Source organism: Platalea leucorodia (assembly GCF_965183815.1).
Source record: "Platalea leucorodia genome assembly, chromosome: 2".
Lineage (NCBI taxonomy): Eukaryota > Metazoa > Chordata > Aves > Pelecaniformes > Threskiornithidae > Platalea > Platalea leucorodia.
The window spans coordinates 17,887,413-18,175,770 of NC_138824.1; the positions used below are offsets into that span (position 1 = coordinate 17,887,413).

The 288,358-nt window shown below is 40.9% G+C and overlaps 7 protein-coding genes across 30 annotated transcripts; 4 read left to right on the forward strand and 3 right to left on the reverse strand.

The window, feature by feature from the left end:
* Positions 1-16,304: 16,304 nt before the first annotated feature.
* Positions 16,305-27,717, forward strand: RAB39A (RAB39A, member RAS oncogene family). Of its 2 annotated transcripts, XR_014227493.1 has the most exons (3): positions 16,305-16,639; positions 25,908-26,447; positions 27,615-27,717. XR_014227493.1 is itself a non-coding variant. In XM_082304905.1 (2 exons), exons 1-2 carry the CDS (start codon positions 16,317-16,319, stop codon positions 26,332-26,334), a joined length of 750 nt encoding a protein of 249 aa, XP_082161031.1. In that variant the 5' UTR covers positions 16,305-16,316; the 3' UTR covers positions 26,335-27,717. The 2 variants fall into 2 exon arrangements, 1 of the variants encoding a protein (XP_082161031.1); XM_082304905.1 differs by having other exon boundaries at positions 25,908-27,717.
* An 8,417-nt stretch (positions 27,718-36,134) lies between these two features.
* Positions 36,135-70,587, forward strand: CUL5 (cullin 5). 8 transcript variants are annotated; one of them, XR_014227390.1, is made up of 20 exons: positions 36,138-36,447; positions 43,236-43,345; positions 45,701-45,800; positions 47,192-47,368; positions 50,468-50,609; positions 51,712-51,857; positions 51,934-52,014; positions 53,242-53,335; positions 56,744-56,874; positions 57,643-57,750; positions 58,363-58,427; positions 60,625-60,757; positions 61,297-61,428; positions 62,079-62,202; positions 62,966-63,141; positions 63,260-63,421; positions 64,123-64,241; positions 65,563-65,686; positions 66,902-68,435; positions 69,971-70,056. XR_014227390.1 is itself a non-coding variant. In XM_082303754.1 (20 exons), exons 3-20 carry the CDS (start codon positions 43,275-43,277, stop codon positions 67,094-67,096), a joined length of 2,280 nt encoding a protein of 759 aa, XP_082159880.1. In that variant the 5' UTR covers positions 36,317-36,447; positions 38,812-39,035; positions 43,236-43,274; the 3' UTR covers positions 67,097-70,587. The 8 variants fall into 8 exon arrangements, 6 of the variants coding, with proteins under 6 accessions (XP_082159883.1, XP_082159882.1, XP_082159884.1 ...); XM_082303754.1 differs by adding an exon at positions 38,812-39,035 and having other exon boundaries at positions 36,317-36,447; positions 66,902-70,587; XM_082303753.1 differs by having other exon boundaries at positions 66,902-70,587.
* Positions 70,588-76,265: 5,678 nt separating this feature from the next.
* On the forward strand, positions 76,266-95,837 carry ACAT1 (acetyl-CoA acetyltransferase 1). Of its 7 annotated transcripts, none has more exons than XM_082303764.1 (13): positions 76,285-76,348; positions 80,828-80,875; positions 81,327-81,537; positions 84,024-84,141; positions 85,109-85,204; positions 86,525-86,625; positions 89,121-89,264; positions 91,139-91,289; positions 91,859-91,954; positions 92,754-92,867; positions 93,265-93,329; positions 93,968-94,125; positions 95,463-95,837. In XM_082303764.1, the coding sequence occupies exons 5-13, from the start codon at positions 85,141-85,143 to the stop codon at positions 95,581-95,583; spliced, it is 1,014 nt and encodes a 337-aa protein (XP_082159890.1). In that variant the 5' UTR covers positions 76,285-76,348; positions 80,828-80,875; positions 81,327-81,537; positions 84,024-84,141; positions 85,109-85,140; the 3' UTR covers positions 95,584-95,837. The 7 variants fall into 7 exon arrangements, with proteins under 7 accessions (XP_082159887.1, XP_082159889.1, XP_082159892.1 ...); XM_082303760.1 differs by lacking the exon at positions 81,327-81,537 and adding an exon at positions 80,065-80,272 and having other exon boundaries at positions 76,290-76,348; XM_082303765.1 differs by lacking the exon at positions 76,285-76,348 and adding an exon at positions 80,463-80,501.
* Positions 95,838-97,226: 1,389 nt separating this feature from the next.
* On the reverse strand, positions 97,227-122,365 carry NPAT (nuclear protein, coactivator of histone transcription). Of its 3 annotated transcripts, none has more exons than XM_082304857.1 (18): positions 122,223-122,365; positions 118,812-118,930; positions 117,117-117,177; positions 115,562-115,634; positions 115,040-115,080; positions 113,756-113,986; positions 113,165-113,246; positions 111,850-111,982; positions 111,250-111,341; positions 111,079-111,166; positions 109,040-109,136; positions 108,377-108,508; positions 105,876-107,570; positions 104,054-104,169; positions 103,856-103,964; positions 102,727-102,784; positions 99,417-100,572; positions 97,227-98,531 (listed from the first exon to the last, which is right to left on the reverse strand). In XM_082304857.1, exons 1-18 carry the CDS (start codon positions 122,257-122,259, stop codon positions 98,454-98,456), a joined length of 4,398 nt encoding a protein of 1,465 aa, XP_082160983.1. In that variant the 5' UTR covers positions 122,260-122,365; the 3' UTR covers positions 97,227-98,453. The 3 variants fall into 3 exon arrangements, with proteins under 3 accessions (XP_082160983.1, XP_082160982.1, XP_082160984.1); XM_082304856.1 differs by having other exon boundaries at positions 113,165-113,249; XM_082304858.1 differs by lacking the exons at positions 117,117-117,177; positions 118,812-118,930 and having other exon boundaries at positions 113,165-113,249.
* A 78-nt stretch (positions 122,366-122,443) lies between these two features.
* On the forward strand, positions 122,444-201,935 carry ATM (ATM serine/threonine kinase). Of its 8 annotated transcripts, none has more exons than XM_082304142.1 (63): positions 122,444-122,576; positions 124,321-124,422; positions 124,508-124,620; positions 125,863-126,008; positions 126,419-126,583; positions 135,396-135,561; positions 135,851-136,089; positions 136,922-137,085; positions 137,459-137,628; positions 139,129-139,500; positions 140,066-140,260; positions 140,596-140,691; positions 141,714-141,939; positions 143,924-144,055; positions 144,812-144,937; positions 145,051-145,140; positions 146,174-146,345; positions 147,542-147,741; positions 148,276-148,358; positions 148,468-148,623; positions 149,083-149,158; positions 149,310-149,440; positions 151,744-151,864; positions 153,174-153,350; positions 154,141-154,310; positions 154,605-154,851; positions 155,474-155,592; positions 156,925-157,051; positions 158,269-158,468; positions 160,405-160,579; positions 162,331-162,495; positions 162,774-162,906; positions 165,014-165,109; positions 166,489-166,660; positions 167,117-167,258; positions 167,884-168,060; positions 168,464-168,638; positions 171,766-171,853; positions 172,210-172,365; positions 173,303-173,411; positions 174,195-174,283; positions 174,379-174,481; positions 175,499-175,647; positions 177,118-177,222; positions 177,741-177,860; positions 178,935-179,169; positions 181,589-181,756; positions 184,581-184,700; positions 185,721-185,938; positions 186,707-186,914; positions 188,412-188,525; positions 188,914-189,072; positions 190,227-190,365; positions 190,734-190,816; positions 192,126-192,266; positions 193,250-193,366; positions 194,803-194,952; positions 196,201-196,366; positions 197,703-197,789; positions 197,868-197,982; positions 199,575-199,638; positions 200,310-200,446; positions 200,577-201,935. In XM_082304142.1, exons 2-63 carry the CDS (start codon positions 124,351-124,353, stop codon positions 200,758-200,760), a joined length of 9,210 nt encoding a protein of 3,069 aa, XP_082160268.1. In that variant the 5' UTR covers positions 122,444-122,576; positions 124,321-124,350; the 3' UTR covers positions 200,761-201,935. The 8 variants fall into 8 exon arrangements, 7 of the variants coding, with proteins under 7 accessions (XP_082160268.1, XP_082160270.1, XP_082160271.1 ...); XM_082304144.1 differs by having other exon boundaries at positions 200,580-201,935; XM_082304145.1 differs by having other exon boundaries at positions 177,813-177,860.
* A 21,563-nt stretch (positions 201,936-223,498) lies between these two features.
* POGLUT3 (protein O-glucosyltransferase 3) lies at positions 223,499-241,266 on the reverse strand (the record flags this gene model as incomplete). The annotated part of the gene is made up of 8 exons (XM_082337611.1): positions 223,499-223,990; positions 224,856-224,960; positions 225,980-226,174; positions 227,165-227,361; positions 228,749-228,965; positions 229,391-229,677; positions 231,081-231,278; positions 241,059-241,266. The coding sequence occupies 8 exons, from the start codon at positions 241,264-241,266 to the stop codon at positions 223,865-223,867; spliced, it is 1,533 nt and encodes a 510-aa protein (XP_082193737.1). The 3' UTR covers positions 223,499-223,864.
* Positions 241,267-247,415: 6,149 nt separating this feature from the next.
* On the reverse strand, positions 247,416-282,532 carry EXPH5 (exophilin 5; the record flags this gene model as incomplete). The annotated part of the gene is made up of 7 exons (XM_082305163.1): positions 247,416-252,757; positions 254,673-254,799; positions 256,376-256,424; positions 261,021-261,165; positions 261,270-261,344; positions 263,546-263,703; positions 282,414-282,532. The coding sequence occupies 7 exons, from the start codon at positions 282,530-282,532 to the stop codon at positions 247,416-247,418; spliced, it is 6,015 nt and encodes a 2,004-aa protein (XP_082161289.1).
* Between the last annotated feature and the right edge of the window lie 5,826 nt (positions 282,533-288,358).

A 288,358-nucleotide genomic window follows, 5' to 3' on the forward strand; every position in this document is an offset into this window, starting at 1 on the left:
AAGGCTTCCACAGAAAAATGACCTACGTCAAAGGACCAGGTAGCTGGGCTTGCCAGCTGCTTTTGGCTAGCTCTAACCACTGGATGTAGGCAAAAAAAGATGTAACAAAAAATGTTTGACGTAAATGCGTCTGCTTGAATGAAATATGAAAACCGGAATGTTTGATAAGACTAATGAGGCGTAATAGGTGTTGAGCAAGGTAAGCTAGTTGTTAGCTTCAGGTCTGGCTCGAAGAGAACTGGTGATTGACCTGTAAAGCCAAGAGGAGCGCTGGGCATGCTTAGCGCTTCCCAGGGAGCCTGCCTGTGCTCATAAAATCACCTTCTTAAAAGCAGCTGGGCAGCTGTCTTCCGAACTGTTTGATAGCCTCATGCGGACAACTGCTTGTACTAAAAAACATTCATTATGGTGTGTCTGTTCGGGCAGCGAACGTGATGCTGTCATTTGAGGGGACTTCAGAGGGGACAGTGCGGGTAACGCATCTTAACCACAGCAATTGGAATTTATTTCTGGAAAAAGTGGTTTTTTTTATAAAAACGATCCATCTATAAACCTGTCTGTGGGTCTGATCCCGAAAACCACTGAGAATCTCCTCGGCACCAAGGGTTTTCCCCTTGGCTTCGGCAAAAAATACTTTTGTCAGAGTGTTTTTTCCACCTTAAAATGCCATTGGCCACAGGCACGCGGACACACCTCTGGCACAGCACACCACTAGCACAACGCATCATCACACACCTCTGGCACAGCACACCACTAGCACAACGCACCATCACACACCTCTGGCACAGCACACCACTAGCACAACGCACCATCACAACCTCCCACGAAGTTTAATTATTGCCAAGGCATCCACCTACACCCAGGGTGTTCCACAAGAGACACAACGGGCTAAACACAACATGTTTTTAAGGCGAGGTATCGATTTTGGCAGGTAAAACATGGACTTTTTCTACTGTTCCGTGTTAAAATGTTTGTTTTAAAAAGCTCTACTTGAACTTATTTACGTGTTCGGGAACTCCGGCTCCCGGCCCACGCCGGCCCTCCCCGCTCCCGCCGGCGGAGGCGCCGGCCTCCCCTCAGCGCGGGGCGGGCGCCCCCTCGCGCTAACATGGCGCCTCCGCCGCCCCCCCGCCCTCGCCCTCGGCTGCCCGCCGCCGGGGGGCGCCTGCGCGCTCCTCGCGCTGCTCGAGTCGTGACACTCGGGTCGTGACGGTTGAGTCGTGACGCCGACGGGCTGCGCGTCTCGGCGCGGGCGCGGCGGTAGAGTGGGTCGCTGCCGGCCCTGCCCGAGCGGGGCTCCCCGCGGCCGTGGGCGCCGCGCGGGGCGCGGTTCAGCGGGGAGCCCGGGCGGCGCGGCGCGGGGTCCCCCGGCGCGGCTGGCTCGAGCCCAGCCCCCGCGTTTGTGCGGCGGGTGCGGGGCCCGCGCCCTGGCCTGCCGCCGGGCAGCGGGAGCGCTGCAGGCCTGTGCTGCGCGGGGAGGCGGTAAAAGTACGGTCAGAAGCACAGCCAGGCTCCTGCGCAGGGCGTGCGTGCAGGGCTGCGTGGCCCGAAGCGGCCTGCTCTGCCGCGCGCCTCTAGGTGCGACGCGGAACGCTTTGCTCACCGGCGCGCCGTTCCAGGGGCACACGTGTGTGCAAGGGTTGGTGGGCTGCTTATGGGAAGGGCTCCCTATGGTGGCTGAAACACTAATACTGCACGTATGGAAACATTGCCACTTGCTTTGCAGCTGAATGTGTGTATACGTATTAATATAGAGTCATAGAATAGAATCATAGGATTGTTTAGGTTGGAAAAGACCCTTAAGATCATCAAGTCCAACCGTTAACCTAGCACTGCCAAGTCCACCACTAAACCCTGTCCCTAAGCACCACATCTACACATCTTTTAAATACTTCCAGGGATGGGGACTCAACCACTTCCCCGGGCAGCCTGTGCCAGTGCCTGACTGCCCTTTCGGTGAAGAAGTTTTTCCTAATATGCGATATCTCCTAATATGCAAATACACATATTTGTGTGTGCTAGGGTTCACTAAAAGTATTTAGAAAATTGCTAGGTAAGTTATAAACTTTATCCAATTAATATTTGTTAATACATTCCACGCTAATGGTTAGTTCTTGTTGATTATTATCACTAAATGGTCAAAACTATCTTCAGCAGTATATCCAAAATTAGGTATCACTATACAATATTGTGAAACTGATACTGTATTGTAAGCACTAATGACCACAGTCATCAATGGCCTTCGTCACCACGGTGGAAGTGATGAGGTTGAAGAGCTCTCTAATGAGAAATGCTGAAAACCAAAGTGGACTTCATCTTCCCACCTCCCAGCAAATTTGGGATCTTGTAGTTTTATAAGATGTTTGCATTTCTAGACAGTGCCGTGTTTCTCTGCTTTGGCTACAGTAGCAGCCCTATTGGACTATGATCCAAGAGAAGGGCTGCTCAGATTCAAAGGGAGAAAGGAAAAGCATTGTTAGTTGGGTATTTTAACTGCTTGTGTTTTGAATTCTTTTTCTCTGGCAGTAAGACAACTTTGAGGCAGCAGTGAAATAAGCACCAACCAAACTATGAAATTGCAAAGGTTCTTAACAGTTTCAAAGAAACCACCTTTCCTTCCAAGCAAGAGAGATGATGTGCATGGCAACTTAAGTGATAATTAAGATGATAAAAGCCCAAAAGTTCCTATAACAATCACTGGGGGGGGGGGGGGGGGGGAGGCAAATGCTGTTCTGTTAAAAAGTTCTCTGTGATATTCTGAGTAAATAATAACTATTTCATTGGTAATGTTTGATTTTTAAAGAGTAAAGAGCTATTTCCTCAGCAGGTATCACACTTGTTCAGCATATGTCTTGAAGCAAAAGTAGTTTCATTGTTTGCTTATCCAGGAAAATCTTTTAACATTCATCGTCATACTCTAAATGTTAAAATGTGAATTCTGCCAAATCAGTAATATACACACACGGAAACATTACAGATATACGGATGTTACACCTTTGTTTTATGGAGTAGGTATATTTTAAGAACTGTGAGGATATTGGACATACTCCAGAAATGTTTCTTTAATTTCTCAAGTTAGCTAAAATTGCAAATTCTGTTCCTGCACTTCCACACTATAAATAAATTTTGCGAGTTGAAGTTTCAGCACTATTCTGCATTGCATTCATAGTGACCTTTTGTTGGTGGATTAAATGGCCATTGCACATGCAACACAGACAAATACTCATCTGAATAGAGGCTCGGGTGCATCCACTTCTAGCGTTAGTACTCTAGAAAGTTATGTATGGCTTCCTTCCAATTCTGCCTATTTATCCCTTCCTCTGCCCGCCTGCATACATCTCTTCAGACTCGCACTGTACTTTTTGTATGGCTGAGAAGGGAGCTCTGAGGTCTTTCTAGTCAATCCTAGCTTACGTGTGGTCTGTGCTGTTTCCCCACAGGGGGCAAGCAGCTCCTCGCCCCCTTCTAGACTTGGCAGGGCAACAGGTTTTGCGGAGAACACAATAGTGCTGCTGTTGTCCACTGCACCTCTCTGGGGTTTGGAAATTAAACTGTGCTTTCCTTCCACTCTAGTTCTTCCTCAGGCTTTGCTAGAGCAAGCCCCCACCAACAGCCAGGCAGGCCAGAAACCAGAGCCGGGTCACCCAGCAATCACCTGAGACTGCTATTGTGAACTTAAGGAAAACTGGCAATAGCAAACAGAAGCACTGTAGAGAAATACACCCTGGAATCATCTGCCCACCTTGTAGTGTTAAATCATTAAGATAAACAGTCCCCTGTGTCCCTCCTGTCCCCAGAGAGACAGAGCTCAAATGCGTTACAGGAACAGCCTGTTCTCTACCAGCGCAGCATCCCTGCCTCAGCCAAGGGCTCATCCAGCCTTCTCCCGCACTGGCAATGCATCATAATCCAACTTGTTTACTGCACTGGCCCAGTGGTAATGCAGTTGGCCCACTGCCCAGCACTGGTTGCCATTTTCTTTCCCATTTGACTGTTTGATTCCCCATGTTTCAGGCAGAAGTGCTCTTTGATGACCTCTGATTATTGTAAGCAGTTGATAGGTTTGGCCAGTTGTCACAGAGGGCCTGAGATGCTGCTGCCTGCCAGGCAGTGAGGTGCTCATCTGCCTTCTGTAACTGGTGCGTCAAATCCCAGGAAGGAATGGTCACGTCTTCCCTTGTCTCACTGGGCAGTACATCACCTGAGAAAGCTTGAAGACCTCTGTTGGGCTTGGGTCTTGGAGGGTTTGGGAAGGGTGCGGTGAGAATGGTGTACTGTGTGCAGAGTCACTCATCTGCAAATGCTGGAGCTTCTTACTATATTGTGAGAGAAACTCATTGGCTTGAGGTTTGCTGAATCTGATAGCCCAACAGAAGCAAGGCTGCCGCAGCTCCATGTTGCCATCTGCAGTCAGTAGTGAGGTGGCCTACTACACATATTCCCAGTAGGCCCACAGATATATATACACATATATACAGCTGACCACACAAACACAGGTGGCACAAATGGCCTAATCCTGTCCCCCTCTTTGGCAGTTAAAGGTTTGTTAGTGTGAAATGCATACATATATATGTATATATGTATATGGATCCCTCCAGTAGTTGGCCTTATATACTCAGTCTGTCCAGTAACTGACCCTGGACCCTTGGCCTTCCAGTTTACTTTGCATGCCCCCACACAGACCAACATCTACACATATGCACTATGGATCTCCCCAGTAACTGTCCCTGGATCCCCTTGACTCATGCACAGAGATGTATACATGCAGATGGGTCTCGGTTGACACCTGACCTCACGGTCTCTCCAGTAATTGGCTTGGACCTCCTGGTGCCTCCAGGAGCCGACTGTCACCACTCTGGTATGACCAGTATCCAGCCCAGACCTATGGCAGCTCCAACACAGGGCTCCCAAGCCTCTTACCCTACTCACTGGCTAATCCAACTTGATATTTGCAGGTGTGCACACACCGACATACACCCCTGCACAGTACGCAGTCTTCTCCAAAAAAGAAGCATCCTCCCTCAATCCAAAATTATTTCACCTGCACTTGCTCAAATCATACCTGTCAGGTGAACTTTGCAAAGACCACTGGAACAGGAGTTACCTTTCGTGTACAGCATCAAATAAGGACTCAGTGTGATGTCTTTGAAGGTAGATGCAGTGTCCTCCACCACATCTTCCAGTGCTAACATACTTTCACCTGCTGTCTCGGGAAAGATAATGGCCTAGATGGACCTCACAACAGAACAGGTCTCTTACACCTCCTTATCTGGAAGAACAAAATGCAAGAGCTTCTCACTCTTACTGCCTTTAACATTTGTTCTCTATCATTTCTTCTAAGGGCTGAATTTGCTAGGAACCATTCCAGGGCAGATCTTAGCTCAAGGATCCACATTCTGCACCAAATTACACCTTTGCATCCAGGATGGCTCCTAAATAGAGCATAATCTTAAGAAAGACCAGCACTTGTCTTTTCTAATCTGTCTAGTTGTTGTGGACAAAGTAGTCTCATGCTGGGAAATTTCACTGATTTTTAATTTATTGCCAACTACATTTTTTCTAATTACTGATTCAGGGGTACTGAGAAACAAGATAAAAATTAAATGCCTAGGGAAAACACCTCAACTTCAATCCAGACACCTCTCCTCCCTCTGTCTAGTCTCCACTCCCCTTGCTTTCGCCAAATGTTAGGCTCAGTCCCTTCAGCGAGGCACCAGGCAGCACAGGAGGTTGGCATCAGTGTGTAGTGGTTTCCTTTCTTGCCGCTCCATGTTTCTTACACTTTTCACCTGCCCCGGTGTGGACTCCTCCCCAGACTGCAGTCCCCTTCAGGGTAGTACCTGCTTCTGCAGGGATTCCTTCATGGGCTGCAGTTCCCTCGGTATGTATCTACTGGCTATGTGTCTTCTTCTGTGTGTCGTCATGTGTATCCTCACACATCTCCTCCCAGCAGCTGCTCTTCATTATTAAAAACATTTTCACAGAGGTGCTATATGCTTCTCTGGTTCAAGTGTTGGCACGTGGTGGGTTGGCGTTGTCTGCTGCCAAGGCAGCTGGAACCAGCTGTGACTGAAGGGCAGTCCATGACCTTCTCCTACACCGGTCACCCCTCTAGCCCCCCACTACCAAAACTCTGCCAGTTATTCCCAATGTACCAGTTTCTTTTTGACTTGGGCAACCTAGGATCTTTCTAGTTAGGGGTTGTATTTAGGCAGAAGCATTTTCAGTCTGACCTCAGCTGCTCCACTGGCCAAATTTCCCTGGCCTCTCTCTGCCCTCCGGTGGATAGTGTTGCTTGTCAGATTTGACTGCTGTGGCTCATCAGGCAGGTTTAAGGAGCTTCCTTTCCTGCAACACCGTATCCTTCAGCAGATAAAAAGAGAGCAACATACCTGTTAGCGTCAATATATTGGCTCGAACCAGTCATAGCATGTGAGTAGCGGCATTCCAGGATTTGAACATTGAGAATCCCTAAACATCTTTGACTGATTGCTACAAAACCAGAGAGCTTTCCTTTTGAACCCAGACACATTCTGGGGCGTAAGAACTGAAGAGCTGAGAGCAAAGATGCTCAAATGGTCTTTGAGATATCTCAGACAGGTGTTGGGGTGAGGATTTGACCTGTTGATAATAGTTTTCATTTTCAGTCCTGGGGTCGGAAGATCTGCCGAGTTCTGTTTCAATTCAATGTATGTTTTAGCTGGGATCAGCAGCAGGACTTCACTGGTGGAAGGCTTGTCTGTATTTCTTTCTGAATGAGAACAGTCTAGTTTGGAAGGACAGTAGTATCCCTGACAGTAACACAGAATGACTCAGAAGGGGTAGTGGAAGTGAAACTCTCCCTTCTTGGGAGGGAGTTCAGAGAGCTGCTTCTGTAATGGAGTGCAAACAAATCCTCAGAAAAACCACCCCTTCTTCCCTCTGCGCACCTCTCCCCCTCTTTTTGTTCTCCATCCCCTCACTGCACATTGCACTCGGTCCCTTTGGTGAAGCAGTGGGCAGCGCAGGAGGTCAGTGGTGGTTCCTCCATCAGTAGCAGTCCCTTTAGAGTCATGCCTTGCGGGCCCTGCTGAGGCGGCTGCATCGCTCTGGCCCGTGCTCAGGCATGGTCTTCTCTTTCCTCCTCCTCCAGCCTGGTTGTTTTTTCTTTTGTGCTGGCACTTTCTACCCTTTCTTAAATACCTCTCTTCCAGAGGTGCTGTAAACTCATCTGATGGGCTCAGAGGCACCACCAGCTTGGCTGATGTGCTCAGCTGTGTCCTGCGGCGGGTCTGCTGGAGCCAGCTGAAAGTGGCTGTGTCCAGTGCAGCTGTGACCTTCCCAGGTCACCCCTGCAGCCCCCCCTCAAAAAAAAACCCTGCCCCTGCCAGTTATGCTCAATACAAAGATGTATGCAATTTTACAAATCACATTACTTCCCTGTGGCATGGGAGAGATGGTGCAGCAAGGGAGAGAAGCTGCGCAGGCTGGCATTGTGATTTCTTTCACAAGCTCCTTGTTCTGCATGAGGGATGGCGCAATCCTGGAGGGAGGCTGGGTGGGTCAGTGTGGTGGTTCCTGCCAGGCTGTGTCATCCTAGCAGAGGGTCATGGGTGGGTCATGCGTTTCCCTGAGCTCTTTTCTGCTCCCTGAATTCTCCAGAGGTTGCAGAGATGGTCCTGCATCCTGGAGCAGGGTCATAGGTCCTCCCTCTCCAGCCACCTCCAGTTACCCCAGTACTTTTCCATGTCCTTAGTTACAGGATTGGTTAGAGAATACCTCACTGGTGATTACACCATTTGTTTTCTGATTTGTTGTTGCTGTTTTCCGATTCTTGCTTCAGTTACTTCTGGACACTTTTGCACTTCTTGATGATCAACAGCTCATTTGCACAGCTTGGCCATCTGTGTCCTTGAGCACAGCAACATCATCACCCCCAGGGATGGAGCCCTGGCTGGCAGAGGCCCCGGCCCTTGCTGCACTTCAGCACAAGCATACTGACCGGTAACCTGTTTACATGTGTCCAGCTCCTTTTATCCCCTTTCTTCTGTATTCTTCCATGCTTGTTCCTCCCCAGTCAATCTTTCCCTTCCCCTGTCTTTGGTCCTTCCCCTAAACATCCCATAGTAAGTCTTGCACAACCCCAAAATGTTCTTTCCAACTTCCCATAGTGAGTCCCATGCTCCTGTAGGCAGTCATTCTCTCTGAGTCTGTAATGGGATTGATTGGGAGTTGATGGGGAGCATCTTCCATTGACTCAGCCAGGGGTGTCCCCCCAACCCATGGGGCTGGTGGCTCCCCTGTGACAGCCCTTGGAGCAACCCCACTGGGGGCTCAGCTGGCTCTGGTGCAGTTACTGGGGTTCCCCTGCCTGTCATTGTGCCTCTGCTCCTTTGTGTTCATGGGGATGAGCCTTCAGTCACATAACCCAGTCTGTAAACTCTGTCCTCATTTAGGTTCACTTCTTGAAGTTCTTTGGGGTAAAAGGTCCCTGTGACAGTAGTCTTTTAAGCAGTGCGAGGGAAGGGTATCTAACCCCTTCTGATGATTTCATCTACTATGAAAATTTCATTTCTGCTAACACTCTTTTACAAACATCTTCTTTGTTCTAAATATCCTCAGGTGATGCATGCTTTTTGAGCAGAGGCGTAGTCCCTTAAATTTTTAAGGAACTTTATTCACTTTTAAGTGCTATCCAGAGGGACCTTGACAGGCTGGAGAGGTGGACCCATGCAAACCTCATGAAGTTCAACAAGACCAAGTGCAAGGTCCTGCACATGGGTCGGGGCAATCCCAAGCACACATACAGGCTGGGCGGAGAATGGATTGAGAGCGGCTCTGAGGAGAAGGACTTGGGGGTGTTGGTTGATGAGAAGCTCAACATGAGCTGGCAATGTGCGCTTGCAGCCCAGAAAGCCAACTGTATCCTGGGCTGCATGAAAAGAAGTGTGACCAGCAGGTCGAGGGAGGTGATTCTCCCCCTCTACTCTGCTCTGGTGAGGCCCCACCTGGAGTACGGTGTTCAGCTGTGGGGCCCCCAACATAAGAAGGACATGGACCTGTTGGAGCGAGTCCAGAAGAGGGCCACGAAGATGATCAGAGGGCTGGAGCACCTCTCCTATGAAGACAGGCTGAGAGAGTTGGGGTTGTTCAGCCTGGAGAAGAGAAGGCTCTGGGGAGACCTCATAGCAGCCTTCCAGGACCTGAAGGGGGCCTACAAGAAAGCTGGAGAGGGACTTTTTACAAGGGAGCATAGTGATAGGACAAAGGGTAATGGCTATAAACTGAAAGTGGATAGATTTAGATTAGATATAAGGAAGAAGTTCTTAACAATGCGAATGGTGAGGCACTGGAACAGGTTGCCCAGAGAAGGTGTGGATGCTCCATCCCTGGAAGTATTCAAGGCCAGGTTGGATGGGGCTTTGAGCAACCTGGTCTAGTGAAAGGTGTCTCTGCCCATGGCAGGGGGGTTGGAACCCGATGATCTTTAAGGTTCCTTCCAATCCAAACCATTCTATCATTCTCTGATTCTAAGTGGCTTTAAATTCCCATGGGTAGAGGGAAGACTTCCTGCCCTAGAGGCACTCAGTCTACCTCCAGTGTAAACAAGGTGAGGCTCCAACTGGAAGCGTAGGGGATGGTGTTCAGGGTGAAAGACCATGGGACCTACTACTGGTGTAGTGCTGTACTCAGTGATACACAGTCTAACATTTATTTGCCTAGGATGATGGGTATAGCAAGCGGAATGATTCCTGTTCTGCAAACATGCATATCACACAACAGATCACAGCTTCAGTCCCACCAGTCTAGTTCAGACCAGTCCTATACCAGTAACCTCAGAGGAACAGGTCACTCATTCGGACTGGTTGACATGCTGGGTCTATGATGACAGCTTAGCTTCTGTGTGTTGCAGTTCTTGGGCTTCAGCTTCTACATGGTATCAGATGCCCATGTATGGTGGTCACCCCCAAAGGGCTGTCATCTTAGCTATTTATTACCTGTTATGTTAGGTCATTGATATAAGATGGCAATGACTCTGCTAATCACATGGCCTGAGGCCCAATCTCTTTTATGTCCTCCATCCCTGAGGCCAATTAATAGTTGCCACCACAGTTTCTGTAACGCTCCAGCCTCCCACCCAAGTAATTTACAAGGAAAGAAACATTACCTGTGTTACCAGCTCATACTGGATTAATCTAGACAGTTCAAGCTTGGCAGATGTAATCACAGCTCATTTGTCTGGGCAGTTCTTCCAGGTAGGCTAAACTCAGTGGCACGTACCATACACGGAAGTTCTTTGTTTAATTTTTGCAAACAGTGCAGGGACACTTGTCTGCCCGTCCTGAATTAGCTCAGCAATTACATCTACATATCAGTGTCTTCTGTGTCCTTTGTGAGGCCTGCAACAACATAAAGCATGAGAAAAGTTGCAGGCACTGGACAGGACAGATACATTGGGAAGGCAGTTAGAAATAATACTCCTCTTAAGAAATTATCAGAGAATACATCTGGAGCAAAAGTGAGAATCTGGGAAAAACAGATGACCATGACAGCGGGCAATGAATTGTGGGGTTCCTTCAGAGATGCAATGCTTACAGAAAAAAGTACCTCTTCGATCAGCGTACCCAAAGGGTCCATGGCGCAAAGCTCAGACAAAGACCATTCTTTGTTAGCGAAAATCTATACTGTTTCACACATCCACATTTCCCAAACAGAAAAGAGATGTGGGAGATGGACTTCATCAGAGCAAAGAATGCACAGAATCCTAGAAGGAGTCATTCCAAATGAAAAATGGAAGGGTGAGGTGTAGGATTGACAAATGACAAAAAGGAAGGCATGAGAACAAATACTTCACTTGTTCTACATAGTAGAATAAATTGCCATTTGGGTTTGGTTCTTAATCTCACCTAAAGGCAATCTTAATCCCACCTAAAGACAGATTCTTATGCAGTTTAGGCATTAGCTCTGAAATGTCAATGTGCGTGAATTCAGTTCAGTATTTTAGTGGAGCAGGTTGCATGTTCCTGTATTTTCCTGACACTTTACTGAGTTAGATGTGCTTCTGTAACTGTGGCTATCTAAGATGCCATCTTAGACGTCTAAGATGGCAAGATTAGCAGAGACAGATACCACCTATTACACTTGGAGTAAACAGACATTTGGGAGGGAAATACAATTCTCCTTGTACGTCTGATCTAGACACAGCAAACATCAAGCTGGGAGTGATTGCTCTGAGTATAACATAATATTACCAACATTTTGAGGGAGGAGATAGTTGGCAAAGAGGGGTGAGATAATGCTGGGCCTATAGATCAGATACAGGTTGTTTACTTGTGTGGGATCAGGGGTGGCTTAACAGTTGGTGAGATGTGAGGAAAAGTATAAAAATATTTAATGGTTATAAAATGTTTATTGAGTAAATACTCAAAAAAATACTTGGTTTTTAATATTCTGAAAAGTTATGACTTTCAGTTTTTAATATTCTGAAAAGTTACGACTTTCAGTTCCCAGGCTTGTCTTTGAAGCTATGTTGTAGGTCCTTCTGGAAGATCAGGTCTGAGGAGTTAGGAGAGGTTTTCCTTGTCCCAGCTGGGTGTTTCTCTTCCTCATTGACTGCCTCTGTGAGTTCATTGTGCTGTGGAGTAGTTTCACTTGCATCATCTCCACAGAGCCATTTTAATGCCTCATGAACAAAGTGGATCTGTAGGTAGATATTTATTTATTTATTTATTTAGATATTTATTTAGCTATAAATCCATCCATGGATTCTGATGACTCAGTTGTGCAGCTTTTTTTTCTCCCCCAGTGTTTATACTGATGTTCTACCATGCATATATCTATCTCAAAAACATAAGGAGTGTCAGAGTGTACTTTTGAATGAACGACCACATTACCACACAGAGACTTAGGACACTATAAAAATATCCTCACCAACCATTTATTTGTTAAAATCTATACAGGAAATGATTAATAATACTATAAACTGAAAGAAGCTTATAACTCCTGCCATGTCTTTCTAGAATATTCCTTTTTCCTTCAGCTGTGAAGAGCTCCAGGTGTTCCAGACACGGTATCAGAAATAAACTTCCAGCAACAAATAACAAATGCAATAAGATGATGCTAAGCAATAAACACAAAACTTTCCAACACATTTCCCTTTACTGCGGGTTTTTTTCACCATCTTGCCAGGAGAATATTCTCTCTGCACTTCTTTGCTAACCCATCACTTCTTACCACTGTAAAACTGGAATAGTGAGATGAGCCCCAGCATAACATGGAGCTGTTAACCACAGCCAGCTCAGAGGTGAACCCTGGCATGTGGGTGCGAGATCAAGAACTTGAACCTGGGCAGCTGGAACATCCCATTGCTCCTGTCGGTACTGGGGAGGATTTCTGTGGACCATGGGGTTAGCAGGCCTGGTGTCCTGCAGGTTTCCTGCCTACCCAATTGCCTTCGGTGTCTGAGGAGATACGAGCACTCTTGGAAACTTTCGGAAGGGAAGGCTCGCTTACACCAAGAGTGGCGTTAAAATCTCAGCCTCAACCTGACGCTCCTGGCCACCTTGGCCCTCCCAGCCAGCAGCAGGAGCATTAGCTTCAGCAAGAGTCGGAGTGACTCACTAATGAACACCACAGGAGGAAGTGTGAAACCTATCAAATACTATGAACTGCAAAAAGCAAGAAGGGCCGTAGATTTGTTCTCATACCACTTATGACATTTTGGGGCAGACTGATCATTTCACCATAGTGCTGTTCTGCTACTTGGATACTAAATTTATATGTGTGCGTCAAAGAAGTCTGTGGAAGAAACATTACCAGAATGTTGTGGTTTAAGAAATGTCCTTCCTGCCATCGGGTGAAACCTACCTGGCTTGATGACATCTTAGAGGACGGAGAGTCATTGCTCATTAGTAGGGAGCATCCCACCTCTAGTACTACTCTATCAAAAAAAAAAAAAAAGACAGCTGGCAGCATCTTCCAGCAGCTTACATCTGTTGAAACGATCTCTGTGATAAAATGAGCAGCTGTATGAGCCTCTGGGCCAATAGCCTAGGCAATTAAAACAGGCAGGGATGGCATCATGCCTCCAGACTGATCCCCCAGTTCTCTTAGGTTCTTGGGTGGCAGCAGAAAGCATAGATTCTCAGTCTCAGGTTGACTGGGGTTGAGAATCAATTACTTTTGTCTGTGCTTCTCTAAGCTTCCATGTAATCGTGTGTGCATGTTCCTCAGGAGCATCGTGATCTGTGTAGCCCCTGGTGACCTACCCACTTACCAAAGGTTGAGAAAAATCCATGCCAAGTCAAAAATGTGAAAAGAAATGAGGAATTTTTAGATTGCAAGGTCTAGGATTTATGGCTTAGTGCAGTCATCTAGCTAATAATGCAGTAGATTTGAAAGTTTGGGGTTGTTTGGGTTTTTTATTATTTCCCAGAATTTAGGTTTGGTTCACCCTTCCTGGGAAGAGCAGATTCAAGCTGCCAATGCCCAAGTGGTGGAAACTGTCTGAGGGAAAGTCAGGTTCATATTGCTGCTTTAACCTCTCTGCTTTAGCCATTCCAGCTCCTCAAAGCATACCCATTTTTGATCGCTTCTTCTGACTGCTGGTCAGAGATCCTTGTGATGGACTGCGTGCTGTCAGGGCCTCTGTACTGACCGGTGAACTAACAAAAACTGAATGACTTGGAGATAAAATTCACCCACCTTGTCCACTCCACAGCAGACATGAGAAACGCAGGGTCCCTAGGTAGCATTTAACATATGACACTCAAAAGGTCCCAAATTAAGGTATAAGGTTGTGCTTTGGATATATGTGAATTTATATACCACTGTCTTTCTACAATGACAAGCTTCACTAGACAGACCAGACTCTGGAAGCCCGAAAATATTTGCAAACATATTTAGCTCAACTGTAAATGCTGTAGGCAAATTGACTTTGCTCACCTGTTAGGAATTAAATGAGCTGTGTAACTCATTAGGGCGAGGTTCTTCCAGCCCAGATGGGCAGAGGACAGCAATCTGCTGTGCATCTAAGCTAGTGAGCACGTACTTTAGGCTCTGAGGACCTGTGGGTCTCTGTTTCACATGCAAATGCTTCTTGCATCTAAGCGCCACTTTTGTCAGAACACTTGGAAAAGATCCCTAGGAATCATCCATAATCACGTCCCATGTAGAACTGCAAGGACTGGATTGATTTTACCCTTCTGAATGTTCATTTATCTGAGTTAACGTTGTTTTATTTTAATTGTTACTCAACGGAGCAACTAGTCAAGTACAAGCCACATTCAATTTATTTTTTACAAGAATAGCTGGTGCAAGTAGAGGGGAGAAATGTGCAGGGCTCAGGAGGAAACACACTCAGAGACACACACAGACACAATCGCTAAGTCCTGGGGACTGACGGGCCAGCCCAAAAGGTCCCTGGAGAGTCCAGATTCTTGGAGCTGGCGGCATCCTGCAGCTTCAGCTCAGCATGTGCAGCAAGATAAATCCCTCTGGCAGCTCCTGGCTGTGCCTTTTATAGAGTCTGGGCTGCCAGGCCAGGTCTCTGCTGGAAGCTTCTGGGGTTGCCCGGACGAGTCTCCCAGGGCCAGCCACGCTTGCACATCCCAGCCAGACTCATTTGGGGGCTGGAGGCTGCGATCTCCCGAGCGGTGCCTGCAAACCCCTCTTCTGACTTCACCCTGCCCTTGGTCTCACTCCACGCTCTGGAGCTGCAAAGTCTACCCAAGCCTACAGGGGGAAACATGCTGGTCTCACACTGGTGACCACGGAACACACACTGGAATAACAAAACCAGGCTCGGGCAATGGGAACACTCATCATAGCAAATTGCCCCACAGAGTGACAAAAGAAATGTGGTTTCAGATACGCCCCTAACCAGCCACAGGCAGTTTTGGTTTTAGCTGCATCTGTGCCTGACATTAACAGAGGAAAACAGCAGGCTGCGTGAAATAAAACATCGCCCGTCTCCTCTCCCTGTCCTTTTCACTGTCGAAGTGCCCATTCATGAGCACCCACTTGCTGCTGACCTTCTGCCAGCAGCACCCTGCTCCCAGCTCACCCGGCCTACGCTGCTGGGTTCGCCGGCTCCCTGCCCGGCTCCCTCACCCGGCCCACTCTGCAGAAGCTGCTGCAATTCTGTTGACCAGAAGTCCTAGGATTTCTGCTTATTTGGCTCTAATGCCCTTACCAGCCATCGGAGGCCTGTTAGTGTGTGTGATCCCATGTGGTTCTGAGACTTTAAAAGAAATCTGAGGAATCTATTGCTCAGCAGATTTATCATAACATGATACTTAGCTGAAGATCCCAGCGGGGCAAAGAAATTTCTCCGGCGGGCATCTCTAGTGACAGAATTGTTCTGTTACCGTAGGTAACGGTACTTTCACAACAGCCCAGCCACGCAGTTTGTTCCACCGGGAAATGAAGAGCGTACGTCCCCGTCATTTCCAGTATTATACCTTTTCTCAGGACAGTTTGCATGGTTCTCCCTGGGAATATCTAGGTCGCTAGCTCTCCTTTTCCCTTTGGCCACTTGCCCAGCCCAGCTTTACCACTGGGCACAGCTACCTGTTGGTCTGTCTCTTTTCCAGCTCACCCGCGCCGGCCGGCCCCTGCCCAGCTCCCACCCCACCGCCTGCCTCCTTCCCCCCTTTCCACCCGCTGATCTGGTTCCTCCCCGGCATCTCCTCTCCGCTCCCCCTTTTCTTTGCAATTCTCGGGCTTTAGCAGCCCGCTTCTCTCTCAGCCGGTTTTCCCGGCCGGCCTGCTTCCCCCTGCCCCCAGCGCCCCCCTTCTGCCGGCCCACCCCTGCACTCGTTGCCCACCGGAGGAGCGGCTCTGGCGGCCGAGGGGGGCCCCGGGAGGGGCTGTAGCCGCAGGGCGGCCTCCTCCCGCCCGCCCTGCCCGCCCTGCCCGCCGCGGGGAGGGCCGGCCTGGCCGCGCACATGACGGCAGGCTGGGAGGCCCCGGCGGGCGGCTGGGCCGCGCCACCGCAGCGCGGGCGGGAGGGGCGGGCCGCGGCGCTCACCCCGCGGCGGGAGGGCCGGGGCGGGCGGGGCGGCGGCGCGGAGCCGGGGCCCGAGGGCCGGGGCCGGCGGCGGGAGCGGGGCAGCGCGGTGCTGAAGGGACAGCGCCCGCGGGCGCCGCCCGCCCCGCCCCGCCCCGCCCCGCCCGGGGCAGCCTCCGGGAGCCCGGCGCGGCGCCCCGGGAGCGGGGCGGGGGGACCCGGCCTCCGCCCGCCGCCGCCGCCGCCGCCCTGCCCGGCGCGGCCGGCACCCGCGGGAGCGGCTCCCCGGGCCCCGCGCACCCGCCGCCGCCGCCCGCCCGCTGCGCCGATGCCGGGCGTTGGGGCGATCGGAGCGCGGTGCAGGCACCGGCCGCGCAGGAGCCCCAGGAAGAGCCCCAAGGCGGAGCCGGGCCAGGCCGGGGCCGCCATGGACGCGGCGATTTGGATCTACCAGTTCCGGCTGATCGTGCTGGGCGACTCCACCGTGGGCAAGTCCTGCCTCCTGCACCGCTTCACCGAGGGCCGCTTCCCGGGGCCGCTGCACTCCGACCCCACGGTGGGGGTGGACTTCTTCTCCCGGCTGGTGGAGATCGAGCCCGGCAAGAGGGTCAAGCTGCAGCTCTGGGACACGGCGGGGCAGGAGCGGTTCAGGTACAGGACCCGGGATCTCCCCAACCCCTCCCGTCCGCCCCCCAACCCTGCCGGCCCCCGGGCACACCCTGCCCCGCAGCCCCGGCCCCCGCCGCCCTCCCCGCACCCTGCCCCCATCCTCCGGCCCGTCTCCTGCCCCAAGGAGTTTGCCTTGCCCCCAGCACGTCTCACTCTGCACCCACCTGGCCGCTGTGCCCCAAACAGCCCTCCGCCCCATTGCCATCCAGCCTCACCTCCCCATTGCCTGCCGGTGCCCCCCAGCCCCGTGGCCCACCGTCCCTCTCGCCCCGCTGCCCACCAGTTCCCCCCCAGGAGCTTCCTCCTTCCCCAGCCTTCCCCTGCACACCCACCAGGGAACAGCTGCCCTTCCCCTTCCAGCTCACGCTGGGGGGTAACAAGTGGCCTTGTCGCCTTTCTCCTTCCCTCCCTCATCTTTGCCCTGAAGCCCTGGACCTAGGGCAGCAATCCCTCCTCCGCATTTTTTCCCTTCTTTGCAGCAGGAGGCCCCTGCTTCACTCTGCATTTCTTACTTTGTCATCACCTCCGAACTCATCCTCCCCTGCAGTATTTTCCTCTGCCATAACTCTCCCTCCCATGCAATCTGGAGAGACCAGGCCACCTCCCTGCTCTCCCTCGCTCCAGCACAGCAGCACCGCCAGCACCAGTGCAGCCTTGGCAGTGCGGAGGCCACCGGGCGGCCAGCTGCAGTCCCTTATTAGTGTTTTATCTGCCTTCTGCACCTGCTCTGCACTGACGGTTGCCAGGAGCCTTCACTAATACCTCTATCATTTATAGTGTAGCTAAACTAGCTCAAATGCTGCACTATTAAATCCTCTCCTTTCTCCTCGCTGTCACAAACAAGTAGCAAAACTACGCTCTTTTCCTGCCTCAATGAGAGTCACGGTCATTCCCCAACATACAAACTGCTACTATCACTCACTCACTCTTGCGGCTCTGTCGTATCCGTAGTGCTTGCCACTTCAGGCAAGTTGTGTATGGATTTTGGTTTGGACGTGGAGTTCAGTGGGTATGAACTCAGGTGGGAGGCTAATGCGTAGCCCATCTGCCTGGTCCCTGACCCACACACTTCTTGTTACTGGAATGGGTCTCTTCACAGGCCAGAATCGATTCTTCCACGTTCCCTGTCCTCTGCTGCAACAGTTGTGCAGATTCTTGCACTTGGCTGAAGAGGTGGGATTTCACTGTCTTACCAGGGGACACCAGCCCTTTTTTTTCAATAACAAGCATTACAATGAAATGACAAAAAACTTTCCTGGGCTGGCATGAGTCACAACTTTATACGTATTTTTGCAGGCAGGCCTCTGAAGGGTTAGCAAAGAAATTAACAGTGATAATGGCAAGCTCTTAGCATTTTTCATCCTCCTTGTGCTTTCCAGCAAAGAACATCAAATACTTGTAAACAAGTGACTAAGAATGTATAATCCCTTTATTTTGAATTTGCTGACAAATAGCTGGGATGGCCAATGACAAGGCACTTGACTGAAAGGAATGCAAATGCAGAGAGTTTTGCATACATTTTAACTCAAATGATAGCCATCCTTTAACCCGGCAATGCTCAGGGGATGTACAGTGATGAGTCATGCATTCAGCTGCTTTTAAATTTACCATTAGTATACATCTGTCTTTTTTCTAATACCCAGAAGATACAAACTGAAGGAAGTAGTTTTAAACATTTGTGTTTGGTTTGCTGCTAAGAGTTTCTTGTCAGCTGCTGTACCAAATATCATAGCATTTATTGTGTAGTCTGTTTTACACTTACTCAAGTAAATTATAAATATTTTACTAAGTTATACACCACAGGTTAAAATCTTGCCCGTTCTGTTCTCTGCTAATGGACAAGACTACAGATCACAAGCAAAGATGGTCTTGGGGAAGAACTAATTATTCCAGGAAGTAATCTAATTTGGTGGAACGCCAGGCAGTTTGCAGTTCTGATTCCCAGTTCTGCTCTGGTTCACTTGCATTGGTACTTTAGAGGAGGTGAAACCTGGCTTTAAAGCTCCCTGGGGAGTTCCCTGTGTGCAGGGCAAGCTACTGGCTGCAGAATAACCCCCTTTTGGTCCCAGGCATTAGGGACATTCCCAGGGGAAACATAAGGTGTGACACACCTTGAAAGACGGCACTTATTTTCTTGGAGAAATTGTTTTGGAAAAATTCTTACATGTGTCTAGTTCATTGATGCTGCTGTGTTTGAAGTGGATTTCATGCGTGGTCTTAGAAATCATCTTTAAAACTCACTGTTTGCATTGCTTCTCAAATGAAGTCATTCTTACCACTTCCACAAGAAGGGTGAGCAAGCTGCAAACACTGCTGCCGGACAGTGTACTTATTTTGAGCTCAGACAGGGCAGTTACTGACTGTGTTTACTTTGACATCAGTAAGGCATCACTAAGCAGAATCTCCCATTGTGCTAGGTGCCATATGGACAACGACAACATAATCAATGACTTTAACACTCCAGTAGAACAAGAATCTACAGCCTTGCTTAGTATAGGCTCAGGTCCGTAATGCAGACTAAGGTAAATGAGGGGTACACCCTAGGTTTCTTTCTATCTTGAGATTAGTTGTCATTTAGAGCAATCTGCTGCCTTGGCTGAGTTTCACATCGCCTACTTTGCTGTGATTTTTTTTGTTTATTTAGTTTTCCCATATTTAAATCCAACAATATATTTAAATCCAACAATATATTTAAATCATGAAACTTCCAAGGCTATAAAGTGCTTGGTAGTGGTGCTGACAGTTCATTTCAAGAACACAGGAGCAAAATATTGTGGGGATGCCCAAATTACATTAACCCACGTTTTAGTAGACTATGATATTAGATACATTCTGTTTCCAATACATGGCTTGAAAATAAAACATTATCCTTATTCTTCTTTTTGAGTAAGCAATATGTATTTTCAGAATTAATACCATTACAACGTCGTCTTTACTCATACCATAAAAACAAGCCTTCAAAATGCGATACAGCTTTTAGTGAAAGTTTGGTTCATCTGGTAAAGATCAGCAGGATCATAATGAGAAAGAAACACTGTGTCTGTTTTAAAGTCACCCTAAAGCCATAGTCTGATGTGATTAATACACCTTCTAATTCATTTTCAGAAACAATCGTTCAGTGGCCATCATCTTACCAAGGCTTTTCTTGAGACTATTAATTAGGCTCTTACATCTTTAACCTAATATTTAGACTAAGCTAAGGATGACTTCTGTTCTAGACAGTATTTTCCCCTTCCATAATGCTAGTTTAGGCAGAATTAATTAGCAGAACCAACGCATATTCTACACGGGAAGTCATAATTTCAAAAAGAATTTAGGATCTGCATTTAACAAATATTCCCAATTAAAACTAAAGACTTCAAAGTTATCCTTTGGAAAAACATTCTAACGTATCATTGTTGTACATCACAACCTATAGCTTCTTGAGGAGCAGTCTCACCTCCAGCAATTTCAAATACAGAACCATCTGGAGGAACCTTACAGCATTCAATATCAAAGTGTTGTGGTTCCCTTTTAATACTTAGTGCAGTCTTACCTCTTTAGCATGCCCTAATAGGGAAAAACTGATTTTCTCCAACCCTTTATCTGTATTTACCTTTCATTTATTACAAATGCCAAGCATTATACGAAATGGGCAAAAATATTATTCATGCAAGTATTCTTGCTGAAAATAAAAACTTAGGATGGTCTTGGGGATGCTAGGACGGTCCATATTTAACAACAGCGTAGATAAGGAGCTTTGTAATCTCTAATTTATTGATATGGAGTGGGGGAGAAAATAAGAATTACCTTTTCAATAATGCTTACGTCAATTTTTGTAACTCTCAGGCAAAGATGGTATAATAATTCACATATTTAGTGTGGACCGACTGGAGGCTGTAGCACACCCATCATCAGCGGCTGGTGTGGCATGCATGCTCCAGCCTGAAAGAGGAGGAGCTGCACAGCCACATAGGCCTCCGGTCACCAAGGGGTTACAGTCACCTCTATGAAGTAGGAGGGTTGTTTCATTTAGTGTAGCCATAAGAAGCAGGCAAACTCCCTCCTGGAATATCAGCTTGCACCTTGAACAAAGACTCAGGCAGACACATAGGTCTGGGCACTTCCATTAGCTACCGCTTTGAGAAGGGTTCAGAGTCTTCTGTGAGAGAGGAGCTGAGAGAGGAGGCAGCAATGAAGTACTGGGCACAAAGGGACAGAAGAAAAACAAAGTGTTCTAGGCAGAGAGATAAGACACGTGAATAAAGACAGATGCGGGGATGGATTTAAGAGTTCAGTCCCCCTTTCATTCAAAGTCACGGACAGATTTGCCAGATTCTAAATCTGAATGAAGTTCTGCTTCCCACTTCCAACCAGCACCTCCTCTGAATGGTTTCCTGGAAGGAGATGGCAGGCTTCATTGCTGTCTCCCCAGTTTTAGAAGAAAGGCTGCTCTTTGGCCATTACTTTTTCACCCTAATCCCACCCTGTCCCTAACTTAAGGCTTTCCTTACTAAAGGAAGTACTCCCCTCTCCCTCCTTCCCCACCAAAAATTAATCATGGTGCTGCAAGTAACACATTCCCTTCTGTAGTGCTAGTTTAATGGCATAAATTAGCTGAACCAAAGTTTACCCTATACGAGAAGCCATCATTTCTACAAGAATTTAGGATCTGCATGGGGATAATTTGAGAAATGGAAATTTGAACATCCTCTATGAATAAGTTGGACTACATCAAGCCTGACCTGTCACCAGTTCCTCATCCTGACTTGAAAAACTTGCAGGACCCTATTTTTTTTTTCCTTCTGTTCAAAAAGTAACAACAATAAGGGAGTTAAAAACTTCATTTTGCTTTTATAGTCTCATCTTGCAGCACTTACCAAAGTGTGTATAATCATGTAAGTGGATTCCCTGCTTGTGAAAGAACACAAGAAAGGCCAGTCTGGTTTTGTCTGTGGTCCATACTTGGGTATCTTGTCTCTGACAGAGTCTTTGAATTCTCCTGAGTACTCTGCTATCCTGTACTTTCAACCTGAGGGACTTCTGGAAACTGATGCAGTTTGTCTGTTTACTAAAAGGACCTGACAGTGTTGGTGACCAGCTGGCTGAACATGAGCCAGCAGTGTGCCCAGGTGGCCAAGAAGGCCAACAGCATCCTGGGTTGCATCAGGAATAGTGTGGCCAGCAGGACCAGGGAGGTGATCGTCCCCCTGCACTCAGCACTGGTGAGGCCGCACCTCGAGTCCTGTGTTCAGTTTTGGGCCCCTCACTCTAAGAAGGACATCGAGGTGCTGGAGCGTGTCCAGAGAAGGGCAACGAAGCTGGTGAAGGGTCTAGAGAACAGGTCATATGAGGAGCGGCTGAGGGAACTGGGGTTGTTTAGCCTGGAGAAGAGGAGGCTGAGGGACCTTCTTGCTCTCTACAGCTACCTGAAAGGAGGTTGTAGCGAGGCGGGGGTCGGTCTCTTCTCCCAAGTAACAAGTGATAGGACAAGAGGAAATGGCCTCAAGTTGCACCAGGCCAGGTTTGGGTTGGATATTAGGAAAAACTTCTTCACTGAAAGGGTAGTCAGGCATTGGAACAGGCTGCCCAGGGAAGTGGTTGAGTCCGCATCCCTGGAGGTATTTGAAAGATGTGTAGATGTGGTGCTTAGGGACATGGTTTAGTGGTGGACTTGGCAGCGCTAGGTTAACAGTTGGACTTGGTGATCTTAAGGGTCTTTTCCAACCTTAACGATTCTATGATTCTCATTCTATTCTAAACCTCACTCAGTCTCTTGTTCAGTACTTGTTCAGTCTTCCATGGAATACAGATAAACTCTTTGTATCCGTAACATCTTTCCCAAGGAGATCTACAAGTCTACCAGCTGTTGCACGAAGAGCCTTTTACTGTCAGCCCTCCTTGTCTTTTGTTGGCTACCATGCACTCTCATCATCCAGCTTTTCAGTGAAGACATATGCAGTACATTGACATGGCCTGTGAAGTCTCTAAAGCTGTACGTCTTCTGAGCAGAACCCCTCGAGCAACCTCTACCATGGGCTCTATGAACACTGACCTGCGCCTTGTGAAGTAGTGCACAAGGAATCTGTGTGAAAGTCCCTCCACTGTGTTAAAAGAAAGTTCCTCTGCATTTTGTGAGGAGCTTGAACCCATCTGAGGGTGTTGGCACGCTCTTGGGAAGCCCTCCCAAGCAGAACCCTTCCGGGAGCTCACCTGGAGCAATGGTTTATTTCCAGCTCAGATCTGAGCTAAGAGGGAAGGCAGGGCTGTCCCCGCGGAGCCGCTCGCAGCCGGCGCAGAGGCAGAGCGCTCAGGTCCCCGGGGGAACTTGTTCAGGCACCGTGGTTAGATACACAGCTGAGTGGAGCACAACTTTAGATGTTGGTGTTATAGTTCTGCCTAAGGCTTGCTGAAGGCACTTGAAAGTCCTATAATCTTTAGTGATAATATTAATAAGAGGCAAAAATTGCCCTTGCACTTAGTTTTATAGAGAAAAGAACAAACCAAAACAAATGCAGAGAGACCTAACAGACCATCTAAGTCAAGGCTCTTTCATTCTTTCTAGGTGCGATACAGGGCGTAAGTGAGCAGAAGTACATCCACTTCACACAGTTCATTTTCCAAATAACTCTAAGCTGTCTACTAAAAATATATGTCTAATCCTTAATCTACTCTGACTGTCATATTTAAGTCAAATATTTTGCATCTGTAAGACGTTTCAGGTGCTGGTGAACAACCTACCACATTCACATGCCCAGACGTTTTTCCCAGTTGATGGCCTAAACTTTCTGCTTCAAAATTTTGTCTTATTTGTCAGGAATACTTTATTTTAAAATATGCCTGCAAATAATAACTCATCTTAATAGTAAAACTATTCAAATATTTGTAGACCATATTTTAACAAATATCATCCTTTTCTCAGATGTTAGACAATCGCATAACATGATATCATATGTATCATATGTATCTTTAGAACTTTTTGTGTTACTTTTTTCTTTTGTTGCTGTTTTCTAAAGCCTCTCTAGTATATCAACCTTTTTTTGGTAATGAGAAAACAAATTTCAAATTATAGATACCAAACATACAGAAGAAATGACTGCTGTCTCTCCCATATATTCACCCAGTTTTTGTGAGGTACAGCCCAAAGTTACAGATGCTTTTTAATCATCTCCATTACAGGGAATACATACAGATAATCAAATATAATGGCTTCGATCATCAGCTAGTGTAAATTAGCATATCTCTGCAGAAGTGAGTTACAACAGATGAGGGTACTGACTGCTGTGTATAAGCACCCAGTAACACATGGAGGGCTGTTTTTCAGTACTCCAGTTCATAGATACACGCTATAACATCGTTCTATATAGAAATGCTTGGCAAAGGACGCACTGCATTTTCAATACTAACCTGCTTCCTTCCCTGGCTAATGCATTTCTTTGGCATAACTGTTTTCAAGATTTTTTTTTGAAGAAAATAGGTTGGACTAGCTTCTACTTCTCCAAATCGAATCCCATTTTTGTCACCCACTTCCGCTCTTTCTAGAACCACGTGAATTATTTTAATGTACTCATTTGTGTTTGCAGCTGCTTTACAGAAAAAAAACGCTTAAGAAAACCCGAAACAGATCTTTATGGCACCTTTATTTAATACTTCACAAAATGTGACACCCCTCCTTTATGGTCTTAGATAATTTTGCGAAACCACGTGTCATTTTTCATATCCAGGCTATTTGAATTAATCTGAGGGTAAGATCCTATTGTTTTCACATTCGAACTGTTCAGAGAGACACTCCATGGACTCTATTGCTGGGAACGTAGAAAAGATCTTTCTAAACATTAGGACAAACAATGCCTCCCTGTTATCTAAATAAAACCATTTCAAATGCCATTTGCTGTGGCTAAATGAATTTAGATATGCCAAGAAACCTTAGCCTTATCTAGCTGTGCACTTACCTATCTGTAATATGACTACTGCTGCTAATTATACCTCTATGTTCAAATTGTTATAAAACACTATATGAAATGTGATGAACTGAAAATCAGAGGGAGCTACTGTTATGGAAAGATATGTCACTCTGTACAGTTCATCCCAATTCCAAAAGTTTTGAGGCTGCATCCTTTTTATAATCATAAGATAAAATGGAATTAACACTTGGCTAAATTATAATTTCAAATAATGACTGCTAATAGAGATTGTGCATCTCGTTTCAGTTGGAGAATACTTACATATAGCTATATATTTATGCTAGTAACGAGTGCCTGCATCCACTCCTTGGTAGGCTGTCGCTTCCTTTAAAATGTCTCTTTCTCACCTTCTCCATCCTCCCCTATTGCTCATGATTAGAGACTTAAAATCATTTTTTAGTCCCCGTATCTTTCTCTCTCTCTCTCTCCATTCTAACAAACATTTTTTCTTCTTCTAGAGCAATTAAAAACCTTTTCAACCAGAGGAGGGAGTTCCAAAATTCCTTCCAGTGAATGCTCTGGAACGTAGGGGGCTCAAAAGTAGAAAATATCTGTTGCCAGTCCTGGAAGTCTCATGCCAAAAAAGAATAAATGCAGTTATAAAGAGCTTTTCAACCTCTGTGTGAGAGAGATGCTGGAGGTAGAAGTGTTCCTTGCCAAGGCTGTAAGAAGTGTGTGTTTGCCCAGCTCAGTTACTTTTGGACAGTTCTCGTCAGGGAGTTTCCTTTCTTAGTCTGTTACCTGTTGACTTTCGCAAGCACAAAGAACTATGATTATCTGTACAAAAGTTTCTATCAGAGAATTTTTCTGCAAGGAATGCAAAAGGATACGCTTGTACATTGGCAAGCTTAGGCGCCAGGTTTCTTGACATCTGCCTACATATTTCAGTTTGAAATAATTGATTAGAACAAAGTGAAGTGCATGTTTGTAAAAAAAATTGAAGGACTCAGACTTTAACACCAACAAGTATTTGACAAATAAATATAGTTTATTCTGTGAACATGTGCCACAGTTTGCTAATAACGAGTACTTTGCAGAATAATTCAGCATTCAAAATTCGCACTAGAGATGTTGGCTTCAAGAATGCTTAGAAAGTGACTTCTGAATGTAAGAAAAAAATGAAGAAGGAACATTTTTGTGTGTAGAAGGTAAATTAATCAATCCAATTAGTTTTAAAAAAACAAAGATATTTCATAAAACTTATAGTAAATAAATACACATTGCCACATGGAAAAGTAATCAATTTACGAATAAAGTGAAAATGTATTTTAATTTTCCTTTTTCCGTTTTATTTTTTTCCTTCACAGATCAATAACACGCTCTTATTATCGCAATTCTGTGGGTGGCTTACTAGTGTTCGACATCACAAATCGACGATCTTTTGAACATGTGAAGGACTGGCTAGAAGAGGCAAAAATGCACGTGCAGCCCTTTCAGATTGTGTTCCTGTTAGTAGGACATAAATGTGACTTAGTGTCACAGCGTGAGGTTACGAGAGAAGAAGCTGAAAAACTGTCATCTGACTGTGGTATGAAATATATAGAAACTTCAGCAAAAGATGCCACGAATGTTGAGGAGTCCTTTACAATTCTTACACGAGACATCTATGAACTTGTAAAAAAAGGAGAAATCTCAATACAAGATGGATGGGAAGGTGTCAAGAGCGGCTTTGTTCCAAATGTTGTACATTCGTCAGAAGAAGCTGTAAAGCCCAGAAGACAGTGCATCTGCTGAATCTGTAGCATGCCAAAGAGCACATCGGGTGTTCAAAAGATTATGCCAACCTAAATAACAGAATAATAATTTTGAAACAATATTAGATCATGACGTAGCTGAATCATAGAACGGTAATTTGTTTTTGTATCCTTCTGTCTAGGTCATAACTTCATAAAACTTTAAGTGCTTTTTTCCTTGTCAGAGTACAATAACTTTGTGTGGTCTTCGGGAAAAGAAATTATGTATTGCTAAAGGAAAAACTAATCCTATAGCAAGACACTGAGAAAGCGCAATAATCATCGTGACAACATCCTCTCTTGGGCTTTGTATTTTGAATACTGTTTAAAATCAAGGCTTGCTAGGTGAGGATCAGATGAGCTCATTACTTTTGTTCATCCTGCCTTAGTTTTGGACAAGAAAGTATTATACTTTTTTAATGTGATTCTTTACTCAAGTGCAGGGTTGCTAATGACCATTAAAGTTTAGAATGCTGTAGAATTTCATAATAAAAGATAACTCTAAAGAAAGCAAGCTGAAAGATTGCTCCAATAGCAAACACTTTTGATATGACTATGAATACAAGCCTTACTAAAGAAAAAGAATGTTTTAGAAAAGATGATTTATTTGTATACGAAAATGGGGAATAGAAGCAATGAAATTTATTATTAAATATTTTCTGAATTGCCAATGAAACTAAATGTAACATCACCTATGATCCAGCTGTTATTTGACTTGTACACAAAACAGGTTTCCCAACCACTGGAGTTATATTTCGGAGGCCGGATCCTCAGCTGGGTAATTATCATAGCCACACTGATGCCTAGGGAATTATGTTAATTTACACAAACAAATTCCATATTAGCTTTAAAAAATAAATCTACTTCTAACTAGAAGTAAAAATAAGTTAAAAAGTGCTGCAACCCATGGGGACCCAGGCCTTAAATTTGAATAGAGCAAGGATGGTTTTATTCTCAGCCAGAAAATGTTAAACTGTTGTCTAAAAAATGAAGGTTTTAAAACCAAAACTGTTATGAATAGAGTGTTGGGAGAGAAGAGAATTTCTAAAATAATGCTTGGCTACGGAGAGCAAAGTTGGAGAACCCCTATTTCAAGAAAGCAACACATAATAGCTTTTAATAACAATAATAATAGGAGAAATCTGTGATCATGTAGCATTTTACTGAGCTTGAGGTCATCTTCCTGCTCCTCTGAATATAACACACACTAGCTTTATGCAAACTATGCCCTATATGTCTAGCACTTAAATACCAAATAAGTCTACTTCTATTTTATTGTAGTAGTGTAACAAGATGACTTGATCTCCAGAGTTGATAAGCATCTACAACTTATCTGGGCATACTCATAACCACCGAACATCAAGCCAGTTATCTTCATATAAAGGTGTGTTGTCGTGTTACAATTCTCCATTTTCAACAAGTCTATCTAATCTAACCTTTTTCTTCAACAAATACGTAATTGGTTTTCTCTCAGGTTACTTTCAGGTCCTTTTACAATCCTTTTGTAAATATTCCATAGTAAAAAGACAGGTTGTTTGGTTCCAGTTATTTTATTCATTTAGGGCCACTAAAATTATTGACTTCAACAGGAATGGAAAGGTTAATTTTTTTCAATAGCCTGAGTCTCACTTGCACTGAGGCACAGTTACACTGTCATAGAAGGATACAGAGGCCTTAACATAAACAGGAATCAGCCTTAATTCATTAGCAATTAAAACAGTTAGTTAACTCTAGTCTCAGCATGCCACAATGTAATTGCTGTGAGCCTGATTCTCTATTATATTAGTTGTTTACACCAAATCAATTTTGATTTGAGGGCATTTTGGGCCCTCTTTATGTAAATGTAAGTGACTACAGATGCCAAAAGGTAGTGCAGAATCAGGCTGTGTGCATTTCACACGGATTCCCCTATGATATTACGCCCATTTTGTGTATCTCAGAAGATCTTCTCTTAGTTGTTTAAGAGGACAGAATGGGCCAATGAATAAACTGGTAGCTGGGGAGTAAACAGACCCAAAGTCTACCACTGGTTCACTGTGCGTTTCTGAGCAAGGCATTTACGTTTTCTGTGCCTCACCTTCTGTATCTCAAAAATAGAGATGATCGTTCTTCCTCAAATTCACAAGGACTGCTGAGACCCAATCTGACTCTACGATCTTCAGTCTGGACTCTTTTCTCTGTGTGCTACCTGTTGTAGAGTGTTTAGCACCATGGGATGTGGATACTGGTTTCTTCTGCCATACCAAAAAAAAAAAAAAATTAAAAATATTAAAACAGCTTTATAAGTACCAGGTAATGCTATTACTATGAATCTACATTTCATGACACGTTTCATTACTTTCAGGTTAAAATCTTTTTATCTTAAACTTTTCTTCCTGAATACTCTGGAGCCAATGAGCTTTTCATTCTGTATGAAAAAAATCGGGTGCATTGGAGGGGAAGGGGACTGGGAGAAGAGCGGCGTGGAGGGGAGGTACGCACAGAGAAATAAACAGTCATCAGAACAGAGCCTTAATGATCTCTGCCGTCAATGTTGTACCTGTAGTGTCACATTTATTACACTGGGAATAGAGCTTTTAACCAGATTCAACTGTGTAAGGAACCGGTACTGTCAATGCAACTAGAAGTTCACTGCATTTTAAAGTACTGTGCACATAGTTGTCTTATTTGTCATTCCTAAAAATGTAGATTAACATGTACATTCAAACATTGTCTCTCTTGATGATATATTAAACCACTGCTGTACCTTCTCACTACACACTTGCAGTTAATAGAAATGTCTGATAAATAGATGATTTGCTGAAATACATCGTTTTGTTTTCAGATGCTTTGCAGTACAGTATATAAGTAACAGCTTGAATAGGCTGTAGAACAGATTCTAGTTCGGTGCATGTATATTCTTTTTTTCTCCCAAGGAAGGGCAAATACGACGCTTACTGTTGATACCAGAATGACATTTCCAGAAATTACAGAAATTAGAGAAATCTCATTTGGCAGCCAAATTAATAAGTAGAAATTATTTATTAAGAAAACTCCACAACTTTTGCAAACTAAAGTTTGGTAAATCCCAGTTAGGAAAAGGAAAAACTGTTGAAATAGTAAACAGTTTGTATTTGGATTCATAGGCCTGGCAAACGAATGGATACCAAGTATTGGTTTGGACTCCTAAAATGTTTAAATTTTCATTGCTTTTATTTTAAGTTTGATAAAGAAGAATAAAAACCTTCCTCTACTCATTTAAATATTTGACACATGAATTCTTCAGATATTTTGGCTTGCTTATAATTGCATCTGTCCTGTATAAGAAGCAGAACCTAGCCGCACACCCTAGGAACCGACCAAGGAAAAAATGTTGAGGTAGCGTATGTTCATACTATTCATTTATGCCTTTGACTTACCAATCTAACTTCAATCTATGTGACTCAATTCCTGTGCTCACAGAAAATAATGCAGGCTTGACTGAGCACCCAAGTACACTGCAGTTGCCCTGTGCCACAGCCAAACCGTTACCGGTACCCAAGCCGCCGAACTTAAAGCAAAGATATGTGGATGCACCGTGCTCACAGATGTGTCAGTCTCAGTGTTTCAGCTCCCTTAGAGAAGACGTGCTTCGTTGTCCTCTTTTTACATAATTATCAACCAGGGAGAGCGCTTTTCCCCCAGCTGTAGACCCCAGCACATCAGCCCCTCCAAGTCTCCACCCCTGCCTTTCGCGCAGAGCTGGCACAGCAATCTCAGCAGCCTTTATTCAGCCTCGGAGCGAAAGAAGGAGGGCTGAAGGTTTACTTTCTACGTGGGCATGGAACCATACCACAAACATGGCAGACTGTTTAAGAAATCATTAAACATCAAAACACAATTGTCACTAGCAAACACTTGCATTGCTCATTTCTCATTTCTCAGAGTCCAAAGACAATCTTGTAAATAAGTGAATGAAAAGAGGAATCTGTAAAATATAAATCTCTCTAAAAAGCCTAAGGGAAAGGGCTGCACAACAAAATACACAGATTCTAAACCAGGAAAAGTCCAAGCATTTGTGTAATGATCCTTTGCTCTAGTACTTACCTGTATGTGGTAGCACTTAACGATGCCTAGGTTTCTTAAGAATAATGATGGTATCATTGAATGTATTTAAAACTAGAAAAATTCAACCAAAAATTCATCTGCCTGATCCTCAGAGAAAAAAAAATGACTGTATCTCGTGAATGCATGTATACTTACTTCCCAGCTCATTTCTAGCAGTATTTCATCTGGGTTACGTGCTATGTTGCGTGAGGCTCCCCTCTGAAAACCGACTACCTACATATGCTGTCATTTTACTCAGCAATATTTCCTCCTCTGCGAAGTGAATACAGCTGTGGAAAAGCTGAATTTTACTTTTGAGTATGGCAGAATTGTTTATCGCGTTTCAATGAATGTGCAAATCTGATTAAAGTAATGCAATTGAAGACGTGCCAGTTGAGCATAATATAAAGACTATGAAGTTGTACAGGTTCCCAAAGACAATTTGCCTTGCATAATACTTAATTAGTGGGAACGTAGCATATGTGTGAAGAAAACAAAGTTGGTTCTGCAAACCCAAAAATACTTTCCTAAGCAGCGCTTTTGACGTGGAAGAGCTGGCTCTATAGGCACAGGACTCCACAGAGCAATCATTTTTCTTCATGGAGTTGCTGCTCCCACAAGCAACCAGGGGAACAGCAAACACGCGGCTAAAATGCTTCCAGGAAAAGAACTTGATAGCACAAATCCCCCAAAATATAAGAGACACACTGTGGACTTTTTACCCCTGGGGAGACAGGGAACAGTTGTCAGCAGCCAAGGCCACCACAGCACTTGCATGGGATCTCCTCCCACGACTGCCCATCGCCCACAGAGGCCAGACAGGAATGGGGAGTAGCAGGCTCTTCATGGAGAGGGAGGTAAATCTTCATTTAAACTGAAACTGGGGAATCCAAAATCCCAGTCCCAAGCTGCTAGAATGGATCACCATCTTTGAAAATATTTCATTCACTCATTTCTCAGAGAAAGCCACATTGTAAGCTAGGCCTGAGCTACTCGGAGATGGACACTCAGCGTGTAATCTGCTGAGAGATCACTGCTCCGTGGGAGCAGTGCTGTGAACCAGCTGACGCCAACCTTCGGCAGCCTCACAGGCTACAGGGGCAGCTCAGATGAAGAATAACCCTGATTACCTTCACAGGCTGCTAAAGGCCCACCTTGCAGCTAAAGAGCTTCTCCAGAAACTGAAAGAGTAGAAGTAACAAAAAGAAATTCCATGCATTGTAAAGAAAATCAATGCTTAGGTACACAAGCTGAAGCTTCAGCTACAGTTCAGTTACTGTGATTCCTCATTGCTGTGGCTTCAAATCTGCTTCTGTGCAAACTGATTTTTCCTGCTCCATGAAAATGGTGGAGGGACAGACTGAGTCTCCTGTAGCAATAAACTCAGTCACCAGGGAAATGAATGCACAAGATAAGGATGGCAAGGAAGACACAGATCATTTCTTCCCTCCCTGCACAGCCCCAGGGGAGCAGAGAGACGAACCACTGCCAGAGCCCTTAAGATCCTACAGAAATTTCCATCACTGTTATGGGACTTGCTGGATGAAGGGAAGTGCCAAAGACCCGGAGTCAGCACAGAGACAGAGGCTATTGACTTCCCAACTCCAGCGGCTCCCTAAGGATCGGTTAATTCTGTGGGACAGCCGCCCGAGAGGAACGGTTGGGTATAACGATGCCGGCACTGCATCTACATTGCAGCCTTCTTCCCCTTTCACCTTCTCCCCTGCGTGGTTTCTTTGCAGGAAGGGACTGCCAGAAGCCGTATTTGGCACCGAGGTCTGACAGTGAGCAGGGTGATAGTTTAAAATGTTAGCGGTAGTTGCTAAGTATTAAGGTACTAACACTGAGGGGAGGAACTGTGGAAAATATTTCGGTCATAATCTTAGTAATAAAAACCTTGCAGGGCTGGCACTGCTCTGCAGCACTTCTGAGAATTGTCCGTTTTGGTTAAGTTCTCCGTGCCAAGCAAATAGTTTAGCTACATAGTCATAATTTATATTAATTTGCTATTTTAAAATAATTACTGCTTATTATTCAGGGGAAAAAGCCTCCTCTGTGCAGATCATTTTTCTCATTTCTCTGACATATAGCCGGTGTTATATGCATTAAAAGAGCAAGCTATGCCAGGACATAAGTTTAGAAGAAGTAAGTCTCAATTCCGGTCAGTCAGACCATTGAAATTCACAGTAACACTGTTCATTTTATTGGGATTTTTCTCTGCCCAGTTCTCTGTGGAAAACAGAGTCTGATTCTCAGAGAAACTTTTAAAACACAACAGAGACAAAGCTTACTGAGCACTGAAAAAGAGCTGCATATGTGAACAAGTGTCAGAAAAGCAGAACATGAAATTGTAATTTTTCATGTTGTATCCTCTTTCACTCTACCATGCTTCGCAGACCAACTATAACTCCCTGAGTACACAGAGTGAATGGAACAGTGAATTTCTAGCTGTTTGAAAAAGGCTAGGAGAGGAAAAAATAGATCAGATGTAATTCCCCGCAGCGGTTCTCTGCAGCTCTGGGCCTGGGCACGGAACAATGGCCACATTTTGCCCACCGCACGCCACGTGCTTCTCCGTGTCCCGGGAGGAATTCGGCCTCAGCAAAAACCCTCCTGCAGGTTCTGCCTGCAAAGTCGCCCTGCACCACCCCACGTCATCCTCAGAGTTAACTCAGGGCAAAAAGCGCAAAGTTTTCCAGCAAGGAAACTGCGAGGGAATAGCACTATAGTCTAAAAATACATCAGAGAAGAATAAACATCAGGGAGAGAGAAGTTATTTAAGCTGAAGGACAATGTTGGCCGAAGAACAAACAGGTCATCCTGAGATGCACAGGATAAGTGGTTCTGGTGATGGTGAGATACCAAAATCTTAAACAACTTTAAGTGAAAGCAACAGTAATCTTTACTCCCATACACGGGCAATTTCTCCAGAATGCTACTGTTATTAACTGAAAGGGTGACGTGAAGCCCAGATAGTAAACACCAGAAATAAAAGTGTTTGGTTTCTTGTTGAAGTAGAAACAAACATAGAATAAGTTGTTTCATGTGAAATGTTTGGCCACTGACAGTGCTTCCTTTTTCAGCTACAGGTAGGTGTCCGTGTGCCCTTGCTCTTTTCAAAGGGTTGTCTTCAGAGACTCTGATGGCACGGTTTGTGCATAGGCTCATCCTGACTGTCCACAGCAGTGATAAACAAGGCTTTCCCACGGAAGGAAAACACATAAGTTTTAGTACCCCTACTGAATATATCTAGTTTGAATGGAGAGGAGTCTAAAACTGACTAATCAACCATCAAAGGCTCTTTTCCATCGTGGACTAAGCGAAGATTAGAAGAAACTAGCTATGTCTTATTTGCACCATGTGCTTCAGGGCATTGGAAGAGAACATAGCAGCGCATATTTCTCGCTGATGCATCTCATTCAAAGTCCACAGATCTGTGCCTGGAATCAATTCACTCTGAGACATCTGGGATGTTACGCACGGTATTAATTTCACCGATCATCCAAATCTTAATGAGCTGTTGCTTGCAAATCACTTTGAACCCATGGACAGCTCTGGAATTAGGTGTCATTCACTCTGTCTTTTACAATCCATGCAAAGGATGTAAAACTGTAGGCCAATGTAGTACCATATACTAATCAATAATTAATATCTTCATTACCATCAGAATTTAGTAATAATCCATTTGCAATAGAATTAAAGCAAATAAAACAAGATTATGTAACACACTGTACTTTCAAAGCACCCTGAAGTGGTATTAAAATACCGCAAAACCTTGAGGCTCATGGATGTCTACTTCCCAGGAAATTAATGCACAGATCTTTAGAAAAAAATTAAAGTCATTAAGTAAGCCATGCAAAATGAGATGCACATTATTTTTAATATCAGTAAAAAGTACCACTGTTTCCTTGTCTCACTGCTTCTCAGTTGTTCCAGTTCTCTTTATTCCTTGGCTAGCACTACTCGTAACTACTGCACAAGAGCATATTGGGGCAAGATGCAAGAACTCTTAGACTCAGTACTTTCATTGCTGACCCTTCCATTTGCTGAATGATGTCTACATTATTTCTCAAAAGCAATTTAAAAACATCACTGAATTGTGGCATTAATAGCAAGCATATATTAAAAAAATAATAGATGCAATAGAAATTGAAAAGAACAAAAATTCCCAAATAATTGGAAATAATCACATTTTAGAAGGATTTGGGGAAACAAGATAAATCGGTTCATGGAGTAGTGGCTCCCAGAAATGACTGCCTCTGTATCACAGCCTATAGAATATTTGCCTGTATCTCAGCTTCTCTGGTACTTATATACCTGTAACGTAATGTGCAGACTGTGGAGCGGAGCGGCTGATGCACAAATATACAATGCACACATTTTACTGGCCCTGCTGGAGGCCTCGTAACTTCAGCACTGTTGTAGAATATATATGCAATGGACAGTATGTAATACAATTTGATCTATATGGCATAATTATATACTATACATACAACTGTATAACTGCATGCACTATGTACGATGAATACTGTGTACTTATTTATAGTATAGAATACACAATATCTAGTAACAGCAAAGAAAACAATTATAGACTAATTGAAGCATTCAGAAGCTGGCAACTTTGTCAAAATAGGAAATTATTCAGTACCTCCTTTTTACTTCCCAATTAAGAGAAGGCCTTAATATGGCTATTTTTTATTAAGCTAATAGCGCTGCAGGCCATATTTAGTCAGCATTATCAAAACTTCCACATCGTACAGATTTACTGAGTATTTTATGACACCTTTCCTAACACTTCAGGGTCCCAATGCTCCGCAATACGAATTTTTGCGGCGGGTGGCGCGGCCGGCCGCGCAGGGCCGCGCAGCAGCCAGGCCCAACCGGTGGCATCGACTCCCAGGTTTCCTGACCTGTGAGAAGAGCTCGTTGACATTTTCTTCGAGACGCATTTGAGAGGAAGGCAAAGCGTCTTGATAGAAAAGTAGAACTCTGCTGTCTGTAAATAAACCCCGAAAGCCTCCAGCTCCCTCCGAAGAGCTGCCCCAACCCACGCGCCGCTCGCTGGGGAGGGCCGGGGCGGCGAGGCCCGCGCGGCAGGCAGCGCCCCGCGCCGCCCGCGCTCCGGGCGCAGGGACGGGACGCGGCCTCGCGAAGCGCGGGCTTCTGCCGGCGACGGCGCGGGGCCCTCGGCCGCCAGCGCCCCCGCCGTCACCCGTGGGCGGCGAGCCGGCGCGGAGGCCCACGCTCGCCAACCTCCGCCGAGGAAGATTTATTTCTCTGCTTATAAACCACGTTGAATTTGCTCCTCTGTTTATGTGCCTCAGCTTCGCGGGTGCTTGCGGGGAGAAGGTCCGGGGGCTTAGGAAGGCGAGGGCGTCTCTGAGGCGGGGATGGCCGCGGGGCCGCCAGGGAGAGCAGCCGTGCACAGCCGCCGCCCGCTGGCTTCCCGGCAGCCGCCCCCCGCCGAAGGGGCTTCCCGCCAGGGCCCGTCCCCGCGGGGCCGTGAAGGCGAAGGCCTCCCCGCGGCGCGGCGAGCTGTGCGGCGAGGGGCCGCGCGGAGCGGGGCGGGGCGGGACGGGGCGGCGCGGCGGGGGTTCCCCGGCGCGGCGCGGCGGCGGGCCGCCAGGGGGCGCTGCCGGCGGAGCCCGCAGCCCGAGCGGCCGCGCTTGGCGGCGGGGCCGGCTCTTCCGAGCCGCATCATGTGGGCCGGCCCCCTCCATGGAGCCGGGGCTGCTGCCGAGCGCCTCCTGGGCGGACGCCGCCATGAGGCTCTGAGGGGCGGCTGCGTGCGGAGGACCCAGCCGGTCGCGCTGCGGAGCGCCCCGAGCCTGGCGCCGGCCTCGCCCCCGGGCAGGGGAGCCCAGCGCTGCGGCCGCTGCTACTGCCGCCGCCGCGGGTCCGGCCGGGCGGGCGGGCGGCCCGGGGCCATGTAAAGCGGCAGCGGCCGGGGGGAGCCGCGCCGCGCTCGGGGAGAGGAGCCGCCGCCGCCGCCGGCGCCGGCCGGGGAGGCCCCGCGGGGGGGATCATGGCGACGTCTAATCTCTTAAAGGTGAGAGCGGGGCCTGGCCGGGCCCGGCGTCAGGAGAGAGGCGGCGGGGTCCGGGCGGCCGGGGCTGCCCCGCCGGCGGCTGGGCCCTGCGGGCGGCTGGGGCGGCCGGCGGGGGCAGGCCGCGGGCGCCGCTCCCCGGCGTTGGCGTTCCCCGGGCGCGGGGGGGCCGGCGGCCCGCCTCAGGTGAAGGGCCTTGGCGCCGCGCCGCCCGGGTGCGGGACCGCTGGCCGCGGCCCGGCCCGGCCCGGCCGGTGGGCTGCGGGCTGCCAGCACCCCCGCCCCGGCTCTCCCTTCCCCGGCGCGCGTCGTGGGGAAGGAGCGTTGCGTCGTGCTCTTAGGCAGGGCACGGTGTCCTCCCTTTGTTTATTTAAGAAGACCTAAGTGTACGGAAAATGAGTTTTAAGTTAAACAAAGAGTTGAAAAACGTCTTCGCGGTGGGCAGGTGTCGTTGTCTGGGTTGCCACCGTTCTTCTAACTACAGGTTTTCTGCAAAGAAAAACTCCTGGAGGCCTTTTGCTTACGTTAAGCAGCTTTGCTTCTGTAGTCAGATGTTTTCGAGCACTTTCCGGGTGTTTGATGACAGATGTCAGTCACCCCGAGCGGCTGCAGGTTTGAAGAGAAGTTTTCAGTGTGACAGTCCAATATTTGAGCGCAGGACTGTCTGTCCTGATATTTGCGGCATGTGTGTGGAGAAGACCGTATGGGACCTTTGAGGCCCTGCCAGCACATGGAAGAGGGGCCTACTTTAAACAACTGTTACTAATGCCTCCAGTAAGTGTTTCTAGAACATCAGTGTAGTTAGGGTGAAAGGCCTTGGGAAGGCTGGCTGCTTAACTTTTATCAGTTAGTGGTTTAAAATATATATAGATCTAGAAGTATACATGTGTTCAGCACTACGTATTATAGTTAAACGTGGTTCTGAAGAAGTGCTGCTTACATTTTAGCAATCTGACCTATTTTGCATGTATAGATTTGGCTTGAAACTGCTGGTTGTATTACTCTGAGACACTCAGTGTGAAGAAATGAGAAATAATTGATAGACTTGTTTCTTCCTGGTATCCAAAAAAAAAGATTTAGTATTGAAAAGATAATTTTTTTTAATTAATCTTTCTTGAAATTGAAATGCAATTGAAATGTAATTGAAATTAATTTTAATTCATTTCTCTGTATTTTTATGCCTAAGTGGGTAGTTAGATTTTTAAGCAGATAAGACTTAAATAAAAGTGTAAAATTGAAGAATCCAAGAACACTGGTGAAAAATGTCCCATAAGAACAAATGTGCTTTCTGTGGAAGAGCGTTGTTTTAGAGCAGGGCTCAGACAGTCTTATCTGCTTGTTAATGTTTTAGTCCATCTCTTTTCTGTATGTTTAAGGATCTCTGGAAAGACCGATACGTGCTTTGACGAGACATGTGGTCGTACAGCCCGTAGTAGACAGAAGAAACATAGGCCTATGGGATTTGTCAGCATTCCACTTCAGCTGTTTTGAAAGAATAATAGGTGTACCGTAAGTCTAAATAGAGTCAAAGGCCTTGATTCTGTGAGCTGACTCTTGCTGAACTGAAGCCTTTGTGTTGGCTGTTGATGTTTTTGCAAGTGGCCTTTGTATCGTTAATATTTTATATTGACAACAAGATACATATGCACAGTGTGTTTTAGGAAAAATGATACCTAGATACCTGTTAGATCCTATTAGATACCTATCCTAAAATAGTCCTTTCCGGTGACTTGGAGTGTTTTGAAGAATTGTAACTTACTAATTAGTGAGTTTTCTAAAGACAATAAAGTATGAGTCCTGATTACAAAAGGAAAGATTGTTCAGTGATTTGACTTTGTTTATAACGTCACAATAAACCAATGCAAGAGTTGGAACTAGATAAGGTCTTTTGTTCCCCGGTTCTGCTCATCAGAGTGCTCTCAGAGAAGCAAACTGTTGATTCCAGGTTAGTGTTGACTGGCAGCGCCTCATGCCGTTTGAGGCTGTGAAACGTACTTCTGCTTTAATGTTTAGGGGAAAAAAAGCAATGTCTCAGCACAGTAAAAATCCATGGGTAAGAAAGGAGAGGTGTTAAAATCCATAAGGTTTTTCCATACCTTTTCCAAGTAAGCCTGCGTAATCAAATCTAAGTTGGGTTTAGGCAGGTCTTGTTATTGCTAGGATAAACAGGAACTAAGAGTTTTCTCTGGTTTTGCCCCATCCTCGTTCAGCTTTCTACATAGTTGAGAAAATGAAGTGAAATATTCTTTTCTTATTCTAGTAACAGATACTAGCTGAATCCAAATCTGACTGGCTGTCATAATTTTAAAGGGCATCGTTTAAACTCCACTAGTGCGTAGTTTTCCTAATTGTAAATTATTTTTTTAGTGAGAAGCATATTCTCAGAGAGCCTTCTTTAAATGCAAAATTAGAATGACCAATCATGTGTTGAATCCTGATGAGATACAACAAACGGTAACGTGATGAAAATATTGAAGTACTCAGTAAGAGATAGCCGTTACGTGGTAAGCTGGTGCGTACCCTACCTGTAGCAGAACTGCTCTCCCACGTTGAAGCCGTGGCTTTCCTGTAGGTGACTGAGCCATTACCAGGTGAGTCCCCTAGAGTTTTTTTCTCTCAACATAAGTGTGACTCTGGCACTTTTTAAAGTGGGGTGCTTTGTTTCAGAGGGGGTGTTGGACTTGTCACCTGTTCTCTTTGCAGTGACAAGATAGTCTAAACCAATTCACTCACATGACATGAAGATGCCTGAGTTTTTCTGCAGTTTCTGGAACAGAAAGCACCTCAGCTTATTGCAGCACAAAGGAAACCTGTAGCTGTGTCCATGCTAGCAGATCTTGACACTTCTGTGGAGCTTTACTGGAGCTGCCAGCAAATGCGAGAGTCTGTCCTTACAAAATGAACTGCAGCTTGAGCCTGGTGTTAGGAGGGAAGAAGCAAAGAAAGCAGTAGATTTTCCGTAGACTTAAGTGAAATGAGAACCATTATTTAGGTTTGCGTTGGTTTCAACTATTTTTTTTTTTTGATCTTGCGCCTCTGTCACTGACAACTGGAAACATACCTGAAGTTTTTGAATTCTTCAACTTAGAGTATGTATTTCCAGATCTGTATTTTAAGTTTGTCTGTTTCTTCCAGGCTATTTCCAATTAGGATGTCCTTAAGAAGTTAGGGAATGTTGCACACTAGTTAGTTACATAGCAAGTCTTTCCCTCTGGCTACTTTTCTGCTTTGTGTAGTAACTGCTACAATGATTACACTGTTTTTTTTTTTAGAGCTGCTGGTAGCAGAGATTAATCAGACAGTGAATTTTCATGCTTGTTTCAGTCTAGGACCTCATATTTTGCACTTCATCCCTCTGTGAAATAGCCTTAATATATATAGTGTCTGAAAAGAGTGAAGCAGTAAAGATGAAGGTGTTACTCATATGTAGATAAGAGGTACAATAAGATGTAGAGGATGTTGCTTTTTTACAGTACTGTTTAGAGTATCTGTCAGAGATCAAGGCTAATTTGTATGTGGCCTGAAATACATAGATTACACAGCAAAGAGAGCTCAATGTCCAAATAGACATTTCAAGGTTCAGAGGCACAGTAGCATGGAGGTCTTGTTATATTGCCTTGCCTTGTTATATTCCATGTTTATTTAGGCTCTTGTACCATATTCTGTGCCTGCTTCTTCTGCGCTTTTCTTAAACTTGTTTACAGGTAAGGAGAGGAATTTTGTGTTATGTGATAATATCCAAATCAGGAAAACTGGTTAGTAGAACACTTCCACTTGCATCATTGTACTAATTCTACATAATATCCACCAACATAGTCTGGGAGGTTTTTCACCTGCTGTCCTAAAATACTGTGTTTCGGTGCTTATGCACAGAAGTGAAGAACAGGAAAAAGTAAGTTGGAAGAGTAAAGTTGCAGTATATATTTCAATATAGTGTGTGAAGTAGTACATGTTTCAATAAAGTTTAGTGTTAAAATGGAACTTTAAATCTCTGTGGACAAATTTAGTGAAGTGACTTTTGAAACATAAAATATTTCATAAGTGGAGTTATTTTTCAAAGCATTAAATTTTAAACTCCTAGAATGGTTACTTAGACAGGGTGTGGCTATCAATTGTAATCCATGTTTTCAGAGAAGATTTGATAAGTGGAATAATTTTATTTTGTCAAAGGTGTGACTTACCTTTCTACTTACCTTCCCTTGGGAACTGTGGTTTGAGGCAACAAGCTTGGAAAAAAAAGTTACCCAGGAAATATTGCTCAGAAATTCCATAGGTTTGTGGGTGGCTCAGCAAAGTGGGAAATGGGTTCCTCATGTTGTCTGGGTCACTGGTGTATGTGTGACTTTGGGAACAACTAAGAATTACCGCTGTTTGACCTCCTACTATAAAATTTGGTTTTCTCATGCGCTAATAGGGGTAGAATTAATGAATGTGAATGACACACAGTAGATGGTATTATGCACCCTTTCTTCTTGTGATTTCAGTACAAGAGCGTGAGATTAATGGTCATGGAAGCCTGAATCTATCTAGATGATGTTGAATTGTTTATTGAAATTAAAGAATAGTTTAGTTGAGTGGGATTTCTAATCCATTAATTTTATTTCCTCTTCTGCTTAATTTAGGAGTAAAAGAGGAAGTGTAAAAAAAAAAAAAAAAAAAAAAAAGAAGTTTTTACTCCTATGTATAGGAAACAAAGTTCTAAACTTCCCTCATGGCATTTTCTGCCAAGCTTTATTTGGGGAATTCTTTTCAAGTAGGCACATGTTCATTACAAGTGGACATGCAGTTTTTACAACTGAAATGGAGTTTTATGTATGCTTCTTAGCATGAACTAGGTAATCACAATCTAAATCATATAAACACTAGTGTTTGCAATTCCCTCCCCCCATGTTTTACAGTGAAACTAGTCTTATTCACAAAGATAGAGCGTTAGTTTTTTTTATCTTCAGCTGTTTTCAGCGAAGGGCTGAATCACACTCTTCCAGGATTGCAGAACAGGCTTTTTACTTCTTCCAGAAAACTTATGGGATCTACTCTGAAATTTCACTCCAAAGGAAAACTTTTGAGGAAGTTGGTTTTACTTATTTTATAATGCTTTTTCTGGAACTTTTAACTGTTCAGCAGCTGGTCATTCAAGTTCATTATCCTGCAAAGAGGGGCTGGAACCAGAAATATCTGCAAGTAGAAATTAATCATTTTTACAGGAATAGGAAAGATGAGAGCAACTCATCAAAGTTCAGGGAATAATGGTAAAACTAGCTCTATGTGGGGGAAGCATGTAGATGATGATTTTCAAAGATGATGCATTCAAATTATTTTTTTTTTTTTTCTTCACAGTGGAAGAGAACAGGCAAATCTCTCTCTCTGAATTGTAAAACACTTTCTTTTTCTATTTTTTTTTAATGTTGAAAGAATTCTGAACTTTATTGAACAGGGGCTGCTTCCATGAAACCCGTATTCAGTACCTACCGCAGTGGTTTGATAATGCTGTGAGGCCTCCAGGTGCTGTTGCTGTAAAAATAGTTACTGTGATGCCTGTTGCATCTTTATAACTTGAAGATGAGACATCTTTGCATTTAAGAGCAGCAGAGGATACAGTTTCCAAACTATGCTTATTCTGAATATTAAATAACAGATTTAATTGTAAATTTCCATGTAGAAATTAATCAGAAGGAGATGGTTGAGAGAACGTGGTGTGCTGGTTGTGCTTGTTTGTTTGAAGAGATGTTAGTGGCAGAACAGTGCACTTGTCAGAATTTCAAGTAGTTAGACTGTATTATTTGCTGTATTTGAAGTGAATTGTGTCAAACATAGTATTACTAGCCAAGACAATGATCTGTTCAAAAATAAACAGTGCATTGGGGCACAACACTGCAGATAACCAGTAGGCTTTCTGCCACAGAACTCTCAATCAACAGGTTTTTTTAATTGCGGGTTTTTCTTTTTAAAATGTGGAGCTGTAAGCGAATAGGATTACAACATATGCAATAGAACTATTATTTTTCTCTTAAAGTTATTATTTTTTAATAATGGAAGTCAGCCTGTATACTACAGTGAGATTTTTCAGAATAATCAGAATGATATGGGAGCACTTAATTTCTTTAGCTTTCCTCGTAATTTGTGTCGTAAGTTTGAAAAAATTCACCTTGGATTAGATTTTTCAGCATGGTGTAAATAATTATCTGCACTAACTGTAGTCTTGGCTGTCAAACTGCGTATGGCCAGTTAACCCACAGGAAGGGAGTCTGTGATACAACAGCTCCTGCGTTACTCTGCTTCCTTCCTCCCTCTCTGCTGCTGATGCCAAATGCACAGCGGAGAAAAAAAGGTACGTGGCAGCATCCACAGGTACTGTTCCTGATTCCTGGCTGCCATTTTGGTCATGGTAATTTATTCAAGATGGGTTTGCAACTCTGCCTCGTGACTTTCACCGCATGTATCTTGGCTGGGGCGGTGAAGCTGACCAAGTATCATTCATGTTGCCCGTGTGTAGCTCCATTAACAGGTGAAAAACAGTTGGTAGAATTTGTTGCATTTGTAGCTAATGTAGTGAATAAAGGAAGAAGTTGTCAATTTGCTTCTCTAAGAAACAAATAATAGCTCTGTCACTTTTAAAAATAATACTTACTGTGAAAAGTGTTGTTCAGCTATGGTGTTGTAGCTCAAATGCTAGCTTACGAGACAACTCTGAGAAGAAGATATTTTTCTGTTAACCATAGAAACTGCAATCCTTAAAGATAACTTTAAATAAGAAACTGTTTTATTAACAGTAATTTTTTTGTTCCTTTTAGAATAAAGGTTCACTTCAGTTTGAAGACAAATGGGATTTCATGCGCCCTATCGTTCTGAAACTTCTTCGTCAGGAGTCTGTCACAAAGCAGCAATGGTTTGATCTGTTTTCGTAAGTAATGTTTTAGTATCTTACATCCTTCTGCATGATGGGAACACAGTTATTGTACTACTTCTGATGCAGAAGTCACGTATGACATGGTCTATGTGAGATCACACAGAACAAAAGTACTAGTTGAAGTTTTATTAAGTGGTAAGTGTGCCTACATCACTGTAAATGTGCAAAAGTAGAGTTTTACTGAGATTCAGATCTTTGCAAATAAGATGGAGAAAGAACAGCAGAGCTTTTGGCTTCAGCTGATCATAGAAAACAAGTTTTGTACCTGCCCACAAAGCTTTTGTTAGAATTAGAGAGAAAATGTTGTTTACTGCTTTGGCAGTAAATTCATTTAAAGGCAGTTTGCTAAATGTTACATTAGAAGAAAGTAATTCAAATCAGAATAAAATAACTTAAGAATGCTACTGAAGTAACAGGGTAATGCAGTTTACCTGGTATGATTTGAATAGTTTTATACACTAAGAATAATATCTATAATATTTTTCAGACAATGTTTGTATTATTGTACTTTCTAAAAATCCAGTCATTTTCCTCCTTCCAAAACCCAGAAGTTGCTTCTTGTTAGGTGATGATTTTTTTCTTAAAATGTATCATGTGACCTTTGCCAGCATAATATGGAAGTGAGTTACAACATACACATTGAAAGAATATCTAAAATAATCTTTGTCTCAACATAGTTATTTTCCCTCAAATACAGTTGTAGCTTAAATCTGCAGTCTCTCCTTCTGCTTTTTAAGATCTGTCAGAAAAGTATTTTTTATTTAAACACAGTCTTGTTGCAGTCTGTATCTTTATTGCTCTTTTCGTCGAGTACGGCGCAGTGATTCTTTTTACACCCATCTTACTGCACCTGTCACACGTTTCTGCCAACCAAAAGGAAAGGTAGTTTATCATGTAATGAGTTTTAATATCTTATGATGTCACGGCTATAGTAGTTGCCAGAAACATGGTGTAGTTAAGGTACAAATTCAGTTCTGAGTTGTTGCTTTAATTTTTAATAACTAGTTCAATAATTCGGCATTGCTATTGAAATTTTCCATTTATTATTTTTCTTGTAGCTGAGTTATTGAATAGAACTTAGGTAACTTTATGGCTAAATTAAGGATATTGAGGGAAAGGATCCCGCTCTCCTAGGTTCCTATTTTTGGACCGTGCTCTTTGTTAAGCTTTTTAACAAAATTTTAAAATCTGTAGGTGTCTTCTACCTGCCCTTTGAGTATAATTATACAGTATTGCTTTTTTCACTGCTGTCAGGAAACAGTGGCATTCTAAATACAGCAACACCTTTTCTGCATGTGAAAGTTGCATAAGTCTCACAAGTTAGGTAGACCTCTGTAAATCCTGGGCTAGCACCTTTGACCTGTGTCAAAGGAACTTTTTACCTTGTACGTTTTGTCTTTTCACTTAAACTAAAAAGATGCTTTTGTATTGAAATAATGGCATTGATTTAATAGGAGCAAAGTCATAGCTTTAGATAATATAGTTGCTTTCCTGCAAAGATATGGCCTTATTATTGAGAGGAAGAAGAACCAGAGGACCGTAATAAATCAAAAAAAGGCTTGCTAGGCCACATTATATATGATGTATGGTTAGGAGTGTAACTTGCTTTATTTAGTCTTTCGTATGGAAAGAAAATAGGAATTAAGTTACACTTGCTGGTCTGTCAGCTAGGAAAAACAGGAATTCATTTGAATGTTGATTAAAACTCATTAATACAATTTTGCTTTGCAATACTGTTTGGTAGCTTTTCTGCAGTAGAGTTTCACTGTAAAATGCTACCACTGTCATGAAACGTTTAATTGATCTTATTAAACTAATTAAAATGTCTTTTTAAATTACCTGGTGCCCCTAAGCTCCATTTCTCACAAGAAAGGTCTGTTTCCTTTATAGTACAAGGATGTTGTAGTGCTTGAATTGTGAAACTGTGAGTGAAGGCTGCATGTTAATGAGAGTATTTCAGAATAATATGGTCTGAGTAGTAACGCTTCTATTGGCAAGTGATTTCTGTCTTTGTCAAAGAAAAGCTTTAAAAATTGTCCTTAATGCAATAAGGATTATTGAATAGATACAGAAAACAGAATTGGCTTCTACATCTCCTTCTTGGCCATAACCTTTTCCTAGATAGGTTGCTGTTACTTGCTTCCAAGACTTTCTTAAAGCTTCAGTCTCTTCTCCAAACATGTTTTCTTGCATGTGTCACTGGGATCTAGCTGTGTATTGTTTGACAATGATAGATAAGAAGTGTATTAATTTCTTAGCTGTACTTAAATGATGACTGTTTAAGCCTCATACATTACGACATTAAACTTTGAATAGCTGTTACTAAAAGACGGATAAATTATTTTCTAGAGATGTACATGCAGTTTGCTTGTGGGATGATAAAGGTCCAGCAAAAATCCATCAGGCTCTGAAGGAAGACATCCTTGATTTTATTAAACAGGCACAAGCAGTAAGTTTTTAACGTTTCATAACTTCTATTCATATCGTTAGGAAAATAACCAAATAGTTCTGACTTTCATTGGATCTAAATGGGTTGCTTTTTTGTTTGAAATTCTGTGATGTTCTGGAGATCATAATTGCCCTGTGAACTTCTATTGACAAAAAAGAAGACTTAGCCTTGAGCATTTGCCTCATTGTTTTCTCACAGTCCTGAAACTGGGGTGGGCAATGATTTTTGTGTTATACTAAAAAAACCCCCAAAACACAGCATTATTTTTGTTTATCCAACAGTACTTATGGAATCTTCCTCCACTTGAAAACTTCTTGAGGCAAAATTTTCTATAAGAAATTACTGTCTGAAAAAAAATTTTGTTTGTCTAGCTTCAGTGCCATGCTGACATGTTCATGGATGGCTTTAAAATAAGCCATATGTATGGCATACTAGAAATGTCCGTGCTATTGACTTAGCAAGCTTAGCTGTCCAGTTTTATGGGCTTCCTGCAAATGACTGAAATCATCAATAGGTTCAAAGGAAATTTTTGTGTTTGTAAAATGTGTAGCAAAAGATGTTTTCTGTAATAAGGGATTTAAGAGGGGGTTGTTGTGAGACTAAAAAAAATTAAAAATTCCATGACAAAGGTTTGGAAAAAAGAAAATGAAAGTCTATGAAAATCTTTCTTTAGTGAAGAGATTTACACCACTAAGGCTTTGTTTACAGGAAAATAGTTTCTTATATAGGCCTTTGTATAGCCAGGTATATAAATGTTGATTTTTAAGTTCCGTCAGCTTGCTTGCTGATGCATTACATGCGTAAATGGTATGCTGAACTGGAGCCTTCGATATGGTCTGCGTTGGCTGTTGTTTGAGGGGCATCTTCTTAGGCACTATAATAGCCATTGTACAATGTAGTTGTAGTTTCCAGGCATTAATAAAATACACATGTTAACTGGCTGTCTGGGTCTAATGAAAGGTTAGTAGATGCCACTGAATTAAAGTTCTCACTGTGTATAATATAACATAGTCCTTACACGTTTTTGGGTTGTTTTTGTTTTTGTTTTTTTACATATGGTTTTACCAGTACATGCCTTTGGACCAAAAGTTTTAATCTTTTTGACTTGCAGATGGCTTAAAAGAAAAAAAAATGGTTCATCTGGAAAATTTGAACGTACTGACTATTTGTTTGCTGTTACCTTTCTTTACCCTTTAGAAATGGTCCATATGCCATGGGTTGATAACTACTGCCCTAAACTAAACGGCACTTAAATATGTAGACTTTCTTATTCTGATATCTGTATATTTGAATTTTATACGGGAAGTTATTTTCAGTATAAGCACAGTCAATCCGTATTTTGTGCAGAAAATTGTTTATAAATTACCTCCTCTTCTCCCTCCCTCCTCCAGAGAGTGCTGAGTCATCAAGATGATACAGCTTTACTAAAAGCATATATAGTGGAGTGGCGCAAGTTCTTCACACAGTGTGATATTTTACCCAAGCCATTTTGTCAGTTAGAGATTACTTTAATGGGCAAGCAGGGCAGCAACAAGAAGTCTAATGTAGAAGACAGTATTGTTCGAAAGGTAAGTGATGGGTATTAAGAGTTTTGTTGCGCACTGTTCTGCCTACCATAATAGTACGGAAGAGATTCTGTAGCTGAAGATGAAAACATGCACCGATAATGTAATAAGACACATCACTTTGCTTCAGTGTGGGGGTCAGAACAACCCTGCAACTTTTCTTTTTTTTCTCTCCACAATAATTTCGCTCTGTTTCTCCAGTTTTGCTTTGGCTATTAACAGTTTTGTTCAGGTGATAAAAGCACTTCTTTGTTGGGCTTTGGGTTTGTTTAGTTGTTGTTTTTTTTTAATTATGACTTGAATCCTGGGATAGGAGGCAGTTGTAAATTCACATACTGTTTCTATACTTGTGAGTAGCAAGTGTACTTGTATATGTGAGTAGTTTTTCTACTCCTACTTTATTTCCGTAGGCCAGGATCTTAACTGGGGCACATCTCTGCATTTTATAAATGACCAATTAAATACTGTCATCTCAAGTGAAATACAGCTGTTGATCTCCTAATTTCCTCCTTTTTCTCCAAACTGTCAGTCATATCAATGAAAAGATTGGATGTGTAGAATCTTACGAATACAATCTTTTTACTATCAAACACCTAAAGAAAGTCTAGGGTTTTGAGTATGGGTTACTCAGTGTTCCAAGTCCCATGAATAAAGGTCCTTGAAATTGCTTTAGTCTCTTATTGTAAGAAAAACAGAGCATATCAGTTGTAAAGTGTTAAGTCCTTTAGTTTAGTGTCATTCATTATCCCTTTTCATTGCAGAAAGTGTCTGTAGGGAAATCAGATTTCTGTAGCAGTCTTTCATTTGGTACTGAAGATCATTTTAACTGTCCCCCTACCTCCAGGATGGGAAGAACGAAATAGTTCGCATGCATTACTTTGGGCAAGGTTTTTTCCTTCACCCTCCTATTTTGGCACCTGATCCTCTATACCTCTTGAAGAAAAGGAAGAGAGAAGAGCAGCAAAGAGAGGAATTACCACCTCAAGTTACCTTTTTTGTTTTCATTGTTTGTTGGAGAAAGCATGTGATCTTACTAGACTCTCCAAGATCTGGCAAACTTGAACTCTTAATGCTGCTGTATGCAGAAGGCAGGAGAACTAAGAAATGAAAGAAAAAACAAGGTGGAGTGGAGAAAGTAGTGAGGAGAAGCTGGGAGAAAGAACTGGTGTCTAACAATTCAGATTTTGTTCAGGACTGAAGCTGAGGGAGATGTGTCTTATCTCTCATATGCAGTCCAGTTTGGGCTTTGATGTCCCAATCATGAGATGGTCCTGAGTCCCTAACCTATCTTATTATTTCATATTCAATGCTGAATACTTCCCGTTTCTGGCATTATTCTCTGTAGTTTTCTGAAAAGCGCCTTGTGAAAACTTCTCCCGTGCTTGAGAAGTTCTTCATACAGTCATTCAAAGTGATAGGTGTGTTTTCCTTCAGCTATCTCCATAAAACTTCCTTATGCATAGTGTCTAAAAGCAGTTTGACCATGACAAAGCTGTTAATGTGCCTGCCAGGTTGCTTGACAATTCTCACTGTTTTCTTCTCCATTTTTCACTCGTTTCAGTTCTTGTAAACCAATTCTATAATTGTACAGTGCAACCATAATGTGCATATCAGTAATGTTAAAATAACAAAAAAAGTAATTAAGGAAGTGTAATCAAATAAAGCTTTGCTTCTAAGAATGTTCCAGGGTTTTGAACAATAGTTCCCTTCTGACACTGAAGTCATATGTGTTGGAAACGGAAATTTAGCTGAAATTGAGAGACAGTTTATGGAGAAGCTAAGAATAAAGGATGGCAAACTTAACTCTCTTGAAAGGATATCTGAGTTTTATTAGGTGCTTGCTGTATTAAAATCTAAAACTTACAAAGCAAGAATGGAGTAAGACCATCTTTGCTGTTAACTTTGCCATACAACTTTGTCAAGTCATCCTAAGCTCGTTTTTAGTAAGCTTATTCACAGTCATGAGGTAAAGTTTGAATTGGTAAATTTTATGATTCTAACCTGCTTTCCACTGCCATTGTAGACTGACAATTGGCATGTTTAAATTACATTCATAGCAGTTACTGCCAAGTTTGAAGATACTGTAAGTTTGAGCTTTCTACTAAAGCAATGAAATGGCATGAGTTGGATAGAAAAAATAAAAATTATCTTTTAAGCTTTGGCATAATTTCATTAGGTATTCAGTGGCATATAGAAAGAGCCAGATCCAGTGTCTAAGGGTGAAAGAAATGACCACAGTACCTTGAATTCTAAAGCAAATAAAGATTTTTAACAAACATGTAGCAGGCTTTGAGTATTTACTACTGAACAGCTCGTGGAGCTTAGGTGGACATAAGGATGGCCTGGCCTGCCAGTGAGCTTTTTGTGTTGCTCAGCTGCTCAGCTGCAGCTCAGCTGCAGCTCAGGTGTAATGCAAGACATTTGCAGCAGTGTCAGTAGCAATCACCCCACCCCCCAAAAAAAGAAAAAAAAAAAATCACACAATGGAATATGAAGGGACCCTCTGAGTGATCAGTGTTTTGTTAGGAGCCTCCATAACTAATCTTAAAACTTTGCAGTGCTTAGATGAGGTTTGGAGTTTTTTACAAATTATATATGCATTACTTGCACATTGAACTTCTGTGTTAGATAAATCCAAAGCCATCAGGGTTTTTTTTCTTTACATAACTGTGATATTAATTGAGGTTTTTGTTTTGTTTAAGACTCAGCCTGCCAAATAGTGAACTATATTTGGATGTTTGGCTCAAAAGCACCCCCTGATATTGCAACTCCTGACACGTTGCTTTGCTGGAGAAGTTATTTGGGTGATTACTGAGAACTGTAGAAGTAACACAGAATTATGAAATTAATACCTGAATCAAATACTGCTTCCCCTAGCTGTCCAGTTACATAAAGTAAGCTTAGAATGTAAGCCGAATATTGCTTCTATAACAAGTTCGGAGCAAGATCAAGTTCTAAGGTAGCTGAACTGCTGTATATAACCTGAAAATTACATTATAAGTTGCTTGATTTCTGTTTCTGATCTCTTGTATTTCTTTTGCACAAACTTAGGTCTGCGTGTACCTTTCTGACAGGATTTTTTTTTTTCTTCTTGATACACAGCTCATGCTAGATACATGGAATGAATCCATATTTTCAAATATAAAAAATAGACTTCAGGATAGTGCAATGAAGCTAGTTCATGCTGAAAGACTAGGAGAAGCTTTCGACTCTCAGCTTGTTATTGGAGTTCGAGAATCATATGGTATGTCTTGCACAGACCAATCTCTGTTGCCTCCTCACTTTTAGTAAATGAATTTTCATCATACAAAGTTGGCTGTTGTGGTGGTAGGGTTGGAATGATTATCTCGACTTTTTTTTTTATTGATTTTGTTGTTGTTGATATGTGATACCAATTAAATTCTGTTTCAAATCTTTAACTTGTGATTTACCTACGTATCCGTTACTGCAAAATCAGTGTTTTCAAACTACTTTTTGACATTTTAGGGTTGCAGCTATAACCTTATGTCTGTGCTCCTTTCTGTACTGTTTCTGATTCTTCAGACAGTTTGAAGAAGAAATGCTGAACAGGCTGCATCTAAGACTCCTGGTCATTGTCGTCTTTGCAAAACAGATCGGTGTATCTGAAACTTCTATGACATTTCACCATTGCCTGCCTCTTCTTCAAAGCTCTGCAGCCCGTTGAATTAAACTTATGGCTAATACTCATTTAGCTGGCTTTATAGATGTCCAATTCTAATTGTTGTTGTAAAGTGTATTCTGTTGAAGGACTTCATTTATTCATTTATTTATTTCTCTGTAACAGTTGAGAGGAGGGTGGAAACTTTTTTCCAAATAGTGCAAAGCACTGCTGGGTAGCAGTGAGCTCACTGTCTCCGTTCTTGTAAAACAGAAAAAAAAAAACTGTGAAAAAAAATGTCTAAAATGAAGACATTGGAATTCTAAGAACAGTGTCTAAGAAAAGCTGTTTCCTCAGTCAGGTGGAGAAGTTTTCACTTTATTAGGCATTATGCTGAGCTGCTTTTTTTTCTTTTTTCTTTTTTTTTTTTTTTTTCCTTTCCGATTTTGCAGTTGTATGTATATTTCTGGTTACCATGTTTGAATGTCTAAAATTCCGGAGATAAGTATGCAGTTCTTTCCAGTTCCCTATAGTTAATCTAAATGTTTTTGGAGCAAAGACTGGACAATTTTAGTTACCTTTAGGGATCAGAGTGCATTTATAGGATACTTCAAATTGTTCAATGCAACCTTTTAATACAAGACTCGCTTTAATGAGAGAGATATGCTTACTATTAGCCACATAAGTTTCCAAGACTTGAGATCAAGTTTGGACTTTCTCTTTGCAGTTAACCTTTGTTCTAATCCTGAAGATAAGCTTCAGATATATCGGGATAACTTTGAAAAGGCATATTTGGATTCAACAGAGAGATTTTATAGAACACAGGCTCCTTCTTATTTACAACAAAACGGTGTACAGAATTATATGAAATATGTAAGTAAAAATTCTGTTGTAACTTTGTTCTTAAAGTGTTAGTACTTAAAATGATTGCTGTTCTACTTTTGCACAGGCAGATGCTAAACTAAAAGAAGAAGAGAAAAGAGCACTACGATATTTAGAAACAAGGCGCGAATGTAACTCTGTAGAAGCAGTAAGTATAATGTGTAGAAAAATTGACGTGTTTTATATTTATATAGTATTATTACATTGCAGTTTTTATTTTTGTGTGTGTTACAGTATTATTTGGTAGCAGTAGATTAATGTGAAACTGTTGATTTTATGTTTTTTAATCATCTGTTATATTTTTTCTTGCAAAAATCTGTGTTACTTTCCAGTCTGCCAATTTACAATTTCTACAGATGTTTTAATAGTAAATGGAGATAGAAAGTTCAGATGGAAGGGCAGGCTTTTAATCAAGGTGATTTTTATTCTTTCATTTTGAGTCAGGTATGATTTTTTTTTTTTTTCTATGCTTAACAGTGGATGAGAATGATGTTAGAAAATAAGCTGGCCAGTCTAGCAGGTAAAGGGTTTCTCAGTGCTCATTTAGAATACCTGAAAGAGTTATTGCTCATTGCAATCAAAAGGAGCAATAGAAATTTCATTGAAACTGTTACAGATTTCCTCTTAGGCTGAAATACGGCTATTTAATATAAAGGATTTTTTTTTTTTTTTCTTTTTTTCTTTCCTTTTCCCCACCCTGAGCAATATTTTACACAGCTTGGATTCTGGAGGCAGATTTAACTGCAATGAATAGTTCATAATTGTCTGTGGTGAAATTAGTTCAGGAAACAGGTTATTTTAAATAAATACCCTTTAAATCTGAATTTTCTGCAGTGGATCAAAATGTATTTTATGTCTTTTGTTAAGCTGTAACTCATTCATTTTGCAGAGCTATAAATTGTAACCTGTATAAAGAGGCTGACAAAAGAGAGGTGGTCCTGACATGTACAAGCAGTTTCTGTTCTAGATCTAGCCATAGTGTCTTGTTCAAGCCAACCAGCCTGGTCCAAATAGGGTATGCTGGAATGAGAACTATTCTTAGCTCTTGGATGTATACTTGGAAACTAAGTAGGGTAGTTGGTGTTCCAAAAGTGATGGCTCCCTTGAGAGAAAAGAGGCGACAGAAATATTAAGCTCATTACTGGTTTGGAAGAGAGTTTACCACATTTACTAGCATACACATTTTGAAGAAATATGGTTTCCTGTATAGCTTTTAATCAAACTACACATACTTCTATGAATCAGTGAATTAATTATTTTATAGAGCACAGTTGTTGAGAACAGGCTAGATTTTGTGTCATGGCAAACTTGAGACAGATGAGACTTTGGTGTTCAGATGGCTAAATGAGCTAATTCTGTGTTTAATATATTTCAGCTAATGGAGTGCTGCGTCAATGCCCTGGTGACGTCTTTTAAAGAGACTATTTTAGCTGAATGCCAAGGCATGATCAAACGAAATGAAACAGAAAGTAAGTGAAGCTTCAAGAATAGTGCAGTATGAACTCAGCATCAACTGCATATAAATAGATTTGTTTGTAGATATATCAAATTACTGTTTTTAATAGATGGTGGCAGTGTTTTGTAGATAAAATATTACTGCATGTGGGCAATTTTATCCTACAAAAAAAGACCATAATTGGTTAGTATTTTTTAATACCGCTTCTGAAATCTGTATGTACAATACCCTAATTTGAATGACTGGATAGCTCTCATCTTAATTGAAAGAAAAGAATATTTTGTGCTCTGTTTTCTTTATTTTTCCTACAACTTACTTATCTTGTGTTGACCAACTCTGGTAAATGTTGCATGTGTCTTATTTTCTATTTGAATAGTTCAGATAAAACACTCCCCCTTCATTCCACCCCCCTACCCCCTTCCACCTGGAAAAAAAGTGAAGCAGCCCTTTACAAAGCTGTTTTTCTGAAAACCAGGGAGAAATTTTTCTTATTCTGATTATTAGTGCAGGACCAATAGGTCAATGAACAAAAGCTCTGCAAATTTTTTGCCTGGTTTTATAGGCAGTATGTCACTGTGGGTATTGAACGTTAGCTCTGCAAGCCTCTTTCAAGTTTTCAAAAGTTTTTTGAACTCTGCTGCCATAATTTGAGAGGTTTAGTGTGACTGAAAAGTCTTGTGTTGGTCCTGTATGATAAATCAAACTAAGTCAGTCATTAAAATGTCATCATTCAGGTAGGGAATTTGAAAAAATAAAAGCTGAAATCGCAGGTTACTTTTTTTTTTTTTTTTAAGTCTTGGTATCCTGAAGCCAGGGAATATTTACTACGTCTACATGAAGTTTTCATTTCTATGCAAATGTGAAAACTGTTTTATGACTTAGAACAGTGTAGAAAATACTCACTTCTAAAGCTAGCATTTCAGAAAATATTTGACCTCAAAACTATGTCATACTGATCTGTTCATCTAGCAGCATGATTTCTGGCAGTAGTCCAGAGCTAAATCTAGAACGCCACCAGACTTCTTAGGAGTATATGTTACAGCCTTTGGGAGAATACAGGAGGCTTATTTAAATGCAGAGCTTCAGAAGGGTTCATCTATAGCATCCAAAGCATCTTTCTTTAGAAACTTGTTGAAGTATTCACACAGTCCTCTTTCCTTGCAGCTATGTCTGCCCTGTGATACTGCTTGGTTGCAAAATACTTCCATTTAGTGTATAAGAACTCCAAGCATCTCCTTCAGATCTTTTTTTCTAGACCTACCTATGCTGTTTAAAGTATTTTAATGAAGGATGCAGGTGCAGATGATTAAAAATTTATTTAATGATTGGAGCTACACATAGTAATATATACATCTGATAGTATCCTCTGCTGTACTTCGCTTATGCATGTCTCTTTCTGATAGTATTCACCCCAAAGAATTTCATTATGTTTTCTTTATTAAACAGCATATGACAAAAAAGGGCTGTATTTTTTGGCTGGGAGCTGGCATTAGTGTAAAATACTCTGTTACTAGTAAGTACTTAATATTTACATGCCATGCAAAGGAAGGAAGGCATAATGTTTTCCAACTAAAAACTATCAAAGATGTCATAACTTGCAAACACTCTTCAGAATTGGATTAGTGTGTTTTTGTTTGCTCATAGTGTTGGGATGGGAGGCCTAAATTTTATTCTTGAAGTATTTCATAACAGAAATAAAAAGCAAACTTGGCTTTTGTGAATACAAAATGAAAACAGAACTTGTTTAAGTGCCCCAACAACTACTATAAGGAATTCTTTACCTTTCAGTGTCATAATGTGTTCTGAGAGAAATTTCAGTGAAATGTTCCTTTTGGTTTTGTTATTTTGAAATCTCCCTTTGAAGAATCTTTTTTTCGGGTTCCTACAGTTTTAGGGATGCACCTGAAGTCTTCCTTTGCCACCATTTATTAGGAGCAACCACTGAATTTTTTTTCTTGAATTATTCATGCCATCACCAGTTTACAGAATCAGCTGCCGAACCCTTTAATAGATCTTTTTGTTTCCTTTTTTCCACCATCTCTTCCTCCCTCTCACCCTTTTTTAAAGGACAAATGAAAAGATCCAGTAAAAGTTGAGTGAGCTTTTTGGACTTCCCCTATGTAAAATAGTGCTGCCATCACTTGCAGTACATGTAAATTGCACCGAGGATACCTCTGACTCCATTTTTTTCTGGTTCCTGAAATCCCATCATTTAGCCCATTGTGAGTTGTCTCTAGTAGCATTGCAGGTTCTTGTTGAAGGCTGTTGGCAGTTTCCATTCTTTAATTTGCATTGTTATGTCCTAAAAAGATTTTTTTTCTTCTCTGTGCATTGCTTTTCTATTTGGTTCTGCAACAGTTGTTGGTATACAGAAGTTGGTAACATGTATTTCATCCTCACTGGTGACGGGATCTTGATGTTGCTGACAAAAGTATTACAGAGGAGAAAACAAAGACAGGGCCTCTGGCTTTTGTCCCCTTTCACAGTAGATATAGCATTGAGGAACTAAGATATAGACTAAGATATATAACATAGATATAGCATTGAGGAACTAAGCAAATTATCATTTTTTTTTCTGTCATAAAAAGAAACAAGAGTCCATGATCAGTTTGTTCTACTTCATTAAGCAGAGTCCTTTGCTGTGTTCAAATCTCTGTGGTCTCTCTCAAACAATCTGGTGGCCTTAATCCAGGTGTTTCTTTGTGGACAAGTTTGTCAAGATGATTATTGATGTTCCAGTACTCTACCCGCCCCCCCCCCCCCCCCCCCCCCCAGCAGCATTGAAATAGCTTCACAAAAAGTAGAAAAATAAATCATATCAGTTTTTAAAGTTTTTGAACTGGTAACTTTCAGAAAAACTAAATAAGCTCTTTAGGAAAACAGAAAGGAAAAAACGCTGTTTACCTTAGTCAGTTTTGGTTACTTTAGAATTTGGCATGCTTTTAATTAAAACAAAACATTGTAGATGGCATTGGAAGATACACAAAGACAGCTCTGTTTAGCTTTAATTTAAAAAAAAAAAAAATCTTGAATCTGTACAATTTCCTGCGTAAAGTCCTGTAGGCTTCCACCTGAAATTGGAATCCCATTTTTGCCAGGGATTTTAAGGCAGTTATACTGAGAACCTGGACTTAATCCAAGTTGCCATTGATTTTAGGGGTTTTTATTCAAGCTTGTGATATTATATGCATAAGCAAGTATTATGTTGCAATAAATAATCTCTTTTTGCCTTCAGAAGAATCTCCTTGTGGGACCAGAATTAGAAAAATATTCAAAACACCTTTCCTTTTAAAGGATGAATTGGATTATCTGTTCTTTATATATTCAGTGTTCCATTGAGATATCCCTAGCAGAAATGCAGTATATTTGGGTTTTATACAGGTCTTTGACTGGTGGCTTTATCAGTATTTGTATCTTTCAGAGTTGCATTTAATGTTCTCACTGATGGATAAAGTTCCAAATGGCATAGAGCCTATGCTAAAAGACTTGGAAGAACATATTGTTAGTGCTGGACTTGCAGATATGGTAGCAGCTGCTGAAACTATTACTACTGTAAGTGTATTGCTTTTTAATAAAATAACAATGAAAAAACAACTTTGCAGAAGTTAAATACTCTCTAATTGTGAGACATACATGTGAATGGAAATAATTTTTGAAGAATTTATGTTTAAACATCAGATTTTGATCCACTGAAAGTTTTAAATGTCTTTAATTTTTTATTCCTTACATTTTCGGTTGTAGCTTTAAAACGTGAATCCAGTTTGCAGTAAAGTAACTTATAAATTAAGTGCATGGGATACTTAGTAGGATTGTGTTAGCATCTTAAAACGGCATAATCAATTTTTTCAGAATTCTAACTTCCTGATGAGATTTGAAATTTGCTTTCAGTCTAAGAGTGGTTGTTCAGTGTGGAAATGAAAAGCTTTTTTCTTACTGTTCTTTTTCAGCTTTTTAGCATCTTTTTCTCTGGGTCTAGGAGGCCTGAGTATCTGCAGCAATTAGGATGTGCCTCTTACCAGTCCTTGAAAACTTTTTTTTATTGAGAATGTATTATACAATATTTGAAATTTTTTTTTTTTTCTGTGTGTGTGTGTGTATATATATATATATATATGTTTGCATATTGGAAATACTATCCTGGAAGTCTGTGTTGAGGCTCACATGCTGTAGAGCTCTCCAGTACAGAGAATAAAGGTAAAATGCTCATTCATAGTATGCAGGCTTGAGGATACTACATTATTATAGATTAGAGAATTACATGTAAGCTCACACTGAATTCTATGGAGCCTCTTTTTTTCATTTGATTTTTTGCCTCTTTAGGATTCTGAGAAATACGTAGAGCAATTGCTCACACTATTTAATCGATTTAGTAAGTTGGTTAAAGAAGCTTTTCAAGATGATCCAAGATTTCTTACTGCAAGAGATAAGGTATGTGTTTCTGCTGATCATTTGTTTTCAGTTTAAGAATTGTTGTAATTCATATTACGATGTCTCTGAAATCTTTTTGCCCATTCACTGTTAAATCTAGAAGCTGCTTGACCTCTAGTAAATATGCAGACTAAAATACCGATGAAACTCACTGCCAACTGATTAGCTTTTAATTTGTGTTGTAGTCATGCAGAAAGTTGTATTTGTGTTCAGCTTTATAATGTTGTAGAGCACAGCAGATGATCTTTGTGTTGAGCACCTTAATGTCTCGTTCAGCAATATATTTATGTTGAGAATTTACTACGTATTTGGGCGTAGTCTCATGACTTCAGATATGCAACCTGCTCTGTGCAATCCCTTCCTAAGCCGTTGCTTAAAGGAAAGTAGTATGTTAATGGAAAAGAGGAAAACGCAAAACATCAGTTAATGGGAAATTGAGTCATAGGATTTGAACTCCCATATTGAAAATCAAATCTGCAAACTTTGGGTTAATTTAAAAAACCTGATTAAGTTCTTGTTACAATAATCTAAAAAGAGAGATAAAACCTTTGTGATTCATATGTTAAAGAGAGAAATTGAGTGAAGCACTAATAATCTGTAATTATTTTTCAGGCGTACAAAGCAGTTGTGAATGATGCTACAATATTTAAACTTGAATTGCCATTGAAGCAAAAGGGGTGAGCCATATAAATTTTATGTGAATCAAGGTTTTTAAATTGTTAAAGATTGAGCTTCTCTTTTAAAAGATCTCTTAAAGTAACACTGTGTTTAAAAGTGCTTTGTGTGCTTTGCATTATGGAATTTCAGATTGCTTGTCAGCCTCTGGTAAGACACTCTTCACGTGGCAGTGGATCAGTGAATAGCAGCCTGTGTAAACTCAAATTTATTTGTAGTGATTGGGGATCTATTCTTTTATAGTAGAGTAATGAGTCAATTTGTTATCTGAATTTAATAATACCTTCCTGGGTTATTAATTCCAAAAACGTGAGTTGTGCAACTCTGCCGCAACTTCAATAGAAGTCCTGGGGAAAACTGAGGCAGTAATCTTCATGGGAGGAACTGTGGCTGATTAAGGTGTAACCATCCACAAGCTGTTTACTACCTCCTCTTGTGCCAGCTGTCAGTGTGACCTGTCTGGGTGTTACATTTTTGTTTCAGTGCAGGATTAACGAGGTTAGTTTAAACAACTTCCAGTAGATTAAGCAGACCTGTGTGACTCAAGAAGAAAAACCATGCTTACAGTAGCCACTCTGCTCACTCAGCCAAGAGAAGGTAGCAGTCACTTAATTGGTTGTTAACATTTAACATGTGATGTGCCACTTGAGTAGGAATCTGTATGTATTTAAAGGGTTCGGATTGCTTATATACAGTTTGTAGTCTGATTTACTATGGAAACAAAGCTTGTGTAGCTGGGCTGCCAGCTGTCCTTTCCAATTACTTCTAGTTGGGGCGGATGGGTATCAATATCTGTTCAGCATTCTGGTTCTTATTCTGTGTTTGGTTTTTGGACTAATGGTAGGGCTGGACAGGGATTAGCCTTGCTGGTTTTATGTTATTGGAGGAACACCTTTCCAACAGACTGGATCCCTGCTTTGTATCCTCTGTATAGATGTAGGCAAGGTAGAGGAGTTTTTAGGTCTCTGCTAATGTTTTTATTTCCCCTGGGAGCATCCAAATCAATACCTCATTCAAACTGTGTTTCGCTCCTAAAGCTAAACCTGCCTAGTGATTTCTTAGAAACCACCATGATGGCAATGGTCTTCTGTTCAGCATTCTTCTTCCCAAGCTCTTTCAAGTTGTCTACAGATGAAGCCTGGTTTAAGTAAAATGGAACTTCATCCTGCTTAACTTGTGCCATTACGTTCAGCCTAAGAACATGGAATTTGGTAATTTTTCATTGCTGTCAGAATCTTGAAGACTCCTGTTCAGAAATACCTGGGAACACATGGATTAAATAAGGGTTCTGTCTTGTAATAACCAAAAGACTAGTGATCTGCTTTTACTCCAGGTGGTCTTTAGGAGGGCAGCAGACACTAGCCTGCAAGCTCTTTCATGAATTAAAAAGGACAAGTTGTCTGAACAGAGTTTTAGCAGTGTCTACACTAGTTGATGAGAGAGTGGGAGAATAAGCAAGAACACTGTATTCCTGAGCATCCCCACAGCTTCTTACCTGCTGTCTTACTCACTGCCTTTGTTTTGGGCCCTTGAGACTAGCAATCAAGTTGGTGCCATCTGACTTTAGAAATAGGGTTTGGTCCTTGGCACTATTTTATTTACCCGTCTAGACACAGGTTCAGAAAGCGACCTTGTGGTTGCACGCCTTTTGAAGAACCACAGTCTGTCTTCTTGTTCAGCTTCAATCTGCTTTTAATTCCAAGCTGTTAGTCCACTGTTTATACCTGTTATAAAATGATTTTATCCTGTTACTATGCGATAGATGCGTCAGGTTTTGCAGTCTGTGAAATGCAGCACAGGACGCTCTTCTTGAGACTGTCATTAGAGCATACTGACAAGATGAGTGAAACATTTCACTGCAGCAGTTAATTCTTTACTGGAATACTTATTACCATGTAAGATGTAGTTGTTTCAAACTGAAGTTTGAATGTAATTCTTCATTGTTAGAGTTCTAAAATTAAAAGCAGTTGGAATGATCAAACTGTAGAAGCTGTCTGAAAATGTTTGGTAGTATTTATTCTTTCAAGCAGCAAGGGAGTTATCCCTAATTTTTCATTAGTTTAACAAGGATATGAATTCACCACCAGGATCCTTGCTAAGGGGATCAGGAAAGAGTGGTTTGTCTTGCGAACAGTGTGACTACTCCAGAATAGCAGGATTCTATACGGTTTGAAGATATGTTTTTCTTCTTTTATTTAGTGTTGGATTGAAAACACAGCCTGAATCCAAATGCCCTGAGCTTCTTGCTAATTACTGTGACATGTTGCTAAGAAAAACACCACTAAGCAAAAAACTAACCTCTGAAGAAATTGAAGCAAAGCTTAAAGAAGTGGTATGTTTTTGCTTTCTACTTCTCAATTATTCTGAAGAATGAATTTATTTGGTTTATTGCCTTATGTGGGTCGAGGCCTTGATCTTCAAAAACAGTTATGCAAGGTGTAATAACAGGGAAAAGAGTTTATTATGTCATCAAGCGTGTGTGTGTGTGTTTAAATCTTGTAAACCATGCAATGTTTCATGTCTCTGTCAGTTCACAAAGTTGGTGTGCAAATTAATGCCCATACCGGACTGTAATGTATTACAGTAACTAATGTTAGTCTAGAAAATAATACAGGAGACTTGTCCATACCGGTGTCAATGTCTTTGCTGATTTAAGAGAAGGTTCTTGATGGTTGACAAATGAAGAAATTGGAAGTGTGATATTATGAAAGATTCATAACTGATGACTGTGATAGTACTTCACAGTTGCTCTTAAGGCAATGTCAAGTAGCCTTTTTCTACTTCGTAGTCTACAGTGGCATTAAATCAGCATTCAGAGACTTGTCTGATTGACAATGCAAATAAATATATTAAAATCTACTTTTTTGACAGCTTTTGGTACTTAAATATGTACAGAATAAAGATGTTTTCATGCGATATCACAAAGCTCACTTAACAAGACGCCTGATATTAGATATATCGGCTGATAGTGAAATTGAGGAGAATATGGTGGAATGGCTCAGAGTAAGTAGCCTGACATCTTTCTTTCTTTGGTTGTGCCTCTTGCTTGTGGTATTAATTCCCACTCTTGAACTTAGATATCCTTCTTGCTTAGGTGAGTTCTATGTTAAATTGCAGGCCACTCAGGACATCTTTTACTTCTGTTTTATTGGAATACTTTGTGCAAGTAGAACAGTTTAGCGCTTTTCGAAGAGAAATGTTGATCCTAATAGTGGTAGTGATAGATTTAAAAATATTTCACATATGATTATCTGAAGCCTTCATATATTCCATATGCAAATGAGCAAAATGCAGTGTACTTGTTGTTTAGGTATGTAAATAATTTGAGATGTGTTCTAATTGTGAAATTTTATGTAGATTAGAATATTATTTGCATGCCTTAAACATTCCTTCAAATCTCAGAATTCATGGATTAATGCATGCATGTGTTCTTGAGCACTTGGATTTCTTTAAAAGAATCATCATATGCCCTTAAGGGGTAACTACTTATGATCCATGCAAAAAAACTTTATATTGCATTGCAGATTAACTGTTATTGTAAAGTGATGATACCTCCGTACTTTAATGCTCTTCATTTTTTTATTATTTTAAAAATAAAGCTTTTTGTTCACATTTGTCTATGTCACAGTTTAGCATTCTGTTTATTTATACAGGAAGTAGGAATGCCAGCAGACTATGTAAACAAGCTGGCTAGAATGTTCCAGGATATCAAAGTGTCTGAAGACTTGAACCAGGCCTTCAAAGAAATGCACAAAAATAATAAACTTGCTTTACCAGGTATTGTTTTAAAACGATTTGCTGTTTTTCATTTCTCTTAGTGAAAAATGATTCTGTTGAATCTTGAGTTAAAAATTATTTCAACTGCAGGTTGAACATAGTCTTCAGGGCATTGTTACCCCTAGATTGGAAGTGTCTGTAGACTGCTTTCTCTTAGAGTTGGCACTGGAGCTATATCATTCTGTAGGTTATTGTGGGTTTTCATTATGAGCAATCTTGTAGATACAGACTCCCTACTCTTGTAGTTAAATTCCAAGCAGGGGCTTGAATCAGTATCAACCAGGTGAATGCCTGCACTACCCCCTTCTTTTATGCCCTCATCATTCTTCATGAGTGCTTCATGCTGTGCTCCTCCTTTACCTGCCAGCAGGAGAGCCGGATGCATGCTATGAAGAGCTCAAATCACATTTCTGAGATTAAATTTCACTGATGAGAGAGGCTGAGAAACATCCAGGTTTGGACCTGCTGTTGCTGAAAACCCTTGAGTGTGGTGCTTACAAGCATCAGCTATAAAGCTGCATCAGGGCTTAAGGAGCTCTGCAGAGGCAAGCCAAAAAAACAGACGTTTCAATCAGTGTTGCTGGCAGAAAGCCAGTGGTGCATCAATACAGTACCTTAATGTTTAAATAGGTAGACACCCTGCTACTTTCTGAAAATTCAGTCCTCCATAATTGTATTTCGAGAAGAAAAAAAAAAAAAATGCGTTTTGTTTATCTATCTGTTATACCTGGAGATATTCATATAATCCAATATTGTCTTACAGCTGACTCTGTGAATATTAAAATTTTAAATGCTGGTGCCTGGTCCCGAAGTTCTGAAAAAGTGTTTGTCTCGCTGCCCACGGAATTAGAAGATCTAATCCCAGAAGTTGAAGAATTTTATAAAAAGAATCACAGTGGCAGAAAGCTGCACTGGCACCACCTCATGTCCAATGGAATTGTAAGCATGTAGTTTTGGGTGTATCAATCTCAATGACGGTACCTTCTGTATATTTATAATAGTAAGAAAGCTTGTGATCCAGAAAGGCTTATAAGTAAAATTGTCACTCTATTCACAGATAACATTTAAGAATGAGGTTGGCCAGTATGACTTGGAGGTAACAACATTTCAGCTAGCTGTGCTGTTTGCGTGGAACCAAAGACCCAGAGAGAAGATCAGCTTTGAGAATCTTAAACTGGCAACTGAACTCCCTGATGCAGAACTTAGGAGGACTTTATGGGTATTTCCCTTTCTCTCGAAACAGATTTCTTCTTGATTTTCTTTGTACTCAGAAATACTGGATTAGTATTTTTAAAGCGCTGTCAGATAACACTTTGAAACTGAAATGTGAACACCTTTCTTGCTAATTAATCAGTTGTAATGCTGGCTCCTTGCACTACTGTTGAGCACACACAGCCTTTACATTAACACATTCTCTCTACCCAATGTTATCTAACTTAAGCTTTTGTAAACAGCAATATCTTTTTGACCATATACTGCCTAAAGCACATAGTTATGATTGTGGTTTTTGGAGTGGGACAGGTCTAATTCTAGGAAATCAGTGGCACCTGATAATTTTATGTTGCTTAAAAATAACTTCAGTGTTTGGTCTATCAGACTTAATTATTTAGCTCAAGAATAAAGAGAGAAATCACACAAATCAGACTTAACACCACTTCTGTAGCTCTGAGTTCATGCATTTTACTACTTTGTATGATTTTACTTACGCTAACCCATTTCAGAAGGAGATTTGGTAAACTGTGTCCCCTCTCTGGCTTTATTAGTATCTTCGTGTTGCCCTCTAGCAGCTTGAAACAAGGCTCTGTGGTTCCCTTACTACAGTCTGCACAGCAGTGAACTATGTTCTTAAAAAGTAATTGTTTTCATTTAGAAAGTCTGGTGTTTTATTTTCATTCTTCCCCCCACCCCTTTTCTCTATAGTCTCTTGTAGCATTTCCAAAGCTGAAACGTCAGGTTTTATTGTATGAACCTCAAGTCAATTCACCCAAAGACTTTACAGAAGGAACCCTCTTCTCGGTGAACCAGGAGTTCAGTTTAATGTAAGATGATGTTTGAAAAGTAAAATAACAACGTACTGTTTTATAATTAAAGGAATTAACTTTAAGTTAACCTTTGTCCTTGAAAGTTTTCAAGATTTAAGCTAGACACATGGTTTGCTGCCCTATCCTCGCTTAGTTTTGGCGATAGTCATGCTTCAAGTAGGTGGTGGGACTAGATGACCTCCAGCAGCCCCTTCAGACAAATGTTTCTATGAGTCTGATTTCTGTGAAATTAAATTTCTTAAACACCTAGGGATGAGGTGCAGAATTGGAGGCTTTGCTGTCTTCCTGTTGCTAATGAGCCCATGAAATTTCATATAGGAAGAACAGCATGTAAGCGGAGCACTAGTGCTGTATTGATCATTACACACACACAGAGCTTCAAAAGCAGAACGATAAGTTAAAAAAAGGAAGTGAAACTGCTTAATAATATGGTATGCTGTTAAAAGCTGGGATTTTTGGTGTGGCTTTCACCAGAGAGGAGTGTCTTTATTTCAGTGAGAATTGCAGTGCTCTTTTACTGGTGCTTTGAAATCCTTCAGAGCGTAAGATAGTATAAAGAGAGACTATCTACGTGGTATATACTGCATTCAGCATGTTTTACTTTGGTTTTTGCCTCTCTCTATTATCAGCGACTATGATTAGAACTGGCTCCTTGCTAGTAACCTCAGATTCTGGGCCTCATTCTCAGTAGCAGCTGGACATCTGGATCTGTGGGGAGAGAGGGAGGTGACGAATCTGCTTTCCTGGGGCTTAGTTTCTTGCCCGGGGCCATGATGTTTGTTCCTGTCATCAGGATCATGAGCTTTGGGAAATTATGAGCAGGCATGACAAGAGACAGGCTGTACAGAAAGTTCGTGGGTGACCACTGAAGAATGCCATCAGCTTTCTTTGTTACAATAGCTGTTATTCATCCTTTTCTTTTCCTGCTAGACAGACATTTCTTTTGATGGAAAATGAACTAGTCCAATTTCCTGGACTTTGTTGTAAAAACTTCCTCTAAAGAACCCTAGTTTTATATAATTAAACTGAAATATATTTCTCTGAAATTTTATTCTTTAAAATAGTACTGATAACTTGTCAACTGTCAGTTTCGGCTGATGGATTTTTTTTTTGTAATGCAGTATATACAGTTTTATTGTGCAGAGACGATGGCATTGAGTTTTGATTTGTCAGCCAGCTGTCTCACTGCTGCAATGCTAATAGCCTATAAATATCTGACATGTGATGGTACTCCTTGCTGCTGTAATTGAAGTTTAACAGGCATTCCTTAATTGAAAACGTATTTTTTGCTTATTTTCGTACAATACAACTTTTTCAGAAAAAACGCTAAAGTTCAGAAAAGGGGCAAGATAAATTTGATTGGTCGATTGCAACTTACTACAGAGAGAATGCGGGAGGAGGAAAATGAAGGAATAGTCCAGCTAAGAATATTACGAACCCAGGCAAGTAAACGGCCAGCAGAATATCGAACTACCCTATTTCTTTTGTTGTATTATCACTACTGCATGCTGTCCACATTCAGATGTCAACGTAGGAAATGAATACTTTTGAATCCCATTGGAACTTACTTTTGCTATTTGGCTTAGATCCTTTGTGAATACAGGATTTTGCACGGGTGTTTGGGCACTTGTAGTTATCAGCCTCCTGTTCTGGTGTCCCAGATCATCATTTTTAAAGAGGACAAAGCAGGTATTAAGCAAGTGGTGAGGGCATAACTGTGTAGTGGGGGGTGGCAGCAGATGGTAAAGTTGGCTGACTTGAGCCACCAACATGACCAAACAGTGCTGTTGATCTTGAGATCTCTTTGACTGCTCTGTATGAAAAGAGTAATCTCAGAGATGGGATCACACTTTAGTAATAGCAGTACGACTTTCTGAGAGGCTTTCTCTTTAGAGGGAAAGTTTATAAGTACATCTTAGATGTACAAACTGCATCTTCCCGCTCTGTGGTTGGTTGTCCTTCAGTCATGTTACATCTTCTGAGCTGACAGTTCTGAAAAAAAACTGATTTTTTTCGGGCATCAGAGATCATTACCTATGATGGAGTCTCGAAAATCCCATTTTACCTTCAAATTGCAGGTCTATCAGTTAGATTAGATTCCAGGCCATGCACATTGCGAACTGTACCACCTGACTTAATGTCTTGGCCATACTTCCAGCAGAAGGATTAATGCCTGGTCATATTTATGAAATGAGAACTCCTTTTGAGTTCCAATTTGATATCAAGTGTGCATTTCATGAGGTACTCACAAGGTATACCACAAGTCACCCTGGAAATGGCGACTTCTGCTCAGAGAGTGAATGAACATTAGGTTTTAATGAGTAATTCACACTCTAGATACAAGATTTAACTGCAGATTCTCCTTTGACTGGACTTGTCTTATATCTCTTGCATTTTGCCAGTGCTTCATTCTTTTCCTTTAGCAACTTCTTTGTAAAAGCAGTTCAGTATCTACTTAGCCTAAAGAAATGCAGCATATATATATATATATATGAGAGAGAGAGAGAGAGAGAGAGAGAGAAATTATTTTTAACGAAAAAATACAGACTTCCTTGCGGTCTTGCCTTACCAGCAGCCCCCTATTAATGCTGTGTTTACTCTGTCACTTCACACAGGCATTTTAAAAAAATTTTTTTTTTTCTTTTGTCCCCCACCAGGAGGCTATCATCCAAATAATGAAAATGCGGAAGAAAATTACTAATGCCCAGCTTCAGACTGAACTGGTAGAAATATTGAAAAACATGTTCTTGCCACAAAAGAAAATGATAAAAGAGCAAATTGAATGGCTTATAGAGCACAAATATATCAGAAGAGATGAGTCGGATATCAACACCTTCATATATATGGCATAATTTGAGGACTCTGCAGGATGCTGAGAACATAAATGGAAGGGTGCTTGGACAGACAGCTGCAACAGTTTGTGCTGCAGAAGGACTTGTTTTGACTTTCGTTACATATTAAAATCCCTGCCTTACCTTACAGAGGACTATATTTTGCCAATCTCATTCAGCTAGCATGATGGCATTCCCTTCATGTTGCACACTTTTAACAGCATGCTGTTTTGTGGGAAACTTGCATTCATGAAGAGCCCATTGTGAACTTTTTAAAGTAGATTTGATTTACACCCACCAGGAAGAATACAGGTTTGGGTTTTTAGATGACCAGTACTTGCACAAGGAAAAAATATTCAAATATTCATGCACTGAGGAACTGCTATTAGTTTTGTTTTGGGTTTGGGTTTTGGGGGTTTTTTGTTTTTGTTTTTTTAAATGCAATTAGGACTAGAAGTAGCACTTTCACTTTTGTGTTTTGGATCAACAGAGTAATGTACTGTCCACCTTTGATCCTTTTTATGTAATGACATTTGAGAGACACAAACACATGCATCACAACTGATACGTATTTGTTACAGTTAAAACCTGTTGGCTAGAGCAGTGCTTCAATCTAGTAACTGGATTTTAATAATTGACACATAAGTGACATAAAACAATTCCAAGTCATGGGTGATATTTTTCCTTAAGCAAGAGATCATTGTTTTTTAAATTGATTGCTGTAAACAAGTGGATATAGGTTATTTGTTACCTTATTTGGACAGATGATTTGCTACAATCCTTTTTGAGAAGGTGAAGCTTTCTTGATTGATACTTTACTCTAAAAGCAGTTTTCATGGGTGGGTCTGTTACACTGAACAGAAATATTAAGTGTATTTCCTTGTACATTTAATATTTGTATTCCAAATATTTAAGTATGACTACATATATCTGAATGCATTAAAGAGTAATTGATACACAACTCCCCCAGAAAGAAAATAACACTTGAAGATCCCTGTACTAATTCCTCATTGGTAACTTTATATATACATGCAAGGGTAATTCAATTGGACTAGTTTGTTGCTTAGAAGTCAACATCTTTTTGTGAAAAACCAACCCTCTGCTTTTTATTTTTAAACTGGCAGGGTAGGAAATACAATTCTAACCAAGATGGTAAAAAGCTAAGGAAAAATACCTTGTTTAGTGTATGCAGAGAGAGTGCCAAATACACATCAGGAATTTCAACTTCTTAATGTTACCTCTTCTGTTTTCAATCATCTTAAGTAGTCGTTTGGCACTGCCTGCCTCTCTGAAATGTCCCAGCATGTACTGGACTGATAACATGAATCACTGGAGCAGAGTGCCTGTCTTGGGACAAAAGGTAAGTTGCGCTTTACTCAGTTCTGTATGAATATTCTTCTATAAATCGCAAGTGTGCGGATTGTTTTTTTTTTTTAAATTAACCAGTTCAAGTACAACACGTAAAGGTCTCATCTTCTTTGATGATTGAAAGGGGGGAAGAGGATACAATTCACTTTAGTCAAAAAGGAAAACCTTTCAGTAAGTAAGAGGAGGAGTTTTGCTTTCACATGGTTGCAGTAAAGCATAGAGTGGTTTAAAAGCAAACTACAAGAATGGCTGTTTGCACCCTTAAGCAGGCTGCATGCTCTATTACTAATATAAATGCCAGTGTGACTGCCTGAGAACAGCGTGTACTTGGACATCTATTTGAGTAAGAAATTTTCAGCAGTGAGGGTTTCACGAACAAGGGATGGGGAGAAATTGAGACCCGGATGATTACAATTGATTGAAATCCCGCAGCTTATCTTATATGCTTTTACTGATGCTCAAAAGTAGATGCTGTTTAAAAATATTGCATCTTTTATGTTGGCCCTGTGGTGTTGCGATTCAGAATCAAAAGCAAGTGGTGCTCTGTGTAGTTAATCAGTAAAACTATTTGAACATTAGAAAACAAAATTCTAATAAAAAACTTCGTCCTGCAAGACTTTCGGTCTTTGTAACTGAAAAGTAATAAATGCTCGCTTGGGATAATTGGGGAAAAATATGACAGTCTGAGCACGCTCTTTTCCAACATAAAAAATTCCAACCCTTAAGTAGAGAAGAAGAGGTGTGAAATTGGCACGCAGAAAGAGCTGCAAAGGGGGTAATGCTGATTTTGAAGCCATTGACTTAGATTTGAGAGAGAGGTTTAAGAGACGGCATTTCAGATACAACTGTTTAGGAAGCCGGAGCGTATGCAGAAAACAACAGGTTGCTAAAAGCTAAGGAGCTGCACCTTCCCTCAACTAATAAATATAAAATGATACAACCTAAATGTTATCTATATATTTCTCAATACCTGGTATGCAGAAATATAATCGGTAATGTGCCTGTGACATGGTCATTTTTCTTTAAATATATACCGGAAGTGGATGTCGGGTTTTTTATTAAATCTGAGACTCACACCAGCAAATTTGTTCAAGATGCAGAATCACGTTTAGCATCCTTCATCAGGTCACTTTCACCAATATGCACTTAAAACTAGTATCACCTGGGGCACAGGGAGATACCTGGGGTAAACTGTTCTTTTGGGGAGGGTAGAGTTCAGTTCTAAATGAAAATGAACTAATCTTCACTTGCAATATGGCAACAACGCACTTTTAAAGCTGCAATTTTTAGCTATGAATATATATGTCCAAAGACCTAGCTTAAAGAGGTGCTGCATCTGAAAAACATGTTGCCACACACACTGCCACGGTGAATAGCTATGGAATGAAATCTGGTGTAGAAGAGGGGGGAAAAAAATCACTCTTAATGGGTTTAATTAAGAAATACTGTTAAATCTTTCTCTGTCCCAACAACGTGATGAGGATCTCGGTTTCAATTCTGAAGTCTTCCATTTTCCTCTTTCCACAGTTGGTGTCCCTAGCTTCTATTTTCACTCATCTATCTTTCGTTTGTTACGACTGTAATGCAATTACATTTCCAAAAGACAATGTGACTTTCTCGTTTTCACCTTTTTAAACTTAAGATAAATGTTCTGAATGTTCACATGTTGCATTTATTTGCATTGGGATGCCATTGTCCTGTAAAGTGCAAATTTTAAAAATACAATTGGCAAAAAGATTTGATAGTTTTACAGAAAGATTTGCTATCTTAAACTCAAACTGTTTTCTATTTTCATCTAAATGACTGGGATGCTATCTTTGTAATTCTTTGAGGTCATATTTGTGAAATAAACAATACATGAAAGCTTTCCTGTCATATACACTATATGTAGTCTGGAGTGTTGAGCAAACTTGAGTTCCTGAGTTGTAATATCTATCTACGTATGGTATTTCCAATTTTGAATGTGTGCCACTACCAAGATTAATAATGCTGTACAATTTTGAATGGTGGTAGTTTCTGTATGGCAGTCCAGCTGAACTATTTTGATGTACTGCTTAATTTTTGAATTTTATTTTTTAAGTTGTATAATTTATTTTCTTGCAAAATAAAAATGTAATATAAAAGACTACTCATTTAGCAAGGTATTTTGGTGTCTTCCCCTGCAAAATTTTTAAGGTGCTGCTCCTGAAAAATACCACTGTATGAAATTTGCCTGATTCCAAGTCCCAAAGTCTGTTATGATCAGAGTACTAAAAAAAGAAGAAAGGTAAAGACTTCCAGTTCTTTTTTTGTTATGATTTTTCAAGTACTTAAAGTTATATGTAGAGCTATTTAGTCTTCCAAATTCTATTTAAAGATGAGCTGTAGTCTTTCAATTTGAATTTATCAAAGCCTGCCATGCCAGAAGTGTCTGAGGGTGTCTGACCTTGTGTTCATGGCATTTTTACAAAGGGTTATGTCTCTGTGTAGCTTACTGGGATGTACTGGGGTCGCTGAATCTTCTGGTTGATTTGTCTCTGAAATTACTTACAGTGTCACTGAACATTACTGGTGGCATCGCCAGATTGTTGGGACCTTCGGGTACCTGATCCTGCAGTAAACAGCGATGCGGGAACAGCGGATCGCCCGAAGGAGTGCTTTTACTGTAATGGCTTTTCTTCTCCGATTGTCCTTGCCCTTTAATGTGAATCTCTTTTTACATTTCAGCTCCTTTTTTCTTTAAGTGCACCAGCTGACATCAGTGTTTTGTGCTTTCTGGTACACGCAAAGGTTAAAACTATTTGTATGGAATAAATAACTGGTTTTGAGTGAGTATTCAGCGCGCGTGGCCATTCTCAAACTGGCAGTTCTTATAGGCAGAACTTTGATAGCATGCTGCCATTACTTCCAAACTTTTTTTCCCTCTGTTAGGGCAAAGCGCAGCCTTTCACAACAATGGTTTTCCTGGTGGAGGTGCTCTCTAGAAATAAGCCAGTTATCACGGGAGTTGCTTAGCTGCATCGGCTCCTACCAGTTTAAATTGATCATCGTTCAGGTAGAATCACTGACCTAAATAGAAAGGCGCTAAACCTGCTTCGTTCTTCTGATAAACTAAGAACTTGGTTTTATTTCATTCTTTCCTTGCTTTATGTGTAAAGGTCTCTCTCTAGCTGTAGGCATGGTGCCTGCATTTCATCTCTGTTTACATAGTGGATCTCCATCACTAGAATAACTTCAGCTGGATACGTGCTCCGGGTCCTGCGTGCGATCTGAAACCCGTAAGAGAGAACGGTTGGGGCACGTAGGCTGCTGCTTCGGTCTGCTGATCTGGGGCACGGTCAAAGCAAATCTCATCTCCCGAGCTAAGGAAGAGCAGCACAGTGTGGTTGCTTTTAGTAGTCTGAAAGACTGAACACCGAAAATTAGCGACTTTGAAATTAGTGCGTTATAGTTGTTCTTGGTGAGAAGAGATGCTGAAAGAATTAAAGGGAATGTGCTATGGGTTTTTTTTTTATATTATGGTTTATTTATATTATGGTTTTCTAATATTATGTATATACAGCTCGGGATTTGCCATCTCTTGCAGTCAGCGATTTCTACTACTGGAGGTATTCAGAAAATTGCCACACCTGCATTTTTTGTAGCAGGCAGTTGGAACTTGGCTCAAGCTGAGGTAAATATGTGGGATTTATTGCACCAAACAGGTACTCTAGATGTCAGTAAGCCCCCTGGCCCAGATGGCATTCAGCCACTGCTTCTGAAGGAAGGGAGGTGCGAAGCCAAACTGCTGGCCAAGGTGTGTCACCTACCACGACACCCAGCTTCCGTGCCGGCGGCTGGCGGGGCGCCAGCACCGTTTGGCTAGGTTCCACACCAACTGGTGTGAAGGAAACCAAATTGCCGGCTTCAGCTGGGAGAGGAGCATTCAAGGGTGGATGTGGCTGAGCTTTACAAAAGCAGAAAGGCAAAGAGTAAGGCAGAACTATTTCCATGGAATCCTGTAACACCAGCACTAGGGCTACTCGATAAAACCGGCAGAAGATTGGTTTAAAACACTGAAAGAGGACTTGTTCCAGGCAAAGCTGGGGCTGCAGATCACAGGTATCGGCACGTTCCGAGAAGCTTAGACAAATTCATGGGCAACAAGACCAAAAATAGATAATAAAGGCAAGGACAGACCCTCTAACATCACCAAACAGTGCAGGTGGATGCTGGGGAAGTCTAGAGAAAGCCCCCTGGCTCCTCTGCTCAGCCTCAAGCAGTGCTTGTCGGGGATGCAATGCTGCTACAGTCCCTACTGAACTCTCCTTGAATCCTCTTAAATATGAATTATCCTGAAAAACATGAATTATCCTGAGGAAAAGGGCTAAAGAGGGAAAGGGGAAATAAAAAAAAAAAATTAAAAAGCAACCGATTGACAGGAGGAAGCAACAGCTGTGGGAGGGGAGGAAGAAGATGAATGATGATCACAAGACCAAAAATGTAAAACGTGGGGGAGCACCCAGCAGAGCACCCTTGCCAGTGCCCACCATCTCCTGAGGGCGTCCAGGCACCCCCTGGCCGCTGCCTCCTGGGGAGGGACGCAGATCCCACGGAAAAAAGGGTTTCTTCCCTCCTCCTTCTCCAGCTTCCCCCTGCCGGTGGCCATTTGGCCAGGGCTAGGAGGTGGCTGACGAGGGCATCCTGCCACTGGCGTGGGGTTGGGACTGGGAGGGTGAAATAAGCAGATGTGGGGGAAAGCGCAGCCCAAACCACCGCGCAAGGGACTGCGCCAGAGCGTGTCCCAGGGCACTCCTGCGCACGAGGGAACGCTGGCTGCGATGGATTTTTGGTTTACCTGTTAAAGGAGTTATTTCTGTATTTTTTGATACTGCATTAGAAGGTTTGTATCCTGAAATATATTTATTAACTCTTGGGAAGGGACATTTCTTTTTTCTTCACTTAGCTTCTCTATGCACTGGAGTTCTTACACAGCTCCAGACTAACTTTTAAACTAGTGTTATTTCAAGAATATCTGTCATCTGCTTGGAGACTTGAAGTTGCAGAATCATTAAATAATTTTATTACAGTGCTATGTTGTATCTTCCAAATTCCCATAGAGTTAATACTTACGTTGTTGAAATCTGGTACATTACCCCATAACCCTGCTTGCCCTTTAGGCCAGGGACGTGGTGCTCTGTATGTTACAACAGTCATATTTCAGCCATGTCCTAACCAGACCATCGTACATCACGGAGTTAACAACACACATACCAGTTAACCTGAGAAGACCCGGGTTGCTTACAGCGCAGGCTATGCTGCGCTGTGGCGCAGGTGCAGCTTGGCCTTCTGTCCTGTCCTGTGCTGCAGGGATCCCCCAGCCACAGGAGATACTTGGGCAGCTAATCGTAACGAAGGAATCTGTAGGAGCTCCCTCCTGGCGTTGGCAATTACACCACCTGCATGTTGTCTTCATCTCAAAGCGAGGCAGCATGTTCTCGTGTGAACATCCTCTTGTTTGACAGTAGAAATGATGACCGGAATTGTTTTCTTCTCAGAAGATCCTACAAGAGCTCTAAAGACCAAAACGTTGGGCAACCTCTCCACGGACGGGATCTGCACCACAGGCCATGCCCCGACTGCAGGCATGCCTGATGCTGCGCAGCTTGGGGTTCCCAGCGTCTGAAGGGAGGTAAGATTATCTTTACTGCCCTCTTTTTCCTTCTCATGTGAGCTCCAATAAAGGGCCTATTAATCAATATGTCTGGGAGTCCAAGTGCCTTTCTGGCTGGCATGATATGACCAGTAGTCCTGGTGCATTAGCAGGCTGCATCCCAGAAAAAGGGCCTTATACTGCAGGAGCGAAGCGTAACTTGAGTAAGAGCTTTCCCTTTTTTTGCTCTATATGTTTTTGGCATTACTCATTTCTGAAAAACATCCTTATCCAACCAAGTTGGATGTCTTTCCTATATGGTACATATGTATTTTCAGGGTAACTTCTTCCTGAGTCAATATTTGTCAATTCCTGTGCTATCTCTGGTTTGTACTTGAAAACTTTGGCTCTAAATCAAAGGTCTAGATTAGATTGGTCAAACTCTCAAAACATCAGCTACTGACAGGCAAGGAGGCAAAAGAGTACAAATGCTTCCCTCATCTGTGCCAGTCCCAATCAGCCCCCCCTTACTGCGTGTCTGGAGAATCTTTAGGCATGTATGGAAAGCAAGAAGCATTTTACTTTTGAGAGCAGACAGACAGAAAGTTATCTCAAAGGGAAGTGAATGAGATGTAGAACAGAAAATGAACTGAAGCAACGTTGATGAATGTTAGTTTTACAACATGAAGAAAAAATAATAATTTAAAAAAATCAATCAGGATAGCAAGTGGGCGGTAACAAGTTGTTGAGATATTCCTGCTTTCCAGATGGTATATTGAAAGGATGCCTCTCAGCATTTGTTCCAGTTTGTGGTCCTAAGGGAAGGGAAGGAAGGCTGCAAGTAAATGCCTTACCTGGCTTGTAGGCATCAACTCCAGGGAATGCAGCAGTCAGCCATGGGATACTGTAACAGATGGTATGCTAACTCCTTCAGGAATTAAAAAAAGTGGCTGAGGAGAAGGCAAGCAGGACTGATCAGAAACAAATATGGAACTGCTTGTCCTAGACAGTGGGCAGCAGCACAATTCACAGAGAATGTCACCTTGTCTTTTAAGCCTCTTCTTTTGAGATATAAAGCTCAAGACCAGAGGGACCAGGCTTTTCCTAGCCTAGCTCCATGCATGTTGGATAGACAGAGTGGAAAGAGGCACTGCCAGACAGACAGACAGCTGTAGAGAATTAATACTGGCCTTCATTTAGAAATCTAGATTTGGAGGCAGAGAACTTGAGAGGAGAAACAAAATGCAGGGAAAACTGTGGAACCAGTATGGGCGTCCTGAAATCAAGCTGGGGTGGAGCTGGTACCAATCTTTCTGTAGAGGCAGCTGCTGAGACGGTTCTCAGCCAGGACTGAATTCTGAGGTAACACCTTTAGATGTCTATGCCCAGGGCTAGACGGGAAAGAGTTTAAGGGGAATTAAGTTGCTGACTTTTGTGAAAACAGCATGCAGCTACAGCCCAAGGGCAGGCCAGATGCAAAGCGCTCCAGACTGAGCAGTACTGCAGCACCTGCATCCCCACAGCCCGGGTAACTGCGCAGGTATGTTTCTGATACGGCTTCCACACGGGGATGAACTTCTGTGCAGCTTTATTTTGCTTATTTCAGCTTGACACTGACGAGAGGCTTGGGCGAGGGGCTGGGCCCAGGCCCGGCGGAGGAGAAGAGGCAGCCCTGGGAGCGGGTTCTCCCCCCGCAAGCATCTTCCACGCCCTCTTCCTACCGTTCGTTCCTAGTTATTTTTCTGCTCCGCAGGGAAGCCGAGGTTGTCCGTCCGGCGCCCGGGGCTGTCCCTCCGCAGCCCCCTTCCCTCTCCTCAAGGCGGGCTGCGCTGCCGCCCCGCCCCTCCCGTCCCCAAGCGGCGGCCCCGGCGACGAAAGAAACGCGCCTGTCACTGCAGAAAGGGTTCCCAGAGAGGGCGGAGGTCCCGCGGCGGCGGCAGGAGCTGCCGGGCACCGGCCGGACGCCCACCCTTCGGCGCCGGGCTACCGAGCCGCTGGGCTACCGAGCCGCCCGCCCCGGCCGCCTCAGGGGCCGCGCAAGCGCAGGGCGGGCACCGCCCTCTCCCGGCGCAACCCCGTGACGCTGCGGCCCGCCCTCCAGCCCAGCCAATGGCAGGGACGGATTTGGCACCGCCCTCTGCTCCAGGGCCAATGGGAGCTGGGAGGGGGCGGGGAGTCGCCGTCTATAGGCCGAGGTGGGGGCGGTGGCGGTGAAGGTGACGGGGGCGGCCGGCGGGAACATGGCGGCGGTGGCGATGCTGGGCCGGCGGCGCCCGGCCGCGGAGCTGCTGCGGGTGAGGCGGGCGGCGCCGGGGCGGGCCCCAGCCCTTCCCTTCCCCTCTCCCTCCCTGCGCAGCCCCGGCCCCGCCGCGGGGCCCGGAAACGCCTGGCCAAGGTCCCTGCGGCGGGGAAGGCGGCGTACCCCTCCCCTCCCCTCACCCCTGCGGCGCGGCGGGAGGGAGCCCCCGGCCCGGGAAGGCGCTGAGGGGAGGGAGCAGGTCCCGGGCCGCCTCCTGCGGCGGGGCCCTCGGCTGGGGGAGCGGGGGCCGGTGTCCGCTGCAAGGCCGGGCGGGCCGCGCCGCCCCGGAGCCGCCCGGTCGGTGAAGGGCGGCTCCCCCCGCCTCGGCAGCCCCGGGCCGGGTACCGCGCTAAGCCCGGCGGGACCTTTACCCGCGATCTTGAGAGCGGCTTTTTCCATTGCCTCATAACCGCCTGTCGGCGCTGGGAGCGCGGCGGGCTGGCCAGGGCCCTCGCCCGGCTCTGCAGCTCCTTCCTGCGTAATTCGCTGCCCTGCAAAGCCCCTGTATCCATCTGGTACCCGCTTCGGCCATGAGGATGCGTAGCGGCTGTCAAGGCTCTCTCTAGCCAGGGCTGGGAGGGGAAGCAGGTAGCAAATGTCCTGCCTCGGTGTGCGTGGGGGTCATCAGAAACACGGATGGCTGGGAGGTGCGGTACTGAGTGCTCCTGCCCGAAGAGCCACAGTACCCGGTTGCTCTGAGGCACCACGGACTTCATTGGTGGGGTGCCCGGTCTGCCCGGAGCGCCGGGGGTCCCGGCACTGCTGTGGAGAGCTGTACGAGGAAGAAAAGGGCAGGTGAAGCATCCACGTTGCGCTGGACTGCATGTGGATTGGCCTTATTGCTATATGCAGAGCTGAAGGTTGTGTCTTACCAGCTGTAGAAAGTGGGTTTTTTTGTTGTTTGTTTTGTTTTTTAAAAAAACCCAAGCCTGTAATTGACACAGAGCATGAATGCTACTGGTAGATGCCAGTTACACTTAGAAGTGCATTGTCTGGTTTGTCCAGTTTACTACAAAACTAACTTTCAGGTGTAGCACAGTAAGGGCATGTTACTTTGCTGTTTTTTTTTTTTGGTTTTTTTTTTTGACGCTAACCCTTGAAAGCCCTCTTATTAGAGCCCTGCAGGAACAGAATTCATTTTCAGAGAGAAGTTTAACTTAAACTTTCCACTGGCTATTACAACCTGAGCTAGGGGAAAAAAAATAACCAATTGAAAAGTAGTAGGAAAAAAACTGTCTTTTGATAGTTGAAGGTTGTCAAATGAAGAGAGAAACAGACTAGATTTTCATATTGTGGACACAATACCAGAAGGCATTCATTGATTTATAAAATTGATGCTGTTTTCTCAGTGTCCTTAAGTAGTTATTATTTTTAATTAGTATTTATTTAGCTCTCGGTCAGTAATGACCAGAAGTCTCCAGTGTACTGAAATGTTGTCTAAGGAAATGGCTTAAACTCTTGATATTTTAAACCACTAATTGAAAGATAATTCTCTTAATATATGAAATAATATCTACAGATGTATCTTTGTATCTTTACACTGATTAATTAGATGAAGCTAGTAGTTGGTGAATTAGCCTACTCAGGTCATACCTTTTTCTTTTTCTTGGTTTTGTTTTTGGTTTGTTTTTTTTTTTTTTAATATTTTGTTTTAGCATTCTGAATTCATTATCCTCATTTTGGTTCATGAAACACCAATGAAATGAAGCTGTAGACACAGACTGCCGCTGTTTAAAAAGCAGTAAAGTTAATCACAGAATCAAAGAATCATAGAATTGTTTAGGTTGGAAAAGACCATTAAGATCACCAAGTTCAACCATTGACCTAACACTGCCAGGTCCACCACTAAACCATGTCCCTAAGTACCACATCTATGTGTCTTTCAAATATCTCTAGGGGTGGGGACTCAACCTGGGCATCCTGTTTCAATGCTTGACAGCCCTTTTGGTGAAGAAATTTTTCCTAATATCCAATCTAAACCTCCCCTGGCGCAGCTTGAGGCCATTTCCTCTCGTCCTATTGCTTGTTACTAGGGAGAAGAGACTGACCCCCACCTCACTACAACCTCCTTTCAGGTAGTTGTAGAGAGCAATAAGGTCTCCCCTCAGCCTTCTCTTCTCCAGACTAAACAACCCCAGCTCCCTCAGCCGCTCCTCATAAGACTTGTGCTCCAGACCCTTCACCAGCTTCGTTGCCCTTCTCTGGACACGCTCCAGCACCTCGATGTCCTTCTTGTAGTGAGGGGCCCAAAACTGAACACAGGACTCGAGGTGCGGCCTCACCAGTGCCGAGTACAGGGGCACTGTCACCTCCCTGGTCCTGCTGGCCACACTATTCTTGATACAGACCAGGATGCCACTGGCCCTCTTGGCCACCTGAGCACACGCTCATGTTCAGGCAGCTGTCAGCCAACACCCCCAGGTCCTTTTCTGCCAGGCAGCTCTCCAGCCCCTCCTCCCCAAGCCTGTAGCGTTGCATGGGGTTGTTGGGACCCAAGTGCAGGACTTGGCACTGAGCCTTGTTGAACCTCATGCAGTTGGCCCCGGCCCATTGATCCAGCCTGTCCAGGTCCCTCTGTAGGGCCTTCCTGCCCTCCAGCAGATCGACATTTCCACCCGACATGGTGTCATCTGCAAACTTACTGAGGGGGCACTCAATCCCCTCATCCAGATCATTGATAAAGATATTAAACAGAACTGGCCCCAATACTGAGCCCTGGGGAACACCACTTGTGAGCAGCCACCAACTGGATTTAACTCCATTCACCACAACTCTTTGAGCCTGGCCATCCAGCCAGTTTTTTACCCAGCAAAGAGTACGCCTGTCCAAGCCATGAGCAGCCAGTTTCTCAGGAGAGTGCTGTGGGAAATGGTGTCAAAGGCCTTACTAAAGTCCATTTAGACAACATCCGCAGCCTTTCCCTCATCCACTGAGTGAGTCACCTTGTCATAGAAGGAGACCAGGTTAGTCAAGCAGGACCTGCCTTTCATAAAGCCATGCTGACTGGGCCTGATCCCCCGGTTGTCCTGTACATACAGCATGATGGCACTCAAGATGATCTGCTCCATAACCTTTCCTGGCACCAAGGTCAGGCTGACAGGCCTGTAGTTCCCCGGATCCTCCTTCCGTCCCTTCTTGTAGATGGGTGTCACACTTGCTGACCTCCAGTCAACTGGGACCTCCCCGGTTAGCCAGGACTGCTGAGAAATGGTGGGAAGTGGCTTGGTGAGCACTTCCACCAGCTCCCTCAGTGCCCTTGGGTGGATCCCATCCAGCCCCAGAGACTTGTGTGTGTCTAAGTGGTGTAGCAGGTCGCTAACCATTTCCCCTTGCATTATGGGGGCTTCATTCTGCTCCCTGTCCCTGTCTTCCAGCTCAGGGGCTGGGTACCCAGAGAACAACTGGTCTGACTATTGAAGGCTGAGGCAAAGAAGGCATTGAGTACCTCAGCCTTTTCCTCATCCTTTGTCACTATGTTTGCCCCTGCATCCAATAAAGGGTGTAGCGTGTCCTAGCTCTCCTTTTGTTGCTAATGTATTTATAGAAACATTTTTTATTGTCCTTTATGGCAGTAGCCAGATTAAGTTCTAGCTGGGCTTTGGCCCTTCTAATTTTCTCCCTGCACAACCTCACGACATCCTTGTAGTCCTCCCGAGTTGCCTATCCCTTCTTCCAAAAGTCATAAACTCTCCTTTTTTTCCCGAGTTCCAGCCAAAGCTCTCTGTTCTGCCAGGCCGGTCTTGTCCCTTGCCGGCTCGTCTTTCAGCACATGGGGAGGGCCTGCTCCTGCGCCTTTAAGATTTCCTTCTTGAAGAATGTCCAGCCTTCCTGGACTCCTCTGCCCTTCACGACTGCCTCCCAAGGGACTCTGTCAACCAGGCTCCTGAACAGGCCAAAGTCTGCCCTCCAGAAGTCCAAGGTAGCAGCAGTTCTGGTGACCCCCCTCCTTACTTCTCCAAGAATCGAAAACTCTATAATTTCATGATCGCTGTGCCCAAGACGGCCTCCAACCATGACATCACTCCCAAGTCCTTCCCTGTTCACAAACAAGAGGTCCAGCGGGGCACTTTCCCTAGTTGGCTCCCTCACCAGCTGTGTCAGGAGGTTATGTGTCAATGAGTGAACCAAAGTCCAGAGAAGCAGACAGAGTGAGTAGTAAACTTTTTCAAGATAGCACCACTCACTCCCTGGTTTAGACATGTGTTGTATGTGTACATAACGGACTTGGCCAAATGAGTTGGGTTTTGTTTTTAAAGGAGTATTTGTTTATTTTTCAGAAAATATTTTATCACAGATGTTATGGTGAGACTTCGCTTTTTTAAAAGGCATTTTATGGTTTTGAATTGAATATTTTTTCCAGTGTTTCTTAGATATTATTTTTTAAAATAATGACTTCTACATAAATGGTACATTTCTCAAATGTCATGGTATTGGCTTTCTCAATATGAAATTCTGAGGACTTTCTTATTTTCAGGCTTTGAAGTATACAAGCCGTGGCTATGCATCACAGCGCACTTTAAATGTAAGTATAAAGCACCATCCGACTGCAATAAATCACTGTTTTAAATCTCTTTCTTAATCACATAACTTTTTAAAAAAGTTACCACAAAAAAATCTGCGTTGTAGACAATGTGACTTGTCCCCAAGTCACACCTGACTGCAAAATCTGGAATAAAAGTCAGATTTTCTTTTTTATTTTGTTTTGCTAATTGTTAGGTACTGTGGGACAAAATTGGTTAGAAGTGTGTCAGCTAACTTAATGCAACTATTTACCCCTTATTGGAAAATACAGCTGATGCCAGCTTATCCCTTTGACGTTATTTGTATGTTATTCTGCAACTTGCTATTGCAACATAAAACATGAGGACAAGCGTGTTACTGTCACTGAAGTCAATCATGATGAAGAAGGGGTTACAGAAACAGACAGACCTGAGTTTTAAAGAAGTATAATTTGTCTTTTTTTTTTCATTCAGGTATTTTCTAGTGTTTTGTTTCTTTGCTTGTCTCTCTAAATAAAGAACTTGTGGTGAGACCCTGTAAAGCTTTGTGTCTGACTTCCGCTGAAACCAGCACAGCTGGAGGCATTCATTGCTTCTTCTCAGTAGCTGTCCAGGGGCAGCCAGAGGTCTGAAATGTGCATCTTTTTGGTGCCAGGTCCTCATGCTGCTCTCATGGTTTTAGCAGGTAGGTATGTTGATGTAGCACTGAAGCTAAGAGGCAAAATAAGAGTAAATCTGTTTTGAGGGGCTGCTAGGTATAGAGCTGAATGTCATACCATGTCTTAAACTACTGCTTATGCGTTATGCTGTGACCTGGGTGCTTTTGATTATCTCCAAGGATGGAGACTCTCTGAGCAACCTGTTCCAGTGCTTGGTCACCCTCACAGCGAAAAAGTATTTCCTGATGTTCAGAGGGAACCTCCTGTGTGTTGGTTTGTGCCCGTTGCCTCTGGTCCTGTGCCTGGGCACCACTGAAAAGAGCCTGGATCTGTTCCTTTTGCACCCTCCCTTCAGGTATTAATATACATGGATGAGGTCCCCCTGAATCATCTCTTCTCCAGGCTGAGCAGTTCCAGCTCTCTCAGCCTTTTCTTGTGTGTCAGGTGCTCCAGTCCTTTAATCATCTTCATGGCCCTTTGCTGGACTCTCCCCGGTATGTCCATGTCTCTCTTGTACTGGGAAGCCCAGCACTGGACACAGCACTCCAGGTGTGGCCTCACCAGTGCTAGGCAGAGGGGAAGGATCGCCTCCCTTGACCTGCTGCCAGTACTTTGTCTAATGCAGCCCACGATACCATTTGCCTTCTTTGCTGCAAGGACCCATTGCTGGCTCATGTTCAACTTGGTGTCCACCAGGACCCGCAGGTCCTTTCCTGCAAAGCTGCTTTCCAGCTGGATATCCATCAGCATGTCCTGGTGCCCGGGGTTGTTCTTTCTCAGATGTGGGACTTTGCCCTTCTCCTTGTTGAATGTCATGACGTTCCTGTTGGCCCATTTCTTCAGCCTGTCTAGGTCCCTCTGGATGGCAGCACAATCATCTGGTGTATCAGCCATTCCTCCCAGTTTGGTGTCACCAGCAAACTTTCTGAGGGTACACTCTGCCCCATCATCCAGATCATTAACGAAGGTGTTAAGCAGGATTGGACCCAGTATTGACCCCTGGGGTACATCACTAGTTAATGGCCTCCAACCAGACTTCATGCCACTGATCACCACCCTCTGGGCCTGGCCATTCAGCCAGTTTTTTAGTCCACCTCGCTGCTCATCCAGCCCATACATCTACAGCTTCTCTGTGAGGATCTCATGGGAGACAGTGTTGAAAGCCTTACTAAAGTCTAGGCAGACAATGTCCACTCCTCTGCCTGCATCTACCAAGCCAGTCATTTCCCTGTAGAAGGTTACTGGGTTGGTTGAGCATGACTTCCCTTTGATGAGTCCATGCTGATGACTCCTGATCGTTTTCTTGTTGTTCATGTGCCTGGAAATGGTTTCCAGGATTAGCTTGTTTCATCACCTTCTCAGGAATTGAGGTGAGGCTGACCAGCCTGTAGTTCCCCAAGTCCTCCTTGCCCTTCTTGAAGACAGGAGTGACATTTGCTTTCCTCCAGTCCTCAGGCACCTCTCACAATTGCCGTGATCATGGCAAGGTTATCGAGAGTGACCTTACAAAGACATCTGCCAGCTCCCTCAGCACTCGTGGGTGCATCACAGCAGGGCCCGTGGATTTACGTATGTCCAGTTTGCTTAAGTATTCCCTGACCTCATCCTCTTCCACCAAGGGTACGTCTTCCTTGCTCCAAATTTCCCTCCTGGTCTCTGGGGCCTGGGATTCCTGAAGGCCAGTCTTACTAGTGAAGACTGAGGCAAAGAGAGCATTTAGTACCTCAGCCTTTTCCATGTCCTGTGTCACCAGGTCCCCTGCATCATTCAGCAGCAGGCTCACATTTTCGCTAGACTTCCTTTTGCCTCCTAGCTGCTTTTGGAAGCCCTTCTTCTTGCCTTTGACATCCCTTGCCAGATTAAATTGCAGTTGGGCTTTGGCTTTCGTAACCTTGTCACTGCAGGCTCGGACGGTGTCTCCCAGGTTCCCTGTCCCTACTTCCACCTTCTGTATGCTTCCTTTTTGTGTATGAGTTTTGGTCACCCATGCAGACCTCCTGGCATTTTAACCTGACATCCCGCTTGTTGGAATGGACTGCTCTTGAGCTTGGAAGGGGTAATCATCAAATATTAACCAGCTTGCTTTGACCCCTCCTCCCTCCAGGGCCTTGGGACTCTTTCAAGCAGCATCCATCCCAAGGCTGAGCTCAGTGCACTCCAGCTGTTGTCTCACCTAAAGGGCAACCCCCCTTCCTTGTCACCTTGGCCTGTCCTTCTAAAGAGCCCATGTCCCTCCTTGGCAGCACTCCAGCCATGGGAGCCATCCCACCATGCCTTCATGATCCCAACAAGATTGTAGTCTTGCAACTGCACACCAATCTCTAATTCCTTATGTTTATTCTCCATGCTGCATGCATTAATAAAGATTATTTTAGTGCTCTGAAACACTTGCAGGATGAAAGGGAAGCTGTGACGTGAATGAAAGAGTAAAGTGGATAAATTTAAAAAATACTGGTATACGTGTGCATTTGTGAGAGAGACCGTGACTTTTACTCCATGCTTCTCCTCTTAGGAGGTGGTGATAGCAAGTGCTGTAAGGACACCGATTGGATCTTTCCAAGGATCTCTTTCGTCATTGCCAGCCACTAAACTTGGTTCCATTGCAATTAAGGGAGCAATTGACAGAGCAGGTATATGTAAATATTTTTTCTGCAACAAAGAAAACCTCAAGTGGCTCAGAACGGTATCAGTCTCTGTCTTTTAAGTTGCTTGGTAAACAAAAGATGCTGTATTTTTTTGCTGTTGTGGCACTCCTAAGTCTTTATCCACAAATGGTATTTAAGTAAAGTTGACTGTTGGGCTTTGTTTCAATCTGAATTAAGTTAAGTGCTGCTTCTAGGAGCAGAATATTACTTAGGGGTATCCGTGCTAATCCAAATCTGATTGAAGATGCTGATTGTTTTTCTGGGGTGGGGTTTTATGACACACCTAAGCTGATGCAAAGGCTACTTGTTGCTGAAACCAGTGGCCCTTCCTTTCCCTGCCCATTTTTCACATGGGCATTTATGCTTGTAGGACACCCTTGTGAGTCTATTGATGGATTTGAATTAGCAAAAAAGTCTTTTGGGGGGAGGAGGGTTAGTTTTCTACAAATTTGGCTTCTTGAAACAGCATATTGCAAGAACTTGAACACCAGGGCTGTTGCAAGAGATGCAGTGGGTGAGCAGGCCTCTTCTGTCTGGTGGTAGCTAGCTGTGGCCTTGGCTCACCCCTGTTAAACAAACAAACAGAACTCTTTCATTAGTCATAATTGTGGCAGGTAGAAGGTTTTATGCATTGAACCATCCGTGGAAATTGAGCTTCTCAGGTGACTAGCGAGACTTGGAAATGTTTGCTTTGGTTAGCTAACTGTAGCTTGTTCTGCAGGGTAACAAGGGAATTCTCTTCTGTGGGGGTCACCAGTTCATCGGGTGCCGTGCATATGAGAGGAGAGGTCTGGGATGCGCCCAACAGGGGCCTGTGTGCTGCTTTTGGCACAGGGGTTGGACATGGCACCTTTCATCAGTCTTTGATAGGAAACTTCAGTGGGAAGGTTCGTAAAAGGGAGTTACATCTTTCGTGCAAAATCTCCTGAATGGAAACAATTTTGTTTTGTAGGTATCCCTGCAGAAGAAGTGAAAGAAGCGTATATGGGTAATGTTTTGCAGGCTGGGCAAGGACAAGCTCCAGCAAGACAAGCAGTCCTGGGTGCAGGTATTAATTCTCTTGATTCTGGGGTATAAGGTTTTCTGTCTTTATGTAGACAGTGTAGATTATTGAGCTATGAGTTAAAGCAGAGTGGTGCCCAGCCTTTTGTCAAGACAGTCTGCGTATGCTTTTTTCTGCGTGGTGGGTGAATGGTGTGTGTTGTACTCATGTAAGTGGGCCTAATTGTGCGTCCTCGGGAATCAATTTTCCTATGCACAATGGGTGTTACTGCCTACAGTGTTTGCGGAACCTGGAGAAGATGATATTGGAGACCAGGCAGCTACTGCCAGAGCACTTGATGCTAATGATGGATGCTGCTCTTTGAATCTTTCATGAAACAGACTTTTTTTCTTCAGTGTATCATTACTCTTAAGCCTTATTGGATAAGGGGTCAGTGAGTTTCCATGAACTGCAGATATGAGTATGTTATTACGCTCATCTTCCCATGGAGTATGGAGCTGTGTCTGGAAGGATTCACTCTGTAATGTTAACTGCAGCACAAATGTTATTGGGGTGCAGGAGTTATGTTCTTCTCCCTTTTGCTGTGGGGATGGGATTCTATGCCTTAGCATGACGCTAGGAAGGTCTCTGGGTCAGGGAAGAACTGGATACTTTCTTGGCTCTGTCCCTGTACTTTTTTGAAGAAGAAGGAACTGCTTCCATGTGAGGCAAGGGGATGAATATGGCTCTCTTCCTTCCCTTGGCGAGTTTCTCCATCTCGCTGCTGGGATGGAGCTGTGATGGTAGCCAAGCCATAATTCTAGAGAGCAAGCCTAGGGTAGAGGCAGTGACGCAATGGTCTTGAGTGGAGCTGCACACAGCAGAGCCCAAAGCTGTTGCCATGAACACTCAATGACAGTCAGAACGCAGTAACAACTGTGTGAATGACACTGACGCCCAGCGCTTTTGGTCTTGTTCAGTATTGCTTGTGTTTAGAGTCCCTGTACTTCTGGGGTCTGTCTTGTTGCCGGTTGCTAAATTCTACAGCTTGTTTATGCCTTTTCAATCTTGAATGCTTCTTAGAGGCAGGGATTGGGGTGTCAGGAGGAGGAATAGTTCTAGAGTCATTTCCCTGATCTTCTGTCTCTGATTCCTCATTTGCATGCTCCCTTATCACAAGTCTGTTGTCTGAAGGGGAGAGACAACAAGAGTCTCCAAGAAGGATAGCAACTAGGGGTGAGGGTAGATAAATTGCTTTGGCAGGCTAAATAGTGCAAGCTGGACACCCTGGGCTTAGGTAAAAACTGGTCCCATACGAAATATTGCTGAAACACCGAGACTGTCTGCCCTTTAAGTAATACAGTTTGTACAACTTCTTTGACTCAGGTCTGCCAATCTCCACTCCTACTACAACTGTCAATAAAGTCTGTGCTTCAGGGATGAAATCGATCATGATGGCAGCACAAAGCCTGATGTGTGGGAGTCAGGTATGTGAATTTTAGTGGTTTTATGGAAGGAACACACAACTAATGTTGTAGATCCTGTCCTACTAATGACTGTGCTCTTTGATTTGGGACTGTGTTTTGACTTGGGACAATAAAGCTAATTAGCGAGGTTTTGTTTTGCTTATGCAACCTTAGTTTTATAGTCACTTAAGTGTGTTTTGGTTTAAAACAGAAAATTTTAAGTATTATAGTTAGGAAATTGTCAGATGTATTTTTAGAGCTAGGCAAATAAAGTGGATTGGGGGTGGGGGTGGGTGTTTACATCCTCTCCCTACTGCTCTTCCCCCACCCCACCTCCTCCCTCACCCCCAAAAAATAATTAAGGGAATTTTCAAGCTTTCTGGTTTGAAAAATTGAAGTTATAGACTTAGTTTTTGCTGAAACACATTCAATCTTGACTTTCAGACACTTTTAACACTTAAATGGGTTAAATGTACATATTAAAGCAATGTTGTTTCCAAGTACATTAAAGATGTTTCAGGGTTTTTTTTTTATTGTTTTAGAAGAATTGTTGCTGAATAAGTGTTTTCATTGAAGAAAGCTTGATAGAGGGGAATTGCTCATCTCTGTCAACGGTGTTCTAATATTCTCTGTATGATGGGGAAAATAGTATCACTTAATGGGAGGATGCAAGAATACACCATCTTCAGCAAGCTGTTAAATGCTACACAGCAAAGAATATGGGAGAAGTGTGAACGTGAAGAAAGACATTTCAATTTTGTTTTTAATTCCATACTTAAAGCATTTTAGCAACATCTCCCCTTCTCTGAAGTGAAAATATTGTCAGTTCAATATATATTTTTGGTTTACAAAATAAGTGGCTCATTAGTGAGAAATGTACTTTTTTTTTTTTTTTTTTTAAGGACAAAAGTAAGAGTGTGTTTGGGTTTTTTTTATATTTAAGTTTCATTATCCCTTCTGTGGAAATAACAGTATAGCTGAGTTAAGCAACTACTTATTGCTTTGGCCTTGCTCTGCAGAGAGCAGCACTTTGTCCAGTGCCTGCTGAAGTTGGTGGAAGTCTTGTCACTGGACTTTGAACCAGGCCCAGCATGTCTGTGTAAAAGCTGCATTTGGATTTAGGACTTTACATCCAGTGACTTCGTGAGAGTGGTTTTGCATTTGGCTGGTTTGACAGATGCAGGCCATGAGCTCTGAAGAGAACTGGAGTTTTCAGCTGAGCTAATCATACATGCTGTGCTGCCAGTCTCAGCAAAAGCAGACTCAGCCAGCTATTAGTCTCTTAGAGCTATAAATTATGGATTTTTTGTATTTGTATTTGTTTGTTTTTCCTGGCTGCGGGCTGTGAGGTATCTGCGGTATGAAAGTCAGCAATGGTTCCCAGTGGCTTGAGTCAGTGTACATCATCGTATAAACGACTGTATTAACTCTGTCTCCAAGTCTTTCACTTTAGGGAATTGAAATGTCAGGGACTCTTGTTCCTCTGATCTGTTGCTGCTTCCATATCTCAGCTGCCTTTCCGATTTATCTGCCTTTCCACTTTGTCTCCAGCCTTCTTTCTTTTCTTCATTACTTCATGTCACTGTTCCCGGATCTAGTTTATAATCTGTTCTGAACCAAACCATTATTTCCCTGAGTCTTAATTTAAAGAAACCAAAAAAGCTTTCATCTGTTTCTTATTGCTGTTACGATGTAAAATCTTTTTGAATTTATATTAACAGCATGATTGAATTCTCAAAGACTCACACTGCTGTGTGTGTATTTTTCTTACATTTATCCATATTTCAAATATGCTGTTAAACACAACTGTGTCTATTCTGCACATCCTGAGGTCCTAGGGATTTTGAGGGTATAGCCTGATGAACAGTAGGTATACTTATGGTCCTTATAGCTTTTCTGTTTGTTTGCTTTGTCTCAGCTTGAAAAGTATACTAATTTAGAAATGCCCATAATGATTCAGCTTAATTCAGTAACGAATAATTATTAACATCTCTTTTTTTGCTGGCCTTTTCAGATAATAAAACCATATTGTAAGTCATCTCTCTTTACATAGTAAGATGAAACAATATTATGTAAAACTGCAGGTACTTGTAAATCTCTGTCTCTTCTTATTGGTCTCTTAGATTCTGACTGTTGCTTGTTGCGTAGGGATATGGAGCTGCGAATGAAGAACAAAAATGAGAAATTTAAAGAAAAAGAAACTGTTTAAAGTAAAATTTATAATTTGATCTCTGAAGCTTTAGAAGTAAAAGTGCAAGAGGCTGACATGGCTCTTGCAGCTTTCTAGAACTGCATACAAGACGAGTCCAGTTGTTCTGTCGGGGTGGATTAACTCTCTTCAGCTGTTGTTCCTGCTGCTTGCTTTTTGAATGCATAAAGATTTTTTTTTTCCTCTTTCTCTAGGACTCCTCAGAAATATAAAGCGTCCATGCTTAAGCTTTTGCTAATTGTTCCTACAAGAAGTCATAGAGAACACGCTGCATTATTAATAATTTTAACTTGTTTCCTTTGAGCAGGATGTAATGGTTGCTGGTGGAATGGAGAGCATGTCTAATGTTCCCTATACAATGAGCAGAGGATCAACGCCTTATGGAGGAGTAAAGCTGGAAGACCTGATAGTAAAAGATGGGCTGACAGATGCTTATAACCATATCCATATGGTAAATATTCCTGCACAGGACTGAAGTATCAACCATAGCTTTGAAGAGCTTGCTTATAATTATTATGAAACTGCTTCATGTAGCAAACCTAGAAATGAGGAATAACATTAACGGAGGAGGAAAAAGTCTTCCATTTCCAGGCGTCCTGTAGTAACTGTAATGGAGGGGCTAGACAGAAGACCAAAACCAAATTGCAAATTGCGTGTTAATATTTATCTGTCTCTGATTGAAGTCTGAATAGCCTAGAGCAGGGATTTAAAAAAAAAAATCTGCTACTGATTGATAGATTGCTATTGCTCCATGTGTGGGAGAGAGCAATCGAGTTACTTGATGTCTCTGAGGGTACCTACTCTGTACGGTTCAGCAGGCTCTCGGGTTTGTTTTCCCTCCCCCAATGTACATAGCGCCTATCTTCTGTTGGAAGGTTTGAGTCAGCTGATATGCTTACTCATCAGCATGGTAACTTAAATTGGACAAACAACTGCAAACTTAGGGTGGGTTTGGAAAACAAGTGATAGGAAGATAGTGAAGAACAAGCATCAGGGAAGAAGAGTTTGAAAAGAGAACGACTACTTTCAGTTTACGCATATTTCTGACCTTTGCCTAGGGTAATTCACAACTGTAGGGCATTATTGGTTGATCAGTTAGTGTTCTTGCTGGTGGACAGGAAAACACGTCGTGAAGAATATTCTACTGTGATCCATATATTTGATACAGACCTCGCTGCTGCTGTGTGTGATTTATTCTTTTTGCAGTCTAGCGCACTCTGCTTAGGCTGTTGGTTGAAATCCACTCCCACATTCCAGCCAAAATGGATTTTGTGAGGATTTTTATAGGAATGTAAATAGTGGCTTTGCTAGTTCCTCTGTGTGGGGAAAAACTCTGGGAGTTGGTTATAATGCACAAAGTTTTAACAGACTGGGACAATATTGTAGAGCCTTTTGTCTTTATTATAGCAGCTGTAGGTTGCTTGGAAAACCGTACCGGTCTGTGTGAGAATATACAGGAGGGCCCATCCGATGGCTTTAGGAACTTACTCTTGTCTGCGTTTTGGCAATAGACTAAGTTGCTGGTGCTATGAAGACTTTAAATTCTTTAACTGCATAGAAGTGAACTTGCTTGTTTGAAGCACTGCAGGGACACAGTACTAAAGGGGTTTGTGTTGATTCATTGAGTTTTCTACAGAAATGAGAGGTGGAACAAAACCTGTTTAAAAACAAACCTTTCAGGTTGACTAAATGAGTATCCTTTTTTTTTTTATTTTGTCACCAGGTATTTAGTGTTGGTAATGAATTATGATTGTATAATTATATAATTATGATTATGATTGACCTATATAAAAAATGAATTGATTGTTTCATTCTACTTATTTCATTCCAGTTATTAGACAAAAGGTATACATACTTTTATTTGTACAGTTTTTAGCGTATCAGATCCTGAAGGCTAAATAAGCCCTGTGTGTTGACCTGTCCTTGTAACCTGCGGAACAGACAAGCTGATAATGGCATGACAACACTGCTAAGATGATGTGAACATGCTGTTCTGTGACTGAACAATGATCTTCAGTCTCAGAAGACGTCAGCCCTAAGCACTTTAAAACTTACTTTGGCATGCAGTTTTTTAACTTAAAAGAAAAGCCTTGTAATGAATGTTCCCTTCATGGCTTTAATAATCTGGATCCAGAAAACGTTTGCTAAATCTGAAGTTCATATTCCAAAACCAGAAGTTACTATTTGATCACGACTGTGGAAATTAGAAATGGACACACATTAGTCACATTCAATTCTGGAAATCTGCTGGTTGAGTTTTTTCAGCTACATTTGTAGTTCACATCTCCAGAAATGTCAAACCTAATGTGCCTGGTTTTCTCCAAGGGCAACTGTGCTGAGAATACTGCGAAGAAGTTTACTATTTCACGAGAGGAACAAGACACTTACGCCATAGGCTCTTACACAAAGAGCAAAACAGCCTGGGATTCAGGAATATTGAAAAATGAAATAGTTCCTGTCACTATTTCAAAAAAAGGTATTATGGAAAGGTGTGATAAAATGAATTGTGTTTCTCATTGAAAGCTGTAACATTGTCCGTGTTCAGTGCAACTTGTGTTGTTTAAACATGCAGATATCAGGAATGCTAATTTTAAATGAGCTAAGAATTTTCTGTTCTGGAGACTTTCTGGTGAAGAGCAGTCAGGGACCTGTGATCTGGTTTTGGTTTTTAATTTTCCTTTAATGTTATACGCTGTATCTTCTTCCTTTTTTATGTAAGTGGAAGACTAGCTACTGAACTTAGCTAGTATGGCTTGAGGACATCTGTGTTTTAATTTCCCTATTAATTACCTTAAAGATATGTTCTTTGTCCCTTTCATTCAGCCACCAGGAAGTATAAATGGATTTGCTGTGAATAAATTGGATTAAGGAATAATTTTTTTTCCAGTTTTCATAAGCACATTTCTTGACATGCATTTGACATGTGTTTACATTTTTTTAATGAAATAAGTTGTTTAAATAAGGCAGCATTTAATCAAAGTACTGTGTTAGAATGTCTTAAGAATGGACTGTACTATAAAATACTAAACCAAATCTGAATTTCAGGAAAGCCAGATACAGAAGTGAAAGAAGATGAAGAATACAAACGTGTTGATTTTAGTAAAGTTCCAAAGTTGAAAGCTGTTTTCCAAAAAGAAAATGGTAAATATTGTTGAATTAACTGCTTAATTTTCTACCAAGTGCAAGGATGATGCGGTGCTTAGGGACAGGGTGTAGTGGTGGACTTGGCAGTGCTAGGTTCTAACGGTTGGACCTGATGATCTTGAAGGTCTTTTCCAACCTAAACGATTCTGTGATTCTGTGATACTTTGTTGTAGTGAGGAGTCCTGTTCACAAGAGCTTGAATGCCCAACAGTAGTCCCTTAGCTTTTAAATGTCTGCTAAGATAAAGAAACATGCTTCACAACAGCATGAACTGGCTTGGATTAAAAGATGGTCCAAGAACCTTAAACCAGCGAAAACCTCTGTTTTGGACATTTACTTTAAGACGACTGAAACAGCTTGGTTTCAGTTTAGCTATTGCCTTGGTCTCTGCCAAGTGTAAGCTCTGGCGTCGGTGGGAGCTGGAGTGCCCTTACATAGTTACCTGTGACTTCCCCGAATCCGCCCTTGGTACGTCTCTCTGGCGAAAGCAAAGCTGCCTCTCATTCACATCCCTTTTTGAGCTGGAATTCTGTGTGAATGCCAGCCGTGCAGCCGACAGGGAAGGCATGCTCGAAACCGCCACCTGGATAGATAGGAGTACATGTGATGATTGTACGTGTTTACTCAAACTGATGTAAAAGAATAACTCATTTTTAGTTAACTCAGTACCACAGATACCACCATATTGTTGAGACCTTATGTTCAAGGGCCTAAGGTAAAAAATCTCATTGACAGGATATCCCTGAGCTCTATCCCGCTTTTCCCCTCTGTTTAAAGAATGCTTTACCTTGTCTAGGAACAGTTACAGCTGCCAATGCCAGTACTCTGAACGATGGAGCAGCGGCCTTGGTTCTGATGACTACAGAGGCAGCCAAGAGACTGAAAGTCAAACCATTGGCACGGATAGTAGGTACGGCTTTTCATAGCTTCGAGTACAGTCCTGGAAAATACGCCCGTAGTATGCTCTCAGACTGGGAGTCCTGTTTGGCCGGTCATCCGGCATTCGCGGGACAGAAAAGGGGAGCCCCTAGGCATTATGGCTGCACCTTCTCGATACAGTCCTTGAAATTTCAAGTGTCGTACCAGCAGGCTTTGGATCATAAATGGAGTTTTCTATATGGAATAATACTAAAAATACAAAAATGTTGTTATGTGGCTCCCTTAAGGCACTAAATTTTGGATGTATCTATTTCATGGACAGTTACATTCAGAATTTTTCTGTCTGGGCTGGGTTTGCTGCTTGCATGAATGAAAATCATGTACGGTAAAAACAAAAGGCCTTTAAACAGCTTTTGCGATTTTTACAGCTTTTGCAGATGCTGCTGTTGATCCCATTGACTTCCCAATTGCACCTGCACACGCTGTTCCCAAGGTAGGAAAAGAATTGAGTGATTTTTGAAAAACAACAAACTTCCCTAGCACTGGATCGTTGGTTCATCCCTCAGTGGATCTTCCTGTAATTAGGATCGAAATTATAATTACATCATGAATACAAAGAGCACGTTTTTCAGAGGATCAAGGCTAGAATGCAGATTTTCAGGGTAACAAATTTCTCACACCTATTTTGAAAGAGAATATTGTTTTATACTGCTTTCACCAACTTTGTGCTTGTTTACACTTCTGAAGCTTTGCAGCTAGTATGGCTGCAGGCAAAATAAATGCGGGTATACAAGTATAGACTCGTTCAAAAAGGAACTGAAGACAAGCGTACGGCATGAGGCAATACCGTATCAGTTTAAATGTACTTACTGTGGCAGTGGTCTTAGTGTAACTAAGTGTGATGAAAACGTATTCTTGGCATAGGGTACTCTCGTTTCTTTTGTGAAAACTCAAGTTTGTGCTTCAGTAGCTCAGTTTTGCCGTTTCCCGTCTGACAAAGAGGTTCCGAAATGTGAACTTCAGTCACTCTATGGGAAGCCTGAGTCACCGACTTCAAAACAGACCTAATTATTTCTATCATTAGCTTCCTAATTTTTTCACAGTAGTAATTGTTTTTATTATTATTTCTAGATTCTAAGTGAGACAGGCATGAAAAAAGAAGATATTGCAATGTGGGAAATCAACGAAGCGTTCAGCGTTGTGGTGCTGGCCAATATTAAAATGCTGGGTATTGATCCACAAAAAGTCAACATCAACGGAGGTGCCGTCTCTCTCGGGCATCCCATAGGGTAAGGAAAAGCAGCGCTGGTTTGTGTTCCGCGCGGAGGCATTGGTTTCTAGACATACTGCTAACGCGTTTACCTTTATTCTCAAATTTAACGCAAGGAGGAAGGGTAACAGAAATTTGTTACCAATCAGGCACATAGGGACTTAATTCAGGCGTTAAATTTCTGGGTACCTTGAAAAGAGCACGATCCCATTTTTCTCTTCACAGTTAGGAATCACCTACTTTTATAAAGAGCTTGCTTGTTACCGCAGCTATATGGATTTATGAAGTATTAAAACCAAATCACTATTAACATGACAGAATAAACCATAATAATTAATTGAGTAGTTAAGCTAAAGATATTTACAGGTAAACGTATGAAAATAGCGAAGGATACGGTACAGGGGCTTTTATATTTCTTACACGAGCAAAATTAAATTCCAGGTCTTGTCAAAGCGTTTTTGGCCGTGAATCCCAAAGTCCCCAAGCCCCTGATGCAGCAGGCGGGGATCGTCTGGGGGTGTTGGGGGGTCTTTTGTTTGAAGTTCTGTCATCTGGTTCGAGGAGTCGGATCACCGGCCGTGCTCCCCAGCCGCTGTAACTTACTTACTCACGACTTCGGTCTATCCCATTAATCCTCCCTAAGGGTGATGATGTCGCGCAGTCCAGGTCTATGAGGAAAACCCATTTCAAAACCCCTGCGTAAATGTGGATGTGAAGTAACGACGTTGTACATCAGGAACAAGTAGGGGTACTTCATGGTTCCTAAAAAGCTCTAATCAAGGCATAATCCCGCAAGACATGCCGACATCTCCTTTGCAACATCAGCTTCTTAAGGGAATATGATTTTTTTGTCTTTAAAAGTTAATTTCGACGGTCTAATGACAGAATTTAAATGTCTGATTTTGCACAGCAGCTGGATCAAAGCAGCATACTGCGGTGTATCAAGTTGTAAGCAAATAAGGAACTGTTTGAAATTAATCATTACTATCGATTTGGTTTTCGTGGTAGATGTATTACCTTCTTTGAAAGAGCTTTGCTACACGTAGAGATACTTCGTAATATACAGACTGACTTAGAGGCGTTTTCCTTTTCCAGAAGAAACTTTACATAAACACGACGCAGTTTTGGTTTGTGTATGGCTAAGAACCTCTCTGTTTGTTAAGTACTGCAGCTAGAGAAAAATAACCTGCGTTGCATCTAAGCGTAGATGAAAGGGTTGGGTTGGTCTTTTTGTTGGTGTGGTTTTTTTCCCCTCCAGGGGGTCAGTACTATATTCTGCCAACTATCCTGTGTGGGTCAAATTAAGAATTTCCTTTAAACTAAGTTTATACTTTTTTTTTTTTTTCTTTTATTTAGAATGTCTGGAGCAAGAATTGTTGTTCACATGGCCCACACGTTGAAACAAGGACAATATGGTCTTGCAGGAATTTGCAATGGAGGAGGAGGTGCTTCTGCAATATTAATAGAGAAGTTGTAGGCCCAAATAGCGTTGGAATCAAAGCCTTAAACGCTCTCTGATCAAAATGATGCGTGGTACCTGTTACATCTTATTTATCAATAAGTGGATGAATTCCTTAACTGCTATTCCAAAACTTCTTAAAACATCATTGATTATTGATACAGACAACTGGGCTTTTATTACTTTGACTTAGTGCAAGTTTTTATACAGTACAAATAAAAAATGGCAAATTATGAGAATGTCTTGACAATAAAGAATGTTTGTTAACTGTGGCTCCTCTGTCCCTGACGTATGGTTTCTCAAACGCCGCTGAAAAGGAATTCTCTTGGTACCTCGCGTAGTGCTGCTCCTACAGGCAGCTAGTTTCTTACTGTTCTGTTGCTTAATTTTCCTAGCTGCTGAGGGATTTTCATGGAAAAAACTTTACTCAAAGGTTGGGTTCCTGCGGTTGTGTACCTCGAAGCCAGGTCAAATGCAAGAAAAGAGCCTTGCTGTAGCACTCGCTCACCCTGGCTTGGGCTGCAGTATCAAAGCAAACTGGAGGAGATGGTGGCGTAACTTACACGTCCAAGTGCTAACGCGGCCTCAAAATGCCACTGCTCCTTTTTTGTTCATTTGAGCCCCTGTGACATACAGGTTTGTCAATATGCTTTTAAGTAGAGGCAGCTTCAGGACCGAAACAATGCAACTGCTGTGACTGCTGCTTCGCGAGGAGCTGCCAGCCCCTGCCTGGGCTCCCGAATTCACAGTGAAGAAGTCCTCAGAGCGCCGGGTTAGGCATTCCTATTGCAACGACAGGAAAGGACCTTCCTGGCGTGAATCTTGTTCAGGGCTTCAGTGAGACGTTCACGCGGTGTCTGCAGCAGGCTTTTTACCAGAGGGCAAAAGCTGGCTGTTGCACCAGTATAAAGCCTATTCCCACCTCCCGCTTTTCACAAGGGATAAACATCAAACGCTTCAGTTTCTCAGCTGGGATTTAGGACAACTTCTTTCTTATTTTGACATTAACTTCCCGAGGAAGTCATCTTTACCCCTTGATTGTCCTTACATTTTCCTCCATAAAGTAGGGGGAATAAATACTTTGACTGGGGTGTAGTGGGATCTGTTTTTTCTGGGAAGGAAGGTACTTGTAGAGGTAGCACGTGAACAGTGGGGTTCAGATGCTACATACTCAAAAAATGAACCTCCGTGCACGCTCTCACGCCTGTTCTTCCAAAAATTATTTGCCATATGACAGCAGCTTGGAACTGAAGATGCTTCTTCCGTTGAAAGCGTAAATGAACTGATAATTCACACCTTTAGTATTACCAGATCACCTGAACTGAAAAAGAAATGTGGTGGATATCGGCTGTTCCATGAAAGAGCTACGCTATATCTCAAATAAATAGCAAATCTATTTAAAAATATCACATGTCAATGGTCAGAATACTATGAAGCCTCAAATGCCACCATGTAGCAAAGAGACAATTGTTTTTGCTAACGGCTGCTACTAGAACTTAGTGTTTAATACTGAACTCTTTGTCTTAAAAAATGACCAATGAACATGACTTTTCTCTATAATATCCACCAAGCTGCTTAGTGGACTTACAAAATATGAGGCAAGACACAGAACTTTTTATTAAAACAAAAATATTTATTCAAGCTGTAAATGCTATGCAGTATTTAGTTATTGGATGGGTTTAATATAAACATCTACTGCATAATATTGGTTCCTTAGGAATCCTTGTATACTATCTGAAACATTGCCCTGTTGCTGTACAGATCTCTTAGAAGAAAACTTGTGTTTTTTAAGACCTCAACAATTTGAGAACAAAGGAGGAAATACCAGTAGAGAAAATTCTGCAGTACTGGAGCAAGGCTTAGTGTGGTAATTTTTACCCATGCTAATTATTCCTAAAATGTAGGCTGAGCTTCTCCTGTGCCTGTTTTGAAGAGAGTTTGTGTAATAGCTATGCCAAATTCTACGTTAAACAGAAAGATCAGATGCAAATTTTCCCCATGTCTGACTAAAAGCATAGGTGATACTAACGAACGCTTTCTCAACAGTACAAATGACAGTTAAAAGAATTGCCTTTTGCACTGGAACAGGCTGAAACTCTTCTCCGGCTGTTGCTACGGTTTACGTATTCCTACCGAGGTATGAACATGGGGGTTAACCCACAACAAAGTACACGCTTTGAAAACAGCTTTTGCATTCAAACGACATCCTATGCAGCAGATACTGTAAACAGATGAGGCCTATCCAAATTAGAGTTCTTACCTGAATGACTGGTTGGGAAAAGATTCATTAGATGAGAAATACTTTTGGAGGTTTTGTTGGCCTTACGTTTAGTTACTGGTATTTTTGTTAACTCGTTCAAAGCCTTACACGTGGGTTTGACAGTTGTGAGAGAAGAGAGTGTCAGTCCGAGCCAGGCACATCTGAGGATTACGTCCCTTTCGGATTCAACAAGACAACGGGAAGGGGCCGGGTCAGCTGCCCCTGTCTTAGAACGGTGAACTACAAACACCGCCTTCCAATCCACCGCCTTTTCACGAACTGGCTGAGCGGCTCAGATGGGTAAGTAGAGAATGCAGCAGAACACAGACAACGTGGTGTAACAGGAAACATACAACTTTTGTTACATTACATTTATACAAATTTACAATTTTGCAAATTAAATGGCTCTATAATTATGCAAGTGCTTTTTCAAAAATAAACATACACCAACTCAATGATATTTACACTTAGCAACCTGCTTCAGAAACAGCATGATTTTGCCATAAAGTGAAACTTCAGTGCACTGAAAGTGCAACTCACCCTTTAGAATTAACTTCTCTTCCCATGCAAAACCTCAGCATAACGACACCTAGCTTTAGACAGTCACAGTTCAACTTTTTTTTTTTTTTCATTCATCATAATGCAAAGACAACAAGAACTTGTCCACGTCCATTCCTGCTGGAAAAGAATTTGGTAGCTTCTTTTTCTGTGGGAGAGGAAAAGAACAGTTCTGTTAAATACTCAGAACCCAGGGATACCGAAGAGTCTGTACGCACGCCTTTCTTCCTCATCCTTCCATCTACCTTGCAGACGTAACTGCGCAAAGCTCACCCAGAAATCGGCCACGGAAATGCACCTACACTCCCGTGCGCCCCCGGGGTACAAACGGCACAGTTACGGGCCAGGAGTAGCTGAGCTCGCATCTTCAGCAGCAGCCCGCCGGGCCTTCAGCCAGGCACAGCCGCTCGGCTCTCGCCACATACGCAGTACGAGTAAGTGAGCGTTTTTCAGTTCTAATATTTCAGGAGCATGCTGTAACCTAAGTATGGTGAATTACAAAGTTATACTGTGTCTTCTTTTTGATTATTTATGTACGTCACCTTTTCATGTCTCGCACCTTTGCTATTTGCCATTAAATCCCCACGTCAGAGGCGTGGTGCTGTAACTACAGAGACCGGGAATACACAAAACGTGCATTCCTAGTCCACGTGGTAAACAAGGATGCAAGAACAGCTTGAATTCTAGTAAGGCCTAGTGTGAGTTTGGCCTAATTCCTACATTCCACCTAGAAACTTAGTCTGCAGTTAGAATTTAGAAACTCCTTCATGTTTTACAAGAAATAATTTGATTTTCATAGGTATGTGCAGAGTCAGCAGGAGTGACTTGTGTGTATCTGAAGACTGTACTGATCTTAAGAAAAGTGTTGGTTCAGAGTAGGCTCAAGAGGCAAAGTTAGTAGAACTGACAAATATAAATAGGATGTTGGGGATTTGGACTAACACCTCTGAACCATCCCATTATAAATAATATATAGAGAGATGTCTAATATATATTTAGAATTTTAAATTAAAAAGTAAATGCCTGTACTTGCCTTTATTTTCTTCTTTTTTGATGGTGTTGGAGAGCTTTGAAGGTCTTTTTTATTTGCAGAACGAGAATTTCTCTCACCCTCATTCAAGTCCTCTAGTTTCCTTTTCTTTACTGTGCTCCTTAAAGACCTGAACTGTTGAGTATTGTCCTTCAGGGGGGTTGCAGTGCTAGTCCTTGCAATAGCCGCCCGTGACAGGATCATCAGCGTGTGAGCAGCCATACTGACGCTGTTTTCGCTACCTGTTTCACTAGCCGGGCTGCAGGCAGGCAAGTCTGGTGTAGCGGGGGGCACCATTATTCTAGGGGTTGTGCTGTCCTCGTTGAAGCGCCGACAGGTCGGTGTCCGTACACTATCTGTAGTATCATCTGTGTGCCTGTCCCCGACTCCAGACGGCGTACGGGGTACTGGTAATTCTCCGTTTTCAACTGTTTTACTAGTCGGGCTATGCCACTGAATGTCTTGCAACATTTCCACACATTGCTTAGTGAACGGACTTGACAGGCAAAGGCCTTGGTTGGAAACTTTAGCTGGTTCTCGCTTTGGCTCCTTCGAAGACAAAGAAACGGACACTGAAGATTTGCCGTTCCCATTCGACAGCGACCCTTGCTTTTTGTTCAGCTCTTGCACTGAAGCGACTGCCTTCTCATTCCATAAGCCAACACTTTGTTGGCCATTTGAGAGTTTGGCAGTGTCCTGGTTCTTCTGTTTTTCATCAGTATCCCTTCGTAATTCGTTTTCTTTATTTGCTGTAGTCTTGTGGAAGGGATCTAATGGAAGCCCTGCAGTTGCCACCTTCCGCTCAGGCTGTGGCTCCTTTGCAGATGCGCTTCTGTTGCTACCAATTTCTGGCTTACACAGAATTCTAGGCAACGTTTTATCTTTCTCTCTCTTTGCTACCTGTGCCTTAGCAGAGGATGATGCAGAGTCAACAGCAAATAAAGCATTTTCGTTTCTTTCTTTTTGGGATAAACTCTTAGTAGCCTGAATTGGGGTGTTCCCTCCTGGCGCGGGTAGGACGTTATCAAAGCAAAGCACCCTCCTGTGACTTTCACTTTGTCTTGAATTTGAGCTTGTGCTCTCTACTGGTGCAACAGGTAAGTTCTCCTCAGCTTTCCTTCCTAGTTCTGCAGTGATAAGCTTGTCCAAATTTCCAGTCCTGAAAATGAGATGAAAACACTTCAGCAACACACTTGTTCTTACTGGGCAAGTTCATTTCAGCCGGCTGGAAGTCCCCACCTGCCCCTCAAAACAGCTGTTTGTTTCAAGCTCTCTCCATTCTCTAAGTGTTAAGTGTTTTATTGACACACAAAGACCAAGAGTAAGGGACGACAACTGCAGAAAGCTCAGAGAAGGCCAAAAAGGATGACAAAAAGGCATGAAACAGTCTGTATAAAGAACAATTAGGTAGACTGGGGCTCTTCAGCCTGGAAAGAGATGACTGAAGGGAAATGCAACAGAGCTCTGGGAAAAAAAGCCAACAAAAAGAAAAGTATTTGCTGTATCTTCCAGCGGAAGAACTAGGGGCATCAAGTAAAACTAGTATCAAGTTCAAAACAAAACAAGGAGGTTTGGACGCTGCATGTAATTAAGCCTGGGAACTTTTTTACCCTGGGATATTTGTGGATGCTGGTAGTTTACGTAAGTTCAAAAAGAAACTGAGCACATTCACGACAGGATAGTCCGTCCCAGAATACTGGTTCTGGCTCTGGAAGTCATTGGAGCTGAAACTGCTAAGAGGCTGCCAGAATATTCTGGGCAATATCATCACGCACGTGCCTTGTGCTCTCCCCTATGCATTTGCTGTAGGTGACGGATACAGAGCAAGACAAAAAGTATTCAACGGGCATCTGGGAGAGAACATAGAAACTCCCTAGGGCTTGGTCCCCACCTGACAAGCAGCCACGAGTGTGTGAAAAAGCCACCACGGCACTGTAGCGATGTCAAAAGAAAAAAGCTTCTGCTCTGTCAGCTCATACCGCTGTTACGTCTGTGCCCTTCTCCTGACTTACGCTGCATTTACAAGAGAAGCTTCTGCATATTCATCTATGCTAGTAAGACTCTCCTCATGCAGATAAGCCTGTATGGTTTGTAAGGGGAAAAGTCAAGCTAACTTTGGGATGGTAACTTTGGTACCTTTGGGATGGTAAAGAAGGTATAGGTGCTAGCAGTTTGTTTTATTTCCATGAATTTGAGATGAGACAGAGGGTAGAGAGCAGAAATGAGAGGTTACATCTCTTTACAGGGAACATTTTGCTCTCTTTCCAATGTAAAACATATGCCTGGAGATCGACTAAAATTAACAGAAAGCTGAATTCTCAAAGTGATACTATCCAAAGTCTTGCTTCTGTGGCTTTTTAAAAATCACTATTTTTTGCATGCATGTATGCTGTATACCTTGGTATACGTTTTGGGGGGTTTTAATGAGTTAACTTTATTGTTCCTGTTTTCCTCCACTTTTCCAACATATCAACTGAGTTCTGAATAGGTAGATTATTTTTTTTCTAAGTATGTTTTATTTTTACAATAAAAGAACGTTTCACCTCTAATATTTAAACTGAACGTCTTATCTCCTCCTACACTCTTTTGCTCATTCCAACATCCTTTTGTTTCTTAGGTCCATTAACAATAAGGAGAGCTACTACTGAAGTCTTGCTTTCTTCTTTCTCACTTGCCCAACAGAAAACTAGCACCTATCCCAATCAGCAATTAAGTTATATTCATCAATATAAAGTTAGCAAGCTGTTCTCCTCGCCATCTTTCCTTTGACTCTTCACTTTATAAATGACCAAGCAATGTTCTAATCTGCAGAGCTGAAACACAGATGCAAAACCCAATCTAACAAGCTCTACTGGATTTGGGCCAGAGAGCGGTAAAGGCAATGAGGCTATGCTACAAAACCATGGGTACCACTCATCTGAAAAGAAAAAAAAAAAAAAAAGAAAAAAAAAAAAGAAAAAAAAAAGAAAAAAAAAAAGGTTTTAGTCATTAAAATCTCCCAGCAAACGTAACAGGCAATTTCTCCTAGCTTGGACTCTGCTCAAACAATTTTTATTTGACAATTGAGACAGGAGAAAATAAACACAAAGCCATACAAAATTAAGGTTGGAACAGTAACAGCAAAATTCTAGCACAGGCTGCACCAGTACTAGCGCACATCTGTATCAGTACTCCTAGCAGACAGACAGGAGGAAATAAAGGGGGTACTGCTTATGCTATTGTTAAAAAAAGCTGCTCTCCTCTCCACCGATACTGTATGAAGAAATTCATGGCAGGGAAAACAAAGCACGTTTGAATACCTAGCACTACTGACCTTTGTGTTCGAGAATTTGTATGGTTCAAAGGCTCAGCTACACTTGGTACCAGTTTTCCTGGAACAACAGATAAAGTATTAATAAACTACAATATTCCAAATAAATCATCTCGCAGTTAGTACAATGACAGTTCACCTGACAGAGAATCAATAAAGAAAAATCCAGCAATAAAACTCTGCAATTTTTTCATAATTTTAAAGTTTACAGATTAATAGATATAGCAAAGGTCGCCACCTACGCATAAACAAGAAGCTTGCTGTCTACACTTAGATAATACGTAGGCCTGGCAAGACAAAACCAACTATGCTGGACTTATAAATGCACAGCAGGGATTTCCAAGTAGAAGGGAAATAACCACAGGGAACTCTCAGTTATCCATCAGCAAAACAGAATGCAGACTAACTATACAATCCTAGCTTTTTTCTTAATTTGCAGCTTCATTCTATTTTCATTTTTATGTGTCAGGCTACTCTTTTTTAAAAAGGCAGATAGGCTAGAGCACAAGTTGTTCTTATAACTCAACTTATTTTGTATTTTCAATTATTTTTCTTTACCCCCTCCCAACACTGAGAAATGAATGTAACTCCAGTCTTGTTTCAATTTACTACTTAAAGAAGCAAGGTCTCAATGAAATGAATATACAGAAGAGTATACCTGAAATGCCAAAGGGAAAACAGAGAGCAGAGTGCATTTTTTGTATAAATATGCAACATTTCTATTAAATATTTTCCTTAATACACGTTTAGAATTGCTGACTCTTCTAATAACTTCTTTGTTCCCATGTGGCTTGGTTTCAACGGCAGCAGTAAACTGTACTTAAAACCAACGAGATGAAAAATAACCAAAAATATAAAGAAAAGTAAACTTTTAAAACTGCATTAGAGCCTTGAAACATTACATTTTGAAAATAAGCTTGATCCCAAATCTGGAATTATTTTATACGCTGGGAGTTCTTTGTAAACTGAGCAAATACAGTTATTCGGTGCAGGTACAGGCCTCTCTCAAAGCCACCCCAGCAGTTACCTGGCAGAGGAGCACCAGTATTTACAAAACTTTATTACTCAGAACTGACATGTCTTTAGAACCCCCACTTTTCTTCTGCCCTTCTCAAGAATGCAAGGCGGGTACCTGTATTCGTCTTGTTTCTTGCTCCAGGAATCTTTTGTGATTTGGGAGGGATGGGAAGTTTTGGGACACTTCTGTTGCACACTGGATTAGCCACAGGCATATGTAGAACCTTGAAAGAATCAAAATAGCCCATTACAGTTTACCAAAAGACTCCTTATCACTTCAGCTTTAAGAAAAGCTTTATTTGTGATGTTCTACCTGGCGGGCAGGTGCTGAGAATGTATTTCCATTTTGTCCTACTACTGAGAGAGGTATCATTCCCACCATTCCTTGCAAAACAGGTTGCACCGGAGATGCAATTATAATGGCAGAACCTAAAAAATATCAAAGTGTTAAAACTGTACAGAAACTAAAAATACTCCAGTGCAAAGAAAAGCTTCAAGACAGGATTTCTTAAAATTATGCATGGTCAAACCTGAGACAAGAAAAACTCTGGCTTTTCACAAAAACTTCACTGTTCTTACTATATATCACTACTAGAAAACAGGGTAAGTACCAGTGTTATTTTTAGCTTATATCTAATTCTTTAGTTAAAGTCAGTTTTCCTTTTTAAGAAATAGTTCAAAATTAAGCTTGAAGTATGACAAACCTAATTCAAAGTTCAAGCCTTAAGACAAAGTGATTTATAAAAACCATAACAGTAACATCAAATAGCTCCTTTTGCTGCTTAGTAAAAACAACCTACTATTTGCATCCTGTTCTCTACAATTAGCATGCTCAAAAGTCACCAGCAGAATTTTTTTTCTTTCAGTGCACCCATAACACCTTCCCTTTACAAGCACACAACAAGCTGGGAAAGGCTAGCTTTGTCTGTATGTAGAGATCTAATGTATATTCCTGGCTGGCAGGAGGTGTTAAACATAGTACACAAAGATTCCAGTTAATTAGTGGGTTTGAGATTACTTATTTTAAGAAAATAAAATAAAGCACAATAAGACTAATGTGGAATATTTAAGCCAAAGTTTCCTATGTAACTATTTAAATCATTGTTAAAACAGTTGTTTTAAAACGGTTATTCTAACAGGTTGTAAGAGTGTCCGGCTGCCAGACACACAGGAACTATAAAGTAGGGAAACTATTATAGCACATTAACTGAAAAGTGGAAAAAAAAATTCAAACGTGAAAGAAAAATTTATTCCATATAGTTCTTCACTTAGATGAGCACTACCAGGAAAAACATCAAGTGCAGAACAATGGGCTTCCCCCTCTATGAAAAAAACCCGAAGACAGCAGTTGCATAAAGAAATCCAAACCATAGAAAAGGCCAGCACTCCAAGATCTTGCACATGCTGTTGCACTGGCCTCTGACCACAACAAAATGACTACACACAGAAGTTCAAGGATAACTGAAACAAGTTTTTAGTTTTGGAAAGAAATCTAAATGTGTTGATTACAGCTGGTTTATAGTTAGGTTTAACATTTTAAAAAACACTTAATTTTTTTATTGCTGTAGTAATAAAAATGCTTGAACAAGGAGAGATTTTATATTATGGAAAGAAATAAAGTTATACTTTTATATTTGTCTGAATGCACTTCTACTGTAGAACAGGTTTTTGGAAAATGAAACAAAACAAACCAAGCAAGTAACTTGGAAGGACTCTCTACATCTAGCCAGTTATCTGAACTAAATATGGATACCTATGACACATAGCATTCTATTTATAACAGGAATCTTATTAAAACAAAAGAACTGCTTTATTTAGCCGAAACAGTGGAATCTTTTCTAGTGTAAACCAAAATATGCTTCCTAAATTTATCACTGCTAAAATTAAATAATTTAAGCTTCTGAAATAGGAGGCTATTTTTTTCAAAGCAGCCTCGTCAATAACTCTTCATAATTTTTATTTCATTTTTAGTAGCAACTAATATACTCAAAAAATACATAACTCCTGGCTAGTTTCAAGGGGCAGATAGAGCAGTTTTTAAAAATTCAGTTTACTTTTAATACACTTACAAAAAAAAAGAATAAAAATGCTATATAAACAACACATTTTCCGTCTATTTGTAAGAATGAGATTACCTTGTGAGAAATTTGGGGAGACAGTCTGGTTTGCTGCAAATGTATTGCTGGATCTAGGAGGAGTCCGTAACTGTTGTACAGCTGGAGCTTGGGCAGCAAGTGGCATAGAGCTGCCGGGCAATACAACTACATTTGATGGTGTTACAGCTGTGCCCAAGGTAGCTGGATCAGTCATACAGGTGGCTATATAAAGGTTGTTTGAATTCCCAAAAGCTGTGCTTGTTGTTGGCATCAACTGTATAAATCCCCCTTCCTTGGAAAGATTAGTTGTACCTGCAACTGAAAAAACGGTGCAGTCTTCATTCTGAGTGTTAACTGAGGTGACCACAGGATCCTTAGGTCTAAGCACAAGAAGATTCTGCTCTGCCAAAGCTGAATCCACATTTTTTTCTGTGTCTTCTGAAGACAGACATTTGGACAGGCCTGCAGTTTTGGTTGGGGATTTGGCTGGAGAAGACAGTATTATAGTTGGCAAATTTTCTCCTGTGATGCTGGAAACAGCATTATTTAACTCTGTGTCTGATGAAATAAATGGATCATCGCTGATGATGATCTTAAGGGACATTATATTAGAAGGATCGACATCCATTGGTTGACTACTAGAAGATACACGGCTTATACTTTTGGCCTCGGTACCTGACTCATCTGCTGAGGATGCAGTTTCTGGGAGAGGAGAGTGGCATATTTCAGATGTAGTAAGATTATTTTCAGTGGAAACTACAGAAATTTCTGTACACGCATCATCACCAGAAGAGAAATACACATTATCAGCATCTACTTTTGCAGAAGACGAAGGTTCTTGCGTTTCCCCTTGTGTTCCCTCTGAGTTTGACAGTCCTGAAGGGAGGTTAAAGTCTTTCTTACAAGGCCTATCAACTGTATGCTGTTCATTTGAATAAGGTTTGTTAGAAGTATCAACAGCTTCAAGCTGCAACTCTGTTTTGTCAAGATCCGAAATCTTCACTGCAGATCTTGCAGCACAGTCTGCCTGCGTACTCTGTTCCTGATGGTTAGAGTGGTGGACAGAGTTTTCCTGTAACATACCAGGTAAGGCAACTGCATCGTTTGTTACGGCCTGTTCTTTTCCTGCATCTGCTGATGGGCTAGAAATTGATGAATTGTTTTTTCTCAGCAGTACACTGTGGCCAGGGCTCCCATCAGAAGGGCTTTTAGTAAGTGTTTTTTCAGATAGTGATGTATCTGGTGATAAGTGACATTTACTTCCAGAATGTGTTTTGTTTTCACTGGTTGTAGTACCTTCCGCCAATGAAATCAAAGAAATCTGCGGACTATCAGAATGAACGTATTCTAAATTAGGACTACTTTGAGCACTATGACTTAGTGGGCCTTTTTCAATTTCCATAGCTCTTTCACTTTCAGATACTAATGCAGACAACTCTTTTTTATCATAAGAATCTCCACAGTGTTCATTACATTCGCTATCAGAAGTCTGTCTCTTGTTAGGTTCAGTCAAACCCGGCACAGAGTCAAAAGCGATTTCAAGCTCTCCAATATGTTCAGGGGTAACGGTTTTAAGTACTTCAGTCGGCTTCCTTGGTCTACAATTTCCATGCAACTGTTCGTTGGTTGTATTTTTCTTAGCCACATCCTCATCATTAATGCTGGTCTTCAAGGCACATGATGCTTCTCCTAACTGAAAGCTTTTACAGGATAGTGATTCTCTAGAATTATCACCTGTAAAACAGAGAATAAGTAAGTTCCGTAGTAATTAGAACAGATGGTCCTTTCACAGCGTTTTAGAAGCAACTTATCAGTTCAATGGAAAACTCTTTCACATGAAACTAAGCACGAATAATGCTACTCATCCTTACTTTCAAGCTGAGTGGAAAGTATAGGAAACGTATGGTTAGATTACATAGATTAGGCAATCTGGCAAATCATTTTGTACGTAAATAATAAGTATACACATAATAAGCAAATGGCTCAAGTCACTAAATCAGATTTCCAGAAGCCCAAAAACCACCTCAGGATAAAGACCTCTCAGCTCTGTTTCTCATATACTTTCTCTAAATATCTGCTACTGACTGACCACTGTTAAGAATGGGGTAGACAGACTAAACATACCTTTTGTCCAGAGTAAGACTCTTTTTGTGTATTAATTAACCAATACATTACAGACTAAAGAGAAAAGATTAGTATGGTTAGATGTAAAATATTATACTTATATTTACGTGTTCCACAGTGAAAATTGCCAAGTATCTCTGTCTCGAATGAGAAAACAGTTTTGCAGATATTCTGATTTCATTTAGGAGCTTATCAAGTACAACTTGTAAGTACACTGATGGAATACTGTTGAATTTAATAGACTGAAACCTTCTAACAGATTAGGTGTATCTGTATGTTCATGCAATGTAAACGTCAAATTGGATATTATAACTGAAAACAGAAAGATTTTGAAACATACAAATTGTCTGAAAATACTTTCATAGTGAAACGTGAATATACTAGAAGAAACCTTAGAGAAAAAAAGAACAACCTACATCTACTAGTTTCTTCTGTTCCCAAAGAACTTTCAAGTGTTTCCAGGTTATCCTCATCCACGAGGATTGTATTTTCTACTCCACTCTGACCAGAAATACCAGCAGGTAAGTTCTTGTTTACTTTGCTCTTTCCTATTTTCAAAATAAAGCATAAAGAATGATTAAAAATGTCATTTTACACACAAATGTGATTATTGTATTTTAAATGAAGCATGGAGATTTCAAATTCAAGAAATGCCATCCTAAACTCAAAGAACTATTTTTCTATATTCATTACAAATCCAGAAATAGCATAAAAACATCCTTGTATTTTATGTCAGGATATCCCTGATCAGACAAATAGAAAAATTTTACAACAGAATAGAAAAACAAGTATGAACAACCATCCTTTAGACCAGAAGAGTCTAAAATAACAGCAATAAAATGATCACTGAGCCAGCACAAAACCAGAATTTCAGCCACAATAAAATGCTGTACTTGATAATCATGTATAAACGTATATAAAAATCTAATTCTGAATGGAGGGACACAGATGCCATACAGTCCATTTCTCTTGCACAGGAGGCCAGCTGAATTACCTTTGCTTCTTCAAGCAATACTTAGGAAAACTCATCATTCATGATGCTTTATAGTAACGGTACAATTGAGAATAATATACCCTACCATAATCAAACAAGTCAAAGAGCGCCTGAAAAGCTGGATCTGATTCTGTCTGTTCTAGAATGTCCTGTATAGCCTCTTCTGACATATGAATTTCACCCTGAGAAAAGACAAGACATACAGAACTGTTAGACAGCTACTTTAATAACTTAAAGAAAAACAGACAAGAATTGTTTTCTTTTCAAATTGTTTTTAGTTGTATTACTTCTGCTCAGCAGAAGAACATAAAGACTAATGCTGGAAACATTTCTGCCACAACTTTAATGTCTGTTAAAAAATATCGGTGATTGAAGTTTAAGAAATGTATTCTGTGATTCTATGAAATAAAGTCTCCCGAAACCCAAACATCTTTGTCAGACATTGCACCCTGCACATGCACATTGGAGTATTCTCCACATGACCAGCATTCACAGAATCACAGAATCATAGAATACCAGGTTGGAAGGGACCTCAAGGATCATCTGGTCCACCCTTTCTAGCACAATCTAGACAAGGTGGCCCAGCACCATGTCCAGCTGAGTCTGAAATGTGTTCAGCGTAGCGGAGTAATTGTTTAAGGAGCATTGTTTAAGAAGGACTAAATCTTGGGCTACACTGGAAGCTTATGGAGATGGTATGAATGCTGTGAGCCTGCACTAGCCAACCACTGGTAAAAAAAAAAATCCCCAAATTAACCCTCATTTCTTGGGTTTGTATATATCTAGAAGACAAGGCTAAGCAAAGGAAAGTTTTATTTCATTTACCTATTACATGTTCTATAACATAACTTCCAACTACTTTTCTGTGGAAGGCAGTTGGAAGGCACAGCTACATAGGACACTGCTCCAAGGTTCCTGTTTCAAGCTGACTTGTTTGGTAGCAGCCCAGGAAGAAAATGAGCAGGGCATTCAATACATATTCAAATACAAAGTTTGACTTCCCGGAGACCCTCTTAAGTACTCTACAGCTTTTGATGTGGTGGTTGTAAGGGTGGATATCCCATGTGATATGCTTGATTATTTTGTCTCAGCTACTCTAACTAAACCAAGAAGCTGCTTTGATTTTCTTCTGCTCAGAAAAATGGAATACAGCTTTTCAGCTCTGTATTTTGACAAAAATTGACCTAAAATTCACCAAGTGACAGAAGAATAGCTTTTAAAAAACAGACACCTCTACTTTGTAAACAGGCAACTGCCTCTACTCTCTTGCCCTTTTCATGAGGGCCATGAACATTATAATTCCCTCATTAAAAGCCTTTTATAACCCTGTGATTGCCAGCTCGAGAGTTCTAGGAGAATGAAGGGAGAACGCTAAAAATGTAGTCTGTAGAAGTAGAATGTATATCACCTCCAAAAGCAAGAAAATATTAAATTTGAAGAAAAAGCATCCTTATTTAGGCTCCAAAGACAATTTCTCTTGCTATACTAGACAATCCATGTTTGTCTTACAGCAAATCAGAAAACTAGATCAGACTAAACATGTTTGGCAACCACAAGATATTTTAAATTCCTTTTTCTTTTACAAAGCTGTTGAGCAGATCCCCAGTCAGAAGCTGGTACCCAATTACTGGTACCAAAGATCCAGTGACCAGCAGACAGCTGGTGACTGTGGGACAGTGTATTTAGATCTCAGTCTGTGGGTAACGTTAACAGCTAACCACTGCCAGAAGCGGTCCTACTCCCTTGGCTTCTGACCCTGCTGCATGCTTATGCTGCCTTGTACAGGCACGGGGAATGAATGCAGAGTGCTAAACTGGCTCAAAATCAACCCCAGCAAAATACCAGTACCTTGTCAGTTCAGCTCCTCGAACCTGCCCACCACCGTACAAGATAAGAGTTAATGCCTATGCCAGGGAACTGGCATAGTGGAACTGCCCCTGGGCAGAAGCTAGCCATTAGACAGGCTTAGCTGTATTGTAAACCAAACAAACAAAAGGAAAGAAGGGAAAGAGGAGAGCAATCTCAGGTATCAGACAGTAAACAGAGGTTCAGCACAGTTCCCATAACTGATCGTTCTCATGTGCCTGGTCTTCAAAAAATGTAAACAGGGCCATCCACACCTACCTGAAGTCCAAGAATTTCATCAATTGAAGTCTCCTGTTCTGTGGGACCACTGTCCGTCTGTTTAGGGGCCTGAGCGACATTGCCATCACTGGAACACATTAGTCATTAGTTCAGAACTCAAAAATAAATCAAATAAGAATACATATGAAGTTTAGAGGCTCCTTTTATTACCTGCCCAGGATTTTGTTAATGTTCTCAGCAAGCTTCTCCTGAAGAGATTTGTTGCTCAAGATTTTTTCTCTGGCATTTTCAATAACCAGTTGCTGGAAAACACAGTTTTAAAGTGGTCAGGTTTCTATTTTTATCATCACTAGAAAAGGAGCATGAATTTCCAACTTACTGGTTAAAAAAAAAAAAAAAAGATCAATTCAACACAAAGAACACACTTTATAACAGAGAGACAGCCAGTCTGTGACTGCATGACGTTGCTATGAAAATCATCCCAAAACATTCCCATACTTCTACTCTCCTAAAGTACAGCAAGGCTTATTGTGCTTTCTGGTTTCCATTCTCTAAAAAATTACTGTATTCTGACAGCTTACAGGTATCTTAGCAAAGCCAACAAATCGAGGAAAAAAAAAAACCCTCTACATAGCCATGCTATCCTCACTAATTTAGTACATAGAAGAGCTAGTTCAAATACAAAACAGTAAATTTATCTTCTAAAGTTAATTTCTATAATACCCAAGACAAACAACATGTAAAAGACTAGTTTTCCTTAGTCTGAATTTGTTTCTTAAATGTAAATACCTTCCAGAAGTATATACTCACTGGGAAGTTACCATCTATGAATTCTTCAAGCGGCTCACTTTCTTTTTCTATTATTACTTCATCGGGGTCTTGAGAACTTCTAGTTGCTGAAAGAGGTCCAGATGTTGCAATGCTTTTCCTCTTCTGAGATTCACTGAAACATTCCAGGAAATTTATGATGTTTGCTATGGTCTTATACAATACAACAGACCTAATGGTCAGTAAATCAAGTGTTTCTCTTCCTTCTTAGCAAATGAAAGATTTTAATCAACAGAAAATTAACTACATACTGGAAATACAATAAAAGCCAATACCTCTTCCATTATGTCATATGCATATACTGTGTCTGACTTCATAGAAGTTGCAAACAAATATACAGACTGTGGGTAAACAGCACAAGGGCAAATTGAATTCCATGCTCACTATTCAGTATTTTTCCCCCTCCAGTACACATTACTTTAACCAGTGGTACAGGTTCTAACTAACTGCCACTCAAGAAAAAGATTTGGGCATCACCACTGAAAATAAAGATCTCTCAAGAAGCAGCCGTTGTCAAAGAAGCAAACAAATGTTAGGTTGCATAAGAATTTAGATGATGAATAGGAAATGTAATGCTTTTATATGAAATCATGGTGTAGGGTCTTCTGAAACCATCAATCAGCACTAAAATCACTTATATACAAAAAAATCATGCAGGAATAGAGAGGACCTGGAAAAGGTATAAATGAATAAGGATCCAGAAAAATGGTAAGCAAAACCACCGACTGGGATTTACTCAGGGATAAAGACAACAAATGGAACACAAAGAGACCAGTCAACTCATTAAAAACAAAACGACATTGGAATCAAAGAATAAAAAATGCAAAACTAGTGTAAGAACAGTTTTTCACACCACTTTTAATGCAAATATGAAAATTTTTGTGGACAAAATTTACTGAAGCCAATAGTTTTTCTAAGTTAAAAACAGACAAAATTCTTATTTATATCAATATTGAGAATATTCATAATTGATAAGGATATTTTGGAAGGAATACTAAATCTCAGGCTCCAAGATCATTTGCCTATGCCTAATACTGGAATAACGTAAAGACCAGCTATATGCAATAAAGAAGCACAAGTAGCCTCCTATCAGTCTGATGCTAAGTTCTTTGATTTTCCTTTCATTTGTGAAACATCACACACCAGCCACTCTCAGTGGATCTTAAATGTGAAACACTCCGCCATCTAAGAAAATTTACACCAGAGGTTAGAACACCACATAATCTCTAAATGATCTTAAAAAACAAAACAAAACAAAAAAAAAACCACCAAAAAACCAAACCCAACCCATGTTTACCTTTTTCGTCTTCCTGGAGAAAGCAAGTTTGAATGAAGCTTTCGTTCTTGTGATGCTGGAACTTGAATGTGTATGAAATCTCCTGCTTTATAAAGGGAAAAAAAAAAAAAAAAATATCATTATGCCAGTACTTTTTCCAGTAACATTGTTAAAGTACTACAGAAATCTACACATTACTTATTATGTTCCATCAATTCCTGGGAATTCATACAAAATAATTTGGTACTATCATGAAAATGAGAACCGTTCCTTTTAAATATATCCTGAGAAAAACATCCACTTGATGTGGATCACCCCTACCTGCTGAAGCAAGTGTTTTAGGTGAGGGTGAGAACACAGGATAGAATAATGATAAATTAATGCACTTTTGATCTCTGAACTCACATTAGCAAGCAAGTATGCAAGAGCCATTTCTCTTTTGGGCACTCCTTTTATTTTAATCACCTGAACCAGTTTGAAGAGCTAGGGGAACAAAGCATGAATTTTCTGAAACTTTTTTGGTGGAAGATGATTAGCCCTGATTTTAGAAAACTTCCATCTATATCCATAGATTTTTCACAGAAAAAAGGTTTAAAAAAGTGTGCAACTTACTGGTGATCTTGTTTTCTTGGGTTTGTGACTGGTGCACAAACAACGTATTCAGTCTTGTCTGTGACATGCTTTGATTTATTGTTGGCCTGTGAATAACTTGAGGAGATACAATGGAAGAGGAATTCTGCGGCCCTGACTGATGGGCTACTGACAACAATCCTGAGTTTGCAGGAGCTGATTGCTGAAGCATTCTCTGTCTTTTCATTTCTACAATTCCACTTCTTGTACGTGCTGGAGATAAAAAAGACAAGATGAAAATATATGATAAAGGAATTTTAAAAGGTTGCTGATTTTCCAAGACCTACTTAAGAATGCTCCACTAAAACTTTTTTGTGCTTAAACAACTAATTCATGAAACTCAAAAGGGAAGCAACATCCATCTTTGTCTTCTGTGTTACACATTTGAGCCTAATTAATTCAAGAAGTACAGCCAACTTACATAGAGAATGTAACCATGGTTGTATCACTGCTTAAATATTTACAGGAATAAATCACACCAAAATGGTATTTCATAACACAATATACCACTCATATAATTGACCTTAACTGAAATGGCTGTGTAAGTTTGCATTTATTTATCAGACTAACTCTGACAAATTTAAACAACAGAACACCACCCAATCCAGCGAATCTCAGATCCAAGAACAATCACTACCTATATTTCACATTCTATTTCTCACACAGGTTGCTCAGTAGAAGTACTATAGAGAGAAAAAAATATTTTTAAGTAAAATAACTTTTCTGAGAGTTCATTTGGCAGTTTTCGTAATGAAAGAAACAATTTTAGATAGAACAAGTATCTTCTCATATTTTGCTTACATGTATGTTTGTATGCATAAAAAATAATTGTTTCAAGACTGTAACACATTGATACATTCCCCTTCTACAGAAATGAAACTGCATCATAATTAGACTGGTTATGTTTTCAGTTCCTCTATGAACCACAAATTAACTCAACAGCTTCAGGACTGAAGCAGCAGTTTTTAAAATTTCTAACCGTATAAACTTCTAAAAAGTTTTCAGCAGAGCAGATGCTATATAGAGAATTTAAGCCCCTTGCAAAAAGCTCAGCTTTTCTTGTTTTCCTTTCTTGATCATTACAGTAATCCACAGACTGCTCTGAAGACCACAGACATGCTGAAAAAAACACTGCAGAAGAGATTTGACAACATTAGACGAGTAAGGATACGTTACTGATTGCTGCAGCATTCCCCCATTTCTTGCCAAAACAGATAATTTGAACATAAAGCCTACTGACCACATGGAACTGGCTCAGTTACTTACTCCTTTGATTAGCAGAAAATCCTGTGGAATTCTGCATGCTCCTAAAAAATAAAGCAGGTGACATAAATAAAAGGAGCACAACGGAAACACTCAGCTACACGGTGTGATGGTATCTATCATATGGTTAACGTCAGTCTGGTCCCAACCACATACTACTTCAGAAAGCTTCAATCTACTGATTGTTATTTTTATTTTTTCAAACAACAGTCACAGATCCTTCAAATGAAGCTTACTGTTATATTTTTGATCAAGTAACCACAACGGTATCAGATTCTAAATGAGTCACAGTACACTGTTTTATTACAGGAAGGCCACATGCTCACACTAATGCCCTCCTTATCTGCTAGTCCTGCCTTAAAATCTTGAAATGTCTACTCAACTCTCACATACCTATCTTTTTCACCATCTCTCAGAGGCAATAGAAAGCAAAACCATTCTCATACAATGATAAGGGGAGTTGATCAACATAGGGACTCACTCTTAGAGTGAAATTTTACTTTCTTGATTTCAAAACTATATTACCTGATCTGAGAAAGTGTATAGTCTAATTTTTTCCACAGAGATGACATCATTGCTGGAACTTCATTTGTTGTTTCTAAAATAAACCATAAAAAAAAAAAAAAAAAAAAATTTAGATGCCTAAAACAGATACATATTGAGAAAAAGTAAAATCACAAGCAAAATAATTATTATGGGGTGTTTCACACATCATCTAACTTTAGGTGTCTAGTTGCCTTCTTAATTGTCAATTAGAGAGCCCTAACTCCTAATTAAAGAACTTTGATTGATATGAACACAGACTCATCATGGATACAGTTCTCAGTTTTAGAACCCTAAATGAAACTGAGGCAGAAACATTTATGGTGATAATTCTCAATGGAATCTGCACATGGTGTTGACTCCTGGGCTAACCTAACCTCACTCACTTCTGGAAATGGTATTCATACTCCCAAGTCACTTGTGTGCTTTTGAAAATTGTAACCGGGCAGACAGGCCTTTAAAAGTAATGTTTTATTTTAAGATATTGCCCAAACAGGTAAAAACACTTGGTATTTTTGAAGCACGGAACATAGAAGTACAAATGGAAAGATGTAAGCAGATCAATTTATAAAGTTTTTCAAGGTGCCAAGTACAAAGTATTTTGAAGAAAGTATGTTTGTGTCTTAGTTAGCATTTCAATTAAACCGAGTGTGAAAAGAAAAAAACGTTCAGAACTGTTCCAAACATGGTATGTCTTGAATTGCAAGTCTTAGAACCAAGCACCACTAAAATCTGATCGTACAACACGTATTAAAAAATTGCAAGACTTGGCAACATTCAGAAGCTCAGTAACTGCTTTTAAAAACAGGAAACGCTCTACCTTTGTCTCTAATATTCATACAAAATATTAAGTTATTCTGAAAATCTTTTTTTTTAAAAACAAGACAAGAAACATTTCACACCATAAGACCCCTCCTGGTTATTTCATAGAATATCTCAAGTCAGAAGGGATCCATAAGGACCAGCGAGTCCAACTCCCTGATCCTTGCAGGACTACCTAAAACTAAACCATATGACTAAAAGCGTTGTCCAGATGCTCCTTGAACAGGCTTGGTGCCATGTCCACTTCCCTGGGGAGCCTGTTGCAGAGACTGACCACCCTCTCAGTGAAGAACCTCTTCCTAATGTCCAATCTGAACTTCCCCTGACACAGCTTCATTCCACGTCTGCTTGTTCTATCGCTGGTCACCAGAGAGAGGAGATCAGCACCTTCCCCTCCTATTTATAGTATAACCAGTATAAACCCATACATTTGGAAAACTTTATTATATCTTTGTGCTTTATTACATTAAAAGTTCTGCTCAAATTTGAAGTGAAAATACATGTTGGCAAATCCAAACTAAGATAATCAACTAATTTTGCTCACAAGATGCTGATCTAATTGGCCGTTGTCTACATAATATGGAAACCTTCAACTTAGAGCACAGATGGGGGATTGCTTTAAGTCCATATATAGGTGGAGATATTACCTCTTCCTCAAGGAGTTCACAACAGATAAATAAGAAAAATAAAATAAAACCTCATTCTGAAGGCTTACCTTTTGTTTTCATGGCTACGTATTCATTAAGAATAGTTGTCAAGTTTTTTCCACACAGGGACTGGAAAAAAAATACTGATCTTAGAATCTTCACTAATAACTTATACTTCATCTGCTAGTTCACATTATGTTTAAGCAGTTCTTTAGAGGACCATACCATGCTGACCCTGAACACGAGGAACTGTACTTTGTGCTGCTGGTGCTGAGTTGTCTCAAACTAGATAGAGAGCAATCTATGGAACAAAATGCCACTATAAACACAAGACATGAAGTGCTTGATCTCATTGCACAACACTGGTACAGCAGTTAGAGCTGCATGACCTCCACTCACCTTTGTTATTATGGAATAAAACCACAAAAATAAGATGATAAACAGCTGGAACGGTAATGAGTATGTATCATCCTGGAACGCAACATGCATTAAGATGCAAACATGAAGAGAACTTCTGTCTGAAGTAAAATTCTTAACAGTCACACAGAATTAACCTTCATATCATATTTATTTGTTCTGTTATTTTAGGTGAAACAAAGAGAATTAAGATTTTAAGGTTACCACTATCGTTTGTTGTACCTTCTTGCCTTGTTTGCTAATGGGAACTCAACAGGGTATGACAAATACAGCCCTTTATTGCAAGTACTTTGAGCTACAGTGAAAATTTTTTCTTAGATACTACCATATCATCACCTTTCTATGAAAAACAGGAAAAACGTTTCTACTGAGAAAAGGAATATAATTAAAAGCTTTAAGAATCTGCATAATCTATTTACATTCGGTTTTTCTAATTTTTGCTGGCCATAGCTTGGTTCTCAATTCCCTACCCCCAAAATACAGATGACTAAACATTTGTAAATGAAATAAGTTCAATGGTCTGTTTTTGAATAGGTGCATCAAGACTTCGGATCTCAGAAAAGATTTCCACAAATTTTGAATACTGTGGACAAAATCCCAGACAATATAATTAACTGATATATTAGAAGAATGAAACAGAAAAAAGGAAGAAGATGCACATATAAACATTAGAATGTTGATACATAGCAATATCTAAACCCTGTAATTTGCATACTATATTAAAAACCCCATTTTGTGTATGTTAAAAAAAACCCAAAGTATCTAATTACCCTGTAGCTATATGCACATATCTATATAAGTAGCTACACACTGTACTTATGCACACCCAAAGTCCCACACTTCACCTGGGACAAAGCAGATGATACTGATCAAAGAGGAAGCTGAACTGAAACACAGTTTTTGTCAACAAAATTTAGTAGCCTTAGATAAAGCTGAGGTACCTTAACGAAATAGTTAATAGGTACTTGCAATGGAACATTACCAGCTGCCGTGTCTAGGATAGGAAAGCAATGTCCAATAAATTACAAGAGCAGCCCTGAAATCAATAAAACCCTTGCAACACCCTTCCATAAATCAACCTCAAAGCTATAAAGCAGACTAAACATAATATGCTGAAACGAATCTGCATATTTTACACTTAAATGTTTCATAGTAAGATTAAATACTAGAAACCAAATAACTGCTAATATCACATGATGCAAAACAACGCCCCAAAACCAGAGGGGACGATCTAACTGAACATTTTAAGCGGCATTCGAGAAGTAATTGTTACACTGAGAAATCTCAATTTTCTTTTCCATGGATACAAGACAATCTAACTTTCTGCTTTGCAAATACAAACTCACCAGCAAGCAGGCTGGAATAAACCCATCCTCTGTACAGTGCTCTGCATATTCTTTCAAATCTGAGCTTTCCAAAATAAATTCACGGCAGGTAGCTAGCAGTTTTTCCTGTTGTAAATACCCTGCAACAAATCAGATGGAAAATTTTGCTATTTCATTTGTTACTTCTGCTCGATAGGTACCAAAGCATTAACATAACCAGCTGCATACAGTGTTGAAATAATCAGGTAAAGATTTGTATGTTAGACAAGGAAAGTGAAGTTATCTTGAAAGAACATCTATCTTGCAAAATATTTCTTTAATAGTTAAAACCAGAAAGAGCACAAAATATTATTGATATTACACTGTATTTACAAACTATTCAAGACTGGAAGTGAGGCAATATGAACAATTTCTGATTTATCTTTAGTACAGACAGTACTGTACAGACAAGAAAATAAGAGTTCTTGGCTCAGGAGGCTGACAAACTAACTCTCACATGGGCTGAACAACCCAGTCTGATAATTAAATGGAATTCTACAATACTTCGTTAATAAAACGCATTGCTATGTAACAACAACTCTCCACACATCCTTGTGTTTCAAAACAGGTAAAACCTGTGCAGCTGTGATAACAGTGTATAAGATTTATTACAAAAATTGGCATTGTACAAAAATTAATAACAGGAAAAGATTGCCCCCCCCCACTCACTGTAATTTTCATTTCGAATAGATGTACTAGCTGCAACTTGTGCTCTGTACACACCCCAAGACTAAGTAGTTACCTTAACAGGAAATACACTGAAAAAGTTTACTTTTCCAAAATTCCATTCCTCAGCAAATATGTTCTGCTTTAATCAAACTTTTTAAGCCCTGCTTTAATCTTCAAATACTCTAAACATTAAAAGATAGAAATTGACCAATCTGAATGAAGGATTCTAGAACAAAGAACCACAAAAGAAAATGTTTCTTCTTTCTTGGTTGTAGCAGATCTGAACATGCAATGTTTTAAAGGAAGGATAAAATATGTGTCTAATTACACAATACAGGATAGATATATTCTACTTCAATGGACCCCAAAATGGTCCACCTCAGTTCAGGAATGTCTACAGAAAAATGCGGCCTTTAAGTTTGCATGAAGACAAATATCTTTCAGCAGATCCAAGTACAGCCAGAAAAAACAGATCATGTTTCAGACACATAAGCCCTTGTTCAGGTCTTCAACACATACGCAAACTTGGAAGTTAAACACAGTTTGGGAATAACCACTCTGAGTTTAATCACGATGTAGGAGCTGGCCTATCCGACAGCAAACATTAGTGGTACCTGTGGAAAGGAAAGGGCTGTCCTATTTAATTTTTCAAATACATTTTGCTAGAAAATTCTCAAGCCACAAATTGCTGGAAGCTGAAAGTGTACTTTGGGGAAACACAATTACATGCCAATCTTATTCCTATCTACTATACCATCCACTGTCAGCCAGAATGGACGATGGGGTATTACCCTAGGTGGAGCTTTGATCTGTGCTGGTACGGCTGCTCTTACTCATCTGGACATTTACATAAAAAGTTTCAAATTTTCTTTCTTGAACCTACTACTACAGTATTGCAAGGGATGACTGAATGCTTGCATACAGGCATATTTTGCACACACACCAATTTCCTGCAAAAAAAGGCATTCCAAAGTTTAAAAATGCCTGGATTAGGATCTTCTGTGCAACTGAACTGAACTGCTTGTGCACACACTGTGCAATGACATGAGTACATAATCTTTAATATCACCAAAACCAAATTAAAGGCACAAAAGGTACAGTACCTTCTGAACTAGGAATGATTCAATATTTTGTTATACCTTAAGAAATGTAAAGACACACAACTAACTCATAGTACACATTTACTCTTACATTAATTAGAAAAAGATAAATTTTCTTATGTATTTTTCTATGGGTGAGCTCATCTTACAATTTTAGTTTTGTTTCTTAAACCAATATTCATCAACCTTCACAGCACCAGAAAGACTGATCTAGAGAGGGGCAAAAAACAAAAAAAATATTAAAAAAAAAAAAAAAAGATGGAAGAACTGCACTGGGAAGCCTGTTTATCCACCCAAATTCAGAGATGCCTCATGGAAGAGGAATCCCCATTAGAAGACAGAAATAGCTACAAGGAATATCCTGTTCTACAACCTTAGGTTGCTCAGAAGTTTTCCATACATGATGCACGCACCATGCCACAAGAGACACAAGATAGGATGGATCATCCCTAGTACCCATGACGTTGCCACGCTTGTATGCTACGTCTGCAAGTCTCTGGTAAGCCCATGAGATAAGCTTTCTACCCAGAAACTTCTAACAACCCATTTTTTATAGAGAAGCACAGCAAGAGATCTCCCTTGCATGATTTTAAATCTTCTTTTACAATGCATGCAGTTTCTAAAAATCCTCTATTACTTCACGGTAATAAAAACACTGCATCTCTTACTATCCTTGTTTCTCAAGACAGTAGCAAGAAACATTTCAGGTAGTATTTAAAAAGTAAATTGTGCTGGAGGAACCCTGAAGAAAAGATTCAGCTTTAATGGCTTTGGATTCAAAAAAATTGTGGACAACTGAAAACTGAATCTCACAATGTAAGCTGCCAGGAAACCTGTGCCACCAGGTGCTTACGTGTGGGACTTAAACATGTGGGTCATAATTTTGACTACCATCTATTTGTTCTTATCTTTGGCAGTATCCAGATAATCCAAAGCATAACGTCATCTAAAAAATTCACTGTCTGCTGCCGACATCCTGAACGCACTTACTCTGCGCCTTCCACAGACACTGAGCAAACCTGAACTCTCAATGCAGCCTCACAGGTGACCGAAACAGGGAAGGAAAGAAAAACCAGCCGAACCTTAACCTAGCCTCCTCTGGTATTTTGGCTCACCCTTGTATTCCTCCTGTAATCGGATGCGTTATGAAACCCCATTCACCAGGCACCTGTCTGTAGGCGGGCACCAGAGACCACCACGTTTTCCTGAACTCGGGGAGAACCCGCGTCAGGACAGGGCCGGGGAGCAGCGCAGCCCGGCCTGGCGGCCTCCCCTGCGCCCGCCGCCGCTCCAGAGGCCCGAAAGTCCCTCAAGATCGAGCTGCATTTGCTTCCCGCTGGAGACCGGGCCGGAGGGGGCCGGGGGCCGGCTCGCAGACCGCCTGGACCGGGGCTACGCCCCGGCGGCAGAGGCAGTGACAACGCCAGCCCGGGGGGACAGCGCGACGCGGCCGAGGGTCAAGGGCGCAGCCGCTTCATTCTTCTGCCGCGCCCAGGGCGCTGCCGGCGGCTGACAGCCCCCAGCAGAGCCCCGCTGGCGCCGCCGCCGCCCCGGCAGCCCCCGCCGCGCCTCAGGGGCGAGCGGCGACCCCGCCCCGCCCGCCCTCAGTCGCTCGCTCACTCACCCAGCACCAGCCGGGCCACGTCGGACGGCAGCAGCATGGCCCGAGGCGGCAGGGGAACGGGGGGAGGCGGGAGGCAGGCAGCGGGACACAGCTCCCGCAGGCGCAGCGCGGCCGCCCCGCCACCGAGGGGAAGGCGCGGAAACTCCGCCAGCCAGCGCCGCGCCCGGCCCCTTCCGCCGGAACCCGCCGCAGCCGCGCATCCGCTTCCAGGTCCGCCCGCAGCCGCCGCCCGCCCGCGCCGGACCGGACCGCGCCGCTCCACGCCGCCGGGAGGCGGGGAGGGTGCGCGCCGCAGCCGCGGGCGGCCGTTCCTTCTCCCCGGCCGGCTCCCGCCGCCCGCCACGCCGCTCGGAGGTGGGCCCGCTCCTGCCCTCCCCTTCCGACCCGCGCCGGGCCGCGCTGGCGACGCGGCCCCTGCCCGCCCGAGGCTCGTGGTCCTGAGGGGCTGCTCGGCCTTCGCTTCCCTTGCCCGGGGGAGGGTGGTGAGGGCGGCCGCGGTGAGGGGCCCGGGCTCGGCGAGGGGGGCGTGCGGCCGTTGGGGCGGCGGCCGCGGCTGCAGAGCCCTGAGGGGCTCCACGCGTGCCGGGGGCGGCCTCGGGGGCGTCGGGAACCGGAGCCCCTGCGGTAGGAGCGGCTGGAGGGCGCCCGTTAGTTGTAATGGCCCTGCACGCCTGTCAGTAAACGCCTCTCCGTGGGGGTGTGTGGTTTGTTTGGGTTTCTTTTGTGGGTATGCTCTTTCCTTGCCCTGTGTAATTTTTATAGGGGATGAACGTGGTCATAATATAATAGTTGGAGAACTATGTAACTAGTAAGAAATAGTAGATGGATTCACTCTTAGGAATTCTTCACTGTTGTTATTACAGCAGTTGAAACACCATTAAATATGAACGAGAGAACTGGCTTCTTCCCCTTTGATACCCAGTCCCTACAACATGCAACCCATGTTGTCACGTTTCTCTGTCGACCGTTTTTCAGCCTGTCGGCGTTTCAGAAGCCATCAGTTTCTTCCTCCTTTCAGTTTCTTCTTCAGCAAAAGCAGTGAGTTACAGGAGCAGTTCATCATCTCAATGAGTTTGGTTGTACACTGCAGCCAGCCTTCCTGCTTACAACATTTTCCTTTTCATACACACCTGGTCAGTCACCATATCTCTGATCATACTTAGTCCCAGCCTGGTCTTGATTGAAGCCAAGGGAAATAAGTAAGACCATAGATGTTTAAAGTTTTACCTGTCTGAATGGATATTTTTATATTCTCATTAAAGTGCTCATGATGCAGTGCCATGCATCACGAACGCCCATTCTCAATTGCTTATTGCAGCCTCAGCAGCATATGGTTGGAGTTACTTCCAACTTATCTTTTTCAGACAGAGTTTCTCTTGGGGCTGCTTTCAAGGGGTAAAAGGAGAAGCATGGGAGTTGTATACAATGTCATTGTCATGATCAGCATTACTTCATGTAAACCAGAAATGGAAGGTCTAGCTGATTCCAACCTCTGTTGAAGGAGATGAGGCATAATTTTAAGTGGTCACAGAAGGAAAAAGTTGTTTCCTCTTATGAGTAATACTCGAGCATCCCTTGACACGTTGAGTGCAGAGGAATTTGTCAATATGATAGTGCATACTATGAAAATGTAAGATGTGAGAGAGGAAGAGAGTTTGCTACCTTCCCCTGGCAGCATCAGGTTCAGCTACTGAAAACAGCTAGCTACTGAAAGTCGGTGCTGTTTGCCTGAACGTATTCAGCTCTATGTCATTTTAATCTTATTATAATTTCACTCCATGTCATCTGACCAACTCTACTCTGTTATCACTCATGAAAAGGGAGGAAATAAAAAGAGTCATGTGAAGGGGGGGGTCTCTGCTGTTATTCTTCATGATTGCTGCCTGTAGGAATGGATTGCATTCTTGACGTGAGACTTTGCTTCGGTCTTATGACCAATAAGACTAACCCAGAGATGAATGAGCTTTTCAGTGAAATAACACTGTGGTTGTGTTTGATACTGGATTTTCAATATATTGCACTCCCAATTTTTGGATTGATTGACTTGACTTGTATTAGGTAAAATAATTACTGGTTTATCCCTTTCTTCTGTTTGCAGATACAAATGACTCTTCTGTTAAACTGAACCATGAGTCTTGTATTACATGATCTGCTCATTTGTTGTCGTCGCCTTGAAAATGAGAAGGCTGTGGAGCGAAGGGTAACAAGTATTCTTTTGGTGTGCGTGCCTCAATTAGCAATGAAGGGAATCATTAATAATTCTTTTTCTTGAAATACATTTTCAGAAGGAAATTGAAAATTTCAAGCGACTTCTCCGTGATTCTGAAACAGTTCTCCAGCTGGACCGGAATTCTGATTCTAAACAAGCAAAGCAGCTCAACTGGGATGCTCTATTTAGGTAGTTTCTTTTTTTTTCTTTGTGAATGGTCTCAATTTTCTTACATGGAACATCATTCTTTTGTTTTTTGGGTGTATTTTAACGCTTATGTTTCTGCAGATTGATTTAGACTTCTTGTCAGCTTGTGAACAAGAAGTTACTTATGTTCATCTCTAAAGGGAGTAAATTTAAAATAGCCAAAAATGCAACAATTGTAACATACAGAAAACTTAACTGCAAGGAAGCTGATCATTAATTGAGTGGTCATTTTTACTTGCAAAAATAATAGTTACTTTCTTTTATCGAAAATTATCCTCTGCATCTGATTTTCAACGTATAGTTCATATGTAGATTATAGATAGCTCATTAGAATTTTTTGTGTTACTGAGTTCTTCAGGACACAAGAGAAGGACTGTGGCTTGTGAATTAAAAAAGCTGTGCTGAGGTTTGTAGAAGCCCATCTTTGATATAATCTGCTCTAGGTGTACTACAAGATTGGACTGAGCATGAGCATGATAAGTTTTTAGAGCAGCTGGGACCAGTGTAACATTACATGTTAAAAGTGCATCTGAAGTATTAGCTTTCATAGGCTGGTGTCTGGTCAGCTTTCCATTATGTTTTTTAGTCGGACAGCATTGGAATAGTTCTTGTTTCATGGCTGTTCCAAAAATATCATAAGAAGTATTTGATAAATTTTTATGTTGCTTTTGAGATGGCCAATTATATATTGGAAATAGATAGGAGGAATACAAAAATAGAGACTCTAAACTGAATACAAATAGTAGGCCAGAAAATGTCCAGTAATTGCCAGTGATGAAGCCAGTGAAAAATTTAATCTATTGTTAGATCTAAAATCTAATCTATATGTTAATTTTAAATGATGGAGAAATAGGACTTGAAGGTTTTCGCCAATAAAAATAATAAAGAGTACTTATTATTTTGTTGTATAATGTTGCAGTATAAATAGACAGACAGCATTGCTTTTTTTCCTAATTAGAAGTTGTGTGTTTAGCATTATGCAAAGTTTAAAGGAAAGTTTGGTTCCTATTCAAGTTGCTTCTGGATTATCTTTAAAACTAATAGCTCCTTTTACAGACTATTTCCATCATGCTTAGATTGTAATCTGTTTCAGTTGGTTTTGGTCTTTGATAATTACAACTGCAAGAAGAACAAGCTCTGACGTTCTAGGCTAAAATGACATTTACGTATTTTACTTTAGTCATAAATGTGCAGAGCCTTGATCAATATCTTTTATTTTTGAAGTGTCCTGCAGAAATCTTTCCAGAAAGAAATGAAAACCCTCCAGCTGACAAAACCAAATGCATCTGCTTCAACTCAAACTGCCAGACAAAAAAAGATGCAAGAAATTGGAAGTTTGGTCAAATATTTCATCAGATGTGCTAATAAAAGTTAGTAATATGTATTCATGTAGTAATTACTGTTTAGTTTTGATACTTTGCTTTCATCTTTGAATTTTTACTCTGTAGTTAGTTACCAGGGTGGGGATCATCTTGCTCACTTCCAGGTGTTTACAATTTAAATATCTTCATGTGAATCAGTCCTTTGTGCTCCTTCTCTGTCCTTGTTGATGCTCACAGTGCCTTTTTCTTATTATTCAATGTGTCTATAACTGATGTATCCTCTCGTAAGTAATTTCTTTCTTAGAAACAGTTTGTTTAAGAGGTGATTCCTAACAGAACTGTTTCTGAACTGTGGGGTGAGTGTTTTTATTTTTAAGTAAACATTTACAAACTATTAATTCCAGATTTATTTGGCACATTTTGGATTAATTACAGTCTCACATTATTTCTTCATGTAGGAGGACCCAGACTGAAATGTCAGGAACTTCTGACTTATGTCATAGAAATTATAAGAGATCCAACAAGTTGTGCTGCTTACGGATCTGACTGTAGTGGTATACTCCTAAAAGATATCCTCTCAGTAAGGAAATACTGGTGTGAGATATCCCAGCAGCAGTGGTCAGGTAAGATTTTTAAGCCTACTTACAAATGTCTTTTGCTATTATAGAAGCATGTTTAGGTGCATATTAATTTGTTTGATGGCCTGTTGTGTGAGGTGCTACACAAACCATGGAGTAAACTAGTGTCAGCCTTGAAGACTTACAGTTGAAATAAACAAAGCAGCAAGGATTAGGAACTGATTTTTTTTTTCTTTCTGCATACTGTTTGTCTGTTGCTTACTGAAACATATGTACTTATAGAATCAGGTTATGTGTGCATCATCTCCACAGGCGTTGACATGTATAACAAATCCGTGCAATGTGTGTGCTGGAAATAGCCTCAGTAAAACTGGTGTTGGTGTGCAGTTGTTTACAAGGTATTAGGTATTGGCTGGTATAGTTTTGATATAGTTAATGTATTACTGTTAAATTTTATTATCTGAGTTTCGTGGGCTCATGAAGGTCCTAAAAAAGCATTGATTCATCGTTGTTATATGCACAAAGTGCATAAAAAGGAAAAATAGAAAGCTTAAGATTTAAATAGACAAAAACGGATTAAAAAGTTGACTAATGGCATAGTGTGCAACCTGAACTGAGTGGAAATGCAAACATAATTTTTCACTTTTCAGAGGATTGGATTTGCCTCCAAGACAGTTAACTTATTTAGCATGGAGAAGAATGTTTATGTATTTTGAATCATCTAACTGACATGAAGTGAGCTCTCAACCCATCTGTTTTCATTTGTTGATGGAATAGCACCATAATTTAAAAAAAAAAAAAAAAGAAAAGGTATTAGAAGTTTTACAGTCTAGTTTATTGAATGTTGCATGTGCAATTCTGGAGAAAGCATAAAAATCTTTATTTGCGTAGTGTAGTGCTTTGAAGTCTAAGTTTGGATTTCTGAAAAGCATTTTATGAGACAATGCTCTGTAGCTTGAAGAGAGTTGCTTAACTACAGAATGGGAATAAACCTGCAAAGAACTCAGAAGAGGGGTCTGGTGATACTGGGAGTGAAAGGGAAGGCAAAATCAACCTGCAGAAGACTGTCAAAGCAAAGTGACTGAACTGGAACAGTTCAGGATGGGAAATGTGATTGGAGAGCCTGAGGGTGGGATCTCAGAAGTTAAAGAAGTTGGTACCATTGGCAATGGAGATAGAACTGGAAGTTGAAGATTGAAGGGGAAGCTGGAAGCGTATGGGGAAGCTGCCTGAGCCTAGGAGCCAGTGAGCGGGGGAGAACAGAAAGGGCTGTCAGCCTCCAGGTTGGAGCAGAATGCGAAGGCAGGGACTAAGCAAATAAGGAGGCTGGGAGCTGGAGTTCAGAGCAATAACCAGGAAAGGCATCTGAAGAAGAACCAGGTACTCGGGTAGGACTGAGGTAGGGAATGGGACAAGAAGCCAGGGATGTTGAAGAGAGATACTAAAGAAGGCAGAGAAGGAAAACTGAGACTGAGTGTCACTGGAAGGGTACACACAGGTTACCTGAGGAGCCTATGGGAGTTGTTGTGTGGTAGTTAGGTAGTTTAGGAACACGGAAGTGAGCTGTGTCTGTTTGTGTATGGACTGAACCTGGAAGTGTGACAGAAGCAATTGTGATGTTAGATCATAAGGGGCACAGTGGAATTTAATTACTGAAGTGAGGCAGGACTGAAGGCCATAAATCTTACAGGAAGTCAGACTTAAACCAATTAAATGAAACAAGTTGCTTTTATTAAAGGAGGGATATATGAGCTTTGTAAAGGTTATCATAACGTTTTTTAGCAATACCACCTTAATGCTTGTTTATAATTCCTGGAGTACAATGGAGAAGTCTGTTTTCTATTTATAAAGTCAGTGATCTGGTGCAGGAGTTGAAAGGAAGAACATGGATTCCAGCTGTGCCCCGAAGCAGTTAGATTTGATAAGCAAATACCAACTTCATGAGGCACTCTTATCTGCTGGAAGTTCTGAGCTTCTGAATGTTGATAGTCATACTCTTAAAAATTATGAGGAGCTATCATATTGGTATATACTGACTGCATCATCAAAGGAGTCACATGAGGCCAGTGGAAGCTGTAGGTAGTAGAAGCTGAACTCAGTCTTACTAAAGGAAGCTGGAAGCCCTGTGACCTGGGACCACATGGGAAGCACCTGGGACCACGTGCCTCTTGCATCTTGGGCACTAACTTTTTAATGAATAGATATTTTAGGGACCCATGAGGACATCAGTGGGTGTTTGGTATTGCCACTGTAGTAATGAATGAGGACACTTCTTTGCTCAGCTGCCTGACTCTCTCAGAAGGAGGAGGAGTCAGGGCTGCAACAGACATCACCTCAGTTGGTGCTGGTTGCAACTCAGTGCACTAGTGACAGTGTTGGACCAACACAGATTAACTCAGTCCTGTACATGGTCTTATCAAAGGACTAGAAAGTTGAGGGGTAGTTGCTCAAACTCATTCACTGTTTGACAATCCCATCAGGCTCGTGTGAAAATCCAGTGGGGACTGGAGATTAATCAGAGATAATTGATATTTGAATGAGGTAACATCACCCTTGAACACTGCAGTATCAGGTATACTAGAACTACAGTAGGAACTCAAAGCAAAGAGCACTACCCAGTAGATGACCACTGACACAGCTGATGCATTTTTTTCCATTTCCCTGGCCCCTGAGTGTAAAGCACAGTTTGTCTTTACCTGGAGAGGAGTACAGTATGCCTAGAACCTTCTGCCACAACAGTGGAAGCATAGCCCATCTGTCATGGACTTGTTCAAAAGGTTTTGGAAGAGGGCAGTGCCCCAGAACACTTACAGTACATTGATTACATTGTAGTATGGGGAAACACTGCCCATGAGGTGTATAACAAAAGCAAAGAGATAATTAGAATTTTACTAAATGCAAGGTTTCTGCTCAAAAGAGATAAGGTGAAGAGACCTGTGCAGGAAATAGTTTCTTGGTGTCACATGGCAAGATGGGTGCTGTTGCATTCCTAGTGATGTGATTTACAGCATTGCAGCAATGGCACCACTGATCAATAAAATGGAAACACAAGTTTTTCTTGGAATGGTGAGATTGTGACAAATACGCATCCCTGGATACAGTCTGCTCGTAAACCCACTGTACCAAGTCACTAGGAAAATGGGCTCATTTGAGTGACAACCTGAGCAACAATAAGATCCGACTATATGCTACCAACTATACCCTGTCAGAAGAGGAAATATTGGCAATAATGAAGGAATCTAGGCAGCATTTGAAGTAGTGGCAATGGAATCAGAAATGCTGCTGGCTCCTCACTTGCTGGTACTTCACTGTTTGCTGAAAGGAGAAATGCCTTTGACTTCCCACACAAGTGTGACCTGGAATAAATGGACTCATAAGGGGAAACAGGGAGTAGGCTCTGGCGTACTGGAGGAGTTGATGGATTGGTCCAAATGTCGTGACTTTTGGGGTGTCACCCAAGGTATTACCACGCGCTCAAGAAGACCTGGAATATGACAGGCTTTCAAAAAATTAGTAATATGCCCTATTCACTAATGGTTCTTGCCTAATTGTTGGCCATTGGCAAAGACGGAAAGCTGTCATTTGGAATCCTGACCAACAGGTGATAGAAACTGATGAAAGTGAAGGACAGACAAGTCAATATGTAGAAGTCCAAGGCATAAGCCTGGCCAAAGACGGAGCATTACAGAGGAAACAGCAGAGATTTTACCTGACTCTTGGATAGTGGCCAGAGCCCTCTGGGACTGGCTTACACAGTGGAAACAGGAATTGGCAGAGATAAGGGAGGCCTATTTGGATAGCTACTTTGTGGAAAGACATCACACGGGATTTGCAAAAAAACTCAGTGTATGGGTATGACACGTCATTAGCTGCGTCCCAAAAAGAAGAGCCACCAAAGAACAAATCAAAACCTATCAGTCAGACCAAACTACTCAAGTTGCTGCAATCAACAAAGTCCTGGACTGGGAATGTAGAGTGGACGTATTTGTAATTTTATGGGCTCATGAAACAGATGAGATGAGATTCCACCTGTCTCTGGGCAAGAGACTGAGGAGTGATTTGTCTAAACATGCCATTCTACAAGTAATAAAGGTATTTGAAATTTGTTCATTAGTGAAAAAAGATAAACCACAAAAGGTGTTGGGGTGTGATAGCTGTCATTTAAACTACCAGATTGGAGATGTGTGGTAAGTAGACTACATTGGATCTTTGTACAGGCCTAGTAGGGGGGGAATCAATATGTCCTAGCTATTTTAAAGAAATGACTGCAAGCTGGCTGGAGGCTTGCCCCGTAGCTTGTGCCACTGCTAAAAGCACTGTGGTAGGTCTTGAAAAAGAAATTTTGTGGAGATATGGTACACCAGAAGTAATTGAATCTGGTAATGGATCTCACTTCAAACACAAAATGATGAAATTATGGACAGATGAACATGGGATTGACTAGATACACCACGTCTTCTATTACCTCCAAGCCTTGAGTCTGGAGACTCACAAAGGATGTAATTTATGATGCAAGTAACCTCCCACCATGTACCATTAAATGAGTGAGTGCTAGGGGGGTGTAGAGGAAGGGGTGGAAAGTGTCATGGCCTACTGAGCTGATATAACTTGAATAATGAGGCAAATGTCAGAGAACCCACAATTTGACCTTTGGTATGCTGCTGTGCAGGGGTTAGGGATCTAACTTTTTGTCAGATAAAGCACAGTTAGGCAGGTGTTGCGGGGAAAAAACAATGTAACTGGCAGAAATAGCAGAACCAAACTCATACAAGAATGAGTGATCTGACAACAGTGGCTGGTCTGATCTCATAGCTGAACCTGCTTAAATGATGCAGTGACGTGCTGCACCAATCAATGAACAACAGCTCAGAGCACTCTGCTGGCTGGTAAATGCAAAACAATCTGGAAGGTGCTCTCCACCTCATAAAACTCGTCTACCTCAGCTTGAAGGGGCCGGGGGTGGTGGTGTGACAGCACGGTTCTACCTTTAGACTGTGGAGGACCTCTAGGGCTGCCTGGGACCAAGCTCGCATAGCCAGAACCAGCACGCTTAACACTCTGCTGCTCCTGACCACTTACAACCGCTGCTCTTGTCAGCAAGGAGAGGGGAAGGAGAGAACCATTTTTCTGCAACTCTATAGTGTTCTGTTTGTAGTTTCTCAGAGGCAATAAATATGCAAATTACTGTGCAGTAATTAAATGTGTGCATTTAGTTTGTCCTGACCTAAACCATGACAGTAGGTTGAAAGGTTTCCAGTTATTCAGCATGTCTGTTATCGAGTGAGGCAGCAGGCAGCTGTGGTGACAGCCCCTTCGCCTATGCACCTGTATGCATACTGACAAGGCTGCATGTTCAGCCTTGCTCCCTAAACCTCTGCTGGTCATGAATGTTCCAGTGCAGAGACTCTGTGTGGTGCTAAACAGTGACTTTTATTTCGCAGCACCAGCAGTTCATAAGAATATAATACATAGAGTTGAGAAGCGCTCTTATTCATCGGGTAGTCTGTAACGAGGGGGTCACCAACAGGGGGAGAGGATGAAAAGGATGTTCCGTTCCACTTGCTGATATGCTGTTGTTGCCAAGGGTGCACTAAGATCGTGGCATGCCAAGTCATCATCCAGGATGAGACAGACGTATAAGTAAACTTTCGCATCACCAGAAATTCCAGGTAGCTGATTACTAATGTGGGCAGTTTGTGTGATCTCCATAGGATGCAAGACTAAACTGTTCCTTAATCTAGGAAGGTAGTTGCTTTGTTCAGAGCACATTCATAGCAAAAATGGACGAGATAGTCCATTAGTGCTCAAAGACCTCATCCAGCACCCCCTCAGGCACTCAAAGCAGCAGCAGATTCTCAATCCATCTCCCAGTAAACACCAGCCACCAAAACAAGGAGGAATTGATACTGCCAAGGAGGCCTCTTTCCACTCTTGCTGCTTAACAAATTACACTGCGTCTTCCTTAATCTAAGTGTCCAGATGCTCTATTTGCTGTGCCACCCCCTGGTACTGAAGTTAGCACATCTTAAGGTTTTCAGAGCTTGATTTCACCTGTCTGCTATAGCAATTAGGGCAGAACTGGATCTATCCCAGTATTGCTGCCACATACAGAAAACTGTGTCTTTGATACCCTAAGAACTGTGGGAAGGATGGCAATAAACAACAAAACCATGCATTATCATGCATATTGAAGGACCAACAGACTTGCTTTTCTTTCTTCTGCATATTCTTCTGAAGAGGAGGATGCTACAGCAGCTTCTTTCCCCTACCTCTTCACCTCCTATCTGGTCCCCACGTTGTTGCAGGCATCCCAGAGAGGATGCTGCAACACTGCAGGGCTGAAGCGGGGGAGGAGGTGGAGGACAGCATGAAAGCTGTGTTTGAGAGGATCATGAGGCTTTATAAGCAGGACTGATAGCAGGTCTTGGCTCACTTAGATGAGGCTTGACAGAGGCTTGGGAACGTGAAGTGCTGGAGAGGTGGCAGACTGTGCTCTTAAGTAGTGACTGGTGTGCAGGCAGTTGGACTTGGAGAAAAAAGAGGAAGCTCAGTCAAGCAGGGAAGGAGTTTTCCAACAACTTGTGTGGGGGCCTGGTCCACAAAGTCTCTATTCAGGTGTCTAAATGGAGCATGGAGGATAAGGCATGACGGTAGGGTTTAGAGATCATTATGACTTTTTGGGCCTTTTTTTCCTCCATGGAGAAAAGAAGTGATGTACCTGCTCTTTTAGTTCAGCCAGGTCAACCAGATTTTGTTAGTTTCCAGTAGACCTTGTTTGCCTTCAGAAGGATCATATTGCTGGATGCTATACTTTTCCTATGTTAAGACCCTGTTTTTAAAAACCAAATGCAGTATTTCCTTTCTTCCCTGTTCATCTCTGTATATATTATAGCTGTATTGCCTCTCTCAGGGAATTAGAGAATAATTCGCATTGGAAAGAATCTCAGGAGATTTCTAGTCCAATGCCCTGCTTGAAGCAGGCTCAGCTGTGAGAAGAGATCAAGTGGTATTGTGGGATCAAGTTTTCTTATTTTTTTGAATGCTTTTTGTTCATGTGCTTGTTCTGCTGCAGGTTTTGCTCGCATTCTAGACTTCGTGTAAAGCTGTGTGCTTTCCTTGCACGTGTGTTCTTTGAGGGGGGGTCAGCAGAGAGCACGGAGAGTAGATGTGAAAAGAGTTCAGCCAGCTCTGCAGGTGTGAGCAGGAGTGGTTTCCCAACCTGAGGAGGTCCCTTATAAGAATCCCCTGCAGGGACAGGGAGCATTGGCTGTGGGCTGTTGCACACTTGCAGTTGTGTAGGGCCCACTGTTCTGAGGGTGCTGGGAGGTCACTGATGCACATTCCACTTCCATCCTTTACGCAGAAGGGACACAGTTAAACCAGGCTTGGGCACTTTTCACGAAGTTAAAGCTTTGTGACCCAGTAATATAGGTGTATGAACTGTTTCTGATTCCCATGATTCAGAGAGTTACCCAAGTTCTGCAAATGACCCTATGCCTGCTTGGAAAGAAGGTGCTGGTATCTCTATTGAATCTGAGGCCAGAGTTATGAAAGACTTGGTGAAGGTGGCATTACGAGTCCTGCTGGAGTCCAAGATGTCCATAAATCTACCAAGGCCCACACAACAATGAACCAGTAGCATTGCAATTTATTTATTTATAGTTGTCCCAAGCTGGTTTTTCCACAGTGCAGGAATCCAGAGCTTAAGGCCCTGGGTGATGCCATCAATGTCACCCATGCAGAGTATTCAAAAGAAGAGATTGTGAGAGAGTGCCTCAGAGGCCTTGATCCTGACTGTCTGTGGAGAGCTTACTCACCCCAAACTGATGAGCTACTGACCAATAGAGCTGAGGGTTGTCAGGCTCTTTGAGGTCTTAGTCACTCTACAGAGCAAAAGTAAAGTAATTGGTCATTCTACCTATATTTTTCCTTAGAGAGGAGGCCTGAGAGGTGGATGTCCATTCATTCAAAGTGTTGTCCCAGAATGGCTGCTGAGGTCATAGGACTGAATCAGTATTTCTTCCCACTGTGGTTCTTTGCAGTGGATATTGTCCATTGGTGAGGACATCAGTGAGGGACAGTATCATGTCACTTGTAGGTGGCATAAATGAAATAGCAGCAAGGCTTTCATATGTATTGTGTTAAACTGATAGCGATGGTTGGATCAGTACTGTGCTACCGTGACTTATATGAGGCTGATGAAAGGACAGTGTGGTGATTCCTAAATGGGCCTTGAGATAAGAAAGCAAAAATCTGAGGAAGGGGCCTTTCCTTCAGAAAACTGGTAAATGAGTGCAAAGCATGGATGTGTTGGCCTGCGGGCTGGAGTGAACTAGCTGAACTGCTTGTAATGGAAATACGGGCAGCCTCAGTACCAACTGTTCTGATCGGTTTACCTGTTCCTGCTGCACCAAATTCTTTGTTAATTTATGTGTGGCTATAAATTGTTTCTGAGTACTTTTATTGTGTATTCTGCAACAAATGGAGCCCACCGTGCTGAGCAATCAATGTAGAGCAGAAGTTGAGTGTGGGAGTAGCTGTGAAAGTTGATTGTGTGGCTATAGCCACTTTGCTCAGTGTAACACAAAGCAGATTGTATCGCAGCTCAGAATGAATATAACTTTACTTCCAGTGTAGGCAAGACCACATTTTGGTTTTTTTCCCCCAGTTAACTTTTGTGAATAATGACATGCAGCTGAATTCAGAATGGTGATTTCTGTATATTTAATGCAATATTTTGCTTCAAGCATTTTTTGTGTAATCCTCTGTAATATATATGTTTATATATATATATTTGTATATTTACAACATATATACAAACTATATCATATATACTTTTTTTTTAATACATTTGCAGAATTGCTGATCCTGTATGGCCAATTATACCTCAAACCTTCTGGCAAGATTAATAGAGTCTTGGTGGCGAGGATAATTCACACACTTACGAGGGGGTACTGCTTCCAAACTGATGGGTTGAGTTCTGATATGCTTATCTTCTTTTCAAAAGCAATGCAGTGTGCAAGGTACGTTGCAAGTGCTCCTTTTGTATGCTAATACCTACTTTTAGAGAATAACTTATTTTACATATTTGGGATTAGACTTGAGTAACAGGAGGTAATACTTCTTTAGACATGTTTTGTTCTCTTTGAACACCAATTTAATAAATTCTTTAAAATATTAATAACTTCTGCATTTGTTAGGCAAATAATATTCTGAATATAGTTACTTGCTAGTATTTACATTTAAAAAATATCTGTAAAAAGAAATAGGATTATTTCTTATGGAAGTTTGAGTGTTTGGTTTATGTTGCAGGCAGGAGAGAAATACTGCAGGCCTGGATCATATTGTTGGAGCAATTAACATCTTCTGCAATAAGTTTGCTGTCAACTGTCGCATACGAATTTGTAAAGTAGGAGAAGAAATTTTGCCTACAGTGCTTTATATATGGACTCAGTATAGACCAAAGGATTCCCTGAAGGAGTCAATAATTGAGTTATTTCGTCTCCAAGTTCGTATTCATCATCCAAAGGGTGCAAAAACGCAGGGAAAAGGTACAATAAAAAGCTCCCTGGTTTTTTTTTTTTTCTATCACTGTATGTGATTGTTCGAATTATTGTGCCAACTTTCTGAATTTTGATACTGAGTCTTGGAAACATTAATGGGAGCGATGATTACTTGTCAGTAGTTTTATGCTATAGGTTAATATGGATGAAAGTGAAAATAAGTTTTCAAATTGTATGCACTAAGAGAATATTAATTGTATTAAGTCCTGTAAAGACTGGTATTTTTTTTTTATCAGAAGGTCATTTTAATTACTAAATCAAAACACAAAGTCTTTGTGGAAGGGAAATAATAATTTAGATTGAGTTTAGATTGCCACGTGTATTCTTATTTTACCAGGTTTATTTAAGCCCAGAAACTACTACTGTGGTCTAAGTCTGACTTACTGTATAAAACTGCTCAGAGAACATCACTCAGTAATTGTGTTTGTCTCTCATGGCTTATTTCAGCTATAGCATAATTTTTTTTTTAAAGTTTTATTTTTTTTTTTTTACTTTGTCTACAAATGGCAAAGATTTTATAATTAGTCCAAATTTATCCATTGCATTTAATTGTAGTCTTTCCAGTTATATAAAGCATGGTCTATTAGACACTTTGTTCCTACCCTAATTACTTGTATACACTGATTAAATTTTCTCTTAACTTTTTTCACTTTTTTACTTTATTCATTCTCCATTATAAGACTTGTTTTGCAGGCCTATATTTGTTAAGCTTTGTGTGCTTTACTCTGATTTTGACTGTATTTTGCGTTGTCTAGGTAGGTTTACATATTGTATCAAGTGGGTGGTAGAAGTTATCTTTTAATTGTTTTTGCATGTACAGGTGCATATGACTCGACAAAATGGCAAAGTATCTTACATAATCTATATGATCTGCTGGTGAATGAAATAAATCTCATCAGTAGTAGAGGAAAGTATTCTTCAAGCTCACGTAATATTGTTGTAAAGGAAAATTTGATTGAGTTGATGGCTGATATTTGTCATCAGGTAACATTTTTATTTGAATATAAAGTTGACTGTATATTTACTGTGCTGTATTAAAGTAATACAGCTTTAGCATTTCCTCAAAATCATTTACTGAACTATTAGTACCTTTTGTCTGTGTTTTGTTGTGTTTAGTTGTTAGTTTTTGTGCAGTTTAGAAATCTGTGGACTCCTAAATTATGCTGGGTTTCACTAGTGTTGCTTATTAGACTATAAGCAGAGGTTCTGTTATAGTAAAGAATAATTAATAATTCTGGTTGCCTCTTAAGAGGCTTTATACACAGTAAAAAATGGACCAGTTTAGTTTAACATTTCCGTTTTCCTGTAAATACTACTTTGCTTTATTTGCATACTTTAAAATTTCTCTTTATGAAAGGTTTTTACAGAGGATACCAAAGTTCTGGAAATTGCCCAGCCTTATGCCATTTCACAAAGAGAGCCCGGTGATGGAACAGTACCAAGCAAGCGCAGGAGGATTGAACTAGGCTGGGAGGTAATTCGAGACAACCTGCAAAGATCCCAGAAGGATTTTGATGTCATACCCTGGTAATAACATCTTTACATGAAACAAATATCACTACAGACATCTTTTTACATTTAAGTGTTCTCCTGAATATGTTGTGCTTTCAAATTAGGTGTCTGCACGTGCTGTACTTATGTATCTAAGCACTAAGGTTAGAGTCTCACAGTATTTGGAAAGTAGCGAGTAGTGTTCTTGGCACTCGTGCTTTAAAAACTTTATATCTTTGGTTTCCTAAGAAATAACAAATAAGGTCTGGTAAACTGTCTTGTAGTGTAAAAGATATTACTGCTTCTGATTTTTTTTACCTGTCTTTTGTGCTAGATACTACCAGTCTTTATGTAAGTGTTGTGTGTGTGATCCAGCTTATGAGTATTAGGATATTAACGTGAGATTTACTGCTGTCTTAAGCTGGCTGTGTCATAGGACAGCAACCATTAACAGTTTGGCCATTTTGGACTCGTTCACACAATTTGCCCTAATACCAGGCCTGAGAACTGTTGAAGTGCAAGGCCTGCCATCTTAGCTTGGACCTTGACTGAGGGCTGTTTTGTTTGACATGAGGGACTCCTGAACTGGAGGTATAGCTGCACGTCTTTTTCCACTGACTGCCGCGGGAGAAGGACTCTGTAGCAGAGAGCATAGCAGGGAGTCAAGTGGTTGTTAAAAGACCACAGCTAGACTTTTCCAGAACTTACCAGTTGTAGTCCTAAGCCCAAGAATGCTGACTTTAGCTAAGATAGATTACACCGGATGTTTTTTGCTGTTACTGTTCCTCTCTGTCATTGTGACTTTTCTTGGAAACTGCTGTACAAGATACCAGAACAGTGTAGCTGCTTGTGAATTGGGTCCTGAGCTGGGGTGGCAGGTTTGTGTGTGTGTGTGTATGTGTGTGTGTTTATTGTTCACAGTGTTGAGACAAAGTGGCTATTTAGGATCCAGCTGAGAAGTTAATATGCCATTCTGTGTGGAGGTGGCAATCTCCAAGAAATACTGTGAGTAGTGTAATTTACTAATTTGAGGAGAGTTGCAGCCATTGCTATCAGCAAAACCCTTCCAACTTACCATTCCCAGCTTAACATTTTGTTCATTTGATAAATTTTATTTTTCTTACCTGCAGAGATGTTGTTGTAATGTTTCCTGTTTATGTAATTTCACCCTTGAGGTCACTCCCTGGGTCAGAATGTATAACAGGCTAGTCCAGAAGAAGGAGAAAAGTAATTTTTTTTCCTGCAATTTTCTTCCCGTATGGTCAGAAGTCAAAGAACTCAGCTTGCAAGAAATTAGAAATCAGCAAAATCAGCTTGTAAGAAATTGTTAGTGATAATGAGGCTAGATGAGCAGACTTTACCAGTAAAAACAACAGAAATACTGAATCTTTAACCTTTGATAATAAACAAATCAGCTTAATACTGGAAAGTATAAATGTGAAATGACAGTCGGAGAACGCTTTGTTTGTTCATTTACTTTTGAAGACGCAAATTTATGTATGCTTGATATTAATTGCTTCACTTTGTGTTTTCAAGGTTACAGATTACAGCTCAATTAATATCAAAGTATCCCATGAGTCTTCCTAACAGTGAGCTACCTCCCTTACTCAATGTACTTCACCAGTTACTGCCTCAGCAGCGCCGAGGAGAAAGGACGCCATACGTGCTGAAGTGTCTCACAGAGGTAGCTTTGTGTCAAAACCAGAAAACTGATTTGAAAAGCACCCACAAGTTGGAGCTGCAAAGAACCTGGGCAAAGATTTGGTCCCTTACCATTCGTAGCGTAAGTTTCCAGCAAATTGAAGTGGAGAGCTTTGGGCTACTTGGAGCTATGATTCAAGGAAACCTTGTTGTAACAGATAAAGAACTCTGGAAGATATTTTCAGGACCTGCATGCAAGCCTTCAAGGTAAAATGGGAAGCAAGGATAATATTTTGTGTCTTATTCACATTGCTATTTACTGTGCAACCAAAGCCACTGTATTATTCAAAATAATATTATTGTTCTTGTGGCTGTATTTCTAGTTAAGAACTGATGACATTTGTGTTTTAAGCATTTGAAACGGGCATAAATACATTAAGTCTGAAAGCAGAGGCAGAAGAGGAGAGGCAAGCATCTTCAAATTTAAAATTGACTAAAAATGTAAAATGGACTAAAAATTTAAAATCTGACTGAAAGAGATGTTGATTTTTTGAAGTTAAAAAGTATGTTTTCTTCTAAATATATTTTTATTTTCAAATGAGTGTTCTGAAACAGTCTTTAAAATAGATAGGAAATGTCTGTAATAGCCAAAACGTGGCTTTTGAAAATGCAAAGATTCTAATGAAGGAGTTTTCCAGTATGCGTGCTTATTAACTTGCTTATGTACTTGGTGCTTCCTGAGCATGCAGAAATACTGACTTTGCTTTAGAGTGCTGATCAACAAATACCACATTGCTTCTCACAAATGCCTCGTGTTCCATTTTTGTTACAGTTCTGCTGTACGTTGTTTATCATTAGTGATGTCTGCCTATTCAGTGCCAGAAAATTTGGACATAGGAATGGAACAGAATAATTGTGAAAGAAATCTTGATTCTCTGCTAAAGGAGGCAATAATGAAATGGCTACTGTCCTGCTATTTGGAGGAAGAAATGGAAGAATGTGCAGAGTTGCCTCCTGTGCTCTGCAGGTAAAAGTCTTTATGGCATAATTTTATATGTAAGCTCACCCTATAACACAGAAAATTGGGCAGGGAAAAGTGGATTTGCAGAATTGTATTATGTTAATGCTTTGGTAGAGTATACAGGGTTTTTAAGCTTACTGTAGAATGTAATTCTGGAGACATAGTTTAGTTATCTGTCCATAGCATAGCAGATACATGAAATATGTGTTAGAAATCTTAAGTGAATATTTAAGCTTCCTTGAAGTTACGCTGTTAATCTGGTTAATGTTTGGGTGCGCTTCAGGAATCCCAAGAGCTTGTCTGACTGCAAGAAAATACAAAACAATTTTCTTTTTTTACAGTGATTTTCCTTATCTTACGTTACAAAAAGTTCTTGTGAGCCTTACAATGAAGAATTCTAGAGCTGCCATGATTTTTTTCCAAAATGATGCTAAATGGTATGTTTTTAAATCAATCATTATAGATACTTAAGCTTCTTACATTTGTCATTTTCACACGCAGAGATAATGAAATGCATAATTTGTCAAGCTCTTTCGCATCTTTCTGTACAACGTCTTTCAGACCCATAAAAATAATAGCGCTTTTGCAATTTGTTAAGGTGCTTTAAGCAGATGTTAAAATAGTCTCTTGCTGACAGAGTCAAAGCTTCAGTTACTGAACAGAATACCTTACAAGGAATATGTGTATCATCTCTCTTCAGCAATACAGCTAAATATATGGCTCTTTATCCATAAGTACATCAGGTGTTTTTAACTCATTACAATTGTATTTTTTTAATAATTTGTAAATTTATACAAATGTGTATTCATGCTTTTTAACATTATCTTCCATTCCAAAGGAAGCATATATCTTAAGAGTTTCTTTGAAGATAGATGCTAAGTAGAAAGGTGGCTAGATACTTACTGTCCGTATGTCCTCATGCCACTCCACCTATATTTGTGGCCCCAGCCACACATTACTTGAGTCTGTCGGAGTCAATCTGTGAAGGCTGTTGCATCTTTCACTGATGCATATGTTCAGGCTCTTGGACTATGTCCAGTTTCCTCTTAATGAAACTAAAATGTGTATAACTTGTTCTGATGGAAGGTAAGACTTTCCTACTAGAAGTTAAAAATACTGGTTTGGGGAGTTTAATGAATTTCTGCTCCAATTGTGTAAAGTAGGTTGAGGTCAGCCACCTTAACACAAAACAGATGCTGCTATATGAACTACTGTAGAACGTATAGTGTGTGTGCAGGCTTCATTTTTCCTTGCAGTTTCTTCAGACAGAGCTAAAATGATAGCATCCATTCCACAATGGAAGTCACCTCAGAAATTAAAGATCAACCAGGGTTTGGAAGCACAAAAGGATAAAATGTTTTGTTTTGCTGTTGTTTATTTCTTGCATTTAAATAATAGTTTTAAAGACTTGTAAGTCGTGTACTGGCTGCTAAAGTAAAAATTATGTCTCTTCTTCAAGTGTGCAACACTTGCAAGGGAAAGAAGAAAACAATTTTTCTGATGTTGAAGAGCTGTATCTGCAGACAACCTTTGATGAAATGGATATTTTCACTGACTTTGCAGTAAATGTTGCAGCTAAAAATGTGACTGGTTCAAGACTTGCCATCGACCAAAATCTTAGGGAAGCACTGGAGTACTGTCTTTTATCAATGTCAGAAAAGCTTTTAAGCAGCTATGCTCCTAAGGTAAGTTAGAAATTACTGTTACATCCTTATATTTCTGCTCCCAAACAATATATTTTCAAGGCAAAGTATATAGATTTTCATTCCTTTTGCTGCTAAAAATGAACTGCAAACATTTTAAAAACTGTATCCAATAATACTAAATAGAGAAGTCTGTATTTCTTTACATCATTTGCAAAATATCCATAGTTTTCAGAAGTATGTGGGAATACACATACACATTCTACATTCTAGAAGCTGTGTAGAAGTGGAAGTGTGTGCAAAGTTGCCACATAAACCACTGTTACCCTGCTTTTTGTGGTGTTGGTTTCAGCTTCTGTGCCCCTGTAACGCTTTAAGCTCTTGTCAGTTTTCAGCCACGATAGCCGATAGCCTGAGGTGTCGAGGTCTCAAATAGTTATGTTTTGTAAAAAGAGGCAGCTCTGTAAAGGATTAATTGTCAAGAAGGCTACAAATATGGACTATATTATATTAACAAGAGCACAGCCAGTGCTCAAGGGAACTGATTATCCCCCTCTACCCAGTGCCTTTAGACGGCATCTGAAATACTGCATCCCATTTTGGGCCTCCCAGTACAAGACATGCATTTAGTGCATTCAGTGGAGGCCACTGAGATGGTGGGGGCTCCAGCATGTGACCTGTGAGGAGATGCAGAGGAAACTGGGCTTGTTCAGCCTGGAGCAGAGTGGCTTTGGGGGGACCTAACAGGCTTTGGGGGAGTCTGTCAACGCCTATAAGATTGTCCAGAAAACAGAGCCAGGCTCTTCACAGTGGTATATTGCAGGAAGATGAGAGACAGCAGGCAGAGTCAAGAGAAGTTCACACTGGATAGAAGGAGAATTTTATCCACGTGAGGACAATCAGGCGGTGGCACAGGTTGCCCTGCCTGAGAGGTGGTGCAGTCTTCATCCTTGGAGGTTTTCACGCCCTGACTGGATCAAGCCTTGAGTAACCTGTTCTGACCTCAGAGCTGACCCTACTGTGAGCAGGAGGTTGGACCAGAGACCTGCTGAGGTCCCTTCCAGCCCAAATTATCCTGTGACTCTATTTGTATCTTCTACTTGTTGAAACACCACAGAATCTCTCCTTTGGAGAAAAATCTTGACTTGTAGAGGAAGAGCCGCTACATAATGGCAAAGTTTGTGAAAACAAAAGCAGCCGACTTTTTAAACTTCCAGTTCCTTTGACAGGCTAGCTTTGGTTTTAATATAGTGGTGTGCCTTCCTTGCAGTTCACTGCTAAGGTCCTGTAATATTTGGTGAGCCAAAAGAGGCAGTACCAAATTTTGAAACAAGGTACTGGCAACCAGGAGCTATAAAACTTATCCCTGGTTTTGCATGTGTAACAATGGCGTGTATGCATAAGTTTTCCCATTTTTTTTATAGATACCTGCTTTTCAAGAATGTGATAGCAATGCTTTTTGGTCTCCCTTCCTGAGAAAGTAAGACAAATAATTATTTGTCTGCTCTTTCTCCTCCTTTGATCCAAATAATTTACACAGGTAAAAAGGGATCTCTCAAATACTCCTGCAGTAAACTTGCATGCATTTACAACCATCTATGCCATTTGTTTGTTGGCGCAGCAGCTGCTAAGAAGGAACTTACGAATTTACTAAGATCAGAAGAGACAGCAGTAGGAATGTGATATAGTTCCTGACTAGCTCATACTGTCTGTTGTCCTGGCAGGAGGTAAAGTAGATAAACAGAGCATGTGGGAAGAGCTGCACATATTGCTGTGATGGAATCTAAAGGAGAAGGAGAATTTAAAGTACTGTGAAGGAAGGAAGTGTAAGGGCCATGAGACGTACAGAGAATATTATAACATGGAGAGCCAAAAGGACATGTTAGGGAGCTGAGGCAACTGCAATGCCATTAATTTTGGTGAAATCTGTACCTAAAAATGTTTAAAAAGACTCTAAAGAATTCTGTATTTTAGTGAAAAAGTTTAATGATAAACCACTGGTATTTATACTGTGTGTTTGATTTAGTCTAAGGTTGTTGCTGCAGAACACCTTGTCCGATGTGTCAGTCTCTTCGTTGGTGTTCTTGGTTGCTATTGCTACACTGGCATATTTAAAGAAGAGGACGCCTGTAAATCAGAGTTGTTCCAGAAGGCTAAGGTAAGCAGCAGTGTGTTTGGGAGCTATTAAAAATGAAATAAAGCATTAAATATAAATAATTTTTAAAATTCTACTCGTATTGACACATTTTCAGAGCATGAATATTTCCACTGGTTTCTGTTTTAAAAACGGAAGTTGAGAGAGGCTTAAGTATGTTACTGCTGCTGAAAGAGAGGAGTCACTGAAATTCTGTCAGTACACGAACACATGAGTTTTGCAGTGGAGAGTATTCTATCTATTGATCCATTTCTGAGTCACCCCTTTTAAAAAAATAAAATAATCGTGGACGTGTGGACAGAGTACTACTTAGAGGATAACAAATCCTTTCATTTATAGGTCTTTTATGCAGGAATTTGGTAAGATCATTTGATGGTTTAAACCAGTATGAAGACAGCTATTATCATTATCATTGTCACTGCTACTGTCTGAAGTGGTTTCTTGCTTGAATATGGAAACCCAAAACTTACACATTATGGAGAGATGCTGTATTTTTCTTTTGTGATGAAAATATCAATGTTTCAGGCAGGTCTAGGCCATCTTTTTGTCACTTCTGGAGCAGAATGACTGAAACAAAAGTCAAAGAAAAAAAAAAGTCCAAACTCATTGACACACAATATAAATATCAAAGCTGTATGAATGAGAATGTATGAATGAGTATGAATGAGAATCATGTCCTTTTGTCTCTGTGTGCTGTGTATGTGCCAATGTATAAAGGAATTTAACTGAGGTATTTTAACTGTGTTGTATTTTTACTAGTCTCTCATTCATTATGCCGGGGAAAGCATTTCTCAGTCTAAAAACAAACTAAATGAAGATGCCCACATCAGCTCACTGAGGACTCTAATAATGCAGTGTACAAAATGTTTATGCAATTGTACCAAGGTAAAGTTTATAAAGGAATTTATATTTCTTTCTGCATTAATGAGATCACGAAGTTGAATATCATACCTGAAAAAAAAAGAATTAATCTATCTGTACATCTTGCTTTCTTACAGAACAGTGCTAATAAGATGCTGTCTAATATATTCCTGCATTTGTTAACATCAAAATTTATGAATGATCTCGTAGATATTTGCAAAAATCTGGTAAGTATATTCTGTCTGTTTCTAAATGCAGTGCTCTTCTATGAGAGGATTGTTTTTAAAATATAATAATTTGGAGGCAAACCAAATGAGATACTTACTACTGAAAAAAATAAATCAAAATACATTCAGTTATATAGAGAATTCCTAACTGGAAACATTTCTATTTAGCATTTGAACACAGGCGTAGGGGAAAAATGAGAGCAGATGGATAACATTTGATTGAGGTTAGCATGCCAGCTCACATTAAAAAACAAATTATTTTATTTTTGGAATTTTTTAATACTGTATTAGAGTAAAAGTATATACAGATTTTATGCCACAGCAAGAATTTCTATAACACATGACATTTCACTTTAATGCACTTGTAAAATTTTAAAAGCTTCTTTTTATTTTGTAGTTTGATGGACTTATGTACCTTAAAACACTTGAAAGGTGTTTATTATGTAGATATTAAATCTTCTAACTGTAAATGACTCTCTCACTGAGAAAAGTAATAGGGTGGCACATCACTGTGTTTAGCACAACTCTTAAAACTTCTCTTCTTGGCACTTTGTCCTGTAGTCAGGTCTAGGTAGGCAAAATCCCTTGTTTTTTCAGGTGAGGAGAAGCTGAGAGTCTTACCTTCTGTTAACTTGTCATCTGGTAGGGAAAGTAGTAATTAGTGTGCACTCAAAAAGGTCATATGCCTTCCTTTCATTTCTCTGTAATTATGAAGTATAGTGAGAAGTCTGTGAGTCTTGTAGAGAGAGTTGTTTTTCAAATACTAGCAATGTCCTTGGCACCACCTAAAACACAGAGACTAGTATCTGTCGTAGGAATCTTGTGTCCTAGAGAGAATAGTTCAGATGAAACAATTCACATGTGTAGAAAACAGGTTTATCACTAAGGATGAAATTCATCAATTCAGTGTAGCCCTTACTGTTTTCACCCATTCTAGTTCACTGGAAACTGTAGTGTCTTTTCTTGTGTTATGCCTGTGGTGTTTCTCCTGTCCTTAAAAGCCAACTTTAAAAGGATGTGGTGTTCTTGTCAGATGAGATTTACTGGAAAACCAAGTGAACTGGGAGAAGTGGATCTAACGGGGAATGATCCTGAGGAGAGTATAATGGAAGTAGATAACCAGGTATCTGATGATCTATTTGATGATCATTCAGTGACTGACATCAGTGATACAAATGAAGCTGGTGAGACACAAAATGTAACCGGTAAGTCTTCTCTGTGTCCAAAGCTATTTGCAAAAGCTTGTTTCTACAGACTGCTCTTTGCTTGAATGACAGTGAGATACAAAGTTGTGCTGCTTTAATATTAGTTGAAGCAGGAAGTGGTTGAACCAGGTACTTCATAAACAATAATAATTCTTTTGTACCTCATTAGCGTTTTAAAGATGTTAATGAAGTGTTCTAGCTCATTTGGAAAGAAGTTTTTTATTTTATAAATAGTAAAATACAAGCAGAGAAGCTCGCTAACTTGTTTAAACTCAGGCAGAAATTTTGGCAAAGAGGAGACTAGAAAGTGTGTCTGTAGGATACCTTTCTCTGTCATTAGACTGTACTTCATTTTCTTAAAAGTAGTCCTATTTAACTTTTCTCCTTTTCCTGATCAGTAATTCTTGACAAGGTCAACTTTCTTATATTTGTGGACGTGCAGAGGGACAGGAGCATGAATCTGTCTGTTTATTCCTGTTAGGAGCTACAAGTGCTAGTGTTCTCTTTTGTTTTAAATTCTTTCTTAAAATGGTGTGTATCTTAGTTTTTACTCAGGACTATGTCTTCTGTTTATTGCTGAATGAGAAGGAAGTCAGGGTGTTATATTGATGCCACAAACAGCAGCTGGTCTGATTTTCCCATCGTGTTGAATAAGTGTCTTTAGAAGTATCTTCTCCAACCATCCAACAAGTAATTCTAATAAATAAAGTTTGCAACTGCAGAAAGTTACAAGAGTTCTAAATGTGACAGGAAAATGGCATTTGTCACTGTTTGGTTTAGGTTATAATTGAGAGTTCAATGAGGATATTAACATAGTGGTAATTGTCATCATTTCAATTTTGGGGAAGCTTTGAATCTGTCGTTTAAAATATATCCTAAGTTATAGTTAACGATACAAAAGAACACAGCTGCACATGATTCTGCTGAGTTCACTGTAATCTTGATGGAGAAATCAGCCATATGTATGGGCACATAAAATTAGAAGCTTCTGTTTTAGAGAGGGCCTTTGTAGAGGTGGGAAACACATTCAAGAAGCTGTTCCTGATGCAGTAACTGCTCAATAACAAATAAACTTAAAGGATGCTAGTACTCTATCTATTCTGAGAACGTAAGTTAGTTTTGTAAAGACCTAAAACGTTATCAACTTCTTTATTGTCCTTGGAGAAGCATTTCTTACGTGAAAATCTTATTTTCAGGTGCTTTGAGTCCGTTAGCTGAAGAACAGTTGACAAAGCAGGATTTGCTTCTCCTTGAAATTCTGAGGTTCTTATGTATTTGTGTAACAACAGTCCAAATTCAGACAGTGAGCTTCCAAGCCTCTGATATACGGAGGAATCTGTTAATGCTTACTGATGGCAGTGACTTTGATAGTGCTAAGCCATTGCATCTGCACGTGGTGAGTGTGAGCTTTTTTTACAGCAGATCCACTTCTATATTTGTACTGTTTTTAAATTTGTATATTCTTGTTAATTGTATATTCTTGTCTTTCTCTTGTCATCGGTCCTCTGAGAAGACATTAAAATGGCTACTTTTAGTGTTTTGAAGTGTGCTGTAGTTGGGGAAAGAGCAGTTGGAATTTGTAAGCTAGAAAATAGAGTTGAGAAGAATGAACATCTTGCCTTTATCATTAATTATTTGTTAAACAGCTAGAAATGGTCTCTGTAGTAGAATAGGATCTGTGTTTTAGTTTACAAAGGAAATATTTTTGACTGCCAAAACTAAAAATTTCATGAGCCATATTACTGTGGAACAGTCTTTGCATGAAAAGATGGTCAGTCTAACATGTAAGAGTTGACATTAGGTATCCTTGCTGCATGATTTCATATAAGTTACTGAAAATGTGTTACAGTTTTTCTTTTTGTCTACTTATTTTCTTAAGTATTATTTTCCATTTTGGTTCTTTTTTTTTTTTTTTTTTTTCATTCCCCAGTACTTGGTCCTTTTGAAGGAGCTCCCTATTGAAGAACACCTCTTGCCTGCAGGCGATGTTCGTAAGCTTCTTAGGCCTCTTCTGTAAGAGAGAAACTATTCAGCATGTATTAGAGCTATTTTAGTTCAACAGCTAGAGGATTTGGGGGCTGTTTAGTGTTTCAAGATATTTTTTTCTTTCTTTCTTTCACAGTGCCATGTGTTCTTTGTACCGTCGAGATCAAGAAGTTTGTAAAGCAATTCTAAATAATTTGCTTCCTATAGCAGTAGGGTTGGCCCAGTACAACACACATGCTGAAGAGACGGGTTATGCCCAAGGACAGTTTCTGACAGTTGTTGGATCTTTTTGGTATGTTTTATCTATTTAATGCAGAAGTCTGTTGGGCAGAAAATTTTTAGCTTTGCTATTAGTGTGAAGACTGTAGTGCTGTTGTGTGTCTTGCTGTTGGTATCCTATGATATCTTTATCCAGTGTTTAACTTCCCAGATTTCCTGTGTCATGTTGTATTTGTAGCAAAGAATCATATCATCCCTAAGAGAATACTAGAACAATAAATACTACACTGTTGTATATTAACAAAAACTGATTGTACTCTGAATAGCATCAGTAATTATAACAAGTAATAACTTCATCAACCAAAAATGAATATTGTTTACAATTGTAGATTATCAATAAAAATGTCAAATCCTCCCAAACGTGCCTGTTGAGCATAAAAGAATGAACTGTGAGCAGCAGAAATGAACTTGTTAGACTTTTTCTCAAAATTGTTGGCAACTTTTTCATTTATTCAAATCTTCCTTATTTTAGGCATTTAGCTAAAGAAGGGAAATGCACAGCACCAGTCAGAGTGGCCCTTCTAAACTGCATGAAAGCCCTGCTTGAGGTAACCCCAGATTTTCTGACATTCATTACCATGTTAAGTGTATACTTAAGGTGTACTTAAAAACAGTATCTAAAAGTCTTTTGCATACATCAGTGTATATTCCATTGTAGGTCTTCTGTATATTTTAAACCACAATATTAATTTTCTTCAGGCTGATCCTCATTGCAAGTGGGCGATCCTTAATGTGATAAATAAAGATCTACCTGTGAGTGACGCTTTCCCACATTTTCTCGCAGATAGTCACCATCAAGTTCGCATTCTTGCTGCAAAGTTGATTACCAGGTGATAATGTAGATCTTTTTTTACAAGAATAATGCTTAATTTCACTTAACTGGGTGTTAGTTCTGCTACTGTCTAGCTGCTCTTATCAGTACTTCTGGGGCTTAAATCTTGATGGAATATAAAAGCCTACCAAGTTACTTTGGTTAAAGTGTACAAACTTTATCTACATTTCAATTATTCTGTGATATGTGTGAGAGAGAGAGAGAGAGATAAACAATATATGAAAAAAGTATATATAATAGCAAATTTTGCACTGAATTTATTATGCAAAACGAAGAGGAAATAGTTGTTTATTCTCTAGAAATAGATTAGGTACGTTGTGCAGCATAAAAACTTTTTCAAACGGATGTAATTGAACTGGAATAGGAGTAGAGGAGGGATGTTCAAAAACATGAAACACTATGCACAGCTATTGGTTGCATAAACTGAGCGCTTCAGCACAAAAAGAGTTGAATTGCAGGAGGTATAACATAACTCTACAAAATCTGGAGCGGAACAAAGTGAAGACTGGCAGTCTTCTCCAGTTTAAAGACTAGGGGACATCAAGTGAAGCTAACAGGTTCAAGAGTCTAAGAAAATATGGTTTACTCCTTCGTACAACATTCAGTTATCCTGACTGTTATCCTACTACCTTCAACTGTCTGGATGTTTACAGGGGTTCAAAAAGCAACAAATTCACAAAAGAGGAAATCATTGAACAGTGAACATTGAACAGTGATGAGTGGTGTCCCTCAGGGGTCCGTACTGGGGCCAGTGCTGTTCAATATCTTCATCAATGACATAGGCAGCGGGATCGAGTGCACCCTCAGCAAGTTTGCAGATGACACCAAGCTGAGTGGTGCAATCGACACGCCTGAGGGACAGGATGCCATCCAGAGGGATCTGGACAGGCTGGAGAGGTGGGCCTGTGTGAACCTCATGAGGTTCAACAAGGACAAGTGCAGGGTCCTGCGCTTGCGTCGGGGTAATCAGTACAGTATCAGTACAGGCTGGGGGATGAAGGGATTGTGTGCAGCCCTGCCGAGGAGGACTTGGGGGTACTGATAGACGAAAAGCTGGACATGAGCCAGCAATGTGCTCTTGCAGCCCAGAAGGCCAACCGTATCCTGGGCTGCATCAAAAGAAGCGTGGCCAGCAGGTCGAGGGAGGTGATTCTGCCCCTCTACTCCGCTCAGGTGAGACCACACCTGCAGTACTGTGTCCACCTCTGGGGTCCTCAGTACAAGAAGGACATGGACCTGTTGGAGCAGGTCCAGAGGAGGGCCACAAAAATGATCAGAGGGTTGGAGCACCTCTGCTATGAGGAAAGGCTGAAAGAGCTGGGGTTGTTCAGCCTGGAGAAGAGAAGGCTGTGGGGTGACCTTATTGCAGCCTTTCAGTACTTAAAGGGGGCTTATAAGAAAGATGGAGAGGGACTTTTTAGCAGGGCCAGTAGCAATAGGACAAGGGGTAATGGTTTTAAACTGAAAGAGGGTAGATTCAGATTCCTACATATAAGGAAGAAATTTTTTACCATGAGGGTAGTGAAACACTGGAACAGGTTCCCCAGAGAGGCAGTAGATGCCCCATCCTTGAAAACATTCAAGGAGAGGCTGGATGGGGCTCTGAGCAACCTGATCTAGTTGTTGATGTCCCTGCCAATTGCAGGGGGGATGGACTAGATGACCTTTAAAGGTCCTTTCCATCCCAAAGCATTCTATGATTCTATGATTGAAGGATACTAAATACAGTCACCACTTCTAACTCATGATCTGCCTAGGTCACTTGTGGTCAGATGTTATATTCAAGGAATTATTATGCATACAAGGCAAGCATATGGTGATCTTTCTTAGGTATTTGCTAAGAGTCACTTAGAAATGGCTAGAGTAACATTTCATCCAGTCCGCTGTGGTGTTCTCATTTTTGTTACAACAAGCAAAGTGGGTTGGGCCTTTATCTACAAAAAATAAATTATTTGAGAAACTCATTTTACATATACACCTGTTCAATAAATATATTCCCAAAGCACTTCATGACATGAAATGTTCCATTGTGATGGCCAACTGAAGTTTGTCTTTCTGCACTAGCAGAGATCAGGAAACGTTTATATGTTTTCAGGCTAGTCTCTGCCATTTTGCCTCAACAGATATTCTTAGTATTATTGATAATGTTTGAGGGAGAGGAAGGAAAGACTGCTGTACAAGAAAGTTAAGAAGAAAATAATGATACTCAAAAAATCAGAATCTTCTTATTTGATACATACAATATGCAGTAAATCTGTAGACTAAATGTTATCCTAATAATTATTGTTCTTTTTTTTGAAGTTTGTTTCAGGATGTGAAACAGAGAGATTCTTCTGGAATGTCAAAACCTCTTCCCTTGAAGCTCCAGCAAAAGGCTTTTGAGAATGCATATCTCCAAGTTCAGGAAGGAATGAGAAATCTGGTACCAACATCTTATCATTAGTTTTGCCTAGTTTTCATCTTATGAATAGGATGACTTTTAAAATGATCGTGTTTAGTTTTCCAAGAACATTAATTCTTCTGAACTTCTGATAATCTGAGATGGTGAAACAAGGTGGTAGTCAGGAAATTCCTTACACATTCAGTCAGTCACTATTTTGCCCACATTAGAAGTTTGTAAACTTTTTCACTGCATGTTCCAGACTGCTCTTCTGTATCATACTATTCGTTGTTGCGGGTTTCAGTACTGTAACACTTAAGAATCAAAGAAAAATGGAGCCTCAATATTCTAGACGACATATAAATAGTGAATAAAAGGCAATGTAAATCCAAATTATGTGTTTACGTGGTATAAAAACAGATTTGTAAATTGCAGTAAGATCATGTTTCCAGTGGTATTAGAGCAGTGATTTTCACAAAACCAAAATTTGCTTAAAATATTTAACTATTCAGAAGAAACTTCAAGTGAAGGAAAAATTTTACTTTACTGCAGTGACTGGAAATCAGTGATGTGTATTACTGTGGAATTTCTTTAACTATTAATTTTTCTATTGGTATCTTTCACTTGTCCTCCTTCCTTGCTATAATGCTAAGTCATCTACATCATCTAAATTTTCCATTTTTTTTCTGCCACGCTATCATCTCTCTGCATGTCATCGCTGCCATGTTTTCTCTCTGTTCCCTTTGCCTGCTGTCGTGTAGCTTGGGCTCGCTGCTGAGGCCTCACCTCTCTGTCATCTCATTTCATCTCTCTGTACTGTTGCCTCCAGCTCTTTGTCATCTCATCTCATTTCTCTGTTGCCTTGGCTCCCTGTTCTGTCACCTCAGCTTGCTGTTGTCTATTAGCTCCTGCCCTTTCATTGCAGTTTCTTGTTACTTTTATTCAACATTCATCACTTGTCAAAACCATGCCTTAATAGGGAAGAACTGCATTTGAATTACAAGGCAGTTCTTTCCTATATGCATCAGGGAGGAGCAAAAAGAAGACTTGTCTTGTCAGTGCTTCCATCTTTTCTCTGTTAAGTGCATTGCCTTTGTTTAAACTGCTAATACTATAACATGAACTGGAGTGTATGAGGTATTGGCATGTGTGCTGGCATGCTGGAGGCAGTAACTTCTGGTTGAGGAGTGGAACATACAGCTGGGGAAATTAATTTTTAAGCACCTAAAGCAAGATTTTCAGTAGTATTTATGTCAATGCCCTTAATTTTAGATTATTTATGCTCATTTATTAACTAGGAGATTGCTTTAACAGAGTATTTGTACAAGTTCTCCATTATTTGTTATTGAAGGTCAGGGGTGATGTAAGTCCTGAAGATCTTTTGGACAAACAGTGTAATGGAAAAGCTGTTTTGCTGATGCTTATAACCATGGTTCTGTGCTGCAGTCCGGTCTGTGAAAAGCAAGCTTTGTTTGCTATTTGCCAGTCTGTGAAAGAGAATGGATTAGAACCTCACCTTGTGAAAAAGGCAAGTATAAAATTCCATTTTATATTTAGGTTATAAATTAAGGTTAGGTTAAAAGTGGAATGGTACAAAATGCTTTTGTCAGTATTGAAAGTTGTTAAATTTTGTAAAAGCATGACTAATGTGGGACTTAGATATCTAAAAGAATTTGTAATTCTATTTAATGACCTACATAAAAATAGTGACATCATAAAAGGCAATTTTAATGGTAAATCTTGTATGTTAAAAGCATAGATCTGAAATACAATTTTTATACATTGAAGATTGCAGATCTCATTTAAAAAAATCTTTCTAACCAGTGGAAGTAAAGTAAGTTTTCCAATGTGGAAAATGTGTAAAATAAATGGAATCGGTATTGGAATTCCAGTGGTATTGGAGGATGGTATGTGTTTTCTGGACTTTTATTTTGACGTTCATGAGTGCATAGTAGAGTAATTGCTGTTTGTACTGCAGCCTTTTGTGCCTGTCCTTTTTTTAGTGCACGTTCTCTCCATTTTATCCTTTCTTTGTATTCATTGCCTCTTGTTTTTACACATGGTCTCTACCCCGCAAAATGTGTACTGGCTGTTCTTTCTTTGCGTACCACCTCGTACGGGGTAGTTGTAGTTCCTTGATTGCACTCTTTCAAGATACAGCAATACGAATAATAAAAAAAGTGCTTATGCTAAATAGGAGCTGAGTTATACAAATATTCCTTAAAAGGCTGGGAGGGGACATGCAGGTGTAGTACTGTCAGTTTGCCATAGTATCATGCACTCTGCATGCTATTTCTGCAGTCTTATTTCATGCACAGGTTTTGAAAAAAGTATCTGACATTTTTGGCTATAAAAGTGTAGAAGACTTCATGACATCGCATTTAGACTATTTGGTGATGGAGTGGCTGAAAATAAATGACAGTGGATATAGCCTGTCTGCTTTTCCTTATGTTCTTCTGAACTATACTAACCTTGAGGAATTCTACAGGTAAGTTTGCTATATGAAAGCAGTTTATTTACAATTATGACATGATTTCAAATTTCTAAATGTAGTAATGCATCAGAATTTTGTTGTAAGATAACATATTGAGAACTTTTAAAATGTATTCCCAATATCTTGTATACTAGATTTATGCTGGTAAGATTTTTTTGTATAGCAGCAGCTAAACAATAATTACAAGTTTAGTTATACAGTAGAGGAATGGTATTTGCTATATTATGCTTGAGATTTTGTAAAACACCCAATTCAAGGACATTCTGGAAATGTATTTCCTATGTGTAGGTCTTGTTACAAAGTTTTGGTTCCACACCTGGTGATTAGAAGTCAATTTGAAGATGTGAAATCACTTGCCAGCAAGATTGAAAAAGACTGGAGGCAGGTTCTAGCAGACTGTTTTCCAAAGATACTTGTGAATATCCTCCCGTATTTTGCCTGTCAAAGCCATGGAAAGAGTGAAGTAGCAGAGCAAAGAGATACGGCTTCCAAAGTCTACGACATGCTTAAGGATGAAAACTGCTTAGGAAAACAGGTATCTGTTTTAAATGTGTAAATTGAGCTCTATGGCATTTAACAGACCTGAAAGAAACTTTTATATATTCTGTAAAAATGTAAATAGTTCAAGTTTATAAATACAAAATTATTATTTTAATAAAGCCAGACTAACCAAATTTTTATCCCAAGTAGTTTTCAAGTAGCTATTCAATAGAAACTTTGAGGGAGACAGTTGACTTGAGGTATAATTTTTTTCAGAATGTAATAACAATTTTTTTTACCATTCGTTATACAACCCTGAGTTTCCCTGTCGTATATCTGTTTAAGTCAGTCATGTTTTCTTCTTAAAGTATTTTGTTAATGCTTTATGAGGAGCCATTTTCCCCAGAGGCAGATTATATTCAGAACTATCAGTAAAATTAAACATAACTTTTTTTTTTTTTTTTACAAATACTGTAGGAAAGTAAATTGTTCTACCTGTGACTGCCATAGATAAGACTTAACCAGGCTTAATTTCTGAATGAATTTTATGTCATGGATAATTGAACAAATAGAGAATCCAGACAGGAAAAAGTGGGTTTTATTAGAAGGAAAAGCAAAGTTAAATTATTTCAGCTAAAATTTTTTTTTTTATTAAAACACTATTTTTCTCCTTCTAGCAAATGGACAATTTATCTCATAGTAACTTACCAGAGATTGTGGTTGAACTGTTGATGACCTTACATGAACCACCTGATACCACAGTAGAAGAAGGAGCTCATTTAAGTAAATATATAAGGTATGGGTTTGCACATTTTCTAAATGTTGAGTGTGTTTGTATAACATTGTGCATTAAAATGTGCCCTTCAGGGCAGATGAGTGAATGTGCCCTTCAACTCAGACAAGTTGAGAATTAAAGGATTTTATTGTCATTAGTGATGATGTATCATAGGCATGCTCTCTCACGTAGTTATTCCCCAGTATCAGTAAGGAGAACCTCTGTAGTACTTCAGTTAATGGAAAGGATGAATGGGTGGGCAAGAGAATGCCGTTGTATGTTGGTGAGCTGGACTATGGAAATGCCAATTTAGATTAGTTCAAATTTGGATGGACTGCCCTCTCTGTAAAATTGGTCAGGTTTTAATGTCTAAATTAAAGTGATTCTTTTAAAGGTCTATAAATATTTAGAATTCACTGAGAAGTGAAGTGAACTGTTTCTTAACAGTTCTTGCAGTGGCAGTTCTTGCCTTTGGTAAGGAGATTGCTTAAGCAATGCCAAATAAATGAATTCCTAATTAATAGAAATATTCTAATGCCATAAATATTTTCATTTTTATGAGCTCTTCAGTCTTTGTTGTTGTCCTAAAAATATCACTGTTTGCATAATTATATCTGGAAATAATTTTCGTGATTTTTGTGTTTAGATACAAACTATTTGGAAAAACATTACACTTTCTGACGTTATTGAAGAAGATATTTTTATTGTAGAATTATAAAGTTGAAAGAAACCAAAGCATTTCTATGAAAATCTGCCAAAAGTTAAATGGCTGAGGATTTCAGAACTTTATAAATTTGTTTCAGTGAGTTTATTAACAGACTGTGATGTCTGCTTGTAACCAAAGTTTTTCTTTCTAAGAAGGGAATAGTAAGAATAAGAGTGGTGAAACTTAGATTTTGCTGTTTTGCTACTATCATGATGCATTTCTTTTCTTTTTGAGGTCCCAGAAAAGTTGACTACCCTTTTTTTATAATGGGGAGAGTTGTGATTACTTTTTTCTCAACCAAATTGTTCCCATAATTACAAAATGCAGAAGCTTTATCCATGATTTGCAATTAGATTTTCCTATGAAGTACCTTAGATGAGAAAAATGTGTGGTTTTTTAGCAATATGAGCTTTCAAAAAATAATAAAAGAATGTTAAGAAACTACAACTTAGAAAGCTGCCATAGGGGGACAATAGGCAACTAAAAATAAGATGCATGTCACTCTGCTGGATGCTCTTGGTGCTTCTTTCTTACTGAAAGCAGAAAAGATTTCCTAGGAGTTACATGTTTATTCAATGAGACTTATTTAATACATGGGGTTCGATTTTGGGAAGAAAAAAAGATAAATTTCTTTTTTATTCATTTAGGGAACTGGATCCTGCTCCTAATCCTCCTCATTTTCCATCTTATGTGATTAAGGGAACCTTGGACTATATTAGCAACTGTCATAAAAGCAAATTAAAGAGTCTTGTAGCACTTCTTTCTAAAAGCCCTGTAAGTATGTAATGATGATTTTCTTTTTCTGTAAAATATAAAATTTCTTTCATGGGTAGGTTTTGGTTTAATTAGACATTTTCATCATGTATATATGAGGAAAAAATACAACCTTAGAAACCTTTCTGTTCTTTTGTTTGCCTTCTGACATGGAAGAAGTCCTAAGTTCAGGGACACAGTAACCTTACAAAAATTACATGCTTGATCTATTACATGCATTATATAATACATATAAAATAATGCATAAATGGAGAGGATTATTTTAAAAGTTGGGAAAATCTGTGTGTACCAGACACAATTTAGATGCAGTTTATTTCTTTGGCAATGTCTGAAGAACGTTCTAAAATAATTATATTTGGACAATTTTATCTAAATACTATTTACAATTAAGATATTAAAGTTTGCTTCCCTTACTGACAGTGTGAGATTTGAGTCTGTGATATTTTTAGCTATTTGATTTTCAGTTGTTAAAGACAAATACGAAGGCATATAAAGTTATGCAGCCCTTGCAATAAATCATAAACATATTACTGTCTTGTATCTTTTCAAAGTTTATGCTATTTTATTGCATATGTTGTCAACAACTTACTTTGCCTATCCATAAACAGTCTAAAAATAAGAAAAAAAACTTTTTCTGGACCATGTTTGTCTAAACCTTTTGAGTGTAAAAGTTAATATTGCCAGCCAGTGGAATAAATTCTTTAAAATGTAACACAACCTGCCTAGTACTTTAGGATAGTTACTTGGGTTCTTTTTAAGTTTATAGTTTTAACAACTGCAATCTGTATTGATATATTCTATGAAATAATGCATTTTGTATGTATGAACATTATGTTTGAAAGAATATAGATTGAAGCACTACCTGATGTTTTAAAGGTTTTTATTTGATGATTCTCCTGTTGGTGAAAACTGCCATAACTGTTTGGTTTTCTGAAAAATGTGCATAACCTTCCTCATGGAGGGAAAAAAAAAAAAAAAGAAAAAAGAAAATTAGGGGGTATGGGGTTTATAGTCCTGCTTGGAGAATTGGTTTCTATGTAGATCTTTTGTTTGTTTAAAGCAGTAAAATAATAAAGCCTTTTTGTCCATGTCCTTTAAAAAAAAAAAATATATATATATATATATATATTTCTATCGCTTAAATTTTTTCTTGATATAAGGTATGTCTGTATTGGCATTGTGAATTATTTTTTCACTCATGGTTTATTCATTTGTAGGATTCATTCCAGAAAATCCTTCTAGCCCTTTGTAAGCATGCATCAGATACAAACAACGTTTACAAAAAACACAGAGTTCTTATAATTTATCACTTGTTTGTTAGTCTGTTACTTAAAGAGATAAAAGATGGTTTAGGAGGAGCATGGGCTTTTGTACTCCGAGACGTAATTTACACCCTGATTCACCACATCAATAGCAGGTAAATATGGTAATTATATCTTGTTCTTCCCATCTGTGCTCCCTTTTTCTTGTAACCTTACATTTCAGTATTGCTTGTAGATGTTGATTCATTTGTAGAAATAATTGAACTTTGCTGAAAGAAAAAATTAAATTGCTTTTCTTTGATACTTTCAGAATGTAAATTTACAGCTTACTAAAATGTGGAATGTTTTGTGCTATCCTTATGTTTAAATGTTCGCTATACTGCAGAATTTTGTCTCTGTAATAGGCTATCAAATTGTAGAAATAAGAAGCGTCAGGAGATTTTGATAACAGAAAGCGTGTTTGGGAATTTAAACGATATGGGAGAAAAATTCAGATTGTGGAGTTAGGTGCAAAGTAAGCACATGTCAAATAAAATGTGCTTATTGAGTTAATAAAGAGTAATAATAATTAATAAAATTAATAATTTAATAATAAACATTTGCATTCTCACCAATAAGTAGCTAACAAAATGAGTGAGAATTGGTACATGTTATCTTAGCTTGTCTTCAGATTGAGAAAACTTCATCAGCCTTAAGATTTAAACAGAGATTCTTATCTTTCATAAGGACTAGAGATATTTTCTTACTTGAGGTTTAGCTTTGGATTTCCAAGACAGTTATTCACCTAAATGTCATTGAATTTAAGTGCAAGTTGATTGCTTTGCTTGTTGGAAGCATTTCATACCCTGAAATGTTGGAGAGAGGTGTGGATTTTATGCCATTATTATGAGACTTATTATTGCGATCAACACCAAACTGGGACGGGGGCAGTTGATGAACTGGAGGGCAAGGCTCCCATTCAGAAGGACCTCGTCTAGCTGTAGGAGTGGGACAAACAGGTACATTGTGAAGCTGAACAAAGACAACCCCTAAGTCTTTCACCTGGGATGGAATAACCCCATGCGTGAGTGCAGGCTTGGAGCTGACTGTCTAGAAAGTAGCTTTGCAGAAGAGGACCCAGGAGTCTTAGCGCACAAGCTGGATGAGTGCCTTTCATCACTGAAGGCTGACTGTGTACTGGACTGTGCTGGCAAGAGTGCAGCCAACAAGTTGAGGAAAGTAGTGATTCCCCTCTGAGTCATTTGAAGCTGCAGTAGGACCACTGTGTCCAGTGTGGGGCCGCTCCAGCCAGGACATGAGATATAATGACAAACTGGTACGGGTTGAGTGGAAGACCCCCAAGGGGGTAAGTGGAGCTGATCTAATTTCTGTTCTCCAGTTTCTGGAGGGGAAGATACCTTGTAGAGAAGGTAGAGCCAGACTTTTCCTAGAGGTGCACAGTGAAAGGACAAGAGGTAGCACCCACCAAGTCGCAATACGGGAAATTCTGGTTGGACATAAGGGAAAAGATTTTCACAGTGAGAATAGTCAAATACTGGAGCAGGTTGCTCAGAGAGGCAATTGATTCTCCATCCAAGGAACGTGGCAGAATTCAGCTCAACAAAACCCTGAAAACCAGGTTTGACTTTGAAGCTGACCCTACTTCAGGCAGGAAGCTGGACTAGATAATCCCCAGGTGTCCTTTGTAACCTAAATCTTTCTTTTTAAAACTGATGGTTATGTGAGAGAGAGGAGGGTTTAGAGAACATTTTCTACTTTGTTTCTGTCAACATTGTTCTGGCAAATAATAATCTAAAAGCCTTTTCGGGTTGGTTTGGGTTTTTTTCCCTTTTGGAATATATTTTTCTTTAAGTTTTTTACTGCATTTCTTAAAGTGATCAGTCAAATCTCTGTGTTTTATTTCTCCCATGTCCCCTGAGCTAAATCCTTAGAGCTGATGGAGTTGATAATTTTAAAGTTTAGAATCAGTTCCTCCTATAAAGTTGACAATTCCCTTTTTTCCCCTATTCTTCCCTGTTGCATAATAGGTTAATACTTGAGACAGTGACAATTTGTATTTCTTCAATTTCACTTTTTTGTTTCCTGTGACAGACCTGTTATTATCAGAGAGATATCCATGCGCAGCTTTTCACTCTGTTGTGATCTTCTTCATCATGTTTGCCACACAGCGGTTACGTGTTGCAAAGATGCTCTAGAGAGCCACCTTCATGTTATTGTAGGAACCCTAATACCTCTTGCTGTGGACCGGCCTGAGATTCAGGAACAGGTAGTTTTGAGTTTCTGCTTATTCCTTATCTGTTAGCTTTTTAGTTCATGTTCAGTGTTGTAAAAGCTGTATCTACACTCATGTTCAATTTTAATTCCTTTTTTCTATGTTTTGTAGATTTATATAAAAATATTAATGGGGATGTAACACTATACCTTTATTTTTTTAAATAAAAGTATCTTTACTTTTGGTACTTCTATTTTGACAAATATTGTGTTCCATATTTAATTCCTGTGGCTTTAAACAGTGATTGAGTTATATTTGTATCATAATTGCTGAGATTACTGTATCATTTACTTTCTAATTCTCTATTTACTTAGTCTATAAAAAGTAAGATTTCTTAAAGAGCTTTAATGGTAGTGTAACGTCTTTTATGTCTGCTTTGAATCTGTGCACCTTTTTCAGCCAAATATGAAAGAGATTTAAAACCTTCAGGGTAAGTTTCAGAAAAATTGTTACCTTAGTTGAGTAGAGACAGCAAATCAGTGGTGCCACTAAGGAAAAGACAGAGCAAAGATAAGCGTTGGTAAGCTGCTCGTGATAGCAAGCACATCGCATAGCCAAGCAGTTGCCTGCAAAGCTCTGTGGATGATTTCACAGGAAATAAGATGAAAACCTTTGGAAGGGGAAGGTATCTAGAGGACAAAGAGGAAATATGTGCAAAGAACAGATTTCAGTAGTTCAGCTATTTATTTAACAAATTATTATTAAAAATAAATATAGCACATAGGCCTTAAAAGGGAAGTGAAGCAGTTTCTGTCATGTGACAAGCCCTGTTTTCCTTCTGGTGATGATTTGTATGTGCATTCTGCTGGGGGTGGAAATATACTTAGATTCAGAGACTTATAATTAGTAGCTGAAGGTGAGAAGGGAATGCCCGTTGCAGTTTAGTCCTCATGGTTGCCTTCTGGCTTAATCTGATCCCATGGTACCATAGGCACCTTCGTGGCTGCAGTGTTGCCCTACATTGTCCTGCTTGTACTTCCAGTTCAGCTGGAGGGCTATGCTGATCCACCTGCAAACCTGGCAATCTTTTTCCCAGTTTAATGATCATGATCAGATTTGTAATATGTCTATGCAAACAGTTGTACATGCACAAACTGCAAAGGCAACATGTCAAGGCATCCCTGGGCAGAAGTTTCTCTGAATTGGAACTGATATCAAATATGAAACCTTCTCATATCATACTCCTGCAGGGAAGTCCTTCCTCTAGTGATCACTTTTCAGTTTCTTCTCTTTATTTTTCTTCTAGCATTGAATGGAGGCTAGTTAATCATTTTCAGGTAAATACAAATCTCCAAATAAAAACCTCATCATTTAGATTGTAGACTCCTCAGAGCTGCCTGGATTGAATATCCAATTGCATTGATTTGTAAGTAAAGCATGAAAGCAGCGTTTTTGCAAAGAAAGTATGATACCCCTTTAGCAAGCATTTATTCAAGTTGTTGATCTGTTATAAAACGAATTCTGCCAGAGTTCAGTGATTTGGGCAGTAAATTATGATATTTAGGCATTTGTCCAGATTTCAAATTACCGGCACTTTAGTTAGTAAGAATAATAAAGTTCCAATAAAATCAGAAGGGCTGCTTGGGTGCAGTGTGTTGCTAAATCATTGCCAATATTGTAATGATTGTATTGACCACTATAGAGTTCTCAGATTAATGGAACTTGGAGAAATACAAACTTTGTAACCTGAACAAGAAATATGGCTCAGAAATGTTTTTTGTTTTTCATTTACTTTTTATGTTCAGGTCCTAGGCTTGTTGAAGTATCTGGTGATAGGTAATAAGGATAATGAAAATCTGTACCAAGCAATCAAATGCTTAGATCCTTTTCCTGAATATCCTGCTTTTAAAGATTTACGAGCAGCTCAACAGGAGATAAAATACAGTAAAGGACCATATTCTCTTTTGGAGGTAATTACATTTTAAAATATATCTCATGGCATAGTGGTTTTTGTAATGCAAACTTTCAAAAGAAAAACAATTTTCTAGCTATATGTATAGTTGAGAAAGATTTAAATTAGACATGTGGATTCTTTTGATTGCCAGTTTCAGACACTGAGATATTTGTAGGTCTCCATTCTTATTTTTCATCTCTTAATATCCACATTGTGGACTGCTGAGAGCCACTTCTTTACTTGAAGCCTTTATTTGTATGCTTTATGTGCTTAATACAAAATGTTGTTTTGCAGGAAATTAATCACTTTCTCTCAGTTGGTGTTTGTGATTCACTGCCCTTAACACGACTTGAAGGACTGTATGATTTACGCAAACAATTGGAACAATATAAAGATCAGATGAAGGATCTCCTGAAAAATTTCCAGGGTACTGACATCTGATTATGTATTTTATTTCTTTTGTATCTGGATTTAGGTGTTTAGCGACATAACCCTATTGTAATATGACATTGAATGTTTTCTTTTGTGTCTTGTTTTTTGTATGTTTAACAATGTAACCATATTATAATTTCACATGCAGAGTAGAAGGACATATATTATTCATGCAAAATCTGAAGTATCTTTAGCAGAGTGTATTATAAATATTACATGAGGTGTTATATGGCAGAGAGGATAAAATGCCTTTCCAGCTTTTGGAATGGGGCACTTATGATTGTGAATGACCAGGATGACGTATCATATGAGTATATTGCTTTGTGGCTGCTTAGTGAGTTTTTTTGTATATGAATCTCCCTACTCTTTTAAATGTAATGAAGCTAGACTTTATTAAAGGCATAGTATGTTAGAAAGTAAAGCTCACAGAAGTTTTAAACTGGTAGGATTTACTTTAGTTGAACCTTTCCACATCCCAGCATTCTGTTTCAGCCCTCAGTCCAGACCTCGTTCCTTCCTATTATGGTTTTCAGATGCTTGTGCCAGACCGTTTCCCTTTTCTGCTCTACATCAAGTCTTCATCAGCTTGTGTGTATGACGGGAAGATAAAAAGAGCTGGTGTAATTCATTGTAAATAAGTGCAAAGTAAAATTCAGGGAAGAATAGTAGTCTGTCATAAGGCCATGGTGTTAAGTGCATTGTGTCCCCACATCTTGAATATCATTTACAATTTTAGTCTCGAAATTCTGCTTGAAAAGAGAGTTATTAAAAGGGCAACAAGCTTGTGTGGAACAACTTCTATCAGAGGAGAGCCTTGTGAGCTTGGAAGAGAAATTGAATAGGAATGCAGAGAGGTGTATGAACTGGTGAATGGTATGATGAAACTGAATAGGGAGCTTTTATCACTTTTATCACAGTACAAGAACAGATAAAATGGTCTTGGCAGCAATTATACAAGAGAAACCACGTATTTTTTTCAAACAAAATATATACAGCATAGAACTTACTGCCACTTATTGTGGAGATCAGAAGCATAATGGACCTTAAAAGGAGTTATACATATCTCATAGAGATTATTAGGTATGAAGATCTGCTCAGAAACTCCCAATCTGCTGACCGGCAAAACCTGAGAAGAAATACTTACTCTTGCTCTGTTGGAGGCGGGCTAGCAGGCTTGATGGGCCTGTTGCCTTGATTTTGCCTTATACTAAAAGTCTATTAAGCACTTACAAATAACTTTATTATCATTATTACTTTAGATGTTAAAAAGAAGTAAAAAAACAGTTATTGATAAAGGCTATAAAACTGTATGCTGAAAGGTAACATTTAAGAAATAACTACTGCAGTTTGGCCACATGTGTATTCATTTTTATAAAAATGTAAACATGCATAAAGCCTGATTCCAGGTTACCATTTCTGTCAACAGGGCAGGAGGACTTTTTTTAAAAGAAAATACTGCTTTTGTTTTTTTTTACATTGGCAAATCATAATATTTTTTCCTAGACCTTGTTCCTGGAAACAGCAAAACCATTTTGTCTGGAATGTTTATTTTTTAAAAAAAAAGACCTTGGGCAGGCAGCAAATACGTAAGGAAATATCCATCTCGAGAGTTTATAATTTGGCAAAGTCAATTAAGCAACTGAAATCTAGTCAAATTCTGTGAAATTCCTTGCGGAAAGCCTTATTTTGGCATATTCCTTGGATTTGGATTTAGAACAGAATGATGATCTTAGCTTAAGTGCTGTCAGTGGAGTCACATAGTATGATTTCACTGTTTCAAATAACATTCTTACACTAACTTATGCTGATATTTCATGTATTTGATTATCATTTCTACATCAAAACACTGAAAATAATAGCATTTGTGTATTCTAGTTTTGGGGATTCTTTGGCATAGTCAAATGCATAGAAATTTTTTCAAGACATGATGAATAAGAAAAATGAGTAATTTTTTAAGGTACTGTTTAATACCAGCTTGCTTCAACATTAATAATGCATGATGACATTTGTAGATAAAAATTACTAAAGTGCTTCTTCTAATATGTTCACATTACAAATACACAGTCACATTTTTGGGGTTTATTTTTCTTTCTGAATAATAGAAAAGCCAGAAGATTCTGTAGTAGTGAAATTGGTGGTGAGCTTACTGCAGCTGTCCAAGATGGCAGTTAACCATACAGGCGAAAAAGCAGTGCTGGGTAAGTTAATTTGTCTCACAGGCATCCTAGGACTGTCATTGCAAACCCCACGTTGAAACCGAAACCGTTCTCAATGTTACTTCCCACTGCTATTTGCATATGCTACCAGAGGTAGCCATCAGGAATCTTAAAATGGGTGATATGTCTTCAGTCACTGTATTTTACAGCTTTGACTAATAACTTAAATTGTCGTGAGTTTAGACCCTTGTCTCTTCTCTACTCAATAAGGAGTCATCTGCTGTTATATGGGTCACTTTATTAGGTTGAAAAATAGTAAGAAAAATTGAAGAGAACTTATCTGAAAATTTGAAAGGCATGTCTTGGTGGAAATTAAAATAGTTGTTCTCCGTCTTAAAGCCTCTTCCATATTATCAGAATTATTCTCACCATTTACATTGAGCACGAGAGTAATGTTTGATCCAAAGCACCAAAGCTAAAATCCAAACCTCCATGAAGGTGATGTTTAATGAAATTAGATGTCTAAACTAGACAGAAACACAAGTAATGTGAACATTTGCCTTAACGCATTTTTTGTCTAAAAGACTAATAACAGATAATTACAAATGCTGAGCAATTGAAGCTCACATTGACTTCAGTATGATACATTCTTCAGCACCTCTGCAAGCTGTAAGTTGCAGTCTTTTCTGCATTGTGTTTTCTTAGATGATTTGTTAAATTTAGTTCAAAACACAACCTGTATATCTTCAGTCTGTTCTTTGTTTGCTCTGATGGTTAAAACAGTGTTGTAGAAAATGGAGACGTTTTCAAGACACATACCGAGTATGATGGAAACAGCAGGGAAATAGATTTTGGTTTCTTTCTGACGAACATTAATGTCTCTCTCTTAAAACTATTTTCAAGGTCAATTTTGTTTTGTTTTTTCTTATATGTATTCATGTGTCTCTATAAAATATTTTGTCTGGAAAGCAAATGAGGAACACATACATATATATCATTTTATGTAAAATGTTGGTTAATTTTTACTGAGTTTACAGGCTACTGTTTGTATTTATCATACCCTTAGGGAATGAAAATGAGTGTCTCCTAGTGGCTGTGATTCTGGCCTTTTGCACTTACCTGTTTCTGACACAAGCAAAAATAAAACCCATATCTGATTCAAACTGCAAAATCCAGAGCCATAGGCACTCATAGAAAATTGAGTTAGAAAGCATAAGTGTATTATTTATGAGTCTTAAGCTGCAAAATTTGTATACATGTAATTTTAATCATAAGGCTCCTCAAGTGATTATTTATAAATGTTTGCAGCTTTTTACCCCATAATAATCTCAGTTCTAGAAGTAGTTTCGATTAATTGCAACTTTTTAGGGTGAGACCTTGTTTTAGTGTGCGTAAAACTATAAAATTACCTGCATTTGCAGAGGCTGTTGGAAGTTGCTTGGGAGAAATAGGTCCTGTGGATTTCTCTACCATAGCTCTTCAGCGTGCTGAAAATGCACTGGATTCTAAAGCAATGGACATACTTGAAGATAGAAAACTTCAGTGGGTCTTCATAATGTTAACTCAAATAAATATTGCTTTAACAGATAATTGGTGAGTATGCTTACTTATTTGATTTAATTAGTTCAGAGCTTAGTAGGAGCCATTAAGTTGTATATTGTTCAAATCACCTCAACGTAACACTCTGTGTTACTAACACCTGTTAGTAACTCTTTGTATTAACACCTGTTAATGTCCAACCACGTGCTTCTTCAAGGCTCAGATTACTTATTCAGTCAAGCTTAGATGTTTCCTAGAAATTCTCTAGTTGGACTCAAACCAGAAAGTGTCTTCTGTGCTGTAGAGGATAGCAGTGCTGTGGAGTAAATACCAAGGCTCTGCTTTATAACAAAATGTGCAATGGCATATCCTAGTCCAGAATTTTCTGATTTGATGCATACGTTCTTAGGTTGTGGAATTATTTGTCTTGTATATTTATAAATGTGATTTTGAAAATAAAATATCTGAATGAAATTAATAACGATGATGTTGTGTATGTTATTCTTTCAGTATTGATGTTAGAGCCGCTGCTGTTTCCTGCTTGAAAAACATATTAGCCACCAAGTCTGGCAGTGAATTTTGGGAAGTTTATAAAAACAAAGCTGATCCCATGTTAATCTATCTACAGCCTTTCAGAATGTCTAGGAAAAAGGTACTTCTTCTGATATGCCTTATTAATATGGCATATGGGGTAGAGAAAACATAAAAATAAATATTTTTTTAAAAAACATAAATTTGAAAATATTTTTGATAGGCTTTGACGAATGCGAGATTTGGACTTTTCATCAGACTGATTGCAAATGTGATTGCTTTTGTACATATATTTCTCCTTTCTGTTTCAGCATTTGCAGCTTCACATAGGAAATTACCAATTTGACATTAGAAAGCTGTGTACTTTCATTATTAGACAGACAATTTACCTGCTTGGTAATCTAATACATTCTTTCTCAGGACTCCAGTATCATTTGATGCAAAAACTTAGTGGAAAATAGATCAGAAAAAAACTTGCATAATTAACCATAAATCAGATATTTCCTAATTTTCAAACTTTTGATCTGTAACCTCAATGTGATTTCTAATGTGGCCTTGTTGATGTTACCAGTAAAATTTTATTTTTAGTACTTTCAGATTTTCTTGGAAAACTTCACATGAACAAAATTGATATTGTCAATCAATTAAAGCACAGTTAATATGTTTTAATCTGTGCAGATTGCAGTATGTTTTTTTAAATGCCGAAGAATTTGTTTATATTTGCAATATATATATTTTCCTTCTAGTTTTTTGTAGTACCTGCTAATGATACAGAGGCTTCTTTAGAAACTTTGGATGACACAAACCTCTGGATTCCTCTGGGAGAAAGTCATGAGACCTGGATCAAGCGCCTAACTAGTTCAATACTGGACAGTGGAGGTGTGCAAAATGACATTCTCCAGTTAATGAAGCCGCTGTGTGAGGTGAGCTAAATTATACTTACATGTGTATGTGTATGTATGTGCACTGTGATGCACAAAAATACATGATTACTTATCTTGATAGCAAATGGTAATTTCTGCTATTAAGTTACTACTTTTTTGTAACAGTAATTCAGATCCTTCATAGTCAGATATTGCAGATACCTATAAAACACACTCTTGAAATACAAGATTTGAGAGATAATTGTAAACATAGATGAACTTTATATGACTACTTTAACTGAATGCCAGCATAGCCCTACTGAGTGGTTTACATTTTTCATCTTACATGTTCTTTCTCAAGCATTACATGTTTGTTTGAGTAGTTGTCAGTTTTGTTATAACCTGAGAAAGAAAGGCTTTTGGTTGTTTTTCTTAGCAGCTGCTGTGCATGATTGTTTTCTAGGTGAAAACAGACTTGTGTCAAACTTTGCTTCCATACCTGATTCATGATATCCTTCTTCACGACTCAGATGAATCTTGGAGAAATCTTTTGTCAGTTCATATCCAGAAGTTTTTTACAGCCTGTTGCAAATTTGCCTGCTCTAGTAGGTCTACTACACCTCCAAATTCCGATTCAGGTAATGGCATAATGTTTTTGCTTCAACTGAAAGAGGGATTCTGGCTATGAAAAAATTATCTTCTGACATGAAATGTATGATGCACACTTGTAGGCAGACAGAATTTTAGAAGCTTCTGTCCAATTGTTTCATCTTTTTCTGTGAAGATACCGCTAATTTTGAAGCTGTTCACTGGCAGCACCCAAGTAGTCTCTTCTGTATAGCTTCTTTCCTTATTCACAACTGGATAATGTTTATTACTTGCTGAATTCAGATGTGATCCAGAGTTGTGTGCTGCAAGACTGAGTCTTGGACTGTCTTCTAAAATGACTAATTGACACTTAAATTCCTCTCTTACTTAAACAAGAGCGATTAAAGGCAATTTTCACCTGGATTTTCCCCTTGCAAAAAAGACTAACCCTTGCTTTAGCTTCTGCCTAATGTTGATAATGGTCTCCCTATAGATTCAAAAGACCTGTTCCATTGCAGCAGAATGAAAGGAAATGGTAACCAAAAGAACTGCAGCTGAGTATGAGTAATGCAGTAAGTTCCATTAAAAACAAAGCACCTTCTAATCAAGCTGGCTGCTGTCCTTTCCAATTAGATTGTGATTGAAGTTAGCAGAAATCTGTGTAAAAAATAAGATCTTCGTTATTAGTCTATGGGAATGGTACATGCACTTATTTTCAGGAGCTGAAATAATGTATTTCTCATTTGTGTATGTCCCTTAGTTAACACAAATACAGTAATTTCAGGTTAAGATTTTTTTGTGCAGTAGCTACTCTGCTGTATCTTCCAACTCCCTTCTTCAGTGACAAATCACCAAATGAGTGAGTCTGTACCATGTCTTGCAGTCTCTTTACAGGCAAGTCATGCAAGCCTCAGATTGCCAGAGAGGTAAAGGAACCCTTAGTATTGCAGCTTGTATTAAGCGTGGTGTAAATAAGCTTAATGATACTAGGTGTATTTTAAGGTATTTTTTATAGATGCTGACTAGCCTGGCCAAAAAGACTAGAGCAGTGTTGGTTCACATTTTTGAAGTCAGGTAACAAGCTATTCCCCCAATCCGGGTATTTTTATTATTGTCCCACTTTGTAAGATAGAAAAGGATTAACAATTTCCTGTTTCCTTCCTGTAAGCATCCAGGGAAGCTACTGCACAACTTTATCTAAGGTGTACAGAGTAACCCAAAATGTTCTATGAAAAATATGAAGGGATTTTTCTGTTTTATTAACTTGCAGTTAGTTCAGTGACACCAGTGAGGAAACGATAGGCCACAGCTCATTGTCGGTGTAGTTGTTTACAGATAAACTGGAGGTGCACTAGCCCACAGAGCAAAGATATGTTAATTACAAAGTTGGAACAATAGAACATCAGCAGTATTCAAAACAAAAATTTTAAACATCTGGTGACTACCAGTTTCTTCAAAGAGAAACTCTTACCCTATCAGAACAAGGAGGAAAGTCTTCCTAGAACACCTAGATAAATTTCATTCCAATCCATCAGGATCCAAACTGTGGCAAAGACCAAGCAGTTAGACATGAGAGTTGAGTGCTTCTGAACAAGAGTCTTCCTGTTGATCCATTTTGACATGCAAGTTCTAGGAAGTGGCTGTTAATCTTGGCAAGTTAAAGCATAAATAGTGTGAACATCATGCCAATCACTGCTCTGCCTGAGAAACCAAAACTAATCATAAATTGCTGACTGCTTGACAAGAGTCAGACCCACCAAACTAAAAATGAACAATATTTTGGACTTCATACATGGCAGTCTGGCCAGAATTATATCTCAGTTGAATCTATTATTTTGCAGAAGAGATGTAATTTTTTGTTGAATGAATTTTTCAAAATACTTGTTTGGTTATTTCTCCTTAGAATTTCTATCTGATGACATGAAAAAACAGACACCATTTTCATTTTCTGTCTGTAAGCTTCTTGTTAGCAAGTGAGTATGAACACCATGCTGACATCTTATAGTTACCATTATAGTCATTTGGTCTGTTGTTCAACAAATCCTGAAGAATAAACTTTTTTCTTTTGGTTTTCTTGGCCAGTGCCTTTTTCTTCCCCTGACTCATTAATACTTTCTGGTCCCCAAATATAATTCATTCAGAAATTTTCAATTATTCATCTGATCAAATTATGAAAGAGGAAGTAGCAATCTCTTTGGGGCGTTGACTGTACAGTGCTAACAGAATGGACCCCGCGTGCGAGACACTATGTTTACATTTGCAAGTAATGCAGTGCATGGGAATGGATCCGGAGAGCAAAACGTCATGGTGCATTAGGAACTGAGAGTCAGATGTCCCTACTGTATGTCTTTTGAAAGTTAAGCATGTGGGAGGTGACTTACAAAGAAGGAGTTGGTGTTCCTTCTATAAGGTCTTTGGTAGCAGTGGAAAGTAAGTGTTGTTCATTTCTGTTTGTTGGAACACACAAAATGCCCAGATACTTCTTTTTTTAATCTTGCTTTTGCTTTCTTTAGGGGAAATTTCTAGTTCTGCATCTTACTGTAGTGTAGTAGTAATCAAACCTTTGCTTATGCTTTCCCTATTTCTTGCTTCTTGTAATTTATAAATTAAAAATGTCCAGAAAATTGAAAAAATTATTAACCCAATGACCAGAATACAACCTGTAGCCATCTGATTTTTTTTTTTTTTTTTTTTTAAATCCAGAAGCAAGGCATGGAAGTATAAATTCTTTAAAAGTATGTGTCTGTGTGTGGGAGATAGTGTTTCTTGTGTAAGCATACACACTCTATAAAATCTGCAATAAAGCTACTAATAAGTATTTCTGTGGCTTTGGAATAACTTTATATGGCTCAAGCCTAAGGGAATAGGTCTGTTATGGAGCTTCGTGCAATGATGTTGGATCATTTCTGAATTCTATAAGAAGAAATAGAATGCACAAATTATTAATGCAAAGATAATTTGATAAAGAAAATTGTGGCATAAACTACTGTAATGTCACTAACATCATATCAGAAGGGGAAATACATTTTGTGGCAAACTATTAATTTAATTTTGGAAATGCTGTCCAAGGAGGTTGTTAGTTATTTTCTAGAGTACAAAATACACCTTTTTATTTTGTAAATGGATATGTTCTGACAAAAGTTCATTATATTCTTTCTTTTGAAATATACATCCCAGAGCAAGAAACCCATAATTTAAGAAGTTTGGATAAAGTATCTCGACGGGCCATGCTTGCTGTTGTTGATTACTTAAGAAGACAAAAGAGGTGAATTACAGCTTTCAAAAACGTTCCTTTAATTTAATTATGACTGTTCTAAGATCTGTTGATCCTCTAGATTAAGGAAGAAGGATGTGGTAGAGAACATGTCAGTTAAAAGAATGAAGATATAGTAGTGACCTTGCATTTGTTACAGAAGTGATATGGCTAGCCTTAAAGGGTTCTAACTATGCTGAAGGAGTTTTCTAAAAACTTTTTGTCTGATAAACTTTTTGTGGTATGGGTTTTGGTGGGGGCTAAGATAAAATGAGCCTTTGGAAGGCTTTATAATTTGATTGGATTTATTTTGTTTAATGTTAGAGAGAAGGTCTGTTACAGCAGTATTAAAGTCTTTACTTAATCAGATCTGTTTCAGGTACAGTTTTTGATGACAGCTTCTGGCTAGATCTGAATTATCTTGAGGTTGCTATAGCAGCACAGTCTTGTGCTGCTCACTTCACAGCCTTGCTCTACGCAGAGATCTACGCAGACAAGATAAATATAGACAAACAGCAAGAAAGGTACAAAGCTAGAGGAATGCAGTTTCTTGACATTTCTGGTAAAATGGATCATGTTTTGTGTGTCCCAGTAGTGTTGTCTTACATGAAAAGTCAAGGAAACTTTAAAAAAATTCCTTAGGTGTGTGTATTGACCTGGAAAATACTTCCACCAGTCCTTGAATGTGATCCCAACCTTGCTAGTTTGTTAGCGGTGACACACTCAAAATAGTCTCGTTTTGACTTCTAACCAGAAAGCTTTCTTAATAGTGTGTGTTCTGGAGAAACTTCACTAAAGCTAATGCGTCTGAATACTAAAATGTATTGAATCTCACTTTCTAAATTGAACACTTTTCAGATTCTGTTTCTCATAATTAATAGTATACTAGTGGTTAAATTACAGCCAGAAGTGAATCAAGGGGAGAAAGAAACCACAGAAAGATGACCAGAATTGTGTGGGTAGAGCTGAATGATCCTTGTAGAAGGAGTTTTTTTCTATAATGGACAATTATCTTTGTCTTCTGGTCTAGCAAGATCAAAATATGGAACTAGTTTACTAGCTTCGTTTTGACGACAAATAACTCTAAGGCAGTGAATGTATAACAAAGGTATGGTTGTAAGCATATATATTATGTAGTTGCTTTTATTCTTTCCCAGAAGAGAGCATTCTTGCTTCAGGCATTCACAAAAGCAGTTTGATTTAATAAAAGATTAGACATTACAAGGTGGGTTTTTTTTCCTCTGAAAAACCCCCTTGATGTTGAAATCCCTTGATGTTGATATTCTCAGTTTAGCTGATCACTTTGTCATTCTGGTGGAGAGCCATTTTAAATAACCTGGAGATATGGCCTGATCTTGCATTTGGTGTTTGTGCCCTTACTTCTGAAGTGTTGTTTCAGAATTTCTTTAGTTCTTTGTATGAAATTTCATTTAACTTTACCAGTTGAAACATTTCTTTTAGGTCATCTTTTAAAGCAGCTAAGAGTTTGACATTTGAAGAAGAAAGTCAAAGAACAGCTATTACTATTTTGAATGAAAAAAGTAAAGAAGAAACCGGCATAAGTTTACAGGTACATGTGTGTGCTTCATCATCTGAAAGCAAACCTTCTCATATAATTACAATTAACAGTAGGTTTTATCTGAGCTGAAGGCAGATCTAGTTGAACTTCAAAAACTGTATTTGAAAGTTCTCCTCATGCTCTAATTCAAAGTGAACTCCATGGCCTTGCTGGACGAGTTAAATTGAGTATTCGTTCACCTGAAACACTAATTAACTGGCAAATTTTAAATTGCAGCAAAGCAGACTGTTCCCTGAAAGAACTGACCTCATGGTGGTAACCAGCCAAGTATTTTTCAGTTTGTTTTGTCAGAGACATATGTTCATTAGAAATCAGCAAGTGGTGTAGCAAGTTGTAATAATCAAAACCAAAGTAGTATTATCTCCTACAAGTTTATTTGATACATAAAATCTGATTCAGTAACCTTGTCTAAGTTACTTCTTTCCATAGTTCATTATTCAAGAACTGTGCTTGCATATGTTTAAAATGCATTGCTTAGCTGGTATGTCTGATGCTTATTCAGTACCACTGCCTTTTGCTTTTCAACCAGTCCACCTAAGGCCCAGCGCTGTTTTTTTAATAACTTGCCAGAGAAGTTAGGTAGTCCTGAAGAGTTTTAGTAGTTTATCATCCTGCGATGATAGCAGACTCAGATACTGCATAAAGGAAAATTAAGCAATGATAACAACATGTTACGTGGAAGGACTTGTATTTATAAACTTACACGATATGTATAAAACTCACTTGAACTGGTTCCAAAAGAGATAATTCTTCATTTTATGACGCATGTTCTAGGACCTTCTCATGGACATATATAGAAGCATTGGAGAACCTGACAGTCTCTATGGCTGTGGTGGAGGAAGAATGTTACAGCCATTAGCACGGTATAATTTATTAATGTTCTTATGTTCTTTAAAGGTATTGCTTTCATTTATTAGTAAGGAACTTAAGTTAACAAGAAGTTTTCAACTTACAACAGGATAAGGACGTATGAGCATGAAGCAGTATGGGAGAAAGCCCTTGTAACATATGACCTTGAGGCAAGCCTCTCTCCATCTACTCGCCAGGCAGGAATAATAGAGGTAATTTTATTTTATAATAGGAAATAAATGTAGGACTTGAGATCCATCATACTGAGAGTCATTTGTAGTAAATGCAAAATTGTTTTAGGACTAAAAGAGATCTTTTTGGTCATCAAGTCCAGCCCACTGTCATAGGCATCCAAACTGTGTAATGTAAGACAATGCAATATTTATCCTGAAAACATTAAGGCTTCTAGTCTTCTTGTCACTCACCTGTAATCCCTATCTTGGGTAATGAATTTTGTGAAATATTTCAAAAGAAATATATTTAATTTTATACAGAATTTGGCCAGCTCCTAAAATTAGTCCATTGTGGCAACCATCTTACTGAAACTGTGGTACTTCTGATAAAATAAATAAATAAATAGAATTGATGTTGTCTTATTTTCATCCCTTAAAAATATGTTGCTTTTTTAGCCTAAAAATGTTAATACCAGTTCTGTAATAACATAGCACAGGTATATGTGTTTCCCCTCATTTCATTTTCCTATGGTACTTTTCTTTTCCTACCCCAGATTCTTTAGTATCATTGTTAAAATTCCATTGTGTTTCTCCTTCGTAATGAAGGCACACATAGCCTGGATAAGCGGTCACAATTGTAAAGTCATTATGGTCTTCAGATAGGAGTTTAGGAGTTGTAGGAAACTTTTTCAAATCCCCACCAGGAAAAACAGTTCATTAAGAAGTAAAACCAGTTTTGGCTTACTACGCAGAAATGATGGAATGGAGAAATATGAGCAGATAGTTCATTTGAAACACACCATGGAAATTTATTTCAAACAATGCCAGGCGCAGTAGTAATGAAACTGTTTTTCTGGGGTTGCAGGTATCAATAGTGTGATTAGTAGTCTTATTAAAAAGTTTTCCTCTTATGTAGTGCTGGGTTTAGAAATACTTATGGTTCTACCTTACCTGCAAAGGCTTCTTTGTTTCCAAAGGTAAAACAAAGCCTTTTTAAAAAACAGTTCCGCTTATTAAAGAAGGAAAACCAACTTTCAGTAATTTTGTTAATTCCAGGCTTTGCAGAATTTTGGGCTTTGCCATACTCTTTCCACGTATTTAAAAGGACTGGAACATGAAAACACTGAGTGGTGTGCAGAACTGCAGGAAATACGCTACCAGGCAGCATGGAGGAATATGCAATGGGGCCACATCTCTTCTGTCAAGTAAACTAACTTACTTTTTTGCTAGTTCTTTAAGTGAAAGGCAATGGTTTCAGTTCCGAGCAAAAAGATGGCATTAGAATATAGTTTCTATGAAACAGGTCACCTAATTTATCTTAATCATTGAATTGAAAAGCCGTCTTTTTCACTTAGACCTGTCTGTTCTGTAGGCACGTCACTTTTCATTTTCCTGGGAAACTGTATGCAGTTGATTCTTCTTTTTGATTGCTCATAACTATAAACTGAAATTTTCCATTTTTGACTCACATAGTAGGTGTGTCTTAAGTACATATGAGGGATAGATAGTTTTTAACGTTTAATTTATAAGCAAACAGGGAAAATATTACTTGGTAAGCCACAAGAGGTTATCAAGACCTGGATATGCAAACACCAGTGTTGATTCATGGCTACTCCCTCATAAGGAGTAATCTCCTCTGTGTAATGTTGGATGCCTGGCATTAGTTATTTCATATGACTGGCCAGGATATGGTGTGAACTCTGTCCCTTCCTGGTACAGCTACATCATTGCACATTTTAGGAGGAATACAGAATAGATTGACTAGATTTTGGCAAAAGCAGAAGTTACATGATGGAGTCTTCAGTAACTTCTTCTACATTAACTTCTAGTAGTCAGAAGAATGGAGGATTTTTCTCCTAAGACTCTTACAGAGAGATGGGTCTGGGGAACATACTCTTGGTATGTTCATTCTCTTCTGCACTGTCTTAAGATCATTGTTTAGAAGCACCTGGAGGACTTCACAGACACATCCTGTTGAAGGGCATATGCCATGCCACAATTAGAACAAACTTCATATAGGTGGGCTCTCTTTGTCCCTGTTTTAGGGTCTGTATAAACCTCTTAGGCAAACAGAATATTCAGCTTTAATACAGGAGCAGAAAACCAACATGTAACATGAAGAGAGAGAATGAGATGGCAGGAAAGAGGAGGGTCAAGGAGAAGAAGAACAAAGAGTGGAAAGGGCAAAGAAGAGAAAATTACATTGAACACTATAGGTTTTTTCAGCCTTCTGATTTTCTTTATTTTTTTCCTTTTTAAAAGTAGTTCTGAAGTTAAATGTAAAAAATTCTTGATTCTGAACTGAAGTTGTATACGTACCATAATATATATCTTTCAGCATAATACTGTGAGAAATGTGTTATGATTAAATTTTTATTGTGCAGTTTGTTTTGTGTTGTATTTTTGATACAACCTTGAACATAGTCTCCATATTCCAAATATTTTGCCAATTACTGTTTTTTCTTTATTTTAAAAGAACAGCTTGAATTTATAAAATACTAAGTTAATCTAAAATTTAAAGGGTTGCATTATCATTTTTTATCATGCAAAGCAGCTATCCATCCAACTGCAGAAAATGTACTACTAAAAATATTTGTCATAAAGATAAAATCAACTTCTTTGTAGAAAAATGTAATTTTCCTTTTATTTTATGTTACTTTTGTTTTATTTTTAAGAGATGAAACAGGAAGACCAGGGTACCATGAATCATTGTATGATGCTCTTCAGTCTTTACGAGATAAGGAATTCTCTGCTTTCTATGACAGTCTTAAAGATGCCAGGTAACTGTATGCAAATATTCTGCTGTTAGAGAGAGACGGAGAGCGCGTGTGTGTTTGTAGTCACAAGTTATGTATAAAAGACTATTATGGGGTTTTATGGGCTTAAATAAAGACTCATGCATAGAATATAATTAATACTTCTGGACTGCAACTTCATTTCTAAGTTTTTTAACTTAAATTTGTCTTTTATGCATATACAATTTGTGTGCTAATTGAAGATACATTTCCTGTAGTATACATCCCTTACTTTCCAGTCCTCTTAAGTGGATTCGAATGCTGGCTGCTCTTCTTTAGCTGAGCTATGACATAGGCTTTGGAGTTTATATATGCTTACTGTGTTTTCATTTATTGACAAACTTAATTTTTTGAACTTTAATGGTAATACAAAATAATTCCAAACTGAATAGTTTTGCTGATTAAATTCTGTTCACCGTATCAAAATTATGTCATGGATATTTCGAATTACTTGTGGATATTAAAAAAAAAAATAATTTACTATTTCTCTGTTAAATCCATAGAGTGAATGAAGTAGAAGAGCTGTGCAAAGGCAGTCTTGAGTCTGTTTATTCATTATATCCAACTCTTTGCAGACTACAGCTAATTGGAGAGTTGGAAAATATAGGTCTGCTGTTCTCCAGGTATTCTTTTAAGCTTGTTTCATACTCCTTTCTCGGTTCTCAGGATTTTTGGTAATCAAGTCTAGCACAAAAATAAAATTATCTCAACAAATTTTATTCAGGAACGTCTCAAACATCATCTTAAAAATTATATGGATTTTAGCTTCACTGTGCGAAGACAAGTCTAGATTCTCTTTATTTCGAGACTGGATTTATTTGTGGTCTAGTTTTAATTATTTGATATTATGCCAATATTGTATTTTAAAGAATTGTTTTCTTTCCTTTGTTTTGAGTTCCCTGGTATACTCTAAGGTAGTCATATCTCCTAGCCTTTGGTTTACCAAAGTAACCGAGTCATCCTCTTCTCGTTTCCTTTCTAAAAATGTTTTCTATTTCCTTGATGATACCCATAGATCTATTGAAAGTTGTTTCAGTTTGAATCGCTTTCTTCATGGACCACTATTACCATCAGTATTCTACCTGAATTCTTAACATTGCTTTTTAATCATAGGAAGGTATTTATTTCTGTGGTGCTATTAACATTGAATTTTTTCTGCTATAGTGGTATCAGTTTGGTAGCTTATAGTCATCCTACAGTCATTCAGCTTGTCCAGGACCTTATGAACCATTGCTATGTGCAGTTAATGAATTGTCTAAGAAAATAATACATATAACGACAACCTACACAGCTACAGTGTCACAGTTTGGAATTTATTCTTATATTAATCTATATGCAACCTATATCATAAAATAGGAATCTTGGTCTCTAATCTTTTAAGTAGCCCTATGTTTGAATGTGATTCCCTTTGCTGATGGACCTTGAACACAACAGTTTTTGATGCTTAATCAAGAACGTTTACAGTGGAGTTGTTCACCTTACTGATGTTGATCTCTTAATCTTCATGTTTGTTAAAACCAGAAGCCTGAGAATTTGTTCTGCACATTAATCATCATAAGGTTTTATGGACTGTTTCTTGGTTTTGAACTGTAGATTGTGAACTACCTCGGTAGTTTACTTTTGTTACTCATCTTGCACTTCACTAATATTTAGCAAGAATTAATAACAGATCTTTTTTCTTTTGGTAACAATTGCAGATCTGTTACTACTCAACAACTGAATGATGTTTATTTGAAATGGCAGAAACAGTCAGAGCTTCTCAAGGACAGTGACTTCCGTTTCCAGGAGCCTATCATGTCTCTGCGCACTGTAATTTTGGAGATCTTGCTTGAAAAAGAGAGTGAAAATACCAAAAGAGAATGTATTAAAGACATCCTGACCAAACATCTAGTGGAGCTCTCTAGATTGGCAAGAACTGCTAAAAATACACAGGTAACAAATTCTGGGAAAGATAATAGAATCAGAATCATAGAATGGTTTGGGTTGGAAGGGACCTTAAAGATCATCTGGTTCCAACCTCCCTGCCATGAGCAGAGACACCTTCCACTAGACCAGGTTGCTCAAAGCCCCATCCAACCTGGCCTTGAACATTTCCAGGGATGGGGCATCCACAACTTTTCTGGGCAACCTGTTCCAGTGCCTCGCCACCCTCACAGTAAAGAACTTCTTCCTTATTTCTAAACTAAATCTTTCACTTTAAACCCATTACCCTTTGTCCTATCACTACATGCCCTTGTAAAAAGTCCCTCTCCAGGTTTCTTGTAGGCCCTTTTCAGGTACTGGAGGGCTGCTATGAGGTCTCCCCAGAGCCTTCTCTTCTCCAGGCTGAACAACCCCAACTCTCTCAGCCTGTCTTCATAGGAGAGGTGCTCCAGCCCTCTGATCATCTTCGTAGCCCTCCTCTGGACTTGCTCCAACAGGTCCATGTCCTTCTTATGTTGGGGGCCCCAGAGCTGGACGCAGCACTCCAAGTGGGGCCTCACGAGAGCAGAGTATCCATCAATGACGGATGTTTAGTTTTTTAGTTTATAAAAGAACTTAATTTTTTAGTAGTACTAAAGATTAACTGTATTCTAAGTTTATTCAATGAATCAATTAGTTGTAGACTTGAACTATGTAGAACTTACTCATAAAATTATTTATGGGTATGTTTTCTGAATTTTGTTCATAACTGTAAGCTACTCTATGATGTAGATAATATAAAAATGAAATTTTTCGTGAAGAATGCTCTTACAGCTCTGTTACTTTTTTTTGGTGCAGTTTTATATATCCAGCTTTCACTTGCATCATACTGTTGTAGTGTTCCAGAGTAAAGCTGCAAAAAGAACTTCATTGCCTCTGTATATTTAGTGTTGTCTTCAAGGTTTTATAGTCTCAAAGCACCATTGCACTGTGGGAAATCTCGCTCTGTGAATGATTTATTAGAATTTGAACTATCAATGGTTTCTGCAGCTGCTAATGCACTTAAGGTCCAGAGGCCTTCACTTGTTCTAGGTAGTGCATCTGGAGGAGTAACTCAACAAGAATTTATAGAGCAACAATATCCTCCGAGGACCTCTGCAGAAAATAGTTCCAGCTAAATATATAACCTGGAAATATTTTTAACACTTCGCATCTGTGAAACTGTATTAAACTTTGATTTCAGGAAGGTTCTAACTCTTTTTGTGAATAATGATGAAATCAGTAGAACAGCTGGCTTTGATTTCATAAATTTGCAAGGTTTACTCAGTGCCTCCAGAATTGTTTGGGAAAATTCTTCAGAATTTTTTTATCTCATGCCTTCCCAGCCACTAACACTGTGGTGATGAGTGTCCTGTAAGAGCCTCAACAGAAGTTAATTTTTTTCACTTTGTTTTTTAGTTACAGAAGATTAAAATTGCAGCACCATATTTTGGGAGGATTAGAAGGTTCTGAAAGATTGAGCCAGTGTGTTTCTGAAAACACTATCGTTCCAGCCTCTCTGGTGTTGTAGGTCATGTGCAACGTCTGGAGCATACTTCTGGGTCTTATCAGTCTTTCAAACCATGGGATGATAACCCTTTTGACACGCTAGTAGTTGACAACACTAAGCATCTGGATGTAGGAAAGTACTCGAGGAAGCACTCTTTGCAACTAATGGCTTTTATTCCTCTTTGGTGCCACTGCCATCCATCAGGAGAAGGAATAGAGTGCCATACAGAATCATCACACTGACCACTAATTGAAGGACCCAAACTTACATTGTCATTTACACGCATTCTTACATTTAAATTGTTTACCTTGCTTATTTAAAAGTTTGATTGATTCGGCTATTGGTTGGACAACTTGTGAAAATACACTTTAGTCTTGATCTTTGACATTGTTAAAAAGATAGTTTGCTCTTTGTGCTATCACAGTGATATTAGATTACTAAATAATGAGGATGTTACCTCTTCACTCATATCACTGGTGAAGTACGCATACAAAAGTATTATTGTATGGTGGTGCCATTTTTCTTAGTATTTTTCTGCGGTCTCTTAGGATCTAATAATAATCACTAAGCTAAAATTATAAATCCATTTTTTCAGTAGGTACTGATTGTAGAATTTCTATACTTTATACCTTCAAGTAATTTAAAATATTAAACATTGATACTTTATTTTGGGTTTTGTGAAGTTTAGTTCCATAGTCTATTTTTGTTGCAAATCAGGATTTTCTGCAAGTATATAGAAAAATAACTTCATCTCTTTGCTGCAAATAAATTCTTAGCATTGGGATAGGCAGAATATGCTGCACAAGTAGAGCAAATGAAGATGGAGTTTAAAAACAAAACTTGCTGTGAGATAAATGTATTTGACATAAAGAATTGTTTATAATGTTTTTTCAATTTCAGCTTCCAGAAAGAGCTATGTTTCAGATCAAGCAATACAATCCAACAGGATATGGAGTTTCTGAATGGCAACTAGAAGAAGCTCAGGTTTTCTGGGCTAAAAAGGAAGAGAGTCTTGCACTGAATATTCTTAAAAGAATGATAAAAAAATTAGATGCAGATTGGTTTCAGGTATGTGTTATAGAACGTATAAACTTATGAGAATTAAATTATTTAAGATCCTGTTTCCACTTTCTGAAGTTTTCCCTTGGAAGAAAATTAAAAGGCTGTCTGCAATATTACTAAATCTGTTTTGTACTCTCAAAATGTCTGAAAGCAAAAAAAATCTGTATTAGCAATTCTTATCAGGGGTTTTCAAAGTGAGTCGGTAAGAGTGGCAAATGTTAGAATTCATTATTCAGTATTTTGCCTCCAGTGCCACCACTGTGAAATATATAGCTTTTTAAAATCAGAGATTGTTTCCCTTGATAAAAAATTAACTTGTTTTAAACAAAACTGTTACATAGAGGTGTATCATCTTGTTCTGTGCGAATAGTTAAAGAAACTAATGGCCAAGCAGCATCGTTTAGGCATAGAATCATAGAATCATTTAGGTTGGAAAAGACCCTTAAGATCATCAAGTCCAACCGTTAACCTAGCACTGCCAAGTCCACCACTAAACCATGTCCCTAAGCACCACATCTACACCTCTTTTAAATACCTCCAGGGACGGAGACTCAACCACTTCCCTGGGCAGCCTGTTCCAGTGCCTGACTGCCCTTTCGGTGAAGAAGTTTTTCCCTAATACCCAACCTAAACCTCCCCTGGCGCAGCTTGAGGCCGTTTCCTCTCGTCCTATTGCTTGTTACTAGGGAGAAGAGACTGACCCCCACCTCGCTACAACCTCCTTTCAGGTAGTTGTAGAGAGCAATAAGGTCTCCCCTCAGCCTCCTCTTCTCCAGACTAAACAACCCCAGCTCCCTCAGCTGCTCCTCATAAGACTTGTGCTCCAGACCCTTCACCAGCTTCGTTGCCCTCCTCTGGACACGCTCCAGCACCTCCATGTCCTTCTTGTAGTGAGGGGCCCAAAACTGAACACAGGACTCGAGGTGCAGCCTCACCAGTGCCGAGTACAGGGGCACTGTCACCTCCCTGGTCCTGCTGGCCACACTATTCCTGATGAGTATTGTGTTGGGAACTGTAATAGTGTACACGTTTTTATTAGAAGAAGAGTAATAATGAAGATTTTATCTCTGGTCCTTATTGTGTAAAAAAAGACTAATACAGGGAGACACTAATAATATCTGTTATGCTAAAGAAACATACCTATGTTGCAGGCATTTCCCTGATGTCTGTAGGGAGTCTGTGCAAAGGTGGGAGTATGAGTTGAGGCTTCTGTTTCAGTGGGGCTGAACCTGTATCACAAAGTTTTTGCCTGGAAGTTGCCAAGTTTCTTGTTGCTAATTTTTCTGCTTCTGATACGAGTCTTACTGACCTGTGCTTTTCTGGAACTTGTTAAAATGTTGATGTCACATCTGCCACCTGCCACTTCTCTTATATTAAGGCAGTTTAAAGCAAAAGCTTCTATACCCCTTTTAGTAGTTCAGTTATTTCATCTGTGAATCGCTGTAGACCTTTCGGAAAAATACATTCTGATCCTGGTGAGTTGATAGTTTTCATTTTGTCCGTTTTTTCAGTAGCCTTTGCTGTTGACACTTCAATAGCAGACAGACCTTTGAATCCCTCCTAAAGAAAGGCTTTGCAGTGGGACTCTTCAAGCTCCTCCACAGTGAACACAAATGCAAATAATTTAATTTCTTTTCTGCTTTATCTTCTCAGGGTGCTGTTTTTTTATAACTGTTGTCTTTTTATTAAGTGGGCTGTCTGGTGGCTAGCTGCTCCTCATATGTTTAAAAAATGCTTTTTTATTATTTGTTGAGTTGTCTTCAAGTTGTTTGGGTTTTTTGGACAGCTTGATGGTGGGGTTTTATTTTTTTATTTGACAGGATATTTTATGATTTTTTTTAATATATTTTCTTTTTCACTTGGACAAAACTTCATTTTGTGTACTGATATAAAAATTTCTTCATCATCCTTACCTTTGTGTAGCCATGATGGCTTTCTCAGGGTATTTTTTGGAGGGTAATAAACATTCTCTTTGAAACTGTATACGTTATTAAAGAATATCACACTTCAGAATGGAGAATTTTGGGCCAAGTTCTCCATACATACCAGCGCAAAATCAAGAGTTGCTGCTTCTCTTTTGATTTTCATGATTGCTCTGTGAATCAGTTGACAAGGGCCTCCAAAAATTTAGTCCTTCTCTCACCTTCCAGTGTTATGTTTACCCTGTCCACATAAGGAGGTTTTGTGTTTTTGCGGCTTATGATATCCTTCAGTATTTCACAGTCACCGTTGCCATCTTGATTAGGTGGTCTTTAATATGTACCCTATACTAAAAGTATTTTGGAAACTTGTCATACTATACAGTTAAAGCTGAGCTTCCAATCTGGAGATAAGTCCTTTGGAAACCTGGTCCATCATCTTCTCGGAGCACTTTTAACCAAGTTTCTATGTAGAGGTCTGTCTGAAAAGTTTAATGATCACACATAGTTATCACAATTCCTGAATGTTTCCTACAGAGTGTACTATGGTACTTCACACTAAATGGAGATATTAGAAAATACAATTCTGGAAACATGCTGTGAACTTATTTAATTTTTATTACATTTTTTCATTGTTTTATTCTGTTTTTCATTGTTCAGACTGTCAGGTATTTAAAAATGTGTGCTCTCCTTTAGTCTAACATAGAATGTGAATGTGACTTAAGGTTATTGACTACTGTAGATGTGGATGGTAAATTACTCTGTAGATACATTATGTATAATAAACCCGAGTGATTGAATTATATTCAGGGTTTAAAAGCTTTATAAATTGCCTACCTCATATGTAAAAAGTATTTTTATTTGATGCCTCCTTCTTTTTTCTTTTTTTCCCAAAACTTGCTTTCTCAAAGGTTGAGAATGATCCTCATCTGAAATTGATGTATACAGAGTGTCTGAGGCTGTGCGGAACCTGGTTAGCAGAAACGTGCTTGGAAAACCCTACAGTCATCATGCAGAAATACTTAGAAAAGGTACATCCAGTCGTGGAAATGCGCAGTCTTCAAGATAATGCTCTGCTAAAATATGTTGTTAAAATGACAAGTAAATTTTACAATGCAGCTTTTCTTTTTCTGGATTGAAAATATGGATTCTTATAAAAATATTATTGTTTAAAGTAGTATTGTATAACATTGTAATCTTATAAAATATTCAGAATATGGCTTTGCAGAATTCATAGTGAAACTTCTGTGTAATATTGGCTTAAAAGTTCGGTGATAATGACTGCTAGTCCTGTTTGCTATTCCACCCCATCCCCGTCCTCTCCTTCTCAGGACAGATCAGTCACTTAACATGTTTTCAGTGTGGGGATTGTATTTGCAGCAGTCTCTTTCCAGGTGCTGCAAAGTCTCGTACTAGTGTTTCAAAGTACTATATTTTTTTTAAACTCTTTGTCAGTAGTAGAAACATTTTTATTAATATTTGTCTACTCTGCGTTTCTTTATTTCCTGCTAATTTGTGAAACTCTACATAGTTGTTTTTCTCTGTTATTCTCTACATGGTTTCTTCACTCTGATGATTAAACTTTCACATATAATTTCCTTCTCTTTTTGGCACTTTTTGGACTGTCTTCTATTTTTTTCTCACCATCTTATGATAGAAGGTTGTAAAACTATTGTAAAACTTCATGCTTAGTCACTCTAAAAGATAGATATCTGTAGGAGACGTCTGTATGGTTATTAAAGCTGTTTCATGCAGGATAATCTTTTTGACTGTTTGCACTGAAACACTCCTCAAAGATTAAATTCACTTAGGAGAAAAATATTCAGCCTGGTAGGTTTTATTTTGTATGTATATATATTCCATCATAGGCAACATTAAATAATCTGTTCAAGCAGATGACCCTGCTTGAGCTGGGGGGTTGGACAAGGTGACCTCCAGAGGTCCCTTCCAACCTCAACCATTCTGTTTTTCCATGATAATAGAGTTTAATCAAGTATTATGCAGCACTGTTAATCAGATTATCAGTCTTGTTATTGTAACTTCCCTTTTAGGCTGTAGAAATTGCTGCAAGCCACAGTGGAGACAGCAGTGATGAGCTGAAGAAAGGAAAGATGAAGGCTTTCCTGTCTTTGGCTCGTTTCTCAGATAATCAGTACCAGCGAATTGAGAATTACATGAAATCCTCAGAGTTTGAAAATAAGCAGGCGTTACTGAAGAAGGCCAAGGAGGAGGTTGGCCTCCTAAGGGAGCGCAGAGTTCAGACAAACAGGTGAGGATTCGAATGGAGAGTTGGTTACTATGGAGCCATCAAAGGCTCCATCTTTACTAATTCTCTGTCTTTCTGGGCAAGTGGTACAGCATGGGTCACATCTCTACAGCTGAATTTTTCCTTATTTTCACAAAATAGTGTCCGAATCTATAGTGCTTGTTGCAAATAGTTTCTGAACTGTGCCTGAACGTGGTCTAGGAGAGTGCTAGATAGTGTGGGCCAAAACTAAGCCAAGGAGTGTTACAACAGTTAAACAGTATGGATGATCATGGGCCAGAATACTCATTTATTCCCTAGATCTGCTTAGTTTATTTGACAGAGAAGACGTTACAGAGTAAAAAATAAATGTTTGAGATTTTTCTCCATCACACGTTTGGTGAAAGTGTAGAATTAATCTTAATACAGAACTCAAAGATTTAGTAAGAGCAATTGCAAGTGAGCAGAAAAATTTGAACTTCAGCAGTTGGAAACTGAAGTCCTTACACAACGATCTGTACTGGATATTCATATTTATACCAGTATTGAGATTAAATCATAAAAAAGAAAAAAGACACTGACTGAAAATTTTTTTAGAGTGGTGGGTCTGTGTGGACATACACTGAAGAAATAGCTTCCACAATTTGGTTTCTCAGTTGTTTATTCTACTGTGCTTGTACATACAAAACAAGTAAAAAAATGTTAAATTAGTAAGCAAGAGAAGTAGAGACAGCCTTGCTTGTAAGTTCATTAAGAGATTAATTTGTTGTTTAAAAATGTCTGTTCACATAGATATACAGTGAAGGTTCAGCGAGAACTTGAACTGGATGAATGTGCCATACGTGCCCTAACTAAGGATTGTAAACGTTTCTTGTGTAAAGCAGTGGAGAACTACATCAGCTGTTTACTAAGTGGAGAAGAACATGATATGTGGATCTTCCGACTGTGTTCCTTGTGGCTTGAAAATTCTGGAGTTGATGGAGTCAATGAAATGATGAAGGTATATGTCTGCTGTTGCTTTTCCTTATTACACTTTGACATTAAATTATCCATCTTTCTTCTCCTCCTGTGTTCCTAGAAGATGAATTATAGTGCTGTGCAGTATGCTTTCCTATGTATCTCCTTAACTTTTCCCTCAAAACTTGCTTTTTTCAGTCATCATTGCTCATCGGTTAGTTTTTCCATCAGTGAGAGTTGTAATTCTCAATGCATTTTTATTTAACTTAATTTAATTTAGCATTTTAATTTCACAAGTCTGTATGATTAAGCATATCTCATGATCTTTCACTGTTGTCACCTTTTTCTTTACATACCTTGGATACTACCCATCTTCAACATCCTTCAGTACGTTTTTCTAGTTTATATTATATATGCTCGTAGGTGAAAGGATGTGCTTTTAGATTGTTTCTATAAGACAGTAGCCAGGGGACCAGTAAAGTTCTCATTCTCAGGCTGGTTCTATCCTTTCTAGGATTGTGCAGGAAATCTGTTAATTCTTACCTGAATGATCTGTTTATGAGAGAGATCTGTATAATTGAATTCTTCACTTTCTGTTATAATTAACTTTGAAAAATAGAAAGTGTTCCTTTACTCATATTTTTACCACATAATTGCTTCTTGTCTGAAACTAGATTGTATTTTTTTTTAATTAGGATTGTCTCTTGCCACAAAGAATCTGGAAATCAATATATCTAAGCTCTGCTCTAACAGAATAGAAAATAGTAGTTGTCTTATTGTCCTGGTTTCAGCTGGGATAGAGTTAATTTTCTTCTTAGTAGCTGGTATAGTGCTGTTTTGGATTTAGGATGAGAATAATGTTGATAACACACTGATGTTTTGGTTCTTGCTGAGTAGAGTTTACACCAGTCAAGGACTTTTCAGCTTCCCGTGCACAAGAAGCTGGAAGGGAGCATAGCTAGGACAGCTGACCCAGACTGGCCCAAGGGCTGTTCCATACCGTATGGTGTCATGCTCAGTATATAAAGCTGGGGGAAGAAGAAGGAAGGGGGGGATGTTCAGAGTGATGGCGTTTGTCTTCCCAAGTATCCGTTACGCGTGATGGAGCCCTGCTTTCCTGAGGATGGCTGAACACCTGCCTGCCGATGGGAAGTAGCGAATGAATTCCTTGCTTTGCTTGTGCACGTGCCTTTTGCTTTACCTATTAAACCATCTTTGTCTCAACCCATGAGTTTTCTCACTTTTACTCTTCTGATTCTCAACCCCATCCCACCAGGGGGGAGCGAGCAAGCGGCTGCGTGGTGCTTAGCTGCCGGCTGGGGTTAAACCATGACACTTATGAAGGACTTGCAGCATTCAGGAGACATGGACCAAGATGGTGTGATACTCACTGGACTGCCATTTGATCACACATCAATGATTATTCTCAGTTTAAAAAAAAATGCAAAACCAAAATTGCTAGCTCTTACCTGGTATTTTATGATTACAATTTTTTTGTGGTGTTTAGTACAGCTTTCTAATTGAATTTTCTCTACTACAGAAAAATGCAGAGAAGATCCCTTCATACAAGTTTTTGCCTCTGATGTACCAGCTGGCTGCTCGGATGGGAACCAAGATGATGGGTGGTTTAGGATTTCATGAAGTTCTGAATAATGTAATTTATGCTTTTCGTATCTAAAGATATCTTGATTGGCTTAGTAGTGCATACTTCTAAACAATATGTATCTTCCTTTGTGGAGTTATGGCTGCATGAGTTATGTAGGTGATAAAGGTGTATTAAAAATGAGTGATGCAAAATCAGTATAGTGGGCGGAGAGGGCTGGGGACTTTTTTCCTTTGTACTTAATTGATTTTCTTGTTGTGTAAGAATAGTCTTATGCAGGTATAGGAATATACTTTGAATGTTGTGGAAATACCATCTAAGTATTACTTTTTATTTCTTATTAGGAACTTTAGAAGTTCAGAAGAATTAATAATGTTAAGTAATTTTTTTTTCTACTGTACAGTTTTCAATAATGGGATCTTTTTGTTTTTCTTGACAGCTAATGTCTAGAATTTCACTGGATCATCCACATCATACTTTGTTTATAATATTAGCTTTGGCAAATGCTAACAAAGATGAACTCCTCACAAAACCAGACACAATAAGAAGAAATAAGTTAATTAAAAATGCACCGAAAGAAATCTCCCAGCTTGATGTGGTGACTACAAAAAATTCTATTCTATTACTCACATTCAGTCCTTTCATTTTGTTAAAAAATGAAAAAAAAAAATTGTGTCAAAGGGTATTTTAGTGTAGAGCTCATCAGCTGACTTTTGTTAAGAAACAGTAGGAGGAAAAAGTACTTTTAATAATAAAAAACACCCTCTTTTGTGCATACGTTCGTAATTATTATTGAAAGAAGTAACTATGGGGTTGAACAAAACATGGTTAACATTTCCTGCAATAAATAGCCGCAATTATTGTGAAGAGTTTTGGGATAAATGTCCTTGATGTGTGATTCTGTAAAAGGCATTTTAGATGCAACAAAGACGTGAGTGGCTTTATTGTTAAAAGTACATCTTGAATTGAGTATTTTTTCTGCTTTGAGTGATAACATCTGTTCTAAGTATTTAGCCCTGTGCAGTATATCTTTTGTTATTTTATATGACCTTTATATGTTAAAAGCCTTGATGATGGGAAATACCAAACTGTGGCTTCATGTTAATGTTGTTACCGCTTAATTTTTGTTGGAACCTGTCTTTGGAATCATCTTATCTATAGAGTAATGCCCCTTCTTTCCCCTGTCACTATTGGCCTGGCATGGTTGGTTGTCATTGCCCTCTTACCCCCCACACTGATAATTTTTCACCACATTTTTCTGTGGCCTTTTTTTGCCTTTCTCTCAGATTTGTAGTTCTTTTGTGGTCCCACCCTTAGGAGTAGGATTATGCTAAACTCAACTAAGTCTCTCAGAGTTAGGCACAGAAGGGACGCATGGTCAGATTTTCGCCTTTTGCTTACAGGCTTTTTTCTTCAGTTGGGAGGAAATAACAAAAGTGAGAAGGTGGTGGAAGACCATCCAAAACTGCCCATCCCTTTTTCTGAAGAATTTTTGCAGGTTTTTTGCACTCTGCCTGGACAGATTTGCTTCCTCTCCATCCCCAATAATATTTCACTTTATTCGTTATCTCAGATTAGACAACACAGAACTTCTGTTCATATCACGAAGGGCTGTCCATTATTGCAATTTTCTCTGTTTTCATAGGGTATATCTCAATTGTACTTATTTGACTGCACATTATGATGCATCTTTAATCTTACAAGGTGTAGTTTGCAAGATCTGATATTTGTATTCCACTGGGGTTTTTTTAGGACAGAATGGAGGCTGCTAGCAATATAATCAATATTGTAAGAAAAAGGAGAGCTCGTATGGTTAGAGACGTTGAAGCACTTTGTGATGCTTACATCACATTAGCAAATGTAGATGCTACTCCATGGAAATCTGAAAGAAGTAAGTCTTGGAAAAATTATTTTTGTTTTTAATAGTGAAGATATATTTTATTTTCTCGGATTAAAATGTATATTTCTAAATTTTGATACTTAGTTAAAGGAGATACTGTGCTAACACTGTGTCCTATTTTTTATAAATGTAGAACTTAGTCTGGATTAAAGGTCATAGTAGTTATTTGCACTGTAAGGTTCAGGCTGTCTGAGTACGAAACTCCAGAAAACTCCAGTTGTGCTGTGGTCATGTTCATCAGCTCGACAGAAACGTGCAGTGAGGTTTTGGGTCTCAAAAGCAATGTAAACTGGTTTTTGTGAACTTTGATGTACGTTTATAGTTCTGAATTTAAAAATAGGAATTTCTTTTAATTACAGAAGGAATAAGTATTCCAGCTGACCAGCCAATTATTAAACTGAAGAACTTGGAGGATGTTGTTGTTCCTACCATGGAAATTAAGGTGACTGAAGTTGAAATAAATATACACTATAATATCAAATCTTAGAATCAACTTCAAATTTTTAAAATGGCAGTCAGGGCATATATCTCTTCATCAAATTCCCGTGCTCTTTACAGGTCAGCCTACCCAGGGGTACTTTCCTGTCAGGTGGGAGATGCAGCATGAGATGCTGTCCTTAGGCTTTGGAAGACCTTGACCCCAAGTCTTGCATTTGCTGGGTAGTGGCGTATTGTATGAAGATGGCTTTGTCACTGCCACTGTTACCCCTAACTAGGCTTTCATTATCAAAAGGGGTGATGAGCTACCTAAATCACAGAGAGGATCTTATTTTGTAAGGTCAAGCTCAGAATTTCAGGGAGGAACTTAATGTCCAGAAAGTTGTGAGAATTAATAGATATGCCTCTTTGGCTGTTCCTAAATAGCCAGCTCATATGTTTTTACTATTCAGTAATGGTGAATGATCCATTTCCATTAGCATAAGTGGTTGATTGGATGGGTGTGTCGGCACTCATTCTTAGATGCTACATGCTCTACGTCGGAAACTTACCAGTTTCAGGAGTGTAGAGTTGCTTTTTGGGCCAGCCACCTAAAATTAACATGTTATGAAGCCAAACCTCCCTATGTTGAAGTCCCTCAAGCTATGTCTCTAAAGCTAAATAAAACAACCCAAGGGACGTTATGCCGTTTGACTTCAGAGGCCATCCATGCTAAATAGCATTTGTTTGTAGGGCTCCTGTTGGCACCAGGTGTTGCTTCTTTGTACGACTTGATTGTCCTTTTCTTTGCCTTTCTTCTTCTCCAGCACAAACTATCTGAAATAGTTGGAGGTCTGTGATGTAATCAGCTGCAGCAATATTTCCTTACAGATAACTGAGTAGGGTTGCTTTGTGGCATGAGGATATGGAGGATGGCTGAAGATACAGATCCCATAGATCGCAACAGTTTTACGATTGTAGATTGGGTCCATTTGCAGCCTAATGTAAGCCTAATGCCCCCAAACTGTATGTGAACATTTTGTTGAGAGAATGCTAGTTGGGACGGGCTGAAATTGTGTCAGAGCTTGTTCAGTGGCAGTCTGCAGCACCAGGTCTCCTCTACGAATGAGGTAGACAAGGAGGAATCAAACTCACTCCTTTGCTCAGGATATTTTTGTAGCCTTTGTGGGTATTCTCCTTGTAGATGATGGAACGCTCATATTAATATTTAGCATATAGTCTGCTGACGAGATTTGCAAACAACTCATTACCACTTTCTCTGAGTGAAATGGAGGCAATATTTATATTAATTTTAAACTGATTTATAATTTCAGGTGGATCCCACAGGACAATATGAAAATTTGGTGACAATAAGGTCTTTTAAGCCAGAATTTCGGTTAGCAGGAGGCGTGAATCTGCCTAAAATAATAGATTGTGTAGGATCAGATGGTAAAGAAAGGAGGCAGCTGGTTAAGGTAGGTTCTGTCATGACATCTCGGAGACTTGACATGTTAGCATTTTTTTGAAGTTGTCATGTCAGTTTTCTCATGTATCACTTCTATACCATGAGCAGACTTTTCCCAGTTCAGTGTCAGTTTTCTCAGTTCAGGAATGGTTTACCAAAGGAAACTGCAAAGTAATAATAAGTAATATAATTTAAGTAATAATATAATACAATAATAAGTAATAATATTAAATATTTTTGTAATTGTTTTTCAACAATGCATGTAATATACAGTAGCTTACCTGACAACTACCAGACCTGCAACTTGCCTGGTCATGTCTCAGCTGGTGACCTGGAGCATACAGCAAATAAAAGCCATCAACATTTTGTCTTAAATACCTCCTTTTTTCTTTCTTCCCCATATAAAAAGAATTACAATTCAGAGACAATCAAAAACATGCACATAGAAACACAAATCTCTAAAAGAAATTTATTTCTCTTTAAACTCAATTGATTCTGTTCTGTCTGTGTTTGAATGTAAACATTCAGCAGCTGCTGGGAGAATTCTGTTTTGCTGTTAAGTATGGGGTAGTTTTGAAAGTTTGAGAGAAGCATGAATCACTACGTCTGCATCCAATAATCAGAACTGCAGTACCAACTGATGCTGTTTCAGCTGTGTGCTGGATTGCTAAATACGGTGAATGAAACGTGGTTTTTAAAAGGGTACATAAGGCTTGTAGGTTGATTGAAACCTTAATCAAATAACATTTGTCAAAAAAAAGGAGAAAAAGGTGATGATTTAAGTTAATGATGGTTCTGTTTAAGCAGCTGAGCACTATTAGAAAACCAAATACAGAGAAAAAACAATTGTTAATTACATTTTATTGCAGGTGATTATTGTGGGAGAGTACCTTGTCTTTTGTGGAATTTTTTAAAGTATTTTTTTAAAGTTACTGAACAAGAAGTCAGATGCTGGAAAGTGTTCTTTAACTGCTTTTTCTGTTTATGCTGAAGGGGCGTGATGACCTGAGACAAGATGCTGTTATGCAACAGGTTTTCCAGATGTGCAATACATTGCTCCAGCAAAACACGGAAACACGAAAGAGAAAATTAACTATCCGAAGATACAAGGTAACCCTGAATGGCTGCTGCAGCAGAGGAATAAATGTTACCGATAAAGCATATTTCCCCACTGTCCTCTTTTTAACCCAAAGACAATATAAGTGTGTTTTTATTTATGCGTTATTAAAATAGTCACTGCTCTTTCAGGTATGGAATAAACAATTAATACAATTTAATTATTACAATTAGAACAATTTTTAGAATTTAATTTTTTCCAAATCATTAAAAAAAATTCTGATTCCAAATATATATTTAAATACTCTTCAAAGCTTTCTTTATATGAACTTATAATTGAAAAGAAATGAAGTCATGCACTGTCCTTGAATTGTAAGTTGCTAGGTATTAAATTTAAGCATATGAGTTTGTTTATGAATTCTCATTAATTTTAGTCTTCCGATATTCCTTAATTAGTTAATAATTAATTTTAGTGTTGCAGTATTTCTTACAATTGAATCCAGAAGTCCCATCTAGGGTCTGTTCATGCAGAATTTGAATTGCAGAGCTGTTTTTGTTAGAATTGGGAATACAGGAATAAATTCTTACTGTGAATGCGGAAAACTTATTTGAACAGGAACTTTCCTCTCCTCCTTCCTTTTTATGTGCTGGGTTTATAATAATAGCCGTGAAGGTGACCTCTGAATAAGTACTCTCTAAGTAAAAGTTCTTGTCTTTGACAAATGAGAAATGTGCACTCCAGAGTCTCTAAAGGAGCTTATCTGAATTGTGTGCACAGTTTTAAGAATTCACAGGTGGAGTTAGAGTCACATTTTTTGAATAATTTTCAATGAAGACGCAGGTTTTTATGTGTGTAAAAATGAACAAGAGCAGTGAAAAAGAGAATGGGGGTTGTGTTATGAGGTAAAGAGACTTTCATAAAAAAAAATTGAAGGAAATGGGCAGTAGCTATTTCTCCAAGGACAGGAAGGAGATCATTCATTCTGGCCAATTCTGTCTGCTACAGCAGTTGAGGTTACTATTACAGCCAGTTATGAAGTGAGAATCTGTTCTCTAGGATGGGAAGCAAAGACAAGCCTAACATGTTCATGCAGCTACCATGCATTTGCTCCAGATTTTACTTTTTATGTGCAATTTGCCCAATGCTTGTATTATCCCATTCAAGCATAGCAAGCTGTTGACAATCACACGTCATCCAGAATACCGGTGCAAACATGCAAATTGAGTATAATCATTAAGTTATACTGAAATACCTAGTGGAAGGTTCTCTGGGCGAGGAAGAAATTTGCAAGTATTTGATAGGAAAACCTTGAGTGTATTTTATATATGTATACATGTGTATTTAGAAGCTATATTGTGGTCAGCTGTATGGTTTGGTCTTTGTTCTTTTTAAACAAATGCAAATATACACCTGTGCTCTGCAGCATGCATGTATTTGTAGTTGTGTGTGTGTAACCCTCCCCCATGCAGCAGTGGGTTTGCTTTTACAGGTGGTTCCCCTTTCTCAGAGAAGTGGTGTTCTTGAGTGGTGCTCGGGAACAACCCCCATTGGGGAGTTTCTGGTGAATGTCGAAGAGGGAGCTCACAAGAGATACAGGCCAAATGATTACTCCGGTTATCAGTGTCAGAAAATGATGGTGGTGAGTCAAAATAATTAAAGAAAAATATCTGGCTTACATTCTTTTACACAGAGGGTTTGGGGTTTTTTTACGTGTCTACAGAGAATTATATATTATGCTTTTAGTATATAATAATGACTATGGCCAGTGGCATGGAATTAGTAGTTCTTCAGACTAATCTGAATGCAGCCTGGGAAGAGTTTTAACAAAATCAAAAATTGCTAAATGAATGACTGTTGCAGGGAAGATTTTAATACAGCTGAATCTCCAAGAAGTCTGTGAACTCTTTTCTAGAATATAAATCTATTGGAATTGATCATTACAGAGACCCAACAGAGTCAGTATAAAGTTGTCTTACAGATTTAATTCATATTTTTCATGTTTCTCATTGCATTGAAAAACCATTTTATTTTCATGAATAAACCAAAATTCTAAATACGAGTCCTTGAAAATAAAAACATGGTTTTAGAGTGCAGCTGAGATTAACGTAATGTCTTAATTGCTGTTAGACAGTGTGAAGGCATCTGGCTTCTCCTCCACCGTGACAGCCGGGTACCCTCCATCCCCCACAGTGAGTCAGTTCAGGGAGCTAAGCCAAAAGAAGACTAAGCTTATGTAGACTGGCAGAAAAATATCTGGTTCAGTGGATACAAGTAGGGGAAGGTTCGTTCTTCTGATGGTAGCTAGCTGCTAGATGGATTCAGCTGGTTTAATTTAGTTCCACAAACCACCTGACCATACGTTTAGAAAATTGCAAATTTTACTTTATATCACCATGATTGTGCAAGAAATTATTTCATTTTAAATCTGTATAGTACTAACAGGATGCAAGGTTATTTAATTTTCACTTTGTGCAGTTTTTGCATGTGAATAAGTGAGAATGAGTTTCTCACAGTGACATGAGCCATCAGATAAGCAAAGCTACCAGAACAGAGTGCAAGGGCAAGGATCTTCCGACAAGACGCATTTACCTGTACGTGCATATAAAATAGACACACTTGCTGAGCCAAAGAAATGGGAGTGTGTTTTTTACATGTAGCCCATGAGTTGTGTATGAAAATATAATTGTTTAGTAAAAGAGATAGATAGGTGCATTAATGATTGCTGTAAAAAAGACATTAATTCATAGCTCAGAGAGAGAAAGGAGTGAGAGCAGCATTTGATGGAGGGGAGAGGGGTAGAAAGGAGGATTGTATTTCTTTCATAGAAAGAGATAATTTCCTTTCAAAGTAGTCAGTCGTGGGGAAAACATTTCTTATTTATTTAAAGGATGCACAAAGAAAACATTCTGAAGAGAAATGCAACATCTTCATGGAAGTCTGTGAGAACTTTCAGCCTGTGTTTCGTTATTTCTGCATGGAAAAATTCCTGGATCCAGCTGTGTGGTTTGAAAAACGATTGGCGTACACTCGCAGTGTGGCTACATCTTCTATAGGTATTCGATTGGATTATTAACATTGACTTTTTAGATTATGTAAACAAAGAGTTGATACCGTTTCAGAGGTAATGGCTATTCTGCTTTTGTCACATGTCAGAAAAGGGGGAGTAGGGGGCAAAAAATGCCAGGAAGAACACCAGCATTATTTTTGTAACTAAGATTTCTGATTCATGCCCTCCCCACACCCCTTTCTGCAGTAGAAAGAATGAAATTCTTCGTTTCTTTGCTTTATATAGTGGTTTGTATTTTTAGGTTCTCGTAATTTTTTTAAATTTCTACTGACTAATTCTGTTGTTTTGATTTAACATTTATTCATTTCATCTGTAGCCTCAAATGTTTTACCTGAGTTGAAAAGCTTAATCTTTTACTTTGTGCTGGCATCATTAGCCATGGCTGAAATGTTTTTTTAATCTTTGGCATTTTTCCTTTGATTTTTCTGTCTTAATAAGGAAATATATGGACTTGGATTGTGGATTTCCTTTGGATGACTCGGTTCTGTATTGAGTCTCTGGAAGACATTTGATAGCAGATTGTATACATTGCAGTAGATCCTATTTTAGATGTTAGCATGTTTTTTATATACCCCCTTTTTTGCTGAAAAAAATTAAGTAACTCTGCAATTCAGCAGAATTGAGATGAAACATGTTTGTAGGAAATACTACTGCTATCCACGTCCATCAGCTAAGAGAAGAACAGTAACAGGTGTAAATTGCAGCAAGGGAGATATAGTTGGAGGGTTTCTACATTTAAGGACAGTAAAGCACTGAAATAGGCTTACATGAAAGATGTTACAATTTGTATCACTGGAGACTTTTAAAACTGACTCTAGACAAGAATTGCTCAGGATCTAGTTAGGTGTAGTCGAGCTGCCCCAACTGAATTATGGACTGAATTAAGTCCAGTCCTGTTTTCTGGATATGATACTGTGAGTTAAAAGCTTTTCTTAAAAATAGTAGTAATCACAAACCCTAATTTTATTGTCCACTTGCTCTTATCTTTTTTTTTTTTTTTTTTTTTTTTGAAAGCTGTGAAGTTGTTTGGTTAACCTATCTACAGAGAGAAATGGGCAAGAAGTCTGTGGAGTAGATAAAACAATACACATCTGTATGAGAATAACCTTTTTGCAATTGCGTTCAGTTAACCTTTTCTCTTTGGATTTGTGGAATGGCTTTTGCTCTTTTCTGGAGTAATATGTATACGTGGGGGAAGAAATATTCTCACTTTTAATTTGTTTGCACGTGTTACACTGATTCTAATAATCTTCTCTTTGTTAAATTTTTCCTGGGTTTTATGGCATGTAAATATGGTTTCAGCACTTACCTTTTTCTTTTAGTTGGCTACATTGTTGGACTTGGAGACAGACACGTTCAGAATATCTTGATAGATGAACAAACGGCAGAACTAGTGCATATAGATCTGGGTAAGTGGGACAGGCAAGAGAACCTTAATTTTTCTTTACTTTAACGTTTTTTAAAACATTTATTATCCTTTCATTTAGGGGTTGCTTTTGAGCAAGGCAAAATCCTTCCCACACCAGAGACTGTTCCATTTAGATTAACCAGGGACATTGTGGACGGAATGGGTATTACTGGCGTGGAAGGAGTCTTCAGAAGGTAAGTGCTCCTGTGTTGCACAGGGGTAAGGAGGCAGCAGAGTGCTTTCGGCATTATGATTGCTACATGTTAAATAGTTCTGATGCTTGAGAGGAGACTCAGATTTCTGCTGATAATACCCAAACCTAAATGCTGTCCTCTAACTCATATGCTCTCATTTATATAACCAATTACAAGTTCATTACTGTTGCTCAGCTTTTCATATTCTTCACTAACTAATGGGTTATTGTCACCCGCTTGTGGAATTCAGGGATGGCTCAGTGCTTCCAAAGGCTCCACAGCTAAATTTCATCCCTTGATTTAGACTGCTGGATTTTGTTCCTTCAGAACTATGTATTTCTGTCAGAGCTCTACTATATATTTAGAGCTATTAAGTTTCTTTGAACCATTTTGTTATGTCTCTTATTTCTGTTCAGTTTTATGTAAGTAATTTGCAGTCTTTTTCCTCTTTTGGATCATATATTTGATATCACTTTGCAAGTGCAAAATATAAATCCCACAATAGATTTGAGCTGCAAAACAGAAAAATCCCAGAAGGCCTGAGTTTTTCTGTCAACCTCCATTCTATCTCCTGTGAATGACCCAAGAGAACTCTAAGAAGCAGGACATTTCTCTCATTCAAGACTTTCATCATGTTCATGAACGTAGTACTTGCAAACCCCAAATTTCATGTCTTTAAAAAAGTACATAGCGTAAGTGTTGTCTTTGTAAGGTAGCAATTAATGTTAGTAAGTAGTTCCTAATATACCTTTGTCCTGTGAAGGAACAGTCACTGCCACTTCTATTCTAAATGTGCTGCTGTCAAATTCACAGTTCTGTGTTACTTCTGAAACTTTTGCCCCATGATACAGAAAAACACGGATTGTTTGGCTCCAGCTGAAGTAAATACAGTATGAGAGGCACTGGTGCAGATACTGTTTCTGCCTCAGCCAGACTGACTTGCAATTAACAGTATAGGTGTGAGTGTCTGAACAAGTCATCTCAGGATTGGGTGTGAACATTGTTAACTTTGTTGTGTGTGTTCTCATCCTGAAGTAGACAGGAGGCCTAATCCCTCTACCTGTCCCATACGGAAAGTTTCGTATTCGTTCCACGAGCTTAGTTTACTTGGGAGTGAATGTAGGTAGCCATTTCTGCATCTAAACTCATTGGAGAGATTTCAGAAATAGCTTGATGTCTCTGGCTACTGGATCTGCTCATTTCATGTTAAGGAACCCTACCAAGATTCTCCGACACGTTGCCGAGCACCTCTGGCACACACGTTTTCATCCAACCAAGCAATTCTGCCATCGTGGCGTACCTCGACGATCAGTGTTAACTCAGTGGTTAATTCTCCGTATAGAAACATTTCAGACAGTGAAACAGGTAATCTCTTTCCCGTAGGGAATATAATCAGTGAACTACCCACTCTCCCTCTGGTCTCACATTTCTAAAGGTCTCCATTTTTTTTTCCAAAATGGAAACATCAGAGAGGTTACTCATTTGTTAGAAATTAACCTTTAACAAGGGTACAAATATCCATTATTTAAATGATGAAAATACCATTCCATTTTACTGGAAAGAACCTAAAAATACAGCAAAATATTTTCTAGATGCTGTGAGAAAACAATGGCTGTTATGAGAAATTCTCAAGAAGCTTTGCTGACTATTGTAGAGGTAAGCATTTTTTCATTCTTTCTGATAATAACCTGCCAGAATATCTTTAGTTTCTTGTCTTTGTCTTCATACGCATTACTATACCAAATATTCACGCAGGCGTTTTTTGTTCCATTTTAATTTAGTAGTGTTGGTCGGGTTTGTTAATTCATATCATCTCCAATAAAATGAAGACCAGTTTGCGTTTTGTATGGGAACTATTCATTTCAGGCATATGCAGTTTTCCCTCTTCAATACCTAAATGCTTCTAGCCATAGTGCAACATTCCCAGCATGACTAGTGCCGATTTGAATTAAATCCTTTTTGCGTAAGTCACAAAGACGAGAATTAAACTGATTTTTAAAGCAGCTTATACTATGCATTAAAAAATAATTATGTGCTTAGAAGTGTATTAAAAAATGACCTCTTCATTGCTGAGATGGTACTGAGTGGCAAAACTGAGTCAAGTATGAACAACGCAAATACTTGCAAATGATCAGATGCAGTTTTATTGTTGGATTGTCTACTAAGCAATTTAGCCCAATTCTAGTGGATTAAAAAAAAAGGGGGGGGTGTGTCCTAATATTGTGGTTAGCATGAGCATTACCAACTGAGTGTTTCTCTTCCTGCTAGGGCACTGGACTAGCTGTGATTAACAGTTTGAATTAAATAGAGTTTTACTTACTGTGTAGGTGCTGCTCTACGATCCTCTTTTCGACTGGACCATGAACCCCTTGAAAGCTTTGTACTTGCAGCAGAGACCGGAGGATGAGGCTGACATGAGCGCTACACTCAATACTGATCCACAAGCATGTAAAAGAAAAGCCAGGTGCAAGATTTTTTTCTTACTCTCTGCCTACTGCACTGTTGCCTTGCTTTACGGTTTTCTTACTGAATGTTGCTCGTGTTGTTCAGGATCCATTCCTAGTGCACCTGATTTTCTTCTTTTATTCTGCCAGCAGTGATGACCAGAGTTTTAACAAAGTGGCTGAGCGAGTTCTGATGAGACTTCAGGAGAAGCTGAAAGGTGTTGAGGAGGGAACAGTGCTCAGTGTGGGAGGGCAGGTGAACCTCCTCATACAGCAGGCCATGGACCCGAAGAATCTGAGCCAGCTCTTCCCTGGATGGAAAGCCTGGGTGTGACTTGGAAGGATCCAGCATGTTTTTAGAAGAAACCTGTTTTTATGCAATGTCTTAACATTTCAAATTGGTATTTCACAATTAAAACTTATACCAGGAGCAACCATGAAGGCATATACGAATTAGTATTCGGTGGATGTTCTGGGTTTTTTTTTCAATAACCTGTTACTGAGAAAACATTTTTTGTCTGCTTATGTTCACCATACGGTATAAAACACCAGCCAGTGCTTTGATGTTCCTTGTGACCTGCAAGGACTTTGCTTGGGCGCACTGGATGCGTTATATATTCTTAAAGCCTAAGATTCATCACTTCTGTGTATGCGTTAAATAGCTGATATAATAATTCTGTATGGTAACATCAGCGTGTCGAATGGATGATCTAAAAACCAGGAGTCGTGAAATAACTAGCTAAAGTGCATTTCAAAAGGGGGGGGGGGGTTATACTTTAAAGATAGTGCTACAGTGAATATAAACGAAAACCAGAGAACCTCAGGTTTAATGAACTGAGGGTTCTTGGGGTTGCCTTTTTTTTTTAGCTTAGTTAAATGGACACTTCTTTATATAGATAGGGACTTTGAGCCAAGTATAATACAACTGCTTTTTTTCCTGTTGTAAATGAAATTATGTTTGTACTTTATTTTTATAACATTACTTTAATAGTATAAAACAATAAAAAATATTTAGCTTTTGTAGGTCAGACCTTGATAAAATAGACTGACTGTACAATGAAGCTTAGCGTACCAGGTACGCCTCCAAAGCAGTCATTCTGTATCTGGAATAAACGCCTGTCGGAAACATTATATCTCAGTCTGAGTGCGCACAGTTTTACAGAAGACATTGCTCCTTCTTAAGTAAAAAGACCTACTGTAATTGGATAGTCAGTGAATACAGATAATAGGAGAAACCAATCAAATAACAGTTACTGGTACATTTAATAAATCTTCCCGAATCATCTTTATATTTAAAAAGACGAATAAAATCAGCGTACTCTCACATTATTTTAGTTTATACTTTATGCATTTTTACAGCAGTATCAATGAAGAATTTCTGTTCTAATTAGCATTTCACTGATTTTTATTTGTACAGTGTTCCCACAATTTTTATGCTGTATCTTTGTTTTGTAAGTTAATGTCAGCATGGCAAGATGAGTCTTTTGTATTATGTTTTCATGAAGGTGACATAAAGTTGTGTTGATCCTTGGAACCAAAAGTGCATCCTGGCGTTTGTGTGGGGGAAGAACTCTCACCCTGGGATACAGTGGTTTGTTCTCTGAAAATGAAACTTAACTGACGGAGCACGTGCTCTGTATGTGAGTTTTAAATGACACTTAGGAAAGGGAGAAAAGTCCTACCAAGCAATTACAGAATGGCAGGTAGGAAAGGACTAAACAAAAAGCACTTAAAGAATTATTATTTTTAAGCACAAACTTAAACAAATCTGGTAGTATTTCTGGAAATTCTTCTCATGCTTCTTACAGAGGACATTCTTTAGGCATTTTTTGGGTTATTTAATACTAGAACTCTTGCTATCATATAAATGAATATTGCATAAAAGTGCTTGTGTCCTGGTTTCACCTGGGATAGTTATTTTTCTTCCTAGTAGCTGGCATAGTGCTGTTTTTTGGATTTAGTATGAGAATAATGTTGATAACACACTGATGCTTTAGTTGTTGCTAAGTAGTGCTTACACCAGTCGAGGACTTTTCAGCTTCCCATGCTCTGCCCGGTGCACAAGGAGCTGGGAGGGGGCACAGCCAGGACAGCTGGCCCAGACTGGCCCAAGGGCTGTTCCATACCGTATGGCGTCATGCCCAGTATATAAACTGGGGGGAGCTGGCCAGGGGGAGTGATCGCTGCTCAGGGACTGGCTGGGCATCGGTCAGCGGGTGGTGAGCAATTGCATTGCGCATCACTTGCTTTGTATATTTTTACTATTATTTTTATTATTATTATTACTACTACTACTACTATTTTACTTCCTTTTATTTCAGTTATTAAACTGTTCTTATCTCAACCCATGAGTTTTCTTACTTTTACTCTTCCAATTCTCTCCCCTGTGACTGGCCGCCAACTGGATTTGACTCCATTCACCACCACTCTCTGGGCTCGGCCGTCCAGCCAGTTTTTAACCCAGCGCAGAGTGCACCCATCCAAGCCGTGAGCAGCCAGCTTCTCCAGGAGAATGCTGTGGGAGACTGTGTCAAAGGCCTTACTAAAGTCCAGGTAGGCAATATCCACAGCCTTCCCCTCATCCACTAAGCGGGTCACCTTGTCATAGAAGGAGACCAGGTTAATGAAACAGGATCTCCCTTTCATAAACCCATGCTGGCTGGGCCTGATCTCTCGGTTGTCCTGCACATGCCGCGTAATGACACTCAAGATGATCTGCTCCATAACCTCCCCCGGCACCGAGGTCAGGCTGACAGGCCTGTAGTTCCCTGGATCCTCCTTCCAACCCTTCTTGTAGATGGGCATCACACTTGCTGACCTCCAGTCAACTGGGACCTCCCCGGTTAGCCAGGACTGCTGAGAAATGGTGGAAAGTGGCTTGGTGAGCACTTCTGCCAGCTCCCTCAGGGCCCTTGGGTGGATCCCATCCAGCCCCAGAGACTTGTGTGTGTCTATGTGGTGTAGCAGGTCGCTAACCATTTCCCCTTGCATTATGGGGGCTTCATTCTGCTCCCTGTCCCTGTCTTCCAGCTCAGGGGCTGGGTACCCAGAGAACAACTGGTCTGACTATTAAAGGCTGAGGCAAAGAAGGCATTGAGTACCTCAGCCTTTTCCTCATCCTTTGTCACTAATTTCCCCTTGCATCCAATAAAGGCTGTGGCGTCTCCTTAGCCCTCCTTTTGTTGCTAATGTATTTATAGGAACATTTTTTGTTGCCTTTTACGGCAGTAGCCAGATTAAGTTCTAGTTGGGTTTTGGCCCTTCTAATCTTCTCCCTTCGCAGCCTCATGACATTCTTGTAGTCCTCCCGGTCCATCCTCGTGGACCTTCTTCCAAAAGTCATAAGCTCTCCTTTTTTTCCCCGAGTTCCAGCCAAAGCTCTCTGTTCAGCCAGGCCGGTCTTGTCCCCCGCCAGCTCGACTTTCGGCACATGGGGACAGCCTGCTCCTGCGCCTTTAGGATCTCTTTCTTGAGGAATGTCCAGCCTTCCTGGACTCCTTTGCCCTTCAGGACTGCCTCCCAAGGGACTCTGTCAACCAGGCTCCTGAACAGGCCAAATTCTGCCCTCCAGAAGTCCAAGGTAGCAGCAGTTCTGGTGACCCCCCTCCTTACTTCTCCAAGAATCGAAAACTCCATCATTTTGTGATTGCTGTGCCCAAGATGGCCTCCAGCCATCACATCACTCCCAAGTCCTTCCCTGTTCACAAACGAGGTCCAGCGGGGCACCTTCCCTTGTTGGCTCCCTCACCAGCTGTATCAGGCAGTTATCTTCCACACACTCCAGGAGCCTCCTAGACAGTTTCCTCTCTGTTGTATTGTATTTCCAGTAGACATCTGGTAAGGTGAAGTCCTCCACGAGAACAAGGGCTAGTGATTGTGAGACTTCTCCCAGCTGCTTACAGAATATTTTGTCTGCCTCTTCATCCTGTTGGGTGGTCTATAACAGACTCCCACCATGATATCTGCCTTGTTGGCCTCCCCCCTGATTCTTGCCCATAAGCACTCAACCCTATCACCACCATCATTAAGCTCTAGACAGTCAAAACACTCCCTAACATACAGGGCTACCACACCGCCTCTCCTTCCTTGCCTGTCCCTTCTGAAGAGTTTGTAGCCCTCCATTGCAGCACTCCAGTTGTGCGAGTCATCCCACCATGTTTCTATGATGGCAACTATATCACAGTTTTCCTGCTGCACAGTGGCTTCCAGCTCTTGTTTGTTGCCCATGCTGAATGCACTGGTGTGGATGCACTTCAGTTGGGCTATTGATCCCGCCACCTTTCTGGGAGAAGAAGCCCTAATTCCTATGTGACCATTCTCAGGCACTTCCGTGGTTTCTAACACATCCATAGCCCTTGCATCTTTGCTGCCGCGTGGATCTCCATTCCCTACCTCCACTGAGACGGCAGACCGAAGGACCTTGCTAGAACACCATCCCTCAAACATTGGCTTGCTGCCCCCAGGCTTATCTCTAGTGAGCCTGGTTTTATCCCTTTCCCCCTTCATATCTAGTTTAAAGCTCTTTCAATGAGCCCTGCTAGCTCCTGTGCAAAGATCCTTTTCCCCCTTTGAGACAGGTGTACCCTGGCTGTTGCCAGCAGGCCTGGTGTTGTGTAGACCGACCCATGATCAAAAAACCCAAAATGCTGCTGGTGACACCAGGCTTGGAGCCAGGTATTGATCTGCTGGCTCTTCCTCTTTCTTCCCTCATCATTCCCTGCAACTGGAAGGAGAGAGGAGACACTACTTGTGCTCCTGATCCCTTAGCCAGTTGTCCCAAGGCCCTGAAGTCACTCTTGATTGCCCTCGGACTTCTTGTTGCACCTTCATTGCTGCCTACCTGAAAAATCAATAATGGATAATAATCTGAGGGCCGTACCAGGGCAGGAAGCTGTCTCTTCACATCTTTAACCTGGACCCCGGGGAGGCAGCAGACTTCCCTAAGAAGTGGGTCCGGTCTGCATACTGGGCCTTCTGTTCCCTTCAGAAGGGAGTCTCCCACGACAATGACCTGCCTTTTTTTTCTTCATGGAAGCAGTTTTGGCTCAGGGCGTAGGCTGACTTAACCTCGGTGACACCTCCAAGCTAGATGAACCATCCTCCTCATCTTGTTCGGTTCCACTTGCAGAGCCTCACACCTATTATGCAAGGGCACCTGGGAAGGTGGGGCAGTCACAGAGGAGACGGACCTGCTGCGCCGGGCTGGAACTTGTCGCCATTGCCCCCTATCCCTTAAGTCACTGTGTGCAGCCAGGCGGAGAGAGGATAGGGCATCCTCTGTATCCTGCGTCCTGTCTGCCTGCTGGGCCTGGCTCAGGGAAGGCAGGGTGCGATTCCAGTACTCTGTTTCGCACTCCCTAAATAAGAAGAGAATCTGGCTCTTTATATGATTTTGTTTTGGTTTTTTGACTTGCCTCACTACCTTAATCAGTTGATAATGTATGTTAACACACCTATACATTGCATAATACGTAAGTAGATCATACACACTAAAAGCCCCTTGGCTATGTCAAAACACAGAAACTGAGGCCTAACTGATGCCCTATCAGCATACAGCAGTCCTACTGGTGTAATTAAAACCAGTTAAATCAATTTATTTAGGTCTGTGAAAACCACTGTGGGTGCAAACCTCCATGTCACACGCATCTGTTTACAATTATCTCTTATCTGTTTATCTTAATTCTGTCCTTTACACACAAGGTCTCATAAAGCAATGACAATACATGAGGTATTGTGTTAAGGTAGACATTATATACAGAAAGATAAACACAGACCTCTGAGACTGTGGTTCTCCTCAGGATATACAAGGATTACTTAAAGCAAAAGTGTTCTGTCATCATTCAGTTCCAAATTACCAGCTTTGCTTTATTTAAAACACAGAAGTTAGCTTGTGGGCTCCCTGCCTGCTTGCACTGTTCCCACTGCCCTTCTCACCCGCTTTCCTTCTCACCCCCGCACTATTTTTTGAGTCTTGATTCTAATGGTTTCGAAGTATCCTTTTTTTTTATTCCAAAAGCCCTTACTGGATGCGACTTTCAGCCTGTATCTCCAGTACTTCACTCATTGTCTCCTGTTTTCATTACAGCATCTGCATTAAAGATGTAGCTGAGGGGTCTTTTTATAGTTTGCTGCTGTGAAAGAACTACTCATCACTTAATTATAGGCATGCTTGAAGCTTTTAAAGTTAAATAATGCTTTAAGAAATTGCATGTCTGTAAAATCATTTTTATAAATTAATCTGATGGTATAAAAAGAAAAATTCTTTTTACATTTCTATCCTATTGCATTGTCCAATTACTCCTTATTAGAAATATGAATGTCTCAGTAAGCAAGTGATCCAGTTGACTATACACTGAGGAGTTTAATGGATTTCTTAGCTGGAGGAGGAGGCTGTTACAACATGTTCCGTATATAAAGTAAGTCATTTACTTTAAATGCTTGCTGTCACAATGCATTTAACATATCCAATTTACGAATAACTCATTATTTTGATACTGGTCTTCCAAGTCGCTCTATGAACTAATTAGAATTTACTGAAAAATGCTTTATCATGCACTAAGAAGAAAATTAGAGCTTCCTTTCGTAAAGTGCTCAATTTTTTTATGCTCTGCAAGTGATATATCCTTGTGGAATAATATGAAGCAGCTGTTTATGCTGAAAGATACATGAGACCACTCCCACACATTGATGTCTGGCTTTTGTGACATTTTTTGTTATGTGCAAGAAGACACACATTTCCTAATACTGGAAGTGCTAAATATAGACAGAAAGAAAGCACCGCAAAGAACCACAATTGCTGTTATGAGATTGTCTGTTTCTCTTCAAAAAGTACAGTCAAGAACAAAATAAACCTAATTCTAAAATACACTAAGTACACAAGCAGTTGTGTTACAACCTTGATTAACAAAACCATACGCCAACAATAAAAGACAATAAAACTAGTTAATCCTTAGAGTAATTCAAAAGAATAGACGAAGTACACAGAAATCTTGATGACTGCAACAGTTGCATATTTCAAACCATGCTTTAATGGACTGTTAAGGCTTTGGGATTCGACTGACTGATTGCCTTGCTACATATTGCTATAGAGGCGGGTTCATGGCAATAATTGCATATGATACCTCACTGTGGAAAGACAGTTTTCTTAGATAGTGTCAACCTACATGATAAGAGTGGCTAGTATTTGCTTATTTTCTAAAGATGAATACCACCTGCGTCTGAAGCGATGACCACTGAACTTTAGAAACAAATGCTGAATCATGATTGGCAATGACGAGTCTGACACAAAATATTTGCCTTTCATAAGGCATATTTGCCTTTCATCTGGAGTTCTAACTCACTGCACAGATGGTACGTGTATTTTTTTTCTCTAGAAAGTTATGAAACGGTTCTGTAATTCTTACCTACATACTCTTTCCTTACTTCATGCTAACTCTTACTGAAGGGAATCATCTTGTAAAAAATAACTTTTCACCCTGGCCTCTACACTACAACTTGAACAGAAGTCTAAGTAGTGTCTAATGCTTCCTTAGCCTCATGTATAATTGATGTGAGGTATGCTAATGATGTTTTGTTCATAAGGCAAAGTTAAATGAGGAAGAGGACGTTTGGAACAGAAACCAAATAATTATGGAAGAAAAGCAGAAATTTAGTAAAAATGCCAGACAGCCAAGCAATAATTTTGGCAATAAATTAGCTTCCTTCCAGCAATTTCAGGTGTTGTAGCCATAATTCTTAGTTCTTAATTAAATACCTTAAAAGCACGAGACATTTACATAGGACTATGATATTTCAAGTTATTTAAACATCAAAAATCAAGAGGCAAGTATTTTATGCCTAAATGGAAGCAGATGCGTGTACCAAGACATTTCAAGTAGAAGAATATTTAAGCATTTCATACCATTTTTCAAATCTCACAGTAGTACCTACGTCAGAAGCCTATGCACCATAGGCTCACTTTGTAGCTACCAGAGCTAGAAAGGTACTTCCCCGGAGCAATTTTACGACAGCTAAGATACTGATTGCCATACAGATAACAATTTCTTCCTGTTGACTACACAGGGACCTTGAACAATATGGTCCTTGCTGATGTATCTCTGCTAAGTGACCAAAGACAAGTGGAATAAATCTGGCCACTGAAAGTCTGCCGTAAAAACAGGTTCAACTGAAATCAACAGAAAAACTAAGATTGAGATAAAAAAGCTGTGCTCTTAGTAGGAGCAGACCACCCACAAATCTCCAAGTCAATAAGATTGAGAAGTGCTTAGGACTGCAGAGATTGTGGGTTTAGGAATCTAGTTTCATCCACCTTGACTTGCTTAGTTGAATATGTTTAATGTATGCAAATACACTTAATACTTTCATGCAGTGACAATTTTGTGCATCCAGAATGAATACCACAGTGAATATCACATACCATAAAATGATACTTACAGGATCTAGACTGAATTTGGTGAAAGGACCTACTGCAACACCTAGCAACTCTGCCTGCAAATAGAAAAATAATAAATCTACAATGCTTCCATCCCACTGAGAAATGAAGTCAGAAACAGTATATTACTGGGAATACTCTGTTTCGATTACTTGGTAGTACTTGCAGAAACAGGCTCTTGATCAGGTTTAGGTCCTTTACCAGAGAAACTAGAAAACATGCAAAACGTAATGAGGTGTCTAGCAAGCAGACAAAGCTGCTTAAAGAATACACCATCTACAGTCTCCCAGGAATAAGCAAAGGAAGTCAGCTTGGCCTATAAATATTTGTATAATTAGCAAACAGCTTTCAAGTGGCTTGTAAGAAATGAGTTCCAGTCCATTATAATTAATTCTAAAAGACAGCTGCCTTCTGTGTGCTTAGTTTCTTCCTTTCTTTCTTCACTGTTGTTTTGTTTGCCTTTACTTTGATCTTCAGCTTTGTTTTCCCTTGGATCATAGTTTCAGTTGTTTTCAACCTCACAGCACATCCGTAACTGTGGGACCCAGAAAAGACTGGGGGCAATCAAAAATACTGTTTGATTTATGTTCCTGTAATGAGCCTTGTTTTACACCACAAACAGAAAACAGTGAGACAAGCCACTAGTAGAATGTAAGTATCTGACTTTGCACTGTACTGTGTAACTTGTACAGCCCTTATCTCCTGAGAGTAAATGCTCTTCAAGGAGGATCTGTTCCTCTAAAACTTGCAAGTTCTTTGTTGTATTGATATATATGCACATCCTGTAGAGAAGTGCAAATACACCAAAAAAGCCACAGTCTTTGTATTTTACAGTTTTGGAAAAAAGCTGTGAACAGATTTTCCTGTGTTCAACCTTACAGAATTTAAGAGTCAGAGTCTTTGAAATGGTCTAATACATTGTCTTTGTGTAAGAGAAACTGAACACATTGTTAGAAGAAATAGTGTATTTCGATATTAGAATAAGCTAATAGTGAAAGAGCTTTTAGAGAGAAATACATATCAGTATAAAGAACAGTCCCACATTCATTACTTAGACAGGATGTTGCAATAGAGCACCCAGATCCCTCAATTTATTTGTCCTGAAAAAAATCACTGAGTAAAACTCAAATCTTCTTCTCCAGCTTAGATTTACAGAGCTACTCCGAAAAATAATGTTTTAATCCTACGCAACATCTTTTTTTTTTTTATAAAATCAGGTCATCATATCCAGATCCTTCCTTGAATTCTTTTCTAGCCATCAGTAACTACTCGTGACTCTTGAAGAACACTTTCCCCCAGCAATACAGTGCTGTCCTCCTGATGGGGGCTGTCCCTGTGTACCTGAAGTCCCCATAATGGATCCTTCACCACAGGCTATGTACTGTGACAAAAAGGAGGGTATGTAACACCATAAACCCCACTGATCCATGGGTTGATCTGTGTCTGCTAGTAGAAGAGCAGGGATGTTTTCAAACACTGCAGTGCAGCATGTTAGGGTAACTGACCTGAGCTTCCAGATGATTTTCTTCTCCTCCTTGACGCTTGTCAGTGAGTTCTTAGCAATGGCTATAATGCCAAAAACCAACAGTATTGCAATGGTATTGTAAACCAATGCAATTCTGTAAGGACCTTGAGATCTGCCATGGGAGGGAAAGTAGATTAAAAACTGACGTTAAACTCAAAGATACTAAGTAACAGGTAGAGTAGATGATTCCAGACAGTTTTCAATAGGACATCTGCTCCATGTATTCTGTCTCATAATGACCAATAATCCAAAGACAACAAAGTGAGATTGATGCTGCAGACAGAGAATGCAGCTTTCTAAGTAACAACAGAGGATACATGTGTAAGTGATGCATTACAGTCATCTGTTGGACAAGCAAGCATGTAGGACAGGTCCTTACTTGTGGAAGAATGACCTCTGCAAGTACATGACCCTGAAGAAAAAAAAAAAACATACACACAGAAGTGCAAGGAAGGAAACAAGCAGGGATAACAGAAGGCAAAGCAGGAGGGAGCACGTCTCTCAGAGGCCTCTCACTAGAGCTGATCCAGAAAACAGACTTCGGTATCATTAGGCAGCAGAAAGGAGACGAGAGGTGGACCTGAGTCTGAACAGGATACCAGTGGGAGTCGGGAATAATTCTGTGACCATCCTTACGGCTGGAATACACATGATTTCTTATCCAATGTTAATTCAACTTATTTTATGCTGTATATAATGACATGGTCTTTAATTACATATTACAGACCTTTTTTTTTTAGTTCCACACGAACCCCGTGTCATCTATAAATGTACCACATATCTATGTTTTTCTAATGCCTCCTATACTTGCAACTGTTAGGTCATACAAGGTGAGATAAAGACCTCATTTTTAAAGGTCATTTGTAACTGCAAGCATTCCCACAGTCACTCACCATGACGACATGTACAATTAAACTAGTTTGGCTGCACAAGTGACTTGCAGTTATAAATGTCTCTGCAAACCACTCCTATGAACCTTTCTTCAGAGATCAAGCTGGCATTGCAGACTCCCACAAGTAAAAACCAAGGAAAATAACATGGCTAAAGGAATACAAAATCCTATCACATATTTCCACCAAATCTGACTTGGGACAAACAGAGCTGGACACAGTGCTCTTCCTGCCTGTGGCCATGTTTGGTGACCGAGGCTTGTATCACACAAACTAATCAGAGCAGGAGTGCATCTTTTCCAAAAAGCAGAAGGATTCAAATTGACAGAAAGACTTGCAGAGTAAAATCTTGATTTCTTGAAAAGATAAATGGGATACACGTTTCTCAGTACGGGGAGGAAAAGAACTACTTAAGACAAAAAGTATTGCTAAAACCAGCAATAAAGCTAAGAAGCAAGAATGAAACCTGCTTAAACTGAAAATCAAGAATAGTTCCTGGAAGACTTAAACACTAGACTGGGAAAAGTATCTAGTAATGAACAAATCTGCATTATCAGTGGCACAAAAAGCATGAGGCAAAGGGTCTTTTAGGTGTCCAAATACTATGATTCTGATCCTCATAAAATAGAACATACTTTCTATTATCTGTGGAGCAATACAAAAGATACAAAAGCTATCAATGTTTCTGCTTCAGCAGGATTAATCACAGGCAGTGATTGATGATCTTTTCTCGTTTTGATGCATAAACTCGATTTCCATTCTTGCTAATGAGATCACACATTTTCAGTGAGCGGAGAACAGCCTTGTCATCAATGATACCTACACAAACCTCATTATCAGAGGGAGAAAAAGAACAAGGGTTTATGTGGGGAAAGACACAAGATTTTCTACTATGTGTAAACATCTCCACAACAAAACACCAGAAAATTACATGTAGAAAATTATCCAAAACGCTAATGAGATGGTGTGCGTGCTGAGTCAGTATTTCTTGTTGCTAATTACCTATGCTTAGACCTTCTGGCTAAAGACATTGCCTGTCACCATCCATCCGAGTACCCAGCTTCGGGGAATATTTCTAGCCAACAAATTTATTTTACCTTCATACTAATTTTTCTTCTTTCTTTGTTAAGATGTGATCAGAACTCTACCATATACAAAAATAAACCCAGCTCATCTATAAAACAGCTTACTTTCCAAAATGAATTGGTTTAAGAAAGCCCAAAGATCCATGGCTTCCACCTCTCGTTTTGGTCTGTAGTTTTGAGTATACAAAAGGTGGTGCTTTTTAAAATGTTCGTACGGTATTAAAAGCTCAAAATTTACTGACAAATCCCAGGGTTGTCCACTCATTCACCCTTGTTTATCAAACACAGTACTTCAAAAATCTTAACAGCTTTCATGAAGACGACGGGCGGCTACCCCAATGCCTGAGCGATGAAACAACCTCCATTTTACATTTCTGGATTCATTTATCTTTCCACGGCGCTTATTCCGCCCCTCACTCTGACGGACAGGTATTTTCACCCGCTGAACTTCACGCCACTGCATGACAAAGATGCTTCCCGCCAGCTGGCTCGGCTGGGGGCTCCGGCGGCCGCTGCCCGCCTCAGGCGCCTCAGCGCCCTCCCCTCCCGGGGAACACGACCGGCAGGGCCGGGCCGGGCAGGGCGGCAGCGGGAGAAGGGGTGAGAGCTCCCCGCAGGCGGAGGGGTCTGCAGCCGCCGCCAGGCACGGCGGGCCGGGCCGGGCCGGGCCGGGCCGGGCGCGGCCTTCTCCTCCGGCGGGGAAGCGCTCCCTGAGGGCCCGCCGCCGCCGCCGGGCCAGCCGGCTCTCGGGAGCCATGGCGGTGCTCCGCTGGTGAGAGGAGCGCTGACAGCCTCTCCGGGAAGGGGATGGTTTAAATAAGCGTTCAAACCCACGGTAAACACGGCGCGTTCGCGTCGCTGCTCCCGCTCTCCCGCCCCTGACGGGCAGCCTGTGGGAACAGCGGTTTCCAGCAGGGGAGGTACCAGCTTTATTAGTCTGCTTCGAATTTAAGGTCGAGCTTGCGGTAAGGAAGCACCGGTAGGAGCGGTGTCCCAGGAGCAACACGCAGGGAACGCGAGGAGCGATCTGCCCTTTTCCTTCAGGGGCAGGAAAGGAGCAGAGGGTGCAGGCAGGCAGGGAGGGGTGCGATGGCCGCCGGGGCGGGAGACTCTCGGTGGGGAGAAGCGGGTACCCGCAGGGCGGGCGGGCAGCGTCCTGCCTGTAGCAGCCCGCTGCCTGACGGGGGTTGCCGGGGAGAGCTCGGCCCTCCCGGGCTGCAGCAGCCCGAGATGAAGGCCGCGGTAGACTCCTCGAGAGGAAGAAAATCAAGAGGGACTCGAGAAATTCCTTTGCCAAAGAGAGCTGCGAGGGCGTAAAGACAGCTATTTCGGAAACCAAATCACTGTGAAATGCAACTGCTGTGTGTTTGTAGCCCTTGAAAAGACAGGCTGCAAGGAAATCGGTGTACTGCTGAACACCACCGGGTACTACAGGGGGCAAAACAGACAATTCCCCCTGCCCTTGCTAGTTTTTAAGCACGTACCAGAGTGAGATGACAGTATTTAGGGCTTTTGATTACTCTGATGACTTCTGTCAACAGAAGCAGCAAAAAGGTGGTGGTGGTTTTTCTTTAATTTGATATTTGTTTAGTATGATACTTATATTACTAAATAGTTTAAGAGTTGAATCATGAACATTCAGGAAGGAAAACATTGGTGAGTATCCTCCCTGTCAGAATATCTCATTTCTTAAAGAATAACCGAAGAAGAAGGAAATAATACCCACTGTCAACGAGATAAGTTTTGTCACCGATTTCAATGACAGTTGAAGGCATGCAATTGAATCTCTCAATCAGTCGCTTTTTAAATGGATATATATGTCCCTTTGTATTTTTATGCAATGTCCATCACTTTGGTAAGTAAGCAGAATCTCTCTTTTTTAAATCGGAGATTACTAGATAACCTAATCAATCCCTCTATTTCTGGATAGCCTAAATTGTCCCGCAATCAGATAGATATTGTAGCAGCATGTCTAATACTTTGACTTTCTTTGTCAATTATGGGAACACCTGATAGATTACTTTCATACTCACACTGTAGATCCAGTCCCAGGTAATGGGAATTTTTAAATTAATCAGAGAAAGAAGAGACTTTATTTCATTTTGATTTATTAATCCTTCTTACAATGTAGCATATTATCCTGTATTATTTGTTTTATCAAGTGCAAAAAATAACTAAAATATTTTAAAATAAATCTTTTAATATATGGCTAATACTGTTAGATCAGCTAGATAGATAAAATCAGATAATTAAAGGAGAAGGAAAGAATGCCTGGACTGATTAAGCCAGGAGGTACTGTTTCACCAAAACTTTTGCCTTGTATGTAACGAGATTCAAAATCCTTGAATGAAGAAGATGACATAAAGCACAAGAAGAAACCCACCCTAGATTAACTGATGACATTGCAACTTGGTTTCAAAGACAAAGACTTTGAAACAGCGATCAAAAAGCTATGTAAGTAATATGAATTCTGTTTGAAAGTAGGGCCAACTATGCTAACTCACAAGATAGCTTTTGAAAGGTGCTCAGGCCAGTTTAAGAGCCAGATCTTGCCAGAGGCCTTCATCTTCATCAGTACTCCAAATTAAAATTTATTACAGAAAGTAATTATGTGTCATTTCATATTAAATTAAAATGCAAAGCTAAATCCAGGCAAGTATGTAGTTTGACGATATAGGAAGAACACAAATGTATGTACATTATTATACAAATAGGTAGCTATAAAGATAAATACATGACATTGTTCATTGGAAGAAGGGAGAGGACCCTGTAATAAGTGCTAATCTAACTGAAAATACAGGGCTAGTTTCTCTACTATGAGTGAATTCTGCCTGGTAATAGGGAAATGCCAGGAGAGGCGTCATGGCGCTCGGATCTTGAGACGCTAACCAAGGGAGTATCTGCCAGCTCCATGCCAGGAGCAAGTGTTCCTGTGACACTGGGAGCACTAATTTTGCCACTTGGGATTTGTTTGCTTTGCTTGTTTTCTTTCCCAAAGGAAAGTCTGTCTCAGCAGTCAATGAACAATTGATTCTTCATGAATTGATGATTTTTCAAGAAGGGAAAGAGGAGAAACTTTATGGGTTTTGATTCAATCCAATATACGATATTTCTTGTGTGAGAGAGAGCCTTAGCTTAGTTCTTTCGGTCTTCTTTTTCAGGCAACCCATTTTAAGTCTTTGGGCACTATCAGAATATATTTATTTAATCACAAAATATTTATTTCCCATGAAATCACTGAGTTATGGGAAAGGGATTTTAACCATCTATTAACTTGGAACAATGTAGCATAGTGATCCACTTCAGAAAGTCCAAAATCAGTAAAGTGGTTAATTAACAGAGTTTTTACTTTTGCAGTAAAAGCCAAACCATTTTAAGCAAGAAGCCCCAGAAAATGTCTGGATTTATTCACTTACTTATTAAATTGGGTTACTTAAGTGACCAGTATCATTACATATTTTCTGTTTTTCTATGGAACTGAGAATTCCTTAGAAACAGACCGTTTTGTTCTCAGAAACATGTAGGAGACTACAATCTGATATGATGTAATTGTCAAGGGCCATTTTCACAAGTTTACTGAGAATTGATGTTGCTCTTGTTGCTGTGAAAATTACAGTTTATCAGCCACATTCATTAGGCTCTTTGTATCTGGGCATAGATTGTTAAAATAGTACTTGATGGTATAAAAATAAGAAATCAACCTAACTGGCAAGTAATAAAAGTTTCTTCTCCATAACTTTGCCAGTTTTGCATGTAATTTACTTGTTTTAGGTTTTTGGCTAGTCTTGACAAATGATGGAGTGATTCAAGGGAATTTATTTAGGGGACAACTTGTCAAGGTATTAAGTCCCTAGAAATAGGAAACTGCTTAGTTAGTCTTAGAAGATGTCCCATGTCTCAAACCCAAAGTTATGCAAGCTAATTTTTCATTTGCCCATGAACAGGAGGTGCTTTTCCCTCACTTAATTTTTTCATCGGATCAGATAGCCTTCTAGACCTTATTTTTTATTACAAATATGAATGCACTCAGCAAAAATCCTATGCCATTTACGCTAATGGGACCAGAATTTGGCCTTTCTGTGTGAATATAATTTGTATTCCCCATCAGAAGTAATTTTATAATGGCTTCCTTAACAAGATAATCCATCAAGGAACTGATGACAACTGCACCTAGTAACCTACTTAACAGATCCAGTTGGACAACTATTACACATTAGTGCATGTCATCAAAGCAGGGTGTAACTTAATATTAAATTAATATAGCAAACGCATTTGATAGTGGACCATAGTTGCTTGAGAAGGTTGAAGGTGATAACTTAGGAGCAGAAGAATTGCTTGGCTTTGGAGTAATACTGTCTTGTGACTGGAATGGAGAAAACACCTGCTGCTCATGAGGGTAGCTGGATCATCGGATTCAGTAAATGCTTGAATTTGTTTGCTAATGGTACTTAGAGCTGTGTGTTCATGAAGGACTTCCCCAAGATTTCATTTCAGTTGGTTCACGAACAGGTATATGATAGTAACTGTCCCTAGAGGAGACCTCATTCAAATTGGCATCTTCCAGTGCACAGATTGCCTGTTTTGAGTTGATCAGTTCAAGTTTTACAGGGAAAAGCCAATTTTCCTGTGTCTCTGTTAAACTTTGAAACGAAAGATCCAATTGCTAGTGTGTGTTTCTGTGATTGGAATGGAACTGTGATGAGTGAAATATATTATCTTGCAAAAAAGTAAATAGCAATGACCATGGTCTTAATTCCGGTGAATGATTCACTGTACGTATAGTATTATTAATAGTCAGGAAAAAGTTGCAGTTTTTCTGGATCCTTGGGAATATATTTTATTTGATACAACATTTTATCACAGGAAAATTTCTTTTCCTGCAGGTAATCAGAATTTAGAAACTATTTCATAAGAAATGCCCAGAATTATTCTGCATCTTATATATGTACTACTTGCATTTAAGTATTGCCAGATATTTACAATATGTTATGAAGTCACATCTATGTGATCTATACCATCTTTAAATGCCTGGGTTTTTTTAAGAGTGAAAAGATAATTATCATTAAGTACAAATCAGGTATTTCAAATTTGCACCTACTTTTCAGGTTCACTTACAGGAAGTTTTGAATGAGCGTGACTGTTGATTACCTTACAAACACAAGTGAATCTTTCAGGGAATAGAGGAAACACCAAAGTCTGTAAATAAGATGGAATGGTTGTGGTGTGAAGAGGCGTGCTGGAGTTGGTCAGCAGGGGTTAGTCTACATCAAAGTAGCTGTGTTCATAGGGCAGAAGAAAGCAGAATTTATTGGCAGAGATGCAGCTCCTATCAACAACGTACATTCCTGACTTTTTTTTAATAACTCACCTTACCAAACAGCATAAGTAAACTATCTTAAGGACACCTGCCAGAATGAGTTGAATCTCTGTATAGGATTTTGCTTGAGTGGTTATGTCAGAGATACGATGTTTTCTTGATTCTTCTGTATCTTATATTTTAGCAGATAAAATCTGATTGTATAACCATGACTCTTAATTTCACTGTTGTGAGTTATCTAATCTTGGAGTTCACTATTAGTGTACAGTAATACAGTATAGACTATTCTTGAAGTATCCCTTTAAACTTACTTTGCTTATAAAGTTCACTTCATGCTTTGCCTTCACTACAAAGAATGTACCAAAGCAGCCATCTTTCTTTAAAAGAGTAACAGCTTTTACCAGCAGAGTGTTTTTGGTTTGGGATATTATTGTTTGTAATTTAAAAAAAAAAAAAAAAGATGAAATGAAATGAACTGTACTGACAAAATTACTTTCTTCCTGAGGTAACAGCTGGTTTTGAGCATAGGAGCAAAAATATCATCACTTGGAAACAAAACCAATTTTCGCTCTAAACCATTTTCACTCTGTCAGCAGATTTCCATGTTAAAGTTAATAAAATACTCAAATCTTTCTCTGTTGCAACAGTGAGAGAGTAACATGCAAGATGAAATCAGGTGTCGGACCTGCAGGATGCTAACTTGGTAGCAACCATTTTGGTTTATCCTGGCTATCAGTCATAAGGTGGCAATCTCTACAGTTGGAGTGGTGTAACAGCTTGGCTGGACATTTTGAGAGATAAAGAGTAGCTGGAAGTGTGGTTACTGTTGACTCAAAGGTAAGCAACAACATCTGCTAATGCTAAACAACCTCTCTGAGTCGCATAAGCTATAGTGAAAATTAGAGTCTTACAAGTATAGCTTGAATAATCGGCTTTTACACAGGTTCCATTCAGAAGAATGTATTCCACATGTTTTCAGCAGGAAGGTAACCGTGTGAAGCTCTGTCCTATTTCAGGTACGCCCTTCTGCTGAGCTGTCTTGAGTATCTCTATGCTACATTGCAAATCTGTGGTACAGATGGATCCTGACTGATTTTTTTGGTGTTGGGATTGGGATGGGAATATGTCATGCTCACTCACCAGTAGCCTGCAGAGTATGCTGGCATTTAAGTATATGTATAACTTTTAGAGTACATTAATATTCCCATTGACTACTTAAAATTAATTACTTTGATGATTCATAACTGTACTCAAAATCTTTTGTAATTGTCTCGTACGTGTACATTCAGCTTCTTGAAAGAGCAGGTCTTGCACTTTCGATCAGTCCAAGCATGTAATGCCAAATCAGTGTATCCTATTTCTGTCAAATCCTCTGTGTACTGCAGGACTATGATATATTGTGATAATATATGGTAATAATATATTAATATATAATTTTATAGCCTTGTAAGCCAACGTTAAAATAGCTGCAAAACTTAGTCAGTATTATCAAGGGAGACATAAACATGAATAGTGTCAAAAGTGTCAGCACAGAAAGGCTACATTGCTTCTTGGAGACACTCAAGAGCTGGATGTTTTTATCATCCTGCTGTGTGACTAGATAAATGCTTGTTGTATGACCAAAGTGTAGTTCATAGACTAATGAACATCTGGAGGTCATGTAGGCCAAGCTTCATTTCCTTGGGGATATCAGTGTGAACATTTTTTTTCCCTTATCTAATTGGAATTTCCCATGTTGCAGCTTGTGTCTGTTGTTTGCAGGCCTTCTGCTGTGTACCTCTGAGAAGTCGGGCTTCATCTTTTCTACACCCTCCCTTTAGAGTTCAGCAAGGTAATCTTTCCCTTGCCTTCTCTTTTTAAGGCTGACTTAACCCTGCTCACTCAGCTTCTCCTTGTACTTCACGCACCCCAAAACCCCTTTATCACCTTGCTGGTCCTCGGCTGGATCTGCTCTGCTATGTCAATGTATTTCTTGTATAGAGGAGTCCAAAATTGAATACAGTACTCCAGTTGCAGTCTGACAACTGCCAAGCAGGAGGGAAGAAACATCTCCCTTGACGTGCTGGCCGCACTTTTGATAATACACCTCTTGCTTATCACCACTCACATGATGGGACTCGATTAAGGTACGTGCTACAGGTGTCTCAAATGACTTCACAGACATGCAAAAGAATCCTTTTTCCCTTATTCTTACAGCAAAATACAAAATTAGTACCATAACTCTCTACAGTATAGATTTTCTTACATTATTGACAACTCAAAACAAAAGCCAAGCATTAGTACTTGCATAGCCTCATTAAAATGCTATAAAGTATTCACAGGCAAGAAGATTCCAGTGGTTAAATCCTGTGAACTTAAACAATAATATACTTATATAAAATCTTGCACTTCGTCACTGCCCTTACAGAGAACACTTTCGAAAAACTGAAGTAGTAAAGGAGCTGATAATATCCTAGGTTTATGTAATGCTTCTTTTCCTTATTATCATTTCTTTGCAAGCTTCTCAAACGTGCTCAAACAGGTGATGTATGTTTTCCCTGTCAGCTCTCCTCCCTAACTAAATAATTTACTTTCTAATGTAATAAATGTCGGGCGTATGCTTCCCAGGATGGATGCTTGAATCTAACATTCCATCAGGCAAGCTTTGATTATAGGTTTTTTTAATTATGAATCTACAAGGTGGACCTGGCACAATACTGTCATGAAACTTGTATATTAGTTATCTTGAGGTAGATCTCAAAAAATATGGTCTAAAAATGTACTGAATTTGTATCTCCTTTATTTCAACAGATCATGATTTACTAGTTCTCATTTCAAGATGAAATTGAGGTTGGGCGAGTATTTCCAAACGTGGGTGCCTAAATATATTAGGGCATATATATGACAACATAAAAGGACTAATTTTCTGGAGTGTTCACTGTATGAAACGACTGTTAAGGTTATAGGGATCTGAAAATAAGGAACCTTAAGTAAAGGCCTTAACAGTCTCCGTCATCAGTGATAAGTTGTACAGTGTGTTAAAAATTACTACCATTGATGAAAACAGGACAGATTTTACTCTCCATATTAAATCCTATGTTGTGCATTAAAAACTGAAATTACTGTAGGAAAATTCAGTACTGTGGTATGGTAACTATTTCTTAAAATTACCGCCAACTGTTAGGTGTACAAGAGATTTACTCAGTTGCTGTTCAAGAATTACTACAGAATAATAGAAACTGTAGTGTATGTGCGTCGCTTAAAAATACTGTGTAATATATGTATTACACTTTACTTGTACAAACAGGTTTTACTGAATATTTAGCAATTCCTGTAACACACCAGGCCAATGAATATCATCCTGTCATCAAACTAAAATATATCTTTTCTGGCCTGGGGGGGGCAATTGTTACGATTGCTCTTTATTACAATTTAAATTGCATATAGTACCACCCATGGAAAGAAGAGAGGCTTTGCCTTACCTTCTTTTATCTTTGGAAGATCTGTAGTTATAAATTGAACCAGATTTTCTCAAATGACTAAGCACTTTTAATGAAAGTTCTACCATGTCTCTACTGTTTTTTAATTTTGGCAGGAAGATGAATGTATTCATATTTTTCAGGATATTTCTTGCCTTTAAGCTATAAAAGCATCTGTAAGGCATTCTGTGACAAACTAGTCTTTGCTTTGAACAGATGCTTATTACAAAAGCAAGGAGGTTTTTTTTGACAGAGAAGAATTTAGAATAGTTTTTTTTCCCCTTTTATGAGGGAAGAAAGGAGGGGTGAAATATTCATTTATTTGTATTCATGACCATTTAAATTTTATCTGATTCTTCTTCCAGTTTGAAAGACTTCTGTTTCAAGCCAGGCAAGTTTTCCTACACAGGTATTTCCAAAGAACCCTAAAGTATTCATCATGACTCCCCCTGTTCCCTCCCATTTTTTTAAATATAAACACATAATTTTTGGACTTTTGGTTTGAAATATATGTGTGAGACGTGTAAAACTTTGTTGCTTCAACTTTGTTGCTTAATTGCCTTTGCTGAGCACACCACTTCCATAAATACTGGTGAATATAAAATGCACATGGTATAATGGATAATATCACAAAATAAGATCATATCGTATAGTAAAAATGACTGTACACAGAGAAGGAAAGAGGAGCACATACTCAGTTTTAAGTGTCAGCTTCAGCAATGGAACCCTGTTCCTAAATTTTGATGTAGAAAATTTTATGTCAGATAAACTGAACATATGTTTATAGTCTGAAGTTCTAGGACTGATTGTCATGCTAAATAAAATACAGCCACTATGTATATTAGTGTTAGTACCAGAACAAAGAGGATGATGTTCCAGGTTTTTCTTAACTGGCATAATGTAATAAATGACTGATGGACAGTTGCATTAACCTCTTTAGAAACCTGAAGTTCTTTCCATATTTAGCATACTGAAGAATCTAGTCAGTCTTCCCGTTCTACTGCAGAAATTTTATGTATTTTATGAGAGTAACTTGCAGTGTAGAACAAAGAATGAAGCCCACATAAGGTGTAGAGCACTAAACTTTGGGCACCTAAGCAATTAGATGAGTCCACAGTCCTAAGATGTTTCCATTCCTTTTTGCGTTGGGAGAACTTGGTATCCATGAAAGACATTATCTGAGCGTAGCCGAGTAAGAAGCTGCTCAGGCAGACTACGTTAGTCAAGACGAAAATGCAGAGGACAGAAATGGGTGCTTGTGGGCACTGGTCTTGGTATTGGCATTGGTGTCTCCTCCCAGGACTGTTTATGCATTTTGAAGTAGACAAATTTGGGTAAAAATCAACAGAGGTATTGGGAGCCACATCCAGGACTAGGGTTTTTCCTCCGCCCCACCCAAAGGCACACTTCATTGCAATGGTATGACCAGCTCCTTCTGGCCTTGTGAATTTTGTATTGTTAGCTTCCTGGCTGCACAACTTCAGTGGAAGACCTGAAGACCTCTTCGCCAGTCTGGAGCTAAGGCACTCTCTGGAAAAATGGCTTTGAATCAAAGCAAGGAGGACAACTGGCTTCCCAGTTGCTTAGTATGGTCTCTAACCCCTAGACTATTACACAGAAAGCACAGCATGCATTTTTCTGTCATATGCTTGAAAGAAAACAATTAAGTCTGATCTGCTGTCTGATCTCAGTATAAGGTTAGGTATGATCTAAATTCAGAAAATGATTAACACCCCACTGGGGACTTGGGCACAGGTAAAAGTAGTTCATGAAGCCAAGTGAAAAAGATGGTGGCATCCTTAGCTCTACACAGAAGTGAAACCTAGGTGGTCTAAAACTCTACTAACAAATTTCAGATGTGTGAATACTCAAGTAGCCTAGAATACTGTAGATGTATCATTGAACTAAGACACCCCTATTTCACCTGGCCTCACCTGAAGTTCCTAAGTCCTTTTGTGGAGCTGTGCCTATGTTCGCAGTCATGGTCATTGGCAGGGAACAGATCTTCAGAGTGGCGTCTTGGCACTCAAAGCACTGTGACTGTGATAGCTACACCATCTGCTTTAAAGCAGCATTTAATTTTGGTGATTCACAGCCATGGTGCTTATAAAAATATTCTGATCTCTCCCCCTCCTCCCCATTTTCCTCTGAAATTGATAAATATTGTATCATGTTCTCTATTCTGTTATCTGTCATAGACCACAAAATAATCTCAAAGCAACACCAGATTTGATATCTGTAAATCTCAAATATTCATTTTCTTTGTCTAGTTAGAAAATTGTTTTGTATACAAGAAACAGTCTAACACTGAGGTAAACTTTGTGAAGAAATCATAGCACTGTTTTAGCATGTTGCAAATGCTCCTTTAGAATAACTTGCACTGACTCATGGCAGATCTTTTGTGGATGACTGGTTCCTCATAAAACTTTGGTAACTAGGTCCCAGCTGGAACACGAGCAGCACTGCGCTCTTCTTCCTGATCATGCAGTACATCAAACAAATCCCCTAGACGCTCCCCATTACAGGCTCAGTATCTGCCTGGTGGTGGTCATGGAGGCAAAATTGTGGGAACCAACGTTGTAGATCAGAGTCAGTGTGAAAAAGGATATGTAAATACAAGAAGAATACATAACTAAGAATGTTTGCTAGTGCATAAGTGTCTTAGATTTCACAGCTTAATTCCTACTTAAATTCTTGCATTGTAAGTGGGTGATTTTCTCCATCCGGTACAGTTATAGATCTTCCCTTAAAGGCTTTTTCCTGTGGCAACTGCATACTGAGTCTCTGTCATCAGGCTGAGGTACAAGTTCCATTCCATCCCGTATTTCAGGTTTGCTGGCTTGGCGTTTGGCATATTTCTGAAATATGTAAACAACATTTAAGAATGCTGTGAGCACCAACGTATAATTCATGAAACAATTTTCCTCCTCCCTTCCCCTCACAAGCTTGCCTTTATCCAGGCTCCTTATGTCATTGTTTACAACCTGTTTACAAGGTGTCTTTATAACACACCTACAAATAGGCTACGTTGGCTCTGAAAACCTCCTTTAGTGTTTTCCCCTGTCCTATTATTAATGGTAATTTGAATATTGTCATTATTTGTGCCTCTAACCACTTTATGCAGATAATGCTGTCATTTTTGTACACTGAACAGTTCCAAACTTTTTGTCAACCTGTGGCTGCTGAAGCGGTGGCGATCTAACTCTGCACAGCAAAACAGGAAAAAGAAATTAGTACTTTCAGAGAACAGAAACTTCCTTCACTAGAGACTGGCATCTCCTAGGGAAGCAATGACTATTTGGCCTGCTTCACCCCTTACCACTCTACTAGCCATACTTCCAGATTTTTTTTGCTGTGTATTCATTGCTTTGTAATACAGTGGAGTAGCTCATGAGGGGCTAAGTATGAAGGGAAAAAGGAAGACAGTTGTGTACAGATTATCATCTCCTACGTCTATTAGAAACCACATACCAAGTGACACTGAAAACAGGTCTGACGGTGGGGATGGGGACAAAAAAATAAAATCTCTGATTCTGTAAAACAACTATTATGTCAGGTTGCCTCTTTAATGATGAAGCAAGTTTTAGCAAAGCTCCTCACACTGAGCTGTGAATAATATGAACCGTGTCTGCTATTGATACAAGTAAGGACTGAATATGAAATTTGTAGCATCGGTAGCAGTAGCAGTTGGGGGAAAGTAATACAGGGATCTGTTGTACTAACCTGGAGCACTTTATAATAGTAGCAGTAAAGCCTGTGAGGCTGAAGTAATTCTCTTGCCATTAATTGTCCTTCTTTAGCAATTTTTCTTGCTTCTTCATCATTTTCCTGGAAAATTGAGATGAAACGAATGAAGAGGAGAGCAATCAGTGAGTTACTCAAAGCCTGGCTGGCATCAGAGGTTTTATTAAAGGGGCTATTCAAATCTGCAACTTTATGTGCAATTACTGGTAGACTGCAAAGGCACACTTTAAATTGCAGATTTTTTTAAAATACTGGATTGCTTTTATGGCCACAACTGGTACCGTAGGGCTATCAGTAACAACTTTCATGGATAACTGTACGATTTTGAAAACTCGGCTGATTACTGCTCTACTGTTTTGTCCAAGCTGCTTCAAAATCAGGTCTGACATCTCCCAGACATACTTAGTTTTACAGAAGACAAAGCTTCAGCTCTTGTCCTCTCCTATGCAATGCAATTCAATGTCTTCCTTTTAAAAATAACTCTCCTTGAATTCGTGTACTTACTCTCAAGTTTTTTAGGTCTATATTTCAAAGCTTTTAGTATTCTCATCTGATCCTTTATGAAGAACTACAGAACTCTCAGAACAGAAACTTTTCCTATGTTTTTTTCACCTAATAGCTAAACTTAAAGCACAAATGGTGTTTTCAATCACACAATTACATGGGTTTGTTTGGTTACAGAATCCCAGCCTCTCATTCTGAGCATGTTACAGAGCAGCGATTTTTTGTACGTTCCAACAGAACATGCAATGACTTCTGTTCTAGTCAGGACATAAAACAAGCGATAGAATTAAGTGGTATCTAGGATTCTGGGTGTTTCTTTGAAAATTACCTGCATTAGTCAGTATAGTAAGGCTCTGACTAATGAAACACTTCAGCACATACCTAAAATGAATTCTTAAGTATTTTCCTGAGTAGAGATGGTTACTTGAATTAAGGCCTTCCCATCTTCTACTAACAACAGAATGTACTTCATTTATCGCAGGATCTCAATAGAGTTCATACAAAATATGTATGTGGAAGTACAAAAAGAGGAGAGTAGTAAGATAAATTGTTTACATGTTTGTTTATCACTTTGAACTTGAATTAGTAATGGCACTTACCTTAGCCCATTTTATTTTCTCTAGCAAGTCCTCTAAGTTTCTCTTAATTGGAACATAATGTTTCCAAGGTTTTAATCCAATATAAAAGTGTTCGTAGTACTGGGAATCTTGCTTCAATACGAGGCTGTCACCCAGCAAGAGGTATGGAAACCTGTAAGCTGCTACAGTCCCATCTACGTTCACTTGGTATTTGTACTACAGTATGAAGATAGAGGAAAAAAAGGTGAAATGTTTTGAATCAGAATAGGAGCACTGACTCTATAAAAGATTTTCACAGGCAAGATGTAATTGTGTTTATTAATTCTCATCTTCAAACCTGTTTTAGTGTTAAGCAGGGGTAGTTTCATGGTGTTCTGAATAACATAATGGAAAAAGGATTTGTTTTCAACCCAAGACTGACAAGAACCTTTGTGTCCCATGAACTGCCTGATGGGTATTCCATTAAAGTGTCCTGGGATAGAGCAAGGGTTAGAGCTGGGAAGGGAATAAAACTAGTCTACACTTAAATTCAAAAGAGTAGATTTACTCCGAGTTAAAATTATATTATTATGTAGAATAATCTGAAACATATGATTATACAAAATAATCTGAAATGTTAATGTAAAATTAACCATGAATGTACTGCTCTGGCAGAGGTTCTTGGCTGTTATGGCATTTCTGATACATTAATCTCTGGAACAGGACTTCAATTGCCATGTATTACAATTGCTTTTTACAGGACTCTGTCCCCTTTACTTTTTATACCTCTGTTGCAGTGGAATTTGTGTGTTAAAGTGCAACAAAAACACCCATCTATTTTTCTAACTTGTTACTACAAGGACTCTTTCTGACATCCATAATGTACTTGCAATGGACACAAGTTGTGTCCATTTTTTTCATGTTTAACCCAAATAAAAGAAACCTTGATGGTGAGAAATCCAATTTCTCAATCATCTATTAAAAAAAAAAAAATCTCTAAGAACTCTCTCTAAGGGACTCCATGACAAAAGTATAGTCGCTTTCTTTATAAGTGTGCCGCACTGTGACTTTGGTTACAGGTGGTCTATCTGCCACGCATGGATCAGTGTTCCCAGTGTAGCATAATTGTTTTGTTTACTGAATGGAACTAGCAAAAGTAAGCCTTGTCTTTTCAGTTGCTAAGAACTTGACAGCAAAATTTATCCAAGACTGTAATTTGCTTGCTACCTTAAAGAAGTCAAAGAAGCCCATCAGCTGAACCTTTCCCAGCTCTTTTTCTTTTTCTCTGAAGAAGAAATATCCTGTTATTCCAGCATCTAGTAGTTCTGGATTTTCCTTGGATAACTTGACAAGATGGAGACGTTCTTCTCGGCTGTCTCGACCTCTAAATAAAGCTCGCTGAGTTTTGTTTTCCCAGAACGGGCCTATGAGCATTGAGTGATAAGGTAAAAGCAAATAGTAATGAAATGTTCACGATATGTCTAGTGCAAATAAGGACCTTGCTATGACAGTGGCATTACGCTCAGAGACACGGTAAAACACACATGATTTCTCGTAGTGAATCCATAATCACTTATTAATCACAGGATTTAAACTCCCAGTTCTGGCTTGAATTTTGGGATGAGAAACCAAGAAACCATAAAAGGAAAATCAGAGAATTGCTTTTTCACTCAACAATTTTATATTTAAATAACTTGAAATAACTTGAAAGCTACATAAGGGATTATAATCAAATTATGTAAGTAAAATACTAATAATTAAAGTAATTCTCCATTCATAAAGCCTGCCACAATAACCAAAATTTCTTTAGTAAAATCCACTTCTGTTACCCAACAATTTAGTTAGGTCTTTGAGGAATCACTTAATGATGACTTAAAAAGGAAAAAAAATGGCTATACTGTGTCCTCAAGATCTTAGCAAGAGCCTGAAAGACTTCATCTCCGCTTACTGCCTGCTTTTAAAAACATTAAATACGTCCTTCCTCATCCTTCTGCTGGAAATTTCCTTAAAGCACCTACTAAAGTGAGGTAGGCTCTTGTCATCTCCCAACTGGAGAAGCAGCTGTACTAAATCAGTAAACACAGAGTGCTTCAAACTGATCATTTAATTAAAATATAAATATAAAAACTAATCAAGAAAAGAGAAACTGTGAACTAATCAAATAAAAAGAAATACCTCCTCACTCAACTTTTGCTCCTAGGTATTGTTCATGCCATTTGTCTGATCCCTAAGTGTTCATGAATTTCCTGGGGGGGAGGAAGATGCCTGTCGGTAAAACTGACTCTTTCTTCCAAGCTAGAAAAACAATTCGGAAGATCCCACTCTGAGGTATTTTTTTATATAGTCAATACTTTCTTATTTGAAAGAGGCTGCAGCATAGTACTAGTTTACTTCTTTCGGGATTCAAATTCATTTTTATGTAAACAGAACATTGGGCCACATCACTGTCAGGAAAAGGATTACTGTTTGATTAGAAGGAACACACTGAAGTCCTTCACCGAGGAGAAAGGCCTTTTAATTATATTTACTTTTCTTTTGACAGGTCACAGTAGCTATCTTCTGGCTACCTTTAAGTTAAAATTCACCATTATTGTAAACTGGACTTCTTAAATTTTGGCTCTAAATCCGTATTAAACACCTGCTTAGTAGCAGTGTTCGAAGCGGTTACAATCTGTAAAGACTAACCTGCTTGTACTAACAGACATCCTAAGGCACTTGTGAACTGCAGACTTTAACACATTATTTGAATGCAACTTGCTTCTTTGATGGAATTTACAAATTCTTTTTATAAATCCATGATCTCTAATTTACCTGTATTTCCTTGAATAGAAAGGAGATCATTTGTGACTCCACGTAGGGTTTCAAGAGTCGAGTGGGTTACATCATACGTTGGAAGGACGATATCTCTTGAATCCACAGAGCCACACCATGAAATGACAGGTATAGGACTGGGTGTATCATTAACTTTCCGATACTCAACTGGCCAATCTCCAACATTAAGATAAAACTCCACATCAGGAAGATGAACCTAAATGCATACCCAAGAAAGGATAATAACAAAAAGAGAGAAGCTGTTTGTCACTCTTGCATATATTCCTCAGTTCTCTGATGTCACGCAGAATCAATAAATGTACTAGATAGATAGTTAATAGATTTAGCCGAGTTTAAGGTACGAATTACAAGTTTCTGCCCCACAAGCAAGTATGAAAGGAACACGCGGAGAGGCCATGAAAAGGCTCGCAGAGTCGGGCCTTAGCCCCTGCAGCTTTCCTAGCGATTTCATTACTGTCAAGCTCAGCCCCCCCACATTATCCCTAAGATACTCTGTCATCTTGATGAAAAAACAAAAGTCAAATCTTACTTCAGGAACGATAAATCTGAAGATACAACAACAAATGCAGTATTGCCATATTAGAACGTGACTTAACAGTCATAAATGATTGAAACCGATACCTTTCTTGCCAGTGACAGGAACATTTCATCGGAGAACATTTTGAAGTCTGTGTACTTCCCTAAGGAGCGACGGTAGATGTGATTATTGAGAATAGTGTAATGAACAATAGCACCTCTTGTTTGACTGAACTTTGTTGGGATTTCCTTAAGCATTCGCTGAAGGTCAATGGTGGGAAAAGAAATGAAGTCCTTCGTAATCTGGGGTTCTTGGGATGGACAAGACATAACGTTCTGCCAGATCTCAGGGTCTTCTTCAGGACAGTCACAGTATTCATGATAAACTGGTCCTGCAGAAAACAAAGCACTGAGGGTCTATATTTGTGATTCTACATCAATCATAATTCCCCAAATGCATGAGCGTATAAATGTAGACACTACAGTGGCTTGACATTTTTTATTCCAAGTTTTCTACAGTTTTCCTGGGAAATCATCCTCCCTATAACATTTCTGGGGTTTAGCAGTGCAGTTGAGAAAACAGCAACATTCTTCTCTCTTCAGAAATCAAAATACTGGATTTTTTTGTTATCAGGGTAAAATTGATCTGCAAAATGAAGCTCCATTATTGTGCTACCTACCAACCACACAGGGTAGTCAGAATTGTTCTAACTGTCCATAACCACCAAAGCTCAGGTATTACAGTTTCAATTTTAGCCTAACTCAGAACTCTGATACAGTAGTCTTCACCTCTGGCATAAGGTGTTTTCTTCTATGTGTAATCAACTATTCTTTCTGTCCTTTTGAAGCAGAGCTTAGGTATAATTAAGAGCCTCGTAGAGCATGAAAAAAAGCCCTTATTTCATGGACTTCTAATCAAAACCGGTTCTGCCCTGTGTCATAGTTTCATGGCTGCTGGCAAAAGTGCACCAGCAAAAAGGCGGTGTACCACTACTGTGAGGACTCAGGACAGTTTCTTTTCAGTTTGAAGACATTTCTAAGTTTGTATTTAGGAAATTTTATTTTTAAAAAAATGACAAAATTCTGATTAGAAGAAGTAGTGGTGAACCAAAACAAGACTCTCCAGAGAAGCAACTTTATGTGATCCTTTTCTTTGCTAAACAGCTGTCCGTTTGAGAGCAAGAGAAGGATGTTGAAGCAGATCTGGAATGAGAGAATAATTTGCCTTGTTTTTCCTGCTTTTAAATAGTTCTTCCATAGTATAGACCTGCACTGAATTAAACTGGGCTAATGGAAAGAAAGTTAAATATTGTCTGGTTAAAGAAATAATACTTTTTAGAAATCACAGATATTTGAATTATAAAGTGTTGGGAACACCACAAACTCCTTGATTTTGCAGGTAGTATTTTCTACTTTAGATAAAAATAACACAATGTTTAAGTGAATACCTGCTTGAAAACAGTAAAAATGCAAGCACTGCTCTCTTATTCCCTACCAAAGCTGAAGAGACCCATTTCCTTATGCAAGAGGGAAGAGGAGATGTCCAGACACATCACCTTAGCATCGGAGGCCATCATCTACATGCTTATGCATCTAGGTCCTGTAACTTGGCAATGGACAGAGATTGTCACTGCTCACTTCTCTGTATAAGGAGAACATTTGTGAGGAGCCTACATGAACAAGGGCAAACAAACCTCGGATTTCCCACCTCTTCCTCTAGCAGTAAATTAGTCCATCGCACTTCTGTAGCTGCCATCATACATTACATTAAATAAAAAAAAAGAAAGACCCTTACCTTTCAAAATATAAGGAGATTGAGCTACATGCTGATCACCATAAAGTATCTCAATTTTTAACCCTTTTCTGACACTCCCGTACATCCGATACCGCATAAGAAATGTGCCATCCTTTCTATCCAAAGGGCGAGGGGTGTAAATTCTGGTGACTTCTTTTGGAGAAAGTGCTTTAATTACCACTTTAAACTGTGTTCTTCCTGAAAAGTGGAAAATAAAAACAGATAAAAGCACTTTAAGCTATTTGAATCACATACATGAAATAAAGGCAAGAACAAACTCTACTGGATTAAGTCCATGGAATTTAATTTAACTTTGCACTAGAAATTTTTTTATTATACCAAGTTGGTAAAATTGAAGATCATCCTACCAGATTTTTTGATCATCACATACCTAATAAATAGAAAACCTACAGCTGGAGATAAAAAATAATGATTACAAGATAGAAGGAAAGGCTAACAGTATTTTGAAGCAAAGATTAGGTTTAATACTAAATTTTCAAATTAGCGCTCTGAGGAACAATCATCTCCTCTAGAGTGAGAAAGACGGGAAACCCAGTTAAAATACCAGGAGCAAAGAATACTTGCCAGCTTGTGGGAAGGCAGTTGCAGCATGCAGGAGTCGGATACAAATTGTTCACCTTTGGGCTGCAGCTGACTGTCTTGCAAATGTAAAGTCCCAGCTACTGAAAAGCAGGGATAAGAGAATGAGAGTAGAGATGTTTCCCGGGCATCTCTGTGACCTGTACTTAAAGATCACCAGCATTTCATCATTCATAGAATCACAGAATTGTAATGGTTGGAAAAGACCCTTAAGACCATCGAGTCCAACCGTTAACCTAGCACTGCCAAGTCCATCTATACCATGTCCTCGAGCACCACATCCATCCGTTCTTTAAATACCTCCAGGGACGGAGACTCAACCACTTCCCTGGGCAGCCTGTTCCAATGCTTGACCACCCTTTTGGTGAAGAAGTTTTCCCTAATATCCAACCTAAACCTCCCCTGGCGCAGCTTGAGGCCGTTTCCTCTCGTCCTATCCCTTGTTACTAGGGAGAAGAGACCGACCCCCACCTCGCTACAACCTCCTTTCAGGTAGTTGCAGAGAGCGATAAGGTCTCCCCTCAGCCTCCTTCCTCTTCTCCAGACTAAGCAACCCCATTGGTGCAGCCTCACCAGTGCCGAGTACAGGGGCACTATCACCTCCCTGGTCCTGCTGGCCACGCTATCCCTGATAGAGGCCAGGACGCCATTGGCCTTCTTGGCCACCTGAGCACACTGCTGGCTCATGTTCAGGCGGCTGTCAACCAACACCCCCAGGTCCTTTTCCCCCAGGCAGCTCTCCAGCCACTCCTCCCCCAGCCTGTAGCGTTGCATGGGGTTGTTGTGATCCAAGTGCAGGACCCAGCACTGAGCCTTGTTGAACCTCATACAGTTGGCCTTGGCCCAATGATCCAGCCTGTCCAGGTCCCTCTGTAGGGCCTTCCTACCCTCCAGCAGATTGACACTTCCACCCAACTTGGTGTCATCTGCAAACTTACTGAGGGGGCACTCGATCCCCTCATCCAGATCATTGATCAAGATATTAAACAGAACTGGCCCCAATACTGAGCCCTGGGGAACACCACTTGTGAGCAGCCACCAACTGGATTTGATTCCATTCACCACCACTCTCTGGGCTCGGCCGTTCAGCCAGTTTTTAACCCAGCACACAGTGCACTTATCCAAGCCATGAGCAGCCAGCTTCTTCGAAAGAATGCTGTGGGAGACTGTGTCAAAGGCCTTACTAAAGTCCAGGTAGGCAACATCCACAGCCTTCCCCTCATCCACTAAGCGGGTCACCTTGTCATAGAAGGAGACCAGGTTAGTCAAGCAGGACCTCCCTTTCATAAACCCATGCTGGCTGAGCCTGATCCCCCGCTTGTCCCACACGTGCTGCGTGATGGCACTCAAGATGATCTGCTCCATAACCTTTCCCGGCACCGAGGTCAGGCTGACAGGCCTGTAGTTCCCCAGATCCTCCTTCCGACCCTTCTTGTAGATGGGTGTCACATTTGCTAACTTCCAGTCATCTGGGACCTCTGTGGTTGACCAGGACTGCTGATAAATGATGGAAAGTGGCTGGGCAAGCTCCTCTGCCAGCTCCCTCAGAAGAATCTCTCATGGCTGAATACACCCCCTCTTCTGCTTTATGTTCCAATATAAGAATATAAAATGTGTATTATTTGTAATCATCCATCACTTTTCTTAGTATTCAAAGCCCATTCCAGCTAAAGATGCCAAGAAGCAAGTCAGAATACCTTCATTTGACAACATATTGGAGAAATAAAATGAAGCAAGCATTCATTCCTTCTTCGAATGCCAGTGTGGCAAGCAGCACTCCCACCAAGTAAGGAATGCAGAATATTGTCTTCAGTAGCTAGCAGCTCTATCATGAGAAGCCCTCATTTAATTAAGTATCAGGCTAGAATGATTTCCAGAAGTGCACTTCTGAGAAGTAGAGGAATGTTAAGGTTGCTCCAGATACGTGGTACTTCCCTTTCAGAGGAATGATGAGTGGCCACCTCCCTGCTTGCGTAGGCGGTAGGCTGAGGACACACGAGCAGTAGAGTTCCGCAGTGTGACATTTCCTTGGGCAAGTAAAAGTATAGCTCAAGCAATGCTAATAGACTTAAACTCCAGAACAATTTCTATAAATGGTATATTGCTTTAGATCTAAGACTGTCACAGCTTGGGATCTCTACAGCTTGGATCTATGTCAGTAGAATTGATTCACATTGGCTCCCAATTTGGGAGCTCCTCAGCTTGTTTTGGTGTATCTGCAAGCAGAGTCATCACCAGAGAAGAGGCAGAAAAGTATACTTTTGCCCCCTTCATGTATTTTTGACATCTAGCTACTGATTACCTTTCAAGACAGCATAAAGTAGAAATAAAATGATAATGTAAGATTGGCTGTATGATCATAGGCAATAAACTGACCTTTAAACCACATGTCCGCTCAGTATCTTGCACCTTACTGTCACTGGCAGAGATGTGCAAGGTAGTAGGAAATTACAGAGGAATAATTTTGAAATTACTGTCTTCCCCTTCTAGAAATCTGCAACAAAGGGACTTGAAAAATCACAACTTGTATACACATAATTTCAATAGTCTTCAGTGAAGGTTCTCCATGACTGCTTAATCCCCATTTAAACATTCTGGTATTTGTTGCATCAAAAGTATCCTAAGGCAGTTCTTTTTCCAAAATGTGATTACATATTACAGAGAAGACGTTTGTTTTAAAACTTCCGTCTGATAACACAAGAATTATAGGCATCAAAGGAAGTTCTGGGAAACAATGAATTTTAGTTTCCCATTTGTTTTCTCCTCCTTGAATCAGCCTGAATCCTGCAGCCAGTTTCAAAACTGCCCATGAGTCAGATATCCAGAACTATTCAGAGAGTAGTCAGGTTCTTTCTAAATACCTCCTTCAGCTCTTCTTTGCTCTCTGCAAGATTATGTCCTACGATGCAACACTTGATAATAGAAACATAATGGAGAAACACAGAATAACGAGAATCACGGAACTGTTGCGTTTGGAAGTGACTTCAAGATGATCTAGCCCAGCCCCCTGCTCAGGCCAGCCAGAGTAGGCTGTCTAGGACCGTGTCCTGTTGGGTTTTGAATACCTCCACAAATGGGGACTTAACAATCTCTCTGGCTAATCTGCTCCAGTGTTTGAGGAGTAAGACTTCACAGTAAAACTAAATTTCATGTGGCTTCTTCCAGTCTTCAGGAACTTCTCCTGTTTGCTGTGATCTTTCAAAGATGATAAAAAATGGCTTTGCAATGAGGTCAGCCAGCTCCCCATCAGGCACCACAGGCTTAGGTATGTGCAGATTTTTAAGTGATCCCTAACCTGATCCTCCTCCACCAAGAGTAAGTCTTCCTTGTGCCAGACTTTCCATCTGGTCTCAGGGGCCTGGGATTCCTGAAGGCAACAGGGAAAGACTTCTTCAGAAGAAAAGGACTATTTTCATTTTCATTCTTCACAATGATTCTGATGGAATTAGACTTATCTTGGATTTGGATTACAGAGAAAATGAACAAATGCCAACGAGTATGACACTGCAAATGCTTGAGCCCCTGCCATTAAGACTTGGGAACAGTTTTATTAAACGAGAAGGACAACGTACCCAAGTCTAAGACAGTTGGGACAGCATCTTATTAATTTCCTCTTGTGTGATCCATATTTTTATGTCTAAAGTATCTGCTTTTCACTCTACCAGAGTGAACAGACTTCAGAGGCTCTGAAGACTGAATCTAGTGCCAGCACAAACACTAAGACTGTGGTAAGCCTTTTGAAAGGCTTGAGAAGAAAACATCAGGGAGTTGGGTCTCCTCATGAATGGTCTTCTGCATGAGGACAGTGTGGAGCTGTAGTCCAAATAAGAGGAAAGACACATTTCTCCAAAGGTGAGTAACAATTTCTGTTCCTCATTCAACTAAATACTGCCAGAGGTCGTAATGCAGGAACGAGTCCCCTCTTTTTGACTTTGGCAACGGATTCCATGAATGACTCTCCCGAAGGAATGGACGTCTCTGCCTCTAAAGCTGCCACAGGTGGGGAACCTCAATCCATCCCACTCCTACCAGTTTGATGACAGTGCCAGCAATAGACACCCAGAGCCTGGAGAAGGATCATACGGCAGCAGGAGAGCACCTGAAGAGCAGCACAGACGAATTCCAGTCATTCCAGCCAGTAAATCCAATCCCAGTAAATCAGCTTCATCGGGGACCATCATATTTGAGAAGTCGTGGCAGTCTGGTGAAGTTCCAGCTGACCGGAAAAGGGGAAACATAACCCCCATTTTTAAAAAGAGAAAAAAGGAAGACCCGGGGAACTACAGGCCGGTCAGTCTCACCTCTGTGCCTGGTAAGATCATGGAGCAAATCCTCCTGGAAACTATGCTAAGGTGCATGGAAAATAAGGAGGTGATTGGTGACAGCCAACATGGCTTCACTAAAGGCAAATCGTGCCTGACAAATTTGGTGGCCTTCTACGATGGGGTTACGGTGTTGGTGGATAAGGGAAGAGCAACAGATGTCACCTACCTGGACTTGTGCAAAGCATTTGACACTGTCCCACACCACATCCTTGTCTCTAAACTGGAGAGACATGGATTTGATGGATGGACCACTCGCTGGATAAGAAATTGGCTGGATGGTCGCACTCAAAGAGTTGCGACCAATGGCTCGATGTCCAAGTGGAGACCAGTGATGAGTGGTGTCCCTCAGGGGTTGGTATTGGGACCGGCGCTGTTTAACATCTTTGTCAGCAACATGGACAGTGGGATTGAGTGCGCCCTCTGCAAGTTTGCCGACGACACCAAGCTGAGTGGTGCAGTTGGCACGCTGGAGGGTAGGGATGCCATCCAGAGGGACCTTGACAGGCTGGAGAGGTGGGCTCGTGCGAACCCCATGAAGTTCAACAAGGCCAAGTACAAGATCCTGCACATGGGTCGGGGCAATCCCAAGCACACATACAGGCTGGGCGGAGAATGGATTGAGAGCGGCTCTGAGGAGAAGGACTTGGGGGTGTTGGTTGATGACCCGGCAATGTGCACTTGCAGCCCAGAAAGCCAACTGTATCCTGGGCTGCATGAAAAGCAGTGTGACCAGCAGGTCGAGGGAGGTGCTTCTCCCCCTCTACTCTGCTCTGGTGAGGCCTCACCTGGAGTACGGTGTTCAGCTGTGGGGCCTCCAACATAAGAAGGACATGGACCCGTTGGAGCAAGTCCAGAGGAGGGCCACGAAGATGATCAGAGGGGTGGAGCACCTCTCCTATGAGGACAGGCTGAGAGAGCTGGGGTTGTTCAGCCTGGAGAAGAGAAGGCTCTGGGGAGACCTCATAGCAGCCTTCCAGGACCTAAAGAGGGCCTACAAGAAAGCTGGAGAGGGACTTTTTACAAGGGAGCACAATGATAGGACAAAGGGTAATGGCTATAAACTGAAAGACTTAGATTAGATATAAGGAAGAAGTTCTTCACAATGAGGGTGGCGAGGCACTGGAACAGGTTGCCCAGAGAAGCTGTGGATGCTCCATCCCTGGAAGTGTGCAAGGCCAGGTTGGATGGGGCTTTGAGCAACCTGGTCTAGTGGAAGGTGTCTCTGCCGATGGCAGGGGGGTTGGAACCAGATGATCTTTAAGGCCCCTTCCAACCCAAACCATTCTGTGATGCTATGATAAATGTCACTGCCAGTCACAACCACATTTTTCAACTTGCTTAAAAGCAGCCATTTAAGCCAAGTATCCTCTCCCTATGACTATCACCTAGTATTATTTGGATGAAGAAGCCTTCGAATCCAGAGCATGTCATGAGGTAGGATCGAGAGAAAATAGTTTTCTGTGGGTATTACACCTTTGTCTCTACCCATTTTATAAAAGAGCATTTTAACCAGGTATAGAGATTTGCTACCAGAGAAAACAAAGTTTTCCGTTATCCTAAAAATGAGTGAATACTGAGAAATCAGAAATCAAAAACTACTGAATTTGATCTCCTTGTCCTGACTGACAGGAAATAACTAAGCGGGTCGTTGTTCCCAGCTGGTTCTGTACTGACCGCTCTGGAGACATGAGGAGCTCCGGACCTACCCGAAGGATACGTTAGTTTTAGTTGGTGGCAGTTTAGATTCAGAAAGCATTTGATAAGGGAAGAGTGACCTGGTAAGGAAGCTCTGTGGGAAGAAGCTAACCCCACTGAAAGGGAGGGGGAAGAAAAGGGAGACTGAATATTTAATGTAAGTACAAATTATTCACTGGAGGCAACAGGATTGTTGTTTATGATTTACAACATTCATTGCGTAATGGGGCCAAGGCCTCTAAGTACTACTGCAGTATTTAATTATGGCAGCTTTTTGCTGATTTCTTTTTTTAAAATTGGAGGAAGGTTACCATGGTAGTTTCACACATGCTTTTGTGTTTCTCTCAATCCAAAGAAATTATAAAAGAAAAATGTGTCCTTGGTGAATCGTCACCACTTGTACTTCTGTGTTACCCTGAAAACCTGTCTGGGACAGCATTTTAAGTACAAAATAATTTTCCAGTCCTGAAGAGAGACTAAAATACAGACAGAGTCAAAATGGGACACTTTAAGGAATCCAGATGATGAAACTTGCTTTATGCATGTCTCTTTCGCTTGTGTACTTGCAGAAGAGTATTCCATGCAGGGATGAACGAGTGAAGAAATGCAGGGATGAACAAGTGAAGAAATGCAGGGATGGAAAGAGAGAAAGGATAACAAGGTATTGATTTATGCAAGTTGTTAGAGAAGAACAAAAAACCCAGTCACCCTATTTCTGACATGTATGCAGAAGAGGAACTAGAAGATCTGAAAAGAAGGGGGTTTTCCTCAACTGTTTTACTGAAATCATTGCTGGTTACTTTTGCAGATGGAAATTGCGAAATTGGTAGAGCCAATAAAGAGGCAGCTGAACAAAAGAGGTTCACTTAACAAAATGGGCTCCTTTGAATAGCGTATACTGTAACAGAGTCGGATGTGAGGGCCTTTATCCAGGAACAAAGGGATACAGGTCGTGGTAGGAAGCTGCGGGTGACCATCGCAGGCATCGTGGTCAACAAAAGGCCTGAGGGGAGGTCCCGCAGGGCTGCAGGTTCGAAGGTGAGCGTAACGGAGGTGCACGCTGTCTAGCGACACTGAACCGAGCACTGGCACAAGTGTGCCACTGCCCTGTGAATGTATCCAATAAAACCTGCAAGAATACCTGGGGGGCCTTCAAAATATTCGTTAGCAGAGTTCGTAGATCATCTGAAGAACAATTAACAGCTGACTCTATCATGGTCAATGGTACATAAAGACACAGTGGGCAGTTGTTAAACCTAGGGGAAAACCTAGCAGAAAAGGGTAAGGTGATCCAAGTATCCAAAGGAAAAATATATGCAGTTTATATTAAAAGTAAGTTCTATATTTTCAGCAGTGAGTGAAAGAGTGAATTCTGCATCATTTGACATCTTCCTAAAAAGATGGTATAGCCTGTAGATCGAAATTACTGTGTGATGTGCAATGGTGCACATGAATTCTGGTGATTGGACTTGACACTCGGAAAACTCATCTGGATTTAAAATCTACTAATTATCCTATAGAAGTTTCATACTGGATACCAGTAAGTACTGACCTACTTGACTGAAATTCTAATCCACACAAAACACAATTTAATAGATTTGGACAAATTTTAGAAATGGGAAGCCTTCATTGCAGCTCGCCTGAATACCACAGTATTCTTGTTTGTGCAATGGAGGTGATAATGCGGATTTATTTAGCTATCCCAGCGGGGATATTTTGAGATGTAGTTAGTTTATACTGGAAAGCAGTGCCTTAATAAATGTTATTAATTGCAATTCTTACTGACATTTTACAAATAGAATTTGAACATTTAAACTCATTTGAGAACTGAAATTTATAGCCCGTGTCTATATGAGTACATTAAACAGTGCTTGTGCACTGGAATATGATTAACTTTACCGCTAAATTGTTAAAGGATCCTTGGCTCTCTCCTCAGTAATTCTTGGCATGGCTCAGAGTTAGCACGGGCCAAGCCAACAGCCCTGCCCTGTCGGCAGCACGCACGCACCGCCTTGGGCTGGAGCTACAGAGTGTCGTGGTGCGAATGGAGACCACTCTGTGCCAGACGGCATCGGGACCTGGAAACACTCCAAAGCCGTTGAATTTGTTAATATAAATGCACGAACACACCGAGGTCAAAACTAGGTTCTCAGTACCCACGTCCTATCAGTTTATCTTGGAGGATTTAAACTAGCATAAGAATCCAATTGAGCTTCACACCTTTTTACCTTTAGCAGCCTGTTGTTTGAACCCAAGGCTCTCCCTGCCTGGCTGAAATCAGCCTCCGTGTTGCCGGCAGCGAGCGTGCCGGTGCGTTCTTCAGTGCAATGACAAACCTGCGCTGCAATCCAGCACCGACTTGCAACAGCAGCTGGAGAAAGTCCAGACCTGAGGTATCTGGGGTTCTGTCACACTGAGGACACAACCTGTACGACATATGGCTATTCTTTAATCTCACAAGCAGCAGCCTTCTAACTACAAGACACGAAGAGGCCGTGCATACTTGGTAGACATCCCCTCGGTACCATCTGTATGAATGGTAAATAATAACGAGCGAAGTAATTAGCTCTACCCTATATAAATTAGCAACACCGGATTCCCACTGGGTGGCTATCTCAGGGTTATCTCCATTATGAAATCTGCAAGGCAAAAGTTATTTTTATTCTAAAACTATTAATATAGAGCATGTGGAATTAACTTGCAGCAAACAGCTGACGGGCAGCGTACCGCTGGACTGCGAGAAGACACCCCAGGTCCCACCCTCGGGAGAGGTGTCCCGGGACGGTCTGTGCTTGTGCCGAGTAAGCAAGAGACGAAAATTACCCCTTCTTAACGGAGCGGCAGCAGGACAGCGGAGCCCAGAGCGCCGTGCTTACCGAGGCACAAATGTTAAGCAACCGGTGTGTGTGCAGCATGGCAGATAGATAATCCCGTTAGCACCGCTGAGCGGGGCACCGGGATTTCTGTACACCCACCAGCTCCAGGAGCGCTGGTTTAGTTCGAGCTTGCTGGTCTGCCGCTGTAAATCACACGGGGTTTAGGGCAGGCTGCGGGTGAGGCGCAGGGCCCCAGGAAGGAGGCAGCGAGCGAGAGAGGAGGGGTTTGACCATGTGCTCCGCTCGCCACCGGCCCTGCGTGGCCCGGGCGATGCGGGGCCGGGCGGGCGCTGAGCGGGGCGGGGGGCGGCCAGGGACCGGGGGGGGGAAGGGGGGAGGGGAGGGAGGGAGGGAGGGAGGAAGAGGGAAAAGGGGAAGGGCCGGGCAGCTCCGACCAGCTCCTCCGAGGAAGCGGCAGCCCCGGGCCGGGTCTGGCCCCGGTCCGGTCTCCCCCCGCGCCCCCCAGCAGCAGACGGCGGTACCTGGCGGGGAGCGGGAGAAGTTGCGCCCGGCCGCGCTGACCGCCTGGATGAAGAAGTACCGCACCGGCAGGGCGAGCCCCGCGTCCAGCCCGGGGCCCCACGCCAGGCTCCGCTCGGCGCTAACGGGCTCCGCCGCCTCCGCCGGCCGCAGCGGGGGCAGCGCGGCGCCCAGCAGCAGCAGCGGCAGCAGCAGCCCGCCGCTCCCCATCGCCCCGCCGCCGCCGAGCCGCGCTGGCCGCGCCCGCCCGGAGCGGGGGGCCGGGGCCTCCTCCGGGCCTGCGCGGCCCCGCGCCCGCTGCCCGCCGGCGGCCGCCGCCTGCTCCCCGCCCCGCGGGGCGGCCCGCCGGGGCCGGGGCCGGGGCCGCGCAGCGCCGGAGGGAGGGGCGGGAAGGGCCGGGCTGGCCCCGGGCGGCTGAATCCGGCGCTGCCTTCCCGCCTGCTCCTCTGCCTCCCCGGGGCCCGGACGAGCCGGCCCCGAGGCTGTGCGCTTTGAGGGAGCCGGGGACCGCAGGGTGAAGCGGGTGTGAGCGTGAGGCGCGAGCCCCAGCCCCGCGTGTCCGCGGGCGCCAACCCAGCGCTGTCCCGTCCCCCGCGGTTTCCCTCCCGTGTGGGTGGGCGCCGCGCAGGCCGAGCCGAGGAGCAGGGGAGCCGTGTTTCCCCAGCCAGCACCCTCACCCGTGGCTTAGGCTGCGGTTCAGCCGGCAGCTGAACAGCGCGCCTGGGATTTAAAGAGGAAAAAACAATATTTCTCTAAAGCTTATTAATTATTACTGCCTGTATCAGCTTATGTACAGACAGATTGCTGTAAAAGAAAAAAAAAGTACATCATTTAAAATTCCTCCTTGCTGTTTCTAGGCTTTCCCCCAGTGACTGCATTTAAAGTGAAGGGCAGAGCAGGGACCGCGCTGGGACCTCCTGGCCCATCGTTCCCTGCCCCAGGCTTGCCCTCCCGTCCCGGCAGGCGGCCAAGCTCACGCCTCGGCCCGCTGCCCGTCCCGGCGTGGCTCCGGCACAGACCCACCGTCAAGAGCCGAACAGCGTGGCCGGGGCTTGCGGGTGAGGTGCTGCAGGCGGCCGGCGTCGGTGCGGTAGTGCGTGGTGATGGGGAAAGAGGGATCACGGTATCGTGCTCTGGAAAATGGAACAACAAAGTAATTTCATGGATTTGAAATGATGGACTGCAACTAACCAGGGAAAACCCTCAATGATTTCTCTCCTAAGGTGGTTGTGTCATTTTTATCAGAAGCATTTGCTGCTACTGGGAAATATTTCAGGGTGTCGGTAAATGGGGGGCTTACAAGGCTGTAGGAGAAAAATGAAGCTTCCGTGCAAGCCTGGATTTTCACGTGCAAAACGATGAGAGCATGAATGAATGCTGCGTGTTTTTGAATAACATGAACTTCAAGTCTCTGTGCATACAGACCACGAAAAACAGCTTCCTTGAAAGTGGAATTATCAAGTCTGGTTTCCTCCTTGCTTTTGCCTTTGGTCTCTTAAACTCGCTCACCTCAGCTAACCAGAGATCTCCACCGACATACCGTGTGTGTGCTCCCAACAGGCAAGAGAAAACACGCATAGTGTTAATCTGGAGTGACGCGTGTGCGTCTTGGCCCGGCAGTACCTCCCCGGCTGCTGCTCGCAGTGCAGGAATCGGCGAGGGCGGCGTTCCTCTCCCTCTGCACCAGCTGGGAGCACAGTGGAGAAGGCGGCGAGTGGGAGCAGTCAGCGTGGATTGACCAAGGGCCGACCATGCCTGGCTGGCCCAGTCACCTTCAGCGATGAACTGGCTCTGCGGATGAGGGGAGAGCAGGGACTGTCATTTACTGTGAACTTAGCACAGACGTCGATGTCTCCCACAGCGTTCTTGTATCCAAATTAGGGTGTTATGGTCTGGATGGGGAGCAACCAGATGGGTAAAAAACCATCAGGATGGCTGGTTGGGCTTAGAGAGGGCTGGTAATGGGTTGTCTCGACCTGGCAGCTGGTAACAAGGGGACAGCTGCAGGGACCTGGCCTGGGATAAGGCGATGGAGACCCATCACTGGGTTTGCAGATGATACCAAAACAGGGGCCTAGTCGGCGTGCTTGAGGGCAGGGCTGCCATCCTGAGGGACTGGTCAGGGTGGCGGAATGGGCCATGAAATTCAACAAAAAGTCCTGCACTTGGGTGCCAGGGAGCAGTGAGGGCGGGCTGCAGGTGGGGCTGGGCTCAGGGAGGCCCATGGCGGCCAGGCAGGGCTGTGGGGAGATGGAGGCCAACGTCCTGCAGCATCGCAGGGGCAGGGACTGATGGCTCCAGGCTGGCTGAAGTGGTGTCCTGGGCCATGGGCAGGGTGGGGGGAGCCCCGCAGAGGGGGGTCAGGGCCTGTTGGTGCTCTTGGGGCCCTGCCCCTGGGAAGGAGCCAGCCCTGCGCTGGTGCGGGCTGGGACCCGCTGCTGGGAGCAGCTCTGAGGGAACAGCCCAGGGGGTCCCGGTGGACAGTGAGGGGGACATGGGCCATCAGGGAGACCTGGCAGCAACGATGGCCAACAGCAGCCTGGGCTGTGTGAACAAGGGCAGAGCCAGAGGTCGAGGGGAGTCGTTACCCCCTCCATTCAGTACTTGTCAGACCACATCCAGATACTGCATCCAGCTTTGGGCTCCCCAATACAAGACATCAATAAACTGGATCAAATTCAGGGGAGGCCACTGAGGCGGTGGGGCTGGAGCACTGGGCCTGTGAGGAGAGGCTGGGGGAGCTGGGCTTGTTCAGCCTGGAGCAGAGATGGCTTTGGGGAGTGGATGGACCTTACAGAAGCCCCCAGTGCCCCTGGGGAGATCATTGAGGAGATGGCACAGGGTGGAAGGACGAGAGACAGCAGCCATAAGTTGAAAGAAGAGAGGCTCAGCCTGGAACACGTTTCCGCCATGAGGACCATCAGGCACAGACTGGCCACAGAGGCTGTCCTGTCTCCATCCTCAGAGATTTTCAAGCCCCAACTGGATGAAGCCCTGAGCAGCCTGGCCTGACCTCAGAGCCAGCCTGCTGTGAGCAGGGGGCTGGAGCCGGCACCTCCTGAGGTCCCTCCCAGCCTGAGCCACTCTGTGATGAAACCATGAGATTTCTGTCCCTGCTTTCAAACGTCATTGAGATGTTAGAAAGATCAAAGGTCATCTGGGGACAGGAGTGACCTAATGGGTGGACAGAGATCTAGACAGAAACACCACCTTAGCTCATAAACCATGTTTCCTTCTGAAACCAGGCTGAGGGACTGCATCACTGAACTCGGGTACCACGTATACTGGCTGTAGTAATTAAGGTTGAAAGACTGCGGCGAGTCTCACACCCTGTCACACTGCACGTGGCAGCCAGGCTCCACTCAGGCCCGATTCCAGCTGCAGCGATTTTCACGCGGAGCTCATCACCTTGTAAAACTACTCATCAGATGTTACCCTTGGCCCCTACACGGAGTATCGGCTCCTCAAGGCAAGCTGTAGGCATACGGCTCGCTAAGGAGTTAACGTCTACTGTGAAGATACTGCTGCTGCTGGAGAACTTTGCGTGCTAGAGACTCATCAGCTGGCCGGGAAGGAGAAGGCGGCACAGCCTTCCCCTGCAGGAGGGGACCCTGTTTTAAATCCGTGCCATCGTTGGCCATCCGCACCCTGGCAACAATACTGAGAGGCTGGCTTTTTTTTTTTTTTTTTAAAATAAACTCTGTATGGCATTCACAGTAAGTGAAAAATAAACACAGTACCAATACATTTTTTCATTTGAATGCAGAATTTATTTCAAACAAATAATTTTAAATATGAAAATCCTATAAATTGTGAACATTTATAGAATATACTTTTGCCAAAGAAAAAGCCTGGAAGAGCGAAGGTGTCAAAATCTGGCTCTGCTAAACTGAACGGAGCTCAGCGCTATTCAAAGGGTAGCTCTCCCTATGTTTTCACACAATTGACTGTTTTACAGAATACCATTATTCAGTGTAAATATTGTTTTACAGATCTTCAACAGGCTGCAGTCTTCCACAACTGGTTTATGACCAAAAGCAGTTTTTACTTGCTTACATTAAATCAAGCCACCTGATTTGCTGTACATACATAGCATAGCAAATGAAAAAAAATTTATGCCAACAAGGTGAGAACTTAATCCAACTTCTGTTGAACAGGTAGAAAATATTTACAAATAAAAATGTTCTAAACCATCCACTTCTAGTCAAGAAAACCTGTATGACCATTTACTTCCCCTGTAAACATTTATTTTATTATTCTTTACCTTATGTAGGTTGATATTCCCAATTTTTGGATTAACGTTATTTTGCAGAAATGTACAGCAGCAGAAATTCTTCACGGATACTCAGCTGGTTTTATTGTCTTACTCTACAGAATCCTGTACGTACAGAATAGAGCCGTTTACAGAAAAACATCATTTCTCCTTAGAATACCACATTTTACGAGATATTGCAATTATATGGTAGTCATTTCCTTCCAGCGTTGCGTATGTCAGCATACGCTTATATCCTTCCAAAACAGGCATGCCGTAGAGATCGATTCTGACTATAAATACATACGTTTATATTAGTCCTTCTATGTACAACAACAGACAAATTACCCCAGTATAAAGTAATAATACTTGTATATCAGTACAGATTTGAACTACAGACCCACTTCTTTAACGAAGCTTACAGTATAAAAAAATAAGGATACCAGTTACTTACTATAATATTTTCACCTTTTAGTTTCTTGTGGAGTAGTCAGTGATACAAGCATTGCTTGTTTTGTGTAAAATATATTATTTTAAAATACCAGTATACTGTCCTTCCAGTTACAAAAATATAATTATGTCCTACAGAAATTTAATTGAATTAAAAAGTGTATCAAAAATATGGATCATCATTTTAGACCACATGTGAAATTAGAAATAAAGTAGAAGTAAATGTGTAATTATTTAAAAATACTATCTTCTGGCTCAGGGAGCCGCTTCTGATTTTGCAGAAAGAGAGATCAAAGCTTAGTTAGAAATTTAATGGCCAGGGACGAGTTTCGGTTACCGAGTAATAATACTACATTATTAGTGTGGCTGAAGAAGAGCCACTGGAGGATAAAAAGCACTGTAGTGACAGCAGGAATGGTTGAAAAATACCAAGAAGGGATGGTAATTTAGCAAAAGGCAAAGAGCATTTCTTACTGGTTTTATTTACTTCGTACGTAAAATCCTGCCCATCTGCACGGCGCAGTCGTGGCCCTGCCCAGTGCCCTCTCGGGCCGCTTCGGTGGGGCTGCCCTGAAGGAGCCCAGCGGCTGCAGGAGCCTCAGCCCGAGACCGGCCGAGCACGGGCAGCGGCAGAACGGAGGGACGTAACGGGGTGTATTGGTTATGGTTGGCCTCCCGCTATTAGGACACCTTAGGATTCAACCTATGAGGTTTATATAAGAAATAAATTGGGTAAATCCTTTTACATTTTGTGTGGTTTAAAGTGTCAGATTAATAATCCAAATTAACCTGTTCCTAAGTCAAAGGCAGAAATCTGGCCGTTCATCTCAACTGTATCCAAAGCTGTGCCCGTTATGAATCCCCCATGTCTGAAAAGCAGATTTCCACGCTCAGCTGCGTTTCTTAACATCCTCGGGAATTTCGGTGAGTTTTCCAGTGCTGTGCCCTTTGCTGAGCTGTCTCCCATGCAGTAGCAGAACTTCTGTAGCTCACCTTGCTCACTGCTCTTGCAATGCTGAGGAGGAAAATCCTGGTGTGGAACCCACCTCAACTGCACGGCAGAACAAACGCCACCGGCGGCATTGCTGCTACGCTTCCCAGGAATGCAGAAAGAGAACATTCATACAGAATATGCTGTAAAAACTGAACAGGTTTTGTTTTGTGGTGGTGTTTGTGGGGTGGGATGGTTGGGCATTATCATGCTTGATCTGGTAAATGAGGAAAATTGGAGAAATGGCAATTTATCAGCAAAGTAACCTCTTGGTTTTCTGTTAAGTCAGTCTTATAAGAAAAAGTAGGTCAAGCTAGAATTTATCCATTCCGGCACTGCGTAGCTGGCAGGAGCCTAAGCCACTGCTTGCTGACTCAGAGGAAAGCCATCTCTGGAGTTACACTGCCCAAAGATCCACAGTTGTTTACCTTCTATTATTTTGGGAAGGGATTTTTTAACATTCTTTTTCCCTGCTAGGAGAAACAAGGGTGAAGCCACATATTTAATACAAAAGTCAAATGCTCAGCTAACATAACATACTAACTTCTTTAAAACTGATGAAGTTGTACCAATTTATAGCAGCACAAGAACTGGCTCAAAGTATTTTACACGTTTTTTGCCTGCCCAGAAACTACAGAGCTATCGTGCCACCTTAGTACGGGCCTTTCATAGCTCCGATTCTTTATCTATCTCATCTAGGTAGTATTCATCGTCGGTGGTGGTATCGCTGTCTGAATCTGAATAAGCTGCTGGGTCTTCCCGATAGATATCACTCAGCTCTCGGGGGGAGGAGGCAGCCGATGACATTTTACTCCCAGCAGAACCTGAGCTCAAAAGCTCAGCCCTGTTTATAGAAGGGGTCTCTCCATCTCTGAGAGCACCAGGGTTATTAAGAAGACAAGGTCTCCACAATCGCCCTTCCGTGAGTGACCTCTTGATATTTTCCAGGAAAGCCAACTGTTGTTCTTTGCCAAATATACCAAATTCAACAGAAGGATACATCAAATTTCTAGCGCTGTAACATTTTTCATTGTCTGATGCCCAGTTTTCATTTTCATCACAAGACAACAGCTCCGAGAAAGATTTAAATCTCTTCCCGTGTATACCATCTCTTGGGAGAATATTGCTTCCGGAGGCAAAGGTCTCATGGGAATCTCGAGGACAGATACTCTCAGAAAGGTGACGCTCACGCTGACTTCTGGCCTGACTCTTGCGCAACTGATAGCTACGCAAGTTAGCATTGTTTAAGCTGGCAGACTGAAAGGTATTTTGACAGTGACCACGCACTGTCTGGGAAGTCGAGTCTTGCTCTGGACATACGTCTGCCTGCCAGCAGCTATTTACATACGTGTTTGAGTTTTTGTCAGTTAAAAGTGGCAAGGGAGGACTGCAGCCACGACTGCTAGCTCTTCTTTTCTGATCATTCAGTGGGTCTGATGTAATAGCAGTGGGAGAGACGGGCTGGCTTTTGCTTTCTAACCTGAGATCAAGTATTTGGGAATTCTTATTTCTTGTGGTTACTGCTTTATCCGGAAATAGAGTTGTAAGACTTGGCCTGTTTTCCACTTTCACTGTAGTTTTTTTGGGACTGATGGCTACCTTCTGGGTGTGTGAGCTTGTAAAAGACCTCCAATTGGTGTTATTAACAAGCAAAGAAGGATCATTCTGATTTTCAGTCGTCTTCTTCTCAGCTGTTCTTGGTCTTGGCGTATTCTTACCAGGGTCCAGACTGTGATTCTGGTTGTCATTCTCCGGCTGCAGGAATGGCTGATGGGAATCCGTTGAAATCAATGAGTCAAGGAACATGTCGACCTCTAAAGAAGTGGCACTTCCATCATTCTGTGAGAAAATGTTACTTATGTGCGGTTTGGGGGGTAAATTTTTACTTGAAAATTTTCGACTTGTTTTGTAAACAGCTGCCAGTTTATTTTTAATTGAAGGTCTGTTTTTCCTTTTTTCTATATCTTTTATTTTGTCTCTTGTGCAGTCAGAGAGAAGCTTGTTCTCATCTTCTGCACTCTGTGTTGTCTTCTGATCTTGTGTAACCCTGAGGACTTTATAGTTAATGTTCGGGCTGCCTTCACTGTGCCTTTCTGATTCCTGCAACCCACTATAATCTTTACCCATCTGAGTACTCTGTGAGTTTTGCTCTTTTGTAATTTTTGAATTCTTTAATTCATCTGTATCTGTGCTAACTCCTTTGTCTAGTAATAGATCAGCACTGGAAGCTGTACTTACCTCAGATACTTTGTTCTGAGACTCTGAAAGCACTCTGCTACAGGAGTTTAAATCATTTGCATTTTTTCTTGAACTGTCAGCCCTTAATTGCAGTCCACTACATTTATTATTATACAGAGGGGTGGTTTGGTGTAGGAAATTTACTCTCTGTTTGAATTCATTACTATCCCTGTACGTGTCTTCCGCAGGAAGACGCGGCACATCAGCACGCTCTGTGTTACCGTTCCTTCCGAGGGAACTCTTCTCTCCTGGGTGGAGGAGTAAACTGTTCAGATTTTTATTGGCGTTCACTTTAGGGGGCTGACAGCAGGTTTCAGAGTTTCCCTTCTGTATAATATTTTTATTTGTTGAAGTAGAATACAAAGGATTCTCTAAACGTCTGCCTGGCTTGGGAGGGGTTGATAAAGTGGACATTAGCGGTGTGGCTGTTTGTAAAATTTCCTTCTTTTCTTTTAGACATATTTCTGTATTTTGGCTGCTCGAAGCATTACAAATGGCCTTACCTGACTTAGCCACTATTGCAGTGGGTTCTGGACCACCAAAAGAAATGTCTTTTGTCACCGTGTCAGACAGCATGTTTTCTGTTAATGAAAGATCTGCTGAACTATCATCTTTCCTGTTATGTACCATGCTCGTTAACTTTGAAGCACATATCTTCTCAGAGCTAGGAGATAAGTGGGAATTCTTTTCTTTACTATCAACAGCAGTTTCTAAGTTCTGAGGTGGGACCAGAGCTGAAGATACTTGGTCAGAAGAATACGAAGGCACCTCTTTTTCCAAAGTACTGGGGAAAAAAACATTTGCTAAACTCACATGACCTTCGTGTTTCTTGTTTTGTATTCTTGGTGACTGAGCATTTTCTTTGGGACAAGGTAAATCTGCATCCTCTGGATCATCTCTAAAGAGGTTAGAAAATGTTCTTGAATGCCTCCGTGGTAATGTATAATAAATTGAAACTAGTTCATGATATTTGATGTGATCTTCATCAACACAAACAGTAAAAGTGCTTGTAGTTTTATATTTCTGTAAAAAATTTCCCCTCTCCTTACAATCTGAAAACACAGAGGATTCTCTTCTGCTTAGATGTTTACATCTGTCTGTCAGTTCAACTGACGTACTACTACTTACCGAATCATTAGGACTTTTGGTTAAAGGACTGGGGTAATCTTTTTCTTTGTTACTTGTAGCAGCATTTAATGATGCTGATGTTAAAAAGGAATGTTTTGAGTCTAAACAAGACACATCTCTTTGATTAGAACAAAAGGCATCAGCTCTATGTGGAGTTTCAGACCTTACACAATCGTACGTTGTTCTGCTTTCTCTAGGTAAAGAGATGGGCGTATCTGTCGTAACACTACCAGCAATGCTAGCTGATTTTCTAGGCAAAGTGTAATAAATGACAAGTGGGTCAGGAGATTTCAGGCTGTTTCTACTAGGGGAGCCAGTAACGCTGCAGCTACTGGTGTGTCTCAGCAAGCTGTCTTGCTTGTGAAGCCTTTCAATACAAGGTGAATTGCTCCTTATTTTTCCACTTTCTTTTTCAAGGCAAAAATAACTTAAACTATGTTCAGAGGTCTTGGGGTCTCCATCAAAGCTATGCATATTAATATTTCCAGAATTGCCATTTTGTGGAGAACGAGTACTGAATTGTCCATTACAGTCCTTAGTTACTAAAGTGCTTGCATTTTGCAGTGTTTTCTCTGAAATCTTTTTGGTAACGCCTATTCTGCTCACTTGAGCTGTTTTTCCACCTTCTGCTTGAGATTCAGTAACTGTGCAATTTACTGAAGAGCTAGTTAGTGTTCCTAAACATTTAGAATTGTCCTTATGAGAAAGTGCTTGTGGAGAGCTTTCTGAGGAGCTAGATGAACATTCAGGAGGACAGGACAACATGCCTTGACAGTTTGCTAACTTTTCAGTGGATGGAGCAGGAGCAACATTCAGCAGTGAGGACTGTCTCTTTGGAGTAGCTTGGTTAATGGCTTCTGTACTCCGATTATCCTGTTTGATGCTCTCTCTTTTTGCTGCATAATGAAGATTATGTTCCCATTCTTTTTGACTTGGAAGAAAAGGTTCTTTCCGGCTCTCATCAGCTGGCAAAATACAAGGAGGCTGACTGAACACACTGTTGGGTGGGCAATCGTTTTCCTTCATTTGTACATTTCTTTTATCACTACTTGATGTACACATTTTTGCAGTATCTCCTCTGGCAGTGGCTTGGGTTTGTCTCTTTGATCTCATTGTGTTAAAGAGAGATGCATCGCTTTGCAACATGGCAGAAGCAGGGCTGTTAGAGGGAAAACTCTGAGTGTTGATGTAGTTTGTATCTGCTTGTTGAGAAACTGACTGTAACGGCATGTGGTCATCTGGCAGTTTCATACCTTCAGCCTTTTCTAGTTGTGTAAAGTCTGCCTTAGTACTTCTTTGGGTAACGACGACTGAATTCCTGTTCAGTCCTATAGGTTTTGTTTGCTCCTTCAAATTAGGAAGGACTGACTCATCAGTTCTGATACTAGATGAAGAAACTGAAGAGTTACAACTTAGCCAAGGCTGACAGCCCTCAGTGAATTCTGAAAAAGTCCTATTTGCACTTCTTGTTATCCTTTTGACATTCATATTTTCTGGAGAATACATGTGAAAATCGTTCTGCAAGCGCCGTGAACCAAACTTGGCATTCTTTGTATGTGCCCACTGCCGGTCATTTAAATTAGCCATAATCACTTCAAAGCTGGCATCAGGGGAAATAAACACTTCATCACTGTAGTACTGAGGAATATCAGCCCAAGAAGAATAGCTGTCTCTTTTTCCATAAGAATTTTTTTGGTTTGCATACAACTTGTCATGAGAAGTATCTCTATAGTAGGATCTAGAGAGGTTATTTTCCGATTTGTATAATGGATAATTTTCCCAGTTATCAAAGGGCAATGGAGAAATAGCTTTGTCAGGGCAACTAACTCTACTAAAGCAACTACTGCTTGAAATAGATCTTCTGTAGTGGTGTTTTGAGTGGTAAGATGCATATTTCTTGGTTTCTTGCAAAGAGCTAGGATATCTACCCTGGTCTGCAGCATGAAACTCCATCAGTGATTGGGTTCTAAACATTTTTTCTTGAGTTGATGTTTGTCCAGGAGAGTCCGGTGTGTTATTCCATACAATAGAAGACAGAGGAATTCTCTTTGGGTTCTGTCGACCAAACCTTGGTACAAAACCATTGCTGCTCTCCCTTGCCAACGGATGTTGTAGACTAGATGCTGATAGCTGGTCAGAAGATACTGATGATGGACATCTCCGAAGGGAACATACAGAGTAACTTCTGCCAGCTGTATCCCTGTTGATACAACTCTTGTGCCTAAATCCACTGTTCTGTGTTATGGAAGGAGGATGTAAGCTTCCTTCTGAAGACCGTCCAAAAGAAACAGAAGATAGCCTGCTGCTTACCAAATGAGGATTTCCATCAACTGGATCACCATATTTGTAATCTTCTTGAAAGGCTGTCTGGTGCCAGTTTATATATGCACTGTGTAATTTCCTTGGTCTGATGAAAATCTTGTGTTCATCTTTGGCTCTTATTGTTCTCAGTCCATCTGGGAAAAATGTGCTTGGCATGTCACTCCAGTCATTTCTGTGTTGCCCCCTACTAGCAGTCTGCCTCTTTGAAGTAGGGAATGCACTACTGTATTGGACACTTGATGTGCTGCTAGTAGAAACTGTCCTGTCCAATGGATCTTGGGCTTGTTCCTGGGCCAGCTGATCATCCAGATCATTTAGAACTGCACAAGAAAAAAAAAAAAAAAAAGACTTGGTTTTGTTTTCTTTAATAATCTTCTATTTATGTTAAAAAGTTTCATGTACTACATTAATAATCAGAACTGGTTTTGAAAGAAGTCAGCTTCTCAGCATTCAAAATCCTTCCTAAACTACACGTTCTTCCTCCACAGGACCTTTCAGTGGTCACCCATTGTGACTACAAGGAAAAAAATGCGCTGCTCCGTGACTGATCTTAAAACTGCTCTTTATGTAAATGTTAGTCTTTATGCTATTTAAAAGAAAAACAAAACAATTTGAAGTCTGAATTCTTACTCACACGCTATATGTATGTGTGCAAACTTTCCAAATCTAGCTTGTAAGCAAAAAATCCCTGAAAAGAATTCACTAGGCAAACATGGACCTTTCTGTGTGTTCACAAAGCACAGTTATGATGTAACCGTAAGAAAACACAGAATCCTGCAAACCATCAAACAAGCATATTCAGTAGTCTGGCATGTCTACCATTTGTTTCATTCAGAAAAGAAGTTCTCCACTAAATTGTAGCTTATTGCTTTAAAATGAGCACTGAAAATGGCTTTTTTGCACAAAAAAGGGTAATGAAATATTTAGGAACCTGTGATTCATTCTAGCAACAAAGCTGTATGTATATATAGAGAGAGTCTCATGAACTGGAATTAAACACTACATAGCTTAGTTAACCAAGATATTCAGTCATAAGACTAAGTGACAGCAATGTATTTAAAGTATTTTTATTGGCAAAACCAATTATGCCTTCGCTAATTGTATTCTTTTTTGTATTTTGAAAATAGCACATACAAGATATAAACACAAATGGATATGGCTGGTTTGTTACGTCATTTCCTAATCCATTTAAATAAAAAAGACTGACTGATCAGTCATAGAGATCTGTGCTAATAGTACAGAACCATTAAGAAAGCATTGCTAGGTACGTATAGTTGGAATAAAAGGTGATACAAAGGTACTAGAAGTTTCCATTTTTCTAAGTTTCTCTTCAGCACGGAAGAGAAGACTCCTGAGAGAGTCAGTTTAGAACAAGAAAAAAGATGAGCTGTTTCTAAGTCTTCCATTTGGAGGACATCAGTCAAGCTACGTACAGTTTTTCTCTGTCAGTGGGCAAGTCTGCACAGTTATGACTGACACCCAAAAGCGGTGACAGGCATGTGAGTTTCAGAAGAGCCACTGTCCACCATGCAGTGCTCTCCTCTTCCAGCACTGCTGACTCACCTCCTACTTCCCGATCATGCTTTCAATCTGTGATCTCTTGTAATTTTGGGTGGTAGAAAGTAATATTCATGGACATTTTTTTGCACAGATCTGAGAAAGTTTATGGGAGAACACCTCTGTACTCCCATAGGCTGGGTCTGATCTTGCCTCACTTCCCAGCAGTGAGAAAAAAGAAAAGAACCAGCAACTTTCGACTGGTGCTATAAGGGCTCCCAGAAAGCTAACTGAATGCCATAATGCCTCTTGTTTCTGTGGTTTGAGGCTTTACAATTCATAAAACCAGGCCCAGTAATTCATCATTATCAAAATTATGCATGCAGGAAACTGGGATGAAATTCTTCTCACATAACTGTATGTCTGCATCTAAAGGACGCAATGTGGGCTCCTGTCAGAATCAGCAGAGAGAAATGTGTGCTTTTAAGGTGTGATTCTTCTCAGCTGCGTCAGTATGAGATGAAATACACTCTAAGAGTGACCAGTGACACATCTTGAAGTCAATGTCAGAGTAGACATTCTGCTGTCAGACTAGGCCAGCAAAAAGTAACCACTATGCTAGAAAGTAATGAGCCATATCTTTACAGCCTATGCTTTTGTAGAAAATTCCCTGAAACCAGTCACCACAGTCACTTCTGGTAACAATAATATCAGAACAAAGTAAGGACACACACTTACCACTGAAAAACTCCTTCTCTAGCTGTTCATTCCATTCCTGTGTACTTTTCTCCATCATTTCATTTTGGTTTGCATCAAAAGAATGACCACTTGTTTCAGCTGCGATTGGGGAATTACACACTTCAGCCTGTTAAAATTTGTAAGGCAACATGATTTTAGTTCTACACGTGGGTTCAAATCACATTTCACGTGTCACATCACAAATCACGTCACAAGTCACAGAGGTTAGTAAGCTCTTTGTGGGTCCATTAAATACTGTATTATTAAAATATACAACTGAGGATTGTAAAGTTGCATGCATTTTAGAGACTTTTACATATGTAAAAAGGAGATTTGCTCATCTTGTCCTCATACTGTAGCATGTTTTGCATACATGCGTTATAATGACCTTATAATAAGGGGCACAGTTTACTTATTTTCTCCATATGCAACCTTATTGCATTGTATCTCTCAATTTAGTTTTTCCTAATCACTTCTTCCTTGACCAGCACATTTTAAAATTCACACCCTGACCTCCCAACAAAGATTTAATAATTTAACACTACAGTCAATTTTCATATTGCAAGACAGCACTTTAGGGCGCTGTGATAAATTACCTTAGCAGCAGGGAAAACGTCATCCTATTTCCCATCTGAGTTTAGTTTACATGTTAAGCTGGAGACGTTCCTATCCCATCCATATTTCTCTCAGTTCACAGGCTCAGATGGTAGAAGTGCAGACAACTGCTGAACTGCTGATTTATTTTAGCTGAGACTCTTCCTCCTTTTTTTAAATAAAAACCCTTACTACTTTTTAGTTTTCAATATTAATAATATTTTACTCGTCTAGCTAGAATAGTCTATTTATATAATAGGCAGGATTCTCTGATAAGATCTTTGTTCAGTCATATATTAATATAGATTATCCCTTTGTTTTTGAAATATGAGAGGAGGGAGGTGGCCAATTTACCTCCTCTATACCTTCGGTTATATACTGCATACCTTCTTAGTCCCCTCTGTGGTTATACCACACAACCGAAGAGGAGGAAAGACATGTTAGTAACACAGGGCAATAAAGTAAGTAAAATAGCAAATATCATCCTTGGAGGAAGTCTGTTTATTTCAACAGCGTGCACTTAAATTACATCAGAAATAAATCTGTTGTTTCATGCTTAAATTGAGCTTGTGCTTATAAAATGGAACATTCAGCCAAAAAATTATTTCCTACTGTCAAAATTTACATTTACACAGTAATTCTGCACATGGAAATGTTGCAGGAGAGGCTGTAGCTTACTGCCTGCCCAAGACAGCTACTCTTTTTCACCCTTGTACAAATGAAAAGAAACAAAGTAAATACACTCATCATTTATTCAGTGTGAGTTTTGACCTATTTGCAGGGTGGTCACAGTTGCCAAAATACATGAGGGTTTTGGCCTAGGAAATTATCCATGCAATTATTCCATCAGTAAGAGAGAACTGAAACCTGGGCAGAGCTAGGCTTAGGGCTCACCTAGTAAACCTTTGGACTTGTATAGTTTACAGGGCAAGCTCATTCTATGGCATTCAACAGGTTCACAACACAGATATTTTACTCAGTGTTTAAAACAAGAACTCCAAGAATACTACTTAAAAAGGTGTTATATCAACAGCCTAAACAAAGGGGACTAGTTTTTTAAAAATCTGTGGTTTAAACATTGCTGATAATAAAGTTGACAAGCTACTTACCGTTGCCATTTCTTCCACTTTTGAAGATGGGCTAGCAGAACTGTCATATCTGTAGGCAGAAGGATATAAATGTTGGCTTTGAAAAGGAACGTGATGTAATTTTCCCAGGTAGTAAATATCCAGCAGTTTCTCTTTAACAACTATCGAGAAGCATCTGCAAAAAGACTGCTCTATGAAGAATCCATCCTTCCTCCCACAAAAATCCTGCTAACAAAAAAATGCCGGGGAAATGTGCCATTCAGTTTGGCCTTGTCAGCTTACAAATGTTGTAGCTGCACAGCCAAGAATGAACTCCGCCTCCTGATACCTCAATGTCTGCAACAGCCATGAAGTAATTGTTTCAATCCAGCACTGCGATAAGATGGTATTACTTCCTCTTCCGAACAACAATCATTTGGTAGGTACTACGAATAGCCAAAGTTAACCACTTGTAAATCTGTAAGTGGTTTGCATCTGCAATTCTGTTGTTTTTCTCTTCCATTTCGCCCCGCTCAGATGCAGAGCTGTGCTCTGCCCCAATGCAGGAGGACAGACAGACAGCAGATGGCTTTCAGTCTGAACTTTGGAACTTGCTGCTACTCACCCAGAACAGCCTTTATTTACCAATGCTTAACACATGGTAGAAGGCTCATCTGCTCTCCTAAGCTACCTAAGACTGCAAGGGCTTGACGGAGAACTGGCTAGAGCGTCTATGAGTAATGCAGTGGTTAGAACAAGCCGAGAAGCCCTGAACATAAAAGGTATTCTGTTCTACAGGGTGACTTGCAGGCATACAAATACAAAATAAACTAAAGAAACAAGAACAGGACTTGACTTCACTGAGTCTATTCGAGTCTGCAGATCCTTATTTTACAACTAAGCAAACCCAGTCCCTTCAAAAGCCCTGAAGGAAATGTCACTCAGCTGGTGCCTATTGCCAGTTCTGCCTTCTCTCAGAAACTGTTTTTTCCCAGGAAGTTAATTCTTGAGAGAAAGTGAAGCAGGGAAAGATGGTTCTGCTCAGTCCTGTTTGTCTCAAAGTCTTTTTGAATGACCTTGTTCTTAGGCTCTTAAAACCTTCATGTGCTCAGGTAGACTACTTTATTGTGCTTCAACAGCAAGTATAAACCGGCTTGTTGGCAGGTTCTTTGTGGCCCAGCCTTTCCTCCTGAAGTGCTTTGTCATTTGTTTGCAATGTGCTTGGAGGCAGGGAAGAACAGTTGAAAGCTGCAATTTGTTTTTTTCTTCTGTAATTGTGAACTATAAAACCAGGATTCCTCTCTGACATGGGGTCCAACTGAAACCAAAGGAAACAAGCCTGTTGACCTCAGTGGGCTTAGGATCCAGCCAGCCAATCTGAATCTGAAATTCCTAATTTTTACTTGTAGTACTGAATATGAACAGCCATTAATTCAGTGGGTTACTGCTCCCTGTGAATGAAGTTTACAGGACCAGGGCTCAGAGATACATATAGCTCTTCCTTTAGCTAAAATAACATTGAACATGTTTTAATGTTTCTACAACAAATTAAGAATGAAAATTATGTTTCAGAGTTCTTACAGTGATTTCCTGCAAACCAAGTTCCATGAAATCCTGCGGCTTAGCAAATTACCTTAATTTTAATTATATGCATAATAAAAATGTAAAAGCTTTGTTAGAAGCTCTCTTCTTCAGCTTTACTGTGCAAAGATGCTCTACAGTTCTCCCCACTTGGTGCTGTGCTTGGTGTTGCGTTAATTGCTCCTTGCAATGAAGCTACACGAAGTAGACGTGTTAGTTAGAAATGTCTTCTGATAGTCTAGGCAAAAATTAAATTTTCATTTGCACCTCTGGCACTATTCTAAATCCCTCCATGTCTTTGTTGTCACTGTTCTTTCAGAAATAACTGGTCGTTGCATCCTGCTTTATTTTCCTCCCTGCCAACTTACACAGACAAGGTTATTTTAATCTTTTCCCTGTGCTTTTCCCTGTGTCCCTCCACTTCTCAAACTGCCTCATTATTTTTTCTGAACACTTTTATGTTTTTCAGCATTTCAAAGTTAAAGTTTTGCTTACTCCTAGAGAAATATTGCTTAATTTTAGGAAAAAGTAATTCAGTTTCTTTTTTGGTTACGGATATTGAGCAATGTTTACATTATTTTGCACACACATGCACACATGCATACACACATACTTGTAAACATTATCTATTATTCATAAACAGAAAAGAAGTTAAATTACTGCTCAAGTTCAGAAATATTTGCCATCAGAAAAATACTACTTACTATGAAAACAAGAAGTTATATTTTATACTTATATACATATGTAACTTTTTTATGACAACCGAATGTAAGATTAACTATAAAAGATTAAATTAAATATAAAAGATAGTAGTACTTACTACTATCAGTACTGGTAACAATAATATAAATCCGTGAATTAAAATCTGCTGCAAATTAGCATTTTCACTGAGGCACCTGTCTTCCCCAGGCCATCTCCAAGTTGTCTAATGTCAGAGTGTAATCCGTTTTCTTCTATACTATTCTTATCAGTACTACATAAGAAGCCCGCTAAGCAACAAACATATAAATCAAATATGCTGAAAACACAATTAAACAGCATTTCTTTTCCAGTATGAATCACACTTACATATTAGAAAAGAATAAGGATGAATTCAAGAACACCGAACACCTTTGAACCAAAAGCGATCAAACATTTCACTACCTTCAGACTACAGTTACAAACCTTTTATTAGCATCTTCTGTATCTCCACATAAGCATACTCTTTTTTGCAGCATCCATAATTAATTCTCAGAGCAAAACACCACCGCAGCTGATGAAACTGTCTCTCCAGTACAGAAAGGACCCTCTAAACAGCCATTAATATTTAGCTATTTAAAAGCTTCTGCCAGTTAGGCTTACTTACAGGATTTACAGTGCTGCCTCCTATTGTATTTCACTAGCTCTCCAAAATAACTCTACCTGGTGAGAGGCAGATTATTTCAGTGCTTTGTCTATGCATAAAGCAAACCACATGCCACGGCAACACCTAGAAGAGGGTGGGGGAAGTTTTCGACAGAGAGGCGTGACTAGAAATTGTAGCAATCAGCTCAGTTACACGTCAGGATTGACTTGTTTATTTTTCAAGCTGTACTTAGGAAGAAATCAAAGGCATCTGAGCCTGAGATACAATAGATTTTCTGTGGACAAGCCAGATAAACAGATATTAGAAAAGCTGATGCAATGAGTAGGCATGGTTTATTTTATTGCCTTCTTAAATTAAGAAATCATTTCAATGCTTAGATTCTACAGCAAAGCCTAGACCTTCGCTTGTGCATTGCCTACCTTACTGTGCACCAGGATCAAGTGCCCTTGAAATCTGATTCTCCATGACACACGTGCCCCTTTACTCTGCGGTCCAGTGTTGGTGTGTCCCAGCATAAGGGGCATCACCATGTCACAGGAAAAAGGAGGGAGCAGATGACATGTATGGAGCAGCGTTAAAACTTTGCGAATTTTTTTTTCTGTGCTGCATTGCTATGCAGGAGAATTGTTACCAGTAAACATCCTCAAAGCTAACCTCACAGCCTCTATTCAAACCTCTCCTTAAATCTCCTTCTGCTTTGATACAAACACTCCACAAAGGCAAGCTGCTGTGCTACAAAACCTACATATCAGACTAATCATAATTTCTTTAGAGGCTTGCATTCCCTGTCATTGTTTATTATAGCTGTTCCTTGTCTTAGCATCATGCCACCTAGGAGCCCCAGGCACAGACCAGAATACCAGCCTGAGACTCACAGAGTGAAAATCAGCTCTGTGTGCCAAAGATCTTCCAGCTTCATAGTTGGATTTCACTGGACAACGCACCTTTACCGATGATTGCCAGTCCCAAGCATTACCCTAAGATGCACACAAAAATAATAATATTTCACTCAGGTGTTGCTGACGTACGGGACCATACAGGACAAAAGTTAGGAGAGAACAGTCAGCCTAACCAGCCTGAGGTAGCCCCCTGCCCCGCCTTCCCTGTGAACAGCAGCTTTAATCCTGTGGCTGGCAGGGGAGAAGGATGGTCTTCAAACAGCAGCTCCAGCGCGGCAGATGAGACCATCTTTGGTTCAGATCCAGTCGAAACCAAAGCCCTGATGAAGCACAGAAGACAAAAGCACTGGAGAGCCACCCTGTTTGCCCAGCTAGAGCTAAAGCTGCAGGCCTGCCTCAAAGCTGCCTCTGGGCTAGAAATGGTGGGAACCGATGCAGCAGAGGTGCCTGGGGCCGGTACTCTCTGCCATGGCCTGAGAAAGCTATGCTTTCCTGTTATATCACAGCCATAGGGCGCCAGACCCCCGTGAGCCTTACACCTTGTCCTCTTGAGAGGGAATTCAACAGGATGCAGCCGCTGCTAAGTCTGGGGGCTTTCATACACTTAAAGCCTTTATGCAAACCCTGAGCAAAACAGATTTAGCCAAGAGACTTTACCTATTACTTGCCACCTAGTCCTCATTCTCCTGACAAAGAAGAGATAATCTCTCATTACACGACCAAGTAAAATCCCAATCTTCCCAGTGAGGTGAAAGGCCAGAGACTGGAAAAATAATTTTAACAAAGTTTTCTAAGCAAAACACAGAACAATTCATAGACTTTTTTAAAGCTGGAAATAATGTATGTTCTGATTATAGCTCACCGTGGTTGCTTCTGAGTCTGGTTTTTCCTTGATTTTCTAAAGGAGAAAAGCCAAGCAAAAGGTGATCTGAATCCCAGAAAGGAAGCTGAAGTGTTCTTTTGTGCTTGAGGATTTGCGCGGGATGACATTTTGAATTCTTTATGATCTAGAAATATTGTAAGAAATTGATTTATTTCAAGTTCTTACTAAATACAGTATTGAAATATACATTAAAAATTATGTCTTCATAAACAATTTTCTTTTGCTTACCTTTTATGCCAGGAAAATCCAGTTTTATTGACATTTTTGGACAGATTATGTGACATGCTGGTTTATAATGACTAACTAGAAGACTAAGAGAAAGAAAAACAGGTCTAAAGTTTCAAAAAGCATTATTGGTTTTGGGTGATGCACATAAGATAAATGAGGCTGATTTTCAGAAAGTAATCAGCACTCAACCATTTGAAAAACAGGACCGTTTTAAAATACAGGCAAATTAGACATTTGAAAATTGAGGCAGCCACAATCATTAGTCACTTTCTTTTCACCTTTGTAAGAAATATGACAACGCTAACTATACAATGGTTTAATAGACTGTAATGTAACTACGTTAACAGTAACTCAGACTAAGGTGTCTTCTGTAACATACAGTTCTTTATGATGGGATTCCCATGGCCACTGGAGTACATTTTTTCTGCTACAAACTGCATATCAGAACTGTATTTTAAATGCAAGATATCATGAATGATTTCTTTGGGAAGGTTATGATTTGATTTCTTCAAATGGAACACAAACCCAGTCTGCCTGTAAAAGTAGCTGGCAATTGGTGTGAAGGAGAGGATTAGGGAAATCTGCTCACAGATTAGGGAAAGAAACTGCAGGGTCTGCTATTAAAACATGCCACAGGAAACCGGAGGACATAAGGAAACATGACTTCACTCAGGAATAAGGCACTGCATCTTTTTTTTTTCCATTTAAAACATCATGTGCCTGAAACAGTACAACAGCCTGAAAATGGCTCATCCAATGACTGTAGGAAAAAGCGAAACCAGAAATGGGAGCAAAGTGTCACTGATAACAACAGCAAGGGGCAGCACGTCCAAAATGAAGTGAATAATTCACGTCATGTGATGTAAATCCTGCGTATAATACATGGCTCTCACTTCAGTGACAATCACTGTGTTATTACAAAATGCTGCATGCTTTACCCCTTTCAGAGCCTAACCTGGCATTGTTTGACTTGACAATGAAGGTGACATCAGGAGAGTCCTAACAGCACTCTGCCATAGCCAGGATGGTCTAGGGATGTAGACAGAGCAAGGCTTGTGGGTAGGAGTAGTACCTTTTATTAAACCAACTCATACAGCTGGAAATATCAGACAAGCCTCTGAGGCACACAACCCCCTCTTCAGATGTGAAATAGAAACAGCAGCTTTCGACGTTAAATACCAGAGAACAATTACGCAGAGTTTAGTTAGCTAACACATCAATTAGACCATCTCTGAAAGAGAAAAATAGTAGATAGCTGTGGACTAGAGGGAATGTTGCGGAAAAACGTTCGGGAAAAACAGAGATCTGTTCTGTGTAGGTCTGTAGTTTCAGGAAAATTTCTAGAGTTTCACTTTTCTTTTGAAATACATGACTCTGCTTCCAGTTGCTATGAAGCACAAATAGGAGCTCAATGAAAAACATGCAGAAATGTGAATGGAATAAAAGCATACATTATGCATGAAAACTATCTGGATGGAAGATGAAAAAGACAGCACAGAATGCCCTGCTTGTGTTCATTTTGGATGGGCAACAGAACCTGTGAAATGAGATCTCCAGAAGTTGCTTCCTGGTCAGCCCAGCTTTCCAGGCTTTGTCACCCGCCCTGATAATCAGCACTGGCATGCCTTTAGCCCAGACCAGGAAAAGTTTTACACTGGTACAGTCAAACCTCTTTCACCTAAACCCAGATTACCTACTTATTCCAAATGTCATTCAGGTGCTTCTGGTTTCTTTAAGAAAACTAGGTAAAACTGAAAGAGTTTTTGTACAAAGTATATATTACTGCTTTTATTGGGAAACCACCACTATATTTACTATAATTACAGCCACTTCATCTTGATTAAGAAAGACATTTTTTACAGTGAGGATAATCAATCACTGGAACAACCTTCCTGGGGATGTGGTGGAGTCCCCGTCACTGGAGGTTTACAAGATGTGACTGGACAGGGTGCTAGATAATCTCATCCAGGCTCCCTTCTCCATGAAAGGTTGGACCAGATGATCTCCGATGTCCTTCCAACCTGGGCTGTGCTATGATTCTTACTATGGGATAAGAAGATCAGGGATTTTCTGCTGTGACTCCCAGCTGTGCTTTTAACAGAGTCTGCTTAAAGAAACGTAGGCATTTTGACAATACATCTTTGGTAAAACTTTGACATGAGAAGAAACTCAATGCAATTTCAGAAACTCCTTAGCTATTACACTCTGAAATGCTCTAAGACATTGGCTTGGTGACCATTATCACATAGATAAGGAAATGGAATAATGAAACTCACCAGTGTTCTTGCTCTTCCTTAGCTGATGCTCTAATGGTGGTTTTAGCATTCTATTGACATCAATGTAATTCTGAAATTTTTTTCTTTGTATTTCTTCAAACCATTCTCCAGTCACTCCCTGCAGCCCTGTTTCAGACTTCTTACTCTTCAGAAGTTTGCTAGAAAGGAAAAAAACCCCAAACAATTTATTTTTAAGCTATTTTAGATATTACAGGCAGATCATTAGGAACTCTCTCTGTTGTTCATTTAAGTATTTACAGTATATTTCTACATATAATGAATTTTTAAAAGATACAGTGGGACATGATACATTCACAGCAATCACATAAGTCTTAGTGACAGCAGAATTCCCCAGCTTAACAATGAGATTAAGTGGACAACTCATATGCTTGCATTATTCTCTGCCTGGAAGAAGTGCATCCTTCTTCCTTGCAAAAATGAGTTAATAATTCATAAGCATTATAAAATTAATTGAAAGTAAGATTAGATTCAGCCAATAATCGAATTAGAATAAGTAATACTCTAACAAAGCAATTCTTAAAATATGTATTCACTCATTTAAGCAGAAGCAATAACAAGATCATTCTGATTTTCAAGAGGAAGCTCACTGAGGCCCTGACAGTGAGGCGCCCACCACGCACTGTCTATGTCAAGGAGAATAATAAATTGTGAATTCAGCTAACAGGTATTCATGCAACATGCTCAACGAGTCTATCACATTTTCCTCTTTCCTTGCTGCATAGTGATTCTGCCTGTGTTTAATATGTATGGAAGCAACTAATAATGAATATGAATGTTTTGCCATGCAGAGGCAAAGCCTGAGCAAGATACACACATGTGGCTGCAACTGAAGAAGCTGTTTTGTAGCAAGTTCAGCTTCTAGACCAAGAGGTCACAGGAATTAATTGTTTATCTGGACATAAAAGAACAAGGTACAGTTGCAAAGGAGTTGCAATAGTGCAATGGACATGCAAAGTTATTTGTTTTCAAATTACATTACACAAGTGCTTAAAGTACAGATGCAAACGCAGCAAATCGACGCCCCAACTGATTCTCATGGCAACAGAACAAGACTTCGTGCACAGCCTGGAGATGTAATACCACTGTTTTAGCAAGGCTTTCATGTAAATCTTCCACCTTAATCAGTGGTAAAACCCATGTCTAGGAACACAGATGCTCTCAGAGAACATAAATTATCTTGGTTATCAATTTAAATAAAAACGCTCATTCTCTGAGACAACAGTGCTTCACGAAACAAACTTAAATATCTAGTCTGGAAACGGATGGATTTCCACCTGGAATTGACACAGGGTATATTGTCCATACTAGCACCTACTGTTCATCTGGCGGCGTCTGAAGAATAGGAGGGCAGGAGAGAGACATTTTTGGTTAATGAGTGAATATTTCCCTTGAAGCAGATTACACAGACACATGCACAAGCACTAGCCATTTGAAACAAACTTATTACAAAGGCAAAAATGTTAATCATCACAGATATTACTGCACCATGGGAGTGACTAAACACCGTAAACGCCATCTGCAGCATGGAAAACAGCCTAGCAGTAATGTGAAACAGGAGGAGGCGATGAACAAAGTGCTCTCAAGCGCCAACTTCATGACCTCACTCCCGTGGCCTTAGCAAAGGGGATCCAAGATTCCGGGAGGAGTAAAGGCGGACAGGGCCAGGCGTGCGGTGTTCTGGGAGCGGCTGCGGTCACAGCGATCGCCCGGAAAGCAGGCCCGCAGCAGCGGGGCTCAGGCCCCGAAAGCGGGGACCGCCCCGCGCAGCCCCGCCCGCCGCCCTTCAGCCGCCGCAGCCGGGCGCCACCTGGCGGCGGCGGGCGGAGCCACAGGCGGGCGCCGGCCGGGCCGCGCTGCTTGGCCCGGGCCCTCCCCCCACGCCCCCGCCGCCGGGAAGCTGGCGTTATTGACATATACATCGGTATCAATTTGCTTTACATTTATGCATTCCAGAGAGAAGAAAACATACAAAACCTCACACGCTAACATCGACTGTATCGGGCATTGCATGAACATGCCTTTCACCGAAAAAGGTATTAGAAATCTTGCACAAACACTGACATTAATATTTAAACACTGTAAAGCCTTTTCTGGTACAGGCTTGGCATTATCTGCAGTCATTATCTGTGAATGTGCTGCTTTTGAATTGTGCCGTCATCCCCAACTCATGAAATAAGCCCTATAAATTGCTTGTGTGTATTTATACTTACACACACACACACACACACGCAGGCCCATATATTGAACCCTACATATATAGTTATGTGGGTACCAAATAATATTGGTATGAGACATAATATGTAATTGCAGTATCAGATGACTATTAAATATTTCTCATTTGCGATGACTCCCAGCCAAACCACATCATTTCCCTACATACCTGCTCCGTCAAGTCTACATGCCCCCTCATGATACTAACGAAGGACAGTTGTGAACTAGAAGGAAAGCCCGTCTCAAGAAACAATTACAGCAGAAGATGGTATCTGCAGTCAGTATTGCGATGAACTTGCCTTTGAGGCAGCGCTATTGTTGCTTGGATTGCAAATTACATATTGAGACACTGCTCCGTGGGAGTGTCAAAACACCTAATGCCCTCTAAACCAAATGGACTAATCCTGCTTCCCTGCCTGCTCCATCCATCCTTCCTCCTCGTTTCCCTACAGCCACCCTGGACACGGGGAGCCACCTCCTCTGGAGAGGAGGCAACGCCATTGCGACTGGGAAAAGTACCTGTAAGCTGTTGCAGGATTAAAGGCAACTCCGCTCCCAGGATTACCTACAGGAGACTGCTCCCCAAACCGGAGCAGGCAGCAATCCCAAATGACCTCACAGGCTGCACCTCGCTACCTTTTCCCATCTATTATCCTACACAGCATCTAAACCAATGAATCACTTGGGAGCAATTCCTTTGCACTGTTTTTAAAAACATCTCTTCCTTATTGGCACAAGGATGTCCCAGTATTTCTTATACAGCCATCTTCAGGGAAAAGTTAACCTAAATGTTTGTGTGTACTACACTTTCATGTGGGTTATCATAAATATTGTGAAAAGAGCTGCAGCCTCCCCCTGCCGCTTCCTGTTAGGATAATAAGGAGCTTTAATTGCTACTGTAAGAGGCAAGGTATTTTCTCTACCGTCTTCATCCTGAATATAAAGCAGAAGACAGATGTGTAAGGCAGTAGAAACCGGGTTGCCAAATAGGACATCTGGGGACATCTCTGCTGCTTGCAGGGGACAGAGGACTAAATCCCACTTTTGCCAAAGCAGAAATTATGATTCCTATTGATTTCAGCAGAAGCAGAATTTGGCCCTAAAGGACTCTTACCACACCTCTCACGAGAGAACAGATACACAGCAACCACCAAACACAAGGAACTGCACCAGGCGAAGGATAAGCAGACCAGTATTTGCTCATTGGATCAAAGCTCTCAGTGCCTGAGAAGACAAGGCTGAAAGGATGGCAGGTAAAAACAGTGCCAAAAGCATTAGATAAAAACTACAGCAGGGCAGAAAATTTGCAAAAACAGTTACCTAAAACAAGCTTATGTCTTTACTCTGTTTATATTTCTTACTTTGTCAGTGAGAAAAGGCTAGAGATGTTAAAAAATAGTGCCTGAAGAACCAGTGCTTTCCTAAAATTTTTTGCTTCAACTTACCACCTTCCCACTGCTTTATACATCATGCTGCACTGTTGAACTGTGCATCTCTATCATTTCTATGGCCAGTTAATTTTCTAGAAAACTCTGGCTGTTATCACAGCCATGGGTAGCTCTAAAATGCATATGCAAGAATATTTTCTTACTTACAGTTCCTTTTAATTTTATAAAAATAATTTAAAGACATACTTTCAAGTTGTCACCTTATTTGAAAAAAAAGGGGAAAAGAAGTATTACTGACAAGAGCAAAGACTAACACAGCTGAAGTAATTTGAAAAAAATATTGTCCACCATTTCACATAAACATATAATAGCAATAACAACAACTTTCTGGTTTCCAAGGTGCCAGAGAAGCTCCTGTGGCAGGTTAATCCTACCAGGAAGAAAACTAACGATCCGCAGAGCCAAGATAACTCTTTCCTGGCACGTCAGACACACAATAGGTCTATTTTCTAAGGCAGTCTTTACTCTTAGTAGCTGGTACATTTTTGCTCACATTAAAGCAATCTTTTGTTTATTTTTCTTTCTTACTGTTTTCTGTTTGGCTAATGTCAATAAACCAAGTCAGCTTCATTACCACATGTAAAACATTATGCACAAGTAGGTGAATCAGAGAGGAAAACTGACTCCCACGTCTTGGTTGTACACACTACAAGACAGTGTAAAAAGATCTAGCTGAAAACGCACTTATTTTTTCTTTGGCTTTTGTATTTGTAAAATTAAGAATTTCTGCAGTAATTCTCTGAAAAATCAAGGCCTCCTCTATTTTGAACAAAATGTTGTGTTGGCAATAATGCTAGGTCACTGCTAATCAACCACTCAGATTTAATTTTCTCTTCTCCCAAAATACTAGTTTTCTATCTAAGACTTCATCCTTTTCATTATTATTACTGCTGCTGTCATTTTTGTTATTATGTATTGATTTTATAATGCCCATTAACGCACTAAGCTGCCTTCAGAGATGTATTTGATTATGTGACCAATAAAACTAAAGATGTGTATGGGCAAAGAGGACGTGCCACAACAAGGAAGACCAAAGAGTGTGTTGGTGCAGTGTTTCTTTCTGACCAGGACCCAAATACCAATAAACGTAATTGAAGGACTTTCACTGTCCTGAACAGGCATCCGGTCAGGCTGCTGGAGAGTCACCTAGTGGTGACAGCCCTGGGTGGAAAGGAGCAACTGGAAGTGCCAAGAAAGGTTCACCTGAAGGACAGGGGAAGCGTTTCAGAGCCCAGCACTGAACTGTATGGGATATGTTTTCAATCCCACTTCACCAGGCGCATGAAGTTGCCAGTTCACAATTATCCCTAAATACTTAGATTCCAGAAATGTGCAAAACCAGGAAACAGAAGCAGGGAGACAGTGAAAAGGGAATTAATCTTCTCTAGTTTTTTCCTCCCAGGCTGTACATTTAAAAGGCAGAAGCACTTTAAACACAAAGATACCACTTCTACACATGATTTTGATGCCCACCCTGTAGTACCCTTTCAAGCAGCAAGTAGGGCTACTTAAGCAGATAGCTGCAAACAGTAAATGTCTTTTTGACCCCAGAACACTTTACTGACAATAGACGTCAGACTGACACAATAAGTCCTGTTGTGTGTGTCAGGGATACAGGCAGGGTATGGGCGAGTTAAAGGCAGAACATGTTTTCTGCCCTTACTGAAGTTCCACCTTGTCTGCTTATGGGAAAAATCCTTCCATATTCACCTCTCTTCTTTTTAATTAAAAAGTAGAAAAATCACAAAATCTGACCCAGTGATTTTCTTTAATTAATGATTATATTTGTATTTGTAAAATTCTTTGGACGCTTCACAAAGCTTCCAGTCTCTCAGAGCAAAGGAATAATCGGCAGCATCACACACCATCTAGATGCCAGAACATCCATGAGACGAAAAAAAATACAGAGCAGTATTGCACTACCTCTACTCAGAGGATTTCTTCTGTTAAATTAAAACTGATCACCTGCTTTGAGATAGCCTAATATTGTGGCAATGTGTACATTCATTACACTCAATCCACAACGACAGCGAGACTATCAGCATACACGAAACATTCTCATCGGACTCCCCCTGTGCACTGAATACTTCTCTCCACTCTATAACTCACAATGTCTTTTGTGTCTACAATTTTTTAACTTAAGTGCCCTCTGTACAGTGGCTAAAAGTTACCTCTGTTTTTTCCCAAAGCATTAACTTGTCATATTAAACTATATGAAATGAATATCCTGCAGACAACTTACTCTAGCTGCTGTTTTCCTTCACCGAGTCCAACACTCCGTTTCCCCGTGAAGCTTTTGTCTGTTCCCCAGGGCAACGGCACAGACCGACACTTTCCTTTGAAACAGAAAACTAGGAAATGTTGTAAGGGCAAGGACGAGGTTCATTCTCGTGCTGACCACATAACTCCTCTCTACTCCGGCAGCTCAGGAATCAGTTGTTCTCAGTTAAAGCTCAGAAACCAGGAGCTCAACGACTGCCTTCATAAAGCTAAGTTTTTAAAGCACAGAGCATTGCAAACAGATCACGGGAGCTGACGGCGATTAATCACCCATCTCAAGCTGTAACAACGCCTCAAAACATTACTTTTAACATGAAACCATTTCTTTAGCAGCTACCCTGGGTTTATGGTGAAAACATTATTTCAGCCCTGCTGGAACAAATAGAAAAGGCTATAAGTATGTATATTTTAATTGAGTTTATATATACTCAGAATATGAAAGCTTTTAGTGCTTTGGGCAGCTGGTCAACAAGAGTGAATGGTGTGAATACCGCGAGTAATGTCACAACTGTCAGTGACTCTCCAGCTCGGGCTGACTCTCCTCTACAGTGAGTGCAGAACAGGGGAAAGCTCCACTCTGAGAATGTTTTACAGATGATTTATAATCTCTCTGTACAGGCTGCAAATGACAGGTCAAAAAAAAGGGTGTACTTTTATTATGCTGTCAATACCCACAAGCTACCTACCAATATTATATGGTAATAACAAAACAAATCCATGATGCAATGGAAAGGAAGGCTACCTATCATTTTTGAAGTGTGTCTCATAGCTTCTGAATGGTAGTAATTAATATCTCTAATGAGATGACTTCATTAATAGGAATTCCCATTAGCATTAATACATGCTAATAGGTGCAATGGATATAATTCTCCATGCAAAGATTCTGATTTGTTTGCAGGGATTGATGTAGTCTCAATCCAAAAACACTGCATGACAGGAGTAAGTTTTGGGCTCCTGAATTTCTGTCCTGGAAATCGTACATGGAAACATACACGTATAGCGTGTGCGCCACATGATGGGTTGGAAGGCTGGGGATCAGGTCTTCGTAGGTCTCCCAGTACTTCTGAAGCTAATGATTAACAGCAGACATATTTACTCTTCCAGGGCAGAGCTGCTCGTTGATTGTGAGACCTTTTATAAATACTGATAGCATGCAAAGAGACAGCCATCTATGCAAGTAATTTACAGCTCAGCCATGTATTATAAATTTAACTGCCTTACAAAGATACAATGCAGATGCTGTTCCTCATGTTATTGTATGACTTCCTTTATGCAAAACCTTTCCTAGGTAACAATATAAGGGGAAAACCAAGAAAACAGATACAGGCCAGGCGAGAACTCTGAATGAGGGGAATTGGTTTCAAAAGCAGACCGAAATCTCATCTCTGCAAGCAGGTTTGTGTATGATAGCCTGTGGGTCTGGACAGAGCTCTAAAATTGAGAGGCTCCAGACGGGCTTAGACATTTGTTTGTACAGAGCTAAGCTTGAAGCTTAGGGCTCTCAAAATACACCTTTGCAAGCTCAGATAATTGTGCAGAGTCTCACACAGAGCTGAAGCAAGATTCTGGTCAACAGAAGTAAGACGGAAGGTCAGAGTGTACCTGCACACAGTTTATGTGTTACTGTAACACTACAAGAGCCTCGTTTACATTGCTTTAAATTAAGGAAAGCAGTCATAAAATGAAGGTAAGCTCTAAAAGCTGACACAGTGGATGTTTTTCATCTGGAAATACAATGCTTATATACATGTATATAACATATACTTACACAGATCCTCTGCTGTAACAGTTTAGAATCTCATAACTTATCACAACTCCTCCACTGGAAATATAAATATTATAGTATAATAATACTTTTCAATATAATATTTATATGTATATATTGTTATATACATATAAATATACATTTAAGAACACGCAAGTCTATAATGCAGGAAGAAACAGACTGCAGAGCCCCCCGGCCACACTGCTGCAGCTCTGCCTGACTGCAGCTCTCTGCACCCAGGCCCCTATTTCCAGAAATCCACAGATACAGCAAGCAGAAGTACTGCAGTTCCTTCATTATTCCAACCACAAATGAAACTGTGTAGAATTTATATGCAATAAAGTGCCAACAGACTGCACTCTTCATCGTATACTCTTAGCTTTTGTTTTGTGGTTTTGATGTGTTTGGTCACAGTTAGTATGGTACCAGTACATATACCTATTTATTTTTGAGGTAAGACTGATAAAAAGAATACAGTTTCTGGTAGTTTAAAATGCAGACATTTAAATACAGCTTGTTACTTTTAACAGTGTTAGCATAATAATCTAGCTGCAAAAAAGGATTAGAAATACACTTCCAAGTGAACACTTAGACGCACAAATCCTCAGGAAAAATTCCCAATTCTTCCCTACTTGCTTTAATGCATTTCTGTAAGTTGTGAAACTTTTCAGACTGTCAGCTCCAGGGAATTAAGTAATTTTTCAATTTAAAACAAGTACAGGAAAGGCTGAACTGAGTTCAGTCCTTAGTCTATATAGTCCTGTGTTAAAGTTATGGAACACAGAAGAAAATGGGGTCTCTGTGCCCAAATCTAAAAACTCCATTGGGCCAAACTCCACTCGATTTGAAAACTAGATTCAGAGAGCAAAAAGATTTTAAAGGATGATTAAATTCAGTATACATAAACCACTGACAAAAACTACATTGTAAAGAAGAAAAGGAGATGGAACAGCTCTCAGCTGTTAGCCAGGTCTCTCCAACAGCTACATCTACAGGGGGTGCAAGTGCTGCATGTCTGGACAGACCCAAGAATCTTAAGTACCTCAGGGACCAAACCCAGCAAAACTCCAGCACCTCGGGCTTCACCATGGAAAGCATGTGCTGCAGTCTTTGACAGGATTACAAGGCACACGTAGCCTGAAAACGCCACTGGAGCACAGCTGTGTCAGTACCAGGGGAGATATCCAGCCACTCTGAACATGAATCAGACATGTTCCTGTGCAACACTTTTTTGACTTCCTGGCATAGCCAATTTAATATGTCTAAAATATGTGCGAGGACTTGAAGGTGTTGGGACACAGTGTGTAGAAGCTGTCAGCACCTGAAAACGTTTCTGGGGTCCTTCCAAGGCTGCTCACTGCAGACTGATATTTATTCCTTTCCTTACAGCAAGGACAGGCAGTGCGTGTTACACCTCATGGGCATTGCCTTCCAGAAGCCCCATGACTCTACTGCACATGCCACCGGCATTACAAACAACTTTTAACAGGCATATATAAGAAAGCTGAGCTAAAGTGAGAGTGACCATACTTTGATGATGTTTTCAGCATTTCAGGCAGTTCTCCATGCACCTCCATGACTCTCTGCTTGCTTAGTATGGGAAGCTGTCTTCTTCCACCTGATGGCCATTTCCAATTCCCAGTAATGTCAATCATTGTTTTAACTTCTGCACTTGAATTGTGGAGGAGACGGAGAGTGTTGAGAACATAGAAACATTTCTATTGTAAAGGTCAAACCTGGGAAGTGCACAGACCTCCTACAATGTATACGAGTCCTTAACTGTGTCACAACTACATAGAAAAACTAACAAAATTGGACTATTCTGCATTAGCTATCCCAGAATAACTCCCCATATTGACTGTCTACTCAGTAGTTAATGCTAGCTTGTACTGCTGTGCGTGACCTATTTATTCTTGAAGCCTGGTCAATTTATCCATATAGACAAAGCCCCATTAATTCTACTTTTGCCATTAAGCTTGGACTTAGAAAATATCTACCAATGGGCTTAACAGTAAGACTTGGCTTAAATCTCATCAGTTTCAACAAGCATCTTCTTTTTGGCAGCCCTAGTGACATCAGAAAGTGGGCTAGATAAGAATAATAATAATAATCATTATTATAGAATCATAGAATCTTTTAGGCTGCAAAAGACCTTTAAGATTATAAAGTCCAACCATTAACCTAGCACTGCCAAGTCCACCACTAAACCATGTTCCTGAGCACCACATCCACACATCTTTTAAATACCTCCAGGAATGCGGACTCAACCACTTCGCTGGGCAGCCTGTTCCAGTGCCTGACTGCCCTTTCGGTGAAGAAGTTTTTCCTAATATCCAACCTAAACTGGTGCAGTTGAGGCCATTTCCTCTCATCCTGTCACTTGTTACTAGGGAGAAGAGACCGACCCCCACCTGGCTACAACCTCCTTTCAGGTAGTTGTAGAGAGCAATAAGGTCTCCCCTCAGCCTCCTCTCCTCCAGACTAAACAACCCCAGCTCCCTCAGCTGCTCCTCATAAGACTTGTGCTCCAGACCCTTCACCAGCTTTGTTGCCCTCCTCTGGACACGCTCCAGCACCTCCATGTCCTTCTTGTAGTGAGGGGCCCAAAACTGAACACAGTGCTCAAGGTGCGGCCTCACCAGTTTTAGGATTCTAATTTTTCCAGTATTTTGTCACTTGAAAATGCAAACACTAGTTTGAACCCTGGCACAAGGCCTCTGTTTGAATGAGCATGGGTGAAAATGCCCTAAGCATGTCCTTCCCAATCCTGTGGGTTTGGCGAGCCGGGCCCAGGTCCAGCTTGGAAAGAGCAGAGCTGGTGGCCTTGGAGAAAGCTGCCATGAAGACAGGCAGCAGCCTCAGCAAGGGCCACCCCTCCTTCCCCTGGGAGGTGCTTTTAAACAGAGGCTGTCTCGCTGGGCCTTGCCCCAGCTGCAGCCCCAGAGGATCCCCAGCTGTGTCTGTGCACAGCCACTGCCCCACTGATCCGGGCCCTGACCCACGGGCTGACGTCCCAAGCTGGCCTCAGCCCAGCCACCCCACCCCTGGCCTGCCCAGCTGTCATGGGGCCATGGCTCACCCTGGTCACCATCACCAGCCCTGACCCTGATGTGACTTCACGGCTTGACCTTGGCCCTGCATCATCGCCAGGGCCCTGCCCTGTGATCGCCGGACTGTGGTGGACCTGGTTGCACTCACAGGGCCTGATCCTGATCCTGACCCTGACTCAACCCCATGGCCTGGCCTCAGCCCTGCTGCGCCTCCATGGTGACCGGGCTGGGGCTGCCGCCGGCTGGGCTGGTGGGATGGTGGGACCGGTCCTGGCGGCGAGGCCTGGCCCTGCCAGCCCCGTGGGGAGCCCCCGTGGGGAGCCCCCGTGGTGCACGTAACGCGAAGAAATACATTGAGTGCACTACCAGATAGGCTCTTTAAAACATAACACACTGCAAAGGTGCTCCTGGGTCTCCTTCTGTACCCCCACACGCTGTGGAAAACACCCTGCTCTCAAACACAAAGTGCAAAGCTTTGGAGGAAAGGATTGACCTTTTGTTAACACTGAAAAAAGTTTACTATGCAAAGACAAGACCAAAGACATGGCAGCAAAGCCAGTCCGGATCCTGGTCTGTAGATGTAAAACTGCAGTTACACCATAGACTTCAGTTTAGTTAGTCCAGATGCATGGGGCTAAAGCCGAAACAGAGCATGGCACATGCTGTGCCTGCCTGCCCCCAGCTGTTACCACCTGCTCTTCCTCAGCTCACCTGAAGCCCCAGTCCTTGACTCCAGGCCCCACCACAAGATGGTATTATTAAGAAACAGGGATGAGGAAAAAACTTGATATGCAACTTAACTAATTGCCTTTGGTTACAGTACCCCCACTCGAACAAGGGGAGTCCCAAAGTGGGATTATTTATGACAGTAATTGTTTACCAAACTGAGTAAAGGTTTTTAAATCACAGTCTTCCCTGCCATTTTTGCTTCTATTTACACTTCTTTAGCATATTAGTACTTCAGGGCTTCAAGGATCTGTTTTCATAAGTGTTTACAAACCACTAAACACGCCAGTGGCGCAGTATCAGTAGTAAATAATAATAGCATCTCCTCCACAAACAAGACACGGTAGAGCACTTGTGCCCTGAAACATCCCGGGTGGAGTATCTCTTATGAAAGAATTTCTTTATTAATGCTTTGTTCAGGGAGGGAGCTCCACTGGAACAACAATATACCCAAGTGGTGCTGTCCTGGTATCCTGCTCTCCTCACCCATGCAGCTTATGGGTATTTGGGGGTTGACTCTAAAAATTATTTCAAATAATAAGGAGTTGGGCTAGATCTCTAACACCCAAGAAGTTATTCTTAGTCTTTGAGAGGCTGCGAGACAGTCAACAGGACTACTTCTGCAAATAAGCCAAAATAAAGGCTGCTATGTCAGACCCCTCAAACGGTAAGCAAGACAAATTAAGTAAAGCACCAAGAGGGTGCTGAGTATCACTGCACCTCCGCAACGAATGCCTTCCGAGGTTATGAGCATGGAAAAGGCAAAAAATACATTCCCTACGCAGCATTTTATTCCCATTTTCTATTGCCAGACCTGTGAGAGCAAATGTCAGTCGAGAATACAGTCAAGGAATTATTTGCAACAAATTATGAACTCAGTAAGTTATTTGCTGTAAGGCAGTAAGAACAGTTTTGTTCCTGTAACAAATAACTAAGTCCAAATGATTTGTTGTAGAGACTGTCTACAACAAAGTAAGGAGGGGATTAATCTTTCCCACAAGAATCTTATGTTGTTAATGGGTCACCGAGAGAGGAGCGGTGAGTGGTGCTGAGTGTACCTCCCAATTAATTTCTTTTGCTTTCCATCTTTAAATTTGAGGGTAAAATTAAAACAAACCTCTGCTTTCCTGCCATCTATTCTCATTGTCATCAATCTATAAGAATAAATTACTAAATAAAAAAAAAAGCATAAGCCAACCTGGAAATAAGCAAAACAAAATAAAGCACAGGTAATGAGTGGTCTTCTCTCTCAGAAGCTCCATTTTCCTTTCCTCTTTTTTTTCAGTTCCTATTCATAAACAGTGGCTGATGCCCAAGACATGTTCTGGAGCTGGTAATTAATTTTTTTTCCATTCTTCCCACTGAAAAAGAAAATATTCCTCATACAATACAGGCATAGTTACTTCTCGAAACATGATCTAGCAGGTAAACTGCTATTCAGGGAAGTAGATTAATTTCCCTGTTCAGTGGCTCAGTCTCTCAGTTATTTTCAGTGTCTCATTTGAAAGTGAAGATAACAGTACTTACCTTTTTCTTGAGGATTAATAAACTAAAATGGCACAAGGCTATTGTATGTAGTCATAATAGGGGCATTATATAAAGCAGACAAATCTCCTAAATAACAGTTAAAGAATTCAGAGGTCTTCTGCCCTTTTAAATACATTCTCTATTTATCCGTAGCTCTTCTGCTCTATCTCCCAACTGTTCCTTTTTTGGACAAGCTGCAAATGTACCAGCTACCTGTTCCCATGCTACAACCCCCTACCTGCTGCCTCTTTTAAGTAGCTGGCTCCATGTCTCCTGGCTCTGCTCGTCTCGGCTGCTTTCTCTGGGGCCCTGGTGCTGTTTCAGCGGTGGAGGTGCATCTCTGCACCCAGTGCTCAGGCAGTCTGAGGCATCCGAGTCCCAAAGCTGACTGGAAAGACAACTGCTTGGGCACTGTCCGCCTCTCCGCACTGTGCAGAGGGAGGAGCTGCCTCGGAGATAAAAGGCAGCAGCTCCACCTCTGCATCCCATAGCTTCTTGCCCTGTTGCTGCTGAGCCTTCCTACAGGGACTGCCAGTCCCTCTGCTACCTGCCAGGCTCTGAAGTGCTGTCCTGAGGAGACTGGAAGCAGCCAGCCTCACTTGTCACCCTGCCCATTGGCTTCCTGGAGAAAGGACAGAAAAGAGAAGCACCTACAGGTTTGTTAAGCCTTTGGGACCTGGGGCTCTGCATGCAAATATCACCTGCCAATTCTTTTCTAATTTCTGTCCCCAGCAGCTGCAGAACAAAGCTTGAGAAGATGAGCTGGGTGCACCCTGAAGCCTTGAAACCAGAAGTCAAATAAGACCTGGAATGTTTTTATGTCATGATTTCCAGGCCTATTTCATTACGTACGGAAAGCTGACCTGTGGCATTAATACCTGTGCCTACAGCAAGCATTCACTGTGTCCTTATGGAAACCGAATTGTTAGGGAGCCATCTGAACATTATACTGTCCTCTGAACACGCTGGATTCCTCCCTGTCTCTTCCTGGGCGTCTAACTGATACTGAAATATTTGGGAGAAGGAACCTTCTTCCACAAGCATCTGCAAAATCACCAGTTTCATTAACCAGGCTTACTAAAATAGCATTTTGTGACTGAGTTGGACTCCTGTCTTAACATGGCAATTATTATTACAGAACAATGCATGTATACTGATATACAGACCCTATATTCCATTTTTTCTCCCACGCTAATGCTTATGATGAATGAGGTTTTCTCCATGTTGGTATCATGAGTGAGACTGGATTTGATGAACAACAAAGAATATTGAAGCTGGGTGCTACCCAAGTCCAAAACTAATGTGTATTTTTCTTTTAAATTATTAAACACGTGATTACTGATTATTAAGTTTCTATGTTATTTTCAGTGTATATGGCAGTGAACACTCATGTGAGTTGTACCAAAGATGACTGTTGCTGCTTCTGTTAACCTGTTTCGTGCGAGAAGGAGTCGGGTAGGGTTGGCTTGCTGTTGCTAGTCAAAGGTACTGCTGAGAGGAGCCACGAGAGGGCACCAGAAAAGAGAAAACAGGCAAAAAAATGCGGTCCTGGGAACCAGCAGCTCAGGGCACATCAGGAGCTCAGCTGCCTGTCAGTAGCAAGAACAAATAAAGGTCCAACAGGTCACACAGTTCATTCCTGCATAAAAGGCAAAGCAAAACTTGAGAGGTCTTCCAAGCCAGGCACAGAGGTCTGAAGCCTGCCAAGGGAGCCGAGAAAGGGCCCATGGTACCCGGAGGATGTGCCAAGGCATCCAGAGGAACAGGGAGAGACAGCACAAAGTGGGGCCCACAGCTACACAAATGTGCACAAACGTCCACAAAGGTCACACGTTCCTACTCCACACAAAGGCTACAGAGAGAAAGAGAAAGGGAGGTGGACAGGGGTTGTATAAAGCAACTAGCCTTTCCCCAAAGAATGCCCCCAATATGCATATGAAGGTGTGGGCTGTCTGGGTGAAGAGAGATCATAGAATCACAGAATTGTTTAGGTTGGAAAAGACCTTTAAGATCAAGTCGAACCATTAACCTAGCACTGCCAAGTCCACCACTAAACCATGTCCTCAAGCACCACATCCACACATCTTTTAAATACCTCCAGGGATGGGGACTCAACCACTTCCCCGGGCAGCCTGTTCCAGTGCCTGACTGCCCTTTCGGTGAAGAAGTTTTTCCTAATAGCCAACCTATACTTCCCCTGGCACAGCTTGAGGCCATTTCCTCTTGTCTTATCACTTGTTACTAGGGAGAAGAGACCGACCCCCGCCTCGCTACAACCTCCTTTCAGGTAGTTGTAGAGAGCAATAAGGTCTCCCCTCAGCCTCCTCTTCTCCAGGCTAAACAACCCCAGCTCCCTCAGCCACCCCTCATAAGACTTGTGCTCTAGACCCTTCACCAACTTTGTTGCCCTTCTCTGGACACGCTCCAGCACCTCCATGTCCTTCTTGTAGGGAGGGGCCCAAAACTGAACACAGTACTTGAGGTGCGGCCTCACCAGTGCCGAGTGCAGGGGCACTATCACCTCCCTGGTCCTGCTGGCCACACTATTCCTGATACAAGCCAGGATGCTCTTGGCCCTGTTGGCCACCTGAGCACACTGCTGGCTCATGTTCAGGCGGCTGTTGACCAACACCCCCAGGTCCTTTTCCCCCAGGCAGCTCTCCAGCCCCTCCTCCCCAAGCCTGTAGCGTTGCATGGGGTTGTTGTGATCCAAGTGCAGGACTCAGCACTGAGCCTTGTTGAACCTCATACAGTTGGCCTTGGCCCATCGATCCAGCCTGTCCAGGTCCCTCTGTAGGGCCTTCCTACCCTCCAGCAGATCAACGCTCCCGCCCAACTTGGTGTTGTCTGCAAACTTACTGAGGGTGTACTCGATCCCCTTGATCCGCTTGTCCAGGTCACTGATAAAGATATTAAACAGAACTGGCCCCTGTACTGAGCCCTGGGGAACACCACTTGTGACTGGCCGCCAACTGGATTTAACTCCATTCACCACAACTCTTTGGGCCCGGCCATCCAGCCAGTTTTTCACCCAGCAAAGAGTACGCCTGTCCAAGCCATGAGCAGCCAGTTTCTCTGGAAGAATGCTGTGGGAAACCTTGTCAAAGGCCTTACTAAAGTCCAGTGGTTCTATCAAGCTTCCAGTGTAGGTAAGCAGTAAGAAAAGAAAAAAAATACATATATATTCATCCGGAGACCTCATGGTTACTTAGCTGAGAGCTCAATGCTCTTGAGGAGGAATTGGTCAGTATTTCATGCTGCACTGCAATACATCTGTGTTTATGTGAATATCAACTCCCCTGAACCATGACTGTCATTTGCTGGACAAGATAAGCCATGCAGGATGTCAGGATTCATCTTTTGATCTTATTTCTGATTTTGTCTTTCAAAATTAACTGGTGTTAATATTTGCTTATATAACAAATCCAGCTTGTAAAAAGAGAAAAGCCCATTCCTGCTTTTTTACATTCCAGTATTGTATCTGGGAATGGATTTCAATTTTTCATTGCTCTTTTAAGGGATTTGCAGACAGCTATGTGCTTGCTCGTATGACATCAAACAGCATGCACAAGATCAGCGCAGTAATTAGAACCTGACTTGTGGTCTGCCAGCAAACCATTCCCTCTGCAAACCATTCCCTGCCATTCCCTCTGACAATCCAGTCCAGGTTGATCTATACAGGGACATGCTATATTGTAAAGATGGTCACTGAACAAACTTGACCAGTGAGCCCACTGGTTATTATTGACTTGTTCCCTGGCCCTGCCGAGCTCCAACTAGCTCTTTCCAAAACCATGCCCAAGAGCAGCTCGGGGGACAACCACTTCAGGGATGTCATGCAAAAACATCGTATTGACGAAACTGCCCCTTCTATTCCACAGCACCTCCTACGTGCCTCATTTGATTGATAGCATAAATCATACAGCTTCAAAATCACACTTCGAAAGCATCCCAGGAGTGGGCTGCCACAGTGCTCAGGCATTATTTTAAAACCTTTGAACTGAAAAAAAATGTGTACAAAGTTAATTATCAAAATAATTGTAACAAGAATGACATAGAGCAGGCGTATGGGACCAAGAGAGGCAAATGCAATTTTGTTTAGAGCCTCTGAAGCTCACTGTGGTCGTATGAGAACTGCAGGATTTGGCCCTCCAGGGTGATCGCTGTTATTACTTAGATTATAGTAGCACAGGGAAACACCACACAGCCTGGAACCCGTCTGCTCCTGATGGGAGTCCCCTGGCCTGAAGAGCTTACAGTCTAAATAAGGCCAGGTAGACAAGTGGAGTGAGAAAGAGAGTACTTTTATTAGGCCCAAGAGAGATTAAGAAACTTGCCCAAGGACACATACAAAGCCTTTGACAGATCCAGGGTTTAACCTAGATTTCAGTATGGTGCCTTGATCATAAACACTTCACCTATCTTCTGCTCAACTTCTGAATGCCTCTTCAACTGAGATTTAAAGTAGACTCCATCATCTCAGTAAAGCATCACCAGAAACATCCTCTTATACCATGTTTATTTTGACACCTTTTGCATAAAGAGAGACCACTTTCTATTGACAACGTCCTAAGTACACAGACGGAGAAACAAATTTGGGGGCAGGTTGAGTTCAGGAGCAGGCTCTTGCTTCACAAGCCTCTCTACAGCATCGGAAGCCTCACTGCATTTGCTCAGGCTTTAGTCTCACCCAGAGTTTTAAACTTACAACTCTCCAGCCATGTAATTCTCCTTATCCAGCAAAATATTCCTCCCGTTTTTGGGTCATAATGGGACACATGGAACAGAAATTAATCAAAGAAAGAAAGGTAATGCCAAATTACGGAAGAAAGAAATTGCCAACCTTAACTCAGTTCGGGTTCACATGCTGCAGAAAACTAAGACAAGTTTTCTGCAAGATTCAGGTCAGTGTTGACATACAATGTTTAACCATGCCCATCATAAAATCCACTTGACTGAAATAAAAAACACACAGTACAAAAATCCACTTGGCAGAAATGTTATTCATTAACATTCCTTCTACATCTGACGGGAAAGCATTCCCTGTGAAAAGCGCCCATCTGTCAACCTGAGAGGACACCGCCTCTCACTTGCAAACTGCCCACAAGGTACCTCAGGTCTCATCTGAAGGAAGAAATTATAACCTTTAATAATAAACGGCTCCTTTTCCAGCATAATTTTTATTAAATCCTTGACCTTTGCTTTCACTATCAAAACAAACAGCTTTGGTGACTGCACACAGGGGAGATAGGAGCCGGAAACAAGGTCGAGGCCGTTCTGTTTCTTCACACGGCTCATCTAAGGTGTTGTGACTTGCACACCTGAATGCGGAGGGAACTCAGTTAAGCCACTCGAAAGGTCTTGTGAACAACCTTTCAGTCAGGTGAGCGCCTGGCTTGGCTTCCAACAGCTGCCAGGATCGGCTCCGGGATCTGCCCGAGCGCCGCAGAGCCGCCGCGCTTCCCTGCAAGGTCCCGCAAACCTTCCCGCCGCCGCTGCCGCTGCCGCCCCGGGTGCCTGCGCTCAGCCTGCACCCGCTGCCAGCGAGACGGCGAGGGGCAGCAGCGCCCGCCTCCTCCTCGGGGAAGGCGGGGAGCCGCGGGGAGCAGCGCCCCTGACTCAGAGCCGTCTCCGCCGCACACGCGGTTCCCACGCGTCCCGACGCCGCAGCGGCCCGGGACGGGCGGCCCGGCAGCAGCCGGCTCCCCGCCGCCCCTCTTCCCGCTCGGCCCGGCCGGGCGAAGCAGCGCGGGCTCCGCCGCCCGGGCTGGGGCCCTGCGCCCCCCGCTGCCCCGCCGCCCGCCCCGCCGCCCGGCGCGGAGGGGCGTCACGCCTGGTACCTGACTCTGTCCTTCTCTGCCCGCCGGAGCTCCGCGTCCCTCTGCAGCACCTGAAAAATCGCCCTGGCTTCCTCCTCCTTTAAAAAACTGAGATCTGGCCCCCGAGGCGCTGCGGTCATGGCTTTGCTGGTTTCCGGGCGGGCGGGCGGAGGCAGGCGGGCAGCGCCGACCCCCGGGGAGCCCGGAGCGACACCAGCATGGCCGGGCCCCGGGAGGACCGCGCACGCCGGCGCCCGCGGGACGCGCTTGCCTCTGGACGCCGGGGCCGGAGCCGGAGCCGCGGCCGCCCCGTACCGCACCGCACCGCACCGCCCCGGCAACACCCTCCGGAGCGAGCGCGGCCCGGAGCGGCGGGCGGGGCGGGGCAGGGCGGGGAGGCGAGGCCGCCCCGCTGCCGGGGCCGGGGCCGGAGCAGCCGCTCGCCCTGTGCCGGCGCCCCGTCAGCGCTTGAGCCAGGCGTGTGCGCTGAGCGTTGGGCGCGGTGCTGCCCTCGGCGCTGCCAGGCGGCCCACCCGCCCGCCCGGGGGCACCGCTCCGCTCCCCCCGCCGCCGGCGGCCGTCACGGCGCGGTTCCCGCCGGGCGGCCCCGCCGCGCCTCTGCCCGGCCGGCGCCGCCCGCCTCGGGCCCCGCGGCGCCGCCGGCGGCTCCTCCGCGGCCGTGAGGCCGGGCCGCCGCCGAGGGGCCCCCCGCGGCAGCGGAGCGCGGCCCCGCCGCTCCGCCCGCCTCCGCGGAGCCGCCTGCCGCGGGGCCCGCAGCGCCCCGCCGCCGCAGGACGTGTCTGTGGCCTGGCGGGGTGGATGCAACGCGACGGCTTTCCCACGGGGGAAGAACGGGGCAGTGTTTCGTATTTACTCTTCTTTAAGGTTTTCCCGAAGAAGTAGTAGAGACCAGGAGTTCTTGACCTGGGCGCCATAACCACAGCTGAGAAGTAATTTCATCCTGATTTCATTCTAACGGCTCTAATGCAACTCGGCTCGGTGCTGGTGGTGGTGGCAGCAGCACAAAACAGTCTTTCCAAAGTACGCATCTACCTAGTACGCTGTACTAGTTGAATAGTTAGTAAAACGTCCTTTGAAATTTTTCCATCAAAGAAGGGCTTTATTCAGGACCGAACTGCAGATGTGAGCACAGCCGTACGGAGAAAGGAAATGGAACACAATTTTTGTTACGGAAAAGCGAGTCAGTGGAAACGTCGGCACGGCCGCGTGCAGCGGGAGTGGGGCTGAGCTGCATGCAGCCGCCTTCCCATCCTGCAGCGGGCTGGCGTGGGGCCGCGGAAGAATGCTTCCCCACTGGGAAGTGGTGTGGTGCAAGTGGAAACAAGGACCTTAGAGCACAGTGGGAATAACGGGTTGCAGGAGGCTCCTTGTTTCGGCATAGCTTCTGACAGCACTAGTCTGGCCCAAAGAGGAGCTTGCCTGATTCCTGGTGACCAAACAACAAAAACAAGGCTATGAGGCAACTGATGAAAATGTATTGAAAGCTATGAAGAATTATGATGTTGAGAAGATGTCGAGAGGAACTGTCTCCTGCAGAGATAAGGCACAGTGAATTTTTAATAGGGGATAGGAGATGCTTCTGGGTGAAGTCCAAGTGTGTTGTTTCTAAAGGTGCAAGAGCCACAGCCATCACTGGTGCATTAGGAGCTTACAGAACTTCTCTCTAAGGGGAAAGGTCCTGTCCTCCCCATTCCGTTGCAGTGAGCATAGCGGAGCGACTGTTTCAGCAGCAGAAGCTGAGCATATGGAATTCTCCCTGGGACTCTCCCAGGCAGTGGATTAGACATCCCTTTCCCTTTCTGCCTGGCACCTGCAGGATATGGGAAGCAATCGCTGACGGTGCTTCTGCATCCCACTGGATCTGCTCCCAGAGCTGAGGGGGAACGCGACAACATTTTTTTATGTACATCCATTGCAGTGAACCTCATCAATGCCCACTCTTGCCTTAAAAACTCCCCACGATGCCTCATCAATGTCCACTCTTGCCTTAAAAACAATGTTTTATCTTACTGGTGAAGTTGTGGGCTTTTAACTTCTTATGCAAACATCTAAGGTCAGGTTGGACGGGGCTCTGAGCAACCTGATCTAGTCGAAGATGTCCCTGCCAATTGCAGGGGGGTTGGGCTAGATGACCTTTAAAGGTCCCTTCCAACCCAAACCATTCTATGATTCTATGACAAAAAATAAATACACACATACAGAATACATAGGAAGGATGTGCGTGTTCTTACGAGGTTGGAAAGGAAGTTATGTACTACAGGCCTTACAAAGAAAGGGTGACATTCCCCTATAAATTTCGTGATTTTATCTATAATTGTATTTATCCTGCATGTAAGTCAAGAGTGGAATCGTATTTCTAAGTTTCTGTCATTCTTTTTCTGTGTTTCTAGCAATCAATGAATTGGCTTTTTTTTTCGTCACCAAAATGTATGTTAGCATATTTTCAGTGAAGGGGGGAGCAAGGACAAGATCTTCATTTAATATGTGAGCAATGTATAGTCTTTCAGGTAATAACAAAGAAATACGTTTTTCATTCTGTACAAAGTGATGGAATTATTTGGAAGAGCGACAAGTACATACACTAGTGGCTTTAGAGAGATGCTGCCAGACATCACGGTGGTTATTATTTCAATGGCTTTTATCCAGAATATTTAGAGATTTGGGCATAACCATCTTGTATGGTAAGAAGACTTTCATTTTATACAGCATCTTTGGTATGTATGTCATATCAGCATTACGAAATGTGCGCTGGACCATGACTAGAAACAGCTGCTATCTATGGAGTCTTCTACCAGGCATTTATTTTGTGAAAAAGAACAGCTTTTCCATATGTCTCTTCATTACTCCACCTCACTTCAAAGTTTATGTCTTTTTCATATATGGATCATGATGGCAAGGGAACACTGCCTGTATTCCAGTATTTAGTCTCTAGCACCTTACGTGCTTTAATTTCTGTTGCATAAACCTAAGACAGGATACACACTCTAAATTGTTTTCCATAGTTTTTAGGTAACAGCTGTTCCAGGAAGATACAGAAGTGTTTTCTTGTAAATAAGTAGCATTTCTTCTGTGTAGCAATCTGAAAGAGAGGGCCAAAATAGCATATGAGAGGCTGCAGACATGAGACGTCTATTAGTAATGTTAATTGCCAATGCCACTAAAGAGGATGCTGACACACATACCTTAATTATAGGGCAAATTCTTCAAAAACTGCATTTCACAAATACTGTTGTACTGATGGGTGGTGTTAACTCTACTTACTCTTGGTGGAAGATTTCAAAGTGTAGGACTCCAGAAAGCCAGAGGGGCTGTTTCTAAAAGTTGGTCTGTAGCTAGGGAATTGAGGGGAATGTGCAGGAGGGTTGGTTGAATCTTGTAGCAATTGGCCTTGAGGCTTGTATCAGCCTTGAGGCTTGGAAGAACTGTAAGGTCTTGTCTATTCCTGTTGAACTCATTACTGTGTAAATTGTCACACAGGTTAGTGAAGGCTAGTTTAATTAACTCCCTGCGTTAAGTGAAAAAGTCTTGATGGCAAGGCAAAGAATAAATATGAAGCGTCTTTCATTTAAAATGTATTAAATCTGCTTACTGTGTTTGAAATAAATATTTCTAACACTAACCTAGGTCAAAAATAGTTTGATCGTACTACTCCTAAGAACGAAAGCAATGCTTCTCCCTCTGTTTAACAAGCCCGTCATTTATATCTCAGTTTACTCTGATAGTCATTTAGTTTCCTCTGATAGTCACTATTGATTTATGTGTATTAAGTTAACAACTAGAGGTCCAGCAGAGTTTCAGGGGACGTGGTGGCTTGCAGTGCGTGGTTCCCGCTGCCACAGGTAGGCATTTCCACTGAGCAGCGAGTGTCCTCCAGGATCTGTCACTGCGCCCTCAGCTCCCACTTCAAAAGAGCTTTGGGCTTTCATTTAGGCGTTTTAACTGTGAAGTGGTACACTTTGAAGATTGCCTGGACGTCAACATCCAAACGCTGCTCGTGTTATTATAGCTGTTTGCGTGCTACGCAGCCTCTTGTGAGGCAGGGAGGGAGCCAGGGCCGGGCTGAGCAGGTTGCAGAGCGTAGGCCATTGTTGTCCACCCTGAAACCGCCACGGGCGGTAGGCCTGCTCCCACAGGGAAAGCCAATCTTCAAGGCTCGCCACATTCACAAGTCACATCTTGCAGCCTGCGTGGCTGCAGACTGCTCCTTTTCACAGCTTCCTCAAGCGCTTCCTCCCCCGGGTCTCTCGCTCGCCTGCTTTGCCTTTCCTCCCAATCCCTTGAGCGCCGGCCGCTCCCGTCCCCCACTTTCAGACTCTGCCCTACCAACGTGGCGGATTTCCTCACCTGGCCAGTACTGCTTGCTGCTGTCTCTCATCCTAACGCCTTCCCACCCCATACGTTGTCTACACGAACTCCTCGATTTTTTCCAGTACAGGGTTGTTTCTGCTGGAATAGACTTGTTGATCCCTTAGAATGGCAAAAGGGCATCATGGCAAAATATGACCTGGTTTTTGAGTATCAGAAGAAAGGTAAGCGTGATATCCCAAAAGCATATTAGCACTGCATGGCAGCCAGGAAAAGTGGTCATGAGAGAGATCTCTGAAATAGTGGCTGCAATCTGACCCTTGCGCTTCGTGACGCTGCTCTTGGTATATTTGGTGCTGCTTTGGACAATGACGCCATGACACCCCTTCATTTTTCTTTTTCCTTGTGACTGGCTGGCTGTCCTTCTCCTTCCCTTACTTTTAGGATTCAGTTAATCACTAATTTCATTTTGAATACTCATTGGGATTGCATTTTCTCCAGACTGGAGAGAAGATTGTGAGCAGGATCCCTCACAGGGCAAGACAGGTTGGGATTTTAGGGGGTTGCTGCAGAGGGCTGTGGCCTGGAGAGGCATATGAAGAAGGTGGTTACCAGTACATCTCTGGAGTACAAAAGCAATGCTTGGATTGGGAGGGGGAACATGTTTTGTTGAAATAATGCAGGATTTCTGCTTTATTGTAGGTCTGATGTCTTAACTGTCAGAGCCATAAGTTGGCGAGTACTGTGCATAACATCTGCTCTCTTGGCAGAAACTATATAACCTTCTCTTCCTCCTTAACTAATATGCGCATAAACATAATCACCAGAGGCCAATACCTGGGACATGGCAGAATTATGCATTTAAGATATTAAGGTCATATGCCAGTGCATGCAACCTATTAAGACAGGCTTGAGTAAAGGTAAAAAGAACCAGGCATGACTAAGCAATAAAGAAGAGATGTTATTAGAAGCAGGAAGGCAATCTTCAAAACGCTGAAGTCATATCCAAATGAAGAAAATAGGAAAATTCATAAATCCTGGCTGATAACATATAAAAGTAAAATTAAGCAGACCAAAAAAAAAAGAGAGCTGAGAGGAGCAACTTGCTAAAGTACTCTAAACCAGCACTTAACCGTTCTTCAAACACATCAAGAAGCTCATCAGAGAGTCTTTAGGGCCGATCAATGATCAGGGCATAAAAGAAGCACTACAGAGAGCAGAATACCTTTTCAGAGAATAAATTGATGTTCACTGTGGAAGAAACTAGGAAAACCCACATGCCGGAATACTTTTGCAGAAGAGGGTCTGACTGAAACTGAAGAGACTGTAAAAGAGGTTATGTGACAAATTGGCAAGATGAACATTAACAAATCACTAATACTAGAAGTTATTTCATCCAACAGTTCTAGGAAGACTTACTGTAGTCTGTAACTGCTCACTGTAGTCCTTGATACCTGAGGACTGGAGTGTGGCAGATAGACACCAGCTGTAAAATAGTTTTCAGAGAGAATCAAGGGAACTATGGGATTATGCATCAGACCTCTGGGCAAATTTGTGGAAACTGTAATAAAGGGCAGAATGAGTGGTTACCTGGGTTCATACAGGTTACCTCAGAAGAGTCAGTGTGGCTTCTAAAAGGG

Coding starts and splice junctions, on each gene's coding strand:
- ATM (XM_082304142.1), top strand. CDS start 124,351: ATGAGTCTTGTATTACATGATCTGCTCATTTGTTGTCGTCGCCTTGAA. Junction 162,907..165,013: donor TCTCCTGAAAAATTTCCAGG/GTACTGACATCT, acceptor TCTGAATAATAG/AAAAGCCAGAAGATTCTGTA. Junction 168,061..168,463: donor TAATGAAGCCGCTGTGTGAG/GTGAGCTAAATT, acceptor ATTGTTTTCTAG/GTGAAAACAGACTTGTGTCA.
- ACAT1 (XM_082303760.1), top strand. CDS start 80,123: ATGGGGAGGGCCTGCTCCTGCGCCTTTAAGATTTCCTTCTTGAAGAAT. Junction 80,876..84,023: donor CATCACAGCGCACTTTAAAT/GTAAGTATAAAG, acceptor TTCTCCTCTTAG/GAGGTGGTGATAGCAAGTGC. Junction 85,205..86,524: donor ACAAGCAGTCCTGGGTGCAG/GTATTAATTCTC, acceptor TCTTTGACTCAG/GTCTGCCAATCTCCACTCCT.
- NPAT (XM_082304856.1), bottom strand. CDS start 122,259: ATGCTGCTGCCGTCCGACGTGGCCCGGCTGGTGCTGG. Junction 104,170..105,875: donor CTCCCCAAATTTCTCACAAG/GTAATCTCATTC, acceptor GATATTTTTTAG/GTTCTGCCATTATAATTGCA. Junction 100,573..102,726: donor ACAAATTCTCGAACACAAAG/GTCAGTAGTGCT, acceptor TCTCATTTTCAG/GACTGGAAATTTGGACAAGC.
- RAB39A (XM_082304905.1), top strand. CDS start 16,317: ATGCCGGGCGTTGGGGCGATCGGAGCGCGGTGCAGGCACCGGCCGCGC. Junction 16,640..25,907: donor GCGGGGCAGGAGCGGTTCAG/GTACAGGACCCG, acceptor TTTCCTTCACAG/ATCAATAACACGCTCTTATT.
- CUL5 (XM_082303753.1), top strand. CDS start 36,424: ATGGCGACGTCTAATCTCTTAAAG. Junction 58,428..60,624: donor TTGCCATTGAAGCAAAAGGG/GTGAGCCATATA, acceptor TCTTTTATTTAG/TGTTGGATTGAAAACACAGC. Junction 63,422..64,122: donor AACTTAGGAGGACTTTATGG/GTATTTCCCTTT, acceptor TTTTCTCTATAG/TCTCTTGTAGCATTTCCAAA.